The sequence below is a fragment of the Stenella coeruleoalba genome, assembly GCF_951394435.1.
Source record: "Stenella coeruleoalba genome assembly, chromosome: 8".
NCBI classification, from domain to species: Eukaryota; Metazoa; Chordata; class Mammalia; order Artiodactyla; family Delphinidae; genus Stenella; species Stenella coeruleoalba.
Window position 1 is genome coordinate 40496168 of NC_137154.1, and position 288358 is coordinate 40784525.

The 288358-nt window shown below is 39.9% G+C and overlaps 3 protein-coding genes and 1 long non-coding RNA gene across 11 annotated transcripts; 2 read left to right on the forward strand and 2 right to left on the reverse strand.

Annotated features, from left to right (window-relative positions):
* Positions 1-3469: 3469 nt before the first annotated feature.
* On the reverse strand, positions 3470-161070 carry CALCB (calcitonin related polypeptide beta). 8 transcript variants are annotated; one of them, XM_079928710.1, is made up of 8 exons: positions 160932-161070; positions 157760-157984; positions 95377-95518; positions 13594-13778; positions 6990-7084; positions 6593-6724; positions 4452-4636; positions 3470-3847 (listed from the first exon to the last, which is right to left on the reverse strand). In XM_079928710.1, exons 5-7 carry the CDS (start codon positions 7073-7075, stop codon positions 4477-4479), a joined length of 378 nt encoding a protein of 125 aa, XP_079784836.1. In that variant the 5' UTR covers positions 7076-7084; positions 13594-13778; positions 95377-95518; positions 157760-157984; positions 160932-161070; the 3' UTR covers positions 3470-3847; positions 4452-4476. The 8 variants fall into 8 exon arrangements, with proteins under 8 accessions (XP_079784836.1, XP_079784829.1, XP_079784831.1 ...); XM_079928703.1 differs by lacking the exons at positions 3470-3847; positions 4452-4636 and adding an exon at positions 5266-5713; XM_079928705.1 differs by lacking the exons at positions 3470-3847; positions 4452-4636 and adding an exon at positions 5266-5713 and having other exon boundaries at positions 157760-157880; positions 160932-161029.
* Positions 87684-90836, forward strand: LOC307190001 (calcitonin receptor-stimulating peptide 2-like; the record flags this gene model as incomplete). Its single annotated transcript, XM_079928725.1, is given in 4 exon segments — positions 87684-87769; positions 88535-88652; positions 88654-88667; positions 90677-90836. Coding segments are annotated over 4 exon segments (378 nt in total).
* Positions 161071-173370: 12300 nt separating the features above from the next.
* LOC307190002 lies at positions 173371-276482 on the forward strand. Its single transcript, XR_013829338.1, has 3 exons — positions 173371-173605; positions 235817-235917; positions 276172-276482. It is a non-coding gene; the product is annotated as an uncharacterized lncRNA (long non-coding RNA).
* On the reverse strand, positions 242130-243560 carry LOC307190000 (calcitonin receptor-stimulating peptide 1-like; the record flags this gene model as incomplete). The annotated part of the gene is made up of 3 exons (XM_079928724.1): positions 242130-242289; positions 242588-242725; positions 243475-243560. 3 exons carry the CDS (start codon positions 243558-243560, stop codon positions 242130-242132), a joined length of 384 nt encoding a protein of 127 aa, XP_079784850.1.
* Positions 276483-288358: the final 11876 nt, after the last annotated feature.

A 288358-nucleotide genomic window follows, 5' to 3' on the forward strand; every position in this document is an offset into this window, starting at 1 on the left:
AAATGCCCAAAACTGGAAGCAACCCAGGTGTCCTTCAGTGGATAAATGGATTAACAAACTATAGTACATCCCTGTAATGTAATAGTACCCAACAATAAAAAGAAACAAACTATATACATGCGACAATATGGATAAATCTCAAATGCATTAGGTTAAGTAAAAGAAAATTCAGACAAAGTTACATATTGATTCCATGTATATGACATTCCAGAAAAGTCAGAAGAATCTGATTAGATGTTTTCCAAAGAAGACATACAAATGGCCAACAGGTACATGAAAAGGTGTTCAACATCACTAATCATCAGGGAAATGTAAATCAAAACCACGATGACATATCACCTCACACCTGTTAGAATGGCTATTATGAAAAAGACAAGAAAAAACAAACGTCAGCAAGGATGTGGAAAAAACTCAACACTTGTGCACTGTTGGTGGGAATGTAAATTGGTGCAGCCACTATGGAAAATATGTAGAGTTTCCTCAAAAAATTAAAAATCAAACTACTATATGATCTAGCAATTCCATTCCTGGGTATTTATCTGAAGGAAAGGAAATCGTTGTCTTGGAAAGATATCTGTACCCTCATGTTCATAGCAGCACATGGAAACAACCTAAGTGTGCATTGACGGATGACTAGATAAAGAAAATGTGATATATGGGTAGATATAGATATGGATATATAGACATTGGTGTATATAGAGAGTTTTATATATAATGGAATGTTATTCACTGTTAAAAAATGGAAATCCTGCCATTTGTTACAACATGGATGGACCTTGAGGGCATTATGTTAAGTGAAATAAGTCAGACAGAGAAAGACAAATACTGTATGATATCACTTATGTATGAAAAAAACCCAAAAACCGAACTCATAGAAACAGAGAACAGATCTGTGGTTGCCAGAGGTGAGGGTAGGGAGCTGCAAATGGGTGAAGGCAGTCAAGAAGTACAAACTTCCAGTTATAAGATAAAGAAGTCCTGGAGATGTAATGCACAGCATGGTGACTATAGTTAACACTACTCTATTATCTATCTGAAAGTTGCCAAGAGAATAAATCTTAAAGTTCTCATCGCAAGAAAAAACATTGTAACTGTGTGTAGTGATGGACGAACTTACTGTGGTGATTTCACAATATACGCATATATCAAATCATTACACTGGACACCTAAAACTGATACAATGTCATATGTTAATTATATATCAATTTTAAAAGATAAATATTTTTAAAAACTATAGAGAGAGAACATAACAGTTGTTATCAGGGTTTAAAGACTGAGGGGGCAACTGACTGCAAAGGAGAAATGGGGGACTTCTGAGGAGTGATAAAACTGTTTTGTACCTTTATTGTGATGGTGATTACATGACTCAAATGCACTGTCAAAACCCATTGAACTGTATGCCAAAAAAATGGCTTTTCTCTATAAAAATGTAAATATATATGCTTATAAAGAGACACTGGGGCTGGAACTCTGCAAACCACATTTTTCTTTGTCAGGTGGATCCCTGCCAATTGGAGGTCCTCAAAGGAAACAAGAAGGCATGAAGAAGAAACTTGCTTCTTCTTATTTTGATTTCTGTCTCTGTCAGCATCACCCCCAGTTTCTCTACTCTGCCAGGGAAATTGGTTCCTGTTTGCAGTTTTGTGTTCTTTCCTACACTCCTAAAACAGTCTTGTTGCACCCCTTCAATGCGTGCTGCTGTTGCTTCAATATCAGCATCAGATGACCTTCCTTCTCAATGGTCTGAGAATTCTTCTTTAAGTTCCTAGATTCTAATTCCCTCACCACTTCCCCTCATTTTCCCAGCCCTGTGGATGGTAGCTGCTTCCTTTGGTTTTTATCTCTGCACTATTTCTTGTTTTCTTTTGCCTTTTCAGTACTCTATTGCCTACTTAGTCAATGTCTTAGAGTATACTTTCTGTTAAAATCACTGACGTGGTTTCTGTTCTATGGACTAGAAATTGACTGATAGAAAGCCCGGGTATTTCCTGTGCCCTATGAAGTCCTACATGATCTGTCTTCCTCATTACATCTCTGACCTCATCTTCCACTTTTCTTTCCCCTTTCCCACTCTCACTCACAAGAAATACAATTGATAAAGGAGCATGTTAAACCTCACCACAAGGGTGTAGCCATCAAAATTCAGAATATGGGAAACTCCATTAGACAAATAACTTAGTCTCTCCAACAAATAAATTGCAGGAGGGAAAAAAAAGATAGAGGTGAAACCTCTAGATGGGAAGTGCCTTAAAACATATCAACCAGCAGCAAAGTGAAGACCTAATTTAAGCCCTGATTTATATTTATATATTTATATACATAATATATATAATTTATATAAGATTAATATATATGATATCATATATCTAATATATAAGGTAATTGAGGGATTTGAACTATTTAATTGTTAAATGGAATTTTGGTTATATTTAAAAGTCCTTCCCATTTGGAGATACAAGGGGAAATATTTATGGATATATTGGGTGGTAGGGGAGGTCTGGGGGAAGAAGATGGCTCATAGATGTAATAACATTGGCCGCAAATTGATCCTTCTTGAAGCCAAATGTCTTAGTCCATTCAGGCTACTGTAACAAAATACCGCAAACTGGGTGGCTTATAAACAACAAATATTTAGTTCTTACAGTTCTGGAGGCTGGGAAGTTCAAGACCAGGGTACCTACAGATTCAATATCTGGTGGGGTACCACTTCCTCATTCACAGCAAATTTCTCACTGTAAATTTATATGCAGAAGGAGCAAGGGAGTTCTCTCAGGCCTCCTTTATAAGGGCACTAATCCCATTCATGAGGGGACTAACCTTATGACCTAATCACCTCCCCAAGGCCCCACCTCCTAACTTTGGGGGTTAGGGTTCAACATATAAATTTGGGGAGGGACACAAACATGCAGCCTATAGCACCAAGTAATGGGTAGAAGGGATTCATTTTATTATATAAAGACTAGGTTGTTTGCATGTTTTAAATTTTCCATTTGTCTTCAAAAATCTGAGGGTCTACCATGTGAGGCAGCTAGGTCAAAGAATGGCTCACAGGTCTCTGGAAAACAACAGGAGCCATTGTTGAAAAGCATACACTGCAGTGGTTTCAACTGTAACCTCTGGAAATCAGCACCTGTGTTTGCCACTGTCTATTTGTGTGACCTTGGACTTCACTTCTCCATGCCTCTGTTTCCCTACATGTAAAGTGGAAATGATAATGGGGTCTAGCCCTGTGGAGTTGTCCTGAAGAGTAACTGAATTAATAGGTATAAAGCACTACCTTGGAACATCATCTGGCCCATAGTCATCCCTCAAAATATGTCTATTATTATTATTATTGCTATCAAATAGGAAGACAATTTGAAATGAACCAACCGGGTCTTGAAACAAGTGTATCCAAAATATGTCTTTAATCTTAATGAAGTTCACAAATGGCACAATATTGACATTTCTTTAAACAAATTATACAACCATGTTCTTAGACAATAAAGCATAGCATCACCATTACCATGTGTCCCCAGAGGCCATAGAGGCAGTGATTTAATGTCCCCCTAAGATTTGCCAGAGCTGCCATGGTCAACAGGACAGCTTTCAAAGAACCAATTTGCTACCAGATAAGCTAATGAGAGATGCCATCACATTTACTGCACAAAGAATCAAATATAAAAAAGATGCACAAGAAATATGGAATTAGCTTATTTTGCATTCAGTTTCATTCCTTTCAAGTGACAAAGGTGCTTTTTTTTTGATATCTACTAGGATGCAAACATGTATATCTTCCTTGGGGCCTCCTCACCAAGTTGTTGTCAACAGAAGTTAATAGAAGTGGTGAGTTCAGCTTCCTGGTAACCTGAGATGAAAAAGAAATAAAATAAAAAAGAAGAAGAGGAGGAGGAAGAGGAAAAGAAGAAGAAAGAGAATTAGGAGAATCAGAAGGACAAGAAGAAAATAATCACAATTCTTACTGAAAGAACACAAATTTATAAAAGTGCTTCTTCAACTGAACACTGTTTATAAATTATGGATATGAGATGTAAGCAAGCTTTGAAGGCAAATGATAAGCAAACAATTCAATGGTAACTATTAATATTAGCAGTAGTATTATGATTATAGCCCTCTGGTCTGAATCTGTGAATACTGATCAAGAGTTGAGTACTTTCTGAAACTGGGTTCATTAATGACAAGTGGCCCGGGCTAAGATTTGCAAGGCCCTACCTTTCTAAATACAGCAAGTTTTTTTTTTTTTTTTCTCTTTTCTCAGAAAGATGACACTGCATCTCTGCAGCCTGTCCTAGTGCTCTGATTTCAAGCTGAGTTGTAGAAGGAACTCACTAACTCAAGAAGAATAATGTAAGTGGAGAGAAGGGATCTGCAGCTAGGTCCAGTGGGTTTCAAAATGTGGGTCCTAACCTCCAAATCCCTTCCCCTCCCATCTGACAGTACAAGGCAATCACCTTCTTCCCAGAGTCATTGCACTGCTCAGGCCTGAAGGTCCCTGCGGCGCCGGCCAAAGGCTTCAGACCCCACATCGGTGGGCACGAAGTTGCTCTTCACCACACCCCCAGATCTGCTCAGCAAGCCTGCCAGCCGATGGGTCACACAGGTGGCGGTGTTGCAGGACCTCTTCTGGGCAGTGATGCTGCTTTGCAGGATGGAGAAAAAGAGAAGGCCTGTCAGTGAGAGGCTGGGGCAGGAGCCTACCCCATAAGGCCTTCATAAAGGGAATTGTAGCTCTTTGACACACCACTTAAGAATAGGTGTTTCTCCTAAATGCAGTTATCAAAGCTGTTAGGGCAAATGGCCTGGCGGCCTTTGCTAGAAGCCCTGCCCAAAGATTTTCACAAAAAAATCCAGTTCTAAGCCATGTGGCAAGTGCTAAAACCCTATACTTATCACTCCTTACCTATGCCCACCCCAACATGTAAGGAGCATATAGACGCCATACCCTAGCCACGAGCACCAACAAAACCACTTTCCATAGAAAAATGAAAATTCCCTGAAGTCTTACCTGGAAGAGGCTCAGAGCACAGGGTTTGCAGCATCATCCCCCAGAAATGCTTACCTGCTCCTCAGCACACCTGTTCTCATTGCTGGAGCTGGTTCACAGGGACCCTCACCAAGTCCTGCATCCTACTACCCTAAGGCTAAGGCTACTTTCAAGCATAGGCCCTGGGCACTCTCAGGCCTGGGACAGGGACCAGAATAATGACCACCAAAGTGCAAATCCTTTTAGAAAATAGGTTTATTCATCAATGATGAGGCATGAGGGATGAAGCAGGAATTGGACGGCTCTGCCCATGACATTCTCTGGTATCTCAGAAGCTTCCCTCACTCTCTTATCTCTAACCTTGTCTGTGAGTCCTGCTCTCTTTCTTTCCATCCTGTGGTCCCCAGCATTCTCTGTCATAAGCAAAGCTACCAATACCAGCTTGAAGAGCAATCCAGGCAAAATCTGCATGCATTAACTTCATCCATGGGAGCAAGAAAGGAAATCAGGAAGGAGTGAGTGGAAGGAGTTCACTTGGCATCTTGGGGCACCCCAAAATGGGAGGAGCGGTCCCTCTCCAAGCTGCTGGCTATGTCACTTTTCTTGCCAGGTGTTTCAGGCCCGAAGCCCATGCCAGAGAATCTATGAAAGTTGTTCAGGTCCTTCCAGTACGCGCTCAGCACACAGGTACTCAGATTACTGCACCGCTTAGCTCTGGAGCCATCCAGGCTGCAGGGAAAAGACATGCCAGACAAAACCATGCACCAGGGCTGCCCCTGAGGGCAGTCATGCAGAAGGTTAGACCCAGGAGGGGGTGCCTGGAGCAGAGAGATGAGAGGGGCAGGCAGGAGGGTGGCTCACGCATCCTCCATTAGGAGAACTCAGAGGTTCGCTGAGCCAGGGCAGTGCGGGGAAGGGCTGTGGTGGGGAAGGGGTGACCTTTTCTGGCATTCCACATGCTGCTCAGTCCTTCATGCTCTGCAGAGAGGTTCTCAGGGTGAATGCAGGTGCAACATGTGACTCTGATGGTGTGAGCTCCAAGCTCAGGGTGCACAGGGAGGTGCGACTGGGGAGGGGTGTCTGGCCCCATGAGAACATGCACATCTCCACAGATTCTACACATCTAAAGGCCCCGGACCTACCTCAGACACTGCTCTACCTGACCCCACCCTCTGCAAGGCCTTTGGCTTCACCTTGCAAATGTGCCATGAAGGTGCCTTGCAGGTGTGAAAGAACAACATACACAGGTTAAATTTCTAAGACATCCAGAGCTATAACAGCCCATCCCCTGGCTTCACACTTACCAGTCCTAACTCATCCAGTGCTGGGTGTTCTCCTTAGTCGGGCAAGACCAATTCCCAGAGTAAGTGATTCCACACCTCCCCATTTCATTTCCTAACAGCTTTCAGGAATGGATCTTTTTAATGTGTCTAATCACAGTCCCTCCAGTTGCATGTGGACCTCTGTCTTCCACGTAGGCTGAGAATGACTGAGTCCCAGGTCCTGGTGAACAGGGACAATCTGCTGAACTCTTGGCCCGATGCGGTCTCTCCTACCTCTCTGGGATATGTCCTCGTGAATATGCCAGGGCTGGGTGCTGAGCCTTACCTGGAGTCCTCCGTCTCCTGCTCCAGCTCATTGGTCTTGCTCTGCACATAGGCCTTCACCAGTGCAGCCAGCAGGAGGCGCCCTTCCTTCTCACTGAGTGCCCCGGGATCTGGGAGGGTCTCCAAAGCAGACCTGGAGAGAGGAAGCAAACCCAACACAGACTCTAAGTCCCTGCCTGCCTCCTTCCCAGGATAAGCAGCCAGGCTTCCTGGTCTCCGTGGCTTATCCCTGAGGATGTGGCTCTCCTGACTCCCAGCCCACAGGGCTCAAGCCCAGTGTACACCTGAGGGTGTTGATTCACTGTGAGCCTCCCGCTGCTGTGACTTCAGAGGCACAGAACCGCCTGATCCCAGGGGCAGTGGAAGGGGAATGCTCTCGTGGCTTCAGGCTGTCTCACCTGAGTGGTGTTGCCTCGAGACTGCCTGCCTGGCACAGGACCAAGATGCTGAAAGCCAGGAAGGGGGAGGACTTCCCGAAGCCCATGATGCCTCTCTGTAAAGGGAGAATGACGTTACCACTGCACCAAGACCAAGCACCGCCTGGAGCCCACAGACCCAAGTTCCAGTCCGGCCCGGCCTCTGCCACAACTGCCTTGAGAATTCGGGCAGGTTACCCCACCTCCTCACGGCTCAGTTCGGTTCATTTGCCAGATGAGCTGCTTTGAATCTCAAAATATACATTACACTGAATCGCATGGTACAGCAGAAACAGGTGTCCTGGGGTGAGGGTGGGGGATTCCGGTTTTGTCCCGTGGAAAGCCAGGAAGAAGCCATGCACATGCACATAAATCCACACCTTCTGCCCTATGCAGAAACCAAGCGAGAACCCACCCTTGCTGTGGACTGTGCCTGTCTTCATAGGGACTGAGAAATCTAGGACCACCTTCACCTCCTCTGGACTTTGCCACCAACAGTTGGGAAAGGAAGGCAGTAAGGGTAAACTGGAAAGGAGCGCTAATCTCTCAGTCTGTGGGTTTGGGTTGGGGATCATTTAACGTGCCGGTTACTGGCGTCTCTCGGCTCTGCCCGAACAGCCAGCCTCTGCTGAAGCGCAGTTTAGCAGCAGGTGCTGGGCGCCAGCTCAATGTTCTGGCCGGCTGACTGCACTGCCCCAAGCCCGCGCCAATGCCCCAGGGACGCTTGCAGGCTGGAGGCGCCTCAGAGGAAGTTTCAGGGCTCAACCGTCCTGAGAACCAAACGTGATCCCTCGGGACACAGACTGCTCAGGGCACTCCCAGACCAAACTCGGGAAGAATCCTGCACGCAAAGGACTGGCACAAATGCAGGGGCTGCAGACCCAGGAAGGCTAGGAAGCTAGGGCTGGGCTCACGGAACTTCCAGCGCCCAGGCGAAGCCCTGGGGATGCTTGCGGTTCCACTGGAGCTAGTTAGAAGAAAACGAGCTGACAGCCCCAGTCTCCTGTCTTCTTCCAAGGGGAGAGACGGCTAGCAGCACCTGGCTATAGGTGGGCCGGGATGGCCGTGAGAAGCAAAGAGAGGCAGGCAGGCAGATGGGGCAAATTAGATGAACTATGCAGAGGCTGGTAATTAAGAGTGAGCAGAGTGGGAAGTTCTCACCTGGCGATTCGAGTTTCAGGAGAGCGCGAGATGCGGGTCCACCCGGATGGACAAAACGCCTGCTGTGGGCGTCTTCCCCGCGGAGCTCTCTGCTCTTATGCCACTGATGGGGGGCGGGGAGGTCCCCACGAGCCCGCGCGGCCAATCCAAAGTGGCCAGGAGCGACCCAGCTCCGATTGCGTCATTGCTTGCGCTCCGCACACCAGTCCACTAGGGAGGGGAACCATCCGCTCTGGCTGTCACTCGCAATGAGGTCATTGCTTGGGCAGCGGGAGGGCTCGGAGAGAGCGGAGAGACTTCGACGTCCAGAAAGTGGGAGCAAATTGTGTAGAGTTTGGTGTCACCGACAGTGAGGGGCCAGAGTTTCTCTCACTTTCTTTGTGCCTGAACTCCGGCCTTGCACTCCCTCCAGCCACGCCAGTAGGGACTCCGGCCTGGTCCCTTAGATTCTGAAGGTATCTCAGATGAAATAGACCACGGTGGAAGAAGGGGATGGTGGGGGGAAAGGGCCCTTAAAAAATTGATCCCTCTGGACCAACTGGGGTGATTTGGGATATCCTCCACTCCGTCCTCTCCTTCAACAGCGCCCTGGCGCCCAGGGCCCCGCAAAGTTGGTTTGCTGCCAGTCTGGCAACCTAGCCTCTTTCTTCTCGCTTCTCTGGGACGGGTAGGAGTGAAAGAGAGGACTCGCACTGTCTGCGCAGAGGGCTAGGCATTCCTCTCGTGCTCCCGAATTCTCGACTGCGGGTTTTGCATCCCCCACTCTAACCGGGGATCCAGCGCTGCGGCGCTGGAGTTGGTTTACACAGCTGTCCGGCGCCTCTGCCTTCTGTTTTCCAAGCTGCTGGGCCAGGACGCCTGTGTCCGGGTTTCTACCTGTCTCGCCCTACACCCCAGCCCCACTTCCCTGAAGCCCTTGATTGCAGAGCTGTCCGGGGTCAGCGCCTACCAACGGGGCAACCTTTGCCCTTTCACACACGCGCCACTCGCAGCCACAGGCCGGCGGGTGCGCGCGCTCACGCCTCCCGCAGGGTGCACGTCCAGCGCTCACCTACCTGGACCCCAGCCACACGCTCTCCTTTCGCACTCACACACAGACACTCCGCAGATCGCCAGCACTCGCTGCAGCAGATGCGCCCTCACCAGCTGTTCGCAAAGGAGGGAGCTCGCATCCACCCATACCGACCTCGCCCAGATCCGAAAGCAGCCCCCCGAGTTTCTGCTTTCGGAAACAGGCAAGTTTTATATGCACAGGGGTACACACTGTCCCCCAAGCACGGACATAGACACAAGCAGAGGCACGCGCACGGACTCTGCCTTTCCCTTTTTCCTTACGGAAAGCCGCGTCTGGAGTCCGCGCGGCGGGCGCCCGCGACACCAGGGAGCTGGGAGAAGATCCCAGCTCTGGCCGAAGGGGCGTAGAGTGTCATGGGGGTAGAGGCAGTGCGGAAGAAGTGAAGGAGCGCAACCACCTTCAGGCCCTCAGGCTAGCCCTGCTGAACGTGGTAGCTGCGACCCCAAGTGCTCCCGCCGGGCCCTCCTGAGCTCGCGAAGCCTCTCCGGAAGCCTCGCCCAGGGGTGCGGAGCAGGGAGCGAAGCCAGAGGCTGGCGGAATGTCCGCAGCTGGTGACGACCGTTTCTGCAGGTCAGAAGGGAGCTCAGGGGACGTCTGTCTAGGCCCTCCGGGTCTTATTTTCTGTGGCAGAACCCCTCTTGCGGGCCGAAGACGGGTCGCCCTCCAGCACCTGGGCAACCGAAACTCCAGGTCACAGCCCCAAAGAATCCGGGCCGCCAAACCCGGGGCGACTCTTGCCGGGCCTGCTACCCCGGCGGGCAGAAGGCACAGAGGCTGCTTGACCCGGAGTCTCCCCTACCCCCGGGAACGCTGCGCCGCGCCGAGAAGGTGGCTGCGGGCTCTGGCGGCACGAAGCAGGGCAGGAGGACTCCCAGGACCCCTGTAATCCCACACCAGAAAGCGCTGCTCTCGAAGCGGTTCCGCTGTAACAGTGGGACTGTCTCTCTGCGCCCCAATGGTAGGGCTCGCTTCCGGATGCAACCGGTGACACCAAATTGGCCTTTACTTGAGGCCCCTTCTCCCAGAGCCCTGCAAATGTGAGGGGCCACTCCTGCGTCCCTTTCCCGGACTCTGGACGGGGAAAGGGGCTGCCAGGTGGAAAGGCGCAGCTGGGAGATGACTAACGCCTCCGCCCTCTTCGCCGCCTCTTCCCGGACCACTGCCACCGTCTCTGAGGTCTGGCAGAGAGTAGAGCCCGTCCCAGCAGCTCCGAGAAGCACCGCTCCCCAGAGAGGACCAGCACAGGGGGCGGGGTAGGAGAGAAGGTCCGGAAGGCCCCAGAGCTTGGGCCCCACGCTCCCTAGCCTCCTCCAAGTTATCTGTGGCGAGCTGAGCGGGGAAGCCCGCAGAGAGCGCAGGAGTCGCGTTTGGGTTTTGGCCTCCCAAGAGGCCCCAAAATATGAACTTAGAGGTAACTTTGAACTCCTGGGGCTAAGGACTGAAAAGCTGACAGCCTCTCCAGAGACTCTGTCTGTGTCACTAGAACTTTTCTGAAGTGTTAGGACCGACAGCCTTGCTGCCACCTCTAGCGGGGCACAGTCCCCGGCGGCGCCTTCCACTCCAAAGGCACGCGATGCGTAGCCCACAATCCGAGCAGAGCTCCTGCCTGGGGTAAAGTTGGTGAAAGTTTCTATAAAAGCTGCAGAGACTCAGATCCTTGAGCTCTGACAAGAAAGAGGAGTGCGCACCAGGACCAGGAAGCCCATCTTCACACAAATTGTCCTGGTACTGCGCTTTCAATGTCTTCTTGGATACCCCGAAGGGACCGGCTATTTTAGCACTGCGTACCCAGAATTATTTAACCTAATCTTCCTCCACTAGTGTCTTTGCACAGTGTTTGGAGCATAGTAGGTGCACAGCAAATGTTCGGTGACAGGGGAGTGAGGGAGGGGACGATGAATGAACAGTTCCAAGAGTTCATTCCCTTAAGAGTCAGCAGTAAATTCACAGCCAAGGTGAATTACACCCAGTTTAGATCCATTAGATGGAAAAGCAGATTGCTGATCCAAAGACGCACCTCTTTTTATTTCATAAAAGGAATCAGTGTCATGGTGAAAACTTTCTGGAATCTAACGTGAGAGGAAGGGCTTCTCTTCTGAACTCCAGCTTGAAAAGCAAAATAAGGCATTTTTCCTCAACCCATCCTTTATTATATTTGTGACATAATGGAAGAAAAAGTCAATAAAATGTGTTTTCTAAATCGAGAAAATTACATTTTGATTTTCCTGGAACTGTTCTGAGCTTCAAGGCATCCCCAGTCTAACTAGCATGAGGATTTACAGCGAATGGTTTCCCAGGAATATCTTTTGCTTTTAAATTTTCTCAAATGTTTCGATGCTTGGTTTAACTAGTTTATGTACTTAACCTTTAAATTTTGAAAATGACTGTCATTAAATTGTAGAGAGAAACAGATTCCATGTACTGTAGCTTCTGAAGTTTATTTTTATTTGCTTTAACTTACTCTCTGCTTTCTTTACAAATTTCTTTGGAGAAATATTCCTTAGGGGAAAGTTTTATTCACTCAATGAATATTTCTTGAGGACCTACTATGTGCCAGGCGTTGTTCTAGGCACTAGCAACTCACAGTGAATGAAACAAAAACCCCTGCCCTCCTGATGCTTATATTACAGTGGTGTATTTAACAAGAGTCCTTGTATATCACCCTCCACCCAAATAAAACACATACCTATCCTTGCACCCTTTCATTATAGTAATATCATCTATTTGTCAAATAGATATTCAGTGTTTATATTATGAAGACCATGTACAGACTAGCTGAGCCACATATTGTACTTTGATTACATTTCTTTGTATGTTTTGTTTTTAGTTAGTAATTCCCTCTCTTTTCATTTGTTTAATTTTCTTTCTGCCCATCACCTGTTTATTCCTTTTCCTAGGTCCTACTTGTCCCTCATTCTTGGTTTACTACCTCACTTTGGTGGAGCAAACTCAACATTATATGATAGATTTTTCCGGAAATAGAATTCTAAGTTGGAAATCATTTGCGTTCAGAATTGTGAAAGTATTCTCTGTCTTCTATTTCCAGTGTGACTGTTGAGAAATCCATTTCTATTTTTTATAAGTTCTCTTCCTCTCTCTCTTTCTCTCTCTCTCACTTTCCCTCTCCTTCCCTCCCTCTCCCTCTCCCTCCCTCTGTTCCAGTCTTCTAAAATACCATGATGTTTTGCCTTGGTGTGGACTATTTTTATTTATTGTTCTAAGTACTGGGAGAACACTTGCAATAAGAAAATTCGTGTTCTTCAATTCAAGGAAATTTTCTTGCTTTATTTCTTTGATAATTTTCTCTCTCTCTCTCTCTCTCTCTCTCTCTCTCTCTCTCTCTCTCTCTCTCGGTTCAACTTTCTGGGAGATTTTTTTTTTCAAATTTATATTGTTTTTAAATTCTTTTGATCATATTTTTAACTTCCAATAGCTTTTTAAAAATTCTGTGTTACTTTTTACATCCTCCTGTTTTTATTTCATGGGTGCAACATCGTCTTCTAGCTCTCTGAAGCTGTTAAACATAGGTTGTTTGTTTTGTTCTTCTCACTTTAGAGACTACCCGCACATTTCTAGTTCTCCCTAGCTGCTGATTTATGTTTCAGAGGGAAGTAATAACATGCTCATCAGAAGATGAGGATGGCAGAGTTGTCCATCGATGGACCTGAATATAGAATGATTAGATGAGAAGCAACCTTGTCATTTTATTGGGGGAGGGGGGGCTAAACTATGAAATGAATAACTGTAAGTCTTTTCCCTTGGCTTTTCATTTGTCCTAAGAGGACTCCTGCAAGGGTCAGCGGGATGGGAGTTGTGGGGTGGAGTATAAGCCAATAAGTAATAAAGGAGGCTGGGAGTTTTACCATTCATTATGGTAATCCTGCAGTCTTTTCTGACACCTAGTCATCTAACTACATAGGATATAGAAGGAAATCTTGGGTCTAACTACTCCTTTTAAAGGCTTGCAAACACTCCAATTTTCAGCCCATCTTATAACACCACCAACAGAAGCAACCAATTCCTCAGAGCCCTGAGCTTGTCTGGGGTCCTTGCTTCTTGATGGCTTTCCCTGCCCTACTAGAGTTTGCACTAGAAATGTATGTCTCTACACAGCTTTCTCTTCTGCTAAGCCAGTTAAGAAGACTGGCTGAAGGGTAGGAGATACAGACAGTCATTGCAGAACCCTCAAATTACATTCAATCCACTGGACACTCGACTCAACTGAGTCCCACTCCCCATCACAGGCCACCAGCCGGGAGGCTTCTTCCTCCAAACCCCAGAGAAATAGAGAGGCCAACATCTAACCCACAGAAGTCCCTTCTTAGAGAATATTTTTAGAGTTGTCTGTACCTTCCAGAGAATGAGCAAAGCATGGTGGCCCAGACCCAAGCTGGTCACTCTGAGAGATGGACAGTGAATGACGTCAAGGAATTACTCAGGTTGGGTTCCTCTGAGATGATTAAAATTCTTTCTTGGCTCAGACTCACAGGACCCAAATTGACTCTCTCCTCCCTGTCTGAGAGCATTGTTCCACGCTGCAAAGAAAGTAGAAATACAGGTCCTTAAAACTTTCTTGTAAAGCTAATTAGAGTCAAATCTCCTGCAGTCAACACTCTCAGAATAATGAGAGTTTTAGCTAAAGTAAATTCCCAGGTAACTGAAACATACTCTAAATGGAAAACACACATTTTTAAAAGCCATTTTGGATGGAAACCCTTTTAAAATGCATGACATGCTCCTCTTAACCTTCTCTGGATGACTCACAGCCGTCATCAAGAGAACATCAGTCACAGTGTTGCATCCTATGTCAAACATCCAAATTAGTTGGACTGTTTACCTCCACACCTGCTGACTCCAACTTCTGTGCTTTTGAGCTCTTGGTCCATTGTTTTCAGTTAGCATATTAGTTATTCATATTCAGTTGACTATGAGATCCTCTTAGTCAGAATCTCAGGATCACATTTTTGGGTTGTGATGGTTTCTTCTGGTCACCGTTAATGTATCTGCCTCTAGCCCCAGGCCCAGTCTACCTGAATTTTCACCTGCTAATTCAACATCATCAGGAAAATGATAGACACATGTTCAGTAGAACTGGCTGGAGCAAATCAGAAGGAGGAGGGTTAAGGGAAGGATCTGAGTGTCTCTCTTATGAGTAATGGTAAAGAGCTCTAATGCATTTTCCTGGCCCTTTTTCTGGCCCTCAACTATGTCTTCTATAGAGGGTGTTTCTGGATAAGTGAGTGTTTCTATAATGTTAAGGAAGTTTGAGACAGACCATAAGTTTAAAAGAGGGTCTTGTATAACAGTGCTGTCCAATAGAACTTTCGGCAACAATGGGAATATTCCAAATCTATGCTGCCCAAGACAATAGCCACAAGCCACATGTGGCTCTTGAGCACACGAAATATAACCAGTGCAACCAGAGAGCTGAATTTTAATTTGTTTTAATTAATTGAAATGTAAAGAGCCACATTTAGCCAGTGGCCACAGTACTGGATGACAATCTATAGTACAGAGTAGTAGATAAATGCACAGATTCTGGAGCCAAACTGCCTGTTGTTCAAATCCTGGCTCTCACACTTATTAGCTGTTTCACCATAGACAAATAGTTCAAAGTTTCTGCGCCTCAGGATCCTCCTTTGTAAAATGAATATAATCATATTGCTTATTTAATGGGGCTTTGTGAGGATTAAACAGGTAATAAACATAAAGTGCTTAGAACCGTGTATGGCAACTAGTAAGTGCTATAACACGTTAACCATTGTCTTACATTGGGTTTCTTCAGAGGCAGAACCCAAGACAAGAATTTGGGTATAAACCATCTATTTGGGAGTTGTACCAGTAAGGGAACAGGGAAATGAGACAGGGAAGGGAAGATAACCATTATAGAGTATGATAATAAGCAGGTTACTGCTGCAGGTAATTGAGGCTTTATCCTGCTGGAGATCCTCCAGAACACTTTAGAGAGAAAGCATCAGAATTATTCCACCCCGAAAAATGGTAAGTTATTTATCCACCAACTCCAGTCCATCACCAGTTTAGGGGTGCTCCCACAGGTGCTAACTCCCTAGCACATCTTGGCCAGTCCTGCATGGCCAGGCTTCTGTGGCCTGAGAAAATTCCCAGATAGAGAGTCATAGGTGCTTGCAGTAGAAAGCTATAGGTACAAATGGGAATAGTAAAGACTGATGAGGCACTAAGACCGTCTGCTATAGCCCATTTTATAATATAAAGAGTCTGCCACTGCTTAATGACCCTCCCTAGAAATAGGCAAGAATAAGTTTCCCATCCATACTGTGTTGTGATAGATTAGCAAACAGGCTGTGATACGCTGATGTCACTTTGTCAACTATTCCCACCCATCTGACTCATAAGGTCTTTGCTCAGAGTATTTAGAAAGCCTTTCGTGGTGCCTGAGTCTTAGGGTCCATTAACTTCAGTGCCTATTTCATCAGTAAGCAAACACCAGAAAAACCAGTACCCTCTAGTCTCTTGCAGCAATAACTCAAACACACACAGAAGCCCTTCCAATCAAAAGAAAACATAAAGGACACGCTGCCAAAGACTCATTAATGCTGGATGAACTTGGGGCAGTGGGGGGAGGGGAGATTCCAATCCTGATTTATTAGTTTTCATGACTTGGTTTGTTATTTCTTGTTGAACAGACCCTATTTTCTCATACCTAGCATCTTAGAAATTTCCTTGGCCAAGAAATTACTGGGGCATATCTTCTGTTTATCGTTGAAGATAATTATATCAGGCTTTTTTCGTGTATGGGTGTTCTCAGCTCGCTATCTTGATAGGTTAAAATTAAATTTTCATACTCACTCCTGAAAGGCTGGAGGACTGGGAGATGGCAGAATGTCTCTTAGCAATAATGCTAGTTGTTAACATCTGACTCTGTATTCATCAGGGTGCTTAGTTGTGTATAACAGAATTCTCCAAGCTAATTTAAACAGGACAGTACTTGTTACAAGGTATTGAGTAGCTTACAGAAATTTTTAAAGGGCCAGAGAATCAGGTCCAGATGCCACACACCCAAGAATAATACATCCAGGAGAAACTAATCATCCCACGGAAATGTAGTGGGAAGTCCATTGCTGCTCACCTATATCAGTTTTGACTCCAGGGAATTCCATGGTTGCCCCAGAATATCCAGTTTCCTCTCATACAGCCAACATCCTAAAATGTTCACTTCTGCCCTCCAAATGAATTATGAATGTCTCTGATTGCCAGTGCCTCTGATTGCCTAAATTTTGTGTGGAATTCTCACTCCAAGAGGACCTGAGAAGAAATGTTTTTAATGTTCTAATCTCTGTAAAAAGGCTTGCAAGAAGGGGTTCAATGGGAATTGAGTAAATCACATATACCTTCATTTGGATGTCTAATAAGCCTCTCTACCTAACCATGTCCAAAAAGAATTTTGGTTTTTTTTTCTGTCCAAATCTCTTCTTCCCTCACTTTTACCCATCATAGTAAACGGCAGCACAAATAACTCAGTGGATTCAGCTCAAAATGTAGGTATCATTCTTAATTCCTCCTTTTCCTTCATCTGTATCTAATCCAGCGATTAGATATATTAACTATTACTCTACTCCTGTTTACTCTCCCACCCTAAAAACATCCCAAATCCAACCATTTATCTGTCTCCACCAATATCTTAGTCCATTCAGGCAGCTGTAACAAAATAATAACAGACTAGGTAGCTTATAAACAACAGAAATTTATTTCTCACAGTTCTGGAGGCTGAAATCTGAGATCACAGTACCAACATGGTCAGGGGATGACCCTCTTCCAGGTTGCAGACTTCTCATTGTATCCTCACATGGAAGAAGGGGGCAAGGGAACTCTCTGAGGTCTCTTTAATGGGCACATTGATTTCATTCATGAAGGCTCTGCCCTCATGAGCTAATCACCTTCTCAAGTCCCCAACTCCTAATACTATCTCATTGAGCATTAGAAGTTCAACATATGAACTGAGGGGTGGGGAGAGATAAATAAACATTCAGACCATGGCAACAAGGGACCATAGTCCAAGCCACCATCATCTCTTGCCTGAACAATTCCAGTAGTCTCCTAACTAGTCTCCTGGATTTGACTGTTGGCTCTGTAATTCCTTCTCCACATAACTCTCAGAGTGATCTTTTAAAAGCATAGATCAGGGCTTCCCTGGTGGCGCAGTGGTTGAGAGTCCGCCTGCCGATGCAGGGGATACGGGTTCGTGCCCCGGTCCGGAAAGATCCCACATGCTGAGCAGCGGCTGGGCCTCTGAGCCATGGCTGCTGAGCCTGCGCGCGTCCGGAGCCTGTGCTCCGCAACGGGAGAGGCCACAACGGTGAGAGGCCCGCGTACCGCAAAAAAAAAAAAAAGTAAAAGGCATAGATCATACTGGGTCACTCCTCTTCCTACAACTCTCCAGTATAGTTAGGATAAAAAATTTAAATGCTTTTCCATAGCTTTAAGACAGGCATGGTCTAGCTCCCATCAATCTTGCCAGCACCCTCTGGTACCAGTCTCCCCTCACCTGTATACCCACACTGGACTTTTTGGAAGTCTTAGAACTAACACACCAAGACCTTTTCCACTCCAGAGCTTTTGCACTTGCTGGTTTCTCTGTCTAGAAAAGTCTTCCTTATCTGTCAATCCTCCCCTTCTATGACACCACACAATACACACACACACACACACACATGCACGCGTGCACACACACACACATCACCATCACTACTACCACCACTACTTTTGATGGCTGGCTCCTTATCACTCTTCAGTTTTCAACTTAAAATCAAATGTCACCTACTTAAAAAAGACCTTCCACAACCAACCTATCTAAAGAAGTCCCTCCAGTCTCTTTATGACATCAACCTGTATAACTTCCTTTACAGAACTTACCACTCTCTGAAATTATCTCTGTAATCTACTTATTTGTATATTATTGTCTTCTTTCGCTAGAAAGTAAGGTTTTTGAGAGCAGTCTCCTTGAATATCTTGTTCACCACTGTATCTCCAGTACCTGGAACAGTGCCCAGCACAAAGGCTGGATGTGATAAACATCTGAAGAATCATGGATGTATGTGAATGCTTACTCTGCAACACTTAGCAGTATGCTAAGAGCTCTACTTAGATCATTTTACATAATCCTTATGTATTAATCTGGCTTCTCCAGAGAAATAGAATCAATAGGAAATTACATACATAACATATTTACTATAAGAAATTGACTCACATGATTAGGGAGTCTGAGAAGTCCAAGATCTACAGTCGGGAAGCTGGAGACCCAGGAGAACAGATAATAGAGTTCCAGTCTGAGTCTGAGTCTGAAGACTAAAGTCCCAGCTCACAGACAGCCAGACAGAAAGAAAGAATTTTTCCTTATTCAGCCTTTTATTCTTTCCAGGCTTCAATGGATCGGGTGAAGCCCACTCACACTGGGGAGGGCAATATATTTTACTCAGTCTGTGAATTCAAATGTTGATCTCATCCTCACAGACACACCCATAAATAATGTATAACAAATATCTGGAAACCCTGTAGCCCAGTCAAGTTGATACATAAAATTAACCATCACACCTAATAACAACCCTGTGAAGTAGATACTGTTATCCTTGCTACCCATTTGAAAAACACAAGGATGGAAAAATTAAGTACTAGCCTAATGTCACATCTAGTAAGCTTAAGGGCAGGATTTAAGCATAGACAGTCTGACTCCAGAGCCCACATTTTAAATATTTATGTTTATTTGCCTCTCTCATAGCAATTATACACATTTAAGGAAGCAGGAAGCTCTTGATAAATGGTCCCCTGAGATCACCCATGTCAAACAGGCCTGGAGAGTAGAGTGAACTGTAGGCAGCCCCAAACATCTCCCCCAGGTACCCAGCCATAATTGTTACAGAAGGCTCTTGGGGGACCGTATTAACTCCCTTATAGACCATCACATTCCTTTGATCATTTCTTTGCATCCCTTCAGTATATCTGAAGACCATAACAGCACCCTACAACTTTTCAGAGAGTGTGCCTCCAGTCCCAAGACCAGAGCCCAGTCTCTCCTTAGTTGACTACTTCTCCACAGTGAGTAAATTGCATAGGTCAGAGGTGATGTCTGTCTTCCAGAATTGAATGAATGACTGAACTATCAGGTGCATGAATCAGAGTTGACCAAAACACTTGACCTAAGGGCAGCAGATGTGATATCCCAACTGAAACCAGGTACCAATCCTGAGAAGGCAGAGATGACATACTGTACAAATTTCTGTTTAGAAATGGACAGTGCTTAGAACAGTGCCTGGCACCTAGCATATATTTGTAAAATGAACAATAGTGGTATAACTACTCTTTTTGCTTTTTTGTTAGTTTGTTCTGTTTATTCATTATCACCGCTGTCTTGTTAGATCATCGATGTTTTTGGACATCCAAGTTTGTGATCTGGAGTTAGGGAAAATTGCATTGTTTTATATAATAGAGGGATAAATAAATTAAAGTTCCCTTAGGGCAGTCTGGAAGCAATGGGTGAAAGGAGAAAGAGGAAACAGCTGAAGCCCCAGAACTCACAGGGGGTGAAGAGCAAGGGAGAAACTCTTCTTGGTAGTTAAGGGATAAGGTGAGGGACAAAAGAATTGAAGACAACAAAAATGCCTAATATGAAAATTTAGCCTATTTACCTATCAAGCTGTGATGTGACTTATCCTTTTACCCCCATATCTTTAATAAAGTTGATTATAATCTTTTCTGTTTTGTTGGTCTGGAGTTTTTTGAGGAAATCAAGGAAGGTATTGAGTTTTTATCTCAGAGTCCACATGAGGCAGAATCAAAGACAGCACACACAGAAGCTGGAACCGAGAGATAATAAGGCATGAAATAAGGGTTTGAGCTGACTATCTTGTAAGGGGTTGGTAGACCTCAGCTCAGATCTGGGCTACACCAGCATTGGGACAGCCACTCAGTGAATGGATTTCTCTAGATTATGGCCTTCCATCAGTAGAAATGGGAGTTTTCCTCTACCCTCTGCCTCATGAGATCCCATTGGAAGTTGTTCACTGAAAAATCTTCATGCCATTGCATCAACCCCCTTGAACTCACTGTGCCTGGCCCCAGCTCAGCTGTGACTCACCAGTAGCTCATAGCAAAAGAAATCCAGTAGAGGGCAAAGCTCTTACCTTCCTTATTAAGAGCCGCTATGTTCTCATGTGTCATTTGGTAATTGAGATTGTCAATTAGTCACCACATCTCTGGTTCTCATTTTCCTTTCTTCCAACTAAACTCAACCGTCAGCCCACACAATGGAAGTCAACAAAATGAGGTAACAGCTTTCTACGTGAGTCACTGTGGGTGACTCTGAGAGCACTGTGGGGCAAGTAGCCAGAGTCCAGGCAAGCGTTTCAGCCATCCAAGAACTGGCACGTGGCCCAAGAAACACTCTCACCTGATGACGGACTGGTGGGATGAGTCTTGGAGGAAACAGTTCCCAACAGCAGGAGAAAGAGTCTCTTGGCTCATGCACAGCAATGCTCTTCTCGATTAAAAATGTTGTCATCATTCACAATGCAATGTGAAATCCTTTTTACAACGTGCTCACATTTCTACAAGTTTCCATCTACTCTGCATATTAAAGACAGGACCCTTCCATGAAAAGGTGGCATATCTAAGTTACTGCTCGGCCCAAACAGCTCTATATAATGGACAGAAAATGGCTTGCTGTCCCTCAAAGGGTAAATGCAAGGAGGGAGATTTCCATGAGCTATTTCTCTTTGCTGAGCACTCAGAGGAAAATTATAAGTGGTTGGAAGAAGGCTTTGTTCTCTAAAAGACTTTTAGTTATTCCTGAGAAATCCCTCTGCTTATTCCCGGAGAGAGGTCATCTCTTACATGCTGTAAGGCAGACAGGGATCAGCAGCCAACGAGAGGTGCTCAGAGAGATTTCCAACTAATGCAGCCAGAGGAAAACTGCCAAAGCAGCAGAGCTCCTTAGGATAAAGAAATTGAAGGATATTGGGGGGTGAAAATAAATCCTTTTTGAAAATGAAGGGATGCTATATATACAAATTGCCCTGTACCTCAAATTCTGAACAATGGTGTCACCAGGGCTGGCCGTGCAGACCAATGACACAAAGATCTTCTCAGATATGCTTGCTGGCCCTTTCCTCCAAAGGTATCTATCCTGTTTCCATCTCATTCTCATAGGATTTTCCTTAGGGGGCTCATAAAGATTTCACTTTAGTCATAATCCTGGTGGAACTGGGTTGGACCTTTGGGATAGAAGACCTCTGTACAGGGATTGGAGTAATACAACCTTTAGCTTGTAGTCAGAGACTGGCAGGAGAAAACTAGGTTGTCCAGCCTGGTAGTGTCTAAGAGGGCAGATTTTTAATTCCAGAAGCAATCAGCACTGAGTGTCAGATCTCACTGGTGAAACACAGTGATCAGGACTCCACAAGGGGAGGGATCACTCAAGAGTCTGAGTCATACTTCAAGTCATAGGGTCTGGATCTCACCCCAACACCCAACCAGAAAATTGGGGGAACTGGAAACCAAAAGCCCCCCCTTCCACTCTGAAGGTGCTGAAATGAGGTCGAGAGCTAGGCAGCTGACTTGTGGGGACCAACATATTTTAGGACTAAGTGTTGCGTCATAAGAGAAGTAGGGAGAGCACTAATTGGTACTAGATGAAATAGGGGTTCCTAGTTACAACTATCAGCAAAAAAAAATTATGGTCTGCAGGGAGAGGATCTAAGAGGACCCTAATTGGAGTTGAGCAGCTGGCAAGTGGTCTGAGGAGCATGACAATTCCAGGCCCTCTAAGATGGTAGGACAGCCACTATTAAGATAAACTCTGTTTCTGACTTACTTCACTCTGTATGACAGGCTCTAGGTCCATCACATCTCTACAAATGACCCAATTTCAATCCTTTTTATGGCTGAGTAATATTCCATTGTATATATGTACCACATCTTCTTTATCCATTCCTCTGCTGATGGACAGTAGAAACTAACACAACATCGGAAAGCAACCATACTTCAATAAAAATTAATTTTAAGAAAAGATAAATTCTGCCATAGTGAGACTGTCTTACTATGGAAGATTTGCAATTAAAATAGACAGCCAGGGACTTCCCTGGGGGTCCAATGCTTAAGAATCTGCCCTCCCAATGCAGGGGACATGGGTTCAATTCCTGGTCAGGGAACTAAGATCCCACATGCTGCACGGTGGGGCCAAAAAAATAGGCAGCCGGCAAATACAAGACAGGGGTTTGGCAATGGTTTTGTTGCAATTCTTAAAGAACTCTAGAACAAAACCCAAGAGACCCAAAAGACTAGAGTTCATGGTTGAATTTTAGATAGTTAAACAGGCAGTCAGGAGTTTTTGTTTTGTAAGTCTTGTCTACCCTTTCCTGTTCCATCCCCAATCTCATCCATTCTGTCTACCAATAATGCACTTTAGTCCCTGCACTTGGCACAGTTATATGTGTGTATTCACTTCAGAATGGGTAGTTCAACAGCAAAGCCAGAAGACAGCCTCACTCAGCTATTTCCCTGGGCAGGAAGTTCCTTTTGAGGTAGGGGCACTTATTATACCAATAACAATAGTAACAATAATATTGATAGCAACAATAGAAGATAACATGATTTCATACATCTAGGCTAAGTGCTAGCATTTGTTATCTATTGTATTAATCTTCACAGCATGTGTTATCTATTTTATAAATCTTCACAACAACCCTATGAGATATGGTCTGTTACCAGTTCCATTTTACAATTGAAAAAATTGAGACTCAGAAAGATTAAACAATTTCCCCAAGTTTCGATGGCTAGTAATTGGGATGTGACATATAAAGAAAACTGGCTCATTCAACACTCACTCCAGTTCTTCTCTGGTATAACATGCATCACAGAGCCTGGAAATTAGAAACAGCACTACCCAGGCACCCTCGGAACTGGACTCCAGGTGCAGCCTAGGGTCTCACGAGCAACACCTGGAGGCAGAAATGACTAGGGGGAGCCTCTCTGTGGTTTCTTCATGTGTTTCTTCTGGAGCAGCTGTGTAGGAATTCAGTTTCTGGTCCCCAACGTCACAGGTGCAGCAGCAGTAGAGGCAGTGGCATCCCCTGGAACAGACTTGTGGTGTGTTTGAGTGTTTCCCCAAGTTGTGTTCTTAGCTGGGCAGTAACCAGGCGTGTGGTTCCTTGGCCTCCCCAGTGTCTTCAACCTACCTAATCTCCCATAACAAACACGTTTCTGCTTAGAGTTAGAGTGAATTTTGTTGTCTACAACCAAAAAACCCTGAAAATTCACTGTGAGAGCAAGGATTCAAACCCCGGCCTGTCTGACTTGTAGCCCAGCACTTAACGTGGGTTTTTTTGGGGAGACAGGGACAATCTTTTTTTTTTTTTTTTTTTTTGCGGTACCTGGGCCTCTCACTGTTGTGGCCTCCCCCGTTGAGGAGCACAGGCTCCGGACGCGCAGGCTCAGCGGCCATGGCTCACAGGCCCAGCCGCTCCGCGGCATGTGGGATCTTCCCGGACTGGGGCATGAACCTGTGTCCCTTGCATCGGCAGGCAGACTCTCAACCGCCGCGCCACCAGGGAAGCCCAAGGGACAATCTTAAATAAAGGGGGCTCTTTCAGGCAACACTTAAGCCAACGTTGTTTAATCACCTGAGTCTCTGAGAATGCTAAAACGTTCCACATCTAGCTAACCTCTTTACATTCTTCCCTCACATATCACACACAGGTCCTCCTGCACAGAAGCGTACCAATATGCCCCCCCAACCTGTTATTTAACCCCAAGGCACCCTATAGTTCCCTAAGCCCAGTATTCAGGACTGTAACAGCTTATTAAATCGTCCCAAATGCCTATTAAAGTGTGGGGTCTGGGAGGCCAGGGTCCAGACCTGTCTTAACTCCCCTCTGTATTCCCAGCACCTGTCACGACCCCTGGCACAAAGTGAACACTCAGTGAATATGTGTTGAATTCTCAAGCCTTGCCCCAAATTAATAAATATATAAATATGTGAGGTAATGGGTGTGTGAATTAACCAGATGAAGGAAATCCTTTCACAATGTATATGTATATCGAATCACCAAGATATACCCTTTAAATATCTCACAATTTTGTCAGTTATAACTCAATAAAGCTGAAAAATATACAAATAAGTAAATAAGTGTTAAAAAGATGAACTGTGGAAACAATTCCCTCAGTGGTAGCACATAGCAAAGGGCATTTCTCAGGCATTTGAAGGGAAGTATATCCAAAGTCCCATCTCCTGTATTGCAGAAGTTTGTTGCTGATAAACTCTGCATCAGGACTGGAACTTGAGGCAACTGAAGGCAGACAGGCTGAGAGTCCTCAGTAATAAGTGGGTTATCAATAGTGCCAAGAAGTATACAGTTTAGGAAGATCAGTCTGGGTGATAGAGCATGGGATGGAGATTCTTAGTTGGTTAAAAAAAAAAAAAAAAAAAAAAGGGTTAGAAAGGATCTACAATTCTTACAATTCTGGTTAAGGGCTTCTTCAATTCCCCGATGGGAAGGTATTGGTGGTTACCCTCGATACACACTGTAGGAGTGTCTAAATAGTCTGTACAATAAGACAATATTGGAAATATACACAGTATATGTTATCTATAATATAAACTATATATACCATATATTATAAAGCATATATTGGCACTGTTTAAACTATCTCAATGATTGATGGTTTTTATTTATTATATTGAGATATGAATTCTTGAAGGATATAACTTACTGGCATGGGGTGAATTTCACATAATTATAGTTCAAGCATCTGAAATATTGATTGAGAAAACTAATTTACCAATGCTGATAAGAAACCTTAGTATCTTAACTGGTTGTAATATAGGATTCCCTGATTGGAAAAAAGAAAGAACAAGCAAAAAGCCTTCTCTCATTTCCAAATACCAATCAATGTATCTCTAGACTTCCTTGGATTTCCTCTTACCTTCTACCACCCACCCATCCCCTTTCTTCCCCACAAACTAAACATAAAATGTACCACTAAACATGTAATCTAAGCTAATGGGTATTCCTTCTTGTTTTAAGTTCAGAATTAAACAGCTTTGAATTATAAAAAGGCATGAGAATTCAAATGTCTTGTCCTAGCTAAGAAAAATAGTTTAAATGCCTGTGTGTTCAAAGAGAAAAAAAACATAGTAAAGTTGTTCAAGAAAGGATAAAAATCATTTCTAGTAGGTTGAGATTTAAGTTATAGAAATGAACCAGGTACTTAAATTAAATGTCAGGAATGGGTTTTTTTTTCATATTCTTGCTAATATGTACACTTTGTGCAAAGCTAATTACATAGACGAGTGTGGTAATTTGTCTTTTGGGTCCAACAGACACTGGAGATGGCTTTGTAAGAACCGTAGGGCTTCTAAAGCCAAATCGCCCAGAGCCTTTTCTGTGGGAGGCACTTTGCTAGGTGCCCTAGGGAAAGCAAGAAGTATAAATTTTTTACAGGAATTCATGCTGGAAATGTATTCTTGATTACTCCTGTGGAATTTTCCAGGCAGAGAAACGTCCATTAAGGTATCGGTCTGGGGAAAATCACTATTTTCTGAACACACCCATATCAGACCCAGTTCATGCAATATCTCCGATTCTTATGGCCACACCTACTTTTCATTACTTGTGCCACAACCAAGCAGCCTTAACGCAATTCCCATGGTCATAGAGCAGGTCAATGAAGCTGCCCCTTTCCCCCCCCACACACTCTGATCAAGCGGCCCCAGACATAGGGCTGATAGAGAAGGAGGGACCTGCAGAAGCTCTGCTTCTCTCAACAGCTCCCTGGTGCAGGAGGTAGTAATGCCACCTAGGATGGGCTTAAATCCATGGGAGAAGATGGGAGGAAGCAAACGAATTGATCCCTGTCTCCCCTTTCCTCCTCCACCCCCTTCAAGTCCGCACACGGACTGTTTCAAAGGTGCAGCAAGAGCTTACTTGGCCCCTCTGTGAGACCAAGCAATCCATCGGATTTGTTATCCATGAGGTAGTGGCCAACTCAGTTGCACATCCCTGTGTGTTTGTCTTCCCCCCTTCCCTTGCCTCACTTCTTGCTTTCCTTCACTTTTACTATCCTGGGATTAAACTCTCCTCTAAAATGTTAGGATGCTAAGTTTTTGCCACAGATCTTGTTTTCTAGGAAACCCTTGCTAAGACAGTCCCAGCAGTGACCCTGGGAAAGCAAACCTCATAGTGAGATTTGGAGTTGGATTATTCACTGATCAAAGGCAACAGGAACTCTACTGTGGTAGTAAACAGAGTGGTGATGACCCTTGGCAGGTAGGCCATCAAAATTACTGAGGCTGTCTTCCACCTGTAATTAACTAAGATGCAGAACAGCAGGAAATTGGATATTGAGATGATCAAGTGTCTACTTCAATTTACCGGTTTAATCTTATAGGTTTAGCCTGTTTTAGGGTCCAGAGAACACTCCATACACCCTACAGGGGGTAGTTATTTGTCCTTATCACAATTGATACATACTATGGATATGAGTTTGCTCTCCCTGCTCAGCACCACCTCTCATGGACTTAAGAATGCCTGATCTATTGATATTGTGTCCCACACAATATTGGCTGGGACAAAGATAGCCATGTTACCTCAAAGAAAGTGCAACGATTGGCTTTCCACATGCCCATCCCCAGAAGTATCGTTTACAAAATGGTGGAATGACCTGATGAAGACTCAGATAAGGCACCATCAAAGGGACATTCTGCCACGTTGGGTGCTGTCCTCCAGAATGCAACATATGTATTAAACCAACAACTTAAACATTGTGCTGCGTCCTCATGAGCTAGAAAATGCAGCTAAGCAGGAGAAATAAGACTGGACCTCTTGCCAGTACTCCCAGTGACCTACTTGTAAAATTTTTGCTTCATGTTTCTGTTGTGGATCTCATGAAATGCTGAAGAATAAAAACTAGATATTTGAACTGTCAGAAGGACAACTGGTTAAATGGCAAAATCTGAAGATTACTGATTGATTGACATCAAGCTGGAGAGAAATTTGTGGTGACATGCCATAAAGGTGTCATGAGCATTTGAATCTATGACTTTGGTATATCTATTGAACAACTTATTCAACAGAAATACTTAAGCATTCAGAGGACTCTAGTTCTCAAAGGGATGGACATTTATCACCAGATAACAGATGATGTTGGAACCAGAATGAACTTTAGCTTGGCATTTTGGAGACAGTATGGTGAACAACCTGAGATCCAGTGCTTCAGTCAACATGCTTATATTTAAGGATATTTTGGGCACCCCAATTTTTGGCTGTTTGGAATATGCATTCTTACATTCTGTCTTTTTGTGCTTTAAACACTTCACCATTTCATTATTTGAGGAATTATTATTTTTGTAGAGTTATTTTATGTCAATAATACATAGAGGGGACACCACTGACATCTCTACTTAGAGAAAATTTATGGATGTTATACCTACAAATTCCTAGGATATCTGAAAGATGGTCTCTGGCAAGAGTTATAAGGGAAAAAAACATAAACCTAGTAACAACAAAGAACAGGGAAGTTGTTTAAAATAAAAGGAGAGTTTGAAAAGTGTTACTAGCAAACATTCACTAATGAAATATTCATAAAGTCAGCTGTTCTAAGGACAAAGGTCTGTTTAAAGTTAGAGGATTATATTAATTCTTGCCATTCAGTGGAACTTGTACCATGAAGAATTATAGCAACTAAACCTACAATAAGATTCTGTTAAAAGAAAGGAAAAATTTTAAAAGACCCAGCAAAAAAATGAATCAAGAATGTCTGTATTAAATGAGTTAGTAGCCAAAAAATTACCAGGATGTCTAATCTGCAATATGAATGAATGAATGAAATACTTTCTGCTTAAGCTGCCTCAAAGTTTTCAGCCAGAATCTTCTCCCAGAACACAGTTCTTAAGTTCAAATATTAACTGGGCTTGGAGAGACTTGGAGGTCCTGTTAGGCTCAGTGTTGTAACTGTATTGTGTATAACCTTCCGCTCAGAGGAGGAATATATAACTATTCAAACTTTTTTAGAAGCTTTCTTAAAGCTTCTAAAAACTTTCACTGATTCTTGGTATAAAATGTGTCCCATTAAAACTGGGCTTTTGTGCAGTCTCTTTGGAGAGGTGAGATGCAGCAGATGAAGAAATTAACCGGAGATCCTGAGAATAAAATTCTATTTTGTGCTCTGTAGCATTCTGGCAGAGTTACTGTGTCTGCTGCCAAATATTCTATTCGTGGGGGCAGAGCTGTTCTGTGAGCTTGGCAGCGGGAGATAGCTCTGTGTATATGAAGATGACACAATAGCTGGCTGGTGGCAACTGACATGCCCGTTCAGACTTGCCAAGTGGGAAGGTATAGGAGACATGGATACACTGGCTGGAAATTCAAGCAAGGTTTCACTGTGGTCAGTATACCTGTATAGTGTACAGATGTACAGGTGTAGTCTCTATATACACACTCTAATTCTAAGCTTTGAAGTTTAGAAACTCAAATTTTTTTCAGTTTACTCAGAATTGACCAGGCTTGGGGAACTGACCCTGAACCCCCATGAATTAAATTCATCAAGGCTGATGCATGTAATTTACAATGAAATATACGCCTTCCTCTTTCCAAGGATCAGAATTTTATGTCACTCTCTGGAGCTCACTCTTCCTCATTAAGACACCTGAGGAAATAAATTAGTTATCAGAATCTTTCTTAGTCAGCAGAAAAAACTGAGGTGCAAAAATTTGATACCCAACAGGGATATTTCATCTCATCACTGGCAAAGCCTGGTAAGATCCTGCTCTACAAAAAAGGTTACTCCGTTGGTCAGGATCCTCTGCCAGATACAGTCTTTGCACCCCTTGGGTAATGCCAAACTGATACTGACAAATTCATATCTTCCTGTTTTCCTTTTTACAGACTTCATGTGGAATAATCCTACAAAACACAACTTCAAACAGACTGCAAAATTTATGTTTATTCATGCAAATATTTATTTATTGCAAATATTATGTTTTCTTCCCCCAAAAATCTGCGTAGTACTGTTAGTCAAAATCACAATACTTGGTGATAAATAAGTGGTGATTGTCTAATAGGGTAAATTCTAAAATAATCCTCCAGGTGCAAGGTAGAACAGGTTTTTAAATTACTTATGTGGGTTGGGGAGAGGGCAAAGATGACTTAATGAGATAGTCAATTACTTTTGCTGTGAAGCGTCAAATTCAAGAGGTCATGTGTCTTTTGGACTTGTGGTCATATTTTCCCACACGTTTTGACACTCAAATTGCTGTTAATACTGAATGTTTGTATCCTCCCAAAATTCACATGTTGAAGCTCTAACCCCCAGTGTGTTGGTATTGGAGGTGGGGCCTTTGGGAGGGAATTAGGTTTAGGTGAGGTCATGAGGATGTGGCCCCCATGATAGGATTAGTGTCCTTATAAGAAGAGAGAACAGTGCTTTCTCTCTCCACACACTAAGAGGCCATGTGAGCACACAGCAAGATGGTGGCTGCCTAAAAGCCAAGAGAAAAGGCATCAGAATGAAATCTATGTTGCCAGCACCTTGATCTTGGACTTCCCATCCCCCAGGATGTGAGAAATAAATTTTTATTGTTTAAGCCACCCAGTCTATGTTATTTTGTTATGGTAGCCCAAAGAGACTAAGACAAATGCCATCTGCAATAAGATCACACAGATTGTTATATCCACATTTCCTGAGCAGTTTTTGCAGAATTTTTTGCTGGCCCCTCTGGAACAAGCAGATCAGTTCTTAACCACTATTCCTTGGCATGGTGAGTTGGGGGAGGGTAATGCTTAAATCCACCAATAAGTAACTGCAAATCTCTTTAATGGCATCTTGGAAATCTTCCAAGAAGAAGCATAAATGCCCTGGGTTCATTTATAGGTCATAATTTGTAATTTGTCTCCAGGGTTTTTAAAAAGAAGTATGTATTTATATGCAGATTGATGGTTCAGCATCTTTAACCCTGACTAAATAGGTTTGGGACAATGTGTAGGCTACTAAAATCCCTTTGGTGGACATATTTCCTGAAAGCCTCTTCAAGCTCACTACTCTTAGGGGCTTCACAGAGTAAATCATTGGCTCTATGGAAATTTCATCAAAAAGATCAGGTCACAGATAGATCTGTGGGCACCTGTGTTATAGCTGAAATAGGAGATATTGTTTCTATGATCCCATGACAGGTGCTTGTTTCCTAAAACATGCCAGGTGTTTTGCAGGACTCTTCACCTCCTTTAATGTCCAAAGCAAACCTTTGCAGTAGGTAGTATTATATCTATTTTATAGCTTGAAATATCCAAGCTGAAAGACAGTAATTAACTTTCCAAAGATATATGTCTAGTACAGACTAAAGCCAAGATAGGAACTCTTAATCTTTACATTCCATTTTCACTCCCTTTTCACCAAATCCAGCTGCTTCTTAAATGAACCAAAGGTTTAAAACATTATAGAAGTAGCCAACTGATTATGTACTAAAAAGTATCCACTAAATCTAAGAGTTACCCCAGCACTACTAATTAACAGAAAAGGTTCCCAAAAGATAAGCTTCTTCCTCACCTACTTACCTGGATCTGCTTGAAAACACCCCTATAAAAAAGGGTGGAGGACATTTTGGTAGGGAAATGGGTCTATTTCAGTGCCCAAGAAAACCCAACACATAGTGCTAGAAAGAGCTGCTTTATCTTTTTCTAAAACCTGAATTTGTAATTGATCCTAGAAAGAGACTGCAATAGCTCTCTATATCTCTCTCAGAAGACCACTCTTTCCATTTTAAAAAATCCCTACTGTTTGCTCAGTTATCCCAAGTCTACAGCATGGAATAGCATCTGGTACAGTGCATGCTGTTAATGTTCTTTTCAGAGATCAAATTGTGGTTGCCGGCTTTCTGCGTGCACCTCAATGGTTCAGATCTCCAAGGTTCCCTTCATTTCATGCTTATGTCAACAGCAGGAGCACATGATGTTTGTTTGGGGCCCTTTTTTAAATGTCTGGAAATTTCTTGGCCTATGGACAGTTTGTGGGGAAACTGTTATCCTCAAAGAAAAAGAGTACTACTTTCCCAGTGGCTCCAGGCAAACTCCCAGGCACAGCTCTCATTGTACTGGCTTAAGTCACCTGTCTATCTTGAGCAAACACTGTTTTAAAAGGGACAGGCACTCCTATTTGTCAGGCCTAAGTTCACGCCTCCTCCATAACTGAGATGTGAGGTCAGTTTAAAAGACTAATATTTTAAAACTTTTTATTGTTGTGTAACGTTCATTTCTAAAAATTCATGAATCTGACGTTAAACTAGATCTGAATACACACCATTTCTTTGCTCCTCTTCTCTTCAGCCTCCATACGCCCTCCTTCCTTCCCTTCCTCCCCAACTTGCCCCTATGCATCATGAGAAATCAGCTTCCAACTTCCCAAACAGGAAGTTCCTAAAAGGAACTTCATAAGATCAGCAAACATTAAAAATAAAGCTTTTCAACACAAATCAATTCCCTTGCAAGCCCTGCTATACAATGTCTGAACTTGAATTCTCACTTTGATTTCCATTTAGGATTTCACACATGTAACTTATGCTTCACAGACTCTTTACCTGCTAATGGACAGCCTCTTCTGCCTCAACAATGTCTGCCCTGAGCATGGTACTGCTAGGACTCTGGGGTGGAGTGTTTCTCATGAATGCTCACAAATAAGGCATTGGTAACAACAGGGCATCCACCATCACTCCCCTATGTCACCGACCTGGTGATGCATAATACTGCTGCCAATGCCCACGGATGAGCCTCATCCAACGGGAACCATCACCTTCTATCTGACCAGCAGCTCTTTGGGGAACCACCTCTGCTCCATTTTCTGTCCACATGTAGTTTGGAGGACTGACCTCACATCTTAGTTGTGGAGGAGGGATACAACTCAGGCCTAACTAATAGGAGTCCCCATCCCTCTTCAAACAGTGATTGCTTCAGAGATGGACATGTGACAAACCAGTACAATGAGAGCCATGCCTGGGAGTTTGCCTGGAGCCACTGGGGAAGTAGTGCTCTTTTTCTTTGGGATCATTAGCTAAAAGGCAAATGTACACCTAGGGCTGCTGGCATACATTTTTGCCACCACACTGGGAAAAAATCTGCTGAGAAATGAGCTAAAATAGAGAGAAGCAGAATCAAGTAGAGAAATGGAGTCAATCCAATGACATTGCCTCAATCCTCAATCCAGCCATACCTGAAGGCAGGAATGCCTTCAATTCCCAGTGAGTCAATAAATCTTTCCCTTTAAACTACCCTGTCACTTATAAACAAAAAGACTCCTCACTAATGCACTTAAATGGTTGTACCACTTCTGGCTTGTGAAGTCTGAAATCTAATACAAAACATGAACCTTCCTAATTAATAACTACAACTCTATTAGAAATGAAATTTATTCTTTTTTGAGACCAAAATAACTTCCTGAAGTATCTCTCTCATCCTCAAACTTCCCTCTATTTGAGAATCTGCCCTAGATCAAAAAACGATTCCTCCTTTCCGGACCTGACTATACTTTGATTTGTTAAATTTCTTTGAGATGGAAATCTCAGGCCACTACAAAAAAAAAAAAAAAACCAAGGCAGAGGGTTTCACGTGCCTTTTTACTCCATATTAAATGTAATGTTCAATAACCCTTTGTATCACCTTCTTAGCATTCAGCACATTGCCTGGAGGCAGAAAATGTCAATTATTCAGGAAGCCTAACCCCCAAGCTGGTTTGCTTATTTATGCTGGGGACAAATAACATTGGGTGGAGTGTCTGAAGCCTACAGCTGAGCCTCTACAGGAAATTTCTGAGTCATTTCTACAGCACTGTAAAAGTGGTGCTCTGACCTTTTATTACATTCCCTGAGATTGAAAACAGAAGATAAATTCTTCCCATAAACTCTCCTAAATTTAATCCCATCAAAACCTTGTTTGGTTGAAATTCTCATTAGGGGAATCCAATTTGACCTTACACAAAGGGACTCACTTCCCCTAAATATATTAAGGCAACCATTCCCAATCCTCCTCAGAATTACCTAGGGTATGTTGTTGTTGTTTTCAATACTTTCAAAAATGAATTTGTCCAATTAATAACTCTTTTGGGGGGAAGGGGTGGATTCTTTTGGTTCTGTTCATATGGATTTTTTCTTTTTCTTTTTTAATAATTTTAGACTTACAACAAGTTGCAAAAACAGTACAGAGTTACAACAAGTTGCAAAAACAGTACAGAGAATTCCCTTGTACTTCACCAGCTTCCCCCAATGATCAAACCAGGACATTAATATAGGTGTAATACTATTAACTAAACTACAGACCTTATTCAATTTCACCAGTTGTTACATGTACTCATTTCACCCAGGGTATTTTCTAAAACACACAGACATCTGCTACCACCTTATATTTTGATTCAATTGGTCTGAGGTGGAGCTTGGGCATGAATATTTTATAAAAATTTTCCCAGGTGACTCCGCAGCCAGGGTTGGGAACCACTGTGTTAGACAGAGATACACATTCAATTAGGTAAGCTAGGAAAATTCCTAAACAAAAGAATGGAATTAGGATATGTTATTTATTTTCTCTCAGAGTAATCAGACAGATATTTTACCGTGACATTTGTCCTATGATTTTAGGTCCTCCATAATCTAAGAATAATGGTAATATATTAACAGTCTACCTCCCCTTGAGAAGAAAAAAGTCATTATGTGGCAGTGCAATATGATATTCAAATCCCCAAGGTGAAGATTGCTCAGAGACACCCATGTGACATCATTATGTGATTGTATTGCCAAGGTCAGAATGAATTGGACCAGAAGTCAACAGTAAACTGGATTTTCTTCTGAGGATCTGAAGTAGTGCAAAAAGTGACTATTTAAAAAAACAAAAGAAAACCTTAGGAGCTATGGTGTAGTCATTTTAGCCATACAGACTGGACACCAGGAGCAAGCACATGGAGAGAAGTTGCCTGGGTTTCAATCTGTTTTCCAGTTCCTGGTCCAGGCCTTCCTGGGGCCCAGCTGCACTTTTGCCCTTGGTTTCCTTTTGTCAGTCTATATCCTTTTAAGAAAATCATTTTTGTTTAAGCCTGATCAATTTAGTTTGTAATGCCTCAGTCAAAGAATACTGACTAATATACAGGATTTCCCAAATGCTGAATTAATCACCATTTCGCAACAACACTGTTCACTTCACTCTTCTGCACCTTTTGCCCAAGCTCTTTCTTTGGGCCTGCAAGTCAGCTTTTCAAGGGGGAGGGGCCATGTTCATTCACCTCTGATTTCCTAGAGCCTAGAGTAGTGTCAGAAACAAAGCAGGTGCCCACATGCTGTGGTAAACTGAATAATGGCTTCCCAAAGACATCCCCAGAACCTGTGAATATGTTACCTTACATGGCAAAAGGGACTTTGCAGACGTGATTAAATTAGGGATCTTGAGGTGGGGCAATTATCCTGGGTTATCTAGGTGAGCCCAATGTAATCACAAGAGTCCTTATAAGAAGGAGGCAAGATATTGAGAGAAAAAGAGATGTGACCACAGAACCAGATGTTGGAGTGATGTGCTCTGAAGACAGAGGGAGAGGCACAAGCCAAGGAATGCAGTTTACCTGTAGAAAGAAGTCAGAAAAGGCAAGAAAACAGATTCTTCCCTAAAGCCTCTGGAAGAAACGCAGCCCTTCCAACACCTTGATTTTAGACTTCTTACCAACAAAATTGTGAAAGAGTAAATTTGTGTTGTTCTAAACCATTACTTTTGTGGTCATCTGTTATAGCAGAAATAGGGAACCAGTATGCTTACTATTCACTGACTGGTTGATTGAATGGTTGAATGAATGAATGCATATCCAATGCTTTCTAGAGACAATTTTCCTGCTTTTATCACTGATATAAACTGAGCTACCTATTGGCTTCCTGCCTGAGCCTCAGTGGCTGAAGTCTGATAGAGTTCAACTGACCCTTCAACACCTGCAAAGAGCCAATGGGCTCCCACTTTGGGGTAGGAAATTGGGCCACCTGCCACTTCCACCTTGGAAAGAGCTCTTTAGCTGCATCCAGACCATCATCAGGTGGTCTTTGGCAGCCTGAAAAATAAATATCAGCTCTTTCTTTTAAGACATAGGATAAACTGAGCTCAAACTGTGGTTATCTCTGAGAGGTGGGATTTTAGGTGGGATTTTTACTTTCACATTATGCTTCTCTGTGTTTTTATAATTTTTTACACTAAACGCATATTTTTGTAATGAGAAACACAAGTAACATAATTTTAATTCTGGGAAAGAATCCTCTCTTACTTAAGCTTTCAAAATACAATTCCACATTCAATGACAGTCTTGTTTCTGGAAAACAAGTTGACAATTTACAAGAACCATCTTCTTTCCAAAGGAAATGCATATTAAGATAAGAATGGAGTGTTATATGGGATTAGGCTAAATGTCTGTCTCCTCTGATTGCAGTCAGCATCCACTGTAATATGACGGCCCTGCACCATTGTGAGATGGGCAGACAGGTACTGACCAAGTGATGTGGGACCCTGGCCTTAGCAAGGATGCCTGCTGCATTATTTTTGTATTAGTTTATTTAAGGAGTCAGCAGACATTTTTCTGCAAAGGGCAGAGAGTAAATAGTTTAGGCTTTGCAGGCTGTACAATCTCTGTCATAGCTACTCAACTCTGTCATTATAGTGTGAAGGTAGCCATTCCCAACATGTAACAGTGTGGCTGTGTTCCAATAAAATTTTATTTATAGACACATCAATTTGCATTACACCTAATTTTCATGTGTCACAAAATATCATTCATCTTTTGCCAATCTCTAGTTTATGCCATTTTACAGAGTTCAAAGAGTAGATTTTTATTCTCAATTAACTATGTAACATGGAGTTTTCCTTATAAAAAATATAGCTCCATTGTTTTTAGAAACACATATGAAAGCCAGTGCTTAGGTTGTTATTGTACATATATCAATACTATGATTATGCCCAAATATTTAAAATCTTTACGTGATTGAAAGTCACTGATTGCCACTTCCAATTTCTGGTACAGCATAAAAGGAGCTTGGAAGTTGCCACTCCATCCTAACAAGTAAAAATCTGAACAGACTGAAAAATCAACAACTTTTCTAAGATCCATAAGGTAGTTGAGGACAAGGGCAAACTGCTGCCTCCAAATTGGAGAGACAGACAGGCAGGCAGGGAGTCATGGCTTACCGAAACAGAGACTAAGAAGTGGAAACCTCTTTGGGAACCAGTGCTGGGGCAGGAAAACCTAAACTACAATTGACCAGTTGCCGGAGGCTCCACATAGACAACTCTAAAAAATCCAGGGGGACTCAGGCATGGAGGAGGAGGCAGGGAACTCAGTTTTGTGAGATTTACCTCCAGGAGTTTGACCAGGCTTTCAGAGTAAATATTGGAGAAAAATATTCCCTTGTGCTTTCAGCAGGGGAAGGAGAAAAGAAAATGTTTTTTTTCTTTTCTTGCTAATAATTTTTTTAACATTTTATTGGGGTATAATTGCTTTACAATGGCATGCTAGTTTCTGCTTTATAACAAAGTGAATCAGCTATACGTATACATATATCCCCATATTCCCTCCCTCTTGTGTCTCCCTCCCACCCTCCCTATTCCACCCCTCTAGGTGGTCACAAAGCACCGAGCTGATCTCCCTGTGCTATGTGGCTGCTTCCCACTAGCTATCTATTTTACATTTGGTAGTGTATATATGTCCATGCCACTCTCTCACTTCATTCCAGATTACCCTTCCCCCTCCCCATGTCCTCAAGTCCATTCTCTACATCTGCATCTTTATTCCTGTCCTGCCCCTAGGTTCTTCAAAACCTTTTTTTTTTTTTTAGATTCCATATATATGTGTTAGCATACGGTATTTGTTTTTCTCTTTCTGACTTACTTCACTCTGTATGACAGACTCTAGGTCCATCCACCTCACTACAAATAACTCAATTTCGTTTCTTTTTATGGCTGAGTAATATTCCATTGTATATATGTGCCACGTCTTCTTTATCCATTCATCTGTTGATGGACACTTAGGTTGCTTCCATGTCCTGGCTATTGTAATGGAATCATTTTTAAATACTATAGCTCATTCTGTTTTTCTTAACAAGGCCACCCTCAGGAGAAACTGGTTAACCAAAGCCTAGTCTGATGAGGTATTATCATGACCTAAATGTCCTGGGAGAAGGGGAATATCCAACTACAGTCAACTCTAGCCCTCAACTCTAGCCATTCTCTACCATCTGAGAGGGGAGAAAAAACTGAGAACCACTTGTGAAGTTCACAACCCAGAGGCATAGGCTCACTAAAAGACTGAGACCTAATTATAGGACTATGGAATGCTTCCCCTAGCCCCACACCTCACCGCCACATTACTAAAGGCCTATTTATAGCAGTTCCTTTTCCCTGTTACAACATGTTCAGCTATCAAGAAAAAATTAAAAGGCATTCTAAAGGACAAAAACCACAATATGAATATACAGAGCAAGCATCAGAAGCAGACATGGCAGGGATGTTAGAATTTAAACAACTATGGTTAATATGCTAAGGGCTCTAATGGATAAAGTAGATAGCATGCAAGCATACACGAGAAATTTAAGTAGACAGATGAAAATCCTAAGAAAGAACCAAAAAGAAATGCTAGAGATCAAAAACACTGTAATAAAATGAAGAATGCCTTTAATGAACTTAGCAAACTGGATATGGCTGAGAAAAGAATCTTAGGACTTGAGCATATGTCAACAGAAACCTCCAAAACAGAAAGGCAAAGAAAATAAAGACTTGCAAAAACAAAAGTGAATATCCAAGGACTATGGGACAGCTACAAAAGGTGTAACATATGTGTAATAAAAATACTAAAAGAAGAGAAAGAGAAAGGACCAAACAAAAGATATATTTGAAACAATATTGACTGAAAATTTCTCCAAATTAATGTCAGACACCAAACCACAGATCCATGAATCTAATAGAACATCAAGCAGGATAAATGCAAAAAACAAAAACCAACCAAAGAAACAAAAAACACCCCTATACATAGACATATAATTTTCAAATTACAGAAAATCTAAGATAAAGAAAGAAGCCAGAGTTTAAAAAGCACCTTACCTATAGAGGAACAAAGATAAAAATTACATCTGACTTCTCCTCACAACCCATGCAAGCAAGAAGAGAGGGAAACAAAATATTTAGTGTTAAGAAAAAAAAAAATCCCATCAACCTAGAATTCTGTACCCTTTGAAATTATTTTCCAAAAGTGAAGGAGATATAAAATCTTTCTCAGACAAATTAAAATTGAGGAAATTTGTTGCCAATAGACCTGCCTTATAAGAAATGTTAAAAGAAGTTCTTTAGAGAGAAGGAAAATAATACAGATAAGCAACTCAGATCTACATAAAGGAAAAAAGCATCAAGGAATGAATAAGTGAAGATACAGTAAAAGTTACAGATTGCCAAAAAAGATTTTCTTAATTATTAAAATATCATATTTTACCTAATAAGGTCCTATATAGAGAGCTTATAAATATCTATTAGAAATAATATTTGCTACAAATCAATTTTCACTGCAAAGTAAAGGAGTTGTTACAGTGGAGGATTACTGGACTGAATGTCAATATTATGACATAGTATGAGTGTTTCATATTTGGTAATTGCAATCATTGTTGCTTTTGTTGTGGTCATCCATTTACAATGCTTGGTGTCAGTTTATTTATGTCTTGTAAAAAAAAAAAGAATATTTGCTATATATGATGTGTTTGATGTGACATAAGTGAATCCAAATGTTCAGCTTGCCATTTAGCTATGCAACTATTGTCCACATATGAATGAACGTGAAATGGTAAAACAAGAATGCCCCCACGTGGCAGCAGTCATGGGAGATCGAATAGCAACCAAGAATCGACTCTTCCCACGAAAGCATGCAGAACTGAATCCCTGTGTTGTCACAAGGGCATAATGCTGATCACCCAGATACAAAAGACAGAGTGCTCAAATTAGAGAAGGGCAGGAAGCAACAGAACTTGGCAAGTGGAGAGATAGGTCATTCCTAGGGCAACTAGAAATTATACCTTGCAAAGTATATTGAAGGTAACAATACTCGTTAGAAGTACAATTAATAAATACCAGACTCTAAGTGAACTTTGAGCAGGTTCATAAGCAGATTAAGAATGGATGCCCTGATACAAGGAAGGAAAAACCCAGGGAAATAATAACCATAGTTAACATGTTCTGAGAGTCCAAAATGCATGGACTCTGGAGCCAGATTGCCTGGAATTAAACCTCAACTCTGCTACCTGCTAACTGTGTAACTTAAACTTTCATGCCATCATAAGGTAATCGTATCTGCCTTTTGTGAGTGATAAAATGAATTATACATATATAAATAGAATAAAATAGTATATAGTACCTGGCATAAAGTGAAGGTTATATAAATGTTAGCTACTGCTATTATTACTTAAATTTTTTTCTTTTGAATGCTTATTTCATGCCAGGCTCACTGCCAAGATAGTGAGAGATATGAACTCATTTCATTCTCACAACAATCCTATGAGTTACACAAGTATCTCCCATTTACTGATGACAAAATTAAGCCACAGAGAGATTAAATAATTGCCCAAGAGCACAGAGCTAGTGAGTCTTAGAGCCAGATTTGAGGCCAGGTAATCAAACTATAGACCCAACCCTTCTCATTGCCTCCCAGTGAGAAAATATCATTCAAGATAAGCACGACCTGAAAAGGAAAAATTCATGTCAAGCTTTCTATCTTAACACCAGACTTCCTCTTCGGCATTTCTACAGACATCTAATAGGCCCTGCAGACTTAACAGGTTCAAAGCAAGCGCCCATAGTTTCCCCAAAACCTGATCCTCCCATGGTCTTCCCTCTTAGTTAATGACAACTCCATCCTTCCAGTTGCTCAGCCAGAAAACCTTGGAGTCAGACTGGAATTCGCTCTCTCACATACCATATATCCAATCCATCAACAAGTGTTCTGGTTGACTCTGTCTGCTAGATATGTCCTGAATCTGCCATGTCCCTCCTCCTCCATTGCTACCACTCGCTCTCACCACCTCCTGCCGTGATTACTGCAGTAATCTCTAACTTCTCTCCCTGAATCTGCCCTCACACCCTCTGCAGGGCCCACCAACAGCCTATTTTCAATGCTGCAGCTGGAATGTCCTCTTTCCCTGCCTCATCCTCTCTTAGTAGCACTTATCACCTTCCATTCTCTAGATTTTACTTATTTATTTTGTTATTGTCTGCCTCCTCTACTAGAATAAAAGTTTCATGAGGGTAGGAATTTTGTCCGTTCTGTGCATTGTCAAAATGTAGAGGATATCACATCACTCCTCTGCTCAAAATCCTCCAAAGGTTCCCTTTGCACTCAAAGTGCCAAAGTTCTTACCAGCTACATTGGCCATCTCCACAAGCTCCCACTTCCACCCTGTGCACATCGTGGCCATTCCACCTGGTACTCTTCCCCCAGGCAGCCTCAGGCCTTGCTCTTTCTTTTCCTTCAGTCCTTTACCATTTCAGTGACGTCTTGTCTGACATGACAATGCAAAATTCAACCCCATCCCACTCACAATACTTCTTAGCTTTTTTCTCTCTTCATTTTTTTTCTTAGGAGCATTTATCACCACCTATATTTTATATTTTACACACTTTGATGTTTTATTTGTTTATATTTTTTATGGTCTGACTTCCCTACTAGGATATAAGTCTTTATGGAGGCCAGGATTTTAGTCTTTTTTGTGTACTTTGTAGCTACAGTGCCTAAGAGAGTTCCCAGCACATAATAAATATGGAGTAATAAATGTCCAGAATGAATGAATGGGAGAAGAATTACTTAGTGATCAATCAAAGGCTAAAGAAATGAAAATAACCTGAAACTAACACAACATTGTTTATCAACTATGTTTCAATAAAAAATAAAAATTAAAAAAAAAGAAATGAAAATGAATATTGGAATCTCATTTTATAGTAGCCATTGTTATAGATTAATGTTAGAGCTAAATCAAGATATCAATCAACTTTTTTAAAAGATTGAAGAAAGTGGTTTAGACCAGAGGGCAAATTGGACTTTCTTCATGAATTGGAGATGAAGGATTAACCTGACTCAACTGTCCAGGCACAGATGAAGAAACCAAAACCCAGAGAGCAGAAGTCCTTCCCCAGACAGGGCTCAGCACTCTTTCCACATGCTGACTCTATCAGCAAGGAGCCCAAGAGAGGGAGAGAGACAAACCTGCTTTTTATTGCAATGATCCTGCCCCTATTAACGTAGTCTGACTACTATTATATTCCCCTAGATTACATCCATCAGACAATTCACTACCCCTGTTGTGGGAAGGAGTAAGTAAAAAGGAGGAGAGAGAGGGCAAGGCTCCGTCCTTCCTGAGAAGATGCATGGGTAATAATAAATTAAATTTAAAATAATAATAATAAAAATAAATCATACTGAAGTCATTCATATAATTAAAATCACTCCAGTTTCCCATCCCATAATGTGGACTCAGATATTCTCAGTTTAGCCTGTTTTATTATTCTATAATCCTGAGTTAAAGAATGCTTCCAGACATTATTATAAATAGATTTATGGACTGGCTGGACCCAAACAACAATTGCAGTCAAGATTCTGGTCCTTAAAATGAGTAATAATATCATGTACATTAGTTAAACATTTACTATATGCCTGGCACCATTCTAAGATCGTCATAAATTGAATCATTTAAACCTTACTTGGACTTAGAAGGTTAAGGAACTTATTCAAAGATGCACAGCTAGTAAGTAATGCAACATGAACTGAAGCCAATTCTATCTCATGCCAAAGTCTATATCAGATCATGAGACCTTAAAAACTTCCCCAATGTGGCAGGCGCCTTAATGTTTATAAAGTTTTATCTCCCACACCTGGAGCACATATGTCTTAACATAGGCATTGGAGTATTTACTATTTCCTGCCCATCAGGGTCAAATAACATGATGTCACCAATATATCAAACCAACGTGATCTTCTACAGAATGTCCAGATGATCAAACTCTCTTCAGACTCCTGTATTGTGACAGAGGGCAGTCACAGACCGTAGAGTAAATTCATAAATGTGAACTGTTTGCTCATCTCAAATGAATGAAAACTGCTTCTGATACTCCTTACTTATGGGCATTGAAAACACTGCATTTGCTAAATCAAAAACTACCTAACAAGTATCAGAACTGCATTTCCTTGTAGTTTTGATTTGCATTACTCTAATAATTAGTGATGTTGAGCATCTTTTCATGTGCTTTTTGGCCATCTGTATGTCTTCTTTGGAGAAATGTCTATTTAGATCTTCTGCCCATCAAAAAAATCTACAAACAATAAATGCTGGAGAGGGTGTGGAGAAAAGGCAACCCTCCTACCCTGTTGGTGGGAATGTAAATTGGTATAGCCACTATGGAGAACAGTATGGAGGTTCCTTAAAAAGCTAAAAATAGAGTTACCATATGATCCAGCAATCCCACTCCTGGGGATATATCTGGAGAAAACCTTAATTCAAAAAGATACATGCACCCCAATGTTCATTGCAGCACTATTTACAATAGCCAGGACATGGAAGCAACCTAAATGTCCATTACCAGAGGAATGGATGAAGATGATGTGGTACATACATACAATGGATATTACTCAACCATAAAAAAGAATGAAATAATGCCATTTGCAGCAACATGGATGGACGTAGAGATTGTCATACTGAGTGAAGTAAGTCAGAGAAAGACAGATATCATGTGATATCACTTATATGTGGAATCTAAAAAAAGGGTACAACTGAACCCATCTACAAAACAAAAATAGAGTTACAGATGTAGTAAACAAACTTCTGGTTACCAGGGGGTAAGGGGGAAGGATAAATTGGAAGATTGGGATTGAAATATACACACTACTATATACAAAATAGATAACTAATAAGGACGTACTGTATAGCACAGGGAGCTCTACTCAGTACTCTTCAATGACCTATATGGGAAAAGAATCTAAAAAAGAGTGGATATATGTATAACTGATTCTCTTTGCTATGTACCTGAAACTAACACAATGTTGTAAATCAACTATACTCCAATAAAAATTTTTTTAATTAATTAATTTTTTAAAAAAGGAACTGTATCTCTTCATCCTTGAGAGTCTATATAAGATATATTTTGAAGAAAAAATTCCATAGCCTTAAAAATGTTTAAAATCAGTATATTAGATTAAGCTTGTTAATTATATGATTAAGATCTTCTATGGATTTTTCTTAATTACAAAATCTGTCAAGGACTAAGATGTGTTGAAGTCTCTTATTACTATTGTGTTATCAGCTTCTGTCACTTTCTCAGAGATTCTAATTAAATAGATATGAGGTGGAACCTAGATTTATGTTATTTTTAAATAGCTTCCTGTATAATTCTAATGATCACTCTTTACTACTATGGCACACCATCATGGATGAAATTGATTATCCATTCAACAAATATTTATTGAGTACCTACTATTCCCAGTGTCCTAGACACATTATCAGTAATACATGTGTTAACAATTTACATAAACATAGTACAATTATTATACCAGTTAACAATGGTATAATATTATTTGTCTAGAAGGTGATCTTTATCTTCCTTTTCTTCTTATCTTAGTTTTTCTAGTAGCTCTTTCATTTCACTCTACTGTACAATTTCCTGCTTGAATCCATAAGCACAAAATGGTTATAGCTTAAATTTTCTGTTTCCTAGAGTAAATGTCCCAAATTGTTATTTTCATCCTTTTGCAATAAAACGTCCCCTTAATCCTTTTTGTTATAAAATGCTTATTTGCATGCTGGTGTTTTCCTGCACATCTATCTCATAATGTAAGTCTAATATTTGTTCCAGATTAGTGTGACTAGAATCTACTTGACTCCTTTCTGTTGACTCAATCATTATACTAATCTTTCCATTAGCATTAGAGCTAAAGGGATGGATTTTACAGTAAATATTCCCTCTTCTACTACCTATGGCAGGTGGGGTGGGTGTGGGTAGGGAGCTGTGTCCATGTAAAATTATATTCTGGGAAATTTGACTCTGTATTTTCTTTCTGAATTTATTAAAAATCTTTCATTATCATCCATTTTGTGCTAACCCCTATTCTATGGAGGGCACCACTAAAACGTGGGTTTACTTTACTGCTTCTGATATAGAATCTATTTTCAACATTGAGACTTCTCTTTAAAGGATTACTGCACACTTAAATTTGTGGGTCAATACTATTCTTCTGGTCCAGAGCTTCAATGATAGTTCATCTGCAGATCTCTAGTGCTTAGGAAGTTAGGCCAGAGAAACAGAATGGTACTATTTAGCCATATACTTTCTCTTCCAGCATCCCCTTCACTTCAAAAAAGTGTTTGCTGTCCTTCCTGCAGCCCACTCATCCCACAGATATTTGCTCTTCTAGTGAGAAGTACCACTGGGGATCTTCTGCATCATCTCCACCCACTTCCCAGAGCTCAGCCCACCATGCTCATAAGCAGGAAAATCATGTTCCTTCCTTGGCATCCTTTACCTAGACATTGTATTATGAATACGAAGCCTGCTCTAGTTTCAGCATTAATGAAGTTTTCTTTTTCTTAACTGGTTCTTTTGCTTCCTTTCAGTAAACATTAGGCATGGATAAATGTGCACTTAGACCACCATCTTTCCCATTAATCCCATTACTTTTATAATCAGAAACAAACAAAAAGCTTTTTTCATTTTTGAAAATAAAATCTATTAAAAAAGATAATTCCAATTCCAAGAAATGGGTTTTTCCACTGAACAATATGGGTTTCTTCTGAATGTGTAATTAATGGGCTATTATTTTTATCACATCTAGATATAATGAGATACCCAAAGCTTCTTGCTGATATGAAGCTTTTTCTGCCATTAACCTTCCCTTACATCATATGCCAGGCAGTCAATAAAAAGAGCACCCCAAAGCTTCCTGATTGATGCAACTCACTCTGTACTGGATTCTCATCCTGTTTATTAACTGTTTAAAATTAAAAGCTATTTACAGGTGTATCATTAGCTCCAACATAGTTTTTCATAGCTAGAGTTCAGTTTATGGATAATCTGTTATGATAATACAGCTTAAGTCAGATTTGCAATTGAGTTAAGCCTGAGAACAATCTTCAAAACATTTTTACTCATTGATCCTAATTCCCCTAATCTAACCACTTAGAGTATTAACGACAGCAATAAAGTTTCTAAAGTTCATTCAAGATAAATGTTTGAAATCTGAGAATTTTAAACTGGAATTTATAAAGCAGAAATACAATTCTCCTCCATGAAATGCATACCATATTGAATCATCTATGCATATATAAATATCAGTTTAGGAATTAAATTTTCATGGATGGGGTGGAGATAAAACCGTACATCTGGACATAGCGATCTTTTTCTAGTTTTTGTTTTGTTTTTAGCAAGGAGCTAACAATAAAGACTACTCTTCACTCTTCCAAGAATCTGATTTATCTGTAGGTCAAAGGACCACTTTGGAGGTGGGTGTAAGTGAATTCACCTGGGGTTAAGAACTAGTTGCTTAGGCAGAGTCTCATGAAATAGCATCATTGTCCAAGGTTGTGATCTCCTTTCCTGGTTTAATTTTATCCATGAATCCAAGCTGGTGGACCTCAAATTCTATTTTTTTTTTTTTGATGTGGACCATGTTTAAAGTCTTTTATTGAATTTGTTACAATATTGCTTCTGTTTTTCTGCTTTTTTATGTTTTGGTTTTTTGGCTCTGAGGCATGTGGCATCTTAGCTCCCCAACCAGGGATTGAACTCAAACACCCTGCATTGGAAAGCGAAGTCTTAACCACTGGACCACCAGGGAAGTCCCTCAAATTCTTAATAAATGATACATAAACCAGAAGGTCAAATTTACTAATTTAGAGTAGAAAACCATGGCTATGAAGCACAATCAGATCTTCTAACTCCATGGAAATATATGAATTTACAATAGATGGTACACCTCCACCATGAAGAGTTTACTTGTGTCTACGTCTTGGCAGCTGATTAACCAAGAGGCAAATTTAGAAATTAAAAATGATGTGGCAAGCACAGAAACTGTATAAACAGGAGAGAGATTTCATTCAAGTCATGGTAAAACCTAATTTACAAGATGAAACTAGATCACTATCACACAAAAATCAACTCCAAATGGATTAAAGACTTGAATGTAAGACCTGAAGCCATAAACTCCTAGAAGAAAACATATGCAGTACACTCTTTGGCATGGGTCTTAGCAATATGCTTCTAAATATGTCTCCTCAGGCAAGAGAAACAAAAGCAAAAATAAACAAATGGGACTATGTCATATTAAAAAGCTTCCGCACAGCAAAGGAAACCAACAAAACAAAAAGACAACCTCCCCAATGGGAGAAGATATTGCAAATGATATATTTGATAAGGGGTTTATTTCCAAACTATATAAAGAATTAATACAACTCAGCAACAAAAAAACAACAGTTGATTCAAAAATGGGCAGAGAAGCCGAATAGATATTTTTCTAAAGAAGACATACAGATGATCAACAGGCACATGAAAAGATGTTCAGTTATTAGGGAAATGTAAATCAAAACCACAATTAGATATCACCTCACACCTGTTAGAATGGTTATTATCAAAAAGGCAAGAAATAACAAGTGTTGGTGAGGGTGTGGAGAAAAGATAGTCCTCATACACTGTTGATCGGCATGTAAATTGATGCAGCCACTATAGAAAACAGTATGGAGATTCCTCAGAAAATTAAGACTAGAACTACTATATGATTCAGCTATCCCACTTCTGGATATTTATCCAAAGAATACAACAACACTAATTCAAAAAGATACATGTGCCCCCATGTTCATCATGGCATTATTTACAATAGCCAAGATATGAAAACAACCTAAGTGCCCATCAACAGATGAATGGATAAAGAAGATGTGATATATATATATATATACACACACACACACACACACAATGGAATACTACTCAGCCATAAAAAAGATGAAATCTTGCCATTTGTGCCAGCATGAATGGACCTTGAGAGTATTACGCTAAATGAAATAAGTCAAATGGAGAAAGACAAACTCCATATGATTTAACACATATGTGGGATATAAAAAACAAACAAAAACCAAAATAAATGAACAAAACAAACATGTAGATACACAGAACAGAGTAGTGGTTACCAGAGGGGAAGGCGGTGGGGGGTGGGCAAAGTGGGTAAGGAGGATCAACTCGTATGGTGATGGATGGAAATGAAATTTTTGGTGGTAAGCACACTGTAAGGTATACAGAAGTAGAAATTTAATGTTGTACACATGACCATGTATAATGTTTTAAACCAATGTTACCTCAATAATCTTATGACCACTATATAGCACCAAGATAGCCAGCACCATTCATTAGTTTTAACTACTTCTTTTTAGGACACAACTTGGCTAATGGGTCACTGTGGGTCTTGTCCTCACATATTAGCACTGTGTAAAGGAAGTGGCAAAGAATGGAGCTTGATCTTTTCTTTTCCCACTGCTGATTCTATATGTTCTAGGATTCCAGGGTCTCCTGAGATTATTAAGCAATCACAGATTTCTGAGGACAGGTTATAGGAGCTTTTGAAACCTTCCTCTTTGTCGGCTGTTCTTGTACTACTACCATGGAAACAGACATCTCATTATTTTTGAACTCGTCAGTTTCACTTTAACTGCCATAAAAAAGAAATTCTTTTTTATGTGAACACAGCAAAATAATGTGACTTTCAGTCAAATTAAATTTTATTCACAACCAAAGGTCATGATAAAATTCTTAAAATTTTCAAATTGTCCTGGATCATACAGCTTGCAGAGTATCATTTATATCCTAATAACTAATATATATCAAAATAGTATGTGAAGCCCAGATACCACACCCCCCTTGCAAAAAAAAAAAAAGCCAACAGAATCTTGGATTTGCCATCTGTTCTTCTGATGAAAGCACACAGTAAATAAAGCTGAATATTGTAAATAGCTCTAAGCAGTGATTCCCAATCTTTCCACATATTTTTTGTTCTGTTTTTTTCCCCCAGCTTTTAAAACAGTCCCTGGGACCTGATAGGTCATCAATATATACTGAATGGATGAATGCATAAATGAATGAACATTTCAATGGATACTTACATGATAGCAGTGGCAATATTACTGATTTCATCTTAAACAATTAATGAAGCACATATGGATTCCTGAACCCTCTGCAATAATTCCTTGGATCCCTTGTGGTCTGCATCCCAAAGAGTGGAAACCACTGGTATCAAGGGTGTCCTTATTCTCATATATCAGGACTGGAAAGTTATGTAAACGTATCTAAATATCTATTCTCACTCAGATCTTGCCATTTTCAAACAACTCAAATAAATCATGTATTTCCACAATTTCTTTCCACTGGGCCCAGAAAGAATTTTCTGAGGATGGAATGTTTCAAGTGGTAGTTAAATTCTCAATGGGACTCTAGTTGCTCTGAGGGCAGAGACATCTCTCTTTATTGCTAAAACACTGGTTCCTAGTATAGTGGTCGGCACATAGTAGGTACACAATGACTATCTGTTGAATAACTGTTGAATTCCTGGATGTGTCAAGAATATGCCCGATATCTACTAGGCAGGTACCCTAGAGATATTTAGGCATTGAAAGCATGTTAAACTTCAGATAATTTTTAAGGACCTTTGAAATAGTATAAAACAAACCTAATAGACATATATCAGGCTATCACTGTCCCAGTGGAGCCTCCTCTTCTCTAAATTAAATTTCCAGTTCCTTCAGCCTTCTTTTATATGATGTGACTTGGAATCTCTTCACCCTCCAGAATCAATATAATGCTACAGTTCAGAATAAAATGTGAGTATCATTTATCTTGTCCTAAATACTTATAGTCCTAAATATTGTAGACTAAGATTGCATTAGTTCCTTTGAAACAGCATTTAGTCTCAACTTTGGTTGCAAGTGATGGAAAGGCAAGTGAAGTGAGCTTGAGCAAAGAGAAATTTATTGCAAAGATAAGGAATTTTGAAGGAAGTCTGTATAGAGGACAATAACTGGGATTAAATATCTTATTTAACCACATTGAGAGGTCAAAAAGTCCCAAGGGGCAACTAAAACAAAGACTAGCTCCTTATAGGACTGAATCCTTCCAAAACTCTTATGCCAGGAAATACAGGGACTGTCAGGTGCTATATCTCATATTTCAATAACAGAAACCACTGTCTCTTCTCATAGTACCAGGTGACAAATCCTGGAAACAGACTTTGGCTGGTCAGTCTTTGTCAGGTGCCACCAGGGCCAACTGATTGTGGGTAATTCATTTCAACATGACCAACCTAGGTTTAACCCTATGTATTACTGCTGCTCTCAGAGAATAGAGGGGACATTCAGACAGTCACCCTAGCTGATATCTACTACACAGTCACATTGCCAGCATATCTTAAAATCAAGAGTAATTAAAACTACTAAACATTTTTCACAAACACAACTATGGAGCCAAGTCACTCTCAACCTTTCTACATAGGCTCCGGTAGCTTTTGGAGACCAGACTACAAAGTGTTACATTTATTTGTCTTATGTTTGACTTATTAGAGATAATTTGTCTCTCAAGGCTCTATTCATGTTCATTTTGCCCGAGGCCTGATCAAGAAATGCCAGTTCTCAAAGTGTTGCTTGAGAGGGAATATATTATCAATACATGAATATGGAGAGAAAAGGCATTTTGTAAAAGATTCAATATGCAAAATATATAATTATATGATTGAAGACCTTCAAGATGGTGGAGGAGTAAGACATGGAGATCACCTTCCTCCCCACAAATACATCAAAAATATATCTACATGTGGAACAACTCCTACAGAACACCTACTGAATGCTGGCAGAAGACCTCAGACTTCCCAAAAGGCAAGAAATTCACCACATACCTGAGTAGGGCAAAAGAAAAAAGAAAAAATAGACACAAAAGAATAGGGATGGGGCCTGTGCCTCTGGGAAGGAGCTGTGAAGGAGGAAAAGTTTCTACGCACTAGGAAGGCGCTTCACTGGCAGAGACGGAGGGGTGGGAAGCTTCGGAGCCACAGAGGAGAGTGCAGCAACAGGGGTGCAGAGGGCAGAGCAGAGAGATTCCTACACAGAGGATCAGTGCCGACCGGCACTAACCAGCCCGAGGTTTGTCTGCTCAACTGCCGGGGCGGGTGGGGGCTGGGAGCTGAGGCTCCAGCTCCGGAGGTCAGACCCCGGGGAGAGGACTGCATGTTGGCTGCATGAAGACAGCCTGAAGGGGGCTAGTGCACCACAGCTAACGGGGAGGGAGTCTGGGGAAATGTCTGGAACTGCCTTAGAGGCAAGAGACCATCGTTTTGGGGTGCACGAGGAGAGGGGCTTCCTGCTCTGTGTGCCCACAGATGGCAGAGCACCACCTAAGCAATCTCCAGAGATGGGCGCAAGCCACAACTATCATCTTGGACCCCAGAGACGGGCACGGACTGCTACAACTGCCTCTGCTGCCACCAAGAATCCTGTGTGAAAGCACAGGTCACTACTCACACCCCCCTGGGAGCCTGTGCAGCACGTCACTGCCAGGGTCCCATGAATCAGGGCCAACTTCCCCGGGAGAACACACGGTGCGCCTGAGGCTGTTGCAATGTCACGCCAGCCTCTGTCACTGCAGGCTCGCCTCGCATTTCAATTATGACTACTGTACCCCTCCCTCTCCCCGGCCTGAGTGAACAAGAGAGCCCTAATCAGCCGCTGCTTTAACCCCTCCTGCCTGGGCAGGGAACAGACAACTGAGGGCAGCCTACACACAGAGGGAGGGCCAAAACAAAAGCTGAACCCCAGGAGCTATGCAAACAAAGAAGAGAAAGGGAAATATCTCCTTGCAGCCTCAGGCGCAGTATATCAAACAGCCACAATCGGCTTGATAAACCCTGCATCTGTGGAATAACTGAATAGACAACGAATATTCCCAAAGCTGAGGTGGTGGACTTTGAGAACAAATGTAGACTTGGGGTTTGCTTTCTGCGTTTCATTTGTTTTAGATTTTATGTTTACCTTAGTTTAGTTTTTAGTGCTTGTTTTCATGGGTGGGTCTATTTATTGGTTTGGTTGCTCTTCTCCTTTTTTTTTCTCTTCTCTTTTTGTGAGTGTGTGTGTGCATGTTTCCTTGTGTGATTTTGTCTGTTCAGTTTTGTTTTTACCATTTATCTTGAGGTTCTGTCTGTTCGTTTTTTGTTTTTGTTTCTTTTTATGAGTGTGTGTGTGTGTGTGTGTGTGTGTGTGTGTGTGTATGTTTCTTTGTGTGATTTTGTCTGTTTAGTTTTGCTTTTACCATTTGTTTTTGGGTTCTGTCTGTTCAGTTTTTGTTGGTTTGTTTGTTTGTTTTTTCTTCTTTCTCTTCCATGCTGTGTGGCTGGCAAGGTCTTGGTGCTCCGCCTGAGTGTTGGGCCTGAGCCTCAGAGGTGGGAGAGCTGAGTCCAGGACATTGCACTACCAGAGACCTCCCGGCCCCACATAATATTAATCGTCTACAGCTCTCCCAGAGATCTCCATCTCAATACTAAGACCCAGCTCCACCCAACGGCCAGCAAGCTCCAGTGCTGGACACCCCATACCAAACAACTAGCAAGACAGGAACACAACCCCACTCATTAGCAGAGAGACGCATAAAGTCATACTAAGCTCACAGACACCCCAAAACACACCACCTGATGCAGCCCTGCCCACCAGAGGGACAAGATACAGCCACACACACCAGAACACAGGTACAAGTCCCCCCACCAGGAAGCCTGAACAAGCCGCTGAACCAACCTCAACCACTGGGGGCAGACACCAGAAATAAGAGGAATTAAGAATCTGCAGCCTGAGAAAAGGAGAACCCAAACACAGTAAGTTAAAAAAAATGAGAAGACAGAGAAATATGCAGCAGATGAAGGAGTAAGGTAAAAACCCATCAGACCAAACAAATGAAGAGGAAATAGGCAGTCTACTTGAAAAAGAATCCAGAGTAATGATGATGAAGATGATCCAAAATCATGGAAATAGAATGAAGAAAATTCAAGAAACGTTTAACAAGGACCTAGAAGAACTAAAGAGCAAAAAAACAATGATGAACAATAAATGAAATTAAAAACACTCTAGAAGGAATCAATAGCAGAATAATGGAGGCAGAAGAACAGATAAGTGTCCTGGAGGATAGAATAGTGGAAATAACTGCTGCAGAGCAGAATAAAGAAAAAAGAATGAAAAGAATTGAGGGCAGTGTCAGAGACCTTTGGGACAACATTAAAATCAACAACCTTTGAATTATAGGGATCCCAGAAGAAGAGAAAAAGAAAGGGTTTCAGAAAATATTTGAAGAGATTATAGTCAAAAACTTCCCTAACGTGGGAAAGGAAATAATAAATCAAGTCCAGGAAGTGCAGAGAGTCCCATACAGGATAAATCCAAGGAGAAACATGCCAAGACACATATTAATCAAACTATCACAAATTAAATTCAAAGAAAAAATACTAAAAGCAGCAAGGGAAAAGCAACAAATAACATACAAGGGAATCCCCATAAGGTTAACAGCTGATCTTTCAGCAGAAACTCTGCAAGCCAGAAGGGACTAGCAGGAAATATTTAAAGTGATGAAAGGGGAAAAACCCACAACCAAGATTACCCTACCCAGCAAGGATCTCATTCAGATTGAGAGGAGAAATTAAAACCTTTACAGACAAGGAAAAGTTAAGAGAATTCAGCACCACCAAACCAGCTTTACAACAAACGCTAAAGGAACTTATCTAAGGACAAAACACAAAAGAAAGAAAAGACCTACAAAAACAAACACAAAACAATTAAGAAAATGGTAATAGGATCATACATATCGATAACTACCTTAAATGTAAATGGATTAAATGCTCCAGCCAAAAGACACAGACTGATGAATGGATACAAAAACAAGACCCATACATATACTGTCTACAAGAGACCCACTTCAGACCCAGGGACAAATACAGACTGAAAGTGAGGGGATGGAAAAAGATATTCCATGCAAATGGAAATTGAAAGAAAGCTGGAGTAGCAATACTCGTATCAGACAAAAATAGACATTAAAATAAAGATTATGACAAGAGACAAAGAAGGACACAACATAATGATCAAGGGATCAATCCAAAAGAAGCTATAAAATTGTAAATATTTATGCACCCAACATAGGAGCACCTCAATACATAAGACAAATGCTAACAGCCATAAAAGGGGAACTCAACAATAACACTATAATAGTAGGGGACTTTAACACCTACTTTCACCAATGGACAGATCATCCAAAAGGAAAATCAATAAGGAAACACAAGCTTTAAATGACACATTAAACCAGATGGACTTAATTGATATTTATAGGACATTCCATCCAAAAAAACCAGAATACACTTTCTTCTCAAGTGTGCATAGAACATTCTCCAGGAGAGATCATATCATGGGTCACAAATCAAGCCTTGGTAAATTTAAGAAAATTGAAATCGTATCAAGTATCTTTTCTGACTACAGCACTATGAGACTAGATATCAATAAGAGGAAAAAAACTGTAAAAAATACAAACACATGAACGTTAAACAATATGCTACTAAATAACCAAGAGATCACTGAAGAGATCAAAGAGGAAATCAAAAAATACCTAGAAACAAATGACAATTAAAACATGATGACCCAAAACCTTTGAGATGCAGCAAAAGCAGTTCTAAGAGGGAAATTTACAGCAATACAATCCTACCTCAAGAAACAAGAAAAATGTCAAATAGCAGCCTAACCTTACACCTAAAGCAATTAGAGAAAGAACAACAACAACAAAAAACCCAAAGTTAGCAGAAGGAAAGAAACCACAAAGATCAGAACAGAAATAAATGAAAAAAAAGAAGGAAACAATATCAAAGAACAATAAAACTAAAAGCTGGCTCTTTGAGAAGATAAACAAAATTAATAAACCATTAGCCAGACTCATCAAGAACAAAAGGGAAAAGACTCAAATCAACAGAATTAGAAATGAAGAAGGAGAAGTAACAACTGACACTGCAGAAATACAACGGATCATGAGAGACTAGTACAAGCAACTATATGACAATAAAATGGACAACCTGGAAGAAATGAACAAATTCCTAGAAAAGTACAACCTTCCAAGACTGAACCAGGAAGAAAGAGAAAATATGAACAGACCAATCACAAGCACTGAAATTGAAACTGTGATTAAAAATCTTCAAGCTATCCCCTCTGGTAACCGTAAATTTGTTATCTATATCTGTGAGTTTATTTCTGTTTTGTAAATAAGTTCATGTGTATCATTTTTTAAGATTTCACTTATAAATGATGTTATATGATAAAAGAAAAACCTCCCAACAAACAAAAGCCCAGGACAAGATGGCTTCACATGTGAATTCTAGCAAACATTTAGAAAAGAGCTAATACCTATCCTTCTCAAACTCTTCCAAAATAAAGCAGAGGGAGGAACACTCCCAAACTCATTCTATGAGGCCACCATCCCCCTGATACCAAAACCAGACAAAGATGTCACCAAAAAAGAAAACTACAGACCAATATCACTGATGAACATAGATGCAAAAATCCTCAACAAAGTATATGCAAACAGAATCCAAGAGCACATTAAAAGGATCATACACTATGATCAAGTATGGTTTATCCATGTAATGCAACGATTCTTCAATATACGCAAATCAATGTGATACACCATATTAACAAATTGAATAACAACCATATGGTCATCTCAATAGATGCAGAAAATGCTTTCAACAAAATTCAACACCCATTTATGATAAAATCTCTCCAGAAAATGGGCATAGAGGGAACCTACCTCAACATAATTAAGGTCATATATGACAAACCCATAGCCAACATCATTCTCAATGGTGAAAAACTGCAACCATTTCCTCTAAGATCAGAAACAAGACAAGGTTGCCCACTCTCACTGTTATTATTCAACATAGTTTTGGAAGTTTTAGCCATAGCAATCAGAGAAGAAAAAGAAATAAAAGGAATACAAATTGGAAAAGAAGTAGTAAAACTGTCACTGTTTGCAGATGACATGATACTATACATAGAGAATCCTGAAGACATTACTAGAAAACTACTAGAGTTAATCAATGAATTTGGTAAAGTTGCAGGATACAAAATTAATGCACAGAAATCTCTTGCATTCCTATACACTAACAATGAAAAATCTGAAAGAGAAATTAAGGAAATACTCCCATTTATCACTGCAACAGAAAGAATAAAATACCTAGGAATAAACCTACCTAAGGAGACAAAAGACCTGTATGCAGAAAACTATAAGAAACTGATGAAAGAAATCAAAGACGATACAAAGAGATGGAGAGATATACCATGTCCTTGGATTGGAAGAATCTACATTGTGAAGATGACTATACTATCCAAAGCAATCTACAGATTCAATGCAATCCCTATCAAACTAGCAAGGGCATTTTTCACAGAACTAGAACAAAAAATTTTACAATTTTTTTGTACGGAAACAAAAAAGACCCCAAAATAGCCAAAGCAATTTTGAGAAAGAAAAATGGAGCTGGAGGAATCAGGCTCCCTGATTTCTGACTATACTATAAAGCTATCGTAATCAAGACAGTGTGGTACTGGCAGAAAAACAGAAATATAGATCAATGGAACAAGATAGAAAGCCCAGACATAAACCTACGCACATATGGTTGCCTTATCTTTGACCAAGGAGGCAAGAATATACAATGGAGAAAAGACAGCCTCTTCAATAAGTGGTGCTGGGAAAACCAGACAGCTACATGTAAAAGAATGAAACTAGAACACTCCCTAACACCAGACACAAAAATAAACTCAAAATGGATTAAAGACCTAAATTTAAGCCCATGACTTTTTTTAAAGACCTAAAAAGCCCAAGACTTTTTACTATAAAAGTCTTAGAGGAAAACATAGGCAGAACACTCTATGACATAAATCACAGCAAGATCCTTTTTGACCCACCTCCTAGACAAATGGAAATAAAAACAAAAATAAACAAATGGGACCTAATGAAACTTTAAAGCTTTTGCACAGCAAAGGAAACCATAAACAAGATGAAAAGACAACCCTCAGAATGGGAGAAAATATTTGCAAATGAAGCAACTGACAAAGGATTAATCTCCAAAATATACAAGCAGCTCATACAGTTCAGTATCAAAAAAACAAACAACCGAATCCAAAAATGGGTGGAAGACCTAAATAGACATTTCTACAAAGAAGAGATACAGATTGCCAACAAACACATGAAAGGATGCTCAACATCACTAATCATTAGGGAAATGCAAATCAAAACCAAAATGAGGTATCAACTCACACCCGTGAAAAAGGCCATTACCAAAAAATCTACAAACAATAACTGGAGAGGGTGTGGAGAAAAGGGAACCCTCTCGCACTGTTGGTGGGAATGTACATTGATACAGCCACTATGGAGAACAGTATGGAGGTTCCTTAAAAAACTAAAAATAGGGCTTCCGTGGTGGCGCAGTGATTGAGTGTCCGCCTGCCGATGCAGGGGACATGGGTTCGTGCCCCGCTCCGGCAAGATCCCACATGCCGCGGAGCAGCTAGGTCCGTGAGCCACGGCTGCTGAGCCTGCGCGTCTGAAGTCTGTGCTCTGCAACAGGAGAGGCCGCAGCAGTGAGAGGCCCGTGTATCGCAAAAAAAAAAAAAAACTAAAAATAGGCCTACCATATGACACAGCAATTCCATTACTGGGCATATACCCTGAGAAAACCATAATTCAAAAAGAGTCATGTACCACAATATTCACTGCAGCACTATTTACAATAGCCAGGACATGGAAGCATCCTCGGTGTTCATCGACAGATGACTGAATAAAGAATATGTGGCACATATATACAATGGAATAATACTCGGCCATAAAAAGAAACAAACTTGAGTTATTTGTAGTGAGGTGGATGGACCTAGAGCCTGTCATGCAGAGTGAAGTAAGTCAGAAAGAGAAAAACAAACACTGTATGCTAACACATATACATGGAATCTAAAAAAAAAAAAAAAAAGGTTCTGATGAACCTGGCGCAGGACAGGAATAAAGACACAGACGTAGAGAATGGACTTGAGGACACGGGGAGGGGGAAGGTTAAGCTGGGACAAAGAGAGAGAAGCTTTGACATATATACACTACCAAATGTAAAATAGATAGCTAGTGGGAAGCAGCCGCATAGCACAGGGAGATCAGCTCTGTGCTCTGTGACCACCTAGAGGGGTGGGATAGGGAGGGTGGGAGGGAGACGCAAGAGGGAGGGGATATGGGGATATATGTATACGTATAGCTGATTCACTTTGTTATACAGCAGAAACTAACACAACACTGTAAAGCAATTATATTCCAATAAAGCTGTTTAAAAAAACATTAAAAAAAACAATAAAAAGTGTTGCTATGAAAAAAACCAAACCTCCCCACCCCCAAAAAATAAAAACTAAAAATAGAACTGACATATGACTCAGCAATCCCACTACTGGACATATACCCTGAGAAGAGCATAATTCAAAAAGAGACATGTACCACAATGTCCATTGCAGCACTATTTGCAATAGCCAGGACATGGAAGCAACCTAAGTGTCCATCGTCAGATAAATGGATAAAGAAGATGTGGTATGTACATACAATGGTATATTACTCAGCCATAAAAAGAAAAGAAATTGAGTTATTTATAGTGAGGTGGATAGACCTAGAGTCTGTCATACACAGTGAAGTAAGTCAGAAAGAGAAAAAGAAATACTGTATGCTAACACATATATATGGAATCTGAAAAAAAATGTTTCGGTTGAACCTAGGGGCAGGACAGGAATAAAGACGCAGACGTAGAGAATGGACTGGAGGACACGGGGTAGGGGAGGGGAAGCTGGGACAAAGTGAGAGAGTAGCCCTGACATATATACACTACGAAATGTAAAATAGATAGCTAGTGGGAAGCAGCTGCATAGCACAGGGAGATCAGATCGGTGCTTTGTGACCACATAGAGGGGTGGGACAGGGAGGATGGGAGGGAGGCACAAGAGGAAGGGGATATGGGGCTATATATTTATACATATAGCTGATTCATTTTGTTATACAGCAGAAACTAACACAACATTGTAAAGCAATTATACTCCAATAAAGATGTAAAAAATATATTTATATCATTTTATGATTGTACAGTATTGGGTATATTTTACATGCTGTGTTGCTGGTACAAATAGAATAAACTGATGCAGTAGATAGAGGTGATTTAACTTAGTAAGCATGAAAAATATATCTCAGTCAGCAAGACACTTGAAAGCAAAGCATGAGAAAAAGAGACCAGACTTTTAATATTTGTCTATTATGAGAGAGTACAGATTTGGTATGTTTTGAAAGAAGTGTGTGCAAAGGACAGTGACTGGGATTTTTTTTGTGTGTGTTTGGTACGCGGGCCTCTCACTGTTGTGGTCTCTCCCGTTGCGGAGCACAGGCTCCGGACGCGCAGGCTCAGTGGCCATGGCTCACGGGCCCAGCCGCTCCGCGGCATGTGAGATCTTCCCAGACCTGGGCACGAACCCGTGTCCCCTGCATCGGCAGGCAGACTCTCAACCACTGCACCACCAGGGAAGCCCAAAGGACAGTGACTGGGATTTTTAAAAGAATGGATACAGTGGTAGATAAATGAGGATTTTATTTGATGAGAATTTCTGGGGCATTATGTCTACCTGTTGTTTCTTCTACTGGCATGGTCATCACCAGCATGAATAAGAAAAATATTTGTGAATCCTCATTGGTTTTCTTGTGCCACTACTCAGCTTTTGTGCAGGGGAAATGCCATGGATTGTATATGACAAAACATGCTTTCCAAATAGCTTTAGTGAATAACTTGGATTCTCAGAAATAATAAAAGCCTGAAGTCTCATTAAGTCATCCCACTCCTTGCTGTCATTGAGTAAGATAGAGCCTAACTGGAAAGGGGCAGAATGGAGAAAACACAGAAGCTAAAAATATAACACTACTTCAAGATGAAATTCTTTTTAAAATTGTTCAATATTATTTTGCTGTGGGTGGAATTTTTATTGTAGGAATAAAAATAGTACATCTGTTTACACTAAAAACAATATTTAACATGACACTTTTGCTTATTTAAAGTTAAAATGTTTGTGATTTTCTGTAACTGACTACTTCTTGAGAGGTATTTTAAAAAGACAAAAAATTAGACAACAAAGAAATGACTTATTCCTGATAAAAGCACAATGCCATGTATTTTAGTGGTTAGGAATTTTAGTTGACTGTGATAACAGATTTAAGGTATGTCGGCTGTCCAGTGATGGAAATGATCTATACCTGTGCTATCCAGTAAAATAGCTATTAGCCACATGTGGCTATTGAGCACTTCAAAGGTGGCTGGTGAAATGGAGACATAGAATTTTTAATTTTATTTAATTTATAGGAAATTAAACTTAAAAGCCACAAGTGGAGAAGGCAGTTATAGTAGGTTGACAAGGAGGGTATTTTTGCTTAAATTTCCACCAGAGGGCACTACCCACTTCAGCAGAAGAGGGAACAATGTACATTTCAGCATTTTCCATCAGGTGGTGGAAAAGAAGATGAACAGGTACATATTTCCACTTGTCTAGAGATGTTTTAGCCTCCTTATAGATTGGTACTTGCAGCAACCAGCCAGCTGGTCTACCCCTTCACTTATGATTCTCTCCAACCTCATTTCATATACTACTAATGTGATTAACAGTGCTTTTCCTTTTTTCCAGCTTTATTAAGGTAAAATTGATGAATAAAATTATAATGAACTTAAAGTGTACAAGATGATTTGATATATGTATAACTCATTGTAAAATGATTATCACAATCAAGTTAATTAACACATTTATCACTTCACATAGTTACTTTTTTATGAGAATGGTTAAGATCTACTCTTGGCAAATTTCAAGCGTACAATACAGTATTATTAACTATAGTCACCATGCTGTACATTAGAGCCTTAGAATTTATTCATATTAGAACTGAAATTTTGTACCATTTGACCAACATCAACACATTTCACCCACCCCTCCAGCCCCTGGAAACCACAATTCTATTCTAAATATGTTTCCATCACTTTGACTTTTTGTTTTTTAAGGTTCCACATAAGAGTGATACCATTAGCCAGTATTTGTCTGGCTAATTTCACTTAGCATAATAACTTTCAGGTTTACTGGTGGTGTCAAAAATTCCAGGATTTCCTTCTTAATATCCCACTGTATATATATTTATTCACATCTTCTTTATCCATTCATCCGTGGATAGACACTTAGGTTGTTTCCATGTCTTGGCTACTATGAATAATGCTGCAATGAACATGGGAGTGCAAATATCTCTTTAAGATAGTGATTTCACTTCCTTTGGATACCAAAAAGTGGGATTGCTGGATCATATGGTATTTCTATTTTTAAATTTTTGGGGAACCTCCATACTGTTTTCTATAATGACTGTACCAATTTACATTCCCTCCACCAGTGCACAAGGGTTCCCTTTTCTCCACATCCTCACCAGCATTTATCTCATCTTTTTGATAACAGATGTCCTAAAAAGCATGAGTTGATATCTCATTCTGGTTTTGATTTGAATTTCCCTGATGATTAGTAATGTTGAGTATTTTTTCACATACCTGTTAAGCATTTGTATGTCTTTTTGGAAAAATGCCTACTCAGGTTCTTTGCCCATTTTTTAATCAGAATATTTATGTTTTTTTGCTATTGAGTTGTAAGAGTTCCTTATATAATTTCGATATTAACCCCTTCTTGAATGTATGTTTTGCAAATGTTTTCTCCTATCCATAATTGGCCTTTTCATTTTGTTGATTGCTTCCTTTGCTATACAGAAAATTTTTGGTTTGATGTAGTCTCACTTGTTTATTTTTGTTTTTGTTTCTTGTGCTTTTGGTGTCAGATCCAAAAAATTATTGTCAAGACCAATGTCAGGGAGTTTTCCCCTATGTATCCTTGTAGGAGTTTTATGATTTGGGGTCTGACATTTAATCCATTTTGAGTTAATTTTTGTGTGTGGTGTAAGATAAGGATCTAGATTCATTCTTTTCATGTGGATATCCTATTTTCCCAACATCGTTTACTGAAAAGATTATCTTTTCCTCATTCTATATTCTTGGCACCTTTGTCAAAAATTAGTTGGCAATGTATGTGTGGGTTTATTTATGGACTTTCTATTATGTTTCATTGATCTATATGTCTATGTTTATGCCAATAACATACTGTTTCGATTACTATAGCTTTGCAATATAGTTTGAAACCAGCAAGTATAATGCTTCCAGCTTCGATCTTCTTGCTCAAGATTGCATTAGTTAATCAGAGTCTTTTTTGGTTCCATGTGAATTTTATATATATTTTTCTATTTCTGTGACAAATGTCATTGGAATTTTGATAAATATTGCACTGAATATGTAGAGCATCATGGACATTTTAGCAATATTAATTTTTCTGATCCATGAACAAAGGATATCTTTCATTTTACTTGTGATTGTTTCAAATTCTTTCATCAATATTTTACTGTTTTCAATGTACAGATTTTTCACCTCCTTTGTTAAATGTATTCCTAAGTATTCTATTCTTTTTGATGCCACTTCAAATAGGATTTTTTCCCAATAGTTCATTTTTAGTGTAGAGAAACACATTTGATTTTTTTTTAGTTTTTTTTTAATTTTTGAACTTTAATTAATTTATACTTTTATACAGCAGGTTCTTATTAGTCATCAATTTTATACACATCAGTGTATACATGTCAATCCCAATCAGCCAATTCAGCACACCACCATCCCCACACCCCTGCAACTTTCCCCCCTTGGTGTCCATACGTTTGTTCTCTACATCTCTCAACTTCTGCCTTGCAAACCGGTTCATCCATACCATTTTTGTAGGTTCCACATACATGCGTTAATATATGATATTTGTTTTTCTCTTTCTGACTTACTTCACTCTGTATGACAGTCGCTGGATCCATCTACATCTCAACAAATGACTCAATTTCGTTCCCTTTTCTGGCAGAGTAATATTCAATTGTATATATGTACCACAACGTCCTTATCCGTTTGTCTGTCGATGGGCATTTAGGTTGCTTCCATTTCCTGGCTATTGTAAATAGTGCTGCAATGAACATTGGGGTGCATGTGTCTTTTTGAATTATGGTTTTCTCTGGGTATATGCCCAGGAGTGGGATTGCTGGGTCATATGGTAGTTCTATTTTTAGTTTTTTAAGGAACCTCCATACTGTTCTTCATAGTGGCTGTATCAATATACTTTCCCACCAACAGTGCAAGAGGGTTCCCTTTTCTGCACACCCTCTCCAGCATTTGTTGTTTGTAGATTTTCTGATGATGCCCATTCTAACGGGTGTGAGATCATACCTCATTGTAGTTTTGATTTGCATTTCTCTAATAATTAGTGATGTTGAGCAGCTTCTCATATGCTTCTTGGCCATCTGTATGTCTTCTTTAGAGAAATGCCTGTTTAGGTCTTCTGCCCATTTTTGGATTGGGTTTTTTGTTTCCTTAATATTGAGTTGCATGAGCTGTTTATATACTTTGGAGATTAATCCTTTGTCTGTTGATTCGTTTGCAAATCTTTTCGCCCATTCTGAGGGTTGTCTTTTCATCTTCTTTATGGTTTCCTTTGCTGTGCAGAAGCTTTGAAGTTTCATTAGGTCCCATTTGTTTATTTTTGTTTTTATTTCCATTACTCTAAGAGGTGGATCAAAAAAGATCTTGCTGTGATTTATGTCAAAGAGTGTTCTTGCTAAGTTTTCCTCTAAGAGTTTTATAGTGTCCAGTCTTACATTTAGGTCTCTAATCCATTTTGAGTTTATTTTTGTATATGGTGTTAGGGAGTGCACTAATTTCATTCTTTTACATGCAGCTGTCCAGTTTTCCCAGCACCACTTATTGAAGAGACTGTTTTTTCTGCATTGTATATCCTTGCCTCTTTTGTCATAGATTAGTGGAACATAGGTGTGTGGGCTTATCTCTGGGCTTTCTATCTTGTTCCATTGATCTATGTTTCTCTTTTTGTGCCCGTACCATATTGTCTTGATTACTGTAGCTTTATAGTATACTCTGAAGTCAGGGAGTCTGATTTCTGCAGCTCCATTTTTTTCCCTCAAGACTGCTTTGGCTATTCGGGGTCTTTGCTGTCTCCATACAAATTTTAAGATGTTTTTTTTTCTAGTTCAGTAAAAAATGCCATTGGTAGTTTGATAGGGATTGCATTGAATCTGTAGATTGCTTTGGGTAGTATAGTCATTTTCACAATATTGATTCTTCCAGTCCAAGAACATGGTATATCTTTCCATCTGTTGGTATCATCTTTAACTGCTTTCATCAGTGTCTTATACTTTTCTGCATACAGGTGTTTCGTCTCCCTAGGGAGGTTTATTCCTAGGCATTTTATTCTTTTTGTTGCAATGGTAAATGGGAGTGTTCCCTTAATTTCTCTTTCAGATTTTTCATCATTAGTGTATAGGAATGCAAGAGATTTCTGTGCATTACTTTTGTATCCTGCAACTTTACCAAATTCACTGATTAGCTCTAGTAGTTTTCTGGTGGCATCTTTAGGATTCTCTATGTATAGTATCATGTAATCTGCAAACAGTGACAGTTTTACTTCTTTTCCAATTTGTACTCCTTTTCTTTTTCTTCTCTGATTGCTGAGGCTAGGACTTCCAAAACTATGTTGAATAACAGCGGTGAGAGTGGACATCCTTGTCTTGTTCCTGATCTTAGAGGAAATGCTTTCAGTTTTTCACCATTGAGAATGATGTTTGCTGTGGGTTTGTCGTATATGGCCTTTATTATGTTGAGGTAGGTTCCCTCTATGCCCACTTTCTGAAGAGTTTTTACCATAAATGAGTGAGTATTGTCAAAAGATTTTTCTGCATCTATTGAGATGATCATATGGTTTTTATTCTTCAATTTTTTAATATGGTGTATCACATTGATTGATTTGCATATATTGAAGAATCCTTGCATCCCTGGGATTAATCCCACTTCACCATGGTGTATGATCCTTTTAATGTGTTGTTGGATTCTGTTTGCTAGTATTTTGTTGAGGATTTTTGCATCTATATTCATCAGTGATATTGGTTTATAATTTTCTTTTTTTGTAGTATCTTTGTCTGGTTTTGGTATCAGAGTGATGGTGGCCTCATAGAATGAGTTTGGGAGTATTCCGTCCTCTGCAATTTTTTGGAAGAGTTTGAGAAGCATGGGTGTTAGCTCTTCTCTAAATATTGATAGAATTCACCTGTGAAGCCATCTTGTCCTGGACTTCAGTTTGTTGGAAGATTTTTAATCCCAGTTTCAATTTCAATCCTTGTGATTGGTCTGTTCATATTTTCTATTTCTTCCTGGTTCAGTGTTGGGAGGTTATACCTTTCTAAAAATCTGTCCATGTCTTCCAGGTTGTCCATTTTATTGGCATAGAGTTGCTTGTAGTCGTCTCTTAGGATGCTTTGTATTTCTGCGGTGTCTGTTGTAACTTCTCCTTTTTCATTTCTAATTTTATTGATTTGAGTCCCTCCCTCTTTTTCTTGATGAGTCTGGCTAATGGTTTATCAATTTTGTTTATCTTCTCAAAGAACCAACTTTTAGTTTTATTGATGTTTGCTATTGTTTTCTTTGTTTCTATTTATTTCTGCTCTGATCTTTGTGATTTCTTTCCTTCTCCTAACTTTGGGTTTTGTTTGTTCTTCTTTCTCTAGTTCCTTTAGGTGTAAGGTTAGATTGTTTGAGATTTTTCTTGTTTCCTGAGGTAGGCTTGTATAGCTACAAACTTCCCTCTTAGAACTGCTTTTGCTGCATCCCATAGGTTTTGGATTGCCGTGTTTTCATTGTCATTTGTCTCTAGGTATTTTTTGATTTCCTCTTTGATTTCTTCAGTGATCTCTTGGTTATTTAGTAACGTATTGTTTAGCCTCCATGTGTTTGTGCTTTTTACGGTTTTTTCCCTGTATTTCATTTCTAATCTCATAGTGTTGTGTTCAGAAAAGATGCTTCATATGATTTCAATTTTCTTAAATTTACTGAGGTTTGATTTGTGACCCAAGATGTGATCTATCCTGGAGAATGCTCCATGCACACTTGAGAAGAAAGTGTAATCTGCTCTTTTTCGATGGAATGTCCTATAAATATCAATTAAATCTATCTGGTCTATTGTGTCATTTAAAGCTTCTGTTTCCTTATTTTCATTTTGGATGATCCATCCATTGGTGTAAGTGAGGTGTTAAAGTCCCCCACTATTATTGTGTTACTGTCACTTTCCTCTTTTAGAGCTGTTAGCAATTGCCTTATGTATTGAGATGCTCCTATGTTGGGTGCATATATATTTATAATTGTTATATCTTCTTCTTGGATTGATCCCTTGATCATCATGTAGTGTCCTTCCTTGTCTCTTGTAGCATTCTTTATTTTAAAGTCTATTTTATCTGATATTAGTATTGCTACTCGAGCTTTCTTTCAATTTCCATTTGCATGGAATATCTTTTTCCATCCCCTCACTTTCAGTCTGTATGTGTCCCTAGGTCTGAAGTGTGTCTCTTGTAGATAGCATATATATGGGTCTTGTTTTTGTATCCATTCAGCAAGCCTGTGTCTTTTGGTTGGAGCATTTAATCCATTCACGTTTAAGGTAATTATCGATCTGTACGTTCCTATGACCATTTTCTTAATTGTTCTGTGTTTGTTTTTGTAAACAAAGAAACTCTTTTCTTCTCTTGTGTTTCCCACTTAGAGAGGTTCCTTTAGCATTTGCTGTAGAGCTGGTTTGGCAGTGCTGATTCTCTTAGCTCTTGCTGGTCTGTAAAGCTTTTGATTTCCCCATGGAATCTGAATGAGATCCATGCTGGGTAGAGTAATCTTGGTTGAAGATTCTTCCCTTTCATCACTTTAAGTATATCATGCCACTCCCTTCTGGCTTTAGAGTTTCTGCTGAGAAATCAGCTGTTAACCTTATGGGAGTTCCCTTGTATGTTATTTGTCATTTTTCCCTTGCTTCTTTCAATAATTTTTCTTTGTCTTTAATTTTTGCTAATTTGCTTACTATGTGTCTTGGTGTGTTTCTCCTTGGTTTTATCGTGTATGGGACTCACTGCACTTCCTGGACTTGGGTGGCTATTTTCTTTCCCATGTTAGGGAAATTTTCAACTATAATCTCTTCAAATATTTTCTCAGGTCTTTTCTCTCTCTCTTCTCCTTCTGGGACCCCTATAATGCAAATGTTGTTGTGTTTAATGTTGTCCCAGAGGTCTCTTAGGCTGTCTTCTTTTCATTCTTTTTTCTTATTCTGTTCTGCTGCAGTGAATTCCAGCATTCTGTCTTCCAGGTCACTTATCTGTTCTTCTGCCTCAGTTATTCTGCTATTGATTACTTCTAGTGTAGTTTTCATTTCAGTTATTGTATTGTTCATCTCTGTTTGTTTGTTCTTTAATTCTTCTAGGTCTTTGTTAAACATTTCTTGCATCTTCTCGATCTTTGCCTCCACTGTTTTTCCGAGGTCCTGTATCATCTTCACTATCATTATTCTGGATTCTTTTTCTGGAAGGTTGCCTACTCCACTTCATTTAGTTGTTTTTCTGGGGTTTTATCTTGTTCCTTCATCTGTTACATAGTCCTCTGCCTTTTCATCTTGTCTATCTTTCTGTGAATGTGTTTTTGTTGCACAGGCTGCAGGATTGTAGTTCTTCTTGCTTCTGCTGTCTGCCCTCTCCACAATTGATTTTTATATGTTAATTTTGTATCCTGCAACTTTAACAAATTTTTTATAAGCTCTAACAGTTTTTTGGTAAATTCTTTAGGGTTTTTATATATAACATCATGTCATCTGAAAAAGAAGACAATTTTACTTCTGCCTTTGCAATTTTGATGCCTTCTTTTTCCTTTTTCCTCCCTGTTTTCTCTGGCTAGGACTTCCAGTACTCTATTGAATAGGAATGACAAAAGTACATTTTAAGTGTTCAGCTTTGTCCAATGAATATGATGTTAACTGTGGGCTTGTCATGTTGGCCTTTATTATGTTGAGGTACATACCTGCTATACTTAGTTTGTTGAAAGTTCGAAGTATGAAAGGATGTTGCACTTTGTCAAATGTTTTTTCTGTATCTATTAAGATGATCATATGATTTTTATCTTTCATTTTGTTAATGTTGTGCATTACTTTTACTGATTGGCAAATTTTGAGCCATCCTTGCATCCAGGGATAAATTCTACTTGATCGTGGTGTATGATCCTTTTAATGTGTTGAGTACGGTTTGCTGGTATTTTGTTGAAGATTTTGCATCTATGTTTAACAGGGATATTGGCCTGAAATTTTCTTTTCTTGTAGTGTACTTCTCTGGCCTTGGTTTTAGGGTAATGCTAGCCTCATAAAATAAGTTTGGAAGCGTTCCCTCTTCTTTAATGTTTTTTGGAAGAATTTGAGACTGGTATTAATTCTTCTTTAGATATTTTGTAGAAATTATCAGTGAAGCCATCTGGTCCTGGACTTTTCTTTATATGAAGGTTTTTTCTTTTTCTTTTTTTTTTTTTTTTGGCGGTATGCGGGCCTCTCACTGTTGTGGCCTCTCCCGTTGCGGAGCACAGGCTCCGGACACGCAGGCTCAGCGGCCATGGCTCATGGGCCCAGCTGCTCCGTGGCATGTGGGATCTTCCCGGACTGGGGCATGAACCTGTGTCCCCTGCATCGGCAGGCGGACTCTCAACCACTGTGCCACCAGGGAAAGCCTATATGAAGGTTTTTGATTACCGTTTCACTCTCCTTACTCATTACTGGTTTGTTCAAATTTTTCACTTCTTCATGATTCATTCTCAGTAAGTTGTATGTTTCTACGAATTTATCCACTTTTTCCAGGTGATCAATTTGTTGGCATATTACTGTTCATAGTAGTCTCTTATAATTGTTTTTTACTTAAAAACTTAAAGAATTTAGTAGATTTACATTTAAAATGATTATTGATAGGTAAGGGTTTACTATTCCCATTTTGTTAATTATCTTCTGGCTGTTTTGTTGATCCTTTGTTCTTTTTTTCCTCTCTGTCTTCCTTTATGATATAATTTTCTGCTTTGATTCCTTCTCTTTATGTTTTGTGTATCTACTGTAAGTTTTTGAATTATATAATAGTTTCCAAGATATAAATAAATATCTTATAATAGTGTATTTTAAGCTGATAACAACTTAATTTGATCTCATACAAAAGCTATACACTTTTATTCCCCTTTCACATTTTTTATTTTTGATGTCACAATTTACATCTTTTTCCACTTCATATCAATTAAGAAATTATTGTAGCTATATTTATTTTTAATACTTTTGTCTTTTAACCTTTATCCTAGAGTTACAAGTAATTTATATACCACCATTAGAGTAATAAAGTATTCTGAATTTAACCATACATTTACCTTTACTGGTGGGTTTTATACTTCATTTGCTTTCACTTTACAAACTAGTGTCCTTTCATTTTAGCTGGAAGAACTCCATTTAGCATTGCTTGTAAGGTAAATCTAGTGGTGATGAATTTCTAGTTTTGTTCTTCTGGGAATATCTTTATTTCTCCTTTAATTCTAAATGACAACTTTACCAGGTAAAGTATTCTTAGTTGGCAGGTTTTTTCTTTCAGCACTTTAAATATATCATCCCACTCCCTTCTGGCCTACAATGTTTCTGCCAAGAAATCTACTGATAGTCTTTTGGGTGTTCCCTTATATGTAACACATCACTCTTCTCTTGCTACTTTCTTAACTTTTGGCAATTTGATTATAAGGTGTCTCAGGGTGGCTGGGAAAGTGCCCACAAACTCTTTCAGGCTCCAGTGAGGATCCCAGTCAGCTCACACATGCAGGTTGATTAGAAGCCCAACTTTCAGGCAGCACTTGGGAAAGTATGCAGTCTAATCCCTTCCAGGGAAAAACTGAGAGCTTTGCGTTTTTGCCTGCTCCCTCTGATGAACCTAGTTCAGATAGCCTTGGGAATTGCTCACACACCCATGTAAAAATCACCTCTTTGTTAAATGTAGTCCTGAGAAACTGGCAAATTCTGAGCCTCACTGGCTCTCAGATATAAAAGTCGGGGCAGTAGATGTGTGGTCCAAAACCTTCACTCTTTAGACAGAAACAGGGATTTGGCGGTTCCCTCCCAATTGTAAAGTGCTGTGCCAGGTACCTGAACTTGTAGGTTCCTAGGCCCTATCCATCAAAGATTCATCCTCTGGTTGGTCTAGAAATGTGCATTATTTTTCAGATGCACCTCCTTCAGGTTATTATACCTTCAGGTTATTCTGAAGCAGGACAACACTTGGAAAAACTTTTTCTCCTTTCCAATCCCATTACCACTACTTAAAATGGAGTCCTTATAATTTTTTGCCTGACTTATATCCAAGTCTCTAAATTTAGATGCTTCACCCCTTTCTAATCTATTTCCAGTCCCTGATCACACACAGTGGGAGGTGTTCACTGTGTAGCCTAAAGCACTCCATTGCTCCCCATCACACTGGATAAAGTCCAAACTCTTAACCATGGCATTAAGGCCCTCTGCCACCTAACCCCTGTTTTCTTTCACCCAAAGACCTTTTCACTACCTCCTCCCACTTCTTTTATCACCTTTTCCCCACTTCTCACTGCTACCTTAGCCTGTATTGTGCTTCTTATCCGTCAAGGGTGGCCTTTCTGGGATGAGTTGAGAGACCCTCCCCTCCATCATCTCACTCCTCCTGTACTTATCTTTTTCAGAGAATCTACTACAGTGTACTATGATGGTTTCCTAATTCATCAAGTCTTTCCACAAGAATGGCACTTTGAGTCAAAGACCCTGTCTTAAGAGAAATGTTTCTTCTCACAGCAGGCTGCCCACAGAGCCCAGGCTGGGTTTCCTAGGGTATATGGAAACCAGTCAGTAGCTATGTCAGCCTGACCCAAGATAGGGACTGCCATTCGTGCCTGGAAATGACAAGAGGTGGAGGTGGGCTCAGCGGCAGTTCTCTAAGCCTGGAGTCCAGCTCTAGAATCCAGCTCTGAGTCTGACTTAAACTTCAATCTGAAGCATGGGTCTTGGTGAGTCGTGCTGTGCTCTGGCCATAGGGGTTTTGAAGCCTCTATCCCTGAAGGCCCACTCCTAGAATTTAGACACCAAACTCATGGTGTTCCCTGGGTGTGGCCTTCTTAGGAAGGAGCTTGTAGAATAGAAACTAAGCACACAGTTTTCAATGCAGGCAGGATTGTGTTTGGGGACAAACATACCTAAGGTGGGATTTGATTCCCACCTCAGAAATGTACTAGCTGCCTCACCTCAGACAAATTACTTAACATCCCATAGACTCTATTTCCTTATCTGCTATATGGAGATAAATTTTTAAAAATAAAGTTCACATAGATTTGTTCATAGGGCTAAATTACATAATGATTGAAATGGGTTTAACACACAGTGCCAGACATATAGAAAGTGCTCAGTATACAGAGGAGAGGGAAAATTGCTTGGTTTCCTGTTCTGTTCCTGTCCCTAACTTTAGCACCTAGATAAGTCCCTTTGTCTGTGATTCCTTACCTGTACCCTATTCCCCCTACCCAGGGATACAAGGTATTGCCTCCACACCCTTCTCACTGGAGCTTTAGCTAGCTTCACACCATCTTTCGTAGGCAGGTTTCAACTTGGTTTCTTCACTTGAAAAATGAGAAGGACCAGAATTAACATTCTGAGAGCTTATTTCATGCTAAGACCTTTGCATTTATTATTTTATTTAACAGAAGTACCCTGTGAATTTGGTATAATTACGTTTGTTTTTCAGACTAGAAAATTTAAACTAAGTGAGATTATTACAAGTCCACTGTAGCTGGGCTTCCCTGGTGGTGCAGTGGTTGAGAGTCCGCCTGCCGATGCAGGGGACACGGGTTCGTGCCCCGGTCCGGGAAGATCCCACATGCCGCAGAGCGGCTGGGCCCGTGAGCCATGGCCGCTGAGGCTGCGCGTCCGGAGCCTGTGCTCCGCAACGGGAGAGGCCACAACAGTGAGAGGCCCACGTACCGCAAAAACAAAAACAAGTCCACTGTAGCTTAGTACAGTAATTTTAAACAATTTTGCTCACTACCCTCTTTTAGGCAATATCTAAAATGTTTCTCATAAGTTTAAAGAGTTGTAAAATACGTACTACCCAGTATATTGCAAATATCGACATTTTAAGCTATTATACTGTTCTTTTAATATAACCATTGGACTCTAAATGCCATAGCAATATATAATGACATGATCAATTTAAAAAATAAAAGGACAGGCTCTTCTTTAACTTTCAGAAAATTTACATTGTTCTTCTTCCCTTGAATTTTATCACAATGCATTATATTTTATGCCCTAGAGTCTTTTATTTGTCCCATTATATTCTTCTCTATAAAAAGAGATGAATATATTTTTTATTTCCTGTATCTATAATACTCCAAGTATAAAATTTTCTTCTGAAATAAATTATCATTATAAATATTAATAGAATCGATTAAACACTAAAAATTTGTTATATATTTGGTTAAATAATTATTAAATATATAAAGTAAATTTTTACTAGAAATGCATCTCTTAACAAGATGGTTAGGTTTTTTTTTAATCAGTTCCATTATCTATGGACAAACCTACTTATTACTAAAATGAAAAAAGTACTCAGATGCAATTCTATTCCTATTTTTAAATTATTTAATAGATGTAAGAACTATGATACCTCATTCATATAAAAAGTGAGAATGGGAGTGGAAGAAATTTTGTCATAGTAGTATCTCTGAACTACTTCTGAGTTAAATGCCAGAAAGCACCTAATGATATAAGCTTCAAAAATAATTTTTAGTGATCTATAAGAAAATATCTTGATTAGATCCTTTGTCAATTTTGTTGAATACAAATAATTGGAAACCACTTGACTTGCCAAAGATTTTTTAATCCAATCTTCAGAAATTTACTTTCTCAATCCAAGCACCAAAAATTCCAAATAATCCTTTTGTCATACCACAAGTTTTTACACTCTAAGAAAATGAAGCATAGTAAATAAAAGATAATTCTTTGCTTCCAAAATGATTCTATTTTTCTTCAGATATGCTGGGCTCTTTTATATGAGTCAATTTGAGTAGATGGTATTTTGAAACTCTTTATCCAGATTTGGAGTCAACTAATCACTTTTCTGTCTGATTGAATGTTGTATTTATTTTTCAAATTCTTTTCAGTTGGCTCTAGATATATCTCTAAAGATACTTTAATATCTTTTCCTCAAGCATGTAAATTCCACTCATTCTTTATCTCACCACAACTTTTAAGTTGTGGTAATGATAATGAGTACAAAATAAAAAGTAGTTCTATAGCTACATATAAATGTGCGTATGTTTGTGTGTGTGTGAAAAAAATGACGTCAGCAATTTGCAGAATTCGTGTGGAGTTTGCTTTTACACTCTTTAGTTAAGTGGCATTGAGGTGATCATTTAGTGCTTGGTAGAAGCTTTAATAAAAAGGGTCAAAGTAGTCATGAAAATCAGTATCTTTCTAATGACATTTAGACATTTAATGATGCCCCAAGCAAGCTATATCATCTGTGTGGTTTGTAAAGCAGTTACTTTTTCTTTAAGATTATTTGAAAGTTTTACTGTAATTATTTTTTATTCACTAGGTAATGAAATATTTACAAGGTTGAACCTCCTAATGCTTTAAACAAACAAACAAACAAACAAACAAAAAACCTTCATGGCACTAATAGACCTTTAAGGGGAGAGGGGAAATTACTTCAAAGCTGTAAGGAGCTTTCTTTTTCAAATTGTGGTCAAAATCACACATTTTAATAAATCCTATAAGGGAAAAGACCAGAGTTCTGGGAGAAAAATAACAGTGGAGTCCTAATTCAGATTGGGGAATAAGAGAAGGCCTCTCTAAGAACCCAGTGATAAACAGGCTTCAGAAAATGATGGAAAGAAATATCTAAACCTCAAACAGGGGGGAAACAAATTCTCAGATAGAGTGAGAGAAATACCAAGGACAATTCACTCAAAGAAAACAAACAATCCAGAAAATAAGCAAGAACTGTCAAAGGATGCAGTCTGAAAAATAACACAGCATGAGATACAGAAACAAATTACCTACAAGTGCTGAGCTTTATAGAACTGCTTAGTAAACATGAATTCAGTAAAATGAGAGCTTAAAGACTAAATGGAAAATGAAGTATCAGAATGGAAAGAAAAACAGAAATTTTAAAGCTAAAGAAATAAAAGGAGATCCAAACAACATTATCTATAAACTAGAAATTGCATGGACAGGACAGATACAGCTAAAACTCAGATGAAGGCAGAAGAAAAACTAAATATAATAATGAGGAATGAATAGAAAGAAAAACAGAGAATAAAACAAATGATGTTAAAAAAATAGAAGTCAAAGAAAGACTATCTCATATTAAGATATTTAGATGTCCCTTAAATGGTGAACCCAACAAAGAGAATATATATATATATATATTCCTTGCAATAAAAAAATCTGCAAATCAAAATCTGTAGATTAAAACAGTATACCACATACACCCCCCAAAAAAATTATACAGGGCATCAATGACAGATCCTGATTATTATTGAACTTTAAGGATAAAAACAGAAGTCTTCAGATACGTGAGCAAAAAATAAAAATAAAATAATTTAAAAGTGAGCTCGAGGGACTTCCCTAGTGGCACAGACGATAAGATTCTGCACTCCCAATTCAGGGGGCCTGGGTTCGATCCCTGGTCAGGGAACTAGCTCTCACATGCATGTTACAACTAAGAGTTCACAATGCCACAATTAATGAGCCCATGAGCCGCAACTAAGGAGCCTACTTGCTGCAACTAAGACCTGGTGCAACCAAATAAATTAATTTTTTTTTAAAAAGTGAGCTGGATATCAGACTGACTTCTCACAGTAACATTCAATGGCAGAAGACAATGGAGAAATGTCTATAAATTAAAAGTGGAAAATGGATGTGACTCACAAAATTAAACCCACATAAGTTGTCTTTCAAGTAAAAAGGTTAAGAGATATTTTCAAATATGAAACTCTCTGGACACAGCACCCATGAGCCCCTCAACAAAAAGCACTTCAGACTGATAAAATGAGCTAAGCAAAAGCTGATTCAAAGTTAAGAACCCAAAGAGGTAAAATGACAAGTGATAACCACCATATGAACATAGAACTAAAACTAAGCCACTAGGAAAAAACTATTTCAGAAGACAACAAAAATACCATGGTTTGTGCTTACAACCATGAGGGAGTAAATGGTTTGGGACTTACTCTTCAATCATAAACAATTAAAAACTTGGCCAAATACATATAAAATAAATGATTTTGGACATTGGGCAACAACCAGTGAAGGGTTATGATCCCTGAAAGAAAAGAAATGAATGATATGTGTCATGCAATAGCTCCAGCTTTCAGAAAGTAGACAATTTCTGGCCCATAAGTGCAGGAAGCAGGAACTCAAAGTCTGAATAGTCTTCTCTGAGTTGAGGAGACAGATATTAGAGTTTAGTGTGGTTAAGGCAATTAGAACTTGCAGAGTAGAATATTACAGAGAAGGTGGTAGTAGAATATTCAGAAGAAGTCTCAGATATCTGAATATGGATATCTGTCAGCCTTTGACTTAATACTAATCTGTCCATGCACAACATAAAATTCAACAAGACTGCATGAAGGACGATGTGTGGAGAAAAAACAATTACCACAGAATGAAAGCCAAAAGCCCGTAGTTTATACAGGGCCAGGACTATTGAAGTTCCTTCCCACCAGAGCAGAAAGACTTTGTTAAATACACATGGCATTTACTTGTGACCCTAGAAGAGTCACATATGGGGCTAAACTGGTAATATAGGAATATCTACTCTAGTCACATCCTTAAAAAGCTTTAAAATAAGCATAGAAAATATCAAACTAAATCATGAGTAATTTAATTGCTTACTAGAATAAAATCCACACCTTTAAAGAAACACAGCAAATCCAGCACTTAACAATGAAATATTTACAATGTCCAGCATCCAACTAAAATGGCTAGATGTGCAAAGACAGAGAAAAATGTGACCAAGGAAAAAATTAATTTTATAGAAACAGATGCATAAATGATAAAATTGATGGAATTAGTAACAGTAATGATAAAATAACTTTTATAAATATGTTCAATATGCTTGAGAACTTAAATAAAAATGTGAACATAATGAGGGAAGAAATGGAAGAATTTAAAAAATAAAACCAAATAGAACTGCTAGGGAAGAAAAATACAATACATGAAGTGAAAATTACACTGAATTAAATAAACCATAAATTAGACATAAAAGATAAAGAAGGTTAGTGAACTAGGAGACAAAGCAATAGAAAATATCCAAAATGAAGTACTCAGGGGAAAAAAATAAAAGTAAATAGGAGAGTGTAAGTAATCTGTGAAACAGTATCGAGCAGTCTAGCACACATGTAATTGGGGTCTTAGAAAGAGATGAAAAGGAGAAGAGAAAAAAATTCTTGAAGGGATAATAGTAAAGTTTTAAAATACACAAAACTAAACCATGATAATATTGAAAGAAAAATAAATCTAAAATTATAGGTGTAGATTCCAAAACTCTTCTCTCAGTAATTAGTATTAAAAGTACAGAAATCAATAGGAATATAGAAGAATTGAATGACACTATCAAAGAACTTGAACTAGTGGACATTTCTAGAAAACTACCCATCAGTAGCAGACTATATCTCCTTTTTAAGTACTCATGGAGCATTGATCAATATAGAACAGATGCTAGGCCATTAGCTAAGTCTCAACACATTTTAAAAGACTGAAATCAAAAGGGAATTAAATTAGAAATTACTAACTAAAAAGAAATCTCAAAATACCCAAATATTGGGGGATTAAATTTTATAATTCATGTAAACCTATAGCTCAAAGAATAAATCATAGGGAAAACAAGAAAATATTCTGAACTAAATCATAATTACAATGCAGCACATAAAAGTTAGAGGATTCATGTAAAGCACTCAGAGAGGTAAACAATTTGCTTCCATATTCAAATAATTAACAACTGGGAATTGAAATTTACAATAACATCAACAAATGTAAAACACTTACAGACAAACTTTTAGTGAAAACTACAAAACACTCCTGAGAAGGTCTAAAGAAGTCCCAAATAAATGAAGAGATGTATCGAGTTCATGGATTGGAATAGACAATATCACTAAGATTTTAATTCTTCCCAAGTTGATCTATAAATTCAGTGCAATGCCAATCAAACTACCAATAGAATTTTTTTCAAAATTGACAATTTAAATGGAACTGTAAAGGAGCTAGACTAGCCAAAGCCATTTTGAAGAAGATTCAGTTGGGAAGACTTACACTACCTGATTTCAAGACTTAATATAAAACTACAGTAATTATAACAGTGTGGTGATGTAGTGAAGATAATCATATAGAACAAAACAACCAAACAGATAATCCAGAAATAGACACACATATGTGGTCAACTGATTTTTGACAAAAGTTCCGGGCAATTCAATGGGAAAGTGATAATCTTTTCAACAAATGGTGCTGGAACAACTGGCCAACCATATGGTAAAAAAAGAAATCTTGATCTCAAAGATACTCAAATATTAACTTCAAGTAGAACATAGATCTAAACATAAAAACTAAAGCGATAAAATTTAACGAAAACATAGGAGAAAATCTTGCAAGCTTGGAGTAGTTGAAGATTTCTTTAAATAAGGTACAAAAAACATGAAACATTGGACTTTATAAAAACTAAAATCTACTTTTTGAAAGGCAGCATTAAAATAAAGCCATAGGCTGGCAGAAAATATTCATGATACATATATCTGACAAAGGACTAGTATCTAACATATATAGACATATAAAGAACCCTTACAATTCAATGTTAGAAAACAAAATCTCAATTAAAAAAACAGCAAAAGATTTGAAAAAACACTTTACAAAAGAAGCTATGCAAATGGCCAATAAGCACATCAGAAGTAGCTAATGTCATTAGTCATAAGGAAAATGCAAATTAAAACCATAATCAGATACAAAATCAGGAGAATGGCTAAAATTTTTAAAAATGAACAATGCCAAGTGTTTGTGAGGATGCGGAGAAAGTAAAATCCTTGTACATAGTTGGTGGGAATGTAAAATGTTATAATAATGAAATAATGGAAAATGGTTTAGCACCTTCTTGTAAAACTAAACATATACTTGCCATATGACCTAGCAACTACACTCTAAGTATTTATCCAAGAAAAATTAAAACATATTTTTACACCCAAAAAAATATATACAAGAATGTTTACAGGAGTTTTTTTTTTTAATGACAGACAAAAAATGCAAACAGTTAAATGACTATCAGTAAGTGAATGGATAAACAAAATATGGCATATTCATACAATGAACTACACTCAGCAGTAAAAAGAAACAAACTACTGATACACATAACATGGATAAGTTCCCAAAAGAAGTCAGATAAAGGAGTAGATACTGTATGGTTCCATTTATTGGAGACTCTAGAAAACGAATCTAATCTATGACAGATAGCAAATCACTGGTTGTAGGGTGTAGGAAAGAGGGATTGGCTGGGAAAGGGAAGAAAGAACTTTGGGGGTGATGGAAATGTTTTATATCTTGAATATGTTGGTGATGATACGGGTGTATACATTTGTCAAAACTCATCAAACTATATTTTTAAAATGAGTGCATTTGATTATATGTGAGTTAGACCTTAATAAAATTGAGGGGAAAATGGCAAAGGGATATATAACATCTTATTCTCAATAAAATTTCTCCTAAAATTATGTGGCACATTTTATGCAAAGCTTTGCTTTAAATACGAGTATTTCAAACTTTCTTTTAATTAAATTTTGTTTTCCTACTGGAAAGGAACATGCAGTAAAAAAAAAATGGAAAATATAGTTTCATACTTTTAGGACAGTGAAAATACTCTGTATGATATAGTGGCAAATATGTGTCGTCGTATTTTTGTCCAAACCCACAGAATGTATTAACACCAAGAGTGAACCCTAAGGTAAACTATGGACTTTGGGTGATTATGATATATCAATGTAGGTTCATCCTTGGTTAAAAAAAAAAAAGTACCTTTCTGGTGAGTGATGTTAACAATGGGGGAGGCTAGTGTGTGTGGGGGCAGACGGCTGATGAGAAATCTTTGTACCTTCCTCTCAACTTTTTTGTAAACCTAAAACTGCTCTAAAAATTAAATGTTCTAAAAAAATTAATAGAACTCTTTACCTAAGAAAAGGTACATTTTACATTTTACTCTATGTAAATTATAACTCAGTAAAAGAAATTAATGGGGAAAAAAGTATAGCTTCAATTCATAATAATTTATGATCACTTTGTTAAATAAATATCTGCAATTCAGCTATTTCTTCAGCTTATTTTTTCTATTCAATTCAAGTATGATAAATATAATACATTTAAAAGGCATGTACAGTATGATTCTAGTTTATAAAACTCTTTTTATGTATCTACTTAACCTACCACCTACGTATCCATAGTTTTGTCTGATTATGGGTATAAAGTTGTGTTTGGAATTATTCTTACCAAATGCTAAACCTTGTTATTTCTGGCCATTTTGAATAAACTGTTGCTTTCTTTGTATTCTATGTTACTTAAAATTTTTTCTTAATATACAAACAGCTCATACAGCTCAATATCAAAAAAACTAACAACCCAATCAAAAAATGGGCAGAAGACCTAAACAGACATTTCTCCAAAAGAAGGCATACAGATGGCCAAGAGGCACATGAAAAGATGCTCAACATCCCTAATTATTAGAGAAATGCAAATCAAAACTACAATGAGGTGTCACTTCACATCGGTCGGAATGGGCATCATCAAAAATTCTACGAATAATAAATACTGGAGACGGTGTGGAGAAAAGGAAACCCTCCAATACTGTTGATAGGAATGTAAATTGGCACAGCCACTATGGAAAACACTATGGAGGTTCCTTAAAAATTAAAAATAGAGTTACCATATGAGCCAGCAATTTCACTCCTGGGCATATATCCGGAAAAGACAAAAACTCTAACTTGAAAAGATACATGCACCCCAGTGTTGATAGAAGCACTATTTACAACAGCCAAGACATGGAAGCAACCTAAGCGTCCATCGACAAATGAATGGATAAAGAAGATGTGGCATATATATATATACAATGGAATATTTCTCAGCCATAAAAAATAGTGAACTAATGCCAGTTGCAGCAACATGGACGGACCTAGAGATTATCATACTAAGTGAAGTCAGGAAGAGAAAGACAAACATCATAGAATAACACATATACGTGGATTCTTAAAAATGATACAAATGAACTTATTTCCAAAACAGAAAGACTCACAGACATAGAAAACAAATTTATGGTTACCAAAGGGGAAAGGTGGAGAGGAGGGATAAATTAGGAATTTGGGATTAACATATACATGCTACTATATATAAAACAGATAAATGACAAGAACCTATTGCATAGCACAGGGAACTATATTCAATATCTTGTAATAACCTATAATGGAAAGAATCTGAAAAAGAATATATATATGTATATGAATATAAAAAGAAAAAATATATATGTATGTGAATATATTATATATACATATATGTAAGAATATATATATTATATATATCTGAATCACTTTGCTGTACACCTGAAACTCAGACAACATTGTAAATCAACTATACATCATTTTAAAAAAAAGAATAACGTAAAAAAACAATATAGAGGTTAGCCACCTCAGGTCCTGGCTCCTAAAACGGATGAGGATGATCTTATCTGCCCCTCCCCCCCCAAATACAAGGGATTACTGGCTTAGTGTGGAAAAACTACAGGTGGGTCTTTAGGCTCTCTTTCAACAAAGATTCCCCAGGGGCCTGGATCTTACAGTACTACTCAGGCTTCATGAAAACAGTTCATCAGTACTGGATTCACCCTGTTCTCAGTTAAGTGACAATCCTGAATTCTAGCCAGCTGCCCTACGAAGATACAGTATCCTCTGGGGAAGACGAAAATTAGGGCTTAATGTAATGATGGGCTCAGTTGCTCGGGGCCTCTTAACAATACTTCCAAAAACCCCTCCCTCCCTTTTCCAATCCTTTTAAGGAACATAAGCATGGATTAAAAAAAAAAAAAAAAAGAAAGAAAGAAAGTTAAACTTAAAGGAAAGATATGTTAAAACTAGAACTTGCTATTATGTAGAATGGGAGCTTAAGCCATTTTTATTTGAATATTAAATAAAAGAATGACCCCAAGAGGCCTGGGGACTTTGGGACACTTGGGTTACATTTTAAAAAACAAAAAACAAAAACAAAAACTCTTTATTAAAAAAAAAATAACCAGAACTTGTGATTGACCAGAAAGGTAAAGATATATGACCATATTTAAATAATTCTACTTAATCACATCTACAATGTTTGATGGCTCCGGAGGGCAAAATGACGTGCCAGGAATATCATTACGTCTTCCTCCAACGTACAGATATTAGAAAAGAAAACAGATGAAGTCTCTATCATTTTCTTGATTTCTTTTTTTACTTAGTTTTATAAATAATACTTCACCAGTAAGTTAATCTTCATAAGAAATGCCTCTAAATCTCTCCTGCCTGGGCTTCTCAATATTTTTCTTTAATGGACAGGAAATTAAATACCTTATTCTCAGTCACATCAGGACATGGAAGTCCCCTTTTCACAGTACAGAGATATTGCCTGACCTCTGTTTACTTTAAGGCTTAAGCAGCCAGAAACTTCTGATACATCTGATTTGGTGTCTGGGAAAGGAAAAAGAGTAGAAAAAATATTCTAAGATGGGCACTAAATGATTCCCATTACCAGCACTGATGAATTATTTATCCTGAAGCCCTATAATCCCCTGGGGGCAAGTCCATGTACATCATATCTCATCATTGTGCCCAGCACACAGTTGTGCTCAATAAATCTAATTTGACTGAGTGAATAAATACATTTCTCTCATTAAATATGGAGATTGTAGAATTGTCATTCCTGTGATTTACCCACTTTCATTTAGGACATATGTCATACCCCTACAGTGCTAAAACATCCAAGTAAAAAGAGCAAAAAACTTGACTATTTTAACTGAGAATCAAAAAAGGTCTAGAATCTGTACTGTCCAAAACAGTACCCACTAGCTATGTGGCAATTTATATTTAAATTCAATAACATTTAAAAATCAGTTGCCCAGTTGCCCTAGCCAATATCAAGTGTTCAATAACTACACGTGGCTAGTGGCTATGGCATCAGACAGCACAAGTACAGAATATTTACATCATTACAGAAAATTCAGAGTTTTGCTGGATAGAAAATTCTAGATGATTGCCTAAAATTTTTTGATTTCATTTTTATGTTCCATGCTTTTATAAATAGATCAGGAGTTCAAGACCTTTTCTAAGTATGTGGTAGAGTTCCTTGAGGGAAGTGATTTGGGAAGTAAAGATTTTCTGTAACTTGGGCTTATGAAAATGACTCCAAGATTGAAGAGAGCTTGTTAATACACACTGAAGTAGATCTAGTATTCCCTGAGGGCAGAATCCTTTTCTTGTTCATTTTTCTATTTCCAGCAGCTAAAAAATTGCACTTAGTAAAGGATGAATAATGATAAATATGTATCCTAATAAATTACACATTCTCATTCAAATACTTCACATACCTCTCATATTTGACATATTTATTTCAGATATCAGAGGTGTAGTAGATTCTGTTGCCTAGAGGATAAAGGGCTTGCCTATCAGCAGCTTTATCTTTTTATGGGATCTGTCTTCCTTCTTTTCACCTCCAGTGCAGTCTATTTCTCCTGTCTTCTATAGTACTAGGTCTCATCTAATGATGATACCATCACAGAGTTTACACTGACTGACCACATACCTTAGACTAATGACGTATATATTAGGCAACAATAAGATTTATTGTTGCCTATGGTCTGAAATGTTTGTGTCCATACACAATACCCAATGTGATGATATTAGTATGTGGAGCCTTTGGGAGATACTTAAGCCATGAGATTGGAGCCCTCATAAATGGAATTAGTGCCTTATAAAGAGGCTCCAGAGAGATCCCTATCCTCTTCCATCATGTGAGGATACAGCAACAAGACAACCATATATTTAACCAGGAAGCGAACCCCCACTTGACCATGTTGGCACCTTGATCTTGGACTTCCAGAATACAGGAATGTGAGCAATAAATTTCTGTTGATTACTAGCTAACCAGTCTGTGGTAATTTGTTACAGAAGCCCAAATGGACTAAGACACTGTCCATACTGGTATCCTTCTGAGAGTGAAAGGGCGTGGTAGTAATAGCCCCACTGGGACACTAAGCATGAGCCAAGGTCACCCAACTGGTTTTGCGGTAGAGCCTTTGGAAGGTGATTAGCCCTTGAGGGTGGAGCTCTCATGAATGGGATTAGTGCCCTTATAAAAGAGACCTTAAAGAGCTCCTTTGCCCCTCTGCCATGCGAGAAGACAGCCATCTAAGTATGAACCAGCAAGTGGGCTCTCACCAGACACCAAATCTGCCAGTACCTTAATCTTGGACTTCCCAGCCTCCAAAATGGTAAGAAATAAATTTTTGTTGTTTAAAAGCCACCCAGTCCATGGTAGTCTGTTACAGCAGCCTGAACAGACAAAGACGTAAGTGTATCTTTGTCTTTAACTTTTTGACCTCTAGATGTCAATTTTTCCTGGAATTCTAGACCACGGTTTTAATAAGATTCATTGATTAACATAAGCCATGTTTTACAATTGTTTTGGCAACAATTACGAAGGTTTATATAACAAAGGTCTATATAATAGTCCGAAATAAGGATTTCTTCACTGCCCCTCAAGCTGCCTGATGTTCCAAGGTAAGGCCTTTGGTCAGGATGTTGTCAAAATAAGTAACAGCCTAGGGTCAGGCCATTAGAAAGTTCCTATGAGAACACCATTCAGATTGGACCTTACATGAAGAAGGAGGCAGCAGCAGGAGGGAGAAGATCCAAAAAGGATGATCCTGAGGTCATCCTTGCCTGAAATCCACATCAGTAAACTCTAATCTAACCATAATATCGATCAGGAGAGGATCCTTGTTCAGATCATTTTTTAAATTTCAAAACAGATTGATTTCCATTCTGTAAATACCTCCAGTTCACTTAAATTAAGGAGCATTCCTTCTTTGGCATTCTTCCCTTGGCTACATTAGCAAAGGGGAACTTGATCCATGGCTCAAGCAGTCTAACAGCACTGATGAGATGCCTCCTCCCCCATCCTCACCTCCCATTGGGGGATAGTAAGGAGGAGTGGTCTCAAGAATCACTAAAAGTCTCTCAGAACATAAAGCTTTCCTTGTAATCATATATTATGTTCTCTCAGTGCTCAGAAAATAGAAACAGCTTCCTACATTTGCTCTTAGAGTGACAGAAAACAGTTGATAATGTTTGTCTATGGATTTGATCACAACGAGGGTGTTTTGTGAAAGATGAAGTGAAAGACTTCACTGTTTCATGGCAAGGATCCCATCTTCAGGATGCAGGGTGGGATGGGTGTCTGGAGAAATGTGAATACCCTGTCTAGGGCTCTGACATTTCTGTGTGCAGAATGGTAACACTTACAGTAGAGAAGAGTGCAGCAGTGAGAGCCTCTTTCTTGCCCTTTGAAAACCGTCCCTCCAAGACTCATCCTGAGGAGCAGCATCAGGTGAGAGTGTCTCCTGGGCTCCTTGCCAGTTCTTGGATGGCTGTGGCTCTGGCTTGGGACTTGGTGCTTGCCCCCACAGAGCTCCTGCAGTGCAGAGTGTACAACCAGCACAGATGTGCCTCCTTTGCACATTCCATTATGTGCACTCAGAGTTGTGTTTCACCACAAGGGAGGATAGTAAGAGCCTGAGGTGGGACAACCTAGTTGATCATCTCAATTACAAAATTACATATGAGAACATAAACACATTCCTGAGTAGTGATAAATAGAAAAGTGAGGGTTTTGTTCTCTACTGGATAGTCATAACCGTAAGGTACCAGAAGGCCAAAGGTAAAGTTGGTAAAGGATCATTTATGTGTTAAGATCTGAAAAGCCCTTCCAGCACTAAGAGAAAAAATACTTTCTCTCATTGATAGATGAAGTTCCATTATTAGAGATCCACTCCTTTGGTTTAAGCCTTAGCTGTGACAGGCTGAGAATATTCACAGCACTTGGCTATTATAATGAAAATGGTTTCTTCCAACTCTCCCAGTCAACTGGAAAACAAAACCACCACCCATACTTCTTTTGCATTGCCTTTGTTCCTCTATCAAAGATCAGATGATTATATTATGGGGGGTCTATTTCCAGGCTCTCTATTCTGTTCCATTGATCTATTTGTCTATTCTTTCACCAATACCACACTGTCTTGATTACTGTAGCTTTATAGTAAGTTTTAAAGTCAAGCAGCATCAATCCTCCAACTTTGTACTTCTCCTTCAAGATTGCATTGACTATTCTGGTTCTTTTGCTTCTCCTAATAAACTGTAGAATCAGAGACTTCCCTACTGTTCCAGTGGTTAAGACTGTACTTCCACTGCTGGGGGCATGGGTTTGATCCTTGGTCGGAGAACTAAGATCCCACATGCCGCATGGCACAGCCAAAAATAAACTGTAGAATCAATTTGTCAACTTTCATAAAATAACTTGCTGGGATTTAATTGGGACTGCATTGAATCTGTAGATCAACTAAGTTGGGAAGAGCTGACATCTTGACAATATTGAGTCTTCCTCTCAATGAACATGGAATATTTCTCCATTTATTAGCTATTATTTGATTTCTTTCATTAGTTTTGTAGTTCTCCTTATACAGATCTTGTACATATTCTGTTAGCTTTATACCTATTTCATTTTGGGTGGTGCTAATGTAACCAGTATTATGTTTTTAATTTCAAATCCCACTTGTCCATTGTTGGTATATAGGAAAAAAATTGACTTCTGTATGTTAACTTTGTATTTTGCAACCTTGCTATAATCACTTATTAGCTCCAGGAGGAGATTTTTTTTGTTTCTTTTGGGTGTTTTTTTGTTTTGTCTTTCATTCCAACCTGTATACCTTTTATCTCCTTTTCTTACCTTATTACACTAGCAAGGACTTCCAGTATGACTCTGAAAAGGAGTAGTAAAACAGGGCATTGTTGTACCTGATCTTAGTGGGAAAGCTTCGAGTCTGTCACCATTAAGTATAAAGCTACTGCAGGGTTTTTGTAGTCTTTATCAAGTTGAGGAAGTTCCCCTCTATTGCTAGTTTTCTGAGTTTTTATCATAAATGGGTGTTGGATTTTGTCAAATACCTTTTCTGCATCTATTAATACTATCATGTGATTTTTCTTTTTTAGTCTGTTAGTGTGATGGATTACATTGATTTTTCCCACACTTCCTTAAAGGCAGTGTCTGAATGCAATTTTTTTCCAATTAGATATCTCATGTGAGAATTGGAAGGCAGAGTCAGAGAGTTCTATCTTCCTGCTCTTCTGTTTTCTGCTGGCAAGCAGTCAAGAAGCCAGGGGTTCGACAGCAGCATCCCTGGGTCCAGGATGTCACTGGTGTTGAAAGGTAGTTGTGGCAGCACAGGGCAGCGTCCTGATCCCTGAATCACAGGCTCCATGGGGCTTTTTTCATGCCTACAGTTCAAGTGTGTGGACTTCTCAGTCTCCACCTTTTGGTTATGGTAAATGTAGCATCTTCTGGAACTATACACATTATTTTTTAACATCTAGTTCCTGTATGAAATGCCTTTCTGCTTAAAATATCTAGAGTAGCTTCTGTGTACTTCTAAAACTGACCAGGGACCATCACAGATGTGGATAAGCATGCTTACTGAAGAGAATGGATGAAGCAGTGTGAGGGAATAAAATTCCTCATGAGGGCATGAGCTGTAAAACATAGGGAGAAAACAAGGCACCAGCCCCATTTTATATTTGACTGAAAGGTGGCTTCCTTGAAGACTGCTTCTTCCAGAAGCACTTACCAGCAGCTCAGGCTGGCGTTCCTCTCAAAATTAAAATACAATAAGCATTATCAATGTCTCCCAACTAACCTCCAAGTAAATCTCATTGCCATCACACAATGTCCTTCAGTTGTTCTTTTTTCTTCTATACCCACCTCCTTCACCCCTCCCACCCCCATTTTAATAAAATAAAAGAATAAGGCTGGAAGGTGCCTCACAGCTATTTTAGTTTACTTACTACTTTCTAGACTTATAAAGAGGCCAAATCAGTAGAATGACTTTCCTAATATAAGCTATACATGATCTAATGACCACCTATGTTCCAACATTACCCCATACCTAGTAGGACTGTAGAGAAGTAAAATAAATGCCAGAGGGTTACTCTAGACATTTCATGATTCAGGGTCTCTGTCCACTTCTGTCTAGGTCTTTTCATCACACAATTTGTGTTACTCCGCGATTCATCCCAGGATCCTTCCACAGGTAACACCGCATGGTTTCAGTCTGGGGACTCTCTGCTCCACTCTCCCCTCACTGAGGCGGGCTCCAGTCTCTCTGTCTCCTTCGGCACACGTGCTTAGGTCAATTTCGGGATGCTGGAGCTCCCCAGGCACCACCCACAGAGCAGGACGCAGGAATGGCTTTGTGCGGACAGTGCGCTCATGGATCACATCCCTCGCCTAATGGTCCGTGGGAAATGGGTTCGGAACTTGGGCCAGCACAAGCGGATGGCAAACAGATGCAGTGACTGAGGGGCAGGTAACGGTTAAACGCAAGCCCCAGTGGCAGGTTCTGGGAGCTTTTTTCCCCCATTTAAATCCTGGGTTCCAAATTAAGACTCTGCCAGCTTGCTTCTCATAGGGTATTCTTTGCCAAAGGCACTCTTTGAAGCAGCTGAGCAGTAGAATTTGGTTCTTCAGTTTCTCAGGGATTCCAACCACAGAGATATGTCCTCCCTACCCACCTCCCCCAACCAGGTATGAGCAAAAGCCCCACACCAGGAGGACAGCTCTGGGTTGCACAGTGGGAAAAGCTGTGGTGACAGGTACTCGGAGTCTGTCCTCCAGGAGTCCTGGCCAACAGGTTGTATGTGAAAATGTGTGGGGTGACAGGGAGGGGGCTACGGAGTGAGACCTCCTCACCCAGTTGTCCCACTAGGTTTCTTTGCTAAGCCAAGCATGCTACAGGCTTACTGGATCTTACAGCAGTCCACTTGGCGGAGAAGGAAATGATGGTGAAGGGAAGTGACATGTCCAACCTGAAGTCAGGATGCCAGGGAGTTAGAGTCAGAGACAGAATCAGAGCCTCGGTCTGTGGGCTCACAGAACTTGAACTGCTGCAGGTGGTGATGCCATTTTTCCCTTGCAGAAAGGTGCCATGGGCTTCTGGAAGTTGCCCCCGTTCCTGGTCCTCAGCATTCTGGTCCTGAACCAGGCAGGTACGCTCCAGGCAGCGCCATTCAGGTGAGACAGCCCTGCCAGGAGCACTCTCACCTCCTATGGCCCCTGGAATCATACAGTTCTGTGTTCTCAGTTGTGCTTGTGCTGAATCTTTAGCAACTGGCTAAAGGTGGGTGGAGGTGGGGGGATGGGTGGTGGTAATGTACAAATGTACACTTATATATAAGTTTATCATAAAAAGATGTGTAGCACACAGTTTACAAATAGACATAACATATACAGTACTAGTTATTATAAATATCATATTAACTCATTGAACCTCACAACATACTTTTGTTGCTTTTTATCAAACACTTTTACCTTTAGCAAAGCTATTTACTAACTTAACCATAATTTGAGAAATGGATTTCATCCTAGTCTGCTAACTACTTGGCCAATAAATTTGTTATTAAATCTGATATGTGATCTATTCATCTAATTTCTCATCCTCATTCAAATTATATTTATTAAACTGAAACCATTTGCAGATTCAAATTACCATTATCATTTAATTTTTAATAATGGCTGCATTTAAAACACTAAGCTCAAAAAATTCCTGAAAATCTAACCATCAGTTGCCAGCAAACCATTTCTTTGAGGTCACACCAGAGCCTAACTCCTGGTGAAGCAGCATTTTGGGAGAGACAATGGCCTCATTTCTTCCGTTGGCAGTTGGGGCAGCCACATCCTCAGGGGAAGATACAGAAACCAGGAAACCTGGCTGCTAATCCTGGGGGTGGGGGTAGGCAGGGACTCAGAGTCAGGATTGTGCTTGCTCCCCTTCCCTAGGTGGGCCTTGGAGAATGGCTTTGATCCCGCTACACTCACCAATAAGGAAATGCGCCTCCTACTGGCTGCAATGATGAACGATTATGTGCAGATGAAGGCCTGTGAGCTGAAGCAAGAGACAGGAGGGCTTCAGGTTAAGGCTCTGCCCTCTGCTCAGCACTTACCCTCTCCCCTGGCTTACCAGGAAGATGTATCCTGACAGGTACGAGAGAACATAGCTGGATAGGCAGCCAGCAAGCAGTCACTGTTCACCTTGGCCTGGGGCCCACCTCTCCTACAGGCTCCACTGAAGACAGAGGTCATTTGAAGGAACTATGGTTGCACCACACGTACAAAGATCCCTTTCTAAAAGCAGTGGGGGAAGCTGTGGAACTCCTCACTCCGGAAATTGTCTGGCAGTACTGAGGACACCTCCCAGCACTGGAGGAGTTTAGCCTCGTAAAGCCAGGGAATGAATCCCATGTATCTCAGGGGATTTTATAAATCTAGCCCCTCCTTGTTAACCTGCACATGATATTCTTTCACACCTGCAAGGCATCTTCATTGCACATTTGCAAGGTGAAGCCAGAGCCCTTACAAAGGATGTTGTCAGGTAGCACAGTGTCTGAGGTAGGTCCTGGGCCTTTAGATGTGTAGAATCTGTGGAGATGTGCATGTTCTCACTGGACCAGACACCCTTCCCCAGCCTCACCTCCCTGTGCACCCTGAGCTTGGAGCTCACACCAGCTCCTGACCTGGCCGTACCTGGGCAGAGGTATGTGCTGCACCTGTATCTGCCCTAAGAACCTCTCTGCAGAGCAAGAAGGACTGAGCAGCATGTGGAATGCCAGAAAAGGTCACCCCTTCCCCCCGCAGCCCTTCCCCACACTGCCCTGGCTCAGTGAACCTCTGTGTTCTCCTAATGGAGGATGCGTGAGCCGCCCCCATTCCTGCCCCTCTGCTTTTGCTCCAGGTGCCCTCTCCCTATTCTAACCTTCTGCATGACTGCCTGCAGGGGCAGCCCTGGTGCATGGTATTGTCTAGCCTGACTTTTCCCTGTAGCCTGGACAGGTCCAGAACTAAGCAGTGTTAACAATCTGAGCACCTGTGTCCTGGGCACATACACATAGGACCTCAACAAGTTTTACACATTCCCCTTAACTAAAACTGGGGTCAGAATGCCTGGCAAGAAATGGGTCATGGCCAGGGTATTGGAGAAAGACCATGACCCCTCATATTGGCATGCCTCAAGGTGCCTACTCAACCTCTTCCTCTCCTTTCTAATTCCTTTGTTCCTGTAACTTGATGCATGTGGTCTTCTCTGGTTGCTCTTTGGGCTAGTATCAGTGGCATTCTTTGTGGCAGTGGATGTCTGGAACATCAGATGGGAGGAGGGAGAGCAGGCCAGAGAGAATCATTCAGGAAGAGATCAGGAGAGAGAGGGCAGCCCTGTAAGTACCTGCGGATTTCACAGCAGAGCTTCTCAGTCCTGCTTCTGAACATACCTTTCATTGGGGGAATAATAGTATATTTCTAAAAACCCCTGAGCTGTGGTGGTTATTGCTCTGGCCACATCCCACACTTCATGGATACAGGGACCTGTCCGGCAAGTAGCTTTAGCCCCGGGTAGCTGGAGTCAGGGCATAGTGGGTGGTCCCTGTGAACAACCTCAGGTAGTGAAAACAGGAGCACTAAGCACCTCTGAGACTTGATGCTGCAAACTCGCTTCCTCTTCCAGGAGGACAGGGGAATTTTCCTTTTCCTAAGGAGGACTCAGTACCTTGTGAATGGGATGCATCTTCTAGACAATCTTTAAGAATGAGGTTGGATATGGCACCATAATCTCTCTAGTCACCTAAGCCTTGGTTAAGCTTTCGTTTACTTGTACAGAAAAGACTGGCTGCTATAGTTCTGTGTTCCATGGCTTGTTGCCCAGAGCACGTTTGGGTTTTCTGACACCCTTGGAAACGTCTATGGGGAGTGATTGTGGCACTTTCCCTAATGCCCTATGTTTGTCTGTGGTGATTCCGTGTTTAGGAAAAATATTTAAAGTTCATTGGTGCCTCTCGGAGCAGTAATTTTACCATGTTGGTCCCATGGGGTAGCACCTGCCCTCAGCCTCTCACTGACAGGCCTTTTCTTTTTCTCTATCCTGCAAATCAGCATCACTGCCCAGAAGAGATCCTGTAACACTGCGACCTGTGTGACCCATAAGATGGCGGGCTGGCTGAGCAGGTCTGAGAATGTGGTTAAGAACAGCTTCACGCCCACCAATGTGGGCTCCAAAGCCTTTGGCTGGCACCGCAGCGACCTTCAGGCCTGAGCAGTGAAATGACTCCAGGAAGAAGACAACTGCCCTAGTACCTCAGACGGCAGGGCAGATGGCTGGGTATTGCAGGAGTGCAGGCAACAGTCTGACCCTCCCTGGTCCTGTATTGTAAAAAAGTCCACAGTGAAGGTGCCAACCACAGTGTCTGGAGAAAGAACAGAGTCCCAATAGCTAGAACACCTAGAATTTGGGTTCATTTCTGCTTTTATTCAGTGCCTCCAAGTGACTCTGAGATCATCTGCCAGGAAATATAGATCCTACTCATTTAAAACACAGTTCCCTACAGTTATAATTGTGATTATTCTAGTTTTTTAGTTTGAAAGGCAAAGACCCTACCCTTTCGGAGTATTCCCTACAATGTCATGTACATCTGGATTCAGAGCATAGACTTGGGTTCAAATACTGTGTTTGTCCTCTACTAACTATATGACCATGGACCTGACCCTCTCTGAGCCTGTTTCCCCATATTAACTTGAAAGCAACAATAAGTACCTACCTGTATCATTAAGATAAAAAGTAATTGAGATAATACATGACAAGAGCCTTGCTGTTAATAAGTAATAATATTCTAGTTCTTACTTTTTTTTTCTCCTAGGTCACCAAGGAGCTGAACTCCATTTCTTTTAATTTGCAATGAAAGCAACTTATTGAAAAGAAATATCATGGAAGACACACATATATGCATGCCTCTTGATATTGAAAACACTCCTTTTTGCTTGAAATAAACTAAAGATAAATGCAGAATCAAATCATTGTAATTACCCAATGTGCAACTTTTTTATAGTTGATTCTGTATTCTATAAATATGATGCATGTCTCACTGGCTTATCTGGTAGAAAATCTGGGCCCTGTCAGCTAACCTGTTGGCTGCCCTGCTAAACCTCAGGGGCACATGAAATCGCTGCCTTGTGGGTGTCTGGAGATGCCTAGTAATGCTGAGCCTCAATGGAACTCTCTCTTTAAAGAAATGTTCTCATTTGTGCACTTCATCAAGATAAAAAGTATATTTTCGATACAGTTAAAAGGAGTTCCTGCTGTTATTTATGTTGTTTTTCCCATGAGAACCTCAGGGACCTGTGACACTTTGTTGACCAGGCTGGCTCAAATGAGGCAGTGATACCATGTTTGGGGTGGATCCTCGGTATCCTGTATCCTCAGTGTCTAGTGAAACACCTTTACTGGAATTAGAACCCTGTGCATCTCAAAGAGATATTCACATTTATTTTCAGAGAGTGCCCTGGTCCCCAGCCCCAGAAGTTATCTGTTCTCTTCTCCTTGACTCAGGTTTGCCCTTACCCATCCCTGCCTTTCCTCCCAGCAGCACCCCTTCATACACCCCATAGCCTGAAAAGCCCGTTAGAACAACGGCTCACAGTTTGAAAGGGAATCACACACTGGCAGAGCTGGAAAGATAATCAGATGCCATCTAATCCAACTTTTTTACTCTCTGTTGTGCAGAGAAGAAAAGTACATTGCTCAGGTCCTGCAATAAGTTTAACAGAGACATTCCTATATTTAACAAATAATCATTGAGTGTCTGCTATATGCTTGACCTTATTTGAGCTCCAGGACTAGAGCAATGAGCAGAACAGACAAAACCCCCTGCATTCATGGAGCTTATATTCTAACTGGGGGAGATTGAGGTGATACATGCTGTAGAATCGGAGATGGTCGGTATTGGAAGGAATCTGGGATGTCATAGGGTCTAAAGGCTTATTAGATACAGAAATTTCCCAGCGTCAACATCCCTGGCATTTGCTGGAAATGCCGGTGAGAAACTGCTGACTGTAACTTCTAAGATGACTCAGCAGCAAGTTTCACTGGTGGGCAGTCAGTTAAGAGGGTTTTTTTAATTAGAAAAGTCATCTACTACCTACTGATTCTAGTTATTTCCTCAGAAACGCATAGAATTATGACCCTTGCTCCCATTCATTCTTTACTCATCACAGTAGTACATAAAGCAGATCAGACCATATCTCCCTTAGGTACAGAATACTCCATTGAGTCCCCATCTCACAGAGTAAACACTTGGGGCATTGCAGTGGCTTCTTAATAAACTCCACTTGGTCAGAGGATATGTATTAAAATTTATTTCCAAATTCAATTTGCTTGTGATTTATTTAGGATTTTGTACTACCTTTGTTAAGTCTAGAATTGGGGCTATGCCAATGGTATCAAATGAGTTGGCAAACTTGAAATTTTTCTGTTTTAAATCAGTGCAAATAGTGTGAAAACTATCTCTGCCTTAAGCTGGATGTAATTCACCTGTAAAAGTTTCTCACAGAGTTCTTTTTGTAACATAGTTCCTTGCAAGGTTTTCAATTTTTTCAAGATTATTCAACTCTACTTTTTTATTTTATTCTGTATATTCTTGATTTATATACATTTCTGTGAAACTTTAATTTTAAAATTTTTACATGCATTAGCAAATCGCACTTTTTCATTATAATTTACATTTTTCATATTTGAGGTTATATCTTCTTTTTCATTCTGGATGTAGTGTACCTGTACCTGGTAGTCTAACAGGTACCACATAACCTGACCCTATATATTTCTCAGATCTCCTGACAACTGACCCATTGCTTGCTCCACTCCCATCTTCCTCTGGGTCTTTGCAGTTACTATTTTCTCTGCCTAGCATGCTATTCCCTCAATGTTTGCGTGACTGACTCACTCCCTTTCTTTCAGAATTCTGCTGAAACATCACCTTCTCAGAAAAGGCTTTCCTGTATGCTTATATATGAAATGGCTCTGATCACTGTCTACCCACCTTATTCAGCTTTATTTTATCCATATAGAACTTACCATTATTTTATCCACATGGAACATATTACCATCTAAAATGTTACATATTTAGTGGGGTTTTTTGGTCTATGTACTTCCACTAGCACGTAACTCTATGAAGGAAGTTATATGGATATTTACCTATATCCCTGGAGCACAGAAAAATTTCTAGAACATGGTAGCCCTTCAATAAATATGTTGAGTTAATAAATAAATTATAAAACTCTATGAACTTCTGACCTATTTCCCTCTGAGTTCATCTTTAACATGAACTCAGAGGAAAATAAGCATCATGTTTTGAGAAGTAAAGTTGTCATTTTTAAAATCATCTTTAATTTTTCTTTTGCTATCTACTCTTAACTCAAAAGTTATTTAGTAGAGAAATTTCAAATTTAAAATAGATTTTAAAATTACATTTCAGTTATTTAGTTCCAGGTTTTTTGCACTGAGGTTTGATAAAGTGATCTCTACAATTTTTTGCTTGGGAAATTTAGTTAAATTTTCTTTGAGGCATATTATATGGTCCGTTCTCACAAATGTTATAAAAATAACAGAAAATAAAGTACTTTCCCTGAGCTAAAAACTTTTATATAAGTATCTATCTATGTATATATCTATGCATATATAATTAAAAGATTAATAACATTATTCTTATATATTATTTTTGCCTGGGTAGTTGATCTTGCAAAGACTAAGAGAGGGCAGTAAAGTTTCCAAGTGCTATTTTTGTCTCTGTGAATTAGACCCTTGTATTTCTAAAAACATTTAATTTTACATATTATAAAGGGTTATTTTTTACTTTTAAAATCTACTTTCATAAGGTATAAATTATATAATATAAAATTATATAGATGAATTATATTTCCATGAGTTTTGCTGAAAGTATACCATAAAATCTATGTAACCATCACAGCAATAGAAGGTATGGAATATTTCCATCATCTCAGAATGTTCCTCATGCCACTTTGAAGTCAATATCCTCCAAACCCCTGCCTCTCATAATCACTGATGTAATTTATATCACTGTGAATTCATTTTTCGATAGATATATGCTATGTACTGTTTTTTATCTAGCTCCTTTCACTCAGCATCTTGTTTGGGAGATTTATTTATACTGTTGCATATATCATTATGTAGTTATCTGGGAAACTAATTGGATATTAATTGAGTATTAATTCTCAAGGATTGTAGAGGAGGGGTTAAGTAGTATTCCATTGCATACTAAAATCTGTTGGACAGACAGATGCATTACTTTCAGTTTTGGTTATTATGCATGACACTCTTATGAACATTCATGTATAAATATTTCTGGGAACAGCTGAAGCCATTTCTCTTGGATAAATAGCTAAAAGTTGTATGGTAAATGTCTGTTATGACTAAACTGACTCTGCCAGTTTACAAATGGCTCTGCCATTTTACACTCCCAGCATAAACGTCAGATCATTTAACTTGCTGCACACAACCTTGACAATGTTTGGTATTTTCAGCCTTTATAATTTTGGCCATTCTTATGATACTGTAGCAGATTCTAATTGTGAGTTTTAATTTTTATCTCCTTAATAACTACTGATAATTGAATATCCTCTCATATGCTTATTGGCCATTTGTTTATATTCTTTCATGAAGTTCCTGTTCCACTATTTTTCCCATTTTCAATTGGACACCTTATCTTCTTACTATGTAGTTGTAAAAGATCTTAATATATTCTAGATACAAGTCCTGCTTCCTTTGGGGGCACTATTTCACTTACCTGCTCACGTTTCTCTCCCTCTTGAATCACTTCTTCTGTGGGAAGTCAGATGCCATGAAACGAGGCTGTTCAAGCAGGCTATGGAGGAGTCTGTGTGTCAAGGAATGCAGGTCTCTGACCAATAGCCATGAAGAATGGAGGCCTGTCAACAACCAAATGAGTGAGTTTAGAAGTGGATTCTCTAGCTCCCTTTGAGCCTGGATATGACTGTAGGCATAGCTGAGAGCTGGACAACAACCTCAAGAGAGACCCCGAGCTAGAACCACTCAGCTGAGCCTGTCCCAGAGAACCTACTCTCAGAAACTGTATGTGATATTAAGTTTTTGTTCTTCAGAGCTGCTAAGTTTTGAGATAATTTGCTACACAGCAATAGATAACTAATATCCATCCAAACCATGATAACTTTAGTGCTTTCCCTGGAAAACACATTCATGGGAAGTTGGTTAGATGAGCAGACCTGAATTCAAGTTGGAAGTCACAGTTCCCAGAAAGGATGCAGTCAGATTTCTTTCCCCTGGTTCCCAAGCCCAGATCATATTAGGTGCAATGGCATAAGAGGCTTCCACTCCAAACAAAATTAAGTCCTGTTCCTCCTCATTATTGAGTGCTTTTTACCAGAGCCTCTCTCTCTGAGCTCTCAATGCTCTCCATCCTGTAGCTACTCTTTCACATCATTCTTTCTGCCTCTAAGATTCTCATGGTGGGAAGAAACCATTAAGATCGTGTAGCACAACCCTCATGCTTGAATTACTCTGTAACACCCCGAAGTGGTCTACTAGCTTACTTTCGAAATTTTGATGTCACAATCTCCTGATATAGCTCATTCTATCTTTGGATCATTCTGACTCTTAGAAAATTCCTCCAATAGTGAGCAGAATTCACTTTCTTTCCTCTCCTCCTTCACTGGGTTCTCAAGAAATTCATTCTTGGGCAAAATATCCAGGGAGAATTAGCTATGAGTGAGACTACACTTCTGAAGGTATTAATCGTTGGGGATTTAAAGTAAATCATATTTTCTTTACTATGAAGTCCCTAGTTGGATTTAGCCATCTCATTAGCTAGATTCATTCTAGACAATTACCTATTCATTCTCAAGAATGTATCTGGGGTAGGGGAGAAGGCTCTGCAATTATTTGGGTCCTCAGATGTTTCTACTCTTGGTGAAACTTTTCTGGATACACCTGTAGCAGCTGCTGCACATAAACGATTGGTAGAGCTAAGAAACGTTTTGCCCTTGTCTCTTGTAGGGCCCTGACCCAAGAGCTATAAATCTGGGCCTCATCTCTCCTACTCAGGCTTGCCAGGACCATGACGAGATTAATTGTTTCCATAAAGAGGGGTACTCTAGAGGCTTCCTGGAGAGCCTGGCTAAACTGTGGATCTAGGAAGGTTGTAGGAGTGGTTTCTTGCCATCGTAAAGAGAGTCAACAATCTGCCAGGTCCTGTATAAAACCCTTAAGATAGTCCACAAAGCTACAAATGATGTGAAACCTGACTATTGTTCCAGCCTCATTTCTTACCATGCTCTCCCTCCCACTTTAGTTCCAATTACACTGGTATTCTTTCAATTTGTCAGAACCTGCATGTTCTTCCTACACGGGGCCTTTCCACATTCTGTTTCTTTGTTCTATAGTCCTTATATCTTCTCTATTCCCAGGTAACTCTATCTTTCAGATTTCAGCTAAGGCTTCCTCATGGAAGCCTTCCCAGATGACCACTCCCAGAGTCTAGGTTACATTCCTTTCCTATCTGATTTCAAAGATTGGATATACCTTTCTTTCAGCTCACTATTTCAGGTTTAGTTTATACATTCAGATTTATTATTTTATTAATATCTATTTCCTCTTAGACTGAGAGTCCCATCCACACAGGAACCACATCTGTTTTGCTTTGTTGTAGCACTTAACGTGGTGTCAGGTATAGTAAGTCTTTGCAGCATTTAGGAAAGAAGCAATTAGAACCCATTGTGTTAAATGCTATCTTTGGAGTAGGCACAGGGGGACTATATAGTCTAACCTGGTCTAGATTTTTAAAAACTTCCCTGAGGATGTGATATCATATCACATCTCTAAAAATGAACAGGATTCTGTCAAGTGAACAAAGAAACTAGAGAAATAAGAGGTAAGAAGAGCCTGAGTAAGTCGGTCAATCATTGGATCCAAGTCAAGTCAATTACTTCCCCTCTGCCAATGAGAACTATCAGTCTTCTATCCAGGCACAGAAAGTTATTGAAAGTCTCATGAAGGATGGCAGATTTAAAACTGGAAGAAAAATGAGCTTGTAAGGTGGCAGTTGTATGGCACATACCATCACAGAGCCTCACCAAGGAAGACCAGCTTTGCTAGGGAGCTGTACCCTTGATCACTGATGACTCGGTTTCTGGAGATGGCAGAATGTCCAGGAGCCACAGCTGAGGATTCCAGAGCTGAGAATAGGTGATGCCAGATCAGGCAGGATCACTAAGGCTATTCTTCTTTTAGTCTTGTGAAGGTTGGGCCTAGGGCATGACCTGGGAATGCAAAGGCAATTCTACAAAACCCTAGCAAAACCAGAAAGCAGTATCACATACACCTGACTTGGGAAGCTCCAAAGGAATGCTGGGCCTGTCTATAGGTCATGTGGAATCAGCTGAAGTGGCTGCATTTCTATACACTAACAGCAAACTTCTCTATCCACTTCTCTATCCTTGGCTCCTGCCGAAATAGCTGAGGGACAATGCTCTTAAGTCTCCTAGAGACTTTCTGACTTGATTGTGTCAACTGGAAAAAAAAAAGCACAACCTAAAAGTTGAGAATTATGTTTTATTTGGCAGAACTGCTAAGGACTTAACGTCTAGAAGGCAGCCTTTCAGATATCTCTGAGGGACTGCTCCAAAGAGATAAGGGAGGAGCTGACATATAATAGCTTTTTCTTAGCAGAAAACATAGGCAGAACACCCTCTGATATAAATCGCAGCAAGATCTTTTTGGATCCACCTCCTAGAGTAATGAAAATTAAAAAAAATAAATAAACAAATGGGACCTAATTAAACTTAAAAACTCCTGCACAGCAAAGGAAACCATAAACAAAACGAAATGACAACCCACAGAAAGGGAAAAAATATTTGCAAACAAAGCGACCGACAGAGGATTAATCTCCAAAATAAACAAACAGCTCATGCAGCTCAATATCAAAAAAGCAAACAACCCAATCCAAAATGGGCAGAAGACCTAAATAGACATTTCTCCAAAGAAGACATACAGATGGCCAAGAAGCACATGGAAAGATGTTCAACATCACTAATTATTAGAGAAACGCAAATCAAAACTACAATGAGGTATCACCTCACACCGGTCAGAATGGCCATCATCAAAAAATCTATAAACAATAAATGCTGGAGAGGGTGTGGAGAAAAGGGAGCCCTCCTACACTGTTGGTGGGAATGTAAATTGGTACAGCCACTATGGAGAACAGTATGGAGGTTCCTTTAAAAACTAAAAATAGAGCTACCATATGATCCAGCAATCCCATTCCTGGGCATATATCTAGAGAAAACCATAATTCAAAAAGATACATGTACCCCAGTGTTCACTGCAGCACTATTTACAATAGCCAGGAGATGGAAGCAACTTAAGTGTTCATCAACGGAGGAATGGATAAAGAAGAGGTAGTACATATATACAGTGGAATATTATTCAGCCATTAAAAAGAAAAATAATGCCATTTGCAGCAACATGCATGGACCTAGAGATTGCATATTGAGTGAAGTAAGCCGGACAGAGAAAGACAATATCATACAATAGCACTTATATGTGGAATCTAAAACATGGTACAAATGAACCTATTTGCAAAACAGAAATAGTCACAGATGTAGAAAACAAACTTATGGTTACCAAAGGGGAAAGGGGGGAAGGGATAAATTGGGAGATTGGGGTTGACATACACACACTACTATATATAAAATATATAACTAATAAGAACCTACTGTATAGCACAGGGAAATCTACTCAATAATCTGTAATGACCTATACGGAAACAGAATCTAAAAAAGACTGGGTATATGTATTATGTATAACTGATTCACTTTGCCGTACAGCAGAAACTAACACAACATTGTAAATCAACTATACTCCAATAAAAATTAATTTTAAAAAATAGGAGTTTTGGGGGCTTCCCTGGTGGCACAGTGGTTAAGAATCCACCTGCCAATGCAGGGGACAAGGGTTCGAGCCCTGGTCCGGGAAGATCCCACATGTCATGGAGCAACTAAGCCTGCGTGCCACAACTACTGAAGCCCGCACGCCTAGAGCCGGTGCTCCGCAACAAGAGAAGCCACCGCAATAGAAGCCCGCTCACCACAACAAAGAGTAGCCCCCACTCACCACAACTAGAGAAAGCCCATGAGCAGCAATGAAGACCCAACACAGCCAAAAATAAAATAATTTATTTTTAAAAATAGGAGTTTTTGCAACAAAACCAGGTAGTCAGAACATCAAAAGAACATCAAAAGTCAGAACATCAAAAAATAGGAGTTTTTGCAACAAAACCAGGTAGTCAGAACATCAAACAAGTCAGCTCAAGTTAATGAATTTAGCTCTTTTCTAGTATGGGAAGACGCAAGAGTCCGGGCTCACTGAAATCATTCATTTGATATGCATCTTAGTTACCTAGGGCCAGCATCCTGCTTTTCTCCATCCTGAATCTCCTCAGGATGCACAGGTGCAACTGCAGTGGCTGATGGCTTGTTGGCCCCAACATCCTTTGCTTACTGATATGATGGGTGACATTCTTCATCCACAATTGAAAAGATCTGTAAGGTGCACTCTGAATCTCTTGAAAGAATCCTGAGTGTGGCTGAATACTCTGACTTTTGATCTTTATGACATTTTAGCAAAAGGTATAGTAATAGCTTCAGCCTTTTCTCCAGAGCATGATTTCTCAACAGTGAATCGCTTAACATCTTTTGCCATCTAGAGAGGCTGATTTTTCAAAATCATTATGTCCTGTTTTGTTCTTCCCTCAAGTTATCGCTCTCCTCTCCCATGTTTTATAAATGACAGGAAGAAGTCAGGTGGCACCTTTTACACTTTCCCTGGAAATCTTAGTTGTAAAATCTAAAGTTCATCACTTACAATTTCTTCTTTGCACATAACTGCTGGAGATAATTTTGCTAAGTTTCTGTCATTATGTAACAAGGATTTTCCTTCCCCAGGTTCCAATAACATGTTCCTCACTTCCTTTTGAATCCCCACCATCAGCATCCTGAAAGTCCAGATTTCTACTAAAGTCTGTTTAAGGAAATTTGCACTTTCTCATACATGCTTTTCAAAACTCTTCCAGCCACTGCCTATTCTCTGGTTTCATTACTGCTCTCACATTCTTATATATTTCTGGATCCCAGTTTCAGGTAGTAAAATGTGAGCTAGTTATCTACTGCTGCGTAACAAATTAATACAAACTTATTAGTTCAAAGTATCTGCAATTCCCACAACCACTGTCTTAGTTCCAGCTCTTATTTATTTCATGCCTGAATTATTGCAGTAACCTCCTCCTGGCTTCTTGCTGTGGTCTGGCTTTCTCCCATTCAATCTACCCTCTTCACTTCAATGAGACAGATATGATCTTGTTGCTCCTCCACTCAAAGAACTTCTAGAATCCCTGTTTTCTACTGTTTTCTTCATAGCATAAAAGATTTCTCAAAATACAGTCCCATCCTATATTTTCAACTTCGTCTTCATCCATTTTTCCAATAGTTACTACTTACCATTCTCCAAATATACTCTTCATGTCCCTATGTCTTTATTTGTGTTACCTCCTCTGCCTGACTGCCCATCCACCTGTCCTCTCTCCCAATCTGCTAAGCAAAGTTTTCTCTGTCCTTCCTTGCCCAATGCATATGATACCCCCTCTGTGATGCTTTCAGTGACACCCTTATCCCTTCACTCAGCTAGGCAGAATTATCCTTTTCTTTGTACTCTACAACCTCACGCCTCAAAGCGTGATCCATGCACCAGCAGCATTGGCATCCCCAGGTGACTCATGTGCACATCATATTAAAATACAGATTCTAATTCAGTAGGTCTGGGCTGGGGCAAGAGATTCTGTAATTCTTACAAACTCCCCAGTGACGCTAATACTGTTCAACTGAAGGCCACACTTCCAACAGCAAGGTTTACAACACTTTGATTATAGCTTTGAATACATGATAGTATAGCTGGTTAACATCTCTGTCTCCTCTCTTAAACTCTAAGTATCTTAAAAGCAGGGACTATTAATCTATTTTTTCCTTTGCAGTCTCCAGAGTGCTTCATATAGCACTCAGTACTTGGAGGATGCTAATAACTTAATACCTGTGTTTTACATAAAAGAATGATGAACAGATCCCTTATACAAGCTGTTATAGTTAAGTGTACCTGTTTGAGACTGCATAGTGAGGAGAACTTAAGGAATTGTACACTGAACTTGGAAGAAGAGGAGGTCAGAGATTGAAAAGGGTCAGGGACAGGAAAAGGGGTCTAAGTCCAACACCTACATTAAGTGTCAGTTAAGAGCCAAGATCAAGAAGCATTTTAGAGGGTGAAACCAGGAGGCAGGTATATGTCTCTAGAGAAGGAACAAGAGATTCCATAATCCCCAAAGTCACCTTTGGAGCCAGAATGAGAAGCTCCTTTTGGGAGAGATGCTGCATGCTTGCCAGAGCAAATTCCTGAGGATCACTTTAGCTGGGATCTGGGCATCACATTCCCCACCCCACAACCCGAGTCAGCTGGCACTTTGATCTTGAACTTCCCAGCAACTACAACTGTGAGAAAATAAATTCCTGTCCTTTAAACCACCCAGCGTGTGGTATCCCAAGCTAATAAAAATTTTAACATCATTTTTTAATTTATTTAACAATATTGGACAAATTTGTTTTGAAACCAAAAATTCCTGCATCTGCATTATTTGTGGGTCTGATTTTTCAGTTTATTTCTGATGACTCTTATTTATGATGACTTCTACCATGGGTATTTTTGTGATTTTTCAATTTTTAGTTTGTGTTCGTTGGTACTTAATCAATGGAAATTTTTATTGGTCTGGGTTTAAATCTCCAAGAGATAATTAACATTTGTTTCTATTTGCCATCTGGGACTGTGACCAGTTCATGATAAGTTTAAACTGAATTTCCTATTTCATTAAGGAAAATTTTCTCTGTTTATTCAGCTTGGCCACTCTTTTTGAATTTGCTGAGGTCCCTCATATATTGGATGGGTTTTTTTGTTGTTGATATATATACATGAAATGACTAACATTAATCAGTGTTAGAAACTAATGTGTCATCCCTCAGTAAGTATCTAGATGATTATTTGATTTACCTGGAGGGGGAAGGCATCTCTGAGTACAAACATAACTGTATACTATCGAGTGTAAAGAGTGGGCAGGAATGGACCCACAAGTAGATTTTCCAACAAGGTGCTCCAATATCCCTCGTAACATTAAAATTGAAGTAAAATATTGACCTTGAAATTTTGAAAGTTTGAAGTTTCAGATCATTTATCTTTCACCTTTTTTTGGAGCCACGGAAATCTTCCTAATCTAGGTCCTTTAGGGGAATAGCTTGCCAAGTGTATCCTCTGCATGTGATTTATAAAACATGATATACATCCAAATTCTCTCTACATTAAAGTTACTCAATTTACTCTAATGGCCCTTATATTAAAGTTACATCTATTCATAGCAGACAACACCTGTAAGTTTAGCTTGTAAGTCATTAGCTTGATGTACAGTGCTTGTTAATTTTCATCACTACAGACTTGGACTTGGGGAGGAAGGCCTCTGAATTTTTCAACTCTATCCTAAAATGACTGTTCCTCATACTAGAAAATTATAAGGATACATAAAATATTTCTGTTATAAGAAAAACTGCAAAGGAGCGAGCTGATCATGAGTGATGATCCAAAATGGCTCCATACTGGTCAGCCTCTACCCTGTGATCTCTTTTCCCTATTTCTATCATTATGTATTTATTGTGTCAAGGATACCTGCATGAAAAACAAAATTTCTCCTTTAAACTCACTCATAAGTAAATATGATACTCAGGGCTACCAAGCTATAGCCACTTTAGAACACCAGATTAGAAGAAGGTGGGTTTGGCTAAAACATGGTCTCCAGTTTCTTCCCAAAGGTACTCCCTTTCCCTAAACTGAAGAATAAACTAGCAGGTATCCTACAGTGTTGGCTTATGACCCACTTCTGGCACTATGTTGACTCATAGCAGCTCGTGTTCCAGCTTCACTGAGCACCCCTAGTTGCGAGATCACCCTACCAGAGTGCAGGTCCTTCTGTACCCTGTTTCCTGCCTCTGTCTCCACTCCTCTTGAACTCTCTTTGCAGCACGGTCATGGTATCCTGGTGCTGGAATGGAATATCAAACTGTGTATCTTTATAAAGATGTTATGTCTCTTTGAGACAACTTACCAACACAATGCAACTTCAATGTTTTTTTTTTAATTATAGTAAACAGAAGGGTTCTAAGATTCACTTTGAAAATAAGCGGTCAAGAGATTTGAAAAGAACTCTGTGGTACAGATCACCTCTAACAATATTAGAACATTATTTCATATTTTAAAAAACGACAACTGATCTACTGTATAGCACAGGGAACTACATTCAATATCCTGTGATAAATCATAATGGAAAAGAAGTATGAAAAAGAATGTGTATACATATATATATATTTATATATAACTGAATCACTTTGCTGTACAGTAGACATTAACACAACATTGTAAATCAACTATACTTCAATAAAATAAATTTTTAAAAATAAAAAACAATTATTGTTGAAATACTGTGATTCTGATATAGACAGAAATGTGTATCTGAGAAACTGAATGAAAAGGCAAGAAGTAGACCCAATTATTTAGACAGATGGGTAGAAAGATAGATAGATGATAGATCTAGATAGACGACAGATGCATGGATAGATAGATAGATAGGTAGATAGATGGATAGACAGATATGATAGATGATAGATCTAGATAGATGATGAATAGATAGATAGATTAGATAGCTAGATATGCTAGATAGATGATTAATAGAGTTAATCAGTGCTAAGGGGTGGCTTTGGGACAGGGTTGACTCATTTATTAGATGCAATAGGCACAGTTTAGGGGCCCACAAAAATGTTTTAATTTTAACATTTAAAATAAGAAAAAAAGGAAAATTAATAATAATAATCATATAATAATGAATCCAGCCTGTTATATTCACCTTTACAAGAAAAGTTATAAAATACGGTTTTTAATATTTTTCCTATGGAGCCTATGAAGGCATAAATGCCTAAATCCCCCCAAAATCAAAAAGCAGTCCTGACCTGGAGAGCTTTAGCCTTTCTCATCCATAATCTCCGTCATGGTCACCACCATCATAAAGCTACCTCACAACATGCACCAACAGTGAAAACAATGTGCTTGTTGTAGAAGTGCAGCTTCAAGACAAGGAACCCACCCTCCCATTTAACAAGATTGCTCCCTATTGCTCTCTCTTATAGACTCCAAGCTGCCACTGGATTACCAGTTTGGGGAAACATCAAGTTATAGCCAAATCTTATATTTAAATATTACAAATCTATTAAATAACTTAATTTTCATAAACTGCACAAAGCAGAATTGAGAGTTTTTATGTGTTCATTTAGATGATAGCAACTGATCTTTGAAAGAATTCATAAAGGAAAAGATCAATATATAACTTCAGTATAAGAACCAACAAATCACAGTGAAAATGAAAACAGCAGGAAAAGTATTTGTCTCAAATGTTAGAGTAATGGATTATTATGTATAATATATAAAAAGTTTACCCTAATATATAAAAATATTATAAATGCCCCCTTTATGGCAAATGAAATAAACAACAAAATGTAGATAGTAAGCAAACAAGGGAAAATGTTCAGGCTACAGCAAACTTCAAATTGAACAACAAAGTATGGGTTTTTTTTTCCCGTACGCGGGCCTCTCACTGTTGTGGCCTCTGCTGTTGCGGAGCACAGGCTCCGGACGCGCAGGCTCATTGGCCATGGCTCATGGGCCCAGCTGCTCCACAGCATGTGGGATCTTCCTGGACCGGGGCACGAACCCGTGTCCCCTGCATTGGCAGGCGGATCTCAACCACTGCACCACCAGGGAAGCCCCAACAGGTAAATTTATTCATTAATTATAGAGCCTTTATTTTGTGTTCAGCACTGGGATACAACTGTGATTAAGACCTCTCCCCTCTGTTCACTGAACTCACAGTTTACATATAGATGGATAAGGAGATAATTGTAATATAGTATAGAAGTCACAAAGTGATGGGAAAAAAGGAAGCAAGGTGGGAACCAGAATCCTTAGGAGCCACATATCTTATCTCTTTAAAGGGATTTTATCTTTAAAAGGGGCTCAGGGAATTTGCTTCTTTTGTTATTCCACTTCCTTCCATGTCACATATTTCTCTCTTTCTGGCTCCTCCCTCAGAGACATAAAAATAAAAATGCTCAAGTCTCTCTTCCATGGCAAAAATTAAATTTTGACTCCACACTCCCCTCTTATCATGTGTTCTAATAACTCTCCTTCCTTTTTACTCATAATTCCATAATTCTTGTTTCTAATTCCATTCCAGTCACTGCTTAGCCCACTATTCAAGTTGGTTGTGACAATTAAAACCACAAGAAAAGAAAGATTACACAGGAAGATGTAGGGTTTGTTCAATCCAGTTGGAGGACATAGAAATTACAAGCCAGAGAGCAAGCAGGGTGTCTAGAGCATGGTGAACAACAGTGGGGAACGGCAGGAGTTGAACTTGGAAACATAGGTAGGGGCCCCACCATGTGGGGTCTGTAGATCTCAGTAGAGTTTACAGTTTATCTATATGCAATGGAAAGCCATGGGGTGTGGGCCAGGGGAGTGGGGCTTCAGCAAGAAAGGAACATAATGTAATTGATGTTTTTAAAAGATCACTCTGGTTGCAGTGTGGAGAGTGGGTTGATGGGTCCAAGAATGGAAGCAGGCTATTGCTATAAACCATATGAGAGACGCTGATTGTTTGATTTAAGGTAATAGTAGAGATGGCAAGAAATAAATGGATATGGGATATATTTTAGAAGTAGAGCTAGCAATTTGCTGATGACTTGCAAAGCTTGGGACTAAGAGAATAATCAAAAAAGATGGAATCAAATTCCTAGATGTTTGGCTTGAGCATCTGAATGAATGCTTGTGTCATTTACTGAAATGTGCAGTACTGGGTTAGAAATAGGTATGACATGAGGTCTTCTTAGGATCTCCTAAAAATTGAAACTCACAAGACTACCATCAGTCACACTTGCCACAGGTCTTCTTAGAAGGATACAGGAGAGAAATCCCAGTTGTTCAGCAGGGCACATCACAAGGTTCCTCTTTTGTTAGCTTCCTTAAAGCAGTCCAACAGCAGCCCATTCAGTTGTCCAGAAACTACCTTCTTGCCAGGTGACAGCCCAGATGCAAGGATTCCAGATCTGTATCAGTCAGGTGCCGGGGCTTACTTAGCTTAATAGCTTCTTTGCCTAAAGGAGCTAGTATCTATGTAATTACTCTAAGGACATAGCTTCCAGTTTCCCAGGAAGGCTAATGGCAATTACAAGAATCACCACATGTGGGGGAAGCCCTAGAGCATGCTTTCCCACCAGGTATTTACAGTTCATTTATGCTTCCTCCCACTCCATGTTTAGATTACCAAACAGGGGTCATTTTTACTATAAGAGATGTTGCTTAGTAACATAGTTGACATTCTTACCCTCTTCAGGTCATTAGGAGAACAGAGCTACACTTTGAAGGTCAGGTTCTTACGCAGAATGGAAAAGAGTTATGCTATTTACCCACAGAACTAGAAATCAAAATTTCTGTTTTTGTCATGTGAAGTATTAAGTGGAGGTGTGAAATGAGCAATTTAATATATGTCTGGAGCTCAACTGGGTAACTACATTTACGAATAATCAGCATATTTAAAGCCCTGACAGCAGAGAGCCTCACCTAGAGAAAGAGGGCAGTGAGGAACAGGCGGGGCCTGGGGGACCAGCTGCCGACCCTCTAGGGACTTTTCCCCAATAGGCCTTCTCCATCCTTGATTAATAAATTGTAGGAACTTTGTTCCTCATTCACTCTGTTCTCCCTCAAAGCTCTTGGCTGTAGAGATGGACTGTGGCCAGTAACCCCTTCAGAGACTCCTAGAAAATTTGCTTTTTCTCCTCACGTCTGAGTCTCCTTCTTACAGGGACAAAGAGATCAGAAGATGCAGTTGTTCCTGTCCTGGTTAAGTGAGCTCATACATGGACCCATTAGTATCTTCTCTGAGACTGTCTTCAAGGTGGTCTGGGCATGGAAGCTAAGGAGGCAAAGCAACGTAGGACTTCACAGAGTGACTTCCAAGCGATGTTGCAAAGATTCCTGTCTTTTAATTCATCACAGAGCATATCATTTACAGATAAGCCCTTCTCAGGGCAGGGCTCCAGACTGTAACAAACGCATTTCTAAAGTCTGTTCCAATATAGATGGAAGGAAGGAAGAAAGGAAGGAAGGAGGGAAGGAAGGAAGGGAGGGAGGGAGGGAGGGAGGGAAGGAAGGAAGGAAGGAAGGAAGGGGAAGGGAAGGAGGGAGGGAGGGAGAGGGAAAGGAAGAAACTAATACAGGCTCTACAAGGGAATGCCTTAGTCACTTGGGTTGACTTGGATTTCCCTTTGGAATTATTAAGGCTGAAAGGAAAGTGTGACAGTGGAACATGTTTGTACAAGAGTGCCTGATGGTTGGCATTGTAGCTTTCCAGGGGTCTGGTCATCATTTTAGAAGTCTGAGGAAGGTTCTTTCTGGAAAAGAGAACAAGAGAGCTGGGAACTTCTGTCTAATATGACTAAGACTATAAGAAGCCAAGACTCCATGCACTCATTCATCCAACAACATTACTGGCAATGAAATAGAGATGTACCAGCTCTGGTCTCGGTGGCCACTAGGGACAGAGGCAAGAGTAGCAGAAGATTCATTGGCCATTAACTCCCTAGAGGACAATGAGACTAGATTTAGCCCCATCTAGGGAGAGATGGAATCTGACCAGATTTTATTATAGCCTCTTGGAGAGAAGGGTAGAGTGTAGAAGGCATTGAAAATCTATTTTTCATGCAATTCTACCCCACCACCATAATTTAGACAATATCCTCTAAAGTCCCACACCTAAAGACATATCTCTGCTATTTCTTCTCTCCCCCGTACATGGTTTGCCCAGCATCTTCATGAACTCCAGCCCTCATGGCAATAATAGGAAAAAAGTAGATTAGGTGATGATATCTATTTTACAGGTGAGGAAACTGAGACCTGACCAAGACCACGTGACTAGTAAATGAAAGCAAAGTAGTAAATGGGAAATTAATTGGCCTGGGAACTCAAGAGATCAAAGTTATCCCCCTCTCTTTGTCACTAAATCAGATAGGCGACCTTTCCTTCTTTACCTGTTGCTTCACCTGACAAGTTCTGCTCCGTATGGATCCTTCCAGTTCCCCACTATGAAATGATAAAACCATTACCTCCAGTGTAAGGGAGAATCTGAGATCAAGATACCTGATACCACCTGGCACTAGTGCCTGCCTGGGAACCAGGACTCTGAGAATACAAGAAAAGTCATCCACCAGGGGACATTTTCCTTGTTCCTAACTTTTCCATCAAGAGGGATGCTACAGGGCTTCCCTGGTGGCGCAGTGGTTGAGAGTCCACCTGCCGATGCAGGGGACACGGGTTCGTGCCCTGGTCCGGGAAGATCCCACATGCCGCGGAGCGGCTAGGCCTATGAGCCATGGCCGCTGAGCCTGCGCGTCCAGAGCCTGTGCTCCACAACGGGAGAGGCCACCAACTGTGAGAGGCCCGAGTAACAAAAAAAAAAAAAAAAAAAAAAAAGAGGGATGCTACTCAGGGTTATCTTGTTTATTTATCCATTATTAATTTTATTAATTCCCTCATTCAAAAAATATTTATTTTCAACACAAACAATTTGAATCCCATGTTTCTTCTACAAGTTGTATACAGCCCAGCAGCAGAGATAAATACGTGCACATGGCAGGACACTCACTGGAGCTGCAGCTCATATGCCACAGGGATGGCACTGACAAGATCCCCTTGTCAATATGCTCACGTTCATGTTCATTTGGCCATTGGAGACCAAATCAGTTGCAAGAAGGCAATTTCTGGGAGGGAAGAGAATTGGGAAGTAGCCATTTCCCTGACTGATGTCCAAACACATTGGATGGACTAGGGCTGTCCTGGTTGAGGCCAGAAAGCAGAAAAAAAAAAGCCATGGCAATGAGAATGATGTGTGAGCACCCAGGAGTAGACTGGGCCCCAAGCACTTGACCAGGAGGAAGAAAAGGCTGCTTCTGGGAATCGTGTGCTGCTGGAAAGAGGAAAATCCCAAACTAGCGGCGTATGTGCACACTGGGGGAAATGAAGAAAGGTGTGTGAGTATAACTCAGAGCTGTTACAGGAGCAGCTTAAGACTGAGTCTCAGAGCAGAAATCTCCCTTGCACTTAGGAACAAGACATCAGTGGCTCCCCAGTGCCTGGAACAGTGAGTTACAACCAAGGCAGCCCTACTCCCCAAGAGAAAGAAGCATGCAGCCCCCCCTAAAAAAAAACATTATTCATGCCCAATCTTCAGGTTGAGAAGAACAGCCATGGTGACTCACTTTTAACTCATGTTTCCTAATGAAAATGCATCAGAATCATTTTGTTGTCACAGAAACAGGGTGAGAACCATAAGCCTAGATGATAAAGTCCACTTAGCAAGGCATACAGAACCCCTCACAATTGATTTCAATATACCTTTTAGCCTCTTCTCCAGCCTCTGGCCAGTTTTCCCCCTCATGTCCATTCTGTTCAGGAGCTCTGTGGTTTGGTGAAATTGGTTCCCCCTCCCCCAGCTCTAAGAGTGGGTGTGATGTTTTTAAACCATCACAAATTCTTACAGATCTTCCCACCAAGAGGTGGGGACTTGCTTTGACCAATATAATGTGACAGAAATTATGTTGCACAGGTCTCAAGTTTGGATGTCAAGGGTCCTTGAGCCTCTGTTCTCACCCTCATGAGGTGCTGTGTGCATGAGAACGTGCCCCAGCTGGCTGGGTGGAGAGGACACACAGAAGAGAACAGAGGCAGCCCGGACAATCAGCAGACGTAGAACCAACACCATCCAGGACCAGCTGGCCCCAAGCTGACTTGCCAAGTGACATTAAATGCATGAGTGAGCCCAGCCAACACGACATGGAAGAGAATGAGCCATCCCAGCTGAGCCCTGCCCAAATTCCTGACCCACAGACTCATGAACTAATAAATGGTTGTGGTTTTGAGACACTAAATTTTGGAATATTTTTTTATGTAGCAAAGGCTAATGGAAACAGTGAGCTAAGCCAATCAGAGTGAATTCTTCCCTCCTGTCACAGATGATCCAGAATATAGGCCAAGTGATCAGTGCAGGCTCACGGGTGGTTCAATCAGTGAGGACCTCAAGGTCTTGGCTGGGGATACCTGGTCAACGTTGTTCCTCCCTACTCTGTGTAGTGTGCTCTGAGGTGAAGTTGGAACTATGCAGCCATTTTGCCACCATTACACAATCAGCCCGAGGACGAAACCCTTACATGACAACTCTCCAGGAAACTGCAGAGAAATGGAGTCAGAGCCTTGGTCAATCTCTCTTTCAAACTGCACTGGAACCTCACATTTTCTCTAGGCTTTTATAATTATAGGAGCCATAAATCCCTTGGTTAATTAGGACATTTGATCTCTGCTTTGGTTATCTGTAACTGAAAGTGTCCAACTGATATACTCTCAAAGCTCTGTACCTGTGGTTTCCAAGTTCATTTCATCAATGAAACCCTGCTTTCTAAACAAAACCTTAAGGAGAAGCATAAAACAAAAGAGAATGTGTTTAAAGTCGGAGTGGGCAGCCCAGAATCCTGAGAGCAACTTCTTTGCTCCTATATTTGATCCCTAGGTCTGCCGTATGCAAGTACCACCAACTAGGTAACTTACAACAATGACATTTATTATCTCCCAGGTCTGGAGGCTCGAACTCAGACATCAGTGTGTCAGCAGCACCCTGCTCCCTCTGAAGCCTGTAGGGGAATCTTTCCTTGCCTCTTTCCAGCTTCTGCTGGTTTGTTGGCATCTTTGGTGTTCCTTGGCTTATAGATGCATCACTCCAATCCTCCATTTCACATGGCTTTACAGTTCTCTCTGGGCCTCTTTCCACTGTGTGCCCTCTGTGCCTCTCTGTGTCCAAATTTCTGCATTTTATAAGGACACCAGTCATACTGGACTACTGTCCACCCTAATGACCTCAGCATGGTAAAGACCCTATTTCCAAAAAAGTCACATTCTGATATGGTGGAGGTTAAGACTCCAATATTTATTTTTGGAGTGACACAATTCAACCTATAACTCTCCATCCCACAGTAGTACCTGAGGCAACCTTGCAGGAATTAGAGCTCTGAGGGAGATGGAAAGTGGTTTTATTTCTTTGTCCTGTTTCATATTCTGAAATTCTTCCCCAAAGGTCCTTCTTCCTCCTCTCAGATTATAAGACTCAGATTGGATGGGACCTACTCTTTCTGCTCCTCCCTCCAGAAGAAACAATTCCCCTCTCTTCTGTGTCTCAGACTGGCTGATATGTCAAATAAAGCATAGGCATCACCTCATTATGGTTAAATCTATATATATTTGCTATTTTCACACTGGATTATGTGTGACCTTGATGGCAAGACTGTCACTTGCACCTGGCTTAGTGGCTAGCAAACAGAAGATATTCAGTAAGTTCTGGATGAAATAAAAGTATGTGGCCTGATATTTTTTATTAATTGTTAGAAGGTGTTATTTATTAAATAATATAAATTTAAAGGATAATGACTTGGCAAAGACTCAGGATTTGACTCCAGACTATGACATCAAAATGGTCTTGGGAATGAGTAGGAGGAGAAGCAATTTGAACATTGACTGGACATCATCCTTGGCCCAGGTTTTCTCCCCACTCAAGCTTTCCTTGATGCTAGGAATCCCATTATAAGAATGCCTAGACATCAAGTGTACCACCTAATGACTTTTGTTTATTAGAGTCTTTTGTGGTTTTGTAATTTTTATTCATTGATGCTTCTCAAACATCCATGTAAAGGCTGGTATGAAAATGGCAGAATAACAAAATCCCAACTAGTAAACATGTAGCTTGTGAAGCTGCCACTGTGCTTATTATTATTGTTATCGTTATTGTTATTATTATTATCTCTGCTGCGAGGAACATTTCAGTCTTGGGAATCCCATTGCAGCAAGGAGTAAAGAGTATTACAGACTCAAGGGAAACCACCTCACAGAATGTCATATTTTATTTTTATATAGAAAAACTGATATTCACAGATCAGAAATTAATTTCCCAAAGTCTCACAGCATATTCACTGACAGATTTGCAACTAGCATCTGCCTCAGTGGTAGAGGGACTACACATTCCAGCCTGTCCAGGATGGTCCCAGCTCACACCTGTTGCCCCATTTAATTATTAATAACTCCCTCTCATTCTCTGAAAAAAGTCCTGATTTGATTGATAAATTACATGATTATCCTGCTCACTGGCTAATGTCCATAAAAGTTAGTTTGGACTTTCTCAGTGAAGATAATTTCAGTTGTAAGTAAGAGAAAAACCAACTGAAATTGTATTAAATCATTGGAGGGACTTATTAGCTCATGAGAAAAGTGGAAACACCAAAGGCTTAGTTTATTTTGACCTGTCTGATGCACAAGGCACTTTCTCCAAAGGCTGACTCCACTTCACTGGGACAAAGTACATAGTGACAACCTGCTTCTTCATCCATACCCTGTGCTACATGAGTCCTCATTCCATTCCCAGAAAAGAGAAAAGAAAACTCTGTAACCACCCACCACCCAAAAAAAACAAAGAGGCATATTTCTCAGAGGCTCCCAGTGTATGAATCCTCATGCTCCTTGACCTAATTCTGCCTGCATGCCCATCCCGTCACCAAAATCTGCAGCCAGAGAATAAGGTCACACTAGTCTGAATCAAATGTCCTTCCCCAAGGGCCAGGGGTGGACTGAGCTTCAGCCAAAGTACTTGGGCTGGGCAGGGGTTGCACGAATACCCAACAAAAATCAGGGTGAGTACCAAGAGAAAGGGAAATGGATGTTGGGGAGTCACCCTCTTGTCCATTCACTATAGAGCTTGCTGTCTTCAAAAGGCAAGTGGGGTTTTGGCCTTTGAACAAGTGCTGCAAAAGACAACCCCAGAGAGCAGTGATCCAGTTTTTGCCAGAAGTCCCCATCAGGTAGGATGGTTAAAGAGCACAGGGGGGCTGTGGGGCATTTCCTCTGTACTCACCCAATGGGTCTGGTAAGAGATTGGGTCAGGGCATCAGATACATATGGGTTTGAATTCCAGCTCTCCTACTTACGTTGTAACCAAGTGAGTAGCTTAATCTCTCTGTAGGTGTTTGACTCCCACGAGTAACCTGGGGGCAATAATGCCTACTTCAGTGTTTTGAGAAAATTTAAAAACATCAAAATTATCTAGCACAGTGCTAACTACACAGGTAATCAATTTTCTTTCTTTGTGCTTTAATTACTTGTTAAGAGAGAAAAGTATCAGAACAAGGAGCTACAATAGCCTGAGTTGATCTTTTTCCCAAAGAGAAGATCCTATTATCTGAGTTTCTGAGACACAGCTTGTACCTACATCTCCCTGGTCCCTGCTGCAAACATACTGACAAATTCAGAGTTTGGTTATCCTATTTCTACACTTGGTTGCCTACCATCTCTGTGTGGTTTTTTTCACCAGTGTGTTAATTACTGATGTCACAGTCTTCTTTCAGATCAGTTCCTTTTAGAGTCCACACTTTGCTCTCTACAGATGCCTAATCTCAAACGTTATATATGAGATAACTCATTTTGTCCTAAAGTTCTGGAAGATTCTCACTTTAGTCCCCTATGAACATAAGCACCTTCCTTGCCTATCCTTCCTCTTAGTGGAGAGAGTTAAATGAGCTTAGGATGTGAAATCCTTCCACAAAATCAAACTCACTATGCAGATAAGGGTAGCATTATATGTACTGCTAGAGGGCCAAGATTTTATGGACCCCAAATCAGGCAATTTTCCCTGCCCTCCTCACTACACTCCCTGTAATTGACACTGCAGCCTTGTGTGGAATCTTTTTCAGCTTTCTATTTTGAAATAATTTAGATTTTTCAGATGAGATGCAAAGATAGTACGGAGTTCCCATATACCCTTCACCCAGCTTCTCATGGTGTTAACATCTTACATAACCATGGCCCATGTATCAACATCAAGAAATTAACACTGGAACAGTGAAATGAACTAAACTATAGAATTTATTCAGACTTCACCAATTTTTCCACTAATATCCTTCTTCTGTTCCAGGATACCACATCGCATTTAGTTGTCATGTCTCATTCTCCTTTGATTCTTTAACAGTTTCGCAGTCTTCCCTAGCTTTTTCATGACCTTGACACTTTTAAATGCACTGGTCAGATATTTCCTTCACTGTCCCCCAATTTAGGTTATCTGGTATTTTCTCATGATTAGATGGAGTTTATGGATCTTGTAAAACAATATCCCTGAAGAGAGGTGCGTTTCTCATTGCATCATATCAGGGAGTCCATGATGTCAGCCTGTATTACTGATGGTATTAATCTTGATCACTTGGTTAAGGGAGTGTCTGCCAGGTTTCTCCTGTTACTACAGTTATTATTTTTTCCTTTCCATATTCTGTCTGTTAGATGAGAGTCACTAAGTTCAGTCCACACTTATGGCCACTTAAGCACTTCATTATTTTCTGGCAGTACATGATATTCCAAACTCATCTTGTATTTTCCCTGCCCCTGCCCTAGAATCAGCTATTTCTCCAAGAATTCCTCTTCAGTTTACTGGAGAATGTTATGTAGAAACCAAGATCTGGGTGCTAAGTGTGCTTCATGTTATGGTCAGTTTAAATGTTAAAGAACACAACTATTATCATAGCTTTGTGATTTATCTCCTCATCTCTTTATTCCTGATGTTGTTCCATTGAACAAGATCCTACCTTGAATAGCTTTGTGATTTATTTCCTCAACTCTTTATTCCTCATCTTGTTCCATTGAACAAGATCCTACCTTGAATCTTTCCAACACATCTTCATTTATTCATTTATTCACTCACTCATTCATTATTCAATATTGAGCTCCTACCATGTGTCAGGTACTCTTGTATTTGACACTGGGAATGCAGTTGTCCTCTTGATAGTGTATGTACACATTCTCTGAAGTAATACTTGATGAGATGAAAAAGATAGATAGGAATTAGTCAGGAAAAGGGAAAAGGGTGGAGGGTGAGGTTAAAAAAAAAAAAAAGAAACGCAACGCATGTGCTCTCCAGTGCATACACCCAGAAGGACACTTAGAGGATTGGGATAGCTATGTTTTAATTCTATTATTAAGTAGATAATATTTTATATTTGAGAGTAGCCCCAATCTCTCACCAGTTGTACTCAATTTTTAAAAAATATTTATTTATTTATTAGGCTGTGCCGGGTCTTAGTTGCAGCACACGGGATCTTTGTTGCGGCATGCGGATCTAGTTCCCTGACCAAGGATCGAACCCAGGCCCCCTGCATTGGGAGCATGGAGTCTTAACCACTAGACCACCAGGGAAGTCCCTGTACTCAATCTGAGAGTGGGTAGGGAATATATAAAATCTCCAACTACACGATAATTCTATATAAAATAAACTAACGACCAAAAGAATAAAACACCAAAACCAATGAGAAACGCTAACCAACTATGTGTCCTAGAGTAATTCTGTGTTAATTCAAATCAATTAATATAGAGAGAGTAACCACTACGTGGTGTTTACAACACACCACAGCTGTGTGCACACCAGCTGTGTGCTGAGAATAGAGAAGCAAACAAGGAAGTCACAGCCCTGCTTGTAAGCAGCTTCAGTCTGGTGTGATAAGCACCATAGAAGGGAAGTGTATGGAGCTATAGGGCATATAGGGAGGGATTTAACCACCTCGGTGGTCACAGAAGCATCCTAGAGAGTGTGGCACTAACACGGAGGCTTGAAGGAAGAGCAGGAACTAGTGAAGAGAAGAAACCAAGATCTGGGTGCTAGATGTACTACATCTTTTGATCAGCTTAAACCTCAAAGAACTCATCTATTATCATAGTTTTGTGATTAATTCCATAATCCCTTTATCTACTCTTAATCTTTCCACTGAACAGGATTCTATGTTCTCTTCAATATCCCTTCATTCATTAATTCGTTCACTCATTCGATATTTACTGAGGAAAGAGGAAGGAAAAGCATTCTGCATTTGAGAACAGCCTGTGGGAAGGCCAGGATGAAAAAGGGCATGGTGTGTGCTTAAGGAACAGAAGGAAATGCATTTTACCAAGAGAGAAAAGAGCAGGAGAAAGAAAGGCAAGAAATGAGGCTGGAGACTTGGGAAAACACCAGGTCCCATAGCTCCTGCCAAATCAGTTGAGGGTTTGGGGCATTTTTCCAAGTGCAGTGAAGAGCCATGGAAGGCTGGTAAGTCAATGAGTGACCAGACAGGGTCACCTGGCTGCGTGGGGAGTATAGGTAGGAAGGAAGTGAAGCATTAACCTCTGTAAGGCTTAGTAAGGTTAGTTTTCTTCCTGCCCCACAAAACTGGGGTGAGGAATAAACAAGGGTACACATATAAATTCCCTGGAATGATGTTTGCCACATGATAGGCGATCAGAAATTTTTAATACCTTCTTTAGTCTAACAATATTAACTGTTTTTCATCTACTCTCATTTTTCTCTTTATTCCCATAATTATATTTTGGTGGGGGGGGGGAATTAACCATTTAAACTTTTTGCAGCAATTAAACTTGATTACTGAGCTAAACACAGTGAACAAACATGAATAGGACATGAGTTCTTCCTTAAGGCATAATTACAACGAGGCATAACATACTGTGATATGACCTACACTGATGACATGAGCCAAAGTTCATAGGGAAGAATGACATCCTTCACCACTGTCCTTAATGTTAGGCAATATGTGTGGCACAGAGGACTTCAACACAGATTTCTCGACCAAATGAATGCATTCTCTGGGAGCTCAGAGGATGCAGCAGGAGGCTTGGGTGCACTGTAAATTCAGTCTCTTAGGATTTAATACAAGTTCATTGAGGACTATGGCTTTCTTTCTATATATTTTATTGATTAATGTTTAGAATTATTGTTAATATGCTTTGTTTTATTTTTTATGAAAGTTTTTCTGAGTGATTAGTCACATTTTCAAATCAAAACTTTCCTATCAAGAAACACTGTGTGATAACATGAAAACATCAAATCTATACTGAGATGCTGGTTTGATAACATTGTTTCTAATTATCTTTGTTATTTTCATCTGAGTCACAGAAAATACGAGGCAAATTTCATTCCCTATTGTTGACTTTTCTTACCACCTACCTGCATGCTGGCCACCTAACCTAACCCCTAGCTGACGTGTGTTTAGATAATCAAATTATTTTTATTCTTAGTCTGAGCAATACACCAGTGAACTTGTATGAAAACTGTGTAATGTCAGTAAAGTAAATGACTATGGGGTTATAACTAACATGGCTCCCTCTAATTAATATATGTAGTTCTCCCAGTTTCTATGCTAATGTATTTTATTTTTGAAGCAAGTTGAAAAATGAGGAGAGTAATCATAATGGTTTTGGGAACACTTAACATTATTGTGGGAAAATTAAAAGCTAAAGCTGTTTCATTCCTGTGTTTACAGTTCTTCAGAGTCTTCTGGTGGAATTGACCTTGGTCAAATTGCTTACTTTTTCTTAAAGAGTTTTAACTATTTCAGATGAAAGCCATGACTGGCTATTCTCAATGCGTTAAAGTCTAAGTCAGTGGCTCCATGAGTGACAGCTGTCGTGCACTGGTATGATCACTGAGGGAGGACAAATGCGCTTTGAACACCTACACATGTCCCTCAGGGAAGAAATCATTTTAAAGAAAACTTGAAAACTAATTCTGATACTGTTAGCAATTCTATTGTTTTTATGCATTTGAAAGTACTTTTATTATAAAACCCAAACTCAAACTAAGAGATTTAAAAGTACAAAGAATGTGGAAGAGGAAACAAAAGTTCCTATTTCCCAATTCAGTTTCACAATCCCATACCCCAGTTGTCATTGTTAACAGTTTCTTGTTAATTTCTCCTTCCAGAAATGTTTCTCCTCATACAACTATGTGAAGCATCTAGTATATATTTTAACACAAATAGGATCATCCTATACACGATTTTGTAATTTTCATTTTTCACTTAAAATTAGGTCAATACATTTAGATCTTTATCTTCCTTTTAATGCCTGTATAGCAAGGGTCCCCAGCCCCCGGGCAGTGGACCGGTACCAGTCCGCAGCCTGTTAGGAACCAGGCCGCACAGCAGGAGGTGAGAAATAGTTCAAAATATTATGTTTATTTTTGGAACAAGGAGATCTAAGTTTTATTGTTTTCCCTTTTCCTGTGATTCTGAAAAACTGTTTTACTGGAACCATCTGTTTGTTTCCTTACTGGATATGTAATATTCATACTAGTCCCAACTATGACTAAAAACTCTGGTAGTTGCATGATCACCAATTTTTTTTAATTGATGAGAAACTATTTTGTTTTTCCATTTCCCTCTATTTAGCATAATGATGATAATAATCATTATTATTAAGATATTGTATCTTCATTTGACTGATAAGGAAATCTATATGTGAAAAGGTGAAGCACCTTTTCTAAAATCATATTAGTGGTGCAGCTGGGAATGAACCTAGGTCGTTGTAATAAGCCTAGGTTCTTATGGTTAATTAATTAATTCTAAAGCATTGGGTCAAAAGTTTTGTTACATCGGGCTTGTCGGTAGGAAAATCTTTAGTCATGATTGTCTGTTGTTCCGTCTGAGAGACTGAACTAATAGAACAAAACAGGATATAAAGAGACAATGTGAGGAGAACTAAAACACTGTGTTGCTTCTCCATTCTTTTCCAGCTCAATTTCATGGTTCTATAATGTAATATGATTAAATGCCATATTAAGATAAGAAGTTAGTAGATAGAAGGAACCACAGAAATCTTGCTAGTGGGTAAAAGAGACCACAGAAAGGTTCTTGCAGGAAGCTGAACTTGACCTGTAAGATGAAGGAAAGGAAAGACCTTTTGTGAAGACTCTGATAGTTTAGAATTAGTTCACAAGACTGGTTGTGCATCAGAATCACCTGGGGAGCTTAGTAACTACTCAATACTCAGACCTGACCCAAGGAGACTCAGATTCAGTTGGCAGAAAGTGGGGCCTGGGAATGCGATGTATCATATCAGATGTAGCTCATGTAATAAGCCTTCAGACCTCTTTTGGAAAACAGGCTTAGGGCACTATTCATGTTTTGGTTTTTTTTGTTTTAACCTTTAATCGTTGGCATTTTTTAAAAAGTTTTGATGTTGTTCTCTCTTGTCATCACAGTTTTTTTCTGGCTTTTTTTTTTTTTTTAAATACATACAAGGTAATGTCTGTTCTTTAATAGAAGCCAAGATTCTGATTCATTCTTTAGCAATTATCATATTAGGTTATTGTAATATCTTTTATGCCAAATAAGATGAAATTCTATTTTTGATGTTTTTGTTGGAAATGAAAATGGATAAGTCTCCTAGAGTATATGATTTAGGGTTACTTGATATATTAATATTTACATTTTCTTTAAATATTAAAGTTCTTTGCCACTAAACTACACCAGTAGTATTTGGTTGAATCCTCCTTTTTAGTACAGAAATGACTGCCTCATGGAATCAATGTTTGGTACAGCTTTGAAAACTGGATGGATACTCCAGTGACTTACCAAAAGAATGATTTCTCCCAGGAGTGAACTGTTACTGTTTGGCATTTATCAGAACTTCCTACAAGCATCTAGAAGGCTTTTAGATCTTTCTTTCTCCATTTCTCCAATCCTACAGTGCACTAAGCAGGGTTCCCCACAGCAGTATTAGGATTTGCACATTGGGCCTCTTATATGCTTCAATCTCAATAGGAAATTCATTTGTTCATTTAACAGCCTTTTTGAACATATACTATATCCTAGGCACTAGAAATACAAAGGTTAACATGACAGACACCATACCTGCTTTAACGGTGTTTATGGTCTGATATAAAAGAAAACAGATAATTATATAATCTGGTATAGTAATTTTTTTTTGGGGGGGGAAGGAAATGCTCACCTCCTTTCTTTTTTAAAAAATATTTATTTATTTATTTATTTGGTTGTGTCGGGTCTTAGTTGCAGCAGGTGGGCTCCTTAGTTGCGGCTTGCCGGCTTCTTAGTTGCGGCACGTGGGCGCCTTAGTTGCAGCACGTGGGTGCCTTAGTTGCGGCAGGCAGCCTCCTTAGTTGTGGCTCACAGGCTCCTTAGTTGTGGCATGTGAACTCTTAGTTGTAGCATGCATGTGGGATCTAGTTCCTGGACCAGGGATTGAACCCGGGCCCCCCTGCATTGGGAGCATAGAGTCTTAACCACTGCACCACCAAGGGAAGTCCCTGGTAGAGTAATTTTATCAGGCAGAGTTCTACCAGGGAAAGAGCACAAATATCATATATATATATATATATATATATATATATATATACACACACACACACAGAGAGAGAGACAGAGAGAGAGAGACAGAGAGAGACAGAGAGAGATTTGTTGCAAGGAATTGACTTACACGGTTGCAGAGGCTAGCTAGGAAAGTCCAAAATCCACTGGACAGGCCATAAGGAAGGGAAGTCTGGAAATTCTCAGCAGGAGGTGATGCTGCAGCTCACAGGTATAATTTCTTATTTCTCAGGGAAACTTCAGTACTGCCCTCAAAGCTTTTAAACTATTTGAATCAAACCCATTCAAATTATGGAGAATAATTTCCTTTACATAAAGTCAACTGATTATAGATGTTGTTCACATCTATAAAACACCTTCACAGCAACACCTAGATTAGTGTCTGATTGATTAATGGGATACTATAGCCTAGCCAAGGTGATACATAAAACTGATCATCACAGTAATGTTTAGAAAATGCTATTGTGGAGAAAGAATAAAATGAGAAGGACCCACAAAGTAGGGCATCTATCTTAGTCTAAGGGGAGTCAGGTATTTCCCGAAAGAGATGACAATTAACATGAGAATGAGCAAGATAAAGAGGTGGATAGAGAATATATTCTGAAATATGGAAACAGTGTAAGCAAAGGCCAGAAAGAGAGCACTAAAATCTCTTCTAATTAGATTTTTTTTCTGGCTTCCTTTTTCAGAACAATTACAAGGTGATGGCTGTTCAACAAAAACCAATATTTTACTCTTTTTTTTGGTAACCATTGTATTAATTTATTGTAATGTCTTTAGTGCTGAATCAGATAAAACTCTATTTTCATATTTTAATTAGCAGTGAGATATTTTAATTGTCAGTGAGATGAAGCACCTTTTCATATATTTATTTGACATTCAGGTTTCCTCCTCTATAGATTGCCTGTTTTTAACCTCTGCACATTAGGGGTAGTTTTCTTTTCCTTATTGATTACATATGATTTGGATATTACCAAAAATCCTTTGTCTTTATATGCATTGCAGATATATCTCCCAGAGAACATCATTCTAACCTAGGAGGTACTTTGTAGGCTACAGTTGCAGGTGAGTGCAAGGCAACCTCGTTAAATCAGAGAGTGCTGGGGTGACCTGGATGCCAGGCTCAAGTCTCACTTCTAGGACACAGCCCCATACTGAGCAGGAAAAATAGGGGCACAGGAACGGAAAAGGGAACAGACAGCCCCTTTCACAAAGCACTGCATTTTTTAACAATTCAAATAAATGGCAGAAGAGGAAGCTCTAAAATCCTTAAGCTAGGAAATCTACACTGACTATCCTCCCTTCTAGCGCAGGCAAACTCACCTCGTTGAAATATAATATAAGCAATAGAAAAGAAAAGTAGTCAAACCCACTCAAAATTATTATCAGAAAAAAAGGAAAATTAGGATCAGAATAACATTCCTTCAAGCAATGAAAACAAGCCAGAACAACATGCCCACAAAATAAAGAAAAACTGTATGCTACTATTTTAAACAAACAAGCTAAAAGAAATTAAGAAAATACTAGAAGTTTAAAAGAACTTAAATTAGAATCAAAATAACCCAGAAATAATATTATCAGAGAAAAGAAAAGATTTGAAAATGGAACTTACAAAAACAAGGAATGTGTTAGTAATTAAAAAATATATATCTTTAGAAATGAAGACTAAAGTAGAAGTAATACATTGGTGAATAAATGGAAAGGAGGGATATTTTTAATTACAAAGGATTTAAGGGAATGCTCTGGCACTCCAGTGGTTAGGACTCCGTGCTTTCACTGCCAAGGGGCTGGGTTCAATTCCCTGGTAGGGAACTAAGCTGCATGGCACAGCCAAAAAAAAAAAACAAAACGGATTTAACAGAAAGTGACACAGAACATTAGCAAACTGTTAGTGTGTATGTGTGTGTGTGTAAATCTCCAAAGAAGAAAACCAAAGCAACTGAACACACCAGAATACTAGAAAACAATCATTGAAGAAAACCATTCCAAAATAAAAGATAACTCAAAATTACATATTGAAAAGATACACTGTATACTCTGGAAAATCAACCCACAATGATTGCCATCAAGGCATACTGTAGTAAAATAATTAGAATTCAAAGAAAAAGAGAAATGCATTAAAAAATAGATATTCAATAACAAAAAGTTTTAAAGCCTCTTTCAGCTAAAAAGTTTTCAATTATGCTATCAAACAACCCTTGGATTAAAGCACAAATACAGATACAATTAGAGAATTTTTTTTAAAAAGAACATTAGTGAAAACAACATTTCAGAATCCATGAGATACAGCTATTGAAGTTACCAGAGTCAAATTATAGCATGAAGTATCTATATTAATTCAAATAAAAGTGTAAATTTAACACAACATATTAGAAGTTATGACCAATTCAACTATACAAAATGAAGCAATTAGAGGATTAAGAATTGTAAAGAAAGAGATAAACCTATCTCTATTTGCAGATAATAAAATTAAGTGTCTGGAAATCCAAAAGAACAAGAAGACTATGCTTTAATAAAATAACAAATTAATTGTAAAGTCAGTGTACAAAATCAATAATCCCTATAGTAGTTTAAACAAAAGGTAGTTAAGAGATATAATGGATGAGAAAAATCCATCTAAAATAGGAAGAAAAACAAAAGAAATATAGAGAAAAGAAAGAGAAAAGAGAAACAAAGAGAGAAAGAAGAAAGAAAACTAAAATACTTAGAACAAGAAATAGCCACAGCCTAATAGGCCACAACATAGGTTTGAACAAATGGAAATTTTCCTCCTTTCTTGAGTTGAAAGACTTAACATTAAATCTATGTCAGTTTTCCCTAAATTAATTTATAAATTTCCAATTAAAATATCAGCATATATTTTTTACAAGCTAGACAAGTTCATTATAAAGCTAATTTAGTAGAACCAAGAAATAACAAAAACCAGAAAAACCCTAAAAAAGAACAAAGTGGGGGCTCGCCCTATCAAATATAAAAACATATTTAAGAGCTTCTAAAATAGTAAGTATAGTATTGGTGCACAGATAGTCAGACAGTCTAATGATATAAAATAGAAAATACAAAAATAGACCCAACAGCATATGGTAATTTGTGTGACAAAAGCAATAATTCAAATAAGTAGAGAAAAGATAGGTTTTTTAAATGTGGTATTGTGATAAGTGGATAGCTTAATAGAAAAAGATAAAGTTGGATCCATTTCTCACACCATAAACTCCAAATGAATCAAATGTCTAAACAGAAGTGACAACACCATAGAACTACTAGAGGAAAGCTGAGGAGAATTCCTCTACAACTGCAAGTAGAAAAAACTTTCCTTACTATGACTAAAAATTCAGAAACAATGAGAAAAGACTGAGCTATCTAATCTCATATAAATAAAACTTTTGCATAAAGAAAAAAAACATGAAAGCAAGGTTTAAAAAAAACAGAAAACTAGGGAAAAGTTTATAACTTACACCACAGATAAAGGGTTGATATCCTTAATAAAGAGTGTCTAAAAATAAAGAATTTTGATCCATCTCCTAGAGTAATGAAAATAAAAACAAAAGTAAAGAAATGGGACCTAATTTAACTTAAAAGCTTTTGCACAGCAAAGGAAACCATACACAAAACAAAAAGACAACCCTCAGAATGGGAGAAAATATTTGCAAACAAAGCAACATGACAAGGGATTAATCTCCAAAATATACACACAGTTCATGCAGCTCAATATCAAAAAAAACAAATAACCCAATCAAAAAATGGGCAGAAGATCTAAATAGACATTTCTCCAAAGAAGACATACAGATGGCCAAAAAGCACATGAAAAGATGCTCAACATCACTAATTATTAGAGAAATGCAAATCAAAACTACAATGAGGTATCACCTCACACCAGTCAGAATGGCCATCATCAAAAAAATCTACAAACAATAAATGCTGGAGAGGGTGTGGAGAAAAGGGAACCCTCCTACACTGTTGGTGGAAATGTAAATTGGTACAGCCACTATGGAGAACAGTATGGAGGTTCCTTAAGAAACTAAAAATAGAACTACTATATGACCCAGCAATCCCACTCCTGGGCATATAACTGGAAAAAAACATAATTTGAAAAGACACATGCACCCCAGTGTTCACTGCAGCACTATTTACAATAGCTAAGACATGGAAGCAACCTAAACATCCATCGATGGAGGAATGGATAAAGAAGATGTGGCACATATACAATGGAATATTACTCAGCCATAAAAGACAAAATAATGCCATTTGCAGCTACATGGATGGACCTAGAGATTGTCATACTGAGTGAAGTAAGTCAGACACAGAAAGACAAATATCATATGATATCATTTATATGTGGAATCTAAAAAAAGGGTACAAATGAACTTATTTACAAAATAGAAGTAGAGTCACGGATGTAGAAAACAAACTTATGGTCATCGGGGAGGGAGAGGGATAAATTGGGAGACTGGGATTGACACATACACACTACTATATATAAAATAGATAACTAATAAGAACCTACTGTATAGCACAGGGAACTCTACTCAATAGTCTGTAATGGCCTATATGGAAAAAGAATCTAAAAAAAAAAAAGAATGGCTATATGTATAACTGATTCACCTTGCTGTACACCTGAAACTAACACAACACTGTAAATCAACTATACTACAATAAAAAAAATTTTCAAAAATAAAGAAGAAAACCAACAATGCTGGAGAAGAATGGGCTGAAATAGACAATTCTCAGAGAAAGAAATGCAAATGGACCTTAACAGATGTAAGGTTCCTAGCATGACTCATAACAAGGGAAAAAGGTACAAATTCAAATCTATTGAGAGAACATTATTCACCTATCAGATGAGCAAAATTTCAAAGTTTGACAGCATGCTCTGTTGTCTAGGCTGAGCAGAACAGGCACTCTCATTCATTGCTAGGAAAGATTCCTAGCCTTCAAAGAATGAACTGTAATATACACAACAAACTTGATGAGTCTAAAAATAATTATGCTTTGTAAAAGAAACAAGACACAAAAGAGTACATCTTGTATGATTCCATTTATGTAAAATACTAAAACTGGCAAAACAAAACTATACAGAAAGAAAGTAGATCAATGATTGACAGTTCTGGGGATTAACTGCAAGAGAATACATTTAAGACTAAGAAAGTAATCTATATCTTGATTGTAGTGGTGGCTATATTTGTCAAAACTTGTCAAATTATAAAATGACTGCATTTACTTTTATATAAATTATACATCAATAAAGTTGATTTTTTAGAAAAATACTATTAGAAGAGTTAACCAGAATAAAGAAAGGAAGAAAAGGGGAAGGGAAGGGAGGGAGGGAGGAAGAAACAAACTTGGTTCATACCAAACAAAACAAGAAAAAAAGGAAAAGAAACAAAGATCAGATGAGACAAAAGCAAAATAAAGAGAAGACAGTAGACAAACTACATCAGAAATTATACTATGTAAATGGACTAAATATTCCAATTAAAGACAAAGATTGTAGGACTGTCTAAAAAAACAAGATCTAACTATATGCTATTTATAAATGTGAAAGTAAAAGAATGGGAAAAGATATGCCATGAAAACACTAACCACAATGCATTTATGTGGCAATATTAATATAAGCAAACTTTAAGGTAAGAAGTACTACTAGTGATAAAGGACATTTCAAGATCTTAAAATAGGTAAATTCAACACTAAGAAAAACAATCCTATATCTTAAATCTACTAATAGTGTAATTCAAAAAGGTACATGCACCCCTATGTTCATAGCAGCACTAATCACAATAGCCAAGACATGGAAACAACCTAAATGCCCATTAACAGATGAATGGATAAAGAAGATGTGGTACATATACACATGGAATACTACTCAGCCATAAAAAGAATGAAATAATGCCATTTACAGCAACATGGATGGACCTAGAGATTATCATAATAAGTCAGAAAGAGAAAGATACCATATGATAACACTTACATGTGAAATCTAAAATATGGCACAAATGAACCTACCTACAAAACAGAAACAGACTCACAGACATACAGAACAGACATGTGGTTTTCAAGGGGGAGGAGGTTGGGGGAAGGATAGTGTGGGAGGCTGTGGTTAGCAGATGTAAATTATTACATATAGAATGGATAAACAACAGGTCCTACTGTATAGTACAGGGAACTATATTCAATATCCCATGATAAACCCTAATGGAAAAGAATATAAAAAAGAATGTATATATATTTATGTATAACTGAATCACTTTGCTATACAGCAGAAATTAACACAACATTGTAAATCAACTATACTTTGATTTTTTAAATTATTTATTTATGTATTTATTTATTTTTGCGGTACGCGGGCCTCTCACTGTTGTGGCCTCTCCCGTTGCAGAGCACAGGCTCCGGACGCGCAGGCTCAACAGCCATGGATCACGGGCCTAGCCACTCCGCGGCATGTGGGATCTTCCCGGACCGGGGCACAAACCCATGTCCCCTGCACCGGCAGGCGGACTCTCAACCACTGCGCCACCAGGGAAGCCCTATACTTTGATTTTTAAGAAAGTAAAAAATAAATTAAAAGCCTTCCAAATATTAAAAAAGAAAAATAATTAGAAAATACCTAAATATTTGGAAATTAAGCAATGCATCTGTAAATAACCCATGCATCAAAAAAGAAATCATAATGAAAAACTGAAAATATTTTGAATGGAAAGTAAAAATATGGCATAGCAAAATTTGTGGACTAGAGCTGAAAACGATTATAGAAAAAAATTAAAACACTGTCTCTGTTTCTGTCTCTCTCTGTCTCTCTGTCTCTGTCTCTCTGTCTCTCTGTCTCTCTCTGTCTCTCTGTCTCTCTCTCTCTCTCTTTATATATATATATATATATATATATATATATATATATATATATATATATATATATATATATACCTTTTTTTTTTTTTTTGGCCATGCCATGCAGCATGTTAGTTCCTTGACCAGGGATCAAGCCTGCGCCCCTTGCAGTGGAAGCATGGAGTCTTAACCACTGGACCACCAGGGAAGTCGTAGATATATATATTTTAAAAAATGAAAGATTGAGAATGTTTCCTTAGCTTCCATCTCAAGAAGCTAGGAAAAAGAGAACATAAATTAAACACAAAGAAAGAAGAAGGAACAAAATAAAAAAGATAAGAATAGAAAGTAATGAAATAGAAAGCAGATAGAAAATAGAGAAAATCAAAAAGCCGAAAGTTGATTCTTTGAGATTAATATAATTACAAGCCCCTAGCAACACTGAGCAAGATATCTAATACCAGGAATAAAAAGGGGAATATCACTAGAGATCCTACATATATTAAAAGATAATAAGAGGATATTATGAATAATTTTATGTGAGTAATTTTGATAATTTAGATAAAATAAATTCCTTGAAAAAGACAAGTTACCAAAATTTACATGAGAAAATGAAAAATCTGAATAGTGCTATATCTGGTAAAAAACTTGAATATATGATTTAAACCCCTCCTACTCCAAGAAGGAAGAAATATCACCAATCAAAGAAAAATTATATTGGAGGAAAAAAATGAACATTTCCCAACTCGTTTAATGAACCTGGTATAATTCCACCAAAACACATAAGGACATTACAAGGAAAGCAAAATACAGGCAAATATATCTCATGAATGTAGACGCAGTAATCCTAAACAAACAAAAAATCAAAATAAAAACAATCAATATGGAAAAAAAAATAATAATCATGACCAGATGGTATTTATTCCAGGAACGCAAGGTTGGTTTTACATTCAAAATTCAATGTAGGGACTTCTCTGGTGGCACGGTGGTTAAGAATCTGCCTGCCAATGCAGGGGACACAGGTTCGATCCCTGGTCTGGGAAGATCCCACATGCCACGGAGCAACTAAGCCCTGTGCCACTACTGAGCCTGTGCTTTAGAGCCCGTGGGACACAGCTACTGAGCCCGTGCACCACAACTACTGAAGCCCACGTGCCGAGAGCCCATGCTCAGCAACAAGAGAAGCCACCGTAATGAGAAGCCCAAGCACCACAATAAAGATTAGCCCCCGCTCGTCGCAACTAGAGAAAGCCCACAGGCAGCAAGGAAGATCCAGAGCAGCCAGAAATAAATAAATTAATTAATTAATTAATTAATTAAAATTCAATGTAATTCCCTACATTAGCAAAATAAATGAAAAACACCATATGATGAGTATATACCATTATTCAATAATAGAAGCCAAGGCTCCTTCCAGAAAGGACTGAATCTAGGGCTGGGACAGGGAAAATAAGTTAACATAAACCTGGAGTATATTGTAATGTCAGACAGTAAGGAAATACTCGAAAAATGGAGGCTTGCCAAAAGGACACAGAAGCCCAACTGAAAGAGCTCACAATGGCCAAAGCTGGAACAATTTGAGCAACAATATAAGGGCTATAATATTGTATTATAACCTAAATTATAAAGTAAATGAGTTCATACTGACATAAATAATAAATGATTTAATAAATAGAGAGGAGAAACAAATATTTCTTAAAGAAGAATTCCAAACAATATATCTAAATACTACTGTTGGGAAAGGAAGTCTCATGCATGCAATCCATCCACCCCCACTGGGCCACTAAGAGTGGGCCTTGGGCCTGGAACACCTCCTTAACAAGAGATAAAGAGCCCTCACAGCCGTGCCAGGCTTATTGCCTGTGTGAGAATATTCTCCCAATCTCAGACTCAATGAGTGTTTCTTTGTTCTGCTTAAGCATGTATATCAATAGCCAACACCTCCAGTTTTCAGTATTTCAGACTCCATAGGGGAGGTGGGGAGGAGTCCTTCTTCTGTGGCAGGAGAGGGGTACATGTAGGCCAGTTGCCCTGAGTCAGATGGGGGCACCAACCAGCCGTGAGGGACCAACGCACAGTATTGGAGCTGATCTTGTTTGGTCTCTTCTCTGTGAGTAAAGCGTTGTTTGTCCAGTGCTTGACTGCGTTGTGTTTTCCTTGGTGACTCTGATACGCAGCTGCAGTGGGCAGAAGTGTCTGGACTTTTATTCCTGGTGGCTGGCATTGTGATGATCTTTGCTATTCTTTTTAGTTGGAGTCCTGCCCTGGGATTGGTCACTGGTACACAGTGTTCTGCTCAATAACTACCCCCTCTAGGAGATGGAGCATAATATCCCTCCTTTTGTGTGAGCTGGACTTCCGAAGAACACAATATGGAAAGCGAAAAACAGTAACTTTACAGTGGAGAGACCTGGGAGACACTACTGGGACGAAGTAATCAAGCTTAACGTACTAGTGATAGCTCATGTTGATAGTACATACCCTGATTTGATGAGAACAGCACTCCACTTTTGTGATATTCTTCCCCAAATCCTAAAGCTCCAATATAAACATGAGGAAAGCATTAGACAAATCCAAATTTAGAGGCATTCTATAAAATATCGACTAGAACTCTTCAAAATTCTCAAGGTCACTTAAAAAAGACAAAATGAAAACAAATGCCTAAAAAAAAAAAAAAAAAGAAAGAACTGTCCGCAACACTGTAAACCAACTATACTCCAATAAAAAGTGATTAAAAAAAAATAACATATGGACTTAAAAGCCAATCAAAACTGAAGCAAATGATTGGCAATTTAATAAAAAGAAAGAAAGAAAAGAAAGGAAGGAAGGAAGGAAGGAAAGAAAGAAAGAAAGAGAAAGAAAGAAAAAGAAAGAAAGAAAGAAAGAAAGAAAGAAAGAAAGAAAGAAAGAAAGAAAGAAAGAAAGAAAGAAAGAAAGAAAGAAAGGAAAGAAAGGAAAAGAAAGAAAGAAGGGAGGGAGAGAGGGAGGGAGGAAAGAAAGAGGGAAGGAGAGAGGAAGAAAGAAACTCACAGACCAGAGGAGACTAAGGAAACAAGATGACAAAATGTAATGTGGTATCCTGGATTGCATCTTGGGACAGAAAAAGGACATTAGTGAAAAAACTGGTGAAATTTGAAAAATGTGTACAGTTTAGTTAATAGTAACATATCAACCTTAATATCTTAGTTTTGACTAATGTAACTTGGTTATGTAAGATGCAAAACTAGGCAAAAGGGGGTGAAAAGTACATAGGAACTCTCTGTACTATCTTTGTAACTTCGCTGTGAATCTAAAATTATTCCAAAATAAAAAGTTTATTTTAAAAATGGGTAGATGCATGGAAAGAACTGGAATGAGCTTATTTTGCATACTGCTTTAGAGCAAAAAGATACTTTTCAATATCAAAAAGTATAATGTGCATATTTTCCACAAAAGTTTTCTAATTTACAATACTTTCCTTGTAAATCAAAAGAAGTGGCAAGTTCATTTCACCATGACCTAGAAGAAAAGGATGAATGTGTAATCAAAGATCATGTTGCACAGCCTGAATGACTGCAATTATTTTTTAAATGATCTATGTTTTAAATTAGCTTCACTGAAATGTCTTAGATGGATGAACTCAGAATCATAGAGGAAAGTCAGACTTGCCCATCTCCTCTCCCTACAACACACATCTAGTGGGCTCAGAATATGGGCCTCTACCCTGATTTAACTTGTCTCTTCTCCATGACCATTAGACAAGTCACTTCTTCCTGAGGTGTCTAACCACTCAAGTCTGAAGGCCCCTGCAGTGCCAGCTGAAGACCTTGGCGCCCATATTGGTGGGCACAAAGTTGCTCTTCACCCTCCCCACCCCAACTGCTCAGTGACTGGCCAACAGGTGGCCAGGGTCATGCAAGTGGCAGTGTTGCAGGCTCTCTTCTGGGCAGTGACATTGATTTACAGGATGAAAGAGAAAGGACTGTGAGTTTCTGATGTTAAGAGAGTCCCAGGGAGAAGACCCCATCCCAAGGGACTTTCATAAAAAGAATTAATGTGCTGGGTTGCATCAGTTAACCAATTAAGTTTCTCTCCTAAACATAATCATCAAGACAGAAGATCATAAGAGCCATTAGAGGAAATTATCATACCAATCTTTGCTAGGAGCCCTCCCCAAAGAATGTCACAGAAAACGCAGAACCCAGTGAGATTCCTGGTTCCTGACTGTGGGGCACACGCTCCACACACTCTTCCCTGCTCTTCCATCCCTTACAGTCAGTCCCTTTGGTGCCAGCAAGGGGAGACTGACAAAGGCCAGAAGAACCTCAGTGAATGTCGGGGTTACTCCCAGTCCCACTCTGAGGCACACAAGGAGTCTCTAGAGGTCACACCCCAAGGACAAGCATCAAATACACCTCCACAGGAGAATAAAAAATCCCCGTCTTACTTGGAAAGGGCCCAGAAAACAGGCTTTGCAACATCCTCTTTCGAAATGTTTACCGGCACCTCAGCACAGTTGTTCTTGGTGCTGTTCTTGGTCATAGGAACCACCTGCCAAATTCTGAGTCATGTCATCCTGGGTTACCCCTACTTCTCAGCATTCCCTCAAGGCCTGGGACCTGGGCCAGAGCAATGACCACCACAGCTCAGGCCTTTTAGACCTGTCCCCCCTCACCAAATGGACCCCCTTCTCCAGGCCTCTTTCCTCTGCACTTTGGAGTTCAAAGCTGCCTGTGAACATGGATGGTATGGAAGCTCAAAATCAAAAGTGCAGGAAGAGCTACCCAGGTCTGGGGATTTCAGGGTTTGCTCAGGTTTGGAAAGCCTCAGCCCCATCCCATGGGTCTAGTCCACCCAGAGGGCTTTCTGCTGGATACGGCTGAAGCAGGAGGGCTCATCATCTGCATCCTCAAGTACTGAGAAATCTGGGACTATCTTTCCTAGTGCTCAGTTGTTCGTTTACTTCAATACCCTGTAGCCTACAACCACTGATGTATGTGCGCCCCCTCACCCCACCACCACACACACACACGGAGCTCTTCCCATACATCCATCAGGGTAGAGGCTGCGCCTCCACAGGCCATTTGCACAGCTACCATGCGCCGGACCTCTGCGTGGGTAGGCCAGTCCACGCTAGTTCACCTACTGACCCCTACCTGGACTAAAGAGCCTGACGCAGTTCAGCCCGTCTTCCAGCACCCTCCAGCAGAAGGCATGATGCACTGCAGGCCTGAAGATTACCAAGCATCTGTATTCAGCTGAGGACAACCACTCTCACTGATTGCTCCCAGCCTCACCTGGGCCATTGTATTCTAAATTCACGCCCCAGAAGGGGCTGGCTACCTCCCAGCCACCTCCCCATAACTCATTCATTATGATTCCCAGAATCATTCTGGCAGAGGACCCGAGCACAGATGCCAACATATGCAGTCCTTACACACAGACCATCAAACTGTACACTTGCCTTCACCTATTCTCAGCTGTGAACAAAGAACGTTGCCTGCCATGTCAGTAAACAAAGGATGTTGTGGCCATCAAGCCATCAGCCTCTGCGGCCACCCCCAGCGGTGCACCCTGCGGAGGATTCAGGATGGAGAAAAACAGGATACTGGCTCTAGATAGTTAAGATGCATATCAAAAGAATGATTTCATTAAGCCCAGACTCTTGCATCTTCCCTTATAGAGAAAAGCATTAAATTCATTAACTTGAGATGTCTGTTTTTTCTTTAATTAGCAGTAATCTTTTGATGTTTGGCTACCTAGGTGGGGGGGCAGAGGGTTTGTGTTTGTTTGTTTGTTTTGCAAAACTGCTGTATATCCTGGCTCCTCCCTTACCTCTTCAGAATAGTTCCTCAGAGCTATCTGAGAGCCTGTCTCCCAGGCTTAGGTCCTCAGTAAGTCCACCAAACAAAACTTAATTCTCAACTTTTAGGTTGTATGTTTTTTTTTCGGTAGACACTGCAAATAAAACTTCTTTCTCGAGTGGACACTTTGCATGACTTGACCTGGCACTGAGCAAATGTACGATGATATAGCACACCCTGCAGTCTCCTGGTGTGGGTTTCCTCACACTGGCTCTTGGCCTGGAAGCAAAAGTAAGAATCCATGGTGGGGTCAAGACTGAGGACTCAGTGGGCTCTGGGTAAGCAGGGGGATCTGACACCCCCAGCTCCTGGGGATAGTGCACCTAGGCATTGGGTTCTCACTGGGGTCTGCCAGTGTGCTGCCCATTGTTCCTTTGACGACTGCAGAGTGGTGCTGTTTTCATGCCTTTTTGCCCCTCCCAGGATATGACCCAGAAAGGCAGGTCCTTTCCAGAGGCTGGTGCTCAGCGAATGCTCCCAGAAAAAGCTCTATGAAAACTTATTTAATTCTTAGAAGACTCCTCAGTCTGAAATCTGCCTGCGCTGATGGTCCAGTGCTTCCTCAGATCCCCAAAATAAAAGCCACCCTGCCAGACCAGTGGGCTGCCAGACACCTAGGAGTAGTGAGAGCTAGAGCAACCTGTATGGATACATTAGGTTTGGGTCTAACAAGTTCAAACGATTTTGCTAGAGGACTTTCATTAGATGGAGGAGTAGGAAGTGCTGGGAATTCATCTCCCCAGCTAGAGAGAGACAGTTGCCCTGGCAGAATCTGACTGAGGTAACCATTTTGGAATTTCATTGACTCCATTAACATTATATAATGATATTTTTGTTACAGCTTTTAACTTAAAGTCTATTTTGTCTGACATAAATGTAGCTACCCTTGCTCTCTTGGTTGCCATTTTCATGGAATATCTTTTTCTATCCCTTCATGTTGAGCCTCTGTGTGTCCTTACAGCTGGACTGAGGAGTCTTGTAGGCAACGTATAGTTCGCTCTTATTTTCTTACCCATTAAGCCACTCTATGTCTTTTAATGGGAGAATTTAATCCAGTGCACTTAAAGTAAATATTGATAGGTAAGGATTTACAAATGCCATCTTACTGTTTTCTGGCTGTTTGTCGTTCCCTTGTTCCTTTCTTCCTCTCTTGCTGTCTTTGTGAATTGATGATTTTCTGTAGTGGTATGTTTTGATTCCCTTCTCTTCATCCTTTGTGTATCTACTGTAGGTTTTTCCTTTGTGGTTACCATGAGGCTTACACAAAACAACTTATAGATATTACAGTCTATGTTAAGCTGATAACTTCGAATTTGTATGTGATGTGATTTGTAATAAAAACTGTCTTCGGTATTTGTTTTTCTCTTTCTGACTTACTTCACTCTGTATGACAGACTCTAGGTCCATCCACCTCACTACAAATAACTCAATTTCACTTCTTTTTATGGCTGAGTAATATTCCATGCTAACACATATATATGGAATCTAAAAAAAAAAAAAATGTTGTGAAGAACCTAGGGGCAAGACAGGAATAAAGACACAGACCTACTAGAGAATCGACTTGAGGATACAGGGAGGGGGAAGGGTAAGCTAGAACAAAGTGAGAGAGTGGCATGGACATATATACACTACCAAACGTAAAATAGATAGCTAGTGGGAAGCAACCGCCTAGCACAGGGAGATCAGCTCGGTGCTTTGTGACCACCTAGGGGGTGGGATAGGGAGGGTGGAAGGGAGGGAGATGCAAGAGGGAAGAGATATAGGGATATATGTATATGTATAACTGATTCACTTTGTTAAAAAGCAGAAACTAACACACCATTGTAAAGCAATTACACTCCAATAAAGATGTTAAAAAAAAAAAAACTCTTTCACCCCTTTTCTGTCAGAGCTCCTAAAACCCTGGGAGGCGCCTGTGATGAAAGGTGTCTCTTGTTATGTTAATGAGCCGACTTTTGAAATGCATCTAAGGATGGGGGCTTGTTGCCTGAAGAAACGAACAGGTGATTAGAGGGTTGGTACTTTCCAGTCCCATCCCTCTGACCTCAAGGGAGAGGGAGGAGCTGGAGGTTGACTCAACCACCAATTGCCAATGATTTAATCAACTATGCCTATACAATAAAGCTGCCAAAAAATCCGAAAGGGTAGCTTCAGAGAGGTTCTGGGTTGGTGAACACATGGAGATCTGGGGACAGTGGTGCTCAGAGGGGGCATGGAAGCTCCATGCCCTTTCCCCATATCCTTTTGTCCTTTGTGTGTGTGTCTTTTTTTTTTTTTTTTTTTTTTTGTCTGTGCTGCGCAGCTTGCAGGATCTTAGTTCCCTGACCAGGGATTGAACCCAGGCCCTCAGCAGTGAAAGCATGGAGTCCTAACCACTGGACCGCCAGGAATTCCCTCCTGTGCATCTCTTTTATCTGGATGTTCCTGAGTTATATCCTTTTACAATAAACCAGTAATCTGCTAAGAAAAATGTTTCTCTGAGTTCTGTGAGCTGCTCTAGCAAATTAATCAAAGCCAAGGAGGAGGCTGTTGGAACCTCCAATCTATAGCCAGTCAGTCAGAAGCACAGGTGACAACCTGGTCTTGCAACTGACGTCTGAAGGCATGGGGGGAGTCTTGTAGGACTGAGCCCTTAATCTGTGAGATCTGATGCTATCACCTGGGAGATATGAAACAGCAGCAGAACCCTGTGGGGCCCTCCCTGGTACAAATCCTCTTTCTGTGTCCCTCCATTTCTTGTTTGTGAGAGATAGACTTCATTCAGCCTCCTTGACCTTCCCTGAGTTCCAAAAGGCAGATTCAAACAGTTGCTAATGAGGGAAAGGAGGGGGATGCAGAAACAAAGGAGAAGCAGTCAAGAAACAATAATACAGCCTTGGGGCAGGGTTCTGGCTCCTCCTTAAGGAACATACATAACATCTTTTGAGTTCTGCAGGAACTAAGGCCCCCACCCAGGTGGAGGATGGTAACTTCAGGCTGAGCACAAGATTCCTGGAGCACCACCCTGTTACCTCACCACCAACCAATCAGAAGAAAGACACACACCTTGCAGCAGTCACCCCAAGTTTTGCCAAATTTAATAAAAACTTCTCCCTCAAAACCACCAGAGTTTGGGGTTTTTGAGCATGAGCCACTCATTCTCCTTGCTTGGCCCTGCAAAAAAACCTTTCTCTGCTCCAACCTCCAATGTTTCAGTTTGTTTGGCCTCACAGTGTGTCTGACACACGAACTTGAGTTTGGTAACAGTGTGTCAGAATTGAGTTGAATTCTGAACCCAGCTGGTGTTGGAGAATTGCTTGGTGGAGTGAACCCCCAATTGGAAGTGTGATCAGAATTGTAGCACACAAAGACTCAACCCTTTGTCAAATGACAAAACTAAAACAATTTAACAATGAGTTTAATGCCTTTTATTCAAGGGAAAGCAATTCATGGATTGAAAGTGCACAATCTTCACAAGCAGTGGAACACTCTTCCTAAGGGATTTTGGGTAAGAATGAGTTTTATAGAGTATTAAAAGAGGCAACTCAGAAATGCATGGTTGGCTAGGAGGTCCTATTTTCTAAGGTAAGGTAAGCTAGCTAAAGCTGAGTTGGAGGATTGTGATGGGGGGGGGGGGGTGTTGGGTATCCTTGACAGGTGTTTCCTGTTAAGTGCAGGCTGACTTAGGTTTAGATGTGTGATGTGGCTGGGCCACTGGGCAGCCTCCAGTTTGTGGGTGCTGATATATACATTAACTTTATTACTTTTTACTCCCCTGTCCTATTTTTTGTTCTTGATGTCACAGTTTACCCCTTTTTATATTGTGTATCCATTAATAAATTATTGTAGCTATTGTTATTTTTAATACTTTTGTCCTTTTTTTTTTTTTTTTTTTTTTGCGATACGCAGGCCTCTCACTGCTGTGGCCTCTCCCGTTGCCGAGCACAGGCTCCGGATGCGCAGGCTCAGCGGCCATGGCTCACGGGCTCAGCCACTCTGCGGCATGTGGGATCTTCCCAGACCGGGCACAAACCCGTGTCCCCTGCATCAGCAGGCGGACTCTCAACCACTGCGCCACCAGGGAAGCCCTGTCCTTTAATATTTATACTAGAGTTAACTGGTTAATACATCACCATATTATGGTATTAGAGTATTCTGAATTTAACTAAATACCTTTATCAGTGTGATATATATTCTCATATGCATTCATGTTAGTAATTAGCCCTATCAGCTGCTCTCCCAGCCGCCCCCACCCCCCAGTTGCATGGCATGCTTCAGTATTCTGGATGGGGTGAGAAAGAAGTGGATCTCTTTGGCAGCATCCCACACAGCTGGGGAAGCCAAGCACACAATCACACACTCTCACTTTCCCCTGAGGGAGAAATCATAGGCCAGGAAGTTCTCTTTGTGCTGGACTGTGCCTCCGGAGAAGAGTGACGTGAGTAAAGTGAAACTGTTCCACTATCTTCTTCAGTGCATCCAATCTCAGATTTTTTTCCCCCTCTCCATTGGTATGCACAAACCTATCCACTGGCCTCTTGGATGTCCACAAAAGCCTTCTCACCCATGGGTGATTGTCTAAATCAGTGTTCTTTGGAAGACAGATGGTAGAAAACTCTTATTCTGCCATGATGATGACATCATTCTCCTTAACAGACTTTAAAAGATAGACATCACACAAAGTATCTTCTCTGACCACATTGAGATGAAGTTAGAAATCAGTAACAGAAAAAAGCTGGAAAATTCACAAAATTTGTGAAAATTAAACAACACATTCTGAAACCACTATTCGATGAAAGAAGAAATCACAAGGGAAATTAGAAAAGATTTAGAGACAAATGAAAATACAACATACGAAAACTTATGGGATGCAGCAAAAACAGTGCTAAGGGGAAAATGTACAGCTGTAAATGCTTATATTAAAAAACAAAAATGTTGGGACTTCCCTAGTGGTGCAGCAGTTAAGACTCTGTGCTCCCAATGCAGGGGGCCTGGGTTCAATCCCTGGTCAGGGAACTAAATCCCGCATGCCGCAACTAAGAGATTCCGCATGCCACAACTAAAAGATCCTGCACGCCACAACTGAGACCTGGCACAGCCAAATAAATAAATTTTTTTTTAAAAGAAAGATGTTAAATCAACTAACATCACAACTTAAAGATCTAGAAAAAGAACAAATTAAACCCAAATATAAGAAGGAATGAATAAAGACTAGAGAGGGAATTAATTCCTTGGCAGTCCAGTGGTTAGGACTCAATTATTTCACTGCCGAGGGTGATGCTGAAATCTCAGCCTCTGTACACCAGTGCAGAATCAAATCTCGTAGACAGCGTTTTGGGTGAAGTAGAAATGAATAGCTTTATTGCTTTGCCAGGCAAACGTGAAAACAGAGGGCTCCTGCCCTCGAAAACCATGTGTCCCAACCCAGGAGGATTTGATGAGGAGTTTTATAGCAATAATTCAAGGGTGGGGTTGCTGACAAGATTAGGGTGTGTGCAGGGCTTGTACTCCCTTAATCTCAGGTGGTCTCCTAATCTTGATGAGCTTCTCTGGTCCCTTTAATCTTGCCTCAGGTGGTTTCTTGGCTCCTTCCTTGATTAGCAGCCCTTTGGAACTCAGGGAAGGTCATGGAGGCTAGAGTCTTGCCTACAAGAAATGGGGGGCAAAAAGGCCTCTGTGCCCAGGAGCCCCATAGGGCCCCACTTGGTTGCAAGGGCCCAGGTTCAATCCCTGGTTGGAGAACTAAGATTCTGCAAGCCACACATGGTGTGGTCAAAAAAAAAAAAAGACTAGAGGAAAGATAAGTAAAATAGAGAATAGAAAAACTGGAAAAAATTGGTAAAACTGAAAGCTTAGTTCTTTGAAAAGATCCACAAAGTTGACAAAGCTGGAGCTAGATGAACTAAGGAAAAAAGAAGGCTAGGGACTTCCCTGGTGGTCCAGTGGCTAAGACTCTACCCTCCCAATGCAGGGGGCCCGGGTTCCATCCCTGGTCAGGGAACTGGATCTCACATGCCACAACTAAGTTCACATGCCACAACTAAAGATCCCACATGCTGCAACTAAAAAGATCCCACATGCCGCAGTGAAGATCAAAGATCCTGTGTGCCACAACTAAGACCTGGCACAGCCAAATAAATAAATATTTTTTTAAAAAAGAAGGCTCAAGTTACTAAAATGAAATGAAAATGGGGATATTACTACTGATTCTACAGAAATAAAATGGATTATAAGAGTACTATGAACAACTGTATGCCTACAAATTGGAGAACCAAGATGAAATGTAAAAATTTCTAGAAACATAAAAGCTACCAAAACTAAATCATAAAGAAATAGAAAACGTGAATAGACCTGTAACCAAGGAGACTGATCAATAAGCAAATGTCTCTCAACTAAGAAAAGCCCTGATCCCGATGACTTCATGGTGAATTCTACCAAATATTTACAGAACTAATAACATTTCTTCTCAAACTTTTCCACAGGGACTCTCCTCACGGGCCAGTGGTTAAGAATTGCCTTTCACTGCAGGGGATGCAGGTTCGATGCCTGGTCGGGGAACTAAGATCCCACATGCCACGGGGCAACTAAGCCCTCATGCCACAACTACTGAGCCCGCGCACTCTGGAGCCTGCGTGCCACAACTAGAGAGAAGCCTGCGTGCCACACCGAATGATCCCTCATGCCACAATGAAGATCGCGCATGCTGCAACGAAGACCCAAAGCAGCCAAATAAATAAATAAATATTAAAAAAAACACTTTTCCACCAAATTGAATACTTCCTACTCATTTATTTTATGAGTCCAGCATTACCCTGATAGCAAAGTCAGGAAAAGACACTAAAACAACAACAAAGACCTACAGAACAATATTCTTTATGAACATTCATGCAAAAATCCTTAGCAAAATTTCAGCAAACTGAATTCAGCATATTAAAGGAATTGCACACCATAACAAAAGGGATTTATTACTAGAAAGCAATGAGAGTTCAACATACAAAAATTGGTCAGTGTAATACACCACATTAACAGAAAAAAAGGTGAAAGACCCTCATGATCATCTCAATGTAGAAAAAGCATTAGAGAAAATTCAATGTACTTTCATGATGAACACACTCAACAAACTAGGAATAGAAGGAACCTACCTCAGCATAATAAAAGCCATATATGAAAAACCCACAGCAAACATCAAACTTGTATGATCAGGGCACTCGTGATGGCTGTTCTCTTGCTCTCTGTACATCTCCTGCTTGACCAGTCCTTGCCTCACCTAGTCACCTGACTGACTTTCCCTCTTAATTATAGAGCCTAATCAGTAAATGCCTACATACTTGCCCCCAGAAAAGCTAAGTAATTGTTCTAATCTTTAGAACAGAACTATCTCCATTATGATAGTCTATCAAAGGGGTGTGCCCCTCTGCTGGTTTCCCTGGTAACCTTGACATGAATTCCCCCTATAACTGGAAACCTCCCTCTTTCCTAGGTAGCAAAGACTACTACCATTTCCTGCCTGCCTTCTGGGCACACACAGTGGGGTGTCACTCCAGGACCTTGCTTCAGACATGTAAGATTCTCCCTATCCATTAAACCATTGATGTCTCTTGCTGACTCGGGGCTCTTTCTTCTGTCTTGAGGCTGGGCAAGTACAGGGCTTGCAGGCCTGTCAGGTGCAGCCCATAATACTCAGTGATGAAAGACCGAAAGCTTTTCTTCTAAGTCAAGAACAAGGCAAGGATGCCTGCTTTTACCACGTTCATTCAACACTGTACTAGAAATTCTAATCTGAGCAATTAGGCAAGAAGAAAAGACATTCAAATTGGAAAGGAGGGAGTAAAATTATGTCTGTTCACAGATGATATTGAAACTGTGCAACTCAGATTGGGACTTGAACCCACAGTCTTTTAACTGAGATTACACACCTGGTCTCAGGACTTAATGAAACTCAGGTTCTTGATGTCTCATTGAAGAAAGAATTCACTGAGAGACAAAGTGATAGGTAAGAAGTTGATTTATTTAGAGAGCAACACACTCCACAGAGTGTGGGCCATCTCAGAAAGTGAGAGTGGCCCTGAAATATGGTGTGGTTAGTTTTCATGGGCTGGGTAATTTCATAGGCTAATGAGTGGGAGGATCATTCCCATTATTTTGGGGAAGGGGCGGAGATTTCCAGGAATTGGGCCACTGCCTACTTTTTGGCTTTTTATGGTTAGCCTCAGAACTGTCATGGTGCTGGTGGGTGTGTCATTTATCATGCTAATGTATTACAATGAGCATATAATGAGGCTCAAGGTCTACTGGACGTCAAATCTTCTGCCATCTTGGACCCAGTTGGTTCTAAGTAGTCTTTGTCATGTCCTATGGCTATGTCATTCTTTTCAAGTTTGTGCCCTGCCCCCTCCCCGCCTTTTTCAATATGATCGTATATGTAGAACACCTTAAAGATGAAAAAAAAAAACCGTTAGAACTAATAAATGAGTTCAGCAAAATAGCAGTATATAAAGTCTGCACACAAAAACTAGTTGCATTTCTACACACTAACAATCTGAAAACGTAATTACAATAAACAATTCTATCTATAAGAGAATTAATAGAATAAAATATTTATGAATTAACTAAGGAGGTGAAAGACTTGTACAATGGAAATACAAAACATTGCTGAAAGAAACTGAAAATCATATAAAGAAATGGAAACACAGCCCATGTTCATGTATTAGAAGACTTAATATTGTTACGATGTGTCAATACCACCCAACTGTTACCAAGGCTGTTGCCCCAGAATCATACCCCTGCCCCTCCCTCGAATGGAAACCAATTGCTCTTATCTAAGTTTTAGGAGGAAGCTGCAAAGAGAAAAACAAGAACTGGTTGGAACAAACTAGGCCCAAGATGGCGGAAGACTTGACGTCCAGTAGACTTTGAGCCTCATTATACGCTTATTGTAATACATTAGCATGCTGAATGACGCACCCGCCAGTGCCATGACAGTTGACAATTGCCATGACAACAACCTGAAAAGCCAGTATAAAGACAAAAAGTAGTGTTGCATTCTGGGTTCAAACCACACCTCTGTTCTCGGATAAGTCATGAATATTCCTCCCATTCTTTCCAAATCCCTCCCTTTTACTTTGACCCTCCTATACATATGGTGTCTCCACTTGAATTGGGTTGAGAAATTGATTTGCAAACTAAGTTCCTATTTCTCCATTCTTTGGCCATTGAATAAAGCTTGTGCTGTTCTAGTCTCAACACTGGTTTTGTTATTAACTGTGGCAATCTGAGCAGAAAAAGAACCTCCCTGCCTGAGACAAGGGGTCTCAGCCCAGGCTAGGACCGTGGGGCAAGTCCAGGCAACCTATTCAGTAACACAACCAATCTACAGATTCAATGCAATCCCTATCAAAATCCCAATATGTTCTTTGCAGAAATGAAAAACCCATCCTAAAGTTCAAATGGTATCTTGAGGGACCCTGAATAGCCAAAACAATCTTGAAAAAGAAGAACAAAACCGGAGGACTACATTTCCTGATTTTAAAACTCCCCACAAAGCTACAGTAATCAAAAAAAAAAAAAAGTGGTACCGTTATAAATACAAACATATGGATGAATTGAATAGAATAGAAAGTTCAGAAATAATCCCTCACACCTATGATCAGATGATTTTTGACAAGGGTGCAAAGACCATTCAATGGGGAAAAGACTGTCTTTTTATCAATGGTACTGGGGAAACTGAATATCCACATGCAAAAGAATGAAGGTGGACCCTTACCTGACACTATATAGAAAAATTAACTCAAAAAAATCAAAGACCTAAATGTAAGACCTAAAAATATAAAACTCTTAGAAGAAGACATAGGGCAAAGTCTTCATGGCATTGGATTTGGCAATGATTTCTTGGATATGACACCAAAAGCCCAAACAACAAAAGAAAAAATAGACAAATTGGACTGGATGAAAGTTTTTTAATTTTGTACATCAAAAGACAATATTAACAGAATAAAAAGGCAACCCACCAAATGGGAAAGAGTGGCTGCAAATCATATACCTGATAAGTGATCGACATCCAGAATATGTAGAGATCACTGAGAACTGAACAACACAAAAATAAACTGATTTAAAAATGGGCAAGGGCCTTGAATAGACATTTCTTCAAAGCACATGAAAAGATGTTCAACGTCACTAATTTTTAGGGAAAGGCAAATCAAAAGTACAGTAAGATATCACCTCACATCCATTAGGAAGGCAACTATGAAAAAAAAACAGAAAATAACAGTGTTGTTGAGGATTTGGAGAAATTGGAAATCTTATGCACTATTGGCAGGAAAGTAACATGGTGAAGCCACTGTGGAAAACAATAAGGTGGTTCCTCAAAAATTAAAATAGAATTGCTATATGATCCAGCAATTCTACTACTGTGTATATACCCAAAAGAACTGAAAAAAAGATCTGGTAGATTTTTGTACACCCATGTTCATTATTCACATTAGCTAAAACATGGAAGCAAGCCAAGTGTCCAATGATGAATGAATAACCAAAACGTGGTATATACATACAATGGAATATTAATCAGCCTTAAAAAGGAAGGAAATTCTGATATATGCCACAGCATGGATGAAGATGAACCTTGAGGACATTATGTCAAGTGAAATAAGCCAGTGCCCAAAAATCAAATACTATTTGATTCCATTTATATGAGACTCTTAGAGTAGTCAAAAATATAGAGCCAGAAAGTAGAATAGTGGTTGCCAGAGTCTGGAAAGAGTGGGGAATGGGGAGTTAGTGTTTAATGGGTAGAGAGTTTCAATTTTACAAGATGAAAAGACTAATGAAGGTGGATGGTGGTGATGTTTGCACAAAATTATGAATATATTTAATACCACTGAACTATACACTTAAAAATGGTTAAGATGGTAAATTTTGTTATGTGTATTTTACATTAAAAAAAGTCTGAAACAACAAAAAAAAGGGAAACGCTTTGTTGTCACTACCTCGTACAATCCCCAGCCAAGAGTAAATCCTGAGCACATCTACATTTTATTTGACCTCTGTTTAGTTGAGAAAGCAAACTACTGGGACATTGACTTGCCTAGTTTTATTTGGTGAACAAAATCAACTTCCAGAAAGAGATGTCCCGGGAAGCCAGGAATAGGGTGCAAAACTTAAAGGGGTGCCAAGAATCTCAGTAACCAAGGTAAATATTTTAATGTAATATTTATAAAGATAAAAATTAATGTGGGGCTTCCCTGGTGGCGCAGTGGTTGAGGGTCCACCTGCCGATGCAGGGGACACGGGTTCGTGCCCCAGTCCGGGAAGATCCCACATGCTGCGGAGCGGCTGGGCCTGTGAGCCATGGCTGCTGAGCCTGCACGTCCGGAGCCTGTGCTCCGCAACGCGAGAGGCCACAACAGTGAGAGGCCCGTGTACCGCCAAAAAAAAAAAAAAAAAAAAAGTATGTGAAAAAATCCATGATAAAACAACTAAAATTTTTTTTTCAGGTAGTACAATTTTATTACTTAAACTTATAATAGTAAATACCAGAAGAACTAATTAACAGAACCTGCTAAAAGTGGAGAAGTATTTCAACAACCGTTGCAGGTAATTATGAATATTTTCCTTTGAAACTACACCAAAACTCAACAAGTGGTGGGTTCTTAAAGGTCAGTTGCAATGTTGAATCTAAATATCAATGAACTGGGACTTCCCTGGTGGCACAGTGGTTAAGAATCTGCCTGCCAATGCAAGGACACGGGATCGAGCCCTGGTCTGGGAGGATCCCACATGCCATGGAGCAACTAAACGCGTGCACCACAACTACTGAGCCTGCGCTCTGGAGCCCGTGAGCCACAACTACTGAGACTGTGCACCACAACTACTGAAGCCCATGCCGCACCTAGACCCCGTGCTCTGCAACAAGAAGAGCCACCACAATGATAAGCCGGTGCACTGCAACAAAGAAGAGCCCCCGCTCGCTGCAACTAGAGAAAGCCCGCATGCAGCAACAAAGACCCAATGCAGCCAAAAATAAAATAAAATAAATTTTTAAAAAATCAATGAACTTTTTGTACTCTGTTATATTAAAATGTGTTGGCCTATTGTACATTTTGAATGAACGCTGTACCCACGCATTATTATTATAATGAATATAGTTTTGACCTGCAGACCCCTTGCAGGGGTCTCAGGGACCCCAGTGGCTTATGGACCACAGTGTGAGAACCACTGTACAGCTTATACAATCCCTAACCCACTCTCATCATTTTTTTTTTTAGGTTTTCTCTATTTTTTTATTAATGCAGCAGGTTCGTATTAGTCATCAGTTTTATACACAGCAGTGTATACATTCCCACCAGTGTAAATCCCAATCGCCCAATTCATCACATCCCCACCCCCACCCCCCACGGATTTCCCCCCATGGTGTCCATATGTTTGTTCTCCAAATCTGTGTCTCAATTTCTGCCCTGCAAAGCGGTTCATCTGTACCATTTTTCTACGTTCCACATACATGCGGTAATATACAATATTTGTTTTTCTCTTTCTGACTTATTTCACTCTGTATGACAGTTTCTAGATCATCCATGTATCAACAAATGACCCAATTTCGTTCCTTTTTATAGATGAGTAATATTCCATTGTATATATGTACCACATTTTCTTTATCCATTCGCCTGTCGATGGGCATTTAGGTTGTTTCCATAACCTGGCTATTGTAAACGGTGCTGCAATGAACACTGGGGTGCATGTGTCTTTTTGAATTATGGTTTTCTCTGGGTATATGCCCAGTAGTGGGATTGCTGGAAAATATGGTAATTCTATTTTTAGTTTTTTAAGGAACCTCCATACTGTTCTCCATAGTGGCAGTATCAGCTTACATTCCCACCAACAGTGCAAGAGGATTCCCTTTTCTCCACACCCTCTCCAGCATTTGTTGTTTGTAGATTTTCTGATGAACCAATTCTAACTGGTGTGAGGTGATACCTCATTGTAGTTTTGATTTGCATTGCTCTAATAATTAGTGATGTTAAGCCATTTTCATGTGCTTCTTGGCCACCGTATATCTTCTTTGGAGAAATGTCTATTTAGGTCTTCTGCCCGTTTTTGGATTGGGTTGTTTGTTTTTTTAATATTGAGCTGCATGACCTATTTATATATTTTGGAGATTAATCCTTTGTCCGTTGATTCATTTGCAAATATTGTCTCCAATTCTGAGGGTTGTCTTTTCATCTTGTTTATGGTTTCCTTTGCTGTGCAAAAGCTCTTAAGTTTCATTAGGTCCCATTTGTTTATTTTTGTTTTTATTTCCATTACTCTAGGAGGTGGATCAAAAGAGATTTTGCTGTGATTTATGTCAGAGTGTTCTTCCTATGTTTTCCTCTAAGAGTTTTATAGTGTCAGGACTTACATTTAGGTCTCTAATCCATTTTGAGTTTATTTTTGTATATGGTGTTAGGGAGTGTTCTAATTTCATTCTTTTACATGTAGCTGTCCAGTTTTCTCAGCACCACTTATTGAAGAGACTGTCTTTTCTCTATTGTATATCCTTGCCTCCTTTGTCATAGATTAGTTGAGCACAGGTGTGTGGGCTTATCTCTGGGCTTTCTATCTTACTCCATTGATCTATGTTTCTGTTTTTGTGCCAGTACCATATTGTCTTGATTACTATAGCTTTGTAGTATAGTCTGAAGTCAGGGAGTCTGATTCCTCCAGCTCCATTTTTTTCCCTCAAGACAGCTTTGGCTATTTGGGGTCTTTTGTGTCTCCATACAAATTTTAAGATTTTTTTGTTCTAGTTCAGTAAAAAATGCCATTGGTAGTTTGATAGGGATTGCATTGAATCTGTAGATTGCTTTGGGTAGTATAGTCATTTTCACAATATTGATTCTTCCAATCCAAGAACATGGTATATTTTTCCATCTGTTGGTATCACCTTTAATTGCTTTCATCAGTGTCTTATAGTTTTCTGCATACAGGTGTTTTGTCTCCCTAGGTAGGTTTATTCCTAGGTATTTTATTCTTTTTGTTGCAATGGTAAACGGGAGTGTTTCCTTAATTTCGCTTTCATATTTTTCATCATTAGTGTATAGGAATGCAAGAGATTTCTGTGCATTACTTTTGTATCCTGCAACTTAACCAAATTCATTGATTAGCTCTAGTAGTTTTCTGGTGGCATTTTTAGGATTCTCTATGTATAGAATCATGTCATCTGCAAACAGTGACAGTTTTACTTCTTCTTTTCCAATTTGTATTCCTTTTATTTCTTTTTCTTCTCTGACTGCTGAGGCTAGGACTTCCAAAACTATGTTGAATAATAGTGGTGAGAGTGGACATCCTGGTCTTGTTCCTGATCTTAGAGGAAATGCTTTCAGTTTTTCACCATTGAGAATGATGTTTGCTGTGGGTTTGTCGTATATGGCCTTTATTATGTTGAGGTAGGTTCCCTCTATGCCCACTTTCTGAAGAGTTTTTACCATAAATGGGTGAGAATTGTCAAAAGCTTTTTCTGCATCTATTGAGATGATCATATGGTTTTTATTCTTCAATTGCTTAATATGGTGTATCACATTGATTGATTTGCATATATTGAAGAATCCTTGCATCCCTGGGATAAATCCCACTTCATCATGGTGTATGATCCTTTTAATGTGTTGTTGGATTCTGCTTGCTAGTATTTTGTTGAGGATTTTTGCATCTATATTCATCAGTGATATTGGTCTGTATCTTTCTTTTTTTGTAGCACCTTTGTCTGGTTTTGGTATCAGAGTGATGGTGGCCTCATAGAATGAGTTTGGGAGTATTCCTTCCGCTGCAATGTTTTGGAAGAGTTTGAGAAGGACGGGTGTTAGCTCTTCTCTAAATGTTTGATAGAATTCACCTGTGAAGCCATCTGGTCCTGGACTTTAGTTTATTGGAAGATTTTTAATTCCAGTTTCAATTTCATTCCTTGTGATTGGTCTGTTCATATTTTCTATTTCTTCCTGGTTCAGTCTTGGGAGGTTATACCTTTCTAAGAATTTGTCCATTTCTTCCAGGTTGTCCATTTTATTGGCATAGAGTTGCTTGTAGTAGTCCCTTAGGATGCTTCGTATTTCTGTGGTGTCTGTTGTAACTTCTCCTTTTTCATTTCTAATTTTATTGATTTGAGTCCTCTCCCTCCTTTTCTTGATGAGTCTGGCTAATGGTTTATCAATTTTGTTTATCTTCTCAAAGAACCAGCTTTTAGTTTTATTGATGTTTGCTATTGTTTTCTTTGTTTCTATTTATTTCTGCTCTGATCTTTATGATTTCTTTCCTTCTGCTAACTTTGGGTTTTGTTTGTTCTTCTTTCTCTAGTTCCTTTAGGTGTAAGGTTATATTGTTTATTTGAGATTTTTCGTGTTTCCTGAGGTAGGCTTGTATAGCTATAACTTCCGTCTTAGAACTGCTTTTGCTGCATACCATAGGTTTTGGATCGTCGTGTTTTCATTGTCATTTGTCTCTAGGTATTTCTTGATTTCCTCTTTGATTTCTTCAGTGTTCTCTTGGTTATTTAGTAATGTATTGTTTAGCCTCCATGTGTTTGTGTTTTTTCCGTTTTTTTCCCTGTAATTCATTTCTAATCTCATAGCGTTGTGGTCAGAAAAGATGCTTCATATGATTTCAATTTTCTTAAATTTACTGAGGCTTGATTTGTGACCCAAGATGTGATCTATCCTGGAGAATGCTCCATGCACACTTGAGAAGAAAGTGTAATCTGCTCTTTTTCGATGGAATGTCCTATAAATATCAATTAAATCTATCTGGTCTGTTGTGTCATTTAAAGCTTCTGTTTCCTTATTTATTTTCATTTTGGATGATCTGTCCATTGGTGTAAGTGAGGTGTTATGGTCCCCCACTATTATTGTGTTACTGTCGCTTTCCTCTTTTAGAGCTGTTAGCAATTGCCTTATGTATTGAGGTGCTTCTATGTTGGGTGCATATATAATTGTTATATCTTCTTCTTGGATTGATCCCTTGATCATTATGTAGTGTCCTTCCTTGTCTCTTGTAACATTCTTTATTTTAAAGTCTATTTTATCTGATATGAGTATTGCTACTCCAGCTTTCTTTTGATTTCCATTTGCATGGAATATCTTTTTCCATCCCCTCACTTGCAGTCTGTATGTGTCCCTAGGTCTGAAGTGGGTCTCTTGTAGACAGCATATATATGGGTCTTGTTTTTGTATCCATTCAGCAAGCCTGTGTCTTTTGGTTGGAGCACTTAATCCATTCACGTTTAAGGTAATTATCGATCTGTATGTTCCTATGACCATTTTCTTAATCCTTTGGGGTTTGTTTTTGTAAACAATGAAACCTTTTTCTTCTCTTGTGTTTCCCACTTAGAGAAGTTCCTTTAGCATTTGTTGTAGAGCTGGTTTGGTGGTCCTGAATTCTCTCAGCTTTTCCTTGTCTGTAAAACTTTTTTGATTTCTCCCTTGAATCTGAATGAGATCCTTGCCGGGTAGAGTAATCTTGGTTGTAGGTTCTTCCCCTTCATCACTTTAAGTATATCATGCCACTCCCTTCTGGCCTGTAGAGTTTCTGCTGAGAAATCAGCTGTTAACCTTATGGGAATTCCCTTGTATGTTATTTGTCGTTTTTCCCTTGCTGCTTTCAATAATTTTTCTTTGTCTTTAATTTTTGCCAATTTGATTACTCTGTGTCTTGGCATGTTTCTCCTTGGGTTTATCCTGTATGGGACTCACTGCGCTTCCTGGACTTGGGTGGCTATTTCCTTTCCATGTTAGGGAAGTTTTCAACTATAATCTCTTCAAAAGTTTCTTGGGTCCTTTCTCTCTCTCTTCTCCTTCTGGGACCCCTTTAATGCGAATGTTGTTGTGTTTAATGTTGTCCCAGAGGTCTCTTAGGCTGTCTTCATTTCTTTTCATTCTTTTTTCTTTATTCTGTTCTGCTGCAGTGAATTCCACCGTTCTGTCTTCCAGGTCACTTATCCGTTCTTCTGCCTCAGTTATTCTGCTATTGATTCCTTCTAGTGTAGTTTTCATTTCAGTTATTGTACTGTTCATCTATGTTTGTTTGTTCTTTAATTCCTCTAGGTCTCTGTTAAACATTTCTCTCATCTTCTCGATCTCTGCCTGCATTGTTTTTCTGAGGTCCTGGATCATCTTCACTATCATTATTCTGAATTTTTTCTGGAAGGTTGCCTATCTCCACTTCATTTAGTTGTTTTTCTAGGGTTTTATCTTGTTCCTTCATCTGGTACATAGCCCTCTGCCTTTTCATCTTGTCTATCTTTCTGTGAATGTGGTTTTTGTTCCACAGGCTGCAGGATGGTAGTTCTTCTTGCTTCTGCTGTATGCCCTTTGGTGGATGAGGCTAAGAGGCCTGTGCGGGGGTCCTGGTGGGAGGGACTGGTCGTGGGTAGAGCTGGGTGTTGCTCTGGTGGGCAGAGCTCAGTAAAACTTTAATCTGCTTGACTGCTGATGGGTAGGGCTGGGTTCCCTCCCTCTTGGTTGTTTGGCCTGAGGCGACCCAACACTGGAGCCTACCTGGGCTCTTTGGTGGGGCTAATGGCAGACTCTGAGAGGGCTCACACCAAGGAGTACTTCCCAGAACAACTTCTACCAGTGTTCTTGTCCCCACGGTGAGCCACTGCCACCCCCTGCCTCTACAGGAGACCCTCCAACACTAGCAGGTAGGTCTGGTTCAGTCTCTATGGGGTCACTGCTCCTTCCCCTGGGTCCCGATGCGCACACTACTTTGTGTGTGCCCTCCAAGGGTGGAGTCTGTTTCCCCCAGTCCTGTCGAATTCTTGCAATGAAATCCCACTAGCCTTCAAAGTCTGATTCTCTAGGAATTCCTCCTCCTGTTGCCAGACCCCCAGGTTGGGAAGCCTGACGTGGGGCTCAGAACCTTCACTCCAGTGGGTGGACTTCTGTGGTATAAGTGTTCTCCAGTCTGTGAGTCACCCACCCAGCAGTTATGGGATTCGATTTTGCTGTGATTGCGCCCCTCCTACCATCTCATTTTGGCTTCTCCTTTGTCTTTGGATGTGGGATATCTTTTTTGGTGAGTTCCAGTGTCTTCCTGTCGATGACTGTCCAGCAGCTAGTTGTCTAAAACATCTAAATTTTGAATAAAGATGAGATCTGACAGGACAAGGAATAGGGTGAGGTGAGCAAGGCAGGTTCATGTAAATGCCATGTACCATCCTGCCTTCATTTAAAATGCTGATATTTTGTTCATCACAGATTTTTACATTAATTTTTGTTTTTAGAAATATTTTATTAATCAATATATATTTTGCTTTCTCAGTTTTTGTCACTGCCTTAAATTTGGCACTAGAGGAGAATGCCTTACTTGCTCAGCCTAATCCAGTCCTGCTTACCAGCTTTTACAAGTACAACGTCTTCTTCCAAGTTGAAACAGCTCATGTGATCCATTTCTTGTAGGAGGTGTTTGTCAGTTTTGATTCAGTACACCTGGTTTGCCTCGTGACTCCAGCTCTCCAGTGGGTTCAAAAAATTATGATTTTGTAGATTATCCAGCTTTTTCTCATTGTTAGGGTTGGAGTGACACTCTTGCTGCTTTCTAAATCCTAAGCAGGAGTGGAACTTTTTTTAATTACCATTTTAACCATTTAAAATTGTACAGTTCAGTGGCATGTAGTTTATTCACAATGTTAAGTAACCATCACCACTATCCATTTTCAAAATTTGTTCATCATCCCAAATGGAAACTCTGTATCCATTAAATAATAACTCCCCATTCCTTCCTCTCTGCAGCCCCTGGTAACCTCTGTTATACTTTCTGTCTCTGAGTTTGCCTATTCTAGATACATACCTCTCATCAGTAGAATCATACGCTATTTGTCATTTTGTGTATGACATTTCACTTAGCATAGTATCCTCAAAATTTATCAATATTGTAGCTGTTACAGAATTTCTTTTAAAGACTGAATCATATTCCACTGTGTGTACATACACATTTCATTTATCTGTTCATCTGTTGATGGATACTTGGGTTGTTTCCACTTTTTGGCTATTGTGAATAATGCTGCTATGAACACTGGTGTACAAAATATCTGCTTGAATTCCTGCTTTCAATTATTTGGGGTATATAACTAGAAGTATCATTTTTAAAATTTAAAATTGTTTTGATTTTAAATGTCATGTAAACATATTACTAAAATTCAGAAAGGAGAAAAAAATTACTTTTAAACAATTACTGTATTTTTTCCCGGATTTTATTCCCATTTATTTTTGTTTTCTTTAACAATAATGTACTGTGTCAGGTTCCCTGGGAAGCTGAGCTGGAGATCTGCATGCAAAAAGTGTACTAGGGTGTTCTCCTAGATCAACACCTGTCAGGGAGTGTAAAAAGGATATTGGGCAGAGAGGAAAGTTGAACTGCACAAGGAGGGCTGGTCCCCAGGGAGCTCCAAAGCTGGGCCAGGACTTCAGACTTGTACCTCCTTCAGACAAGAAACCTGAGCCTTTACACCTCCCTGGACTAGTGCAGCTTTGATGGCATATGACCTATGCAATCACACAGGGCCCCCCACACTCAGAAGAACTCCATGTCTCGGTTTAATTATCAGCTGTCACAGACACTTGTCTTAATTTTTCTTAAAATTTCTTAATTTTTTAATTTTTAAAAATTTTTTTAATTTTTGTTACTTTCTTAATTTTTGAACAAGGGACCCCACATTTTCATTTTCACTGAGCCCTACAAATTACATAGCTAGTCCTGTCCTCCACTGTACATTCGATGAGAGTTATTCCCAGGGAGGGAGCCAGACCTTGAACAAGGCAACCTCTTTTGTCTGAAAGCCATTCTCAGAAAGTGACTCATCTGGGAGCTATCAGCCACCCATACTCCAGAGAGCTGGAACAGTGTAAGCCTCAGTCTGAAGGCATTTAGATGGTAAATGACAGCAACTACTACAAGGAGCTTCAGACACGTAATACTTTTACATAGTTGGAATTACGCTGCATATATATAGATTTGTTGTCTGCTTTACACCTGATGTCATATCATAGACATTTTCAGTGAAACTGTATTGTCTTCATAGCTATCCTTTTTAACTCTATGCACTATTTCAAGGGCAGATGTATTTTACGTAATGATTTCATTTCCCTCATCAGTCATTATTTCTATATCTATTTTACTATTTCATCACCTATAATTTTCTCACCAGCTCCTCAAATTTTCTGTGGAAACAATGAAATACAAACTTCTCTACTGATTTACTGTTAAACAGTTAGGTTTCTGACTTATTGCTATTTAAATAATGTTATAATGAACATCTTCCTTTATACAGGATTTTCTATGATTGATGTCAATTCCCTTGGTGTAGATTTCTATATGTAGAATTATTAGTTGAGGTAGGCCAATTTTATGGCTTTTGATACAAACTGCCAAGTTGTTTTCCCAAAAAATTATATCAATTACATACCCAGAGACAGGAGAATACCAGTTTCACAGCATCATGGCCATTACTGTGTATTATTTTTTAAAATATTTTGTGGTTCATATTTTTTAAATGTTTTAAATTATTTTTTCTCATTTAATTAGCAAAATAGTACATCAGAGTTGATTTAGTTAACAATTTATGAAAAAAAGATTAAAACACACAAAAATTGAAAGAACTGTACAGCAAATACCCATATACCCAATACCTGGACTTAAACATTTTGCAATATTTGCTTTAACACATACGTTGATATCTAGCCATCCCTCTATCCATCAATACCTATTTTTTAAATTTACCTCAAAGTAAGTTGTATTCAACATTATTCTTCATCCCTCACTTTAGCATGTGTACCACTACACAGAGTTCAATATTTTTTTTACTGGTCTTTTAAAATGTAAAATTTAAATACAATAAAATGCATAAATCTTAAGTGTACCATTTACTGAGTTTTGGCAAACACATACACCTATGAAACACAAACGTCTATCATGATGCCATAAAGTTGCTTCATGCCTCCTTCCATTAAACCCTGCCCCCAGTACATGTCCCCCTCCCAGAAGCAACCACTATTTTTAGTTTTTTAAATGATAGTTTACATGAGCCAATTCCAGAACTTCATATCAACGGAATTACACAGTATGTAAGTTTTGGGGATGAGAATTCTTTCACTCAGCATAATGCCTTTGAGATTCATCCCTGTTGTTTCATGTACTAGCAGGTTTTCTTCTCCCTTTTTATTCCTGAGTAGTATTCCATAGCATGAATATACCACAGGTATTTATTGATTCTCCTGTTAATGGACACCTGGGCTTTGTCCATTTTTTGTCATTTATGAAAAAAGCTGTTAAGAATTTCAGAGATTTTTATCTCACATTTATTATTATGAGTGAAGTTATGCATTTTCATTGTATTTATTTACCAGTTGTAATCTCTCTTTAATGAATTATATATTTACTCATGACATTTGCTTAATAATTTCTTGGAGTTTCAAGCATTTTCTATACAAATTTAAGAGCTTTTTTAATAGTAAAGGTATTCCTTCCATAACTACCTTACTTGTAGTTTGTATTTAACTGTTTTTATTACTTTGGGGGGGACAGTAACGGCCAAATCTCAAAATTTACTTATAAAATAGAAGTTCTATTTTATAATATATTCTGAAATTATCTAAGAGGATTAACTATATATATTTAAAGAATTTTTTTGTTCTCTGTGGAAATTTAATAGCACTATCACAGAAATACACACACACACATTTACAAAACTTTACAGAGACAAAATGGTTTAAATTTTACTTTAAATTCATGTGTAAGTTCTACACTATCACTAGATTCATAGCTGAGAGCTTATTATGAAGTTCTGAAATTGAGTAATAAGAAGCCTTTGATTCTGGCATATATCTGGAGAAAACCGTAATTCAAAAAGGTCCATGTACCCCAATGTGCATTGCAGCACTACTTACAATAGCCAGGACATGGAAGCAACCTAAATGTCCATCGACAGAGGAATGGATAAAGAAGATGTGGTACGTATATAAAACGGAATATTACTCAGCCATAAAGAAAAAATGAAATAATGCCATTTGCAGTGACATGGATGGACCTAGAGACTGTCATACTGAGCGAAGTAAGTCAGACAAAGACAAATATCATATGATATCGCTTATATGTGGAATCTAAAAAAAATGGTACAAATGAACCTATTTGCAAAACAGAAATAGAGTCACAGATGTAGAAAACAAACTTATGGTTACCAAGGGGGAAAGGGAGGGAGAGGGATAAATTGGGAGATTGGGATTGACATATACACACTATTATATATAAAATAGATAACTAACAAGAACCTACTGTATAGCACAGGGAACTCTACTCAATACTCTGTAATGACCTATATGGGAATAGAATATAAACAAGAGTGCATATATGTATATGTATAGCTGATTCACTTTGCTGTACAGCAGAAACACAATATCATAGATCAACTATACTCCAATAAAAATTAATTTTAAAAAAAGAAGCCTCTAATTCTGATTACCAATTCCAATGGGGGAGGGGGGTTACACCACCAAGCAATTCTTCAACACCAGCTGGGTGTCCTACAATTCAACTAAATTCTGATATTGTCTACCTGGAGATAGCATCAGAGCCTACAGTTTAAGTGTTCAGCCTCACAGGACGTCACCCTTCCACACACAATTCAGACGCCAACCACAAGTCCAGGTTGTCACCTGTGCTTCTTAGAGATCAGAGGTTCCCATGACCTCCTGGAGTTTGATTAATTGCTAGAGCGGCTCACAGAACTCAGGGAAACATTTTACTTACTAGAGTTACCAGTTTATTATAAAAGTACAAACTCAGAAACAGCCAGAAGAAAGAGATGTATGGGGCAAGGTATGTGGGAAGGGGCATGGAGCTTCCATGCTCTCTCCAGTCATACCACTCTCCCTACATCCCCACATGTTCACCAACACAGAAGCTCTCTGAACCCCATCTTTCTGGGGGGTTTTATGAAGCACTTGTTACAGAGACATGATTGAGTAAATCATTGGCCACTGGTGATTAAATTCAAATTTAGCCCCTCTCCCCTGCCAGGAGGTCAGGGAGTGGGACTGAAAGTTCCAGCCTCTAATCACTTAGCTGCCTCTACTGGCAACTAGCTTGCATCTTTGGGATCAGTCCAAAGTCACCGCATTAACATAACAGACACCTTTGTCACTCTCAAGGCTTAGGAAATTCCTAGGGTTTTACTAGTTCTGTGCTGCAAACAGGACAAAGGCCAACTATATATTTCTCATTATAAATCACAGCATAATGCTGCTAAAATGCCTCTTTTTCAAAGTTTTCATTTCCCCTGGGAAAACAGTTACTGAAAAACTGTATTTAGGAAATTAGGTTAAAATACTGCTTTTGGATCAATCCATGTGCAAGCAAGACACTGTTTTTTTTTTTAAGTCTGGCTCTTCCTCTCTCTTGGCAGGATTTGAAGATCTCTAATTAACTAAACTTCCAAATTGTACAGAGATTATAGTTTTTGAAGTAGAGGGCTGAAAGCTTTCTATCAAAGGACCTATTGTGAGAGAAAGTAGAAAGAAAATGAAGTGGTTGCTAGCCTGGTGTATATTAGGATATTATCAGAGAGAACGATGGCACTTGTCTTTGGAGAAGCTGACAAATCCAGGTAGCAGGGTACCCAAATGGGAATTTTACTTAATGATCTGGCAGTAATATAATGTGATGGTTAACCTCATGTGTCAACTTGACTGGGCCAAGGGATGCCCATTTCTGGGTGTGTCCTTAAAGACATCAAAGAATGGATTTTGTTACATCCACTTTCCTTTCCCTTTCTACTTGGAACACAATGTCCCATATAAGACGAGAAACTTGAGAAGTATTTCAGTAAAACTTGCCATGCACATCAGAGGGATAATAAGTCCTTGGGTATAAACTGGTTCTATGACCCAGACAGCAATTTCTGATCCCAACACTTATCACATTTCCTGTTATACAGGCTTATAGAACTGTTCCTTTACATCAGAAAACTTAACCGTTTGTAATGCTATATGTGATTATTTGATTGATATAGTCATCCCCCCAGTAGACTATAAGCCCCAGGAAAGTGGGGACCATGACTGGTTTTGCTCACCATTACATCTCCAGCATCTAGTCTAGTAGATGTTCAATAATTCTGTGATGAATGACTGAAGAAACATGTGGCAAGTCCAGAGCCCAGACTTCTGGTTCCACTGGTGCTGCCTTGTGTGACCCTGGACAGAGAATTACATTTCCACTGAGTCTCAGATACCACGTTTGGAAGAGGGTCTTCAACAAGATGGTGACTAAGTGTTCATCCACTTTAGACTTCTAATCTCTTTAAATACAAGAAAAGAAACAAAAGATGTCAAGATTAGACGATGGACCAGTAGGGTGCTGGAGGAGAGGCAGTGGCAGAGGGTGGTTGGCTGAGCATCCCCAGGAAACGGCAGGAATGACTCCTGGGAGAAGTGTGATCTGTCTGCAGCCTTTGGAAAATTGTGAAGGGAAAGAAGTTTCTCATTGAAAACCTCTATTTTCTTTCTGTATCCCTTTCTTAAGTTCCCACACCTACCACCATCAACATGACCATGCCAATAACTCCAGCAAATCAGTGTCATCACGCCTCCCATTCTGTCCTGCCTCTAAGAAAATGCTGGAATTAAACATATTCACATGTAAATGCAGTTTTAGTAACCTTCTAACACTTTACTCTCCTGCCATCAGGGTTTGCATTTTCCAACTTAGCCTGTTTGGGGGAATAAATTAAATGATAAGGATTGAACTTCAGGCAAGGTGGGGACTTTTTTGTAGTGGTCAAAGGGAGACTTTCATAAGGCTCCTCAAATCCCATGCAGAGGTGCCACGCTCTACCAGCTTCACCTCAGTACCTGGCTCCTAGGAGCATCAGGAAAATCCAAGTGCACAAACCCAGTTCCTACATACCACTTTGCTATTAAAATCATCATTTAGGTTCCCTACATCCCAGGGCTGGGACTCTGGTGAGGCATGTGAGGCACTAACCTTGGGAGCAAAATAAGAGGGTACTGAAATACTTAGTAATCAAGATAATATTCTAATATAACACTTTAAAATCAAAATTAATGCAAAAAATCCATGATGAACAAGATATCAAATTTTTAATGAGCAAACATCAGTATTGTTGATTTTTTTCTTTTGCCTCGGGCTCCAATATGGCTCGGCTAGGCACTTCCTTGACTCTCACTCCCTTCCATTCTGATGAAATGCAACTGTGAGTGCACATAATGAAATGTGCCACGGAGGCACCTTGTGCTGATTGCATCACTGTGTGCTGGGGTGGGGGGTTGGGAGAGCACCCAGGGCTCAGGTCAGGGGAGCATCCATCCAGGAAGGGCAGGGAGCCCTCAGAATGCATCCTGCAGGGAGGTTCCCAAAGCCCAAGAAAGGCGCTCACTGGAGCACAACAACCCTGTTGAAACCATAAACGCTCCCAGCACACAGAAATGTCAGAGCCATGTACAGGGTTTTCACATTCCGCCCGGCATACTAAAGACGGGATCTCTGCCATGAAACAGTGAAATCCTCCATTTCCTGTTCTACAAAAACTTCCCTGTCCTGAAAAAATCCACAAACATAATATTGCTTGTTTTCTATCACTCTAGGAGCAAATGCAGGGAAGGGGGACAAAGAAAGCTATTTCTCTTTGCTGAGCGCTGAGAGAACATAATAAATGATGAAAATGATGACAGGGAAGGATCTGTGTTCTGAGAGACTTTTAGTGAGTCATGAAGACCTCCTACACACACTGTCCCCAAGGGGCAGTGGAGGTGGAGATGAGGCATCTCATCGGTGCCGTTAGTGAGTCAGGCTGCTGTCAAGGCTACAGCCCTCCTCCGCTAACGTAGGCAGGGGGAGAATGCCAAAGGAGAAATGCTCCTTACCTTAAGTGAATGGGAGGATATTTTTGAAATGGAAATTAATCGTTTTTGAAAATAAATAATGGAAAGGGGCCACTCTTGAACCGAGTACCATACTGCGTAACAGCTGTGGCCAGCCAGACAATGCAAGCTGAATGATGTTGGGGAAGGCAGGCAGGGGTGACCTCAGACACCCAGTAGGTGCTATCACTCCACTCCTAGTGCCTCGGCATCACTGTGCTCCAGCTGCAACGCCAATATCCATCCTAGGCCATCTCCACTGACCTTTGGTTAGACACTGAGGGCTAAGTTTATCAATGACCTCTCATACTATTTTTTCCATTTTCCTAGAAGACCAGTGAGTGAAAAGATAGGTAACGTCAGTTAATCACATAAATACTGCACGATCATCACAATTGTTAAGGCATCACAAACAAAAATGCCTCATACCATAAGAAGGAAAAATCTGACTAGTAAAAGAGGCAAAGTAATATGATTACTTTCTTTTTACACTGATGGGTCAATTCTCTAATGGAGATTCTAAAGATTATCCCGCTGAGCTAAAGACCACAGTGCTGATAATCGCCCCACTTTTTTGTGTGTGTGTGGTACACGGGCCTCTCACTGCCGTGGCCTCTCCCGTTGTGGAGCACAGGCTCCGGACGCGCGGGCCCAGCGGCCATGGCTCGCGGGCCCAGCCGCTCCGCGGCATATGGGATCCTCCCGGACCGGGGCACGAACCTGTGTCCCCTGCATCGGCAGGCGGACTCCCAACCACTGCGCCACCAGGGAGGCCCCGCCCCCACTTTTCTACTCTGAAATAAGCAGACCTCGTTCCTAAAAAGATACACACAGAAAGGGCTGGCTGCCAGGGACGCAGGATGCCCCTGGCCCAGTGAGGGTGGCTGTACTCTCATGTCTTCCAGGTCCAGGTCTCAACACCCTGGAAAAGGCCTCCAGGCTCGGTACCCAGCCAGGCTGGGGTTTGCCTAGAGCCGCGCCCAGATCCAGCGGGCGGCACACCCTCCGGACAGCGGACTGTGAGCTAAGAAAAACCAGGAGTAACTGGGCCCAAGGGCCCTACGCTCAGCCAGCCAATGGCCATGGAAGTGGGACGGGACCTCGGGGTCTCCGGGGCAATTGGATACTGCAAGACTTCGCAGCTCCAGCCCCGTACCATGGTGGGAACCTCGCGAAGCTGAGGCCTTCGCGGCAGCCCTCAGCAGCACTCTCTTCCTGCTACTCTTTGCGCTGGGGGTTCGCCAGTATGGCGTTCGGGGCTGCCATTTACCGGCGACATCTACTCGCTGGCCGTCTTGGCCAAGCTCCCCTATGTCTACATGAAAAAGTAGAGCCAGCTGTACCATGAGGTACAGCCTGACTTACCTCGGGCAGGGAGGGCCCGGGCCTTCCTCCTGGGTGGGCTGACGCTTGTGGGTGCGAGCTGTCAGGACCCCTCTCCGTGTGTCCGCAGCGTGGAGTGAGGCCCGCTTCCCAGGCCGGGGGTCGAGGTACTCGGGCGCTGCCGCCGCGGGGTTGGGGGAGCGCCCAGCCCAACCGCGAGCCCCTACCACCTGACACCAGCTGGATCTCGGAAGGAATCTCGCGTACCCGAGAACTACGAGGAGCCGCTCCCGCGCCTGCGCAGTGGGGCCTGGGACTCGCGCAGGCCGCCCTGTCGGGAGTGGAAGGCGCTACCTTCAGCGCGCCCAGCCTCTTGAGCCTACGGAGCCGCGCGCCATGCGTAGGTTAGCTTCCACCCACCGCTTCTCTACAAAGCCAGGCGTCCGAAATCTAGGACCGAGTTAATGGTTAATAGGAGGTCGTTGGATGTTTGCGTTTGAGAACGGCTGGTCTAGGCGTCTGCGGAGAGGCTGAGAGAGCGCAGGTGAAGGCCTCTGGGAAATGACCGTGAAAGAGAGAATGAACTAATGAGTGAAAATCAGTGCGGAGTCGCAGTGCCGTCCTGTCTGCCCGGAGCCAGGAGCGTCCCCGCAGCAAACACGGAGACTGCGCCGGCCGTGGGCGAGACTCCCTTGCAGAGCGGGCGCCCGGGGGCAGGTCCTTTGGTCTTCCCCGTTTTACAGAGGAGGAAACTGCGGCGCAGACCAGCTGAGTGACTTGCAGGCAGCCACGCCGCTGCGAACTAGCAGGGGAAAGGCCAAAACGCTAGCTTGTGTCTGGAAGGGTGTCCTGACCTCAAGGAGGCAGAAGTTTCCAGAACACTGGCAGTAACACGGCTCACTTGTTTCCTTTTGAATCCATTCTTTTATAGGAAACGACCAGCCAGGCTCTGCCAGGTGCTGGGGATAGAGAGATGAAGAAGGCAGTCACAGCCCAATTTTAGGTAATTACAGTCTAGCTAGAGAAAAAAACTAATCTAACGATCGACCACAAATTGTGTTTTGAAGGAAAAGTACCGCAGGGCTGCCTGGCAGTTGCGGTGTTTCAGGTTTGGGCTTACATCCGTATTTAAACCAGCTTTTACAATAATTATTCTAGGTTTCTGCAGTTCCCTGATGGTATATGTTGCTAAAGGGAGGCTGGGCTTAGATAAAGCAAATTGTGTAATTCTTAGATACTATTTTCCACCCTCCAATTCTCAGGAATTGAGTGTATTTCCGTGATTTCCATTGAATATATTTGATCTCTGGTGTACAAAGCATCACTAATGTTTAGAGAAATCATAAGATGTGAAAGCACAAGACGAGAGGTTGAGTCCTCTTTCGTCAGGTAAAACTTGACCTTTACTTGTCTGAATCTTAAGTTTTCGCAATACGTGTAATGGTAATAATAATAACTGAACACAGTTAAGTGCTACTCAAATGTTCTTTGAGTAAATGTTAGTTATTAATTACAGAACAACTTATTAGGCCTACAAAGTAGAAAGTGTTTTTAGACCAGTTATGTGAAAAGGTGTCATGCAGAATAGGAAATTGTTTTTCATACGTAGATATTTGAACTGAAAGGAACTCTGTATTTACTATGAACATTCTTTGGGAGAGGGGTAATTTAGTCTCATAATAGATTGCAAATTATAAATGTGCTGGAAGACTGTCATCTTGGCATAGGTAGATCTGGTACACTGGATAAAAATTTGGCATGAGTAACCAGTTTTTTGCTGGTACAACTATGTGAGGTAACCATAGCACTTTGCAAAGAGGGCTCTTTACTATAAATCGAATAGGGTTGCTATTAGGTGCAAGAAGGACAGAGGAAAAAGAGAAAGGAACAAAAGTGAGAAAGGATGTATGCATTGAAGACATTGTTGCCTAACTCTGCCTTAGGTTGTTTTCAAGTTAAGTCTAACGTGTTAATCCTTTAAGCTACTTGCTCTTTATCTTAGTTGTGAAACACCCCTACAGGTCTTCTGTTGTCTTAGGTATTTTCCAATTTTGACAAAGTCTCAAAGTTGGTATAAGTTGTCAAAATACTATACCTTTTTAGGAAGTGGGAGGAGACTATTATCTCCTGTACTTCTGGAAGGTTGTAGAAAGTTGTTTGAATGGCTTATTTATCAATAGAATCTTACTTTTCCACTATCTTATGTTATGATTTGGAGATGTGTGCTCACAAAAAAGAAAGAAAGAAAGAAAACCGGAACTTTAAAAATGCTTATGAGAAATGACAGTCATTTCAGGTGACACTTACATTTATAAAGTCTGTGAATCCAGTTTTCCTTTATACTTCTTGAAAGGATGGCAACCAGTCCTCAAGTCTTATACATTCATTTTAAAGGCAATCTTGAATAGAAATGTACCACATTGAGGAGTACCACTTCCCTGGAGATTCACTCTGAATGTGCAGTGGCTTTAATCTTTTAATTCTGGATCTTCCTACTCTGCCATCGTCCCAGAATCCTCTCCCCCACCCCCCTTTGATCTTAACCTAAAAACTAACCTCTTACCATAGCTTACAAGGCCGTCTAAATCTTACCCATTGGTTCCCACCCTTGTTTATAAAAACTGAGTACGTTTTTTTTTTGAGTTACTGATCACACACCATTCCTAAAAGTTTAATATTATCCTCATATCTTTCCACTTTATCTTTTACTCTTTGTCTCCGACCTTATTCCCTGTTTCTTAAACATGCTTTACAGCTGTTGTGGTAAATATTTAACAACTGGTAGTTCTCTGATGGGGGGGGAAGAAAGTCCTGATTAGTAGCATTTAAAAAATTCCACTGTGTAAATCCTCCCAACATGTCTACTTTCAATCTACCAATGAGATATCACTAAACACAAAGTATTTGGGAAGAGATGCAAACAATGGCTTGCATGAGCTGGTATGAGCAGGCTCCATCATGCCACTGATACTATGACTGTGCCCCTGGTCTCTATGCCTGAAAGCCCTTTAATGTCCCTCCCATGCCTTTCAATCTTCAGATCTCAAATTAAAATTTATAACTTAAAATAGCTCTTTCCGTAGTTCCTGGCAAGGCTACATCTTTGTTACATATACCTGTGCTGCACTGTACACTCTGATTATTACTCATGTTTTATGCTAATGGTTGGTTTCGAACTTCCCTATTCATCCTCCATTGAGAGTAGAGACTGTGTGTCTTCTATTCATCACTGTATCGCTGCCACTGTATTAGTTGTGGCCTGCCATGACACAATACCATAGACTGGGTAACTTAAACAACAGACATGTATTTTGTTATAGTTCTGTAGACTGGAAATTGGAGATCAGGGTGGTAGCATGATCAGGTTCTTGGGAGATCTCTCATCCTGGCTTGCAAACAGCCACCTCATTGTGTGCTCACATGGCACAGAAAGGCGTAAGGGTAATGCAGACAACTCTGGTGTCTCTATAAAAGGGTACTAATCCCAGTATGAGGGCCTACACTCATGACCTCATCTAAACCTACTTATTTCCCAAAGAACCCATCTACAGACACCATCACTTAGGGATTAGGGCTTCAACATTTAAGTTTGAATGAGGCTGAATTATTTGATTACCCTTGGAAATCACCTGAGCTCAGCACCAGCTCACAAGATTACATACCTGCCTTACAGAAAGGCCCAGCATTCCTTGACAGCTCCCCAGGTCTAGTGTATGTGACAGTACCTTCTGATTTCTCTAGGGTTCTGTGGAGTTGCCTTTGCATTCCTGGGTCCTGTCTTGGGCCCAACTTTCAAGAGACCAAAGGACAAATAGCTTAGTGATCCTGTCGTACCTTGGCATCACCTCTTCTCCTTTTCAAATCCTCAGGTCTGGCTGTTGGGTGTTCTGGCATTTCCAGAATTCCAGTCACGAGTGCTTGAGTAGGCAGCTCTTCAACAAAGGTGGTCTTCATTAGCTATGCTTGGGAAGGGATCTGGCTATGTCATAAAAGCTGTGTGGCGTTCACCTGCCACCTTACAAGCTCATTTCCCATTCAGTTTTGAAGCTCCTACCATTCTTCACGGGACCTTCAGTAACTTCCTATATCCAGACAAATGGACTGATAGTTCTCATTTTCACAAAAGAAATAATTGACTAGACCTGGATCCAGTGACTTGTGAGCTTATTCAGGCTCTTGTTATTTCTTACTTTTGTGGTTGCTATGTTCTTCTGACAGAATGCTGTTCATTTTTAGAGATGTGATGTGATATCACATTCCAGGAAAGCTTTCTCTATCTGGATTAGATTAGAACATAGCCCCTGTGCTACTCAGAGGGTACCATTTATTAAAATGGATTCCTTTTTTTCGCAATCATATTATCACCTTTTTAAAAATTGAAGTATAGTTGACATACAATATCATATTAGTTTTAGGTATACAACATAGCAATTTGACATTTATATAGGAGGGATTACTAATTGAGTACCATGATAAGTCTAGTAACCATCTGTCACCATACAAAGTTATTACAATATTATTGACTATATTCCCTATGTTGTACATTATATCCCTGTGACTTATTTATTTTATAACTGGAAGTTGTACCTCTTAATCCCCTTCACCTATTTGCCCAACCCTCCCTATCCCTTCCCCTCTGGCAACCACCCATTTGTTTTCTGTATCTATGAGTGTTTTTGTTTTGTTTGTTCATTTGTTTTTTAGATTCTATGTGTAAGTGAAATCATACAGTATTTGGCTTTCTCCATCTGACTTATTTCACTTAGCGTAATGCACCCTAGGTACATCCATGTTTTCACAAATGGCACGATTCCATTCTTTTTACGGCTGAGTTATATTCTATTGTCTATATATACCACATCTTTATTCATTCATCTATTGATGGCCACTTGGTTCTTTCCGTATCTTGGCTGCGGTAAATAATGAACATAGGGGTGCATATAGCTTTTCAAATTAGTGTTTTTGTTTACTTCAGATAAATATCCATAAGTGGAACTGCTGGATTGTATGGTGGTTCTATTTTTAATTTTTTGAGGAACCACCATACTGTTTTCCTTAGTGACTGCATCAGTTTACATAGCTTCCACAGTGCACAAGGGTTCACGTTTCTCCACATCCTTGCTATTTGTTGTCTTTTTAATGATAGCCATTCTGACAATTGTGAGGTGGTAAATCATTGTGGTTTTGATTTGCATTTCCCTGTTTATTAGTGATGTTGAACATCTTTTCATGTGTCTATTGTCCATCTGTATGCCTTCTGTGGAAAAATGTTCAGGTCCTCTGCCCATTTATTAATCAGATTTTTTTTAATACTGAGCTGAGTTTTTTATGTATTTTAGATATTAACCCATCATCAGATATATATCATTTGCAACTATCTTCTCCCATTCAGTTTGCCTTTTTGTTTTGTTGATGGTGTCCTTTGCTGTGCAAAGGTTTTTAGTTTAATGTAGTACCATGTGTTTATTTTTGCTTCTGTTTCCCTTGCCTGAGGAAACGGATCCAAGAAAAAACATCACTAAGAGTGATGTCATGGAGCTTACCGCCTATGATTTCTTTTAGGAGTCTTATGGTTTTAGATCTTACATTTAAGTCTTTAATACATTTTATTTTGTATATGGTGAAAAAATAGTCCAGTTTCATTCTTTTGCATGTGGCTATCCAGTTGTTCCCACACCATTTATAGAAGAGATTGTCTTTTCCCCCACTGTATATTGGCTCCTTTGTTGTAAATTAATTGATCACACAAGCATGGGATTATTTCTGGGTTCTCTATTCTGTTCCATTGATTTATGTGTATGTTTTTATGCCAGTACCATACAGTTTTGATTACTATAGCTTTGTAGTATAGTTTGAAATCAGGGCATGTGATACCTCCATCTTTGTTTTTCTTTCTTAAGATTGCTTTGGCCAACATGGGTTCTAATTGCCATTTTTCTTCATATCACAAACACTTATTGAGCACCTACTATACTTTATTCTATGTTAAATGTCACAGGGCAGAGCAAAATGGATGCGGTTCCTGTGTGAATGGAATTTTTAGCTAAGGCATTAGATAGTAATCAGATATTCACACTAATAAATTCATAAACTAAAACTGAAATGGTGAACTAAGGAAAGGTATGTACACTCTTTGAAATCAAATAAGAAAGAAATACAACCTAGACTCAGGGAGGTTGTCTGGAAAGGCTTCTCTAAGGAAGCAACACTTAGCTGAGATCTAAGAAGTGAGTAAGAATTAACTGCAAACATAGAAGATACAGGAACTTTGGAACAAGGAAATAGCATGTGGAAAGGCCCTGTGGTAGAAAGAACATGCAAATTCTGACAAACTGAAAGAATGCCAGTGTAACTGGAGTTCAGAATGGGAGAGAGAGCATGGTGAGAAATGAGACTGGAACAGCAGTCAGGTGCCACTTCATACATAGCTTTGTGGACTATATTAAAGGTTTTGTATAGGACTTGGCCACTGTTGGCTACATTTAAGTAGGCAAGAAACTACTTTTACAATTTTCCTAGATCTACGCATGAGCCAAGCTCTCCAGGAAGTTCCTAGAGTTTTCCTCTTTATGGAAACAATTAATCTCATCATTGTCCTGGCAAGCCTGAGTAGGAAAGATGAGGCCCAGATTTATAGTACTTGGCTCAGGGCCCTACAAGAGACAAAGGCAAGACATTTGTTAGCTCTATCAACCACTTATGTGCAGCAGCTGTTACAGGAATTTTCAGACGCTTTTCCAAAACTGGATTCAATCCCAAAACTGGGTTAAGTTATCATAGTTTGGATGAATATTAGTTATCTATTGCTATGTAGCAAATTATCTCAAAACTTAGCTCTGAAGAACAATATATCACACAGTTTCTGAGAGTAGGCTATCTGGGAGAGGCTCAGCTGGGTGGTTCTGGCTTGGGGTCTCTCTTGAGGTTGCTGTCTAGCTCTCAGCTATGCCTACAGTCATATCCAGGCTCAAGGGGAGCTAGAGAATCCACTTCTAAACTCACTCATTTGGTTGTTGACAGGCCTCCATTCTTCATGGCTATTGGTCAGAGACCTGCATTCCTTGACACACAGACGACTCCATAGCCTGCTTGAACAGCCTCATTTCATGGCATCTGGTTTCCCACAGAAGAAGTGATTCAGGAGGGAGAGAAATGAGCAGGTAAGTGAAATAGTGCCCCCAAAGGAAGCAGGACTTGTATCTAGAATATATTAAGATCTTTACAACTACATAGTAAGAAGATAAGGTGTCCAATTGAAAATGGGAAAAATAGTGGAACAGGAACTTTACAAAAGAATATAAACAAATGACCAAGATACTCAATTATCACTATTAATTAGGGAGATAAAAATCAAAATCTAGGGCTTCCCTGGTGGCGCAGTAGTTGAGAGTCCACCTGCCGATGCAGGGGACACGGGTTTATGCCCTGTTCCGGGAGGATCCCACATGCCGCAGAGCGGCTGGGCCCGTGAGCCATGGCCGCTGAGCCTGCACAAACAGAGTGTGTGCTCCACAACGGGAGAGGCCACAACAGTGAGAGGGGCCCGCGTACCACAAAAAAAAAAAAAAAAATCAAAATCTATGATGAGGCACTGTTACAGTATCATAAGAATGGCTAAAATTATAAAGGCTGAAAATAGCAATCATTGTCAAGGTTGTGTCGAGCAAGTTAAATGAACTGAAGTTTATGCTGGGAGTATAAAATGACAAAGCCATTTGTAAACTGGCATAGTCAGGTTAGGTGTACAGACATTTACCATACAAGTTCTAGCTATTTATCCAAGAGAAATGATTTCAGCTCTTCATAGAAACACTTGTACATGAGTGTTCATAAGTGTGTCACGCATAATAACAAAAGCTAGAAACAATACATGTGTCTGTCCAACAATACATCTTTGGTATGCAGTGGCATGCTACCTAATTCTTTCTCCCCAATCCTTTGGAATTAATACCTGATTAATCCCCCAAATAGTTATATACTGATATATGCAGCAATAAAAAACAATCCCAAACATGATGCTGAGGGAAAGAAGCTAGATAAAAAAGAGTACATATTATATATCTATTGAAAAATGAATCCACAGTGATAGAAATCACACCAGTGATTGTGTGAGACAGTGATTTGGATGATATTGATTTCAAAGTGGCGTAAAGAACATGCTGGGATGATGGAAATATCCTATACATTTTTGTGGTATTGTTACATGGTTTATATGGCATATTCTTGGTAAAATTCATTGAAATAACATAGTTTAAAGTATATAATTTTATATTTATACCTTATTAAAGTTGTTTATAAAGGTAAGAAAAAGTTAAAACTGTGTAAACTGAAAAGTTTTGGAATGCAAGGGGTAGTTCACAGAAAAAACAATAGTATTTGGAAACTTTATTGCCCTCTCTTAGTCTTTGCAAGATCAACCACAAGGCAAAGATAATATATATGAATAATATCATGAATCATGTTAATTTCATATCCATAGATTTGGATAGAGATATAAATATTTTTATCTCGGGGAAATACTTCTTCTATTATTTAACAAATATTTTTTGGAAAGAATCACATAATAAGCCTCATAGAAAAATCTCAATAATTTTCCCAAGTAAAAAATTTATGGAGGTCACTTTATGTAACCTCAGTGCAAAAAACCTGGAACTGGATAACTGACGTAATTTTTAAAACTATTTTAAAGATAGAAATGCTCTTCCTAACTTTTGAGATAAAGTGGAACTCAAGACAAAAGTTATAGACTATTTTAAAAATGAGATCTTTACATCACATGTCACATGGTTAAGATGAACTTAGAGATCAAAATCAGAGTCTTATATAGTTTCATAATTTATTAACTCAACAAATATTTATTGAAGGGCTACTGTGTTCTAAAAATTTTTCTATGCTTCAGGGACATAGATAAAAAAACATGTAACTTCATTCATAGAGTTACATGCTAGTGGAAGTGCATAGACCAAAAAACCACTCTAAATATATAATATTTAAGATAATGATAAGTTCTTTGGAAAAAATAAAGCTGAGTAAGGTGGATAGAGAGTGATCAGAGAAGGGATGCCTTTTTGCATATAGTGGTAAGGAAAGCCGTCTCTGAGAAGGTGATGTTTCAGCAGAGTTCTGAAGGAAGGGAAGGAATCAATCATGCAGACTTTGAGGGAATAGCATGCTAGGCAGAGAAAATAGTAAGTGCAAAGACCCTGAGGAAGCTGGGAGTGGAGCAAGCAATGGATTCGTTGACAGGAAGGGAGATTAGAGAAATTATATAAGGTCAGATCATGTAGTACCTTCTAGGCTACCATTAGGACTTTGGCTTACTCTGAGGAGGTGGGGAGCCTGTGGAAGGATTTGAACAGAGGATAGACACGGTATGAGTTATATTTTTAAAAGATCACTCTAGAATTATCTACATAGCAAAAAGGGTAGAAACAGGGAGATCAATTGGGAGGTTGTTGTAATAGTTCAGGTAAAACATGATGGAGACTTGGTCACTACCTGCTAGGCATTTTAGTAAGTGCATTGCAGATATTCTATGATCATAAACATGATCAGGATCTAATCAGTTAGGTGGAGGGAAATAGTTAACTAATCTTAGTTAACTATTAGTTAACTAATTAGTTAACAACTAACCAAGAAAAAGAAAAAGGTAAGCAATTTAATTCAATAATTCAACACAGAAATCTAGAAAGAGACCAGCTAAACAATGTTTTTAGCAATCACGTAGGATAAGGGAATTAAGTAGGCCAGGAAGATATTAATGAATTAGAAACCGGAAGGACAGTGGAAATGAAAAATAAATATTAAAGCCAGTGCTTTGAAAAGTTCAATAAAATAGAAATTGTTGTTAATTTGAATGAGGAAAAGGAAAAGGGAAAATACAGATATACTACATCCAGAATGAAAAAATATATATAACCTCAAATATGAAGATTTTAAATTATAATGAAAAAGTACAATTTGCTAATGCATGCAAAAAATTTAAAATTAAACTGTTTTCAAAAATATATGTAAATCAAAAATAGGTAGAATAAAATAAAACAATACTAATGTTGAATAACCAGGACAGAAATTGAAAACCTTGCTAAGAACTATGTTATAAAAAGAACTCGGTGAGAAAGTTTCACAGGTGAATTACATCAAGCTTAAGGCACAGAAAGTTTTCATGATCTAAAACAGAAGTTCAAAAGTTTGCCAACTCATTTAATAACATTGGCATAGCCCCAATTCTAAACAGAACAAAGGGAGTACAAAATCCTAAATAAATCACAAGCAAATTGAATTTAGAACTGTATTTTAGTACATATCCTCTGACAAAGCAGAGTTTATGAAGTAGCAGTATAGTGATTTAAGAGTGCAGACTCTGGAGTCAGATAGCCTAGGAAATGGTTTGCATCTTGAGATGGATCTGATAGCTATATGGCTTTAATCAACTTATTTAATCTCTCCATACCTCAGTTCCCTTATGTATAAAATAGGCCTAGCTCTTGTAAAGATTAAAAGAGTTAATATCTGCAATGCACTTACTAAACATGTAGTAACCACTCAAAAAATATTATCTGTTAACATTAGCTTTTATTTTTAGAAGTGTGTTGTCATATTAATAAGTCAAAGAAAAAAAACATAATTTTTTAGATAACAAAAGATATTTGATAAAACTTAATATCAATTTATGATTTTAAAAAATCTTTGGGGCTTCCCTGGTGGCGCAGTGGTTGAGAGTCCGCCTGCCAATGCAGGGGACACGGGTTCGTGTCCCAGTCCGGGAAGATCCCACATGCCGCGGAGCGGCTGGGCCCGTGAGCCATGGCCACTGAGCCTGCGTGTCCGGAGCCTGTGCTCCGCAACGGGAGAGGCCACAACAGTGAGAGGCCTGCATACCGCAAAAAAAAAAAAAAAAAAAAATCTTTGAATATCCAGTAAGAGGAGAGTTTATTCATATATATATATATATATATATTCAATATATTCTTGAGTATGGAAGAAGTACTACTTCATATAATAAGAACACAAATAAGAAATAAGATTTACTATTATTTATGGATGATAAAACTGTCTACCTGGAAAGCCCAAGCAAATCAAAATCCAATAGGACTTTTGAAAAATTGGTAATTATCCTAACTTCCCTTTGGAAAAATAAATGTGTGAGCATTCACAAGAGCATGTTGAAAAAGAGAAGTATAAGGGCAACTTTGCCCTACTAGTTGTTAAACTGTCTTACTGGTGTATAAACATATCAATAGAGGAGAAAAAAGGCCAGAAGATGATCAGCAAAGATAAGAATGGTGTTTCAAATCAACGTGGGACAACTTGGTTTTTTTAATAAATGGTATTGGAACAAGTAGACATAATCTGATCAGTAATAAAATATATCACCTCTTTGTGGGTGTAACCACTGTATTGTTTCTGAAATACATCATATTCTCAGGGGACGTTTGCAGAGTCAGTGTGGGACCTAACGTTGGGGAATTGATACCAGAAGCCATGGCTTATTGGGAAGGGTGCATTAATTCTCTAAAAACAGTTCTTGATTCATATGTATTTCTCCTATAGTTCTATCAGTTGTTTTACCAGAGTGTTGAGCACAAACACAAAAGAGACTTGACTCCATTCATTCAATAAATATTTATTGAGTACTGCCTTGTGCCAGGCATGCTATTCTGTGTGTAGGGGATTCAGCAGATTAACAAAATTGCTGTATTCCTATCCATGTGGAACTTACACTGTTCACAGCATAGGGTGTGAACAATAAACCAAAAAAGTAAACAAATATATACGATATAGTATATAATGAGTGATAAAGAGGAAAAAAAATAAAGCAAAGAAGAAGAGGATTGGGGTGTGTTGGCAGCCTGAGGTACAATTTCAGAAAGGATTTCCCGGGTAGGCCACATTTGAATAAAGATCTGGAGGTGGTGGGGCCGCTGAGTAAGAGCATTCTGCAGAGAGGTACAAGCAGGTGCAAACACTTGAGGATGTTGGTGTTGGTGGATACAGAATGAGGGGCAGAAAGAAGGCCAGTGGGAGGGAGAAGTAGAATGTGAGACCAGGCGGTAGTGGGACTGGTGATGAGAGAAAGGGAAGGGAAATTCAGGCCCTGTAAGCCATTGCAATGATCCAGGTGTTTGTTTACTCCTTGAGATGGATTGTCAATGGGATATTTTGTGCCTCCCGGAGACATGGTCAGATCTACGTTTACAGCTGAGTGTAATCCTCGCATTTACTTCCAGTCATTCTCTCACACACAAAAATTGAGTAATGCCTCCAAACGTGTGCCCACTCCCAAACCACAGGCACGCACGAAAGGACACGGGCACAGGGGCGTTGACGTGTCATTCGCCCTCAATCGTGCCAGAAGCGCGCACGCATGCGTGTCTGTGTGCGCGCACACATCTGGATGAAAATAAACTGCATTCGTGAAACCTGCACTGACTCAAGAATAAGCCTGCATGGTAACAGCCGATTACCCAGCACCTGCACCATCCTACACCCTGTCCAACAGGTTTCTGGATCTCTCTGTCAGAGCTACTGCTCGAAGCCCTCCTGGAAGATCCGAGGTCCTGTACACAGCGGGTAGAGTGCAAAAAAAGAAGCTTCTCACTGTCCCCAGAATCACCGTGTCTGAACTCACAGCGCATGATCCACAGCAGCCTGAGAACTTCCAGCGCGGCAAGCACTGCAGCGGCATCAGCGGCCAGTGGAAGAAAACAGAGCAGGTAGGTGTTTCTCCCAGGCGGAAACGAAATTAGCCTCAGGTGTGCCATGAGTGACCCAGGCCTCAGGGTCCAGAAACCTCAATATTTCCTTCGACACACTTGTGCCACATTTCTTACCTTTGTAGGAGTGGTCTCCGGGCTCAGGACACCTAATTTCCAAGATGTCCTTGTTCAGTTTTTCTCCTTCTTAATCCCAGGTGCGGCGGTGCTGCAAGGGAATAAAATCTCAGAGCTGGGGAACTGGGTGCCTGAAAGTCCCTCTCCTCAGGGCGGACTGACAGGCCAGTGGGGGACCCCGGGAATGAAAGAACTGGTTGGTAGCGCTCAGGTGTGCTTGGGCGCAGAGCCGGGAAAGGCAAGATGTGCAAGGGAAGGGCTCAGAATGGTGGATTGCAGGCCCAGTGCATCCTGGAGTCTAGAAGGAGAAATCCGAGGGCTGAGAACCAGACCGGGGTTTGGGGGCTCAGCAGTTAGGGTCCTGAGCTCTGGCCTAGGCTTTCCCAGAAGAGTTGCAAGACCAAGTTGGCAAACACGGCAAAGCCGATACTGTGCGGCATGTAAATTGGGCTCTGCCACTTTAGACTTGCAGGTGAGTCTTTAAAACTCAGGTGACAAATAACTTTTGCCTAAATGACTTCCAATTCCTGAGGTTTCTGACATATCAATCTTTTGAAATCATTTGTAAGTATGTATGTCCGTGGATTGCCTTTTCCTATTGAGAGAACCACAGCTTTCACCAGTGCAGTGGTGACTGCAGAATGTTTAAGAAAGGACAACTTTAGAAGCCAAATTTGTAACCATGTCACTTTGTGGGCTCAGAACTCTACCTGAGTGCCATGTGGGCCTTCAGCATTCAAAGCCTACATTGGTTCCTCACTTTGAAATCTTTCCAGGCTACAAACAAAGGGCTGGTGGTGTGAGACAGGAATCATCAGGGTCTGTACCCAGAGGGTGCTAACTTAGCCTCCAGCACTTTCAAACTTTACTTTAAAAGTCAGTCCCTCCAGATAGGGAGGGACCGAGATTAATTTATCCCTCAATTACTCTGAATTTCTAAGAAGTCCCTGGGACAGGGACAAGTTTAGAAAACAAAAAACAAAAAAAACCTTTTCTTTGGCACTTAGCACCATGTGTTGCACGTAAGGTGGCACTCACCCAGAGTTTGTTGAATGAATGGAAATCAATTTCCTCTGGCAGATTTACCAGCCAACCTCACCGCTATTAATACGGCTCTAATCCCAACCTGTGGAGAATTCGGACCTAGTTAGGCAGAGCAACATTTGCTTGGATTCTGAAATTGTGAGTGCAAATAAACACTTTCTAAAGTCTAGGGCCTCCTAGTGTGAGATGCAAAACCATTCTCCTCTGAGCCCATCCCTGATTTACCAAGTGAACTAAAAAAGTTTAGACCTTAGCATGTGCAGTTTGCTTATATTGCATCCAGCCCTCATTGAAACTTCTTAGAACTGAAGCACTAAACAGAGCATGATCTAGTGAAAGTCACTAAGGAAAGTACTGATTTTAAAATAGTTACTTGATTATTTGGCACTTCATTGGACAATCTTATTTCATAACTATTAAACCTGGGAATCAGCATGAGGTAAAAATAATCTAGTTTGGAAAAAAAAATTTTATAACATTCTGATAAACTCTAGCTGCTATGATATTTCCATTCTTTTAAATTAGATTCCTGTGCTTTTTTTATTTAAAATTTTTTAGAAAGATCATTTCTCAGGCTATGCCAGAGACCCATATCTGGTTGAAAATTCCTTTTTCAAGTTTTTTCCAGTTTTATTGAGATATAATTAACGTACGAGATTGTATAAGCGTAAGGTATACAGCATAATGATTTGACACACATACATCTTGAAATGTTTATCACAATAAATTTAGTGAACATCTATCATCTTATACAGATGGCTGAGAAATCTTCTGTGAATTTACATGTAGTTAAAAAGGTTATACCTAAATGTTTACTCCTTTAATTACATACATTTTGTGTATGAAATAGACTCAACAACAACCATAAAACCACAATAGTGACAACCTCAGGAGTAGTAGCAACACAAATTCATTCTCCTCAGCCTGGGGGAAGTTCAGACCAGTCCAATTCACTGGAGAATTTCAAATGAAAATTCATTGGACTGGGTTCTGCATGTAAGGAACTTGGAAGTCACTACTTTGTCCTAACAACAAGTAAAAAGCTGAAGAGACTGGAAAAACAACTCTTCTGGAATCCTTAAGAAACGTGAATACAAAGCAAACCTTTGCCCCCAAGACTGAGGAGACAGGCAGTGGGTGATGGCTTACTGGAGCAGAGATCACAAGGGGAAACCTCAGTGGGAACAAGTGCCTAGAGCCAGTGCTGTGGTAGGAAAACCTGAACTGTAACTGAAGAACTGCTAGAGACACAGCGTGGACAACTCTGAGAGTTAAAAACTCCGTCACCCAGTCATAAGGGGTCCCCTACAGTTGTGTGAATTTTAAGTCCTGGTGCTCAACAGGTTCTCACAGTACATAGGAGAGAAATATACGCTGGTGGGATTTGCCTCTACAAGCTGCACTTGGTTCTCACAATAGGTAGCAGAGAAAAATTCCCTTGTGCATCCAGAGAGGGAGGGGAAAGGAACCATTTGGAAATACACCAAATCACCATGTTCCTAAGAAGGCCTGCCCTCAGGAGACACCACTTAGCCAGAGCCTAACCTGAAGGCATATCATCCTGGCCAACTGACCAGGGGAAGGGAAACCCCAACTACAGGCAGCTCTAGGCTTCCAACTGCCATTAAGGAGTCTAGGACCAAGGACCAGTGGATTTTTAGCTTAGACAAAGAATCAGAAAGGCATTCATGGCAGCAGGAACAAAGAGGATGCCACATCCGTGGGGGCTTCCTGTCTTCTCGTTCTTGAATATGAGAGGGCCTAGCTGACTTTCCTACAGAGCTGAGTTGACTTGCACTTGGGGTGCTCCTCCCAACCACACAGGGACCTCCTTTGCGGCAGGTACCAGGAGAGTTTCCTTCCCAAATCCAGAGGCCATTTCTAGGGTGACTTCAGCTGCCAGGGAAAGTGCTGAGTGTGGTAAACCAGGGCCAGGCTGGTCACTCTGAGGGGTGGACAGGCTCAGCAGGTAACACCAAGGAACTACTCTGGGTGGGTTCCTCTGAGATGACTCAAATTCTCCCTTGGTTCAGAGCCATCCAGAATGGCTCTCCTCTCCCTGAGTAAGAACAGTGATCCATGGAGAAGAGGGATAGAAACAGGAATCTTCTCACTGTATGAGGAAGTTCCTTACACAGACAGCTCCTTTATGGGCTCTGTTGGTGAACCATACTGTGCACATGAGGGGACTTCCTCTGTAGCTGAAGTCTCCTGGGGTTGGGAAGAGTATGACTTTGGGGTCTTTTACAACTGGATTTGAGTCCTGCCTTTGCCACTCACTTATGTCCTTAAGCAGATAATAATCTCTCTGAGCCACAGTTCCTCAACATGTATAACATATATTATGTTAAACACCAGACACATTGCTTGGCACGAAGGAGGTACTTAAGAGTGGTGGCTATTATTTTATAACGAAAGCTTATCTAACTATATCAGCTCAGTATGATAAGTGAAATCAATGCACACTCCTCTGCCTTCTTAAGAGGAAGGCAATCTGTAAGTGTTTAATTCTCAGAATAAAACCGATTACCAGAGCCACAACAGAATGAATTTGCCTTCCCCAAACCTCTCAGATACATACCTGTCCATGTTGCAGGCTCATTACTCAGCAGGATTAATGACAACTTATATTAAATACCTGGCACATTGCCTGGCATGGAAAAGGCACTCAAGAGTGGTGGATATTATAACAAAAGTTTACCCCTACCCCTCAAGTGCCAAATCATATCAATTTGTATGGAAAACTAGTAAAATGCAGTGCATACTACTCTACTTTCTTAGATTAAACTGAATACAATTTAAATCCTTTCTTGAAGGTCACTGACAGTATCATAAAATTATTAATACGCTGGTATGAGACAGTGCTACTCTCAGGGTTATGAGATGTGTAGGGCCAGTAGCCCCAAACTAGACAATATCATGCTGTCAGTTCTTTTTGATGCCTAATATCTATATAATTGTTGGTTATTCGCTTTCATTTCTTCCCAAGAAGTTGTCAACTATCCCTTCTTGCTGATGTCATTGTGACTGTATTTAGCAACAGTCTAACCACTTGCATTTCCATTTGGTATGCAGTAAAGCTAATAAGAAAGCAAAACCAACAAAAACCAAACTTAGTATACTGGTATAGGAAAAAAGAACCTATAGATATTAAGTCAGACCCTGTAAAACTGCTCAAGCAATATAAAAAGGGTCTCTGTGGTCATCTCAGTTAATCTCAGTTAATCTCAGTTAATCTCAGTTGCTCAATTAATCTGTACTCAAGAGAACAGAAATAAAGCTTGTCAGAATTATATGTAAACACAGAGCAAACAAGTCCTGCGTAAGCATTTAGGAGTGCTTTTCATCCTGTATAGGTCTTTTCACTTTGTATAACTGTAACTCTATACCCATTACACTATAACTCTCCATTCCTGGCAACCACCATTCTACTTTCTGTCCCTTTGACTTTGAGTACTTTAAGTACCTCATATAAGGAGAATCATTTGCCTTGTTTTATTGACTTCTTTTGCCTAACATGAGGTCCTCAAGGTTCATCCCTCTTGTAGCATATGTCAGAATTTCTTTCCTTTTTAAGGCTGAATAATATTCCACTGTATGCATATACATTTTGCTTATCCATTCATCAATTGATGGATACTTGTGTAGCTTCCATGTTTTAGCTATTGTGAATAATACTGCTATATACATGAGTGTACAAATATCTGAGACCTTGTTTTCAGTCCTTTCAGTATATACCCAGAAGTAGAAATGCTGGATCATATAGTAATTCTATTTTTAATTTTTCTGAGGAGCTGTCCTACTGTTTTCCACAGTAGCTGTACCTTTTTACATAAAGGCTATACATGTACAGCAGCTGTACATTCATTTACATTTACATTGTGCACTAAAAGTATACAAGAATTCCAATTTCTCCATTCTTACCAACATTTGTTATATTCTGGGTTTTTGAATAGTAGCCATCCTAATAGGTGTTAGGTGGTATCTCCTTGAACATTTTTTTTTTTTTTTGCGGTACGCAGGCCTCTCACTGTTGTGGCCTCTCCCGTTGCGGAGCACAGGCTCCGGACGTGCAGGCTCAGCAGCCATGGCTCACGGGCCCAGCCGCTCCACGGCATGTAGGATCTTCCCGGACCAGGGCACAAACCCGTGTCCCCTGCATCGGCAGGCGGACTCTCAACCACTGCGCCACCAGGGAAGCCCACCCCATGACTTTTTAATTTCATATATGAAAGTTTGTACCATTGAACCCCTTTACCCACTTTGCCCATTCTCCAACCCCCACCTCTGGCAACCACCCGTACGTTCTCTGTATGAGTGAGCTATCTGAATTCTTTCACTTAATACAATGCCCTCAAGTGGTTCATCCATGTGGTCACAAATGGCAAGATTTCATTTCTTTTTATGGCTGAGTAATATTTCATTTTATATATATATATATGTATATAATATATATTTAATGTGTGTATGTATATAAAACACATTACACATTTTCCTTATCCATTCATCTATCAGTAGAAACAGGTTTCTTCCATATCTTGCCTGTTGTAAATAATGCTGCAATGAACAAAGGGTTGCACATATTTTTTCAAGTTAGTGTTTTTGTTTTCTTTGGATAAATACCCAGAAGTGGAATTACTGGATCATATGGTAGTTCTATTTTCAATTTTTTGAGGAGCCTCCACACTGTTTTCCATAGTGGTTGCACCAATTTAAATTCCCACCAACAGTGCCGAAGGGTTCCCTTTTCTAACAGATGTGAGTGATATCTCATTGTGGTTCTCATTTGTATTTCCCTGGTTAGAGATATTGAGCACCTTTTCATGTATTTGTTGGCCATCTATATGTCCCTTTGGGAAAATGTCTATTCAGTTCTTATACCCATTTTTTAATCGAATTGTTCTTTTTATTTATTTATTTATTTTGCTATTAGGTTATATGAGTCTTTATATATTTTGGATAGTAACCCCTTATAAAATATATGATTTGAAAATATATGATTTGAAAATATATTCTTCCATTCAGTAGGTTGCCTTTTCATTTTGTTTTTGGTTTCCTGTGCTGTGCAGAAGCTTTTCAGTTTAATGTAGTCATATTTGTTTATTTTTGCTTTTGTTTCCCTTACCTGATGAGACATATCTAGAAAGATATTGCTAAGAGTTTACTGCGTATGCTTTCTTCTAGGAGATTTATGGTTTCAGGTGGGCATTCTCATCTTATTCCAGATATTAGAGGAAAAGCTTTCAGTTTTTTGTCATTGACTATGGTGTTGCTCTTGGTTTTTATATAAATAATTTATTGTATTTAAATAGTTTCCTTCTACCCCTAGTTTGTTGAGAGTTTTTATCAAGAAAGTGTGTTGAATTTGGCCATATACATTTTCTGTATCAGCGGAGGGAATTATGTGTTTTTTTCCTTTCATTCTGTTATTGTGATTTAACCAGTTGATCAGTTTTCATATTTTGAATTATCCTTGCATTACAGGAATTAATCCCATTTGGTCATGTTGTATAATCTTTTTAATATGCTGCTGAATTCAACTTACTAGTATTTTGTTGAGGGTTTCTTCATCCATGTTCATAAGAGATATCGGTCTGTAGGGATTTTTTTTCCTTGCAGAATCTTTCTCTGGCTTTGGTATCAGGGTAATATTGGCCTCATAGAATAGGTTAGGATATGGTCCTTTCTCTTCAGTTTTTTGGAAAATTTTGAGAAATATTGGTACTAGTTTTCTTTAAATGTTTGATAGTATTCACCAGTGAAGCCATCAGATCCAGGGGTTTTCTTTCTTGGAAAATGTTTGATTGCTGTTTCAATTTCCTTACTAATTATAGGTATATTTGGATTTTCTATTCCTTCATGATTTAGACTTGATAGGTTTTGTTTCTAGGAATTTGTCCATTTCTTCTAGGTTATCCAATTTGTCAGTGTACAATTTTTCATAACTCTCTTATTATCCTTTTTATTTCTAAAGAATTGGTAGTAATGTCCCTGCTATCGTTTCTTTTTTTTTTTTTTTTTTTTTAGAATCAATGATTTTACTGAGGGAGATAAGTTACTCAAATGTTAACGGGCCGTAGGCAAAGGGAAGAAACACATTAAAAGTCTCAGGTGTGCTGGTAGAGGAGCGAGAGTACTAACAGCTCTGCCCAACCAACATTCCGGATCCAGGGCTTCTGTACTTCTCTAAGGCTCTATTTCTCATGTGTCACTTTCCATTCAAAGGATTCTGGAGACCAAATGCAACAGGATTCCTTCAGCTACCAACCAAGAGTCTTTGGGTCTTCTCTCAGCCAAGGCATCCAGTGAAAATATGATCTATTTTTCAGAGTCCTCTGGAGGATTAAAAAGTCTATTTCACATTGTGTTGCCATGCTCCTTGCTCTTGTTCCGCTTTTCCATGTACTCATTCTTCAAGCATTTTCTCATCTCCTGATCAAGATCATTGCAATGACCAAAAAGTTTCAGAATGCTGTGCCTACTGGCGGCCACACCCAGAGAGCAGAAGCAGTATTCCTCAGCAAAGACTCTGCACCCAAAAGCCGGCAGCCTGGGCGCCAGAGCTGGGACAGCTCTGGGTGGCCCTGCTATCATTTCTGATTCAATAATTTGAGTCTTCTCTTTTTTACTTAGTCCATTTAGCTAAAAAATTATCACTTTTGTTGATGATTTCGAAGAACTAGTTTTGGATTCATTGATATTCTCTGCTGTTTTTCTAACCTCCATTTTATTTATCTCTGTTCTAATCTTTATTATTTCCTTCCTTCTGATAACTTTGGGTTTAGTGTGTTCTTTTTCTATTTCTTAAGTTATTAAGTTAGGTTGATGATTTGAGATCTTTCTTGATTTTTAATGTAAGCATTTAAGGCTGTAAATTTCCCCCTTAGCACTGCTTTCACAGCATCCCATAAGTTTTGGTATTTTGAATTTTCATTTTCATTCATCTGTAAGCATTTTCTAATTTCTTTTATGATATTTCTTTGATCCATTGCTTGTTGCAAAGTGTGGTTTCATTTACACAAGTTTGTGATTTATTTTTTTCTGTTACTGATTTCTAACTTTATCCTATTGTGATTGGGGAAGATACCTTCTATAATATCTACCTTTTTAATCAATTGAGACTTAATTGGTGGCCTAACTTATGGTCTGCCCTGGAAAATGTTCATGTGCACTTGAGAAGAATGTGTATGCTATTGTTCTGGGTAGAGTGTTCTATAGATGTCTGTTAGATCTGGTTTATTGTGTTAAGTACTCTATTTCCTTATTTATCTTCTGTCTGTTTGTTCTATCAATTATTGGATGGGAATTTGAAGTCTTCAACTACTACTGTAGGACTGTCTATTTCTACCATCAGTTCTGTCAGCTTTACTTCATATATTACACTGATCTGTTATTACATGTGAAAATATTTATAATTATTATATCTTCTTGCTGTATTGAGCCTTTTATTAATATAGGATGTCTTTCTTTTTCTCTTGTAACTTTTTTTGATTTAAAGTCTATTTTGTCTGCTATTAGTATAGCCACCCTTGCTCTCTTTTGGTTACTATTTGCATGGAATATCTTTTTTTATCCTTTTACGTTTAACGTATTTGTGTCTTTGGATCTAAAGGGCGTCTTTTGTAGATAGCCTGTAAGTTAACCATGTATTTTTATCCATTCTGCTCATCTTTGTCTTCTGATTGGAGTATTTAATCCATTTATATTTAAAGTATGCTGATAAGGAGAGACTTACTTCTGTCTTTTTGCTATTTGCTTTCTAGATGCCTATAGCTTCTCTGTCTCTCATATCCTGCATTACCTTCTTCTTTTGTGTTTACTTGATTTTTTGAAATGTATGCTTAAATACCTTTCTCATTTCCTTTTTTAAAATTTTTTATTTATTTATTTATTTTTATTTGTTTATTTTTGGCTGCATTGGGTCTTCTTTGCTGTGTGTGGGCTTTCTCTAGTTGTGGCGAGTGGGGGCTACTCTTTGTTGTGGTGAGCAGGCTTATTGCAGTAGCTTCTCTTGTTGCAGAGCATGGGCTCTAGGTACACAGGCTTCAGTAGTTGTGGCACACGGGCTTCAGTAGTTGTGGCTTGTGGGCTCTAGAGTGCAGGCTCAGTAGTTGTGAAACACGGGCTTAGTTGCTCTGTGGCATGTGGGATCTTCCCAGACCAGGGCTCGAACCCGTGTCCCCGGCATTGGCAGGAGGATTCTTAACTAATGCACCACGAGGGAAGCCCCCCTCATTTCCTTTTTGTAATCCTGTAACTATTTTCTTTGTGGTTGCCATGGGGATACATTTAATATCCTATACTTAAATACTCTAATTTGAATCTACACCAGCTAAACTTCAATAACATACAAAAACTCAGCTCCTTTACTTCTCTATCCCACCCCTTTCAGTTGTTGATGCCACAAAATTGCATTCTTTACATTTTGTGCCCCAAAACATGACCTAATAATAATTTTAAATGCATTAGTATTAAATTATGTAGAAAGCAAAATGTGGTGGTACAAACCAAAGTTACAGTAATACTAGCCTTTATAGTTTTTTAATGTATTATTCTCTCAAAATATATAGGAAGCTAAAAGTGCAGTCACAAACCATTGTTACAATAATACTCACCTTTATAATTGCTTTACTGAAATCTTATTTCTCCACGCACTTTCTAGTTACTGTCTAGTGTCCTTTCATTTCACCTTGCTGGACACCCTTTAGCCTTTCTTGTAAGGCAGGACTGGTGGTAACAAACTCCCTCAGTTTTGTTTATCCCTCATTTTCAAACTAAAGTTTTGCTAGATATAGGATTTCTGGTTGACAGTGTTTATCTTCTAGGACTTTTTATGTATTGGCCCACTGCCTTCTGGCCCCCAGTTTCTAATGAGAAATCTTCTGACTGTGTTATTGAAGAGTCCCTGTATGCAATGATTTGCTGCTCTCTTGTTACTTTCTAGATTCTCTCCTGGCTTTTGGCATTTTAAAGTCTGATTATAATGTGTCTTGGTGCAGGTCTCTTTGAGTTCATCTTACTTGGAATTTGTTGAGTTTCTTGGCTGTTTATATTTATGTCTTCCATCAAAGGTGATGGTTTTCAGCTTTAGTTTTTCAAATATTCTTTCTGCTCTTTTCTCCCTTTCTTCTTCTGGGACATCCACAGTATGTATGTTGGTCCCTTTAGTGATTTCCAGCATGTTTTTTAGACTCTGTTTAGTCTCCTTTACTCTTTTTTCTTTCTGCTCCTTAATCTCAATAATTTCCATTTTCAGATCTTCAAGTTTGCTGACTCTTTTCTTCTGATTGCTCAAATTACCTTCAAATCTCTTGTAAATTTTTCATTTCAGTTACTGTACTTTTCAGTTCCAGAATTGCTTTTATAGATTCTTTTTAGATTTTCTAATATCTTTATTGCTTTTCCCATTGTGTTCACACATCATGTTTTGTTTTGTTTTGTCTTGTTTTGTTTTTTTTGGCGGTGCCTCACAGCTTGTGGCATCTTAGTTTCCCGACCAGGGAATGAACCCACGCCCTCGGCAGTGAAAGCGCATAGTCCTAACCACTGGACCGCCAGGGAATTCCCCACACATCATTTTCTTAACTTTCTGCACATCACATCTTCCTTTAATTCCTTCAGCATTTCTTTCTTTCTTTTTCTTTTGGGGGTGGGGTGGGGTGGGAGCTGCGCCACGCGGCATGGGGGATCTTAGTTCCCCGACCAGGGATCTAACCCATGCCCCCTGTATTGGAAGCATGAAGTCTTAACCACTGGACTGCCAAGGAAGACCTGAGCATTCCTAAGATAGTTGTTTTAAATCTTTTTTAGTATATCTGCCATCAGATCTTTTCAAGGAACGTGTGTTGATTTATTTTTTCTTTTGAATGGGCTATATGTTCCTGTTTCTTTGTATGCTTTCTGATTTTTTGGTAACACCAAAACATTTGAATCTAATAATATTATAACTCTGGAAATCAGATTCTCCTCCTTGCTCAAGGTTTGCTGGGGTTTGTAATTGTTTTTGTTTCATTGTTGTTAGTGTAGGCTGAATCTGTGCTGAGGATCAACCTGAGGCATAAACTTAAAGTCTTCCTCAGGTCTGTCTGAATTTTTCCCTGGGCATGTGTGGTCACTTTCTAATTCCCCTGTATTTGCAGTTTTTTTGAATATCCTCATCTTTAATCTGTTTTCCAATGGGAAAAATAGAAAACTGAAGGGGGCAGAAAAAGAGTGCTGGCCCTTTAAATCTTTTGGCAGTCGTTCTGGCAGAGAAAAAGAGCTTGCAACAATGAGGGCAGATGCAACAATGAGGGGAGATGCAACAACAATGGCCCTCAGACCCACCTACTTGCCTGAACCTCTGTGATAAAACCAGCAATCAGCCATCAGAGCACAGATCCCTGATACTTGCGGAACAGGGTCCTTTTGGTCCACTCTGGCTCCCACAAGCTGTTTGCAACCTACTCTAGGAACACATGCACAGCTGACTGCCATATACCTGGGGATGGGAGATTGGTAGCTGCAACGGTGCTAAGAGCTGGAATTGGCTAACATAAACTGCAGTTTTCAATCCAGGTCTTCCCTTTAGAGTTGCAAGCATTCAACAGACTCCAGAGTTCCAGAGTAATTACATTAGACAGGTTTACCAGCACAGTTGTTGGCTATGTGGGGACACAGATACCTGATATTTCCTACTCTGCCATCTTCCCAGAATCCTTCTTCATGGTCTTTAGTAACAACAGCCAAACAAGTTAGAGCTGGGTGTGAATGAAGAGCCTACAGACATTGAGAACTTAGTAATGGTCGGGATGGCAGTAATGAATTGTTGTGGTGCCTGTTTCAATTATCCAGAGGCTATTTTCTTGGTCTCTTCTTCTCAGCCTTGTTTGGTTTAAGGGAGGTCATCAGGCAGGGGACACCTGATGAGTGGGTGTTTTGTAGTTTCTTTCAGGAGGCACAATCATGGTAAAGACAAAGTCTGTAGTGTGAGAAGGGCTCTGTGATCCAGACTGCAGTCGTATGAGGAGTATGTCCCTGGATAATAGGGCTCTGAGGACATGAATAGAAATTGTGTTCCTATTACTAGATAAATATCCTTGTAGCTGGTGTGATATCAACTAACTTTCAGATGTCAAATCTTGTATTGATTTCTGTAATTCAAAGTCACTTTTTGGCAACAAAGACCAAAAGGATCTTCTAGGTCCTTTGGAAACCCCTTAGCCCTGGGCCAGTTGTCCTCAGCACACCTTAAGCAGTAAGCAGTAGTCCCTCACATTTAAACAATCAGTGCCTAACTTCTCTTCAGCACCAATAAGTGCCATCCACAGCAAACCTCCAGTTAAGATGAGAATGTGAAGAATGGGCTCATGGAAGATCCCAAGGGCTGAGCAGATTGCTTACCTTAAAATGACATTTAATCAGAGTGTGTTATCTTATAGAACCATGAAATTGAGGTGGGAGAAGCATGGAGAAGAAACAACACAATATTTTGGTTCTCTCCACATTGGTTCTTTAGATCTTGCTTTGTTATATTAGTTCAGGTATTCTCTCAGACAGAGCAACAGACATAGAAATATTCAAATGCAAATCTGTATGTAACACACATCCCTGGTATGAAAGATCCTAGGATACAGTTTTTTGGAACGCTATCACAGCTCCTTGGATTGAGCCTTGACTGAGAATTTTCCTACTGATAAGCTTGACTTGAAGTTCTTGGCCCAAAGCTTTAGGTAGATTTTAATTAAGAGTAAGAATCTAGGCTTAGAACAGAGATCTAGGTTCAAATCCCAGCTGCAACACTAATGTAAGTTTAGAAAAAAATTGCTACATTTTTGTTCAAATTTAATTGTGATTTAGAAATAATTTGTTTCATCTTTCCACATCTAGATTTTATTAAGTGAAAATCTCTATCTCTATACACTATCTCCTATAGAATAATAATAGTAACAGCTGATAATCGTTAGTGCTGTGTTAAATGAAAGGTGAATAGGAAAACAACTTTTTCTTATCCATTAAAGAAATATTGGTGATCATGCAACTGCCATAGCTTCTAGCCATAATAGGGAGTAGATGTGAGTTTTACATCTCCAGGAAGAAGACAAACTGATGGTTCTAGTAAAATATATTTTCATAATCAGATCAAAGGAAAAACAACAAAATTTAGTATCCTTGTTTAAAAAGTCAGCAATACCATTTTATTATGAACTGTCTACCTTAGTTGAAGAAGGTATCTTTTGACTGTGGCAGATTGTATTTTCCAATATTGGCCGAAATAATATTTCCCATCCCATATGTTTTTTAAAATCTTGCCATATTCCCATTAAGGGAATATGTGTTAGTTATGACCCCACAGTTATATACTTTACTGACATTACAGAATTCTCATATCAGTTCCCTGGTGTATTGCTCAGACTAAGGGTAAAATTACTCTGATTATGTAAACACATGTCAGCTAGGGGTTAGGGTAGGTGGCCAGGGTGCAGGTAGGTGGTGGGGAAATTCAGCAATAGAGAGTGAAATTAGCCTCATATTTTCTGTGACTCAGATGGAAATATGATAGATAATTAGGAATTTAATATGATCAAACCATGCGTCTTACTATAGATTTGATGTTTTCATGTTCTTGTACCATGTTTCATGATAGGAAAGTTTTGGGGTTTTTTGTTTGTTTGTTTGTTTCTTTTGTGGTACACGGGCCTCTCACTGTTGTGGCCTCTCCTGTTGTGGAGCACAGGCTCCAGACGCACAGGCTCAGCGGCCATGGCTCATGGGCCCAGCCGCTCCGTGGCATGTGGGATCTTCCCGGACCGGGACACGAACCCATGTCCCCTGCATCGACAGGCGGACTCTCAACCACTGCGCCACCAGGGAAGTCCTAGGAAAGTTTTAATTTGAAAACATGACTAAATAATCACTCTGAAAACATTTTCATGAACAATAGAAACAAAAAAGAAATGATACTAATAATAATCCCAAATATTAATCAACAAAATATAAAGAAAGAAAGCCATGTACGTTCTCAGTGAGCTCATATGAAATCCTCAGAGATTAAACTTTCATTTTATGCAATCTTCCTACTCTGTCCTCTGAACTCCCAGAGCATGCAATCATTTGGTCAGGAAGTCTGTGTTCATGTCCACAGTGTCACACATTTTGCCTGATGCTAAGGACAGAGCGGTGACAGATGCTGTCCTTGCCATCTGAGTTCATGTCATCAGTATAGTTCATATCATATCAGGTTGTGGCTCACTGTATATGTGTTAAGGAAGGGCCCAGGTCTTCTTCACATTTGTTCACAGTAATCAATTTTAATTGGAGCAGTAAGTTTAAATGGTAATTTTTTCTTGAAAATATGGTCAGGGGAATAAAGGGAAATGAGATTAGATAAAAATAATCCAAATTGTTGCACTTAACAAGGTACCAACATTTCCTGATTGAGCACCATGTGCCAAACGTCATTCCAAGAACTTTGTATATGTTCCATTGTTCAATCTTCTCCCCAATCCTGTAAGACAGGAAGGAAACTAATCTTACTAAGGTTTACAGAAGTTGATTCCTTACACCCTTCTGACTCATCCTCCCCACTGCAGCCAGGTGACCTGGTCTGGTCACTCATTGGCTTAGCAGCCTTCCATGACTCCCCACTGGCCTTGGAATAATGTCTAAAACCCTCAACTGACTACTATTGGATCTGGTGTTTCTCAAAGTCTCCAGCCTCATTTCTTGCCTCTCTTTCTCCTACTCTCTTCTCTCTTGGTATAATGCTTTTCCTTCAGTTCCTTAGCACTCACCATGTCCTTTTTCATATCCTGCCTTTCTACAGGCTCTTTTCAAATTTGGAGTGCTGTTCATTAACTGTTGAATGAATGTGTGAATGAATAACGGGTATTGGAGGTATCAGGATAGGATCCTGTTCAGGAGAAAGATCAGGAGTAGTAAGGGGATCAGAGAATTAATCACAAAATTCTGATAATAGATGAGTTCTTGTCGATTGCAAGATGTAGCACATCTAGAACCCAGATCTTGGTTTCTTCTCTTTACTAGAGCCTGCTCTTCCTTCAAGCCTCAGCATTAGTGCCACTTTCTCTAGGAAGCTTTTCAATTCCCAAGGTAGTTAAAACCCCTGCTGTGTGCCATAGAGCTACCTATATACACTTATCTTCTATAATGCTCATTATACTTTGATGACACACATTTTTATGTCTTTCTTGTTTGCTTCTCTACCCCAGCACATAGCACTGTAAACACTGCTGGTGGTTATTTGCTCTACGTATTGATTTATTTAAATTACACACAATGACACCAGAATATACAGTTGATTCTCATTGGTTTGGTGTTTTGTTTGGCCATTTGTATCTTTCACATAGCATTATGGAGTGGTTGGAGATTTTATAAATCCTCTACCTTCTCTTCCAGGGTGATTACAACTGGTCAGGGATTGGGGCTACTCTCAAGTATAAAATGATATTATCTAATTAAATAAGAGAATTAAAATAACAATGATTCTGATTCTCTAAATGTCCCTCTGGGCACATGCTCTGTTGGAGCACATGTCTTTATTTTCCTTTCTTTTACCTTCTCAGCTCTTCACTCTATTATGGCTAATTCCTATCCATCTTCTACATGTCAGCAGAGCTATCACTTCAGACAATGTGCACCTAGGCTATCTAAATGACAATCATATTCCCAGTGTCAAGTAAAAGGGTACTTGACAAATGGTAGGAGTTCAATAAATGCTGCTGAATAAAAGAGTGAGTGAGTGAGTAAATGAAGGTGTGTTGGGGAGATTCAGGGTAGGATATTGTTCAGGGGAAAGATCAGGAATAAAGAGATGAGGAAATCAATCACAAAGTGATGTTGTGTTCTTTGCCATTTAAACTTTTCAAAAGATTAAGCACACCTAGCACCCAGATCTTAGTCTCTCAATATCATTCTCTAGTAAAATGGAGCAGAAAGCCTTCAAGAAATGGCTGATTCTAAGGCTGGGGCAGGTAAAATATGAACCTGGAGCATCATGTAGGGCTAGAAAATAAAGAAGTGCTCCAGTGGCCATAAGTGTGGGCTGAAATTAGTGATTCTCATCTAACAGACAGAATATGGAAAAGGAACCAGAGTAACTTTAATAACAGGGGGAACCTGGCAGACGCTACCTTAACCAAGTGATCAAGGTTAACATCACCAGTAATACATGCTGACGTCACGGACTCCCTGATGTGATACAATGAGAAACACACCTCTCTTCTGAGGTATTCTTCCAAAGAACCCTAACCTCAGTCTAATCACAAGAAAGCATCAGATAACCTAAGCAATAGCTGACCAGTGTATTCAAAATGTCAAGGTCGTGAAAAACAAGGAGTGACTGAGAAACTGTAAGAGAATCAAAGGGGACTAAGGAGATATGAAAACTAAATACAGCATGGTTTCCTGGAACAGAAGAAGGATAATAGTGGAAAAACTGGTGAAATCTGAATAAAATCTAAACTTTAGTTAATTTCATTCTACCACTGTTAATGTCTTCATTTGATAAATGGGCTGTGGTTATATAAGATCTTAATACCGTGTGAAGGTGGTTGAAGGGTATATGGGAATTCTGTACTATCTTTGCATCTCATCTGAAAAATCTAAATTACTTCAAAATCAAATTTGAAAAAAAAGAGGTTGTACATGGTTTGACCTTAGTGTCCATTTAAGGGGAGTGTAGTGAGGGGAGCAGGGAAGTTTGCCTGACTTGGGGTCCATGAATTCTTGGCTCTCTAGCAGTGCATACACCACTACCCTTAGTGCATAGTGTTTTCAGTTTTACGGAAAGATTTCACACTAAGCACATTTGACCCTCTCCACCAAGAGGAAAGATGGGGTAGGAAGGTGTTTAGGTTCATTGGGACTAGGGTGAGCTTTTCCCAGTACCTTGTGTTAAAATGTGTAATCTCACATATAATGTCTGAGATCAGGCATCTGTAGAGACCAAAGTGTAGACTCTAAAAGGAACTGATCTGAAAGAAGACTGTGACATCATTAATTAACACACTAATGAAAGAATCACACAGAGATTATAGGCAACCAAGTCCAGAAAAAGGACAGCCAAACTGAATTAGTCAGCATGTTTGCAGCAAGGACCAGGGGGATGTAGGTGCAAGCTGTGTCTCATAAACCAAGATAATAGGCTCTTCTCTTCAGTAAAGATCAGTGACTCAGGCTGTTATAGCTCCTGTGCCCTGATTCTGTTCTCTCTAAACAAGTTATTAAAGCATGAAGAAAGATAATTGATTACCTATGTACTCTGCTAGATAATTTAAATGCTAATGTTTTTTAATTCTCTCAAAACACTATGAAGTAGACATTATTGTCCCAATCTTACACGTGGGAATGAGAGACCCATAGAGAGATTAAGCTACACACTTGGTTACAACGTAAGTAGTAGCAGAGCTGGGATTCAAACCCAAATGTATCTGATGCCCTGACCCAATCTCTTACCAGACCCATTGGGTGAGTACAGAGGAAATGCCCCACAGCCCCCCTCTAATCATCCTACCTGATGGGAATTCCTCCTCTCTGGGGTTGTGTTTTGGTGCACTCATTGTTTAAAGGTCAAAACCCCAGTTGCCTTTAGTAAATTTATTTATTTATTTTTGGCTGTGTTGGGTCTTTGTTGCTGTGTGCGGGCTTTCTCTATTGCTGTGAGCGGGGGCTACTCTTCATTGCGGTGTGCAGGCTTCTCATTGTGGTGGCTTCTCTTGTTGCAGAGCATGGGCTAGGCACACGGGCTTCAGTAGTTGTGGCACGCAGCCTCAATAGTTGTGGCTCACAGGCTCTAGAGTGCAGGCTCAGTAATTTTGGCGTGCGGGCTTCAGTATTTGTGGCATGTAGCCTCAGTAGTTGTGGCTCGCAGGCTCTAGAGTACAGGCTCAGTAATTTTGGCGCACAGACTTAGTTGCTGTGCAGCATGTGGGATCTTCCCGGACCAGGGCTCGAACCTGTGTCCCCTGCATTGGCAGGCGGATTCTTAACCACTGCACCACCAGGGAAGTCCCCCCAGTTGCCTTTTGAAGACAACAGTCTCTATAGTGAATGGACAAGAGGGTGACTCCCCAATATCCATTTCCCTTTCTCTTGGTACTAACCCTGATTTTTGTTGGGTATTTGTGCCAACCCTGCCCAGCCCAAGCACTTTGGCTGAAGCTGACTCCACCCCTCGTCCTTGGCGAAGGACATCTGATTCAGACCAGTGAGACTACTTTCTGGTCACACATTTTAGTGACAGGGTGTGCATGCAAGCAAAATTAGGTGAAGAAGCATAGGATTTCTTTGCTGGGAGCTTCTGAGAAATATGGTTCTTTGCTTTTTCTTGGTGGAGGGCAGGGTTCAGAGATTTTTTTTATCCTCTGGGAATGGAATGAGGAATCATGTAGCACAGGGGTATGGATGAGGAAGCAGGTTGTTGCTATTTAGTCCCAGTGAAGTGAAGTCACCTTTTGGAGGAAGTGCCATGTGCATCAGACAGGTCAAAATAAACCAAGCTTTTGGTGTTCCCACCTTCCTCATGAGCTAATAAATCCCTTTTATTATTTAATCCAATTTGAGTTGGATTTTCGCTTACTTGCAGCTGAAAGCATCTTCACCGAAAACTTCCAAAGTAACTTTTTTGAAAGTCAGTCCATATAATTTATCGTTCATATCAGGACCACTTTGATAGAGTAAGGAAGAGCTATTAATCATCACATTCTGGCAACAAGTGAATCCATCCTTTGTCCAGGATGGCAACTGGGACGATCCTGGACAAACCGGGGATGTGTGGTCCCTCTACCACTGAGGCATATGCTACTTGCAATTCTGTCAGTGAATAAGCTGTGAACCTTTGGATGAGCACTCTGCTCTATAGATACCAGGTTTCTTTTTTAATAAAATAAAATATAACATTCTGTGAATCTAGGTAGTTTCTCCATAATCTGTAATGTTCTGAGCTCCGTTGCTGCCTTGGAAGTCAGAAGCTAGGAAGAGGTAAGGAAGAATTCACCTACAGGTTTCAGAGGGAGCACGGCACCTCTGACACATTGATATCTGAGTTCCAGCTTCCAAATCTAGGAGACAATAAGTTTCTGTTGTTGTAAGTCACCCAGTTGGTGCTACTTGCATACAGCAGCCCTAGGAATCAAATACAGGAGTTAAGATGTTTGGTCTCAGGATTCTGGGCTGCCCACTCCTACTTTAAACACATTTTTCTTTCATTTTATGCTTCTGCTTAAGGTTTTGTTTGAAAAGCAGGGTTTCATTGGTGAAATGAACATGAAACCACAGGTTTAGAGCTTTGAGAGTGTATAAGTTGGACACTTTCAGTTGCAAATAACCAAAGCTGAGGTCAAATGTCCTAAATAACCAAAGAATTTATGGGTCCTGTAATTATAAAAGTCTAGAGAAGATGTAAGTTTCCGGTGCACTTTGACAGAGACATTGACCGAGGCTCTGACTCCATTTCTCTGCAGTTTTCTGGAGAGTTGTCATGTAAGGGTTTCGTCATCGGGCTGCTCCTGTAATGGTGGCAAAATGGCTGCATAGTTACAGCTTCACCTCACAGCACACTACGCAGAGTAGGGAGGAACAACGTTGACCAGGTATCCCCAGCCAAGGCCTTGAGGTTCTCACTGATTGGACCACACCTGAGCCTGCATTGATCATCTGACCTGTGTCTGGATCAGCTGTGACAGGAGGGAACAATTCACCCTGATTGGCTTAGCCCACTCTTTCCATTAGCTTTTGCTACATAAAAACAATACTCCAAAATTTAGTGTCTCAAAACCACAACAATTTATTAGTTCATGAGTCTGTGGGTCAGGAATTGGGCAGGGCTCAGCTGGGATGGCTCACTCTCTTCCATGTGGTGTTGGCTGGGTTCACTCATACATTTAGGGTCACTTGGTAAGTCAGCTCGGGGCCAGCCAGTCCTGGATGTTGTCGGTCCTACGTCTGCCAGTCATCTGGGTTGCCTCGGTTCTCTTCTGTGTGTCGTCTCTGCCCATCCAGCTGGGGCATGTTCTCATGCACATAGTGCCTCGTGAAGGTGAGAACAGAAGCTCAAGGACCCTTGACATCCAAACTTGAGACCTGTGTGACATAATTTCTGTCACATTATACTGGTCAAACCAAGTCCCCACCTCTTGATGGGAAGATCTGTAAGAATTAGTGATGGTTTCAAATCATCACACCCATCTTACAGCTGGGGGAAGGAGAATCATTGTCACCCAAACCACAAAGCTGAACAGAATCGACATTAGGGGGAAAACTGGCCAGAGGCTGGAGAAGAGGCTAAAACGTAGATTGAAATTAATTGTGAGGGGCTCTGTATGCCTTGCTAAGTGGACTTTATCTTCTAACTTGTGGTTCTCACCCTTTTTCTGTGACAACATGATTAATGATTCTGATGCATTCTCATTAGAAAATGTGATTTAAAAGTGAATCACAGGCTTCCCTGGTGGCACAGTGGTTAAGAATCTGCCTGCCAATGCAGGGGACACGGGTTGGAGCGCTGGTCTGGGAAGATCCCACATGCCATGGAGCAACTAAGCCCATGCGCCACAACTACTGAGCCTGAGCTCTAGAGCCCATGAGCCACAACTACTGAGCCCACGTGCCACAACTAATGAAGCCCATGCGCCTAGAGCCCATGCTCTGCAATAAGAGAAGCCAGTGCAATGAGAAGCCCGTGCACTGCAAGGAAGAGTAGGCCCCGCTCACTGCAACTAGAGAAAGCCCACATGCAGCAACGAAGACTCAATGCAGCCAAAAATAAATAAATAAAATAAATAAATTTAAAAAAAAATAATAATTTTTTTAAAAAGTGAGTTACCATGACTGTTTTTCTCAGCCTGAAGACTGGGCATGAATAATGTTTTTTTAGGGGGGACTGCATGCTCCTTCCTCTTGGGGAGTGGGGCTGCCTTGGTTGTAACTCACTGTTCCAGGCACTGGGGAGCCACTGATGTCTTGTTCCTAAGTGCAAGGGAGATTTCTGCTCTGAAACTCAGTCTTAAGCTGCTCCGGTAACAGCTCTGAGTTATACTCACACACCTTTCTTCATTTCCCCCAGTGTGAACATAAGCCGCTAGTTTGGGATTTTCCTCTTTCCAGCAGCACACGATTCCCAGAAGCAACATTTCTTCCTGCTGGCCAAGTCCTTGGGGCCCAGTCTGCTTTTTCCTGCTTTCTGGCCTCGACTAGGAGAGCCCCACTGCATACAATGTGTTTGGACAACAACCAGGGGAATGGCCACCATCCAATTCTCTTTCCTCCCAGAAATCTCCTTCTTGCAACTGATGTGGTCTCCAGTGACCAAGCAACATAAGCTTGAGCATATTGACAAGGGGATCTTGTCAGTGCCATCTCTGTGGCATCTGAGCTCCAGCTCCAGTGAGTGTCCTGCCATGTGCACATATTTATCTCTGCTGCTGGGCTGTACACAACTTGTAGAAGAAACATGGGATTCACCTTGTTTGTGTTGAAAATATTTACTGAATGAGTGAATTAATAATGGATGAATAAAAAGGATAATGCTGAGCAGCATCCCTTTTGATGGAAAAGTTTATGGGCATGGAAAATGTTCCCTGATCAGTGAGTCCTCAGAGTCATGGCTCCCAGGAAGGCACCAGTGCCAGGTGGTATCAGGCATCTTAATCTTGGCTCCCCCCACACACTAGTGGAGGACACCTGAGCCCAGAGCAAGGGTTTGGAACAGAACTTCCCTCTCAAACTGAGTAGGAATAAGGCTCCAAGGAATCTTTTCAGACACTAGAGAAGAGCAAGGGTGAGTGTGCAGAGGAGGAGTGGGAACAGGGGGAAGAGGAGAAGGATGCAGGAAGTGAACAGGGAAGAGCAACCCCCATCACCTCCCCTGGAGCCCGTCCTAATAGGAAATCCCACCCTGGAGCCTGCAGCCTGGGTTCTGTAGGGCTCTTGGCTGCACCTCCTGACCAGGGCTGTTTAGTTTAAAAGAAGGACTTGAAGCCTTCAGTGTCTCTCACTTAATACAGCAGCTTATTTGACACCCACTCCATTTGGATAGCTCATTTCTGGTCCTTCATCCCATCAGAGGCAGCCCTTGCTCACATCTATTTGTCTAAGGAGCCTGGGTGTCTGCTGGAAAGGGAGGTATTTAGAGTATATTATTCAGTTAGAACCAGGAGGAACAAGGGCAGTTTCTGCCTTTGTGTGACACGCTAATCCCAGGACAGCTCAAAATGGCTGGGATTGTTTAATCTGCAGGATGCATTAGGGCTGTCAACAGAGAGGGGACAGTAAATATTACAGAAAGCAGTTAAGGGGTGTGGCCTGACTGGAGCTTCAGCAGCAGCCCTAGGACAGGGAGGAGGCACCTGAGGAGTAGGTGATGGAGGATATGGTGGGGGTGGAGCAGAGTAAGGCAGATCTGGTGGCCCTCATTCATGCCTGCCTTTCAGGGATTTCTAATACATTGGTTCTCAACTTTAGATGCTCATTGGAATCTCACAGGACTTTTGCAAAATGCTGATACCCAAGTTCCACCTTCTTCTCCACATTTTGATTAAATTGGTCTGGTTTGTGGTCTGCGCATCAGATTTAGGAAGCTCCGCAGGTGGGGAGGCTGTGAAAGGAAACAGAGAGATCTTATCATTTCATAGTGGACAGCTGGAAGGACACCTCCAGAGCAAGGTTCTCAGGTGAAGCAACAGGCCATGAGGGAAAGGTCACCTATCCAGATTACTGACAAAGAAAGGGTTTTTTTTTTTAAATCTCTTTTATCTCTTGAGGTCCCTGGCTAGTTAATTTTCCCAGTTACTCTTTTTTCCCCCACTTACTAGTCATGTGGTCTTGATGAAGTGTCAGTTTCCTTACCTGTCAAATGGGTATTATCACCTAATCTACTCATTTCCTATTATTGCCATGAAGATCAGAGTTCATGAAGATGCTGTGCATATAGTATTAAAGCAAGAGAAGAAACAGCAGAGATGTTTCTCCACTCCATGGCTTCCCATGCCATTTCATTTGCACTTAAAGGGCAAACTCTACTCAGATCTACAGACTCCATTCCCATGGCGGGGTTCCTGCCTACATCTCCAGGTTCAACTGCTGCCATTCCACACTGTGTTCACCATGATGTAGATACACTGGCTTGCTCTCTAGCCTGGGACACACTGAGTCCATCCTTCCCTGTGCAGTTTCTATCTCTTCCACCTGGATCGCATGAGCCCTACATTTTGCTGTGTAATCTATCTTTTCTTGTGGATTTGTCACAACTAATGTTAATGGCTGTGGGCAAAGCAGTGACTGGTCAGTATGGAATTAGAAACAAGAAGTATGGAGTTGTGAGTAAAGAGGAAGGAGAGTTATAGAACAGATGGTAAGAGGGGAGTGTGGAGTCAAAACGTAATTTTTGCCATGGAAGAGAGACTTGAGCGTGTGTATGTCTCTCAGGGAGGAGACAAAAAAAGGGACATATGTGATGTGGAGGAAAGTGGGATAACTACAGCAAATTCCCTAAGCCCCTTTTAAACGTAATATCCCTTTAAAGAGATAAGATATTTGACTCCTTAGGATTCGGGTTTCCACTTAGTTTCCTTTTTTTACCCCTACCACTTTGTGCCTTCTGTAGTATAGTGCAAATATCTCCTTATCTATCTGTGCGTAAACTGTGAGCTCACTGGACAGAAGGGAGAGGTCTTAATGATGATTGTATCCCAGTGCTGAACACAGAATACAGCCTCCATAATTAATGAATACATTTATCTGTTGCCTTTTTGTCTAAGTGACATGGGTACCCTGAAGCAGCATGAGTCCTCAATAAATGAGTAAGAAGGAGCTATGAAAAAGATGTGGCAGTGAAGTTAGAGTGATGTGTAAATGCCAGAAAGAAACTTTACCAACTTCATATTTTGAAGAGTAGAAGCAGGAGCAAACACAGTCTATTTTTTCTCCTCCCTTATAAGTCCTTGTCTGGTATATTTTACAGAGTTATAATCAAAACATCTACATAATTGGATATTTTGTTTTATGAAAGTGTTTTGAACATCTCCTTGCTGTATCTCACATTCTTCATAATTATTATTTTGAGAGATGCAGAATATTCTGTCCAGTTAAGGTACTGTAATTTCCTTCACTGTTATTACTGTCTATTGTTGGACATTTAGGTGTTTTCAATTTCTGCTGTTTTAGAGAATGCTAGAAAGAAGAGCCTCATACGTAGGAATTTGTCCTTTTTTAAAAAATTATCTCCTCAGTTTAAATTACAGTGAATCAAATTACTGGGTCAAAGGGTATGAATATTTTTATGTTTCTCAATACATACTGCCACATTCCTGCTTTATATCCACTGTCAAAGATACTCATCAATTTCACTGTAAACAATGGTACTGCCCCACGCCTTGAGCACCTCTGGCCCCTCCATGACCACGCCCTGCCAGATTTCAGATACTCAGACTCCACCTTTACTTTCACCTACATTGGCGGCCCCAAAAGATGGGCATGTCTAAAATATCTTGAGGTGGACCTTCAAGACGGCAGAGAAGTAAGACATAGACATCACCTTCCTCCCCACAAATACATCAAAAATACATGTGGAGCAACTCCTACAGAACTCCTACTGAATGCTGGCAGAAGACCTCAGACTTCCCAAAATCCGTATGGCTAACAGGGTCTCGGTGCTCCCGCCGGGTGTCAGGCTTGAGCCTCTGAGGTGGGAGAGCTGAGTTCAGGACATTGGACCACCAGAGACCTCCCGGCCCCTCATAATATCAATCAGCAAGAGCACTCCCAGCGATCTCCATCTCAACACTAAGACCCAGCTCCACGCAACAACCAGCAAGCTCCAGTGCTGGACACCCCATGCCAAATAACTAGCAAGACAGGAACACAGCCCCACCCATTAGCAAAGAGGCTGCCTAAAATCATAATAAGTTCACAGTCACCATAAAACACGCCACCAGACATAGTCCTGCCCAGCAGAAAGACAATATCCAGCCTCAACCACCAGAACACAGGCACCAGTCCCCTCCACCAGGAAGCCTACACAACCCACTGAACCAACCTGACCCACTGGGGGCAGACACCAAAAACAATGGAAACTATGAACCTGCAGTCTGCAAAAAGGAGACCCCAAACACAGTAAGTTAAGCAAAATGAGAAGAAAGAGAAATATGCAGCAGATGAAGGAGCAAAGTAAAAACCCACCAGTCCAAATAAATGAAGAGGAAATAGGTAGTCTACGTGAAAAAGAATTCAGAGTAATGATACTAAAGATGATCCAAAATCTTGGAAATAGAATGGAGAAAATACAAGAAACGTTTAACAAGGACCTAGAAGAACTAAAGTGCAAACAAACAATAATGAACAACACAATAAATGAAATTAAAAATTCTCTAGAAGGAATCAATAGCAGAATAACTGAGGCAGAAGAAAGGATAAGTGACCTGGAAGATAAAATAGTGGAAATAACTACCGCAGAATAAAGAAAAAAGAATGAAAAGACTTGAGGACAGTCTCAGAGACTTCTGGGACATTAAACACACCAACATTCGAATTATAGGGGTTCCAGAAGAAGAAGAGAAAAAGAAAGGGACTGAGAAAATATTTGAAGAGATTACAGTTGAAAACTTCCCTAATATGGGAAAGGAAATCGTCAATCAAATTCAGGAAGTGCAGAGAGTCCCATACAGGATAAATCCAAGGAGAAACATGCCAAGACACATATTAATCAAACTATCAAAAATTAAATACAAAGAAAAAATATTAAAAGCAGCAAGGGAAAAGCAACAAATAACATACAAGGGAATCCCCATAAGGTTAACAGCTGATCTTTCAGAAGAAACTCTGCAAGCCAGAAAGGAGTGGCAGAACATATTTAAAGTGATTAAAGGGAAAAACCTACAACCAAGAATACCCTACCCAGCAAGGATCTCATTCAGATTTGATGGAGAAATTAAAACCTTTACAGACAAGCGAAGGTTAAGAGAATTCAGCACCATCAAACCAGCTTTACAACAAATGCTAAAGGAACTTCTCTAGGCAGGAACACAAAAGAAAGAAAAGACCTACAAAAATAAACCCAAAACAATTAAGAAAATGGTAATAGGAACATACATATCGATAATGAGCTTAAATATAAATGGGTTAAATGCTCCAACCAAAAGACATGGACTGGCTGAATGGATACAAAAACAAGACCCATATATATGCTGTCTATAAGAGACCCACTTCAGACCTAGGGACACATACACACTGAAAGTGAAGGGATGGAAAAAGATATTCCATGCAAATAGAAATCAAAAGAAAACTGAGTAGCAATTCTCATATCAGACAAAATAGACTTTAAAATAAAGACTATTATAAGAGACACAGAAGGACACTATATAATGCTCAAGGGATCAATCCAAGAGGAAGATATAACAATTGTAAATACTTTCGCACCCAACATAGGAGCACCTCAATACATAAGGGAAATGCTAACAGCTATAAAAGGAGAAATTGACAATAACACAATCTTAGTAGGGGACTGTAACACCCCATTTTCACCAATGGACAGGTCATCCAAAATGAAAATAAACAAGGAAACACAAGATTTAAATGACACATTAAACAAGATGGACTTGATATCTATACGACATTCCATCCAAAAACAACAGAGTACAATTTTTTCTCAAGTGCTCTTGGAACATTCTCCAGGATAGATCACATCGTGTATCAAAAGTCAAGCCTCGGTAAGTTTAAGAAAACTGAAATCATACCAAGTATCTTTTCCAGCAACAATGCTGTGAGACTAGATATCAATTACAAGAAAAATAACTGTAAAAATTACAAACACTTGGAGGCTAAACAATACACTAGTAAATAACCAAGAGATCACTGAGGAAATCAAAAAATATCTAGAAACAAATGACAAAGAAAACACAACAACCCAAAACCTATGGGATGCGGCAGAAGCAGTTCTAAGAGGGAAGTTTATAGCAACACAATCCTACCTCAAGAAACAACAAAAATCTCAAACAACCTAACCTTACACCTAAAGCAATTAGAATGAGAACAACAACAACAACCCAAAAAAAACCCCCAAAGTTAGCAGAAGGAAAGAAATCATAAACATCAGATCAGAAATAAATGAAAAAGAAATGAAGGAAACGATAGCAAAGATCAGTAAAACTAAAAGCTGGTTCTTTGAGAAGATAAACAAAATTGATAAACCATTAGCCAGATTCATCAAGAAAAAAAAGGGAAAACACTCAATTCAACAGAATTAGAAATGAAAAAGGAGAAGTAACAACTGACAGTGAAGAAATACAAAGGATCATGAGAGATTACTACAAGCAACTATGTTCCAATAAAATGGACAACCTGGAAGAAATGGGCAAATTCTTAGAAAAGCAGAACCTTCTGAGACTGAACCAGGAAGAAATAGAAAGTATCAACAGGCCAATCACAAGCACTGAAATTGAAACTGTGATTAAAAATCCTCCAACAAACAAAAGCCCAGGACCAGATGGTTTCACAGGTGAATTCTTTCAAACACTTAGAGAAGAACTAACACCTATCCTTCTCAAACTCTTCCAAAATATAGCAGAGGGACAAACACTCCCAAATTCATTCTACAAGGCCACCATCACCTTGATACCAAAAACAGACAAAGATGTCACAAAGAAAAGAAAACTACAGACCAATATCACTGATGAACATAGATGCAAAAATCCTCAACAAAATACTAGCAAACAGAATCCAACAGCACATTTAAAGGATCATACACCATGATGAAGTGGGGTTTATCCCAGGAATGCAACGATTCTTCAATATACACAAATCAATCAGTGTGATACACCATATTAACAAATTGAAGGATTAAAAACCATATGATCATCTCAATATATGCAGAGAAACTTTTGACAAAATTCAACACCCATTTATGATAAAACCCTCTAGAAAGTAGACATAGAGAGAACTTACCTCAACATAATAAAGGCCATATATGACAAACCCACAGCCGACATCATTCTCAATGGTGAAAAACTGAAACCATTTCCTCTAAGATCAGGAACAACACAAGGTTGCCCACTCTCAGCAGATTATTCAACATAATTTTGGAAGTTTTAGCAACAGAAATCAAAGAAGAAGAAGAAGAAATAAAATGAATCCAAATCAGAAAAGAAGTAAAACTCAGTGTTTGCAGGTGACATTAAACTATACATAGAGAATACTAAAGATGCTACCAGAAAACTACTAGAGCTAATCAATGAATTTGGTAAAGTTGCAGGATATAAAATTAATGCACAAAATTCTCTTGCATTCCTATACACAAATGATGAAAAATCTGAAAGAAATTAAGGAAATACTCCCATTTACCACTGAAATAAAAAGAATAAAATACCTAGGAATAAACCTATCTAAGGAGACAAAAGACTTGTATGCAGAAAACTATAAGACACTGATGAAAGAAAGTAAAGATGATACAAACAAATGAAGAGATATACCATGTTCTTGGATTGGAAGAATCAACATTGTGAAAATGACTGTACTACCTGAAGCAATCTACAGATTCAGTGCAATCCCTATCAAACTACCAATGGCGTTTTTCACAGAACTAGAACAAAATATTTCACAATTTGTGTGGAAACACAAAAGACCCCGAATAGCCAAAGCAATCTTGAGAAAGAAAAACAGAGCTGGAGGAATCAGGCTCCTGGACTTCAGATTATACTACAAAGCTACAGTAATCAAGACAGTATGGTACTGGCACAAAAACAGAAATACAGATCAATGGAACAGGACAGAAAGCCCAGAGAAAACCCATGCACAGTGGTCACCTTATCTTTGAAAAAGGAGGCAAGAATATATAATGGAGAAAAGACAGCCTCTTCAATAAGTGGTGCTGGGAAAACTGGACAGCTACATGTGAAAGAATGAAATTAGAACACTCCCTAACACCATACACAAAAATAAACTCAAAATGGTTTAAAGACCTAAATGTAAGATCAACACTATAAAACTCCTAGAGGAAAACATAGGCAGAACACTCTATGACATAAATCACAGCAAGATCCTTTTTGACCCACCTCCTAGGGAAATGGAAATAAAAACAAAAATAAACAAATGGGACCTAATGAAACTTAAAAGCTTTTGCACAGCAAAGGAAACCATAAAGAATACGAAAAGACAACCCTCAGAATGGGAGAAAATATTTGCAAACGAAGCAACTGGCAAAGGATTAATCTCCAAAATATATAAGCAGCTCATGCAGCTTGATATCAAAAAAACAAACAACCCAATCCAAAAATGGGCAGAAGACCTAAATAGACATTTCTCCAAAGAAGATATACAGATTGCTAACAAACACATGAAAGAATGCTCAACATCACCAATCATTAGAGAAATGTAAATCAAAACTACAGTGAGGTATCACCTCACACCAGTCAGAATGGCCATCATCAAAAAATCTACAGACAATAAATGCTGGAGAGGGTGTGGAGAAAAGGGAACCCTATTGCACTCTTGATGGGAATGTAAATTGATACAGCCACTATGGAGAACAGTATGGAGGTTCCTTAAAAATCAAAAAAATAGCACTACCATATGACTCAGCACTGCCACTACTGGGCATATCTGAGAAAACCATAATTCTAAAAGAGTCATGTACCACAGTGTTCATTGCAGCACTATTTACAATTGCCAGGATACAGAAGCAACCTAAGTGTCCATCAACAGATGAATGGATAAAGAAGACATGGTACATATATACAATGGAATATTACTCAGCCATAAAGAGAAACAAATTTGAGTTATTTGTAGTGAGGTGGATGGACCTAGAGTCTGTCAAACAAAGTGAAGTAAGTCAGAAATAGAAAAACAAATACTGTATGCTAACATATATATATATGGAATCAAAAAAAAAAAGGTTCTGAAGAACCTAGGGGCAGGACAGGAATAAAGACACAGACGTAGAGAATGCAGACATAGGGAGGGGGAATGGTAAACTGGGATGAAGTGAGAGTAGCATTGACATATATACACTACCAAATGTAAAATAGATAGCTAGTGGGAAGAAGCTGCATCGCATGGGGAGATCGCCTCAGTGCTTTTTGACCACCTAGAGGGGTGGGATAGGGAGGGTAGGAGGGAGACGCAAGAAGGAAGGCATATGGGGATATATGTATACATATAGTTGATTCACTTTGTTATATAGCAGAAACTAATACAACATTATAAAGCAATTATGCTCCAATAAAGGTGTTAAAAAATAAGTAAATAAGAAATTTAAAAAACATGAAGAGCTGTCTGCTACTTCAAACGTGAAAGCAACAATGCAAAAACACAAGGAACATGAAAAATAAAGGAAATATGTCATCCTCAAAAGATATCAATAATTCTCCAACAACTGAGCTCAAAGGTGTGGAACAGCATGATCTAGCTGATAAAGAATTCAAAATAGCTATTTTGAAGAAACTCAGTGAGCTAAAAGAAAACTCAGTAAGACAATTCAATGAAATCTTAAAATATATATATATATGATCAAACAGGTGTTTTTCAAAGAGATAGAAACCCATAAGAAAGAAACAAATAGAAAATCTGGGGCTGAATAATTCAAGAAATGAGATGAAGAATGCAATTGAGAGCATGTGTAGTAGAGCAGATGGAAGACAGAAAAAGTAGCTTAGAGTTTGAAATAACACAGAGGAAAACAAAGAAAAGAAGAATTTTAAGGGTGAAGAAAGATTGCACCATCAGTGGGAATCCATCCAAAGGACAAATATTAAAATAACCAGGGTCCCAGAAGAAAAGAGAGATAAGGGGAAGAAGGTTTATTTAAAGAAATAATAGCTGAGAACTTCCCAAACCTGGGGAAAGACTTGTATATCCAAGTTCACGAAGCTAATAGATCACTCTGAATTCTCAGTGCCAGAAGACCTTCTCCAAGACACATTGTAATAAAACTGTGAAAAATCAAAGATAAAGAAAGAATCCTAAATGTAGCCGGGGGAAAAAAAAAGTGTAACCTACAAAGGAACCCCCAATAGGCTATCCGCAGATTTCTCGGCAGAAACTCTATAGGCCAGGAGAGAGTGGAATGATATATGCAAAGAGCTTAAAGGTAAAAATTGCCAACCAGAATACTCTATCCCCAAAGTTATCCTTCAGGTATAAAGAAGAAATACTTTCCCAGACAACCAAAGCTGGGGAAGTTCATCATCACTAGACCTGCCTTGCAAGAAATGCTAAAAGGAGTTCTCAAAGCTGAAATGAAAAGACAAAAATCAGTGACATGAAAACATGAAAGTATACAGCACACTGGTATAGGTGAAAAAAATATGCAGTCAGACTTAGAAAACACTAATTCTATAACAGGATGGCAGGTTAACCACTTAATATAGCATAAAAGATAAAGAGTATTAAAATAACTGTAGTTACTATAATTTGTTAATGAATGTACAATGTAAAGTAGGTAAGTTGTGACATCAAAAATATAAAAGGGAGGGGCTTCCCTGGTGGCACAGTGGTTGAGAGTCCGCCTGCTGATGCAGGGGACATGGGTTCATGCCGCGGTCCGGGAAGATCCCACATGCCGCTAAGCGGCTGGGCCCGTGAGCCATGGCTGCTGAGCCTGTGCGTCCAGAGCCTGTGCTCCACAATGGGAGAGGCCACAACAGTGAGAGGCCCGCATACCGCAAATATATATATATATATGTATATATATATGTATATATATATATACATATATATATATATATATAAGGGAGAAGTAAAAGGGTAGAGCCTTTGAAGGAGGTCGAAGATAAGTTGCTATCAGCATAAAATGGACTGTTTTACCTATGAGATGTTTCACGAAATCCTCACGGTAATGACAAAGTCAAAATCTAGAGTGGGTTCACAAAAGAAAAAGAGGGGAAACAGAGCATCCCACTATGGAAAATCAACAATTTACAAAGGTAAGTAGAAACAGAGGGAAAAAAGAATAGTGCAAATATAAAACAACAAGAAAGCAATCAATAAGAGGGCATTACTAAGTCCTTTCATAGCAATAATTGCCTAAATATAAAATGACTGAATTCACCAATCAAAAGGCAAAGAGTGGCTAAATGGATAAAAAAGAAGACCCAACAATATGCTGTCTACAAGAGACTCACTTAAGCATTAAGGACATACATAGGCTCAATGTGAAGAGATGGAAAAAGATATTTCATGCAAGTGGAAACCAAAAGAGTATCAGACAAAACAGACTTTAAGTGACTATGTAACAAGAGACAAAGAAGGTCATTATATAATGATAAATGGGTCAATTCATCAGAAAGATATAACAATTCTAAATATATACTCACCCAATATCAGAGCACCTAAATATATTAAACAAATACTAAGAGATCTGAAGGCAGAAATAAATAATACAATAATAGTGGGGGACTTCAATAACTCACTTTCAGCAATAGATCGATTATCTAGACAAAATCAACAAGGTGACAATGGATTTGAACCATATGTTAAACCAAATGCACCTAACAGATATCTTTAGAACATTCCATCCAACAGCAGCAGAATACACATTCTTCTCAAATGCACACAGAACTTTCTCCAGGATACATCATATTATAGGACAGAAAACAAGTCTCAGGAAATTTAAGAAGAGGAAAATCATACTAAGTATCTTTTCTGACCACAATGGTGAGAAACTAGAAATCAACACAAGAGGTAGCTGGAGAATCTGCAAATGCATGGATACTAAAGAACACTTTCCTGAACAACCAGTGAGTCAAAGAAGACATCAAAAGGGAAATAAAAAATATCTCAAAACAAATGAAAATGGAAACACAGCATACCAAAACCTATGAGATGCAGCAAAAGAAGTTCTGAAAAGGTTTATAAATACATATATTAAAAAGTGAGAAAGATCTCCAATAACAACCTAACTTTACATCTCAAGGAACTAGAAAAAGACCATATTAAGCCCAAAGTTAGCAGAAAGAAGAAAATAGCACAGATCAGAGTGGAAATAAATGAAATAGCAGAAAAACAATTTAAAAAGATGAAAGAAACTAAGCTAATTTTTCAGAAAGATAAACAAAATTGACATACTTTTAGTGAGTCTATGAAAAAAGAGAGAAGACTCAAAATCAGAAATGAAAAAGATGTTACAACTAATATGACAGAAATGTATAGGATCACAAGAGACTACTATGAAGAATTATATGGCAAAAAGTTATATAACCTAGAAGAAATGAATAAATTCCTAGAAACATGTGGCCTACCAAGAATGAATCATGAAGAAATAGAACATCTGAACAGATGAGTAAAAAGATTGAATCAGTAATCAGAAACCTCCCCAACACAGAAAACACCAGGACTAGATGCCATCACTGTCCAATTCTACCAAACATTTGAAGAATTAATGCCAGTCCTTCTCAAACTTTTCCAATAAATTGAAGAGGAAGGAACACTCCCAAAATTATTCTACAAAACCAGCATTACACTGATACCACAGCCAGATCAGGACACTACAAGAAAGAAAACTATAGACCAATATTCCTGATGAATATAGATGCAAAAATTCTCAAAAAATATTGGGTTGACCAAAAGTTTCCTTCGGTTTTTAAAGTAAAAATAAAAGACACATTTTTCATTTTCACCAAGAACTTCATTGAACAACATATTCACCATGTTGTCCCCCTACCTTCTGCCATTTTTCAGGCAGCTTCATAAATCCATCTTCCCAAAACTTTTTATCCTTTTGAGCAAAGAACTGTTCCAGGTGCCTTTTTACAGTCTTCCAGGGAAATGAAATTTTTTCCATTAAGAGAATTTTGTAAAGGCCAAAATAAATGGAAATCCAAAGGTGCCATGTCTGGTGAATTTGGCAGATGAATCAGAATTTCCCAGCCAAGCTGTAACAGTTTTTAACTGGTCATCAAAGAAACATACAGTCTTGCGTTATCCTGACGGAAAATTGTGCATTTTCTGTTAACAAATTCTGGATGCTTTTCATCGAGTGCTGCTTTCAGTTGGTCTAATCGGAAGCAGTACTTGTTGGAATTAATCATTTGGTTTTCTGGAAAAAGCTCATAATGGAGGATTCCCTTCCAATCCCACGATGTACACAACATCACCTTCCTTGGATGAAGACTGGCCTTTGGTGTGGTTGGTAGTGGTTCATTTTGCTTGCCCCACAATCTCTTCCATTCCACATTATTGTACAGTATCCACTTTTCATCTCATGTCACAATTTGTTTTTAAAATGGAACATTTTTGTTACGTTTAAGTAGAGAATCGCATGCAGAAATACTGTCAAGGTTTTTTTCGCTTAACTTATGTGGAACCCAAACACCAAAGCGATTAACATAACTAAGCTGGTGCAAATGATTTTCGACGCTTGCTTTGGATATTTTGAGTATGTTGGCTATCTCCCACGTGGTATAACGTTGATTGTTCTCAGTTAATATCTCGATTTGATCGCTATCAACTTCGACTGGTTTACCTGACTGTGGATCATCATCCAGCGAGAAATCTCCAGCACAAAACTTCACAAACCACGTTTGACACGTTCAATCAGTCACAGCACCTTCTCCATACACTGCACAAATTTTTTTTTGCGTTTCAGTTGCATTTTTACCTTTCTTGTAATAATAAAGCATAATATGCTGAAAATGTTGCTTTTTTCTTCCATCTTCAACATTAAAATGGCTACACAAAAATTCATCAATTTTGATAAGTTTTTTTTTTTAATGCATGCTGATATGACAGCTGTCATAATACAGTCTAACAAAATTGTTTCAAATGGAGTTAAAGACAAATAAGTGCTACTGGAGCCATCTTATGGAAAAAAACAAAGGAACTTTTTGGCCAACCCAATATTAGCAACCCAAATTGAAGACCACATTAAAAAGATTATACACCATGACCAAGTGGGATTTACCCCTGGGATACAAGGATGTTTCAACGTACACAAATCAATAAATGTGATACAACACAGTAATAGAATGAAAGATAAAAATTACAGTTATCTCAATAGATGCAGAAAAAGCATTTAACAAAATACAGCATCCTTTCATGATAAAAATCTACAACAGATTGGGTGTAGAAGGAACATGCCTCAACATAATAAAGGCCATATATAACAGACCCACAGCTAACATTATACTTGGTGAAAAATTGAAAGGTTTTCCTCTAAATCAAGAATAAGACAAGGGTGGCTTCATCACTCAGATTCAATGTAGTACTAGAGTTCCTAGCCAGAGCAATTAGGCAATACAAAGAAGCAAAAAGCATCCAATTCAGAAAGAAGAATTGTAATTATCCACAAATGATATGAGCTCATGTGTAGAAAATCCCAAAGACTCAACCAAAAAACCCTTGTCACTAATCAACGAATTCAGTAAAGTTGCAGGATATAAAATCAATATACAGAAATCAGTTGCATTTCTATACACTAACAATGAAACATCTGAAATTTTACAAAACCTATCCCATTCACAATAACATTAAAAAAAATAAAATACCTAGGAATAAAATTTAAGGAGGGGAAAGATCTGTATAACAAAAACTACAAGACTTTGTTGAATGAAACCAAAGATGACAAACAAATAGAAAGACATCCTGTGCTCATGGATCAAAAGAATTAATATTATTAAAATGTCCATACTACCCAAAGCCATCTATATATTCAGTGCAATCCTTTTCAAAGTCCCAATGGCATTTTTCACAGAAATGTTTTTTCTGTTTGTTTGTTTTTGGTTTTTTTGCGGTACGCAGGCCTCTCACTGTTGTGGCCTCTCCCGTTGCGGAGCACAGCCTCCAGACGTGCAGGCTCAGCGGCCATGGCTCACGGGCCCAGCCGCTCCGCGGCATGTGGGATCTTCCCAGACCGGGGCACGAACCCGTGTCCCCTGCATCGGCAGGCGGACTCTCAACCACTGCGCCACCAGGGAAGCCCAGAAATGTTTTTTAAAAACTTAAAATTTGTATGGAACCACAAAAGACTCCAAATAGCCAAAGCAATCATGAGAAAGAACAAAGCCAGAGGCATCATGCTTCCTGATATCAAAGTACACTACAAAGCTCTAGTAATACTGGCATAAAAATAGAATGGAATGGAATACAGAGACCAGAATGCAACCCTCACATAAACAGAGAACTAATATTTGACAAGACTGCTAAGAACACCCAATGTGGAAAGTCTCTTTAACAAATGGTGTTGGGAAAACTGGATAACCACATGCAGAAGAATGAAATTGGACCCCTATCTTATACTAATCACGAAAACTAACTTGAAATGGTTAGAGGACTTAAACATAAGACCTGATACTGTAAAACAACTAGATGAAAACCTAGAGTAAAAGCTCCTCAACGTTGGTCTTAGCAGTGATTTTTTGGATATGATGCCTAAAGCACAAACAACAAAAGCAAAAATTAACAAGTGTAACTACACCAATCTTAAAAGCTTCTGCACAGCAAAAGAAACAATCAGCAAAATCAAGAGAGAACCTATAGAATAGGAGAGAATACTTGCAAACCATCAACTGGAAGAGTTAAAATTAACGATGTATAAAGAACTCATTAAATTCAATAACAAAGCTCAAACAATCCAACTTAAAAAATGGGCAGAGTAACTAAATAGACATTCTTCCAAAGAAGGCATACAGATGGCCATCAGGTACATGAAATGATGCTCAGCATCACTAATCATCAGGGAAATGCAAATCAAAATCATGAGATATCACCTCACACCATTCAGAAGACAAGAGATAACAAGTATTGGCAAGGATGTGGAGAAAAGGGAACCCTTGTGCACTAGTTGATGGGAATGAAAATTAGTGAAACCACTATGGGAAACTAGATTCCTCAAAAAATTAAATATAAAACTATCATATGATCCCACTTCTGGATATTTATTCAAAGGAAGAGAACTCACTGTCTTGGAAAGGTATGTCATCCCTATGTTCACTGCAGCATTATTTGCAATAGCCAAGACATAGAAACAACCTGAGTGTCCATCGATAAATGAATGGATAAAGAGAATATGAGATAGATAGATAGATAGATCTCACATTACTAAAATGTAAATATTATTGTCTTGAAAAAGAAGGAAATCGTGCGATCTTTGATAATAAGGCTGGACCTTGAGGACATTATGCGAAGTGAGGTAAGTCAGTCAAAGAAGAACAAATACTGTTGATATAACTTATATGTGGGAATCTAAAAAAGCCATACTCTTAAAAACAGAGAGTAAAATGGTGATTACTAGGGGCTGGGTTATGGAGGAATAGATGTTGTTTAAGGGTACAAACTTTCAACTAGTAGATAAATAAAACCTTGAGAACTAATGCACAGTGTAGTGATTATAGACAACAATACTGTATTATAGACATCAGCTTAACTAAGAGAGTAGATCTTAATTATTCGCACCACAAAAACGAAATGATAATTATGAGATGTGGTAGAGATGTTAGCTAACACTACAATGGCAATCATGTTGCAATATATAAATGTATTAAATCAACATGTGTACACCTTAAACTTACACATATTGCATGTTGGTTATATCTAAATAATAAAACAAGAAAGTTCTCAAATCAACAAACTAATTGTACAACTCCAAGAACTAAAAATAAAAACAAACTAGGGAATTCCCTGGTTGCCTGCTGGTTAGGATTCCAGGCTTTCAGTGCTGTGGCCTGGGTTCAATCCTTGGTCAGAGAACTGAGATCACGCAAGCCACACAGCGCAGCAAAAGAAAAAAAAAAAAGAACAAACCAAATGCAAAGCTAGGAGAAAGAAAGAAATAATAAAGATTAGAGAAGAGGAAACGGAATTAAGAACACAAAGCAATAGAGAAAACTAATAAAACCAAAAGGTGATTTTTGAAATGAGCAACATAATTGACAAACCACTAGCCAGATAGGCTAAGAAAAAAAAGAGAAGACTCAAATTATTAAAATCAGAAATGAAAGTGGAGACACTGCTACCAATTTTACATAAATGAAAAAGATTGTAAGAGGGTACTATGAACAATTGTATGCCAACAGGTTGGATAACATAGATGAAATGGACAAATTCCTAGAAACACAAAATCTACAAAGACTAAATCACAAAGAAATAGGAAATCTTCACATTCCTATAACTACTAAGGTGATTGAATCTTTTTTTAAATCTCTGAGAGATATTTGTACACCCATGTTCACAGCAGTATTACCCACAATCGCTAAAATAACTCATGTCCATTGACAGATGAATGGATAAACAAAATATGGTAAGAATTTCTTCACATGCAAAGAAATATTATTCAGCCTTAAAAAGGAAGGAAATTCTGACATATGCAACAATGGATGAACCTTGAGGACATTATGCTAAGTGAATAAGCCAGTCACAAAAAGATGAATACTGTATGATTCCACATATATAAGGTAATTAGAATAGTCAAATTCATAGAGACAAAAAGCAGAATGATGTCAGGAGCTAGGCACAAGGGGGAAGGGGAATTTAGTGTTTAATGGGTATAGAATTTGAGCTTTGCAAGATGAAAATAGTTATGGAGATGGATGGAGGTTAGGGTAGCACAAAATTATGAATGTATATAATACCACTGAATGGTACAACTAAAAATAGTTGATAGTAAATTTTATGTGTATTTGACCACAATTTTTTCTAAGTTTTTTAAATGGAAGGAATCACCGGTGTTAGGTATTAAAGATAAGTTAGCACTGACCTGAGACTTCCTTTGGTATAAAAAGAAGGATCAAAACCTTTAGAATGCAGAACAAACAAATACAAAAAGGTAATTCTTGATTTGGGCTCTTTTCTAGATCTTCATCTTAAGAGACTGGTTTAAGTCTTCTTTTCCTGTCCCTTACCCCTTTTTGATTCCAAACCTTCTCTCTGCTCAATCTCAGTGTACAATTTCCAAACTTCTTCTCACTGTGCAGTCTCAAACAGGCACACTTACCTCTAACAGCTTGTATAAGGAATCTGTGCATCATTCTCTTTCTTTGTAAAATATAGGTATTAAGTTAATTAGCATCCTCTAAGTACTGAGTGCTATGTGAGGCACTCTGAAGGCTATAAAGAAAAAATAAACAACCCCTGCCCTTAAGATTCTTAGAATATACGAGAGGAGACATAAATGTCCACCAACTACTATACTATCATATAATCAGAGCTATAATCATAATGTGTTTAAACCTTGCTGCTCTAAGTGTGGTCTTCAGTCTAGCAGCACTGGCATCATTAGAGTTTCCAGAATTGCAGAATCTCTGGCCCCAGCCTGCTCCAGGTTTGAGAATTCATGAGAATGATAACTTGGGCTCAAGTCCTTGGTTCCAGCTTCCTCTAACTTTGTGTTACTCCTGAGGCTGTGAATAAGAAATGCCAGAGGTTTACAAGAGATAAGGATGTAAGTTGGGGGACTTAGCAGCCTATTACCTCTCTTGTTTTTGCACAAGGCTAGCTTGATAGAGTGAGATGTCCAATAGGAGAAAGGAGCACTGAACTGTGAGCTCACAACATTTTTACCCTCAGCCACAACAGCAGATAGAAATCATTTATCTACTGTGTATGTCTATAATTTTACTATTTGGCAAGTCACATCACTCATGCCTAATGTCCAAACTTTGGGGCTTGCAACTCTTGCCCTGGGATAATAGCCTCTTGTGATGTTTAGTTTTATGTGTCATCTGGGAAAGGATATAATGCACAGTTATACTATCAAACATTAATTTAGGTTTTAGCTGGGAAGGTATATTTTATAGTTCTATAATAGGATGACTTTAAGCAAAGATTATTCTCAATAATGTGGGTCAGCCTCACCCAGTCACTTGAAGGCCTTAAAAGTAAACACTGATATCTCCCTGAGGAAGAAGAAAGTCTTCCTCCAGACTGCAGAGCTGATGAGAGTAACATCACCAGGATGGCGACATAGGTCATTCCTGACTTCATTACCCCCACAAGAAGAAAAACTAACAACTATTTGTGGACAAAGACACCACTGAGAGAATCCTAGAACATGGGGGTGAGGCTGATGCACCCACACTGTGCCATGGAGACCAGGACACATGACATCAGAAGGGTAAGAGGAATGGCTACATGCCAACTGCATTACCCCTCCCCCAGGCTGGGGCAGCACCATGCTGAGAGGTCTCCCCTAAGCCTGCAGTTCCTCCAGTGGAAAAGAGAGCCCACGGTGGCCATCCAGATCTCCTGGCATTAGGGGTCCCTTCCTGGGAGCCCCTACTCTGGTCTTTCCCACAGGGCTTATGGGGGAATCTGTGGGGCTTGACTACTGGGAATCTGATTGTGATGAAGAAGGGGGAAGTCCAGCTAGGGACTTCATAGTAAAGAAAATATGATTTCTTTAAAACCCCAACAATTAATACCTAGTCTTGGCTGCAGAAATGTGGTCTCACTCATAGCCAGTTCTCCCTGGGGAGTCAGCCCAAGTATGAATCTCTTGATCTCTTCTCTTCGCCAGATGAATCAAGAGAGAAGAGAATGTGAATTCTACTCACACTTGGAAAAATTTTCTAAGAGTCAAAGTGATCCAAAGATAGACTGAGCTACGTCAGGAGATAGTGACATCCAATTTTTGAAAATAAGCTAGTAGACCACTCAGGATGTTATAGAATAATTCAAGCATGAGGGTTGTTCTACATGATCTTAATGGTTTCTTCCCACCATAAGAATCTTAGAGGCAGAAAGAATGATGTGAAAGAGTAGCTATAGGATGGAGAGCATTGAGAACTCAGAGAGAGAAATAGGCTGCTGGTAAAAAGCATTCAATAATGAGGAGGAACAGAAGAACTTAATTTTGTTCGGAGTGGAAGCAGCTTGTGCCGTTGCACCTAATATGATCTGGGCTTGGGAACCAGGGGAAAGAAGTCTGACAATGCATCCTTTCTGGGAACTGTGACTTCCAGCTTGACTCAGGTCTGCTAATCTTGAAAGTGCTTTCCAGATTTTGCGACTGAACCAAAGTTATCAGGGTTTGGATGGATATTAGTTATCTGTTGCTGTGGGGCAAATCACCTAAAAACTTGGCAGCTCAGAAGAACAAATATCTATTATCTTACACAGTTTCTGAGGGCAGGTTATCTGGGAGAGGCTCAGCTGGGTGGTTCTAGCTCAGGGTCTCTTTTTTTTTTTTTTTTTTGCTGTTAAATATTTTTTTAACATCTTTATTGGAGTATAATTGCTTTACAATAGTGTGTTCGTTTCTGCTTTATAACAAAGTGAATCAGTTATACATATACATATGTTCCCATATCTCTTCCCTCTTGCGTCTCCCTCCCTCCCACCCTCCCTATCCCACCCCTCTAGGTGGTCACAAAGCACCAAGCTGATCTCCCTGTGCTATGCAGCCAGGGTCTTTCTTGAGGTTGCTGTCCAGCTGTCAGCTAGGTCTGCAGTCATCTCCAGCCTCAAATGGGGCTGAAGAATCCACTTATTTTACTTTTTCAATTTTTATTTTATACTGGAGTATAGTTTATTTACAGTGTTGTATTAATTTCAGGGTTATAGCAAAGTGATTCAGTTATACCTTTACATATATCTATTCTTTTTCAGATTCTTTTCCCATATAGGCTATTATAGAATCTTGAGTAGAGTTCTCTGTGCTATACAGTAGGTTCTTGTTGGTTATCTATTTTATATATAGTAGTGTGTATATGTTAATCCCAAACTCCTAATTTATCCCTCTCCCTTACCATTTTCCTTTGGTAACCATAAGTTTGTTTTCTATGTCTGTGGATCTATTTCTGTTTGTAAGTAAGGTCCTTTGTAACTTTTTATTTTAGATTCCATATATAAGCAATGTCATATGCTATTTGTCTTCCTCTGTCTGACTTCATTTAGTATGATAGGTCCATCCATGTTGCTGCAAATGGCATCATTTTATTATTTTTTATGGCTGAGTAATATTCCATTATATATGTACCACATCTTTTTTTTAATTAATTTATTTATTTTTAACATCTTTATTGGAGTATAATTGCTTTACAATGGTGTGTTAGTTTCTGATTTATAACAAAGTGAATCAGTTATACATACACACATGTTCCCATATCTCTTCCCTCTTGCATCTCCCTCCCTCCCACTCTCCCTATCCCATCCCTCTAGGCGGTCACAAAGCACTGAGCTGATCTCCCTGTGCTACGTGGCTGCTTCCCACTAGCTATCTGTTCTACATTTGGTAGTGTATATATGTTCACGACACTCTCTCACTTTGTCACAGCCTACCCTTCCCCCTCCCCACATCCTCAACTCCATTCTCTAGTAGGTCTGCGTCTCCATTCCTGTCTTACCCCTAGGTTCTTCATGACCTCTTTTTTTTTTTCTTAGATTCCATATATATGTGTTAGCATATGGTATCTGTTTTTCTCTTTCTGACTTACTTCACTCTGTATGACAGACTCTAGGTCCATCCACCTCACTACAAATAACTCAATTTCGTTTCTTTTTATGGCTGAGTAATATTCCATTGTGGATATGTACCACATCTTCTTTACCCATTCATCTGTTGATGGACATTTAGGTTGCTTCCATGTCTTGGCTATTGTAAATAGTGCTACAGTGAACATTGTAGCATGTATCTTTTCAAATTATGGTTTTAGAGAGTCCACTTCTAAATTCACTCATTTGATTGTTGACAGGACTCCATTCCTTGCTGGCTATTGGCCAGAGACCTTCATTCCTAGACACATAGACCCCTCCATAGCCTGCTTGAATGGCCTCATGACATGGCATCTGGCAGCCCACAGAGGAAGTAATCCAGGAGAGGGAAATGTGGGCAGGTGAGTGAAACAGTACCCATAAAGGAAGCAGGACTATTACCTAGAATATAAAAGATTTCCTACAACTGAGTAAAAAGAACAAAAGCTGCCCAAGAACATATGGGCAAAGTATTTGAACGAAAATTACACAAAAGAAGATAAACAAATGACCAATAAACACATGAGAAGATATTTAATTTTCACTAGTCATTAGGGAAATAAAAAGTAAAACCTACAATGAGATACTATTCCAGAGTCATAAGAATGGTTAAAATTAAAAGACTAAAAATACCAAGCATTGTCAAGGATATGCAGAGCAAGCTGAATGATCATACATTATGATCAAGTAACTTATACCTTATGTAAGTTGATTTTAAAAATAAGAAAAAAGTTCAAAATGTGTAAACTAACAATTTTTAGAATTGCGAGGGATAGGTCACAGAGATAGAATAATACTTGGAAACTTTATTGCCCTCTACCCAGACAAAAAAAATATATGAATAACATAATCACTTTAATTACATATAAACAAAGATATATGTGTAGATAGTTACAGCTACCAAATTTTATACCTGAGGGAAAATACTTCATTTTCTGATATCTTTTAATCATTTATGGGAAAGGATCATATAATAAACCTCATAGAAAATCTCAATTAATTTCCCAAGTCAAAAATTAATAGATATTACTTTCTCAAACCTCAGTGCAAAACCTGGAACTGAATAAGTGAAGTATAGTTTTAAAAGTTATTTTAAATTTTAAAGTACTCTTCTATATAACTTTTGAGTCAAAGTGAAAATCAAAACAAAAAGTATAGACTATTTTAAATATGAGATCTTTACATATCAACATGTCAATGGTTAAAGATGAACTCAGAGAACAAAATCAGAGCATTACATAGTTTCATAATTTACTTATTAACTCAACAAATATTTATTGAGCGTCTATCATGTTCTATGGAATTTTCTAAGTTCCAGGGATATAGTCAAGGATACATGTAACTTCCCTCATAGAGTTACATGCTGGTGGAAGGACATAGACAAAAAAAGAAAAAATAATAAATATATAATATTTTAGATAGTGGTAAGTTCTACGAATAAAAAATTAAACTGAATAATCAGGTGATAGAGAGTAATCTGAGAAGGAATGTACTTTTGTATATGGTAGTCAGGAAAGCCTTCTCTGAGATGATTCATCAGAGTTCTAAAGGAAGGGAGGGAATCAAGCATGCAGACTTTTGGGGAACAGCATTGTAAGCAAAAAAATAAATAAAAATAAGTAAATGCAAAGACCCTGAGGAAGCTGGGAGTGAAACAAGCGATGGGTTATTTTGCAAGAGAGCAGAGACATGATATGACTCAGATCATGTAATACCTCAGACACAGAAGGAACCAGAGAGTTGGCTACAGACACAAAAGAGAAGAAGACTTAACTCCACTCATTCAAAAAATACTTATTGAGTACTGCCTCATGCCAGGCATACTCTTTAGTGTGTAGGGGATTCAGCAATTAACAAAAGAGCCATATTCCTGCCCATATGGAACTTACACTGTTTACAGGATGAGATACACATAACAAATTAAATAAAATATATATTATGATAGTAGCTAATAAGTGATAAAGAGGTGAAAAGAAAAAAACAAAGAGGGACTTCCTTGGTGGTCCAGTGGTTAGGGCTCCACAACTCCATTGTAGGGGGCACGGGTTCAAGCCCTGGTCTGGAAACTGAGATCCCACATGCCACGTGGTACGTGCCGCTTGGCAGGGCCAAAAAAAAAAAAAAAGATCTGGAGAACATGGGGCCATAGGATAACAATTCTGCAGAGTGATACCAATAACTCTGAGCTAGATGAGGCAGGGAGCCTCACCTGGAGTCCTCTGTCTTCTGCTTCTTCTCCAGTTCAAGGGCCTTCCTGTCCTCACAGTCATATGCCATTGCAGCCAGTAGGAGGCGGAACTCTTCCCCAGTAAATGTAGCAGGCACAAACGACTATCAAAGGCTGACCTAGGGAGGGGAAACAAGCCCAACACCAGTTCTGAGCCCCTACCTAACCCCTTCCCAGGATAAGCAGCCAGGTTTCCTGGTTTCTGCAACTTCCCTGAGGATGTGGCCGATGCAGCTCTCAATGGACAGGGCATAGGCCAGTATCCATCCAAAAATGCTGCTTCACCAGGATTTAGGCTCTGGTGAGACCTAAAAGAAGTGGTTTGCTCCAAGTGGATCATATAGGCTTGTGAAAGCTGATGGTTAGATTTTCAGGAATTTTATGAGCTTAGTGTTAAATACAGCCATTATTAAAAATTAAGTGATAATGATAGTTTGAATCTGAAAATAATTTCACTTTAATGTAATTTGAATGAGGGTGAGAAATTAGATGTATAGGTAACAAATCAGATTTAATAACAAATTTATTGACAAAGTACTTAGCAGATAGGATGCAATCTATTTCACAAATTGTGCATAAATTAGTAAATAGGTTTGCTAAAGATACAAATGTTAGGTAAAAAGCAATGTTATATGAAATTTACAATAATGAGTACTGTATATCTTATGTGTGTTTGTACACTGTGTGCAACACATCTTTGTCTCATAAACAGATTATGATAAACTTATATACACGTTTACATTCATACATTACCACCACCACCCCACCCACAACTCCACCAAGAGCCAGATTCAGCACAGCACAACTGAGAACAGAATTTTATGATCCAGGGACAGAGGGAGGTGGGAGCTATCCTGGCAGGGCTGTCTCACCTGAATGGCGCTGAGTGGACCATGCCTGCCTGGTACAAGACCAGGATGCTGAGGACCAGGAAGGGGGGGAACTTCCAGAAGACCATGGCGACTCTCTGCAAGGGAAGAATAACATCAGCACCTGGAGAAAAACAACTTCCATGAGCCCACAGACCCAGGCTCTGCTCCTGCCTCTGCCCCTAACTCCCGGGCGTCCAGCTTCAGGCTGGACATGTCACTCCACTTCACCATCGTTTCCTCCTCTACCAAGTGGACTTCTGGAAGATCCAGTAAGCCTGCAGCATGCTTGGTTTAGCAAAGAAACCTAGTGGGACAACTGGGTGAGGAGGTCTTAGTCTATAGCCCCCGCCCCATCACTCCACTCACTCTCACATACAACCTGTTGGCCAGGACTCCTGGAGGACAGAGTCCGAGTACCTGTCACTACAGCTTTTCCCACTGTGCAACCCAGAGCTGTCCTCCTGGTGCCGGGCTTTTGCACATACATGGAGGGGGGAGGGGATTACCGAGGACAAATTTCTGCCCTTGGAATCCCTGAGAAACTGAAGAACCACATTCTACTGCTCAGCTGCTCCACACTTTGGTAGAGAGTGCCCTGTAAGAATCAAGCTGGAAGGGTCTCAAATTGGAACCCAGGACTTAAACTGGGAAAAAAGTTCCCAGAACCCGCAACGGGAGCTTGCGTTTAAAGGCTGCCTGCCCCTCAGTCACTGCACCTATTTGCCTCCCTCTTGCGCTGGCCCAGGTTCTGAAGCATTTCCCGCGGTCTGCTAGGCACAAGACGTGATCCGTGAGAGCACCATCTGCACAAAACTATTCCTGCGTCTAGATCTGCTTGCAGTGCCAGGGGAGCTCCAGCATCCCAAACTGACCTAAGCACGTGTGCTTCGGGAAAGGAAACTGGAGCCCGCCTCAGCGCGGGGAGAGTGAAGCAGGGAGTGCGTGAACTGAGACCATCCAGTGTTACCTGTGGAAGACGCCTGGGATGCATTGCAGAGTAGTGCAGGTTGTGTGAAATGACCTAGACAGAAGTGGACAGAGCCTTTGAGACTGGAAGAGATCAGCTAAGAAAAAGTAATGGAGAGAGAGAAGGAAGAGAGGGGAGAGAGAGAAAAGCAGAATCCCAGCTAAGCAGGAATCTCCAGGCTTACCTGGCAGCAGGAGCCAGGTGGCTTGGAGCAGAGGAGGGAGCAGTGGCAGTAGCGTTGGCTTCAGGCGATGGCACGGTGGCAGAAGTGGCAGTGACACTCGAGCTGGGCAGTGCGTCTGATGCCAACACCAGCAGCTGCTCTTATTCCCGCTGCTCTGGGTCTGGGGTGGTCCAGGAGCTCTGGGCAACCAATGAGGGGAAGGATCTGAGCCCCAGAAGGATTGTGTCATCACTTGCGTCCAGAAGCTGGAGCATCCAGAAGGACCACCCCACTTGTATTTGCATTGAGGTCATTGACGGCGGGGGCGGGAGGGGGACGTGGGGGGGTTGGTGACGACCAACGAAAAACACAGGAAAAGTGAGTAGGAATTTGAGGACAGTTTGACGTCATGGTTAACTTCACCTGTTCAGTTTCGCGGGTTTTGAACACACACATGTCCCACTCCATCCCCAGCTGTGCAATCTTGTCGGGCAGAGTCCAGCATTACAAGGAATGCTGTCTCCCCTAGGTCTGACCGCAGACCTCCGTGCAAGTGCAGCTTTGAGGGTTAATGCACAGTAGAGTTGATGATTCTGTGCCCAAGCAGGGGGTCTGATTCAGGCAGCTGGAATCACGAAAAGGAGAGCAGGGTTTGTGGGTATCAGACACAGAGGATCAAAAACTTTGTCACACTGGAACTCTGTTGCAGCTGTTCCTTTTCCAGGTGGAAACATCGTGGGCTAGTAACTTCTAGTGCCTCAGTATACTTATCTATGAAATGGGGATCATATTCTCATCTTGAAGGAATGTTATCATTACTAAGTGTGTACCTGTTATCTGCCCAGGTAGGGATCTAGAAGTGCTTACCAGGGAAGTTCATAGGGGATTCTGTGGGATCGCAAGCCATCTTCCCAATCAGCACCCTGTGCAGCTGCCTGGAGTCATGTTGGTTGGTCCATCATGTGGTTAAGGAGGGGCTGGATGCCCTGCTGGGCCTGAGCACGCAAGTGCAAGGCTAAAAGCTTCCAAGCGGACCTCTAGCCCCACGCCTCCTCCCCCACCATTCATCACCTAAAGTTCAGCCTCCTTCTCGAACCATTTGCCCAGCTGCCCCTTGCTTCCGGCTGCTGTTTGCCAAGACGTTCCAGTGACCTGTGATTCCAGCCCTGCACCCACGTCTACCGCAGTTCAGTCCTCTGCTAGAAAGCCTGCCAAGCTTGATGGTGCTGAAGAGTCCAGCGGAGTGCAATCCTCGCTCTCACTTCAGTCATACTCTACACACACAAACTCAGTACTTTCTCCAAACATGTGCCCAGTCCCAAGCCACAGGTACTCACAAAATGACACTGGCGCTCAGCGGCATCCAGGTGATGTGCTCAGTCCCGCCCTAAGTATGCGCAGAGCGGCATGATTAGGACCTGCATCCTCGAAACCTGCACCGACTCTCAGTAAGTGTGCTCCGTAAAGCCCAATTACCCAGCACCTCGAGCCTCCTACACACTGCCCAGCACGTTTCTGGATCTCTCTGTCGGAGCTCCTGCTCTAAGCCTTCCAGGAAGGTCTGAGGTGCTGACTTGCCGTCCTCAGCAGATAGAATGCAGAAAACGAAGCTTCTCGCTGTCCGCAGTATCGCTGGGTCTGAGCACATAGCGCAAGATGCAAGCAGCCTGTACAGACCCTCCAGCGCGGCAAGCACTGCGGCGGCATCGCGGGGTGGTGGAATAAAACACGGATCCCAGGTAGCTGGTTTTCTCAGGTGGAACTGAAACTAGCCGAAACGAGCCACGAGTGACCCTAGCCACAGGTCCACGCCCCAGACCTCAGTGTCAAGAAGCTTCAGTGTTTTGTTCGACACGGCAGCTGCCTCGCGGCACATCTCTTCCCCTTGCAGGTTGGTGGTCCCCGGGCTCAGGACACCTAACTTCCAAGATGCCCTTATTCCAATTTTCTGCTTCTTAACCGCAGCGGTGGCACTGATGCAAGCGAATAAAACCTTGGGGCAAGGGAACTGGATATCTGAAACTGGCTGTCCTCAGGCACGGCGGTGGGGGATCCCGGGAATGGAATAACTGGTTGGAAGCGCGCAAGTGCACTTGGGCGCGGAGCCGGGAAAGGCAAGATGTGCAAGGGAAGGATCCAGGATGGCGGATCGCGGGTTCAGTGCATCCTGGAGTCTCGAGGCAGAAATCGGGGGCTGAGACCCAGACCGGTGTTAGGGAACTCAGTAGCAAGACTAAATTGGCGAACGCGGCAAAGCAGATACTGTGCGGCATGTAAATTGGGCTCTGCCACTTAAGACTGTTGTAGGCGAGGCATTAAAACTCAGGTGCAAAACACTTCTGCCGACATGACTTCCAAGACCTGAGGTTTCTGACATATCAATATTCTGAAATCATTTGTAAGTACGTGTGCCGGGGAATTGCCTTTTCCTATTGAGAGAACCATTGCTTTCACCAGTGCAATGGTGATGACAAAATGGTTAAGAAAGGACTACTTTAGAAGCCGAATTTGTAACCATGTCTCTTTGTGGGCTCAGAACTCTACCCCTGGCTGCCACGTGTGCCTTCAACCTTCAAAGCCTACATTCGGTCCCCCTTCTGAAATCTTTGGTGGCTACAATGGGCTAGCGGTGTGAGGCAGGTTACAGGGTCTGTACCCAGAAGGTGCTAACGTAGCCTCCAGCAATTTCAGCTTTTCTTGAAAAAGTCTCCCCAGATAGCGAGGGACTGACATGAACTCATCCCTCAAGTACTCTGAATTTCTAAGGAGTCCTGGTGCTGAGCTGGGGGCAAGGTAAAAAAAAAAAACTCTTTGGCACTTAGCAGCATGTGTTGCACACCAGGTGGCACTCACCCAATGTTTGTTAAATAATGGAAAATAATTTACCGTGGCAGATTTACCAGCCAGTCTTACCGCTGTTACAAGACTCTTATCTAATCCTTCCAGCAGAGAATTCAGACCTAGCAAGGTAGTGCAGCTTTTCAATGGGATTTCAAAATTGTGAGCTCAAACATTTGAGACACTCCTCTCAATTTATTTGACATACAGAGTTGGTTTCCCCATGGAAGTTTCCAGGAACAAGACAGAGAAAGGAAGGTTAACCCTAAGGTTCTTTCGAAAGTCTAAAGTCTCTTAGTATGAGACACAAAATCATTCCCCTCAGAGCCCATCCTTGAGTTACCAAGTGAACTCAAAGTTTAGACCTTACCATGTGCACATTGCTTATGTTGCAGACAGCCCTGAGACTTCTTTTAACTGAAGCACTAAATAGAAATCGATCTTGAGAAAGTTGGCAAGGAAAATCTTGATTTAAAAATAGTTACCTAATTATTTGGCATTTCATTTTTCAGTCTTATTTCATAACTTTTAAACCTGGAAATCAGGTTTAAAAGATTAAAAGGTTTAAAGGATGGAAATAATCTAGTTTGGAGAAAAAATTTTTACAACATTCTGATAAACTCTAATTGCAGTGGTTATCTCTATACTTTTAAATTAGATTCCTTGGGAGATTGGGATTGACATATATATACTAATAAGTATAAAATAGATAACTAATAAGAACCTGCTGTATAAAAAAATAAATAAAATTTAAAAAAGAAAAGAACTAAATAAACAAATTAGATTCCTGTGCTATTTTTCAAAACTTTTTTTCAATTAAATTATACTTGATTTACAATGTGTTCGTTTCTGCAGGCAGCAGTGTGATTCAGTTATCTATATAAATACATATAAGTATATATGTATATGTATACATTTTTTAATTTTTTCATTATAGTTTATCTCAGGATATTAAATATAGTTCTCTCTGCTATACAGTAGGACCTTGTTGTTTATCCATTCTATATATAATCCTTGCATCTGCTAACCCCAAATTCCTAGTCCATCCCTCCCCACCACCTTGGCAACCACAAGTCTGTTCCTTGTGTCTGTGAGTCTGTTTCTGTTTCATAGATAGGTTCACTTGTGTCATATTTTAGATTCCATGTATAAATGATATAATACGGTATTTGTCTTTCTCTTCTTGACTTCACTTAGTATGATAAACTCTAGGTTCATTCATGTTGCTATAAATGGCATTATTTCAGTTTTTTTTTTTTTTTTGGCTGAGTATCCTGTGCTTTTTTATGAAAAATTTTTAGAAAGATGATTAATCAGAGTGTACCAGAGACCCATATATGGTTGAAATTCTGTTTTTTTCCCAAACTTTTTCCAGTTTTATTGAAATATAACTAACATGCAGCACTGTATAAGTGTATGTGTCCAGCATAATGATTTGACTTACATATCATGAAATGATTATCACAATAAGTTTAGTGAATGTCTATCACCTCGTACAGATGGTTGAGAATTCTGTTAAGTTTCCATGCATTTAAAAGACTTATACCTTTAATTCTATACAATTTGTGTATGAAATAGACTCAACAACAACAAAATCACAACAGTAACAACCTCAGCAGTAGTAGAAACAACAGCTACAATAATTCATTCTCCTCAGACTAGGGGAAGTTCAGAGCCATCCAATTAACAGGAGAATTTCAAATGAAAATTCATTGGACTGGGTTCTGCATGTAAGGAACTTGGAAGTCACCACTTTGTCATAACAAGTAAAAAGCTGAAGAGACTGGAAATTAAACAACTTGTCTAGGATCCTTAAGAGAGGGAAGAGAAAGCAAACCTTTGCCCCCAAGACTGGGGAGACAGGCAGTGGATGATGGCTTACTGAAGCAGAGATCTCAAGGGGAAACCTCAGTGGGAACAAGTGCTGGAGCCAGTGCTATGGTAGGAAAACCTGAACTGTAATTGAAGAACTGCTGGAGACACAGTGTGGACAACTCTGAGAGTTAAGAACTCTGGGGGCACCCAGTCATAAGGGATCTCCTACAGTTGTGTGAATTTTAAGTCCTCGTGCTCAACAGCTTCTCACAGTACATAGGAGAGAAATATACCCTGATGGGATTTGCCTCTACAAGCTGCACTTGGTTCTCACAATAGGTAGCAGAGAAAAATCCCCTTGTGCATCCAGAGAGGGAGGGGAAAGGAACCATTTGGAAATACACCAAATCACCATGTTCCTAAGAAGGCCTGCCCTCAGGAGACACCACTTAACCAGAGCCTAACCTGAAGGCATATTATCTTGGTCAACTGACCAGGGGAAGGGAAATCCCCAACTACAGGCAGCTCTAGCCTTCCAACTGCCATTGAGAGCCTAGAACCAGGGACACAACTTCAGTAGATTTTAAGTTAGACAAGTAAGCAGAAGGACATTCATGGCAGAATGAAGGAAGGGATATCATGTCTGTGGAATTTTCTTGTCTCGTCATTCTTGGAAAATGAGAGGGCCTGACTTTCCTACAGAGCTGAGTTGACTTGCCCTTGGGGTGCTCCTCCCAACCACATAGGGACCTTCTTTGCGGCAGGTACCAGGAGAGTTTCCTTCCCAAATCCAGAGGCCATTTCTAGGGTGACTTCAGCTGCCAGGAAAAATGCTGAGTGTGGTAAAGCAGGGCCAGGTTGGTCACTTTGAGGGGTGGACAGGCTCAGCAGGTAACACCAAGGAACTACTCTGGGTGGGTTCCTCTGAGATGACTCAAATTCTCCCTTGGTTCAGAGCCATCCAGAATGGTTCTCCTCTCCCTGAGTAAGAACAGTGATCCATGGAGAAGAGGGATAGAAACAGGAATCTTCTCACTCTATGAGGAAGTTCCTTACACAGACAGCTCCTTTATGGGCTCTGTTGGCGAACCATACTGCGCACATGAGGGGACTTTCTCTATAACTGGAGTCTCCTGGGATTGGGAAGAGTAAGGTATTAAACAACTGAATTTGAGTCCTGCCTTTGTGACTCACTTATGTCCTTGAGCAGATAACAATCTCTCTGAGCCACAGTTTCTCAACTTGTAAAATGGGGAGTAACAATATTCTCTGTTAAAATATTTTATGTTAAACACCAGATACGTTGCTTGGCATGAAGGAGGTACTTAAGAGTGGTGTCTATTATTATATAACAAAGCCTTTAGAAGAGACAAAGAAGGACACCACATAATGATCAAGGGATCGATCCAAGAAGAAGATATAACAATTGTAAATATTTATGCACCCAACATAGGAGCACCTCAATACATAAGGCAAATACTAACAGCCATAAAAGGAGAAGTCGACAGTAACACATTCATACTAGGGGACTTTAACACCTCACTTTCACCAATGGACAGATCGTCCAAAATGAAAATAAATAAGGAAACACAGGCTTTAAATGATACATTAAACAAGATGGACTTAATTGATATTTATAGCACATTCCATCCAAAAACAACAGAATACACATTTTTCTCAAGTGCTCATGGAACATTCTCCAGGATAGATCATATCTTGGGTCACAAATCAAGCCTTGGTAAATTTAAGAAAATTGAAATTGTATCAAGTATCTTTTCCGATCACAACGCTATGAGACTAGATATCAATTACAGGAAAAGATCTGTAAAAAATACAAACACATGGAGGCTAAACAATACACTACTTAATAACGAAGTGATCACTGAAGAAATCAAAGAGGAAATCAAAAAATACCTAGAAACAAATGACAATGGAGACACGACAACTCAAAATCTATGGGATGCAGCAAAAGCAGTTCTAAGAGGGACGTTTATAGCAATACAATTCTACCTTAAGAAACAGGAAACATCTCGAATAAACAACCTAACCTTGCACCTAAAGCAATTAGAGAAAGAACAAAAAACCCCCAAAGTTAGCAGAAGGAAAGAAATCGTAAAAATCAGATCAGAAATAAATGAAAAAGAAATGAAGGAAATGATAGCAAAGATCAATAAGACTAAAAGCTGGTTCTTTGAAAGGATTAACAAAATTGATAAACCATTAGCCAGACTTATCAAGAAAAAAAGGGAGAAGACTCAAATCAATAGAATTAGAAATGAAAAAGGAGAAGTAACAACTGACACTGCAGAAATGCAAAAGATCATGAGAGATTACTACAAGCAACTCTATGCCAATAAAATGGACAACCTGGAAGAAATGGACAAATTCTTAGAAAGGCACAACCTGCCAAGAGTGAATCAGGAAGCAATAGAAAATATGAACAGACCAATCACAAGCACTGAAATTGAAACTGTGATTAAAAATCTTCCAACAACAACAAAAAAAAAAAAAATCTTCCAACAAGGGAGGGTGGGAGGGAGGGAGACGCAAGAGGGAAGAGATATGGGGACATATGTATATGTATAACTGATTCACTTTATTATAAAGCAGAAACTAACACACCATTGTAAAGCAATTATACCCCAATAAAGAGGTTAAAAAATAAATAAATACATAAAGTAATGGGCCTAGAAAAAAAAAGATAAATATTGAAGTCCTAACACCTCAGTAAAAAAAAAAAAAAAAAAAAAAAATCTTCCAACAAGCAAAAGCCCAGGACCAGATGGCTTCACAGGCGAATTCTATCAAAAATTTAGAGAAGAGCTATCACCTATCCTTCTCAAACTCTCCCAAAATATAGCAGAGGGAGGAACACTCCCAAACTCATTCTACGAGGCCACCGTCACCCTGAGACCAAAACCAGACAAGGATGTCACAAAGAAAGAAAACTACCAATATCACTGATGAACATAGATGCAAAAATCCTCAACAAAATACTAGCAAACAGAATCCAACAGCACATTAAACGGATCATACACCATGATCAAGAGGGGTTTATTCCAGGAATGCAAGGATTCTTCAACATACGCAAATCAATCAACGTGATACACCATATTAACAAATTGAAGGAGAAAAACCATATGATCATCTCAATAGATGCAGAGAAAGCTTTTGACAAAATTCAACACCCATTTATGATAAAAACCCTGCAGAAAGTAGACATAGAGGGAACTTTCCTCAACATAATAAAGGCCATATATGACAAACCCACAGCCAACATCGTCCTCAATGGTGAAAAACTGAAAGCATTTCCACTAAGATCAGGAAGGAGACAAGGTTGCCCACTCTCACCACTCTTATTCAACATAGTTTTGGAAGTTTTAGCCACAGCAATCAGAGAAGAAAAGGAAATAAAAGGAATCCAAATCGGAAAAGAAGAAGTAAAGCTGTCCCTGTTTGCAGATGACATGATACTATACACAGAGAATCCTAAAGATGCTACCAGAAAACTACTAGAGCTAATCAATGAATTTGGTAAAGTAGCAGGATACAAAATTAATGCACAGAAATCTCTGGCATTCCTATACACTGAGGATGAAAAATCTGAAAGTGAAATCAAGAAAACACTCCATTTACCATTGCAACAAAAAGAATAAAATATCTAGGAATAAACCTACCTAAGGAGACAAAAGACCTGTATGCAGAAAATTATAAGACACTGATGAAAGAAATTAAAGATGATACAAGTAGATGGAGAGATATACCATGTTCTTGGATTGGAACAATCAACATTGTGAAAATGACTCTACTACCCAAAGCAATCTACAGATTGAATGCAATCCCTGTCAAACTACCACTGGCATTTTTCACAGAACTACAACAAAAAATTTCGCAATTTGTATGGAAACACAAAGGACCCCGAATAGCCAAAGCAATCTTGAGAATGAAAGAAGGAACTGGAGTAATCAGGCTCCCTGACTTCAGACTATACTACAAAGCTACAGTTATCAAGACGGTATGGTACTGGCACAAAAACAGAAATATAGATCAATGGAACAGGATAGAAAACCCAGAGATAAACCCACGCACATATGGACACCTTATCTTTGATAAAGGTGGCAGTAATGTACAGTGGAGAAAGGACAGGCTCTTCAATAAGTGGTGCTGGGAAAACTGGACAGGTACATGTAAAAGTATGAGATTAGATCACTCCCTAACACCATACACAAAAATAAGCTCAAAATGGATTAAAGACCTAAATGTAAGGCCAGAAACTATCAAACTCTTAGAGGAAAACATAGGCAGAACACTCTGTGACATAAATCACAGCAAGATCCTTTCTGACCCACCTCCTAGAGTAATGGAAATAAAAACAGAAATAAACAAATGGGACCTAATGAAACTTCAAAGCTTTTGCACAGCAAAGGACACCATAAACAAGACCAAAAGACAACCCTCAGAATGGGAGAAAATATTTGCAAATGAAGCAACTGACAAAGGATTAATCTCCAAAATTTATAAGCAGCTCATGCAGCTCAATAACAAGAAAACAAACAACCCAATCCAAAAATGGGCAGAAGACCTAAAGAGACATTTCTCCAAAGAAGATATACAGACTGCCAACAAACACATGAAAGAATGCTCAACATCATTAATCATTAGAGAAATGCAAATCAAAACTACAATGAGATATCATCTCACACCAGTCAGAATGGCCATCATCAAAAAACCTAGAAACAATAAATGCTGGAGAGGGTGTGGAGAAAAGGGAACACTCTTGCACTGCTGGTGGGAATGTGAATTGGTTCAGCCACTATGGAGAACAGTATGGAGGTTCCTTAAAAAACTACAAATAGAACTACCATATGACCCAGCAATCCCACTACTGGGCATATACCCTGAGAAAACCAAAATTCAAAAAGAGTCATGTACCAAAATGTTCATTGCAGCTCTATTTACAATAGCCAGGACATGGAAACAACCTAAGTGTCCATCATCAGATGAATGGATAAAGAAGATGTGGCACATATATACAATGGAATATTACTCAGCCATAAAAAGAAACGAAATTGAGCTATTTGTAATGAGGTGGATAGACCTAGAGTCTGTCATACAGAGTGAAGTAAGTCAGAAAGACAAAGACAAATACCGTATGCTAACACATATATATGGAATTTAAGGAAAAAAATGTCATGAAGAACCTAGGGGTAAAGCAGGAATAAAGACGCAGACCTCCTAGAGAACGGACTTGAGGTTATGGGGAGGAGGAAGGGTGAGCTGTGACAGGGTGAGAGAGAGTCATGGGCATATACACACTAACAAACGTAGTAAGGTAGCTAGCTAGTGGGAAGCAGCCGCATGGCACAGGGAGATCAGCTCGGTGCTTTGTGACTGCCTGGAAGGGTGGGATAGGGAGGGTGGGAGGGAGGGAGACGTAAGCGGGAAGAGATATGGGAACATATGTATATATATAACTGCTTCATTTTGTTGTGAAGCTGAAACTAACATACCATTGTAAAGCAATTATACTCCAATAAAGATGTTAAAATGAAAAAAAAAACCTTATCTGACTATATCAGCTCAATAAGATAAATTAAGTAAAATCAGTACACACTCCTCTACCTTCTTAAGAGGAAGGCAATCTCTAAATGTTTCATTCTCAAAATAAGTCCAAATTGCCAAAGCCACAGCAGAATGAATCTGCCTTCCCCAAACCTCTTACATACCAGCCTGGCCATGATGCAGGCTCATTGCCTAGCAGGGCTAATGAGAATTTATAATGAATATTTGCCACACTGCCTGGCATGGAGCAGGCACTCAAGAGTGGTGGCTACTATCATCATTATAACAAAACTTTATTCCTGCTCCTGCAAGTGCCAAATCATATCAACTTGTATGGAAAACTAGTAAAATGCAGTGCATAATCCTCTACTTTCTTAGAACGAATAAACTGAATAAAATTTAAATCCTTTTTGTGACCACCTAGAGGGGTGGGATAGGGAGGGTGGAGGGAGATGCAAGAGGGAGGAGATATGGGGATATATGTATATGTAGAGCTGATTCACTTTGTTATATAGCAGAAACTAACACACCATCGTAAAGCAATTATATTCCAATAAAGATGTTAAATAAATAAATAAATCATTTCTTGAGGATCTATTGACACTAACAAAAAATTATTATTTAGTGCGCTAGCATGAAGACAGTGCCGCTGACAGGGCTATAAGATATGTAGGGCCAATAGCCCCAAACTAGACATAATCAAACTGTCAGTTCTTTTTGATGTCTAATATCTATATAATTTTATGGTTATTCTCTTTCATTTCTTCCCATCAGGTTGTCAACTATCCCTTCTTGCTGGTGTCATTGTGACTGCATTTAGCAACAAGCTACCCATTGCATTTTCATTTGCTGTGTGGTAAAACTAACAACAAAGTAAAAGCAACAAAAGAAAAATTTAATATACACGTATGGAAACAAAGAGCCTATAGGGATTAAGTGAGACCTGGTAAATACTGATCAAGCAATATAAAAAGGGTCTCTGTGGTCATCTGCTCAGTTAATCTGTACTCTAGAGAACAGAAATAAAGCTTGTCAGAATCATGTGTAAACACAGAGCAAACAGATCCTGAGTAAGCATTTAGGAGTGCTTTTCATCCTGTATTAGGTCTTTTCACTTTGTATAACTGTAACTCTATACCCATTAAACTATAATTCCCCATTCTTAGCAACTACCATTCTACCTTCTGTCTCAAAAGGCAGAAAAGGAGTGGAAGATAAAAATAGCAACCAAGAACAATGCAACGAATAAGAAACAGTCACAAATGTAGTAAATATTTATCCAGCTATATCCATAAACACTTTGAATGTCAGTGATCTGAATGCACCAATTAGCAGACAGAAACTGTCAGAGTGTATCAAAAATCAGGACCCAGCTGTATGTTGTCTGCAAGAAACTGACTTTAAATATAAAGACAGACACAGATTGAAAGTAAATGGGTAGAGAAAATATACCATGCTAACATAAGAAACAGGAGTAGCTACGTTAATTTCAGACAGAGCAGACTTCAAGGAAAGGTATCAGGGCTAAAGAAGGGCATTACATAATAATAAGGGGGTCATTCTCCAAGAAGACATAATACTTCTTAACATGTTTGTGCCTAAAAAAAATAGCAACAAAATATGCGAGGGGAAAACTGATAGAAATGCAAGGAGAAATTGATCAACCCACTACACAGCTGGAGACTTCAACACCCCTCTATCAGAAATAGACAGATACAGCAGGCAGAAAAATCAGTAAGACCCATTTATGATAAAAACCCTCCAGAAAGTAGGCATAGAGGGAACTTACCTCAACATAATAAAGGCCATGTATGACAAACCCACAGCCAACATCATCCTCAATGGTGAAAAACTGAAAGCATTTCCACTAAGATCAGGAAGAAGACAAGGTTGCCCACTCTCACCACTATTATTCAACATAGTTTTGGAAGTCTCAGCCACAGCAATCAGAAGAAAAAGAAATAAAAGGAATCCAAATCGGAAAAGAAGAAGTAAAGCTGTCACTCTTTGCAGATGACATGATACTATACACAGAGAATCCTAAAGATGCTACCAGAAAACTACTAGAGCTAATCAATTGAATTTGATAAAGCAGCAGGATACAAAATAAATGCACAGAAATCCCTTGCATTCCTATACACTAATGATGAAAAATCTGAAAGTGATTTTAAGAAAACACTCCCATTTACCACTGCAACAAAAAGAATAAAATACCTAGGAGTAAACCTACCTAAGGAGACAAAAGACCTGTATGCAGAAAGTTATAAGACACTGATGAAAGAAAGATGATACAAATAGAGAGATATACCATGTTCTTGGATTGGAAGAATCAATATTGTGAAAATGACTATATACCCAAAGCAATCTACAGATTCAATGCAATCCCTATCAAATTACCAATGGCATTTTTCACAGAACTAGAACAAAAAATTTCACAATTTGTATGGAAACACAAAAGACCCCAAATAGCCAAAGCAATCTTGACTTTTTTTTTTTTTTTTTTTTTGTGGTATGCGGGCCTCTCACTGTTGTGGCCTCTCCCTTTGCGGAGCACAGGCTCTGGACGTGCAGGCTCAGCGGCCATGGCTCACGGGCCTAGCTGCTCCACAGCATGTGGGATCTTCCCAGACCGGGGCACGAACCCGTGTCCCCTGCTTCGGCAGGCGGACTCTCAACCACTGCACCACCAGGGAAGCCCAGCCAAAGCAATCTTGAGGAAGAAAAACGGAGCTGGAGGAATCAGGCTCTCAGTCTTCAGACTATACTACAAAGCTACAGTAATCAAGACAATATGGTATGGGTGGGAGGGAGGGAGACACAACAGGGAAGAGATATGGGAACATATGTATAACTGATTCACTTTGTTGTAAAGCAGAAACTAACACACCATTGTAAAGCAATTATACCCCAATAAAGATGTTAAAAAAAAAAAGACAATATGGTACTAGCAGAAAAACAGAAATATATATCAATGGAACAGGATAGAAAGCCCAAAGGTAAGCCCACGCACATATGGTCATCTTATCTTTGACAAAGGAGGCAAGAATATACAATGGGCAAAAGACAGCCTCTTCAACAAGTGGTGCTGGGAAAACTGGACAGCTACATGTAAAAGAATGAAATTAGAATATTCCCTAACACCCTAAACAAAAATAAACTCAAAATGGATTAAAGTACTAAATGTAAGGCCAGACACTATAAAACTCTTAGAGGAAAACAGGCAGAACTCTTGCAGAACACAGGAAGATCCTTTTTGACCCACCTCCTAGACAAATGGAACCTAATGAAACTTAAAAGCTTTTGCACAGCAAAGGAAACCATAAACAAGACGAAAAGACAACCCTCAGAATGGGAGAAGATATTTGCAAATGAAGCAACTGACAAAGGATTAATCTCCAAAATTTACAAGCAGCTCATGCAGCTCAAGATCAAAAAAGCAAACAACCTAATCCAAAAATAGGCAGAAGACCTGAATAGACAGTTCTCCAAAGAAGATATACAGATTGCCAACAAATACATGAAAGAATGCTCAACATCATTAATCATTAGAGAAATGCAAATCAAAACTACAATGAGATATCTTCTCACACTGGTTGGAATGGCCATCACCAAAAAATCTACAAACAATAGATGCTGGAGAGGGTGTGGAGAAAAGGGAACCCTGTTGCACTATTGGTGGGAATGTAAATTGATACAGCCACTATGGAGAACAGTATGGAGGTTCCTTAAAAATCTAAAACTAGAACTACCATATGACCCAGCAATCCCACTACTGGGCATATACCCTGAGAAAACCATAATTCAAAAACAGTCATGTACCACAATGTTCATTGCAGCTCTATTTACAATAGCCAGGAGATGGAAGCAACCTAAGTGTCCATCGACAGATGAATGGATAAAGAAGATGTGGCACATATTATACAATGGAATATTACTCAGCCATAAAAAGAAACGAAATTGAGTTATTTGTAGTAAGGTGGATGGACCTAGAGTCTGTCATACAGAGTGAAGTAAGTCAGAAAGAGAAAAACAAACACCGTATACTAACACATATATGGAATCTTAAAAAAAAAAAAAAAGGGGGTCATGAAGAACCTAGGGGCAAGACGGGAATAAAGACACAGGCCTACTAGAGAATGGACTTGAGGATATGGGGGAGGGGGGAAGGTAAGCTGTGGCAAAGTGAGAGAGTGGCATGGACATATATACACTACCAAACGTAAAATAGATAGCTAGTGGGAAGCAGCCGCATAGCACAGAGAGATCAGCTCGGTGCTTTGTGACCACCTAGAGGGGTGGGATAGGGAGGGTGGGAGAGAGGGAGAGGGACGCAAGAGGGAAGAGATATGGGGATATTTGTATATGTATAACTGATTCACTCTGTTAATAAAGCAGAAACTAACACACCATTTTAAAGCAATTATACTCCAATAAAGATGTTTAAAAAATTAAATAAATTAATTTTTTAAAAAGATGTTCAAAATAATATAATTTAAAAAAAAAGAAAAATCAGTAAGGACATAGTTGAACTAGGCAACAACATCAATCAACTGTATATAATCAATATCTATAGACTACTTTCACAATAGCAGAACACACAGTTTTTTCCAGCTCACATGGAATGTTCACCAAGATAGATCACATTCTGGGCCACACAACAAACCTTAACAAATTTAAGAGAATAGAAATCATACAATCTTTGCTCTCAGACCACAGTGGAATTAAACTAAAAATCATTAACAGAAAGCTACTGGTAACAAATGTACCACTCAGGTGAGGGATGTTAATAATGGGGGAGACTGTGCATGTGTGGGCACAGGAGGTATGTGGGAAATCTCTGTACCTTCCTCCCAATTTTGCTGTGAATCTAAGACTGCACTAAAAACATAAAGTGATTTATTTTAATTGTTTGTACTGTGTAAAGAAGGGGAGAAGCCCAAGCTTTCCATCAGTGATCTATGCAGGTGGATCTATGCAACACTGGAGGAGGGGAAACATCAATGTTTAATTATGCTGGAGGTAAAATTATCTGAAAAATGTTGCATGTACTGTGAGTATGAAAATTATATAAAAATCATATTGAAATAGAACAAAGCAAAAAGTTATTAATATTAAAACTACGAACAATTGAGATCCAGCTGTGTGTCAAGCACTATGTATATGTTCTCTCTTATACTCTCAACACTTTAATAAGATGGATATCATTATCTTTGTTTTATAGGTGAGGAAATAACAAGAGAATTTGGCTTGAATTGATTGTATTTCCAAGGTGTCATTGAGGCTCTGAGATGCTGGAACATGGTTAATCTGCTGTAACATCAGGTAAGAGGTCTGGTCCTCCGGCCATGACATTGAGTCAGAGGAGGACACAGGCATGTCTTCCTGCTTCAGGGCTAATGTGATTTGTAGTACCAGGCATGAATTATTTACAGTTCCTGTACCAACATTTGGGAGATTGACAACTTTGCAGTAGGAAAATGTCAGTGCTGCCACTTAAGTAAATTGCTAAAAATTAAAACCAAATCAGACCCATAACAAAATTCGTAAAATAACAATTTTAAATGCCTCAAAGTTCAAAGAAACAAAATTCTAATAACTTCTTAGAATTAATTCTAATAACTTCTTAAGTTGGTATTATGCATTGTTTCACCTTGTCTGAAATTGTGGTTGTTTCAGTAGTGTTTTATTTTGCAGTGGGGGAAAGGGGAAGGGGGAGAGTGCTGGGATTCAGGAGATAAGGTTCTAATTCCTACCTGTAACCCTAAATGATGTGATTTTGAGAAAATCGTTTGGACCTCTATTTCCACATTTGTCAAACAAATCTCTTGGATTGAGAGGTTTCGAAGTTTCTTTCTAATTCTGACATTCTACAAACTTGCTGTAAACTTCATGCTATCTTTAATAGTATCTTTATTTAACACCAAGATACTTACTATTTGGCTTCCTCCATTTGCCCTGGAAGGTAGCATTGTCTACTGAAAGAACAGCCGGAGGGGTCAACATGAAGGAGTAAGGAAAGTCATTCTATTTAAGTGATGCAGTTAGAAAAGGCTTCTCCCACCACCAGCTGCTCAATATGAAGAGGGGAGGATTTTCAAAATAGATAGGAGGAAGAGGGGGACAGATACCTTGCCCTTGTATCTCTGACACTAAAGGATGTTATAGTGCCCTCTGAGAGGGGAGAGAAAGCTTGTTGCCTGGACTGGCAGAACGATATTTTTCTCTTTGTCATGAAAATGGATCTACAACTGACTCCTAGTCCTTGCATGGATGCCATGCTTTCTCCAAGTTGTCAGCACATGCTTTGTAATGGGTCTGCTTGGAGAGTTCACCTATAGCCTAAAGCATATATCTAATCCAGCCTGAAAAAGAAAGAAGAAATGAAGAAGACCAATTTCCTAAGAATGATTATGGTCTCTTAGGGAGGTAAGAATCACACAAATGAAATAATTAACCAACAAGGACCCACTGTATAGCACAGGGAACTATCCTCAATATTTTGTAATAACCTATAAGGGAAAAACCTGAAAAAAATAGATATATATGTATAATTGAATCACTTTGCTGTACACCTGAAACTAACACAACATTGTAAATCAACTATACTTCAATTTTAAAATAAATAAATAAAAATAAAGAACAATAAAAGAGAATAAGCATTGTTTTCCTATTGCTGCCATAGCAAATTATCACTACTTTAGTGGTGTAAAACAATACAGACTTATTAACTTACACTTCTGTAGCTAGAAGTCCCACGTCCAACATGGCTCTCACTGTTCTAAAATCTTGGCAGGTTTGTGTCCGTTCTGGAAGCTCTAGAGGAGAATCCATGTCCTTCCCATTTCCTGTTTCTAGTGGCCACCCGTGTTCCTTGGCTCATGGCCCCTTCCTCCATTTTCAGAACCAGTAATAGCGACTTGAATACTTCTCACATTACCTCACTCCAACCTCTGCTTCCCTCTTCTACTTGGAAGGAGCCTTGTGATTTTACTGGGCTCACCTGGATAATCCAGGATAGTCTCCCCATCTGAAAGTCCTCAATTTAATCACATCTTTAAAGTCTCTTTTGCTGTGTAAAGTAGCAAATTTGCATTTCCAAGGATTAGGATGTGGTTGTCTGGGGGCAGGGGTCCTTATTGTACCTACCATAATAAGTAAATGTTGGGCTGACTGGCAAGGACAGTGAATGCTGGGGCTTGGAGAAAGAGGCAGCCATGGGCTGGAGCACTGAGGAAGTCGCCCAGAGCAGGTGGGCCAGAGCCCGAAAGTGGCTAAATAGAGGGGAGGTAACAGAGTGCCTGAAAAGAGAGTGCATCTAGTGGGGTGTGGGGCAGGGGGTGAGGAGACCACTCTTTATATCATGTGCCATCCTCTGTCCCTCTTCTTGAGAATGGTGCCTCCCTGAATCTACAACCTGTATGGCTGGCTGCATTGAAATCTCAAGTATCAGATGTTCCTCCTCTAGCAACTTCCAGTTTGTGTTCTTCAATATTCCTGTTCATATGTGCTACAGAGCAAGGGGGGCTATTGAGCGAACTGTTGTCACATTTGGTGAAACTCCAGTAGAGGTGGGAAACGGACTGCTTTGCATCACATAACTCCAGGCCTTGACAGGTTATTGGTTAGGATGCAGTTAAATCCTGAAGTTGGTGCTTGAACTTTGAGCCCCATCCCTTAGATACTTCTACTAGATCCCTTTGACAATAACCAAACAACAAGGCTTTTAATTAAGTGAGGATTGTATTAAAGCCCACCTGAAAAAACTCACTTTATTTTTATAACCTGTATCCAGTATTTAATGATGCATGCAGGTTGGGCAGGCAATAGGGAATTGTTAACACATGGAAGATGCACGTGAGCCCCAGGACTTCACTGCTTGAACTTGGAGAAACTTTCTAATGTGCCCGTGCTCCCAAGAGACATGTGATCATTATTTAGGCGTCAGGCTCCTGGAGCTTTGATGTATGATTCCCTGATCCCTCGATGGGAATGCCAACTGCCATTAGAGCCTAGAACCAAGAATACAACATCAGTGGATTTTTAGGTTAGGCAAGGAATGAGAAAGGCATTTATGGCAGAAGAAAGGAATGGGATATCGTGTCTGTGGGGTTTTCCTGGCCTCTCATTCTTGGAAAATAAAGGGCCTAGCTTATTTTCCTGTAGCATAGAGGTGACTTGACCTGGAAGGCTGCTTTTAATCTTTTTTAATCTCTTAATCATTTATGGGGAAGTATCATATAATAAACCTCATAGAAAAATCTCAATTAATTTCCCAAGTCAAAAATTAACAGATACTACTTTCTCAAACCTCAGTGCAAAACCTGGAACTGAATAAGTGAAGCATAGTTTTAAAAGTTATTCTAAATTTTAAAATACTCTTTTATACAACTTCTGAGTCAAAGTGAAAATCAAAACAAAAGCTATAGACTATTTTAAATATGCAATCTTTATATCTTGTAAACATGTCAGTGGTTACAGATGAACTCAGAGAACGAAATCCTAGCATTACATAGTTTCATAATTTACTTATTAACTCAACAAATATTTATTGAGCGCCTATCATGTTCTATGGAATTTTCTAAGTTCCAGGGATATAGCCAAGGATACATGTAACTTCCCTCATAGAGTTACATGCTGGTGGAAGGACACAGACAAAAAAAGAAAAAATAATAAATATATAATATTTTAGATAGTGGTAAGTTCTATGAATAAAAAATTAAGCTGAATAATCAGGTGATAGTAATCTGAGAAGGAATGTACTTTTGTATATGGTGGTCAGGAAAGTCTTCTCTGAGGTGGTTCGTCAGAGTTCTAAAGGAAGGGAGGGAATCAGGCATACAGACTTTTGGGGAACAGCATTTTAAGCAAAAAAATAATTAAAAATAAATAAGTGCAAAGACCCTGAGGAAGCTGGGAATGAAACAAGTGATGGGTTATTTTGCAAGAGAGCAGAGACATGATATGACTCAGATCATGTAGTACCTCAGACCCACAGGGAACCAGAGAGTTGACTACAAACACAAAAGAGAAGAAGACTTAACTCCTCATTTAATAAATATTTACTGAATGCTGCCTTGTGCCAGGCATACTGTTCAGTGTGTAGGGGATTCAGCAATGAACAAAATAGCCATATTCCTATCTATGTGGAACTTAACATTGTTTACATAGGATGGGATACATATGATAAATTAACTAAAATATATGCTATGATGGTAGTAAGTAGCAAAGAGGTAAAAAGAAAAAAGCAAAGAAGGGTTAGGGTGGCTTGGCAGGTGAGGGACAGTATCAGAAAGGTTAGCCAGGGTAGGTGATATTTGAATAAATATCTGGAGGAGGTGGGGCCATGGGATAAGAACATTCTGCAGAGAGGTACGAGCAGGTGCAAACACTTGAGGGGGTCGGTGCTGGTGGATATAGAATGAGGGGTAGTAAGAAGGCCAGTGTGAGGTGGTGAGAGGAGAGGAAGGGAAGATGAACTTGGACCTTGTAAGCTATTGCAATGCCCCAGGTGTTTACTCTGTGAGATGGGGACTCAGTGGAGTATTCTGTACCTAAGGGAGATATGGTCTGATCTACCTTTGCAACTAAAGTTGGGCTACTGTGTTGAATACAGACTGAATGGAAGCAAGGGTCATAATTCTGTGTGCTGCTGAGGAAATAATAAAGTCAGTGAGTAGAAGGGGATGACTTTTCCAATTAAAGAATCCCACTTAACTGACTGTCCACCAGTAAAACTAGCTGCCCAGTAACGTTGGAAGTTATAGTCAGCAGTTGGTCACCGGCATTTCCAACAGATGCCAGGGATGTTGATGCTGTGAAATTCCTATATCAAATAAGCCTTTAGACCCTATGATATCCCAGATTCCTTCTAATACTAAGCATCTCCGATTCTACAGCATGTATCACCTCAATCTCCCCCAGTTAGAATATAAGCTCCATGAATGCAGGGGGTTTTGTCTGTTCTGTTCATTGCTGTGGTCCTGGAGTTCAAATAGGGTGAAGCATATAGCAGACACTCAATGATTATTTGTTAAATATAGGAATGTCTCTGTTAAACTTATTGCAGGACCTGAGCAACGCACTTTTCTTCTCTGCACAGCAGAGAGTAAAAAGTTGGATTAGATGGCATCTGATTATCTTTCCAGGTCTGCCAGTGTGTGATTCCCTTTCAAACTGTGAGCCGTTGTTCTAACGGGCTTTTCAGGCTATGGGGTGTATGAAGGGGTGCTGTTGGGAGGAAAGGCAGGGATGGGTAAGGGCAAACCTGAGTCAAGGAGAAGAGAACAGATAACTTCTGGGGCTGGGGACCAGAGCACTCTCTGAAAATAAATGTGAATATCTCTTTGAGATACACAGGGTTCTAATTCCAGTAAAGGTGTTTCACTAGACACTGAGGATACAGGATACCGAGGATCCACCCCAAACATGGTATCATTGCCTCGTTTGAGCCCACCTGGTCAACAAAATGTCACAGGTCCCTGAGGTTCTCATGGGATAAACAGCATAAATAGCAGCAACACTCCTTTTAAGTGTATTGAAAATACATTTTTTATCTTGATGAAGTGCACAAATGAGAACATTTCTTTAAAGAGAGATTTCCATTGAGGCTCAGCATTACTAGGCATCTCCAGACACCCACAAGGCAGCGATTTCATGTGCCCCTGAGGTTTAGCAGAGCAGCCAACAGGTTGGCTGACAGGGCCCAGATTTTCTACCAGATAAGCCAGTGAGATATGCGTCATATTTATTGAATACAGAATCAAATATATTGATAAAAAAGATGAACACTGGATAGCTGCAATGATTTTATTCTGCATTTAGTTTATTTCAAACAAAAGAAGTGTTTTCAATGTCAAGAAGCATGCATACATGGGTGTCTTCTAGGCTATTTTTTTTGTAAGTTGCTTTCATTGCAAACTAAAAGAAGTAGAGTTCAGCTTCATAGCGACCTAGGAGAAAAAAGAAGTAACAGCTATTACTTACTAGTTAAGAGGCTCTTGTCATGTATTATCCCAATTACTTTTTATATTGATGAGACTATTGTTGCCTTCAAGTTAGATGTGGAAGCTGAGGCTCAGAGAGGGTCTAGCCCATGTCGTATAATTAGTAGAGGACAGACACAGGATTTGAACCCAAGTCTATACTCTGAATTCAGATGTATATGACACTGTAGAGTATCCTCCAAAAGGATAGGGTAATTACCTTTCAAACTCAAATGCCAGGATAATCACAATTATAACCCAGGGAACTGTGTTTTAAATAAATAGGATCTATATTTCCTGAAGGATCTCAGTGGCACAGGGAGAAACTGGAAAAACAGAGAGAAATGAATCCAAGTTTTAGGGGTTTCAGCTGTTGGGACTGTCTGTTCCTTCTTCAGACACTGGTGTGGGTGCCTTCCCCTGTGGATTTTTCACCCATATGAACCCACAGAGGATTAGAGTGTGGACTGCACCCCTGCAATACCCAGTCATTTATCCTCCCACCTGACAGTACAAAGGGCAGTCACCTTCTTCCTAGAATCATTTCGCTGCTCAGATCCAAAAGTTCCTGCGACGCCCACCAAAGACTTTGAAGCCCATCTTGGTGGGCAACATGTTGCTCTTCACCATGCTCCCAGATCTGCTCAGCAAGCCTGCCAGCCGATGGGTCGTGCAGGTTGCAGTGTTGCAGGCTCTCTTCCGGGCAGTGATGCTGATTTGCAGGATGGAGAAAAAGAAAAAACCTGTTAGTGAGAGCTTGAGTGCAGGTGCTGCCCCACAGGATCATCATGGAAAATTACTGCTCTCAGAGGCACCAATAAACCTTAAGTACTTCTGCTAGAAACGGTCATCACAGCAGAAAATCATAGGCCATTAGGGAAGATGCCACAATCACTCCCCATACACATTTCCAGGGGTGTCAGAAAACCCAAAGGTGCCTCTGGGATATGCTTTCCTGAGCATGAAGGAGGGAGCGGATGCCCTGTGCTGGGTGCAGCAGGGAGTCTCACCTGGAGCCCCGTGTCTTCTGCTCCTTCTCCAGCTCACGGGCCCTCATCTGCTCATAGTCATTCACCATTGCAGCCAGTAGGAGGCGGAATTCCTCCTCATTGAGTGTAGCAGGATCAAAATGACTATCAAAAGCCAACCTAGGGAGGGGAAGCAAGCCCAATACAGGCTTTGAGCCCCTGACTACCCCCTCCCCAGGATAAGCAGCCAGGTTTCCTGGTTTCTGCAACTTCCCCTGAGGATGTGGCTGCCCCAGCTCTCAATGGACAGAGCGTGAGGTCAGTATCCATCCAAAAAATCTGCTTCACCAGGATTTAGGCTCTGGTGTGACCTAAAAGAAGTGGTTTGCTCCAAGTGGATCATATAGGCTTGTGAAAGCTGGTGGTTAGATTTTCAAGAATTTTATGAGCTTAGTGTTAAATACAGCCATTATTAAAAATTAAGTGATAATGATAGTTTGAATCTGAAAATCATTTCACTTTAATGTAATTTGAGGGTGAGAAATTAAATGTATAGGTAACATATCAGATTTAATAACAAATAACAAATTTATTGGCAAAGAGGTTAGAAGATAGGATGTAATCTGTTTCTCAAATTGCGGTTATATTAGTAAATAGGTTTGCTAAAAATACAAATATTTGGTAAAAAGCAATGTTATATGAAATTTACAATAACCAGTACTGTATATCTTATGTGTGTTTGTACATATCTTTGTCTCATAAACAGTTTATGATAAACTTATATATACGTTTACATTCATACATTACCACCACCACCACCCCACCCACAACCCCACCAAGAGCCAGATTCAGCACAGCACAACTGAGAACAGAATATTAGGATCCAGGGACAGAGGGAGGTGGGAGCGCTCCTGGCAGGGCTGTCTCACCTGAATGGCGATGAGTGGAGCACGCCTGCCTGGTACAAGACCAGGATGCTGAGGACCAGGAAGGGGGGGAACTTCCAGAAGACCATGACGACTCTCTGCAAGGGAAGAATAACATCAGCACCTGGAGAATAACAACTTCCATGAGCCCACAGACCCAGGCTCTGCTCCTGCCTCTGCCCCTAACTCCCGGGCGTCCAGCTTCAGGCTGGACATGTCACTCCACTTCACCATCGTTTCCTCCTCTACCAGGTGGACTGCTGGAAGATCCAGTAAGCCTGCAGCATGCTTGGTTTAGCAAAGAAACCTAGTGGGACAACTGGGTGAGGAGGTCTTAGTCTATAGCCCCCACCCCATCACTCCACTCACTCTCACATACAACCTGTTGGCCAGGACTCCTGGAGGACAGAGTCCGAGTACCTGTCACCACAGCTTTTCCCACTGTGCAACCCAGAGCTGTCCTCCTGGTGCCGGGCTTTTGCACATACATGGAGGGGGGAGGGGATTACCGAGGACAAATTTCTGCCGTTGGAATCCCTGAGAAACTGAAGAACCACATTCTACTGCTCAGCTGCTCCACACTTTGGTAGAGAGTGCCCTGTAAGAATCAAGCTGGAAGGGTCTCAAATTGGAACCCAGGACTTAAACTGGGAAAAAAGTTCCCAGAACCCGCAACGGGGGCTTGCGTTTAAAGGCTGCCTGCCCCTCAGTCACTGCACCTATTTGCCTCCCGCTTGCGCTGGCCCAGGTTCTGAAGCATTTCCCGCGGTCCGCTAGGCACAAGACGTGATCCGTGAGAGCACCATCTGCACAAAACTATTCCTGCGTCCAGATCTGCTTGCAGTGCCAGGGGAGCTCCAGCATCCCAAACTGACCTAAGCACGTGTGCTTCGGGAAAGGAAACTGGAGCCCGCCTCAGCGCGGGGAGAGTGAAGCAGGGAGTGCGTGAACTGAGACCATCCAGTGTTACCTGTGGAAGACGCCTGGGATGCATTGCAGAGTAGTGCAGGTTGTGTGAAATGACCTAGACAGAAGTGGACAGAGCCTTTGAGACTGGAAGAGATCAGCTAAGAAAAAGTAATGGAGAGAGAGAAGGAAGAGAGGGGAGAGAGAGAAAAGCAGAATCCCAGCTAAGCAGGAATCTCCAGGCTTACCTGGCAGCAGGAGCCAGGTGGCTTGGAGCAGAGGAGGGAGCAGTGGCAGTAGCTTTGGCTTCAGGCGATGGCACGGTGGCAGAAGTGGCAGTGACACTCGAGCTGGGCAGTGCGTCTGATGCCAACACCAGCAGCTGCTCTTATTCCCGCTGCTCTGGGTCTGGGGTGGTCCAGGAGCTCTGGGCAGCCAATGAGGGGAAGGATCTGAGCCCCAGAAGGATTGTGTCATCACTTGCGTCCAGAACCTGGAGCATCCAGAAGGACCACCCCACTTTTATTTGCATTGAGGTCATTGACGGCGGGGGCGGGAGAGGGACGTGGGGGGGTTGGTGAGGATCAACGAAAAACACAGGAAAAGTGAGTAGGAATTTGAGGACAGTTTGACGTCATGGTTAACTTCACCTGTTCGGTTTCGCGGGTTTTGAACACACACGTGTCCCACTCCATCCCCAACTGTGCGATCTTGTCGGGCAGAGTCCAGCATTACAAGGAATGCTGTCTCCCCTAGGTCTGACCGCAGACCTCCGTGCAAGTGCAGCTTTGAGGGTTAATGCACAGTAGAGTTGATGATTCTGTGCCCAAGCAAGGGGTCTGATTCAGGCAGCTGGAATCACGAAAAGGAGGGCAGGGTTTGTGGGTATCAGACACAGAGGATCAAAAACTTTGTCACACTGGAACTCTGTTGCAGCTGTTCCTTTTCCAGGTGGAAACATCGTGGGCTAGTAACTTCTAGTGCCTCAGTATACTTATCTATGAAATGGGGATCATATTCTCATCTTGAAGGAAAGTTATCATTACTAAGTGTGTACCTGTTATCTGCCCAGGTAGGGATCTAGAAGTGCTTACCAGGGAAGTTCATAGGGGATTCTGTGGGATTGCAATCCATCTTCCCAATCAGCACCCTGTGCAGCTGCCTGGAGTCATGTTGGTTGGTCCATCATGTGGGTTAATGGGGGGCTGGATGCCCTGCTGGGCCTGAGCACACAAGTGCAAGGCTAAAAGCTTCCAAGCGGACCTCTAGCCCCACGCCTCCTCCCCCACCATTCATCACCTAAAGTTCAGCCTCCTTCTCGAACCATTTGCCCAGCTGCCCCTTGCTTCCGGCTGCTGTTTGCCAAGACGTTCCAGTGACCTGTGATTCCAGCCCTGCACCCACGTCTACCGCAGTTCAGTCCTCTGCTAGAAAGCCCGCCAAGCTTGATGGTGCTGAAGAGTCCAGCGGAGTTCAATCCTCGCTCTCACTTCAGTCATACACTGCACACACACAAACTCAGTACTTTCTCCAAACATGTGCCCAGTCCCAAACCACAGGCACTCACAAAATGACACTGGCGCTCAGCGGCATCCAGGTGATGCGCTCAGTCCCGCCCTAAGTATGCGCAGAGCGGCATGATTAGGACCTGCATCCTCGAAACCTGCACCGACTCTCAGTAAGTGTGCTCCGTAAAGCCCAATTACCCAGCAACCTCGACTCTCCTACACACTGCCCAGCACGTTTCTGGATCTCTCTGTCAGAGCTCCTGCTCTAAGCCTTCCAGGAAGGTCTGAGGTGCTGACTTGCCGTCCTCAGCAGATAGAATGCAGAAAACGAAGCTTCTCACTGTCCGCAGTATCGCTGGGTCTGAGCACATAGCGCAAGATCCAAGCAGCCTGTACAGACCCTCCAGCGCGGCAAGCACTGCGGCGGCATCGCGGGGCGGTGGAATAATACACGGATCCCAGGTAGCTGGTTTTCTCAGGCGGAACTGAAACTAGCCGAAACGAGCCACTAGTGACCCTAGCCACAGGTCCACGCCCCAAACCTCAGTGTCAAGAAGCTTCAGTGTTTTGTTCGACACGGCAGCTGCCTCGCGGCACATCTCTTTCCCCTTGCAGGTTGGTGGTCCCCGGGCTCAGGACACCTAACTTCCAAGATGCCCTTATTCCAATTTTCTGCTTCTTAACCGCAGCGGTGGCACTGATGCAAGCGAATAAAACCTTGGGGCAGGGGAACTGGATATCTGAAACTGGCTGTCCTCAGGCAGGGCGGTGGGGGATCCGGGGAATGGAATAACCGGTTGGAAGCGCGCAAGTGCACTTGGGCGCGGAGCCGGGAAAGGCAAGATGTGCAAGGGAAGGATTCAGGATGGCGGACGGCGGGTTCAGTGCATCTTGGAGTCTCGAGGCAGAAATCGGGGGCTGAGACCCAGACCGGGGTTAGGGAACTCAGTAGCAAGACTAAATTGGCGAACGCGGCAAAGCAGATACTGTGCGGCATGTAAATTGGGCTCTGCCACTTAAGACTGTTGTTGGGGAGGCTTTAAAACTCAGGTGCAAAACGCTTCTGCCGACATGACTTCCAAGACCTGAGGTTTCTGACGTATCAATCTTCTGAAATCATTTGTAAGTACGTGTGCCGGGGAATTGCCTTTTCCTATTGAGAGAACCATTGCTTTCACCAGTGCAATGGTGATGACAAAATGGTTAAGAAAGGGCTACTTTAGAAGCCGAATTTGTAACCATGTCTCTTTGTGGGCTCAGAACTCTACCCCTGGCTGCCACGTGTGCCTTCAACCTTCAAAGCCTACATTCGGTCCCCCTTCTGAAATCTTTGGTGGTTACAAAGGGCTAGTGGTGTGAGGCAGGTTACAGGGTCTGTACCCAGAAGGTGCTAACGTAGCCTCCAGCACTTTCAGCTTTTCTTGAAAAAGTCTCCCCAGATAGCGAGGGACTGACCTGAACTCATCCCTCAAGTACTCTGAATTTCTAAGGAGTCCTGGTGCTGAGCTGGGGGCAAGGTAAAAAAAAAAAATCTTTGGCACTTAGCAGCATGTGTTGCACACCAGGTGGCACTCACCCAATGTTTGTTAAATAATGGAAGATAATTTACTGTGGCAGATTTACCAGCCAGTCTCACCGCTATTATAGGACTCTAATCTAATCCCAGCCAGCAGAGAATAGGCACCTAGCTAAGTAGTGCAGCTTTTCAATAGGATTTCGAAATTGTGAGCTCATTTGAGACACTCTTCTCATTTTATTTGACATGCAGAGTTGGTTTCCCCATGGAAGTTTCCAGGAACAAGACAGAGAAAGGAAGGTTAACCCTAGGTTCTTTCGGACGTCTAGAGTCTCCTAGTATGAGATACAAAACCATTCTCCTCTGAGCCCGTTCCTGATTTACCAAGTGAACTCAATGTTTAGACCTTACCATGTGCACCTTACTTATGTTGCATCCAGCCCTACCTGAGACTTCTTTTAACTGAAGCACTTAACAGAAATTGAGCTTGAGAAAGTCACCAAGGAAAATATTGATTTAAAAATAGTTACCTGATTATTTGGCACTTGATTATACAGTCTTATTTCATTACCTTTTTTTTAAAATAAATTTATTTTTGGTTGCATTGGGTCTTTGTTGCTGCGCGTGGGCTTTCTCTAGTTGTGGCGAGTGGGGCTACTCTTCCTTGCCGTGCGCCGGCTTCTAATTGCAGTGGCTTCTGTTGTTGCGGAGCACGGGCTCTACGCACATGGGCCTCAGTAGTTGTTGCACGCGGGCTCAGTAGTTGTGGCTTGTGGGCTCTAGAGTACAGGCTCAGTAGTGTGGCACCTGGTCTTAGTTGCTCCGCGGCATGTGGGATCTTCCTGGACCAGGGCTCGAACCTGTGTCCCCTGCATTAGTAGGTGGATTCTTAACTACTGCGCCTCCAGGGAAGTCCCTCATAACTTTTAAACCTGGAAATCAGGTTTTAAAGTTTAAAATGTGTAAAAGGGGGAAACAATCTAGTTTGGAAAAAACATTTTTTACAACATTCTGATAAACTCTAACTGCAGTGTTTATTTCCATACTTTTAGCTTAGATTCCTGTGCTTTGTTTCAAAACTTTTTTCAATTGAGATATAGTTGATTTACAATGCTGTGTTCATTTATTCTGTGCAGCAGTGATTAAGTTTTATATATATATATATATATGTACATATTCTTTTAAATTTTCTTTTCCATTACGGTTTATCTCAGGTAATTGAATAATCTATAGGTCCATCCATGTGGCTGCAAATGGCATTATTTCATTCTTTTTTATAGGTGAGTAATTTTGTACTATATGTACACCTTTTTAAAAAATTTATTTTAATTGAAGTATAGTTGATTTACAATGTTGTGTTAATTTCTACTGTACAGCACAGTTATTCAGTTATACATATTAATACATTCTTTGTCATATTCTTTTCCGTTATTGGTTTACACAGGATACTGAATATAGTTCCATGTGCTATACAGTAGGACCTTGTTGTTTATCCATTCTGTATATAATAGTTTGTATCTGCTAACCCCAAACTCCCAATCCATCCCACCCCCACCCCACCTCCCCCTTGGCAACCACAAGTCTGTTCTCTTTGTCTGTGAGTCTGTTTCTGTTTCATAGATAGGTTCACTTATGTCATATTTTAGATTTCACATATAAGTGATATCATATGGTATGATATGATACTTCACCTAGTGAAGTAAGTCTTTCTCTTTTTGACGTACTTCACTTGGTATGATAACCTCTAGGTCCATCCATGTTCCTGGGAGTAGCATTATTTCGTTGTTTTTTCAGCTGCGTATCTTGTGCTTTCTTTATTGAAAAATTTTTAGAAGATGATTTATCAGAGTGTGCCAGAGACCCATATCTTGTTGAAATTCTGGGATTTTTTTCAAAAATTTTCCAGTTTTATTGAAATATAATTAACATACAGCTCTGTTGAAGTGTATGGTATCCAGCATAATGACTTAGATGTCATGAAATGATTATCACAATAATTTTAGTGAACATCTGTCACTTCATATACATTGGTTGAGAATTATGTGAATTTCCATGCATTTAAAAGTGTTACACCTAAAGGCTTACTCCTTTAATTCTGTACAATTTGTGTATGAAATAGACTGAACAACAACAAAATCACAACAGTAACAACCTCAGCAGCAGTAGCAACAACAGCTACAATAATTCATTCTCCTCAGACTAGGGGAAGTTCAGAGCAGTCCAATTCACTGGAGAATATCAAATGAAAATTCACTGGACTGGGTTCTGCATGTAAGGAACTTGGAAGTCACTACTTTGTCCTAACAACAAGTAAAAAGCTGAGGAGACTGGAAAAACAACTCTTCTGGAATCCTTAAGAAACGTGAATACAAAGCAAACCTTTGCCCACAAGACTGAGGAGACAGGCAGTGGGTGATGGCTTACTGGAGCAGAGATCACAAGGGGAAACCTCAGTGGGAACAAGTGCCTAGAGCCAGTGCTGTGGTAGGAAAACCTGAACTGTAACTGAAGAACTGCTAGAGACACAGCATGGACAACTCTGAGAGTTAAAAACTCCGTCACCCAGTCATAAGGGGTCCGCTACAGTTGTGTGAATTTTAAGTCCTAGTGCTCAACAGGTTCTCACAGTACATAGGAGAGAAAAATACCCTGATGGGATTTGCCTCTACAAGCTGCACTTGGTTCTCACAATAGGTAGCAGAGAAAAATCCCCTTGTGCAACCAGAGAGGGAGGGGAAAGGAAACATTTGGAAATACACCAAATCACCATGTTCCTAAGGAGGCCTGCCCTCAGGAGACACCACTTAACCAGAGCCTAACCTGAAGGCATATCATCCTGGCCAACGGACCAGTGGATTTTTAGCTTAGACAAAGAATCAGAAAGGCATTCATGGCAGCAGGAACAAAGAGGATGCCACATCCGTGGGGGCTTCCTGTCTTCTCGTTCTTGAATATGAGAGGGCCTAGCTGACTTTCCTACAGAGCTGAGTTGAATTGCCCTTGGGGTGCTCCTCCCAACCACACAGGGACCTTCTTTGCGGCAGGTACCAGGAGAGTTTCCTTCCCAAATCCAGAGGCCATTTCTAGGGTGACTTCAGCTGCCAGGGAAAGTGCTGAGTGTGGTAAACCAGGGCCAGGCTGGTCACTCTGAGGGGTGGACAGGCTCAGCAGGTAACACCAAGGAACTACTCTGGGTGGGTTCCTCTGAGATGACTCAAATCCTCCCTTGGTTCAGAGCCATCCAGAATGGCTCTCCTCTCCCTGAGTAAGAAACAGTGATCCATGGAGAAGAGGGATAGAAACAGGAATCTTCTCACTGTATGAGGAAGTTCCTTACACAGACAGCTCCTTTATGGGCTCTGTTGGCGAACCATACTGTGCACATGAGGGGACTTCCTCTGTAGCTGAAGTCTCCTGGGATTGGGAAGAGTAAGGTATTAAACAACTGAATTTGAGTCCTGCCTTTGTGACTCACTTATGTCCTTGAGCAGATAACAATCTCTCTGAGCCACAGTTTCTCAACATGTAAAATGGGGAGTAACAATATTTTATGTTAAACACCAGACACATTGCTTGGCATGAAGGAGGTACTTAAGAGTGGTGTCTATTATTATATAACAAAAGCTTATCTGACTATATCAGCTCAATAAGGTAAATTAAGTAAAATCAATACACACTCCTCTACCTTCTTAAGAGGAAGGCAATCTGTAAGTGTTTCATTCTCAAAATAAAACCAATTGCCTAAGCCACAACAGAATGAATCTGCCTTCCCCAAACCTCGAAGATACCTGCCTGGTCATGATGTAGGCTCATTGCTCAGAAGGACTAATGACAATTTATATTAAACATCTGGCACATTGCCTGGCAGGGAGCAGGCACTTAGGAATCATCATTATAACAAAAGCTCACCCCTACCCCTCAAGTGCCGAATCACATCAGCTTGTTTGAAAAGCTAGTATAATGCTTTGTATACTCCTCTATTTTCTTAGAAAGAATAAACTGAATATAATTTAAATCCTTTCTTGAGGATCTATTGACACTATCATAAAATTACTACTTAATGCGCTTGCATAAAGACAGTGCTGCTCTCGGGGTTATAAGATGTGTAGGGCAAATAGCCCCAGACTAGATATAATCAAGGTGTCAGTTCTGTTTGATGTCTAATATCTATATAATTTTATGGTTATTCTCTTTCATTTCTTCCCATCAGGTTGTCAACTATCCCTTCTTGCTGGTGTCATTGTGACTGTATTTAGCAACAGTCTACCCACGTGCATTTTCATTTGGTGTGCAGCAAAACTAACAACACAGCAATAAAACCCAAAAACCGAACTAAGTATACTGGTATAGGAACAAAGAGCCTATAGGGATTAAGTGAGACCTGGTAAATACTGGTCAAGCAACATAATAAGAGTCTCTGTGGTCATCTGCTCAGTTAATCTGTACTCAAGAGAACAGAAATAAAGCTTGTCAAATTATATGTAAACACAGAGCAAACAAGTCCTGCGTAAGCATTTAGGAGTGCTTTTCATCCTGTATAGGTCTTTTCACTTTGTATAACTGTAACTCTATACCCATTACACTATGACTCTCCATTCCTAGCAACCACCATTCTACTTTCTGTCCCTATGACTATGAGTACTTTAAGTACCTCATATAAGTAGAATCATACAGTATTTGCCTTGTTTTATTGACCTCTTTCACCTAACATGAGGTCCTCAAGGTTCATCCCTCTTGTAGCATATGTCAGAATTTCTTTCCTTTTTAAGGCTGAATAATATTCCACTGTATGTATATACATTTTGCTTATCCATTCATCAATTGATGGACACGGGTAGCTTCCATGTTTTAGCTATTGTGAATAGTACTGCTATATATATGAGTGTACAAATATCTCTTTGAGACCTTGTTTTCAGTCCTTTTGGGTATATACCCAGAAGTAGAAATGCTGGACCAAATGATAATTCTATTTTTATTTTTTTTATGAACTGGCCTACTGTTTTCCACAATAACTGTACCTTTTTATGTTCAGGCTATACATATACAGTGGCTGTACATTCATTTACATTTACATTGTGCACCAAAAGTGTTGCAAGGGTTACAGTTTCTCCATATTCTTGCCAAAGTTTGTTATTATCTGTTTTTTTTTTTTTTTTTTTTTTTTTTTTTGGCCACACTGCACGGCTTGGAGGATCTCAGTTCCCTGACCAGGGATTGAAACCGGGCCACAGCAGTGAAAACACTGACTCTTAACCACTAGACCACCAGGGAATTCCCAGTTATTGTCTGATTTTTTAATAGTAGCCATCCTAATAGGTGTTAAGTGGTATCTCCTTATACTTCTGTTTGCATTTCCTTAATGATTAGTGAGATTGTACATTTTTTCATGTGCTTATTTGCCACTTCTATATCTACTTTGGAGAAATGTCTACTCACGTCCTTTGGCCATTATTTTATTATTTATTTATTTGACTGTACCGGGTCTTAGTTGCAGCACACAGGATCTTTAGTTGTGGCTTGCGGGCTCTAGTTCCCTGACCAGGGATCGAACCTGGGCCTCCTGCATTGGGAGCACAGAGTCTTAACTGCTGGACCACCAGGGAAGTCCCTCCTTTGGCCATTATTAATGTTTGGTTTTTGGTTGTGGATGTTTAGGAATTCTCCATATATTGTGGATAATATTCCCTTATCAGATACATGATTTACAAATACTTTTTCCATTCTGTGGATTGCCAGTTCACCCTGATGATTATTTCTGCTGATGAAAAAAAATTCTAAATTTTCATGAATTCAAATTTGTCCTTTTTTTCTTTTAATACCTATGCCTTTTGTATCATATCCAAGAAATAACTGCCAATCTTGCAAAACGTGTGTATTATGTTTTCTTCTAAGAGGTAGATCACTTTAGGTCTTACATTTAGGTCTTTGATCCATTTTGAATTAATTTTTTGCACAGTGTTAATTAAAGGCTCCAACTTCATTCTTTTGCATGTGGACATCCAGTTTTCTCAGCACCGTTTGTTGAAAACACTGTCCTTTCCCCATTGAATGGTCTTCATGTCTTTGTCAAAAATCATTTGGTCATTCATGTTCAAAGGTTTATTTCTGGGCTCTACTATTCTAAATGATTGCTCTGTATGAGTGTCCTTATGCCACTACCACACTGTTTTGATAACTGTAAATCTGCAAGAGGTTTTTTTTTAAAATGATGTTTTAAGGATTTCTTTTTTCATTCAGGTATAGTTGACATACAACATTAGCTTAGTTTCTTTTTTTGTGTGTGTGTGTGCCATGCCACGTGGCATGCAGGATCTTAATTCCCCGACCAGGGATTGAACGTGTGCCCCCTGCATTGGAAGCGCAGAGTCTTAACCTCTAGACCTCCAGGGAAGTCCCAATTTTAGCTTAGTTTCTGGTGTACAAAATAATGATTTTGATATTTGTATATATTGCAAAATGATCACTACAATAAGTCTAATTAACATTCATCACAATACAACGTTACAGAAAATTGGGGGGTGGGGGATGACAACTTTTAAGATCCACTCTCTTAGCTACTATCAAATATACAATACAATGTTATTAACTATAGTCACCATGCTGTATATTACATTCCCATAACTTGTTTATTTCATAAATGAAAGTTTGTACCTTTGACGTCCTTTACCCACTTTGCCCACCCTTCACCTCCCACCTCTGGCAACCACCAATATGTTCTCTGTATCTGTGAGCTGCCTGATTTATTGCACTTAATATTTTCCTTAACATAATACCCTTGAGGTTCATCCACATAGTCACAAATGGCAAGATTTCATTCCTTTTTATGGCTGAATAATATTTCATTATATATATGTGTGTGTGATAAATATTTTTACATATGGTAAATATGTATATATTTATATATTTATAAATATAAAAATATATGTCATATATATATCACATTTTCTTTATCCATTCATCTGTCAATAGACACTTAGGTTTTTTCCACATCTTGTCTGTTGTAAATAATGCTGCAATGAACAAAGGGATGCATATATGTTTTCAAGTTAGTGTTTTTGTTTTCTTTGGATAAATACCCAGAAGTGGTATTGCTGGTAGTTCTATTATCTATTTTTTTGAGGAATCTTCATACTGTTTTCCATAGCGGCTGCAACAATTTACATCCCCACCAACAGTGCACAAGGGTTCCCTTTTCTCCACATCCTGCCCAACACTTGTTACCCTTGTCTTCTTGTCATAGGCATTCTAACAAGTGTGAGGTGATATCCCATTGTGGTTTTGATTTGCATTTCCCTGATTAGAGATAATGAGCACCTTTTCATGTACTTATTAGCCATCTATATGTCTTCTTTGGAAAAATATCTATTTAGATCTTCTGTCCATTTTTTAATCGAATTGTTTTTTTGTTTGTTTTTATTTTTTGCTATTGAGGTGAATGAGCCTTTATAGATTTTGGATATTAACCCCTATCAGATATATGATTTGCAAATATTTTCTTTCTTTCAGTAGGTTGTCTCTTCATTTTATTCATGATTTACCTTGCTGTGCAGAAGCTTTTTAGTTTAATGTAGTCCCATTTGTTTATTTTTGCTTTTGTTTCCCTAACCTATCTAGAAAGATACTGCTAAGACCAATATCAAAGAGTTTACTGAGTATGTTTCCTTCAAGGAGTTTCATAGTTTCAGGAGGAAAGTCTCATCTTATTCCAAATCTTGGAGGAAAAGCTTTCAGTTTTTTGTCCTTGAGTACGGTGTTACTGTTGGTTTTTCATATATAGCTTTTATTATATTGAGTCAGTTTCCTTCTATTCCTATGAGAGTTTTTATCATGAAAAGGTGTTCAAATTTCCCAGATACATTTTCTGTATCATTGGATATAATCATGTGTGGATTTTTTTCCCTTTATTCTGTTATTGTGGACTAACACATTGATCAATTTTCATATTTTGAATCATTCTTGCATTCCAGGAATTAATCTCATTTGGTTATGTTATAGAATCCTTTTAATATGCTGCTGAATTCAATTTCATGGTATTTTGTTGAGGGTTTCTATATCCACATTCATAAGGGATATTGGATGGTAGGGTTTTGGTTTTGCTTTTTTGTTTTCCTTTCAAAATCTTTCTCTGACTTTGGTATCAGGACTTGTAGGATAGGTTAGGATGTGGTGCTTTCTCTTCACGTTTTTGGAAAAAAAATTTTTTTTAACATCTTTATTGGAGTATAATTGCTTTACAATGGTGTGTTAGTTTCTGCTTTATAACAAAGTGAATCAGTTATACATATGTTCCCATATCTCTTCCCTCTTGCGTCTCCCTCCCTCCCACCCTCCCTATCCCACCCCTCTAGGTGGTCACAAACCACCGAGCTGATCTCCCTGTGCTATGCGGCTGCTTCCCACTAGCTATCTATTTTTCGTTTGGTAGTGTATATATGTCCATGCCACTCTCTCACTTTGTCACAGCTTACCCTTCCCCTCCCCATATCCTCAAGTTCATTCTCTAGTAGGAAAATTTTGAGTAGGATTGGTATAAGTTTTCTTTAAATGTTTTGTAGTATTCACCAGTTGAAGCCATCAGATTCAGAGTTTTTCTTTATTAGAAGATTTTTGTTTACTGATTCAATCTCCTTGCTAGTTATAGGTCTATTTGGATTTTCTATTCCTTCATGATTTAGTCTTGGTAGGTTTCATGTTTCCAGGAATTTGTCCATTTCATCTAGGTTATCCAATTTGTTGGTGTACAATTTTTCATAGTACTCACTTATAATTCCTTTTATTTCTATAGAATTGGTACTAGTGTCCCCACTATCACTTCTGATTTAGTAATTTCGTTTTCTCTTTTTTTCTTAGTCCATCTAGCTAAAACATTGTTAATTTTGTTAATGTTTTTGAAGAACCTGTTATGGATTCATTGATTTTCTCTACTGTTTCTCTAAGCTCCCTTTTCTTTATCTCTGCTCTAATCTTTATTATTTCATTTCTTTTGATAGTTTTGGATTCAGTTTGTTCTTCATTTTCTAGTTTCTTAAGTTGTAAAGGTAGGTTGTTGATTTGAGACCTTTTTTGATTTTTCATAGTTTTTTTTTGTTTTTTTGTTTTTTGTTTTTTGTTTTTTGTTTTTTTTTTCCGGTACACGGGCCTCTCACCGTTGTGGCCTCTCCCGTTGCGGAGCACAGGCTCCGGACGCGCAGGCTCAGTGGCCATGGCTCACGAGTCCAGCCGCTCCGCGGCATGTGGGATCTTCCCAGACCGGGTAACGAACCCGTGTCCCCTGCATCGGCAGGCGGACTCTCAACCACTGCGCCACCAGGGAAGTCCTTTTTTGATTTTTAACATAAGCATTTGAGACTGTAAATTTCCCCTTAGCACTGCTTTAACAGCATCTCATAAGTTTTGGTATGTTGAATTTTCATTTTCATTCATCTGCAAGAATTTTCTAATTTCCCTTATTTCTTTGATCCATTGCTTGTTTCAAAGTGTGGTTTCATTTCTACAAGTTTGTGATTTTTTTTCTGTTACTGATTTCTAACTTTATCCTATTGTGATTGGGGAAGATACTTTTTATGATATCTATCTTTTTAATCGATTGAGACTTAATTGGTGGCCTAATAACATATGGTCTATCCTAGAAAATGTACATGTGCACTTGGGAAGAACGTGTATGCTATTGTTCTTGGGTAGAGTGTTCTGTAGGTGTCTGTTATATCTAGTTGGTTTATTGTCTTAAGTACTCTATTATCGTCTGTCTGGTTGTTCTATCCGTTATTTGAAGTGGGGTACTGAAGTCTTCAGCTATTACTGTAGAACTGTCTATTTCTACCATCAATTCTGTCAGCTTTTGCTTCATATAGTTTGTTGCTCTGTTAGTACATGTGAAAATGTTTATAATTATTATATCTTCTTGCTGTATAGAGCCTTTTATTACTATAGAATGTCTTTTTTTTCTCTTGTAACTTTTTTTGATTTAAAGTCTATTTTGTCTGAAAAGCCAATATACATTCATGATAAAAACTCTTACCAAAGTGGATATAGAGGGAACATACCTCAACATAATAAAAGCTGTTTTTGACAATCCCACAGCCAATATAATACTCAATGGTGAAAAGCCGAAAGCCTTCCTGCTAAAATCTGGAACAAGACAATGATGACCACTCTCACCTTTTCTAGTCAACATAGTATTGGAAGTCCTAGCCATAGCAATCAGAGACAAGAAAAAAATAAATAAAAGGTATCCAAATTGGAAAGGAAGAGGTAAAATTGTCATTATATGCAGATGACATGATACTATATATAGAAAACCCTGAAGACTCCACACAAAACTAGTAGAATTGATAAAGAATTCAGCAAGGTAGCAGGATACAAGACTAACATACAGAAATCGGTTGCATTTCTTTACACTAACAATGAAATGTCAAAAAGGGAATGTAAAAAGACAATACCTTTTAAAATTGCACCCCCAAAAATAAAATACTTAGGAGTAAACCTGTCCAAGGAGGTGAAAGACTTATATGCTGAGAACTATAAAACATTAATAAAGGAAGTTGAAGATGATTCAAATAAATGGAAAGATATCCCATGCTCTTGGATTGGAAGAAGTAATATGGTTAACATGAACATACTACCCAAAGCAATCTACAGATTTAATGCAATCCCTATCAAATTACCCATGATGTTTTTCACAGAACTAGAACAAATAATCCAAAATTTATATGGAACCATAAAAGACCCAGAATTACCAAAGCAATCCTGAAGAAAAAGAACAAAACAGGAGGCATAACCCTCCCAGACTTCAGACAATACTACAAAGCTAAAGTAATCAAGACAGCATGGTACTGGCACAAAAACAGACATATGGATCAATGGAACAGAGCAGAGAGCCCAGAAATAAACCCACACACCTATGGTCAATTAATCTTTGACAAAGGAAGCAGGAATATACAACGGGAAAAAGACAGTCTCTTCAGCAAGTGGTGCTGGGAAAGCTGGACACCTGCATGTAAATCAATGTAGTTAGAACACACTCTCTCACCATACACAAAAATAAACTCAAAATGGCTTAAAGACTTAAACATAAGACATGACACCATAAAACTCCTAGAAGAGATCAAGAGCAAAACATTCTGTGACATAAATTATACCAGTGTTTTCTTAGGTCAGTCTCCCAAGGCAATAGAGAAAAAAAATAAAAACAAAAATAAACAAATGGGACCTAATCAAGCTTTTGCACAGCAAAGGAAACCATAAACAAAACGAAAAGACAACGTATGGAATGGGAGAAAATATTTGCCACCTATGTGACCCACAAGGGCTTAATTTCCAAAATATACAAACAGCTCATACAACTCAACAACAACAACAACAAAAAAAACAATCGAAAAAATGGGTAGAAGACCTAAGTAGACATTTCTCCAAAGAAGAAATACAGATGGCCAATAGGCACATGAAAAGATGTTCAACATCGCTAATTATTAGAGAAACACAAATCAAAACTACAATGAAGTACCACCTCACAGCGGTCAGAATGGCCATCATTAAAAACTCTACAGGGAATTCCCTGACAGTCCAGTGGTCAAGACTCCACTCTCGCACTGCCAGGGGCCCGGGTTTGATCCCCAGTCAGGGAAGCCATGTGGCACAGCCAAAAAAAAAATTTTTTTTTAAATAAAAACTCTACAAACAACAAATGCTAGAGAGGATGTGGAGAAAAGGGAACCCTCCTACACTGTTGGTGGGAATGTAAGTTGGTACAGCCACTGTGGAAAACAGTATGGAGGTTCTTCAGAAAACTAAAAACAGAATTACCATATGATCCAGCAATCCCACTCCTGGGCATATACCCAGACAAAACTATAATTCAAAAAGATACATGCACCCCTACGTTTATAGCAGCACTATTCACAAGACATGGAAACACCTAAATTTCCATCAATAGATGAATAGATAAAGAAGATGTGGTACATATATACAATGGAATACTACTCAGCCATAAAAAAGAGTGAAATAATGCCATTTGCAGCAACATGGATGCAACTAGAGATTATCATACTAAGTGAAGTAAGTCAGAAAGAGAAAGATAAATACCATATAATACCACTTATATGTGGACTCTAAAATATGACACAAATGAACCTATCTTTGAAACAGAAACAGACTCAGAGGGGGTTGGGGAAGGGATGGAGCAGGAGGTTGGGGTTAGCTGATGTAAGCTATGGATAAACATAAGGTCCTACTGTGTAGCACAAAGAACTATATTCAATATCCTATAAGTCATAATGGAAAAGAATATTAAAAAGGAATGTATATATATGTATAACAGAATCACTTTGCTATATAGCAGAAATTAACACAACGTTGTAAATCAACTATACTTCAATTAAAAAATAAAATAAAAATAAAGTATGTTTTGTTTGATATTCATATAGCCACCTTTGCTCTCTTTTGGTTACTATTTGCATGCAGTATCTTTTTTTTAATCCTCTTACTTTTAACACATTTGTGTCTCTGGATCAAAGGGGATTCTTCTGAGTATATAGGTTAACCATGTGTTTTTATCCACTTTGCTAATCTTTGTCTTTTGATTGGAGAGCTTAATCTATTTATGTTTAAAGTAATTGAACTTTCATTTTGCTATTTGTTTTCTATATGCCTCATAGTTTTTCTGTCCCTCATTTCCTGTATTACTGCCTTCTTTCGTGTTTAGTTGATTTTTTGTAATATATGTTTAAATACATTTCTCATTTCCTTTTTGTAATTCTATAGCTATTTTCTTTGTGGCTGGCATAGGGATTAAATTTAATACCCTAAAGTTATACACTCTAATTTGAATCTCTACCTGCTAAATTTCAATAACATACAAAAACTCAGTTCCAGTGACTTCCCTGGCGGTCCAGTGGTTGAGACTCTGCTTCCACTGCAGGGAGCATGGGTTTGATCCCTGGTTGGGGAACTAAGATCCCACATGCTGCGTGAGGTGGCCAAAAAATTTTAAAAAACAAAAAACTCAGCTCCATTACATCTCTATCCCCACTCCTTTCAGTTGTTGATGTCAAAAATTACATCTTTATACCTTTTGTGCTCCAAGACATTAGTTTCTCTGCTGAGGATCAACCTGATGTGTAAACTTAAGGTCTTCTCAGGTCTCTTCTGAATTTTTCCCCTGTGCATGTGTGGTCACTTTCTAATTTCCCCTATATATGCAGTTGTTTTCGAATAGCCTAGTCTTTAATCTGTTTTCGCATGGGAAAAAGAGAAAATTGAAGAGGAGAGAAAATGGGTGCTGGCCCTTAAATTCCTTGGCAGTCACTACAGGCAGAGGAGAAAGGCTTGCAAGGATGAGAGGAGGTGCAGCATGCCCCTCAGATCCACCTCCTTGCCTGAAACTCTGCAATCAGCAATCAGAGCACAGATCCCTGATACTCAGACAACAGGGTCCTTTCGGTCCACTCTGGCTCCCACAAGCTGTTTGCAACCTACTTCAGGAACACATGCACAGCTGACTGCCTTATATCTGGGGATGGGAGATTGGTAGCTGCGATGGTGCTAAGAGCTGGAACTGGCTAACACAAACTGCAGTTTTCAGTCCAAGTCTTCCCTTTAGAGTTGCAAGCCTTCAACAGACTCCAGAGTTCCAGAGTAGTTACATTAGACAGGTTTACCAGCACAGTTGTTGGCTATGTGGGGACAGAGATACCTGGTACTTCCTACTCTGCCTTCTTCCCAGAATCCTCCTTCATGGTCTTTTGTAACAACAGCCAAATAAGTTAGAGCTGGGTGTGAATGAAGAGCCTACAGACATTGAAGGATAACTTAGTAATGGTCAGGATGGCAGTAATGAACTGTTGTGATGCCTATTTCAATGATCCAGAGGCTGTTTTCTTGGTCTCTTCTTCTCAGCCTTATCTTGTTTAACGGAGGTCATCAGGCAGGGGACACCTGATGAGTGGGTGTTTTGTAGTTTCTCTCATGAGGCACAATCATAGTGAAGACAAAGTCCGTGATGTGGAAAGGACTCAGTGATCCAGGCCACAATCTTGAGGGGTGTGTCCCTGGATAATAGGGCTCTGAGGATATGAGTAGAAATTATGTTCCTATTACTAGGCAAATATCCTTGTAGCTGGTGTGATATCAACTAACTTTCAGATGTCAGATCTTGTATTGATTTCCATAATGCAAAAATCACTCTTTGGCATCAAAGACCTAAAGGATCTTAAAGACCCTTTGGAAACCCCTCAGCCCTGGACCAGTTGTCCTCAGCACACCTTAAGCAGTAGTTACACACGCTTAAGCAATCAGTGCCTAACTTCTCTTCAGCACCAATAAGTGCCATCCACAGCAAACCTCCAGTTAAGATGAGAATGTGAAGAATGAGCTCCCTGAGGAGCCCAAGGACTGAGCAGAGACCACAGGTTAGAGAAGGGTTGGTTTCTTCTTTTCCTCTTTTGCCTTGTGGTCAACCTTGAATAAGCTGTTTCTTTTGCCTCAGAAGTTAAGGAGTTTTCATGGGTCAAAGTAAGGCTATGAAATCCTTTTTGCTCTCTCTGTAGGAAGATAGACATCAGGTCCTGCCAGTGATGAGCAAGATAAGGTGGAGTGGTTAGAAATTTTATTCCTACCTGTATGATGTACTTCAGCATTAAATGTTTTGACTAGCCCTCTTCCATTCATTTTACTTCTCTACAGTCTTAAGAGGTACAGGGTAAAGTTAGAGCATATGTAGTCATTAGATCACATATAGATCATATTCTGTAAGTCATTCTACTGACTTTGCTTTTTTTATAAGTCTAAAAAATAGTAGCATTTAATGAAAATAGCTGTGAGGCACATTGCAGTCTAATTCTTTTATTTTACTGAAATGAGAAAGGGGAGGAGTGAAGGAGGTGGATGTAGAAGAACAAAAAGTGGATGGACCTAAAGACTGTCATACAGAGTGAAGTAAGTCAGAAAGAGAAAAACAAATATCATGTATTAACAGATATATGTGGAATCTAGAAAAATGGTACAGATGAACAAAGCAGAAATAGAGACACAGACGTAGAGAACAAACACATGGACACCAAGGGGGTGCAGGCGTGGGATGAATTGGGAGATTGGGATTGGCATGTATGCACTACTGTGTGTGGAATAGATAACCAGTGAGAGCCTGCTGTGTGGCATGGGGAACTCTCCTCACTGCTCTGTGGTGACCTGGATGGGAGGGAAATCCAAAAATAGGGGACATATGTATACATATAGCTGATTCGCTTCATGGTACAGAAGAAACTAACACAAGATTGTAAAGCAACTATACCCCAGTTAAAAAAAAAAGAAGAAGAACAAATGAAGGACACCATGTGATGGCAATGAGATTTACTTGGAGGTTAGTTGGGAGACACTGATTAATACTATTTATTTTATTTCTGTGGAGAATCCCAGCCAGACTTACTGGTGAGTTCTTCTGGAAGAAGCCGATTTCCAGGAAGGCATCTTTCAGTCCAGTTTGAAATGGGACTGCTTTTCTTGTGAGCTTTGTTTTCTCCTCATGTTTTAAAGCTCATGCCCTCATAAGGAGATTTATTCCCTCATATTACTTCATCCATTCTCCTCCACTAAGCACGCTTATTCACATGAGACAGCCCCCATTCAGTTTTAGAAATAGAAGCTACTTTAGGTATTTTAACAGAAAGAAATTTCATACAGGGAACTAGATGTTAAAAAATAACGTAAAGAAATTTCATACAGGGAACTAGATGTTAAAAAATAATGTGTGGGACTTCCCTGGTGGCACAGTGGTTAAGAATCCGCCTGCCAATGCAGGGGACATGGGTTCGAGCCCTGGTCCAGGAAGATCCCACATGCCGCGGAGTAACTAAGCCTGTGCACCACAACTATTGAGCCTGAGCTCTAGAGTGCGCAAGACACAACTACTGAAGGCTGAGCTCCTAGAGCCCGTGCTCTGCAACAAGAGAAGCCACCGCAATGAGAAGCGCACGCACCGCAATGAAGAGTAGCCCCCGCTCACTGCAACTAGAGAAAGCCTGCACGCAGCAACAAAGACCCAACGCAGCCAAAAATAAATAAAATTAATAAATTAAAAGTAATAGTAATAATGTGAGTAGTTCTGGAAGATGCTACAGTTACCATAACCAAAAGGTGGGGACTCAGAAGTCCACAAACTTGAACTGTAGACATGAAGAAAATCCCATGGAGCCTGTGATCTAGGGATCAGGACACTGCCCCTGGTGCTGCCACAACTACCTTTCAACACCTACGAAATACTGGGCCCTGGAATGCTGCTGTTGAACACCTGGTTTCTCGACCACTCGCCAGCAGAAAACAGAAGAGCAGGAATATAGAACTGTCCAACTCTGCCTTTCAATTCTCACATGAGACATATAATTGGAAAAAAAAATACCCTAAGACAGTAGGTTTAAGGAAGTGTGGGGACAGTTATGCTTTAGTTTTCCAGCTAACTAGGCAAGTTGAAAGGATCCTGAGTGTGCTGATATGATTTCCATCGACACAGCCAAGTGCTTTAAATATTTCCAGAGTGCTAAGGATAAGGCTTAAGCCAAAGGAATGAAAGTCTAATAATGGAACTTCATCCATTAGTAGGAGAAACTCTTCTTTCTCTTAGTGCTGGAAGGGCATTTCAGATCTTAACACACAAATGATTTCTAACAGTTTTACCTCTGGCTTACTGGTGCCTATGGTTATGATTATCCAATAGAAGGCAAAGCTCTCACTTAATGTTTCATTTCTTCCTACCAAGACTGCAGTGTATTCTCATGTATAATTTTGTCATTGAGATCAAGAATTGGGTTGTCCTGTTACAGGCCCTCACTCTCCTCCACTGTGATGAAACACACATGAGTACACATAACGGAATGTGCAAAGGGGGAAGTTTTGTTCTGGTTGCATTACTCTTCACAGGGAGAGCGCTGTAGAGTGAGCAAGTAGGACTCAAGCCAAGAGCTGGCAGGAGCCCGTGAGACACTCTCACTTGACCCTACCCCCACACCCCTGCCCCTGGGATGAGTCTGCCAGCATGACTTTTTAATTTCTAGATGAAAGAGACTCTTAAAATTTTTGTTATTGGGACTTGCCTCGTGGCACAGTGGTTAAGAATCCACCTGCCAATGCAGGGGACACGGGTTCGTGCCCTGGTCTGGGAAGATCCCACATGCCGCAGAGCAGCTAAGCCCGTGCACCACAACTACTGAATCCACGTGCCACAACTACTGAAGCCCGTGCTCCTCATCAAAGAGAAGCCACCGCAATGAGAAGCCCGTGCACCGCAATGAAGAGTAGCCCCCTCTCGCTGCAACTAGAGAAAGCCCGCACGCAGCAACAAAGACCCAGTGTGGCCAAAATTAAAGAAATTAATTAGTTTAAAAAAAATTTTATTACTGAGTATATATTTTTAATTCAGTTTTCTTTTTCTTTAAGTTCTCATTATTTTACTAAAATATGCCTTGGAGTCAGTTATTCTGGGTTGATTTTCCAGGGTACTCAGTATATTCTTTCAATATAGGATTTCAAGTTGCCTTTTATTTCAGTATGTTTTTCTTCAATGATTTTTTTCCTTTTTTTTTAACGTTGTGTTAATTTCTGCTGTACAGCAAAGTGATTCAGTTATACATGTATATATATATTTTAATATTATTTTCCATTATGGTTTATCATAAGATACTGAATATAGTTCTCTGTGCTATACAGTAAGACCTTGTTGTTTATCCATTCTGTATATAAAAGCTTACATCTGCTAACCCCAACCCCTCCTCAAACCCCTTCCCCATTGGCAACCACAAGTCCATTCTCTATGTCCATGAGTCTGTTTCTGTTTTGTAGATAGGCTTATTTGTGTCATATTTTAGATTCCATATATAAGTGATATCACATGATATTTGTCTTTCTCTTTCTGACTTACTTCACTTAGTATGATAATCTCTAGTTGCATCCATGTTGCTGCAAATGGCATTATTTCATTCTTTTTTATGGCTGAGTAGTATTCCACTGTTTATATGTACCACATCTTCTTTATCCATTCATCTATCAATGGACATTTAGGTTGTTTCCATGTCTTGGCCATTGTAAATAGTGCTGCTATGAACATAGGGGTGCATGTATCTTTTTGAATTATAGTTTTGTCCGGGTATATGCCCAGAAGTGGGATTGCTGGATCATATGGTAATTCTATTTTTAGTTTTCTGAAGAACCTCCATACTGTTTTCCACAGTGGCCATACAACTTACATTCCCACCAACAGTGTAAGAGGGTTCCTTTTCTCCACATCCTCTCCAGCATATGTTATTTGTAGACTTTTTAATGATGGCTATTCTGACGGCTGTTAGGTGCTACCTCATTGTAGTTTTGATTTGCATTTCTCTAATAATTAGCAGTGTTGAGCATCTTTTCATGTACTTATTGGCTCTCCATATTTCTTCTTTGGAGAAATGTCTCTTTAGGTCTTCTCTCCATTTTTGGATTGGGTTGTTTGATTATTTTTTAGTATTTGTTCTGTTCTCTTCAGTTGCTTTGGCTTGCTTCTTCAGGAATGTACACACATACACATACACACACACATAAACACACACACTCTGAGGATATTTTATGTCACTTTCTCTTAAATCCTCTTTCATTTCTTTCTTTTTTTTTTTTTTTTTTTTTTTTTTTTTTTTGCGGTACGCGGGCCTCTCACTGTTGTGGCCTCTCCCGTTGCAGAGCACAGGCTCCGGACGCGCAGGCTCAGCAGCCATGGCTCACGGGCCCAGCCGCTCCGCGGTATGTGGGATCTTCCCAGACCGGGACACGAACCCGTGTTCCCTGCATCGGCAGGCGGACTCCCAACCACTGCGCCACCAGGGAAGCCCCTCTTTCATATTTTTAAGCTAAAACTTTCCTCCCTTCATTGTATGTTTCTCTTTATGTACTACCCATCATATTTATTAACTAATGTATTACTTCTACTTCATTCTCCATTTCTAAAATATTACTTCTTTTATTGCTAACTTTCCTTGGTTTTATAAACTGCATTTTCAAATATTCCTGTTTTTTTTCCAATAATATTATGTCTGAGTTATTTTTATTCTAATTTAAGTTGTTCTTTTATACCTTTTATCATTTTCTTAATTTGTTTAATCTTGTTTGTTTAAAATAGTATATAGTTTTCCTTTATTTTGCAGGCATGTCATTCTGGCTTGTTTTCATTGTTTGAAAGAATGTTACTCTGATACTAGTTTTCCTATTTTTCTGAAAATAATTTGGAGTGGGTTTGACTACCTCTCTTTCCTACTGCTTGTATTTCAGCGAGATGAGTTTGCCTGTACTAGAAGGAAGGACAGTCAGTGTAGATTTCCTAGTGTAAGGATTCTAGAGCTCCCTCTTCTGTCATTTATTTGACTTGTTAAAAAATACATTGCCTTGTGAGATGGGCTGTCTCTTTCCCCTTTCCTTTCCTGTGCCCCTGTTGTTCCTGCTCAGTGTGGTGGCTCTGTCCTAGAAGTGAGACTTGAGCCTGGCATTAAGGTAACACCAGCACTCTCTGATTTAACAAGCTCTCCTTGCACTCACCTGCAACTGTAGTCTACAAAGTACCTCCCAGTCTGGACTGGTATTCTCTGGGAGATATATCTGCAATGCATATAAAGACAAAGGATTTCTGGTAATATCCAAATCATATGTAATCAATAAGGAAAAGAAAACTACCCTAACGTGCAAAGGTTAGAAACAGGAAATCTATAGAGGAGGAAACCTGAATGTCAAATAAACATGAAAGGGTGCTTCATCTCACCAGCAATTGAAAGTGCTAATTAAAACAAAGTTTCATCTGATTCAGTATTGAAGGCATTACAATAAGCTAATATAATAATTACCAAAAAAATTAAATCTCAGCTTCTGTTAAAGAACAACCATCATCTCAGGGTGTTCTGAAAAAAGAAAGCCCGGGAAAAAACATCTGATGAGAAGAGAAGATTACATCTCTGGTGCTCTCTCTCTGGTCTCTGGACCTTTGCTTACACTTCCTACATCTTAGAATATTCTCTGTCCACCTCTTTATCTAGCTTATTCCTACTCATCTCTCAGGTCTTACCTTAATAGTCATCTGACTCCCCATAGACTAAGATGGATGCCCCTGCTATGTTGGTCTTTGGCATTTTATACTTTCTCCGCCATAGCATCTTTCAAACATTGCTGTAACAGTCAGTTTTATGTGTCACATTGGCTAGGCTATAGTGCTAAGTTATTCAATTAAACCATAATTGAGGTGTTGCTGTGAAGGTAATTTATAGATTTGGTTAGCATCTACAATTAATTGGCTTTATGTAAAGGAGATTATCTTCCATAATCAGGGTAGACCTTCCAAGTAGTTCAAAGGGCTTAAGAACAGAACCCAAGTTACCCTGAGGAATAAGAAATTCTGCCTGTGAACTGCAGTGTCACCTCCTGCTTGAGAATGTCCAGCCCTCCTTTCTTGACTGCCTATCCGCCCACCCTAGGAATCTTGGAGTTGACTAGCCAACCGTCACAATTGTATAAACCAATTCCTTGCAATGAATCTCTCAACCCCACCCTATCTCTCTCCATATATATATATATTATATATGTATATACACATCCTATATATATTATATATGCATAGTATATATGCACATATAATATACATATACTATATATGTGTATGTATGTATACACACATATATTCACACATATATACACAGACATACACACACACACATATATATATGTATCTCTTGCTGGTTCTGTTACTCTGATGGAACACTACCTAGTACAATTACTATATCAGATTATATGATTATCTTTCTTTCCCATCGGACTATAAGCACCATTGAAACAGGAATGGTATCTGTCTTATTTACTTTTGTGTTTCTAGTGCCTAGAGTATAGTATATGCTCAGAATATTACTGAATGATTGAATGAATTCCCTACTAAGATTAAAGGTTATATGAGGCCCAATATGAAAATCTTCAATACAGCTATAGGGAACTCTCCTTAGTACACTATAGGATTGAAGAAGGAAGAGGCTAAAAGACTTCTGTATGCTTCTGGGAAGTTCTGACAGATGCCAAATAGTAACAGTAAAGTCTTCAGAGAAAATATCCTTTTGATAAGTCACTGGAGTATATATCCAGTTTTCAAAGTTGTAAAAAACATTGAGAGAAAGAAAGCTGATTCTAGGAGGCAGTCATTTCTGTACTAAAAAGGAATATTCAGCCAAACACTACAGGTGTAGTTCAGGGGCAGTAAACTTTGATATTTAAAGGAAATGTAAATATAATATATCTCTAGCCCATAATTGTGTACTCTAGGAGTCTCATTCCATTTTTAATTCCAATGAAACTAGAAAATAGAGTTTTATCTGTTTCAGCTCAAGAGATATTACAAAAACTTAACACGACAACAGCAAAAGAATGAGTCAGAATGTTGGCTTCTATTAAAGAAAAGATATTACCTTGTAGATTTTTTTAAAGCCAGAATAAAATCTGATGACAAGAGAGAATGACATGAAAACTTTAAAAAAGTGCTAAAGATTGAAGTTTTAAAAAAGAAAAACTCCTGAACTGTGCTATAAACCTATGTTTTCCCAAAAAAGAGACTGAAGGCTTATTACATCAGCATCATCTGAGTATTGATAAAGACACTGTTCCTAGGTCCCACTCTATGCAAACTGAATCTGAATCTGCAGGGGTCAAGTCTGAGCATTGAATAGTTACTAAGCTCCCCAGGTGATTCTGATACACAGCCAGTTTGGGGAACAAACTCTAAACTGTCAAAGTCTTCATAATATATCCTTTTTTTCCTTCATCACACTAGTCAAGATCAGCTTTCTGTAGGAAGTTTTCTATGATTTCTTCTGCCTACTGGCAAAATGTCTTTGCTTTCTTTTATGTACTAATTCTTTATCTTAATATGGCATTTAATCAGAGTGTGTTATCTTGTAGAACCATGAAACTGAGTTAGGAGAAGAATGGAGAAGAAGCAACACAGTATTTTAGTTCTCTCCACATTGGATCTTTAGATTCTGCTTAGTTATATTAGTTCAAGTAATCTCCCAAAACAATAGACATATTAATATTCAAATGCAAATCTGTATGTAACCCATATCCCCGGCATAAAAGATAAGATATGGTTTTCAGGGAGGGTATCACAGCTCACTTAGATTAAGTATTTTCCTACTTATAAGCTTGACATGTAATTCTTGACCCAAAGCATTAGACAGAGTTTAATTAACAGTAAGAACCTAGTATATATGTATGTATAACTGAATTACTGCACTGTACACCTGAAACTAACAAGATGTTGTAAATCAATTTTACTTCAATTAAAAAAAAAATCTAGGCTTAGAGCAAAGATACAGGTTCAAATCCCAGTTGTATCACTAATGTGTTTTTAGAAAAGTTGCATCACCTTTCCAATTCTAGATTTCCTCATCAGTAAAGTGAAAATACAATATATTATATGGAATAATAAAAAGAAGAATAACTAATAATACCTGGATGCTGTGCTAAGTAGAAAATAAAAGGGAAAACTAAATAGTTTCTCATCCATTAAAGAAATATTGGTGATCATGCAACTACAAGAGCTTTTAGTCATAATTGGGACTACCATGAGTATTACATGTCCAAACTTACAATTCTAATAAAAGAAATTTTCAGAATCAGATCAAAGGAAAGACAATAAAATTTGGATATCATCAATTCAAAAATCAACAATACCATTATATTATGAACTATCTACCTGAAATTGAAGAAGGTATCTTTTGAATTTAATATTATCAAACCAAGCACCTCAGTATAGATTTGATGTTTTCATGCTATTATAGTGTGATTCATGTGATTCCTATAGTGTAGGAAAGTTTTGATTTGGAAATGTGACTATAAACAATCACTCTGAAAGTTTTTCCATGAAAAATTTTTTAAAAAGCCTACTGACAATAATCCCAAACAATACTAACAAAGTATAAAGAAAGAAAGCCACAGTCGTCTCTGAGACGGTATGAATTCCCAAGATATTGAACTTATAGTTCAATAGCCAAGTTTCTTGCCTTTGTCCTCTGAACTCCCAGAGCATGATATGGTCAAGAAGTCTGTGTTGAAGTCCTCTGTGCCACATATTTTGCCTGACAGAGAGGTGAAGGATGTCATCCTTGCCCTCTGAGCTTACGCTTGTGTCATTAGTATAGTTCATATCACATCATGTTATGGCTTATTGTAAATAGGTACGAAGGAAGGGCCCAGGTCTTATTAACATTTGTTCACTGTGTCTAGCACAATAATTTTAATTTCAGCAAAACGTTTAAAGAATAATTTTCTACCCAAAATGCGGTCAGGGGAATAATGAGAAAGATGAGATTAGATGAAAAAGAAAGCAGAATTGTTGGACTGAACAAGGCACCAACGTTTCCAGATTGCCCATCATGTGCCAAACATCATTCTGGGGAACTTGTATGTGTTCCCTTGTTTAATCTTCACCCAAATCCTGTGAGGCAGGAAGGAAACTAAGCCTTACAGAGGTTAATGACTTAATCCTTTCCAACCTATCCTTCCCACTGCTGACCAGTAACATAGTCTAGTTACTCATTGGCTTCAAAAGCTTCCATGGCTCTCCACTGTCCTTGAAATAATGGCCAAAACCCTTAACTAACCTTTCAGGATCTATGAGACCTGGTGCATTCCTAAGTTTCCAGGTTAATTTCTTGTGTCTCTTTCTCCTGCTCTCTTCTTTCTTGGTATAATGCACTTCCTTCAGTTCCTTGAGCACACCGTGCCCTTTTTCTTATCCTGGACTTCCCACAGGCTGTTCTTTCTACCCAGGTTGCTTTTCCTTCCTCTATTCTCAAAAAGTGTTGAGAACATCACTAGTGGTTACTCTCTATATATTTCTATATAATGTTTTCCAATAAAATGAAGCAGGAATCCTTGTAGAAATAAGTGATTCTAGGGCTGGGGCAGGGAAAATATTATACAAGATGAGTCTGGAACATCTTGTAGTGCTAAAAAGTAAGAAGAGGCTCAAGTGTCCAAAGTGTGGGGTGTACTTAGTGATTCTCATCTATCAGATAGACTATGAAAAGGGGAAAATAGTAACTTTGTAACAGAAGAAACTTGGAAGACATCACTTTAACCAAGGGATCAAGTTAACATCACCAGTAGTAAATAGGACTCCCTAATCAAGGACTCCCTAATACGATGCAATGAAAAAGGCACCTTTCGGTGTGGAGAAAAAGGAACCCTCCTACACTGTTGGTGGGAAAGTAAATTAGTGCAGCCACTATGGAGAACGGTATGGAGATTCCTTAAAAAACTAAAAATAGAACTACCATATGATCCAGCGATCCCACTCCTGGGCATATATCTGGACAAAACTATAATTCAAAAAGATACATGCACCTCAGTGTTCAATGCAGCACTATTTACAACAGCTGAGACATGGGAGCAACCTAAATGTCTCTCAACAGATAAACAGACAAAGAAGATATGGTGTGTGTGTGTGTGTGTGTGTGTGTGTACATACACACACACACACAGTGAAATATTACCCATAACAAAGAATGAAATAATGCCATTTGCAGCAACATGGATGGATCTAGAGATTATCATACTAAGTGAAGTCAGACAGAGAAATACAAATATCATAGATATTGCTAATATATGGAATCTTAAAAATGAACTTTTTTTTTTTTTTTGCGGTACACGGGCCTCTCACTGTTGTGGCCTCTCCCGTTGCGGAGCACAGGCTCCGGACGCACAGGCTCAGTGGCCATGGCTCACAGGCCCAGCCGCTCCGTGGCATGTGGGATCTTCCCAGACCGGGGCACGAACCCGCGTCCCCTACATCGGCAGGCGGACTCTCAACCACTGCGCCACCAGGCAAGCCCCAAATGAACCTCTTTACAAAACAGAAATAGACTCACAGACATAGAAAACAAACTATGGTTACCAAAGGGGAAAGGGGGGGTGGGAGGGATAAATTAGGAGTTTGGAATTAACATATACACACTACTATATGTAAAATAGATAAACAACAAGGACCTACTGTATAGCATAGGGAACTATACTCAATATCATGTAATAATCTATAAGGGAGAAGAATCTGAAAAGGAATATATATAATCTGAATTACTTTGCTGTACACCTGAAGCTAACACAACATTGTAAATCAACTATACTTCAATTTTAAAAAATGAAAAGAAAAAGTCACCTCTATTCTGGGATGTTCCTCTCTAAGATCCATAACCTTTATGTAATCATGAGAAAACCTCAGATAACCTACGTTAGGGGGCAGTGTAAGAAATATCTGCCTAGTGTATTTTCATGACCTTAAAGTGTCAAAGTCATGAAAGAACTAGGAGACTGAGAAGCTGAGGAGACTAAGGAGACATGACAACTAAAAGCAATAGAGGAGCAACATCAGCAGTGTGGCAGCATAAGATGTTCCTTCTCTTTATTTATTTATTTTTTTTTTTTTGCGGTACGCGGGCCTCTCACTGATGTGGCCTCTCCCATTGTGGAGCACAGGCTCCGGACGCGCAGGCTTAGCGGCCATGGCTCACGGGCCCAGCCGCTCTGCGGCATGTGGGATCTTCCCGGACTGGGGCACGAACCCGTGTCCCCTGCATTGGCAGGCGGACTCTCAACCACTGCGCCACCAGGGAAGCCCTTGGCCAGTCTTTTGGATCCTAGAACCTTACTCCAAGGGACCCAGGAGGAGTCTCACCCACCACTGCAGCTAGTAAGAGACAAACCTCCGTACAGGTACAGGCTGCAGAACAGGTGAGGCTAGTGAAACTGCCTAGACCCCTCTAGTTGTTATCAGGCAAAGATTGAGTAAGTGCTGACCAAGCAGGCATTCATACATGAGAGAGAACTTGTAGAAGTCTAGCCATCCTGAAGGGAGAAACAGGCACACCATTGGAGGAAAAACAGAAAGAAAACTATGAATTTGGTTGCCACAGAGGCAATAAGAGAAAGTTTCCTGTTGCTGCCTTCCTTGTCACTTGTTACACTGAGTGCTGGAACTTCAAATCTTTGAAAGAATTCAAAAATGAAAAGATCAATAAATAGAAAACTTATGTACAAGAACAAACTAATCACAGTGAAAATGAAAACAGCAGGAAAAGTATTTGTCTCAAATATCAGAGAAATGAATTATTACGTATAAAATATAAAACGTTTATTCTAATGTATGTAAATATCACAGATGTCCAGTTAATGGCAAATGATATAAATAGAATGAAATGCTGATAGTAAGCAAACAAGGGAAAATGTTGAGGCTGTACAAAATTCAAATTAAATGTCAAAGTATGTTTTTATACCAATTAACTTGGCAAAGAAAATGTAATAATAGCGCCAGGGTTAACAGTGAAATTGATAAATACCTTTGACAGTGGATATAAAGCAGGAACATAGCAGGATGTATTGAGAATCATAAAAATATTCACACCATTTGACCCAGTAATTTGATTCATTGAATTTTTTTTATAAATTTATTTTTATTTATTTATTTTTGCCTATGTTGGCTCTTCGCTGCTGCGTGCAGACTTTCTCCGGTTGTGGAGAGCAGGGGCTACTCTTCTTTGCGTTGCATGGTCTTCTCATTGCGGTGGCTTCTCTTGTTACGGAGCACAGGCTCTAGGCGCGCAGGCTTCAGTAGTTGTGGCTCGCAGGTTCTAGAGCACAGGCTCAGTAGTTGTGGCGCTCGGGCTTAGTTTCTCTCCGGCATGTGGGATCTTCCAGGACCAGGGCTCGAACCCGTGTCCCCTGCATTGGCAGGCGGATTCCTTTTTTAAAAAAATTTATTTGTTTATTTTTATTTTTGGCTGCGTTGGGACTTTGTTGCTGTGCATGGGCTTTCTCTAGTTGCGGCGAGCAGGGGCTACTCTTCTTTGCGGCGCGGGGTCTTCTCATTGCAGTGGCTTCTCTCATTGCGGAGCACGGGCTCTAGGCGTGCAGGCTTCAGTAGTTGTGGCACGTGGGCTCAGTAGTTGTGGTGCACAGGTTTAGTTGCTCCACGACATGTGGGATCTTCCCGGACCAGGGCTCAAACCCACGTTCCCTGCATTGGCAGGCAATTCTTAACCACTGCACCACCAGGGAAGTCCCTCATTGTAATTTAAACTGAGGAGATAATTCTAAAGGAGGGCAAATCCCTGTGTCACGCTCTTCACTGTAGCATTCTCTAAAATAGCAGAAATTGAGAACAATCTAAATGTTCAACAATAGGAACAGGGAAAACAGTGAAGTATATTTCAGTACATAAACTGGAGAATGTTCTGCCTGTCTCACAATAATAATTATAAAGAATGTGAGATACAGCAAGGAACTGTTCAAAACACTCTTTCATAAAAGAAAACATCCAATTATGTCGACGTTTTGATTTTAACTCTGTAAAATATACCAGAATGTAGACAAGGACTACAAGAGGGGAGAAAAATAGATTGTTTGCTCCTCCTTCTTCTCTTCAAAATATGAAGTTGGTACAGTTTCTTTTTGGCATATACACATCCCTCTAACTTAATTGCCACCTCTTTTTCATAGTGTCTTCTTACCCATTTATTGAGGATCCATGCTGCTTCAGGGTACCCAAGTCACTTAGATGGCAAGGCAACAGATAAATTGATTCATTAATTATGGAGGCTTTATTTTGTATTCAGTGCTGGGACACAATCATCATTAAGACCTCTCCCCTCTGCCCAGTGAGCTCACAGTCTACACACAGATAGATAAGGAGATATTTGCACTACACTATAGAAGCTCACAAAGTGGTAAGAAAACAAAGAAAGGAAACTAAGTGGAAACTTGAATCCTAAGGAGTCAAATATCTTATCTCTTTAAAGGGATATTACATTTAAAAGGGCTTAGGGAATTTGCTATAGTTATCCCACTTTCCTCCACATCACGTATGTCCCTTTTTTATCTCCTACCTGAGAGACATACATGTGCTCAAGTCTCTCTTCCATGGCAAAAATTAAGTTTTGACTCCACACTCCCCTCTTACCATCTGTTCTATAACTCTCCTGCCTCGTTACTCACAACTCCATACTTCTTGTTTCTAATTCCATACTGACCAGTCACTGCTTTGCCCACAGCCATTAACATTAGTTGTGACAAAACCACAAGAAAAGATAGATTACACAGCAAAATGTAGGGCTTATGCAATCCAGGTGGAAGAGATAGAAACTGCACAGGGAAGGATGGACTCAGTGTGTCCCAGGCCAGAGAGGAGGCCAGTATGTCTAGACATGGTGAACACACTGAGGAGTGGCAGCAGCTGAACCTGCAGATGCGGGCAGGAGCCCCGCCATGTGGCAGCAGCTGGGAGCAGAGGGGTTGGGGCGGAGGGGTGGTCTGTAGGCCTGAGTAAAGTTTGCACTTTATTCTAAGTGCACATGGGTGGCATGGGAAGCCATGGAGTGGAGAAACATCTCTGTTGTTTCTTCTCTCACCTCTATATTGTTTGCAAAGCATCTTCATGAACCCTGATCTTCATGGCAATAAAAGGAAATGAGTAGATTAGATAATAATACCCATTTGATAGGTAAGGAAACTGAGATTTCACCAAGACTATGACTAGTAAATGAAAGAAGAGTGTAGATGAAAACATTAACTCACCTGGGAACTCAAGAGATAAAAGTTACGGCCCTTTCTTTTTCACTAATCTGGATAGGTGAGCTTTCCCTCTTGGCTTGTTGCTTCACCTGAGAACCTTGCTCTGGAGGTGTCCTTCCAGCTGTCCACTATGAAATGATAAGATCTCTCTGTTTCCTTTCACAGCCTCCTCACCTGCGGAGCTTCCTAAACCTGATGCACAGGCCACAAACCAGACCAATTTAATCAAAATGTGGAGAAGAAGGCGGAACTTGGGTATCAGCATTTTGCAGAAGTCCCGTGAGATTCCAATGAGCATCTAAAGTTGAGAACCAATGTATTAGAAATCCCTGAAAGGCAGGCATGAATGAGGGCCACCAGATCTGCCTTACTCTGCTCCACCCCCACCATATCCTCCATCACCTACTCCTCAGGTGCCTCCTCCCTGTCCTAGGGCTGCTGCTGAAGCTCCAGTCAGGCCACACCCCTTAACTGCTTTCCCCTATATTTGCTGTCCCCTCTCTGTTGACAGCCCTAAGGCATCCTGCAGATTAAACAATCCCAGCCATTTTGAGCTGTCCTAGGATTAGCCTGTCACACAAAGGCAGAAGCCCTGGTTCTAACTGAATAATATACTCTAAATACCCTCCCTTTCCAGCAGGCACCCAGGCTCCTTAGACAAATAGATGTGAGCAAGGGCTGCCTCTGATGGGATGAAGGACCAGAAATGAGCTGTCCAAATGGAGTGGGTGTCACAGCAGCTGCTGTATTAAGTGAGAGACACTGAAGACTTCAAGTCCTTCTTTTAAACTAAACAGCCCTGGTCAGGAGGTGCAGCCAAGAGCCCTACAGAACCCAGGCTGCAGGCTCCAGGGTGGGATTTCCTATTAGGACGGGCTCCAGGGGAGGTGATGGGGGTTGCTCTTCCCTGTTCACTTCCTACATCCTTCTCCTCTTCCCCCTGTTCCCACTCCTCCTCCGCACACTCACCCTTGCTCTTCTCTAGTGTCTGAAAAGATTCCTTGGAGCCTTATTCCTACTCAGTTTAAGAGGGAAGTTCTGTTCCAAACCCTTGCTCTGGGCTCAGGTGTCCTCCACTAGTGTGCGGGGGGAGCCGAGATTAAGATGCCTGATACCACCTGGCACTGGTGCCTTCCTGGGAGCCATGACTCTGAGGACTCACTGATCAGGGAACATTTTCCATGCCCATAAACTTTTCCATCAAAAGGGATGCTGCTCAGCGTTATCCTTTTTATTCATCCATTATTAATTCACTCATTCAGTAAATATTTTCAACACAAACAAGGTGAATCCCATGTTTCTTCTACAAGTTGTGTACAGCCCAGCAGCAGAGATAAATATGTGCACATGGCAGGACACTCACTGGAGCTGGAGCTCAGATGCCACAGAGATGGCACTGACAAGATCCCCTTGTCAATATGCTCAAGCTCATGTTGCTTGGTCACTGGAGACCACGTCAGTTGCAAGAAGGAGATTTCTGGGAGGAAAGAGAATTGGACGGTGGCCATTCCCCTGGTTGTTGTCCAAACACACTGTATGCAGTGGGGCTCTCCTAGTCGAGGCCAGAAAGCAGGAAAAAGCAGACTGGGCCCCAAGGACTTGACCAGCAGGAAGAAATGTTGCTTCTGGGAATCGTGTGCTGCTGGAAAGAGGAAAATCCCAAACTAGCGGCGTATGTTCACACTGGGGGAAATGAAGAAAGGTGTGTGAGTATAACTCAGAGCTGTTACCGGAGCAGCTTAAGACTGAGTTTCAGAGCAGAAATCTCCCTTGCACTTAGGAACAAGACATCAGTGGCTCCCCAGTGCCTGGAACAGTGAGTTACAACCAAGGCAGCCCCACTCCCCAAGAGGAAGGAGCATGCAGTCCCCCCTAAAAAAACATTATTCATGCCCAATCTTCAGGTTGAGAAGAACAGCCGTGGTGACTTACTTTTAAGTCATGTTTCCTAATGAGAATGCATCAGAATCATTAATTATGTTGTCACAGAAAAAGGGTGAGAACCGCAAGTTAAAAGATAAAGTCCACTTAGCAAGGCATACAGAGCCCCTCACAATTAATTTCAATCTACCTTTTAGCCTCTTCTCCAGCCTCCGGCCAGTTTTCCCCCTAATGTCCATTCTGTTCAGGAGCTCTGTGGTTTGGTGAAATTGGTTCCCCCTTCCCCAGCTCTAAGGGTGGGTGTGATGTTTTTAAACCATCACAAATTCTTACAGATCTTCCCACCAAGAGGTGGGGACTTGCTTTGACCAATATAATGTGACAGAAATTATGTCGCACAGGTCTCATGTTTGGATGTCAAGGGTCCTTGAGCCTCTGTTCTCACCCTCATGAGTTGCTGTGTGCATGAGAACGTGCCCCAGCTGGCTGGATGGAGAGGACACACAGAAGAGAACTCAGGCAGCCCGGACAACCAGCAGACGTATGACCATGACCGACACCATCCAGGACCGGCTGGCCCCGAGCTGACTTGCCAAGTGACCCTAAATGCATGAGTGAGCCCAGCCAACGCCACATGGAAGCGAGTGAGCCATCCTAGCTGAGCCCTGCCCAATTCCTGACCCACAGACTCATGAACTAATAAATTGTTGTGGTTTTGAGACCCTAAATTTTGGAGTATTTTTTTATGTAGCAAAGGCTAATGGAAAGAGTGGGCTAAGCCAATCAGGGTGAATCGTTCCCTCCTGTCACAGCTGATCCAGACACAGGTCAGATAATCAATGCAGGCTCAGGTGTGGTCCAATCAGTGAGAACCTCAAGGCCTTGGCTGGGGATACCTGGTCAACGTTGTTCCTGCCTACTCTGCGTAGTGTGCTGTGAGGTGAAGCTGGAACTATGCAGCCATTTTGCCACCATTACAGGAGCAGCCCGATGACGAAACCCTTACATGACAACTCTCCAGAAAACTGCAGAGAAATGGAGTCAGAGCCTTGGTCAGTGTCTCTGTCAAACTGCACTGGAACCTCACATCTTCTCTAGACTTTTATAATTATAGGAGTCATAAATCCTTTGGTTATTTAGGACATTTGACCTCGGCTTTATTTGCAATTGAAAGTGTCCAACTGATAAACTCTCAAAGATCTGTAGTTTCATGTTCATTTCACCAATGAAACCCTGCTTTTCAAACAAAACCTTAAGCAGAAGCAAAAAATGAAAGAAAAATGTGTTTAAAGTAGGAGTGGACAGCCCAGAATCCTGAGACCAACATCTTAACTCCTGTATTTGATCCCTAGGGCTGCTGTATGCAAGTACCACCAACTACGGGTGGCTTACAACAGCAGAAATTTATTGTCTCTTAGATCTGGAGGGTCGAAATCAGACATCAGTGTGTCAGCAGCACCCTGCTCCGTCTGAAACCTGTAGGGGAATCCTTCCTTGCCTCTACCTATCTTCTGCTGGTTTGGTGGCGTCTTTGGTGTTCCTTGTCTTATAGATGCATCACTCCAATCCTCCATTTTCACATGGCTTTACAGGTTCTCTCTCTGTGTCTCCTTCCATTGTGTACCCTCTGTGCCTGTCTGTCTGTATTCAGATTTCTCCTTTTTATAATGGCACCAGTCATACTGGACTAGGGCCCACACTAGTGACCTCAGTTCACCTTGATTAGTTCTATAAAGAACCTATTTCCAAATAAAGTCACGTTCTCATTAAGACTTTAACTTATCTATTTTCAGAGACACAATTCAATCCATAACACTCCCTAGCCCACAGCAGTACTTGAGGAGGCCATGCAGGACACTGACCAGGGCTCTGCAGGAGACACTGTATTTTTATTCATCTGTACCATTTTACATTCTGAACCTTTTCCCAAAATGCCCTCCCTCTTCTTCTCTCTTATATCCAAGGCTGAGATTAGATGGCACCTACTCTTTCTTCCTTTGTCCAGAAGAAATTATCCCTCTATTGTGTCTCATAGTACCTGTTCATAACTCAAAAGACTGACAACACCTCAAAGGTTAAATCTGTATCTATGTGCTATTTCCATACTGGACTATGTGTGACCCTAACGGCAGTATTATCCCTTGCATGTAACTTAATGCCTGGCATATAGTAGATATTCAGTAAATGTTGAACGAAATAAAATTGTGTGGCCTGACATCTTTTATTGTGTTAGAGTGTGTTATTTATAAAGTAGAAAAATGGGTTTTCTCACCCATCCTTTAAAGGATAATGACTTGGCAATAGACTCAGAATTGGTAGCTCAGACCATGATATCAAAATGGTTGGGGGAGTGAGTGGGAGGAGAAACTACTCGAACATTGACTGGAAGTCACCCTTGTGCTAGATTTTCCCCCATTCAGCTGTTCCTTGATTTAGGACTCCCTCATTAGAATGCCTAGACATCAAGTATACCATCTTGCAGTTTTCTGTTTATTAAAGTCTTTTATGATTTATCATTTTTGTTTATTGGTGCTTTTCTATATTCATGTAAGAGTTGCTATGAAAATAGCAGAATAGCAAATTCCAATTAGCAAACACTGTGCTTCAGCGCAGTGGCAGCTTCACAATGTCTGGGGAAAAGGAAGGGACATAGCTTAATACTACCATAAGGAAGTAATTCTGAAGAATGAAGCTCAAGGGTGCTGAGGTGGATGGGGAGGGGAAAGAGGCATCCACACTGGAAGCTCTCTTCCAACCTAAATGAAAGGTCTTTATTCATTGGCTTCCCTAGGATCAAATGTGCATCTTGCTGATCTCAGCTTAGGAAATAACTGCATATCTCTCTCCATGCTTAATTGACCCCTACAGCTACCTTGCCTGCTCTCCAGCAAACTGAATATCAGACCTGTTTACACAGTAACCACAGTGGATAGCCCAATAGGCATACAATAGACATTCATTCATCCAAAAAATACTCATATCTGTCCCATGTAAGTGTTGTGTGGTTTAATGATATAATATACTTAAGTGGTACATAGTGAGTACCCAATGAGTGGTAGATGTTAGAATGGATTATTGTTACCAATTCTTCACTTTCACCCTGTAATAGATTTTTATATATAAGCCATTTGCCGTGTGAGTTTTTTTCTTTTTTTGCCATGTGATTTTTAGTGCCTCCTTCTTGAAGTGGATTTATGGCGCAGTCCCACTAACACTGAGCTTGGCCATATGACTTCCTTTGATCTAAGGAATGTGAGTGGATATAACACATGGCATGTCAGACCAAAGACTTTAAATGTACTTCAGTTTTTTTTTCTGGTCTCTTGGGGTTTCTACCCTGTGCCATGAGAGGAAAATGTCTCAGGTGGTCATTCTCTTTCAGCCTGGGAACAGGAATGAACACAAGTGGAGATCCTAACCCAAGCCAAAGTCTGGAGTGCAGCCTGGCCAACCAAGCCCAGCAGTCAGCCAAACCACAGCTTCTCTGCGGAGTCATCAGCAAGAAAGATTAATGATATTGTAAGTGACTGTGAATTTTGTGGTTCTTAGGTGAGTAGCATTATTGTAGCAATAGTTGACTAATAAAGTGGTGGTGATGATGATGATCTCTGCTGTAAGGAACATTTCTATCTTTGGACTCCCAGCAGGATGGAGCTCAGTATATTACAGACTATGGAGAAACTACCTAGATTCACAAAACGTCATATTTCATTTTTATACAGCAAACTGCTATCCAGAGAGCAGAGTAATCATCCAAAGTTTTACAGTTTATTCACTGGTAGAATTGCAAGTAGCATATGCCTTAGTGGTAGAGGGACCACCCATCCCAGTTTGTCCAGGATGGTCCCAGTTGCCACCTGTTGCAAGCATGTAATGATTAATAGCTCTCCCTTACTCTATCAAAAGTGGTTCCGATTTGCATGATAAATCATATGGTCACCCTACTCACTGACCAACTTTCAAAAAAGTTACTTTGAAAGTTGTCAGTGAAGATGAGTTCAGTTGTAAGCAAGAGAAAAACAAACTGAAACTGTATTAAATAACTAAAGGGACTTATAAGCTCATGAGGAAGGTGGAGACAACAAAAAAAGCCTTGGTTTATTTTGACTTGTCTGATGCACAAGGCACTTTCTCCAAAAGCTGACTCCACTTCACTGGGGCAAAGTAAATAGCTATAACCTTCTTCCTCATCCATACCCTGTGCTACATGATTCCTCATTCCATTCCCAGAAGAGAGAAAAGAAATCTCTGAGCTGCTCCCCCAAATAAAAGCAAAGAGGCATATTTCTCAGAGGCTCCCAGCAAAGGAATCCCTGTGCTCCTTCACCTAATTTTGCCTGCATGCACATCCCGTCACCAAAATCTGTGGCCAGAGAATAAGGTCACACTAGTCTGAACCAGATGTCCTTCCCCAAGGGCCAGGGGTGGACTGAGCTTCAGCCAAAGTACTTGGGCTGGGCAGGGATTGCACGAATACCCAACAAAAATCAGGGTGAGTACCAAGAGAAAGGGAAATGGATGTTGGGGAGTCACCCTCTTGTCCATTCACTGTAGAGATTGTTGTCTTCAAAAGGCAAGTGAGGTTTCTGCCTTTAAACAATGAGTGCTCCAAAAGATAACCCCAGAGAACAGTGATCCAATTTTTTGCCAGGAGTCCCCATCAGGTAGGATGATTAAAGAGCACAATGGGGCTGAGGGTCATTTTCTCTATACCTACCCTCTGGTCTTAGAAAGGGACTGGGTCAGAGCATCAGGTATACCTGGGTTTGAATCCCAGCTCTTTTACTTACTTTGTAACCAAGTGTGTAGCTTAATCTCTCTATGGGTCTCTGATTCCCACTTGTAAGATGGGAACAGTAATGTCTACTTCATAGTGTTTTGAGAGAATTAAAAAACATTAAGCATTTAAATTATCTAGCAGAGTACGTTGGTAATCAATTTTCTTTCTTCATGCTTTAATAACTTTTTTAGAGAGAACAGAATCAGGGCACAGGAGCTATAACAGCCTGAGTCATTGATCTTTACTGAAGAGAAGATCCTATTATCTTGGTTTATGAGACACAGCTTTCACCTACATCCCCCTGGTCCTTGCTGCAAACATGCTGACTAATTCAGTCTGGCTGGTCCTTTTTCTGGACTTGGTTGCTTGCCATCTCTGTGTGATTCTGTCATTAGTGTGTTAATTAACGATGTCACAGTCTTCTTTCAGATCAGTTCCTTTTAGGGTCTACACTTTTGTCTCTACAGATGCCTGATCTCAAACATTATATGTGAGATTATGCATTTTAACACAAGGGCCTGGGAGAAGCTCACTCTAGTCCCCGTGAATGTAAACACCTTCCTTCCCCATCCTTTCTCTTCTTGGAGAGGGTCAAATGAGTATAAGAGTGAAATTCTCCCATAAAATTAAAATCACTATGCAGGTAAGGCTAGCCTTGTATACACTGCTAGACAGCCAAGATTTCATGAACATCAAATCAAGCAAGCTTCCCTGAACTCCTCACTGCACTCCCCTAAATGGACACTGCAGTGAAACCTTGTGTGACCTCTTTTTTTGAAAATTTTATTTGAAATAATTTAGATTTTTCAGATGAGGTTCAAAGATAGTACAGAATTCCCATATACCATTTGCCCAGCTTCACGTGGTGTTAAGATCTTACATAACCATGACCCATTTATCAAAACAAAGAAATTAACATTGGTATAGTGAAATTAACTAAACTAGGGAATTTATTCAGATTTCACCAGTTTTTCCACTATTACCCTTCTTCTGTTCCAAGATACCATGTTGCATTTAGTTGTCATGTCTCCTTAGTCCCCTTTGATTCTTTAACAGCTTCTCTATCACTCCTTGTTTTTCATGACCTTGACACTTTTGATTAACTGGTCAGATATTTCTTACACTTCCCACAAACTGAGGTTATCTGATATTTTCTTGGGGTTCATGTTCTTTGGAAGAATATCTCAGAAGAAAGGTATGTTTCTCATCTCATCATATCAGGGCACTCATGATGTCAACATGGTGATGTTAACCTTGATCGCTTGGTTAGCGATCTGCTTGGTTAGCATCTGCCAGGTTTCTCCTCCTATTAAAGTTACTCAGGTTCATTTTCCATATTCTGTTTGTTAGATGCAAGTCACGAAGTTCAGCCCACTTGAGCACCTCTTTATTTTCTAGCCCTAAATGATACTCCAGACTCATATTAAATTTTACCTGCCCCAGCCTTAAAATCAGCCATTTCTCTAAGGATTTCTTCTACATTTTATTGGAAAATGGTATTTAGAAAACTAGATCTGGGTGCTAGGTGTGTTGCATCTTTTGAAAAGTTTAAATGTCAAAGACCACAACATGGGACTTCTCTGGTGGTGCAGGGGTTAAGAATCCACCTGCCAGTACAGGGGACACGGGTTCGAGCCCTGGACACAGAAGATCCCACAGGCCACAAGCAACAGAGTCCGTGTGCCGCAACTACTGAGCCTGCACTCTAGAGCCCATGAGCCACAACTTCTGAGCCCGCATGCAACAACCACTGAAGCCCACACACCTAGAGCCTGTGCTCTGCAGCAAGAGAAGCCACTGCAATGAGAAGCCCACGCACTGCAACAAAGAGTAGCCCCCACTTGCCACAACTAGAGAAAGCCTGGGCGCAGCAACAAAGGCCAACACAGCCAAAAATAAATTAATTAATTAATTATTTTAAAAAAACACATTCACAGAGAGAGAGACAAGATGAAAAGGCAGAGGGCTATGTACCAAATGAAGGAACAAGATAAAACCCTAGAAAAACAACGAAATGAAGTGGAGATAGGCAAAGTTCCAGAAAAAGAATGCAGAATAATGATAGTAAAGATGATCCACGACCTCGGAAAAACAATGGAGGCAAAGATCAAGAAGATGCAAGAAATGTTTAACAAAGACCTAGAAGAATTAAAGAACAAACAAACAGAGATGAACAATACAGTAACTGAAATGAAAACTACTAGAAGGAATCAATAGCAGAATAACTGAGGCAGCAGATCGGATAAGTGACCTGGAAGACAGAATGGTGGAATTCACTGCTGCAGAACAGAATAAAGAAAAAAGAATGAAAAGAAAAGAAGACAGCCTAAGAGACCTCTGGGACAACATTAAACGCAACAACATTCACATTATAGGGGTCCCAGAAGGAGAAGAGAGAGAGAAAGGACCAGAGAAAATATTTGAAGAGATTATAGTTGAAAACTTCCCTAACATGGGAAAGGAAATAGCCACCCAAGTCCAGGAAGTGCAGCGAGTCCCATACAGGATAAACCCAAGGAGAAACACGCCGAGACACATAGTAATCAAATTGGCAAAAATTAAAGACAAAGAAAAATGATTGAAAGCAGCAAGGGAAAAATGACAAATAACATACAAGGGAACTCCCATAAGGTTAACAGGTTGATTTCTCAGCAGAAACTCTACAAGCCAGAAGGGAGTGTCATGATATACTGAAAGTGAGGAAAGGGAAGAACCTACAACCAAGATTACTCTACCTGGCAAGGATCTCATTCAGATTCGATGGAGAAATCAAAAGCTTTATAGACAAGCAAAAGCTAAGAGAATTCAGCACCACCAAACCAGCTCTACAACAAATGCTAAAGGAACTTCTCTAAGTGGGAAACACAAGAGAAGAAAAGGACCTATGAAAACAAACCCAAAACAATTAAGAAAATGGTCATAGGAACATACATATCGATAATTACCTTAAACGTGAATGGATTAAATGCTCCAACCAAAAGACACAACCTCGTTGAATGGATACAAAAACAAGACCCATATATATGTTGTCTACAGGAGACCCACTTCAGACCTAGGGACACATACAGACTGAAAGTGAGGGGATGGAAAAAGGTATTCCATGCAAATGGAAATCAAAAGAAAGCTGGAGTAGCAATTCTCATATCAGATAAAATAGACTTTAAATAAGGATGTTAGGGGCCTCCCTGGTGGCGCAGTGGTTGAGAGTCCGCCTGCTGATGCAGAGGATGCGGGTTTGTGCCCTGGTCCGGGAAGATCCCACATGCTGTGGAGCGGCTGGGCCCGTGAGCCATGGCTGCTGAGCCTGAGTATCCGGAGCCTGTGCTCTGCAGTGGGAGAGGCCACAACAGTGAGAGGCCCACGTACCGCAAAAAAAAAAAAAAAAAAAAGAATGTTACAAGAGACAAGGAAGGACACTACATAATGATCAGGGAATCAATCCAAGAAGAAGATATAACAATTATAAATATATATGCACTCAACATAGGAGCACCTCAATACATAAGGCAACTGCTAACAGCTACAAAAGAGGAAATTGACAGTAACACAATAATAGTGGGGGACTTTAACACTGCACTTACACCAATAGATAGATCATCGAAAATGAAAATAAATAAGGAAGCAGAAGCTTTAAATAACACAATCGACCAGATAGATTTAATTGATATTTATAGGACATTCCATTCCAAAATAGCAGATTACACTTTCTTCTCAAGGGAGCATGGAACATTTTCCAGGATAGATCACATCTTGGGCCACAAATCAAGCCTCAGTAAATTTAAGAAAATTGAAATCATATGAAGCATCTTTTCTGACCACAACGCTATGAGATTAGAAATGAATTACAGGGGAAAATACGTAAAATACACAAGCACATGGATGCTAAACAATATGTTACTAAATAACCAAGCGATCACTGAGAAAATCAAAAAATACCTAGAGACAAATGACAATGAAAACACGACGATCCAAAACCTATGGGATGCAGCAAAAGCAGTTCCAAGAGGGAAGTTTATAGCTATACAAGCCTACCTCAAGAAACAAGAAAAATCTCAAGTAAACAATCTAACCTTACACATAAAGGAACTAGAGAAAGAAGAATAAAAAAAACCCAAAGTTAGCAGAAGGAAAGAAAGGAATCATAAAGATCAAAGCAGAAATAAATGAAATAGAAACAAAGTAAACAATAGCAAAGATCAATAAAACTAAAAGCTGGTTCTTTGAGAAAATAAACAAAATTGATAAACCATTAGCCACACTCATCAAGAAAAAGAGGGAGAGGACTTAAATCAATAAAATTAGAAATGAAAAAGGGGAAGTTACAACAGACACTGCAGAAATACAAAGCATCCTCAGAGACTACTACAAGCAACTCTATGCCAATAAAATGGACAACCTGGAAGAAATGGACAAATACTTAGAAAGGTATAACCTTCCAAGACTGAACCAGGAAGAAATAGAAAATATGAACAGACCAATCACAAAGAATGAAATTGAAACTGTGATCAAAGATCTTCCAAGAAGGTGGGAGGGAGGGAGACGCAAGAAGGAAGAGATATGGGAACATATGTATATGTATAACAGATGCACTTTTTTATAAAGCAGAAACTAACACACCATTGTAAAGAAATTATACTCCAATAAAGATGTAAAAAAAAAATCTTCCAAGAAACAAAAGTCCAGGAACAGATGGCTTCACAGGTGAATTCTATCAAACACTTAGAGAAGAGCTAACACCCATCCTTCTCAAACTCTTCCAAAAAACTGCAGAGGAAGGAACACTCCCAAACTCATTCTATGATTCCACCATCACTCTGATACCAAAACCAGACAAAGATACTACAAAAAAAATTACAGACCAATATCACTGATGAATATAGATGCAAAAATCCTCAACAAAATACTAGCAAACAGAATCCAACAACACATTAAAAGGATCATACACCATGATGAAGTGGGATGTATCCCAGGGATGCAAGGATTCTTCAATATATGCAAATCAATCAATGTGATACACCATATTAACCAACTGAAGAATAAAAACCATATGATCATCTCAATAGATGCAGAAAAAGCTTTTGACAAACTTCAACACCGATTTATGATAAAAACTCTCCAGAAAGTGGGCATAGAGGGAACCTACCTCAACATAATAAAGGCCATATATGACAAACCTACAGCAAACATCATTCTCAATGGTGAAAAACTGAAAGCATTTCCTCTAAGATCAGAAGCAAGACAAGGATGTCCACTCTCACCACTCTTATTCAACATAGTTTTGGAAGTCCTAGCCAAGGCAATCAGAGAAGAAAAAGAAATAAAAGGATTACAAATTGGAAAAGAAGAAGTAAAACTGTCACTGTTTGCAGATGACATGATACTATACATAGAGAATCCTAAAAATGCCACCAGAAAACTACTAGAGCTAATCAATGAATTTGGTTAAGTTGCAGGATACAAAATTAATGCACAGAAATCTCTTGCATTCTTCTACACTAATGATGAAACATCGGAAAGAGAAATTAAGGAAACACTCCCATTTACCATTGCAACAAAAAGAATAAAACACCTAGGAATAAACCTACCTAGGGAGACAAAAGACCTGTATGCAGAAAACTATAAGACACTGATGAAAGAAATTAAAGATGATACCAACAAATGGAGAGATATACCATGTTCTTGGATTGGAAG

Excerpts from the sequence above, each read along its gene's own strand:
- CALCB (XM_079928704.1), bottom strand. The coding sequence starts at position 7,075 with ATGGGCTTCGGGAAGTCCTCCCCCTTCCTGGCTTTCAGCATCTTGGTC. Across the intron at positions 6,725-6,989 it reads CTCGAGGCAACACCACTCAG|GTCTGCTTTGGAGACCCTCC; the intron begins GTGAGACAGCCT and ends TCCTCTCTCCAG. Across the intron at positions 5,714-6,592 it reads CAGGAGACGGAGGACTCCAG|CCTGGATGGCTCCAGAGCTA; the intron begins GTAAGGCTCAGC and ends TTTTCCCTGCAG.